The 251,646-nt window shown below is 45.7% G+C and overlaps 3 protein-coding genes across 7 annotated transcripts; 1 reads left to right on the top strand and 2 right to left on the bottom strand.

Annotated features, from left to right (window-relative positions):
• Positions 1 to 29,732: 29,732 nt before the first annotated feature.
• Positions 29,733 to 47,944, bottom strand: THUMPD2 (THUMP domain containing 2). 3 transcript variants are annotated; one of them, XM_069728211.1, is made up of 11 exons: positions 47,727 to 47,911; positions 47,272 to 47,398; positions 46,613 to 46,941; positions 44,823 to 44,900; positions 40,411 to 40,463; positions 37,503 to 37,590; positions 36,866 to 36,937; positions 34,159 to 34,273; positions 33,443 to 33,563; positions 31,291 to 31,535; positions 29,733 to 30,128 (listed from the first exon to the last, which is right to left on the bottom strand). In XM_069728211.1, the coding sequence occupies exons 1-11, from the start codon at positions 47,820 to 47,822 to the stop codon at positions 29,854 to 29,856; spliced, it is 1,599 nt and encodes a 532-aa protein (XP_069584312.1). In that variant the 5' UTR covers positions 47,823 to 47,911; the 3' UTR covers positions 29,733 to 29,853. The 3 variants fall into 3 exon arrangements, with proteins under 3 accessions (XP_069584312.1, XP_069584314.1, XP_069584315.1); XM_069728213.1 differs by lacking the exon at positions 29,733 to 30,128 and having other exon boundaries at positions 30,242 to 31,535; positions 47,727 to 47,944; XM_069728214.1 differs by lacking the exons at positions 29,733 to 30,128; positions 31,291 to 31,535 and having other exon boundaries at positions 33,539 to 33,873.
• A 109-nt stretch (positions 47,945 to 48,053) lies between these two features.
• On the top strand, positions 48,054 to 81,892 carry ENPP4 (ectonucleotide pyrophosphatase/phosphodiesterase 4). 2 transcript variants are annotated; one of them, XM_069728209.1, is made up of 3 exons: positions 48,054 to 48,211; positions 74,209 to 75,250; positions 80,250 to 81,892. In XM_069728209.1, the coding sequence occupies exons 2-3, from the start codon at positions 74,236 to 74,238 to the stop codon at positions 80,612 to 80,614; spliced, it is 1,380 nt and encodes a 459-aa protein (XP_069584310.1). In that variant the 5' UTR covers positions 48,054 to 48,211; positions 74,209 to 74,235; the 3' UTR covers positions 80,615 to 81,892. The 2 variants fall into 2 exon arrangements, with proteins under 2 accessions (XP_069584310.1, XP_069584311.1); XM_069728210.1 differs by lacking the exon at positions 48,054 to 48,211 and adding an exon at positions 55,949 to 56,006.
• Positions 81,893 to 127,085: 45,193 nt separating this feature from the next.
• RCAN2 (regulator of calcineurin 2) lies at positions 127,086 to 251,373 on the bottom strand. Of its 2 annotated transcripts, XM_069728206.1 has the most exons (5): positions 251,313 to 251,373; positions 235,983 to 236,209; positions 151,415 to 151,588; positions 151,089 to 151,260; positions 127,086 to 127,306 (listed from the first exon to the last, which is right to left on the bottom strand). In XM_069728206.1, the coding sequence occupies exons 2-5, from the start codon at positions 236,205 to 236,207 to the stop codon at positions 127,146 to 127,148; spliced, it is 732 nt and encodes a 243-aa protein (XP_069584307.1). In that variant the 5' UTR covers positions 236,208 to 236,209; positions 251,313 to 251,373; the 3' UTR covers positions 127,086 to 127,145. The 2 variants fall into 2 exon arrangements, with proteins under 2 accessions (XP_069584307.1, XP_069584309.1); XM_069728208.1 differs by lacking the exons at positions 235,983 to 236,209; positions 251,313 to 251,373 and adding an exon at positions 178,950 to 179,135.
• Positions 251,374 to 251,646: the final 273 nt, after the last annotated feature.

Genomic DNA, 251,646 nt, shown 5'->3' with positions numbered 1-251,646 from the left:
AATGCACCCCATGATCCTGTTTGCCTTGGCAGCTGCTGCCTGGCACTGGCTGCTCCAGGTAAGTTTATCATTAACTAGGATCCCCAAGTCCTTCTCCCTGTCAGATTTACCCAGTGGTTTCCCATTCAGTGTGTAATGGTGATATTGATTCCTTCTTCCCATGTGTATAACCTTACATTTATCATTCTTAAACCTCATCTGCCACCTTTCAGCCCAAGTTTCCAACTTATCCAGATCCATCTGTAGCAGAATACTATCTTCTCTTGTATTAACTGCTTTACATAGTTACTAACCCATTTACACACATTTTCCCCCAGACCAAGCATTCTCATTTTGTGTACCAACCTCTTGTGCGGCACGGTATCAAATGCTTTGGAAAAATCGAGATATACCACGTCCAATGACTCACCATGGTCCAGCCTATAGCTTACCTCTTCATAAAAACTGATTAGATTGGTTTGACAGGAGCGATTTCTCATAAACCCATGCTGATATGGAGTTAAACAGTTATTCTCATTGAGATAATCCAGAATAACATCCCTCAGAAACCCTTCAAATATTTTACCAACAATAGAGGTTAGACTTACTGGCCTATAATTTCCAGGTTCACTTTTAGAGCCCTTTTTGAATATTGGCACCACATTTGCTATGCGCCAATCCTGCGGAACAGACCCTGTCGCTATAGAGTCCCTAAAAATAAGAAATAATGGTTTATCTATTACATTACTTAGTTCTCTTAGTACTCGTGGGTGTATGCCATCCGGACCCGGAGATTTATCTATTTTAATCTTATTTAGCCGGTTTCGCACCTCTTCTTGGGTTAGATTGGTGACCCTTAATATAGGGTTTTCATTGTTTCTTGGGATTTCACCTAGCATTTCATTTTCCACCGTGAATACCGTGGAGAAGAAGGTGTTTAATATGTTAGCTTTTTCCTCGTCATCTACAACCATTCTTTCCTCACTATTTTTTAAGGCGCCTACATTTTCAGTTTTTATTCTTTTACTATTGATATAGTTGAAGAACAGTTTGGGATTAGTTTTACTCTCCTTAGCAATGTGCTTCTCTGTTTCCTTTTTGGCAGCTTTAATTAGTTTTTTAGATAAAGTATTTTTCTCCCTATAGTTTTTTAGAGCTTCAATGGTGCCATCCTGCTTTAGTAGTGCAAATGCTTTCTTTTTACTGTTAATTGCCTGTCTTACTTCTTTGTTTAGCCACATTGGGAAACAGTGTGAGAAGTGGAAACAGATAGTAAAGGGTCAAGAAGAGTTATCTAAGAGATAGCTGATTAGTAGGGAGCAGACCAAGCATTCCAGGAGTTTAGAGATAAAGGTGAGATTAGAGACAGGTCTCCAGTTAGGGTACCGTCACACTGAAACGACACTGCAGCGATACGACAACGATGTCGATCGCTGCAGCGTCGCTGTGTGGTCGCTGGAGAGCTGTCACACAGACAGCTCTCCAGCGACCAGCGATCCCGAAGTCCCCGGGTAACCAGGGTAAACATCGGGTTACTAAGCGCAGGGCCACGCTTAGTAACCCGATGTTTACCCTGGTTACCAGCGTAAACGTAAAAAAACCAAACATTACATACTGACATTCTGTGTCTGTCCTCCGGCGCTGTGCTTTCCTCTGCACTGTCAGCGCCGGTCAGCCGTAAAGCAGAGCGGTGACGTCACCGCTGTGCTTTCTGGCTTGCCGGCGCTGACACAGGATGCAGGAGCAGTGCAGAGAAGCACAGCGCCGGGGACAGACAGCTGAAGGTAAGTATGTAGTGTTTGTTTTTTTAACGTTTACGCTGGTAACCAGGGTAAACATCGGGTTACTAAGAGCGGCCCTGCGCTTCGTAACCCGATGTTTATCCTGGTTACCAGTGAAGATATCGCTGAATCGGCGTCACATACGCCGATTCAGCGATGTCAGCGGGAGATCCAGTGATGAAATAAAGTTTCAGACGATCTGCTACGACGTACGATTCTCAGCGGGGTCCCTGATCGCAGTAGCGTGTCAGACACAGCGAGATCGTAACGATATCGCTGGAACGTCACGGATCGTGATTAGTGGTGCAGTTCTGGCTATCTTTTCTTTTTTAGTAAAGGCAGTAGCATTACTACCAGAGGGGCTAAGGAAGCAGTTGCCCCAGGGCCCCGAGCTCGGAGGGTAGCACACAGATATAGTTAAGTTGAGAAATCCAATGCAAAATGAGCGTCCAGGGCGGCCCATGGGAATCCTAGGTCCGTGCACTATATAAATGGGCGAGTGTCTCTGAATAATATTTGGTCATGCATATGCACTTTAATCATGGTTAGTCTATTTAGACTCTGATAATTACGCTCACCTATATCTGACCTATCTCCAGTTGTCTCGCCTAGTTCTTGCCACTGGGGCTAGATAGGTACGGGCGAGAAATTGAGGTTGACGACTGCGCAACTCTTCCTCACTTTAATCCAAGTCAAGTGCTAGTCACGACTTCAACCACTGCGTATCTAAAGTCCTGTGGCGATGGGAGAGTGGCAAAGCAACAGGTGTGGAGTTACTGGAAGCTGTAGTCACGAACCTGCACCCAGGCGGTCCTGGCCATATGGTCGCTCCCCCCCTGGACCGAAGCAGCAGTGGAGTTCGGCATGCTCCTGGGTGTCTGAGCAGTCCTGTTCAGGATCACTCTGCTCACCTCAATCGAGGACGGGGCTAGAAAAGGTGCCTCAAACATAGTCTGCTTCATTTCACCTGGCCAGCCTACCGCAGCTGGCGGGTTTCCCATACAGCGCTCGACATACAATAAAGAAAATCATGGTACTCAACCTTGGCACATGGAATGTGAGAACTCTGATGGATAATACTAAGGCAGACAGACCAGAGAGAAGAACGGCATTGGTTGCTCGGGAGCTAGCTCGTTACAAGGTTGATATAGCAGGTCGCAACGAAACACGCCTGGCAGACAAGGGTCAATTGACAGAGCATAGTGGTGGATATACATTTTTCTGGAGTGGTCGAGGCAGCACTGAAAAACAAGAAGTAGGTGTGGGATTTGCTATCAAAACTCATCTTGTTCGTAAACTTACTAGGCTTCCGGAGGGCATCAACGACCATCTGATGACATTTCAGCTCCCTCTTACAAACAAGAAACATACAACTCTGATCAGTGCCTATTCTTCCACTATGACTAATCCGGATGACATTTAAGATAAGTTCTATGATGAACTTGACACACTTATTTCAGCAATCCCACAGGCAGACAAGCTCATTAAACTTGGGAGACTGTTATGACCTGGTGGTCAGGACAATAATGGACCTGGTGGTTAAGAGCACACAGAATGACCTGATAGTTACTGATAATAAAGGACGAGCTCTGGGACGTGGGAACTCTGCTGACCGCAATCCCTAATCCTATCACACACACTAGAAATAGCCGTGGATTGCGCCTGACGCTCCCTATGCAACTCGGCACAGCCTAAGAAACTAGCTAGCCCTGAAGATAGAAAAATAAAGCCTACCTTGCCTCAGAGAAATTCCCCAAAGGAAAAGGCAGCCCCCCACATATAATGACAGTGAGTAAGATGAAAATACAAACACAGAGATGAAATAGATTTAGCAAAGTGAGGCCCGACTTACTGAACAGACCGAGGATAGGAAAGGTTACTTTGCAATCAGCACAAAAAACTACAAAAAGACCACGCAGAGGGCGCAAAAAGACCCTCCGCACCGACTCACGGTGCGGAGGCGCTCCCTCTGCGTCCCAGAGCTTCCAGCAAGCAAGACAACAATAAAAATTGCAAGCTGGACAGAAAAATAGCAAACCAAAGAAATACAAGCTGGAACTTAGCTTCTGTTGGGAAGACAGGTCACAAGAACGATCCAGGAGTGACCTAAACCAATACTGGAACATTGACAGGTGGCATGGAGCAAAGATCTAAGTGGAGTTAACCTCGACACCTGTGGAAGGAAACTCAGAAACACCCACCAGAGGAAGTCCATGGACAGAACCAGCCGAAGTACCATTCATGACCACAGGAGGGAGCCCGACAACAGAATTCACAACAGGAGACTTTAATGCCAGAGTGGGAACAGACCATCAAGACCTGGAAGGAGTCATTGGGAGACACGGCACTGGCAAGTGTAACAGTAATGGCCTGCTGCTCCTCAAGATGTGTGCCACACATGACCTTGTCATCACCAACACCCTATTCCGCTTACCCACACGCAAGAAGACATCATGGATGCACCCACGCTCGAGGCATTGGCATCTCATTGATTACATCATTGCCAGGAAAAGGGATAAGAATAATAATAATAATTTTTATTTATATAGCGCCAACATATTCCGCAGCACTTTACAATTAAGCAGGGACATGTACAGACAATAAATTCAGAACAAGTTAAGACAATTTAAACAGTGACATTAAAGGTGAGGTCCCTGCTCGCAAGCTTCCAGTCTACAAGGAAATGGGGGAAATTATAATAAACTAGATTGTGGCCCGATTCTAACGCATCGGGTATTCTAGAATATGCATGTCCCCGTAGTATATGGACAATGATGATTCCAGAATTCGTGGCAGACTGTGCACATCGCTGATTGCTCGAGGCAACCTTTATGCCATCATCGTCGCCATGGCAACCATTATGACATCTACGTCGATACTGTGCCCGTCGCGGGATGTCTACGTCCTTTATGACATCATCGTCGCTGTGCCCGTCGCTGATTGGTCGAGGCCTGGCAGCCTCGACCAATCAGAGACGCGGGATTTCCAGGACAGACAGACAGACAGACGGAAAAACCCTTAGACAATTATATATATAGATTGTGGCCCGATTCTAACGCATCGGGTATTCTAGAATATGCATGTCCCCGTAGTATATGGACAATGATGATTCCAGAATTCGCGGCAGATTCTTGTCGCTGATTGGTCGAGGCAACCTTTATGACATCATTGTCGCCATGGCAACCATTATGACATCTACGTCATAGAACTTAACACAATTGAATGAAATTATGAGACAGATCATCAAAATATATAAACCACATTACATGAACTGTAACTGTATTTAAATAAATCATCGGACAAAAGAAGGACATTGACACTATAATATATTTATTAACAATATCAAGCCAAAATATTTTTGTACACCACATTTCTTGTGAATACCTTTTGACTACCTATAAGCAACTTTCCTTGTAAAGGGGTAGGAAGAACTTGCACCTTGACGTTGGATCTCATTTTAACTCTTGAAAATGCAACGTAGAGTTGTCCATGACCAAAAACGGGCTGCGGTAGATATATGACAACACGGTGTAGAGTTTGACCTTGTGACTTGTTTATTGTCATGGCAAAAGCTGGTTTTATTGAAAACTGTCGATGCTGAAGCCTAAATGGAAGACCCGTGTCTGAAGGACATAAATCAATGCGTGGAATGAACACTTCATCTCCTTTTGCTGATCCAGTGATCACTCTTGCTTGAATGACGTGAGAATGGAGTCCAGTAACAATAAGGCGAGTTCCATTACATAGACCATTTTTCGTATTTAGATTCCGCAGCAACATTATGATTGTTCCAACTTTCAGTTGAAGTCTGTGGGATGGCATTCCTGATGGCGTAAGACTATTTAAAAATTCAACTGGATAATGCTCTCGTTCATCTTCATTGTCTACATCCACTGAATCATCACTTTTATACAACTTATACTCACCAGGCATTCTATCCATCACCTGGGAATTTAGCAGAGTCACGTCATCATTCTTGGGACAGAGAATTGCATGAGAAGAGGCCCTCAACACTGCTTTGGTCATTCACATCAATTTCAATGCATTGTCCAAAAACATCAGTTATGATGCAGTCAGTGCACAACATGTCTTCTGGTATTTCAATAATATCTTCTCCAAGGTTGTATTGGTTGCTAAGTTCACCGTTGCCAAGTTTAAGAAGCCAGTTGCTATACTCTGGGTCCGAAGATCGCATATTGTTAATTAGTTGGAGTTTATTGAACTGTTTCCAAAGGTCAGCCATTTTTAAGCTGGACTCGATAACATCTGTTCTTGTTCCATTTGGTATGACTGGAAGGCATTGCCTAAAATCTCCACCAATGACAAAAACTTTACCTCCAAACGGAATTTTATTTTTTTCAGCAACATTTGTAGTCATTACTTCACGCAGAAGTCTGTCAATTAAGCTCAAAGCATATTTGGGTGTCATGGTGCACTCGTCAAGTATGAAAACATGTGCATTTTTTAAACAGTCTTCCTGCAAATGTGTCTTGTTTTATTCTGGAAATAGAGATTTCATTGACTGGAACTGGTATCCCAAAGAGTGAATGGATAGTGCGACCTCCTCGTAAAAGGTTTGCTGCAATCCCTGTTGTAGCCGATGGCAATACAACTTTTCCCAACCCTCTAACGTGATGCATTAAAACTTCATAGAGGTATGTTTTACCGCTCCCTCCTGGACCGTCAATAAAGAAACATTTTGGCCTTGCATCTGCTTGGTTTTCTATAGCACTCACAATAGTGTCATATGCAATCTGTTGTTGTTCATTTAAGGAGTTTGTCTTCTCTGTTGCCAGCAGTAATTCGTAAGCTTCGTCATACTCTGGAACTTGTGGAACTTGAATGGCAGGCTGGGGCAAATTAAAGTCTGAAAACGTTTTTCCATGTAGTAGTAAGATATTTTGGACATCTTGCACGGCATACGATTCGCAATTTTGACAACTTCCACTTCTGCTGTGAAGACGTAGGCAGTAGTCCTCGATTAGATGTTCTTTAAAATTTGTCCAAAGTTGAGCTGGATTTGTAGGCGGTCCAAATACACAGATGTAGGCAAACAATTCACGAAGTTGCTTAAGCATATGTAGAGTAACTGCGTCTTCTAAAGTAAGTTTCCACACAGTATCATCCAATAGAAGTCCTAAGGCCAAAGCTGCAGCTTTAAATGTATCGTGCAATACTCCGTTAACTGTTTTCAAATCGTCATACGTTTTAGCTCCTTTGATATGTAGTAGTTACAGCCGAAGGCAATATCTTTCTTGATCCTTGACACTAACAGTATATATGCGTCCAATTATTCTGCTAACTCCTCGTTGTCTTGGATTCCAAGTTTTATTCCAAACGTAATACTCTGGAATCTCTCGGTACAAATACTGCCTTGCATTTTCATCACGTTGGTTCAGCAAAAACCATTCCATTAATGTTGATGTCGTGCTTAAAGTTTTTGAGACATCTTTGACTTCAGCATCTTCAAAGAAATAAAGCTGCTGTTGATTTGGTAAATGAATAGCTAAACGTATAATGGCATGGGAGTGTGAATGCATTGGAAAAGCAAATATCCTCCAAGCTGCTTCTGGATCACTGACATATCTTGAGTCAACAAAAGTTGATGATTCATCATGATTGACTGTTTTCTGTTGTATTTCTATGTTAGCTTTGTCATGCCCCTTGTAGATGTACTTGAAGAGATATTTTACACTTTTTATTGAAGCACAGACTTCTATGTTGATGTGACAGTTGTAGCATTTTGATAAGTCTGGGTTGTATGGGACTATCCATGAGTTATTTATAATTTTATTGTTGCAAGCAATGTTATCAATGTGTTGTCGCCGGTAGGATGGGTAGCCATCCAAGTCTTTAACAGTGTGCTGTTTCAACTCCTTTGGAAACCCTTTTGTACACTTTCCGTTTTCCATGCATGGACTTTTTGGATTTGCTACACCGCATGGGCCATGAACCATATGAGAGACTACAATATTATACAGTTCTGGATACTTTTCTTGGTTAGGAATTTCAGCCCACACTTTATTGTCGATTTCTTCCTCCGTATGAATCTTGGAATCCGTGTCTAAGATAATTACCGTATATACTCGAGTATAAGCCGACCCGAGTATAAGCCGACCCCCCTAATTTTGCCACAAAAAACTGGGAAAACTTATTGACTCGAGTATAAGCCTAGGGTGGAAATGCAGCATTTACCGGTGAATTTCAAAAATAAAAATAGATCATTATTTCCCCATAGCTGTGCCATATAGTGCTCTGCACCGTTCATATTTCCCCATAGCTGTGCCATATAGTGCTCTGCACCGTTCATATTTCCCCATAGCTGTGCCCCATATAGTGCTCTGCACCATTCATTGTGCCCCATATACGGTGCTCTGCACCGTTCATTGTGCCCCATAGCTGTGCCCATATACGGTGCTCTGCACCGTTCATTGTGCCCCATAGCTGTGCCCATATACGGTGCTCTGCACCGTTCATTGTGCCCCAGAGCTGTGCCCATATACGGTGCTTTGCACCGTTCATTGTGCCCCATAGCTGTGCCCATATACGGTGCTCTGCACCGTTCATTGTGCCCCATAGCTGTGCCCATATACGGTGCTCTGCACCGTTCATTGTGCCCCATAGCTGTGCCCATATACGGTGCTCTGCACCGTTCATTGTGCCCCATAGCTGTGCCCATATACGGTGCTCTGCACCGTTCATTGTGCCCGAGAGCTGTGCCCACATACGGTGCTCTGCACCGTTCATTGTGCCCCAGAGCTGTGCCCATATACGGTGCTCTGCACCGTTCATTGTGCACCATAGCTGTGCCCATATACGGTGCTCTGCACCGTTCATTGTGCCCCAGAGCTGTGCCCATATACGGTGCTCTGCACCGTTCATTGTGCCCCATAGCTGTGCCCATATACGGTGCTCTGCACCGTTCATTGTGCCCCATAGCTGTGCCCATATACGGTGCTCTGCACCGTTCATTGTGCCCCATAGATGCTCCACATAAATCTCTGCCGCCGCTGCTGCTGCTGCAATAAAAAAAAAAAAACACATACTCACCTCTCTTGATTGCAGCTCCCAGCGTCTCGTTCCGGCGCCTCCATCTTCCCGGCGTCTCTGCTCTGACTGATCAGGCAGAGGGCGCCGCGCACACTATATGCGTCATCGCGCCCTCTGACCTGAACAGTCAGAGCGCAGACGCCGGGAAGATGGAGGCGCCGGGAAGATGGAGGCGCAGACCGGGAAGATGGAGCGGCGCCCGGCGGCTGGAACGCGGACAGGTGAATATGCTATACTTACCTAGTCCTGGCGATCCTCGCGCTGTCCCTCTGCCTGGTCTTCGGTGCCGCAGCTTCTTTCTCTATCAACGGTCACCGGCACCGCTGATTAGAGGAATGAATAGGCGACTCCGCCCCTATGGGAGGTGGAGCCGCCTATTCATTTTTTTAATGAGCGGTCCCACGTGACTGCTGAAGAGGGGAAGACACTGCAGCACAGAAGCCCGTGGGACGGCAGGGACAGCGCGAGGATCGCTGGGACTAGGTAAGTATACCTCAGCGCCCTCACCCCCTCACCCGCCGACCCTGCCACCCACCTTGACTCGAGTATAAGCCGAGAGGGGCACTTTCAGCCCAAAAATTTGGGCTGAAAATCTCGGCTTATACTCGAGTATATACGGTAGTATATGCGCATGTGGGAGACCTCGTTTCTGAAACTCTATGACGTGTACCATTGCTACGACTGTTCCAAAAAGTCCATTTTTGATGTCTTTCAAAAGGCTGATGAGTTTCAGTCGAAATACGCGTGCGACTAAGTCCGGCCTGTGTTCAACTTTTTGCCAGGGTTCTAGATTTTCGGTAATTTCTGGCCATTTACGATTACAGGTCATTGTCACAAAAATGTCAGGTCTTCCAAACTATGTTACTATTGCCATTGCATCTTGATAACGCTGTTGCATGTTGCGGGGGCTACCTTCAAATGACAACAGGAGGATTACTGTTTTTCCAATTGGAATTCCCTTTTCTATTGATTGTTTTTGCAAATGTTCTTGAAGAACGCAGTAGTCTTCAACTTTAAGTTGTTTTTGGTTCATTCTTATGAAATTTAGATGATTAGCTTCAATTTTAACATATGCGTCAACTAAGTACTGTTGTGTCAGTTTCCCACCGTTTAAAATAGGATTGAAGTAATTTCGGACAGACAGACGAAAACTGTAGTATTGCAGCTGTGTAATTCTTCTTGAAGTTCCTTGTTGGTTTAGGTTTTCATGCCACCCTTGTTCACCTCTTGGAAAGAATAGCAGATACAGAAGAGCATCAAGGTTGCTGTGCAAAATGCTAATTAGTTGTGTCTTAGGAACCAAAGGGTTGTTTTGGTCTGGCTTAAGATGGACTAATATATCCCTTTGAAAAGGAAGTTCTCCATCATCGTTTTGAAAAACAACTGCGACCTCACTTACACGTGGTTTGTTGTAAAGTCGGGGATCCTGTTTACGTTCTTGTTTAATGGTCATGACAATAGAAGGCATTTCAGTACCAATTTGTATAGCCCTCTGTTCCTCCTCGGCTTGAATGTCTTTTAGCATGCGATATGCGGCAGCAAATGGGCTTATTTTTTGTAAATGTACAGCAATTTGGTTCATCAGTTCAGCATCACACTTTTCGTTTTCTTTTAGGTTCATCCTTTGCTCTGTAGCCTCATTTGTATCAATGATGTATAATTGTGCAAATTTTGGTGGTTGTCCTATTTCTGGGTGAAGTGTTCCAGTGCGATGGTAGATCTGGCCGTGAATTTTAAAACAATAAGGTCCGAATCCAGGGGGCGGTGCAATGTTGGCACCGAATGAAGCAAACGCATGAGAACTGTTGATGCTTCTGATATTTTCCATAAAATTTCTACTGTGTTGATGCATTCCTTTCATTAACTGCTCAAACAGATCTGAGTAGTGAGGTCTCGGTAGCATAACTTTTCCTTTTTGGCAGCATTGAGTAAACTGATTGTCAGATGGTTTTTCATCAATGAAATTCAGAGAGTCGCATTTAGAGCAAACTGCATTCATATTCCCACAGTAGTGTTCATGAATTGTACTTTCATTGTCTGTTACATAATGTGCAAGTTGTTGAATATTGTCCTGGTCGTGCCTTAGTTGGTAGAGCATTCGTTTTTTATGAATTTGGCGATCATGTTGTTCCTGTCGCACAACAGTTTCTTGTGGTGTCTCCTGTTGGCGACGGTGTCTGTGAGATTCCACATCCTGGGCTTGTCTGGCGTCAGTTTCTTGTGGTGTCTCCTGTTGGCGACGTTGTCTGTGAGATTCCACATCCTGGGCTTGTCTGGCGTCAGTTTGTTGTGATGTCTCCTGTTCCCAATGTTGTCGTTTTCTTGCTGCTGCTGCTGCTTTTCTGTCATCCTCATTGGCGTATTTTTGTTTACGACCCATTCTACATACAGGGAGACGCAGGCACGCACCCTACACAATGGCGGCACTTGACAGCAGTGGAGGACAATGATGATTCCAGAATTCGCAGCAGACTGTGCCCATCGCTGAATCAGAAACGTGGGATTTCTACGTCCTTTATGACATCATCGTCGCTGTGCCCGTCGCTGATTGGTCGAGGCCTGGCGGCCTCGACCAATCAGAGACACGGGATTTCCAGGACAGACAGACAGAAAGACAGACGGAAAAACCCTTAGACAATTATATATATACTAGATTGTGGCCCGATTCTACCGCATCGGGTATTCTAGAATATGCATGTCCCCGTAGTATATGGACAATGATGATTCCAGAATTCGCGGCAGACTGTGCCCGTCGCTGATTGGTCGAGGCAACCTTTATGACATCATCGTCGCCATGGCAACCATTATGACATCTACGTCGATACTGTGCCCGTCGCTGATTGGTCGAGGCGAATTCGCGGCAGACTGTGCCCGTCGCTGATTGGTCGAGGAAACCTTTATGACATCATCGTCGCCTTGCGGCCTCGACCAATCAGAGATGCGGGATTTCCAGGACAGACAGACGGAAAAACCCTTAGACAATTATATATATAGATAGACTAGATTGTGGCCCGATTCTAACGCATCGGGTATTCTAGAATATGCATGTCCCCGTAGTATATGTAACATAGTAACATAGTTAGTAAGGCCGAAAAAAGACATTTGTCCATCCAGTTCAGCCTATATTCCATCATAATAAATCCCCAGATCTACGTCCTTCTACAGAACCTAATAATTGTATGATACAATATTGTTCTGCTCCAGGAAGACATCCAGGCCTCTCTTGAACCCCTCGACTGAGTTCGCCATCACCACCTCCTCAGGCAAGCAATTCCAGATTCTCACTGCCCTAACAGTAAAGAATCCTCTTCTATGTTGGTGGAAAAACCTTCTCTCCTCCAGACGCAAAGAATGCCCCCTTGTGCCCGTCACCTTCCTTGGTATAAACAGATCCTCAGCGAGATATTTGTATTGTCCCCTTATATTCTTATACATGGTTATTAGATCGCCCCTCAGTCGTCTTTTTTCTAGACGAAATAATCCTAATTTCGCTAATCTATCTGGGTATTGTAGTTCTCCCATCCCCTTTATTAATTTTGTTGCCCTCCTTTGTACTCTCTCTAGTTCCATTATATCCTTCCTGAGCACCGGTGCCCAAAACTGGACACAGTACTCCATGTGCGGTCTAACTAGGGATTTGTACAGAGGCAGTATAATGCTCTCATCATGTGTATCCAGACCTCTTTTAATGCACCCCATGATCCTGTTTGCCTTGGCAGCTGCTGCCTGGCACTGGCTGCTCCAGGTAAGTTTATAATTAACTAGGATCCCCATATGGACAATGATGATTCCAGAATTCGCGGCAGACTGTGCCTGTCGCTGATTGGTCGAGGCAACCTTTATTACATCATCGTCGCCATGCTGTGCCCGTCGCTGATTGGTCGAGGCCTGGCGGCCTCGACCAATCAGAGACGCGGGATTTCCAGGACAGACAGACAGACAGAAAAACCCTTAGACAATTATATATATAGATAGGGATTTTCATATGAAGCTGCATGATCCGGTCATCAGCCCGTGTGTTTAAGTGCAATAGTCAAGTATCAAGTGCAGTTATCGTGTGCATGGAGGGTGTGGAGACAGATGAATAGTAGGGTGCAGATTCACATGCAGATAATATTTGGAAGGAGGGAACAGGACAAAGTTAGTTTACTGAGTAGTTGATGTGGTAGGCTTGTTTGAAGAGATGGGTTTTTAAAGCGCGCTTGAATAGGTCGGGGCTAGGTATCAGTCTGATCGTCTGGGGAAGTGCATTCCAGAGAGCTGGCGCAGCACGAGAGAAGTCTTGGAGACGGAGGTGCGAGGTTCGGATTACGGGGGATGTTAGTCTTAGGTCATTAGTAGAACGGAGGGCATGTGTAGGGCAATAGACAGAGATGAGAGAGGAGATATAGGGTGGTGCAGAACTGTGGAGAGCTTTGTGGGTGAGAGAGATGAGTTTATACTGGACCCTGTAGCGAATGGGTAGCCAGTGTAATGACTGGCACAAGATGGAGGCATCGGTGATGCGGCTGGACAGAAATATGACCCTGGCTGCCGCATTCAAGATGGATTGGAGGGGAGAAAGTTTGGAAAGAGGGAGACCGATCAGAAGAGAGTTGCAGTAGTCCAGATGAGAATGAATAAGAGCGACAGTAAGAGTCTTATCGGTTTCAAAGGTGAGAAAAGGTCGGATTCTGGAGATGTTTTTAAGATGCAGGTGACAGGAGCGAGTGAGTGATCGGATATAGGGAGTAAAGGAAAGTTTGGTGTCGAATATGACCCCAAGACAGCAGGCATGCTGTTTGGGAGTTATGGTTGAACCCTCCAGGGTAATTTCGATGTTGGGTAGAGTGAGGTTAGTAGAAGGGAGAAACACAAGTACGGTAGTTCAGTTTTGGAGAGATTTAGTTTCAGATAGAGGGAGGACATGAAGGGTACCATCACACAGTGGCATTTTGATCGCTACGACGGCACGATCCGTGACGCTCCAGCATCGTAACAATATCGCTCCAGCGTCGTAGACTGCTGTCACACTTTGCAATGTATGACGCTGGAGCGATAATTTCATGATGTATGTGCGATGTAGAAGCCGTTGGTTACTATGCGCACATCGTATACAATATCGTGCACACCTTTGTTACACCATGCGATCATGCCGCCACAGCGGGACACTAGACGACGAAAGAAAGTTTCAAACGATCTGCTACGACGTACGATTCTCAGCGGGGTCCCTGATCGCAGGAGCGTGTCAGACACAGCGAGATCGCTGGAACATCACGGATATATCGCTGGAACGTCACAAATCGTGCCGTCGTAGCGATCAAAATGCCACTGTGTGACGGTACCCTTAGAGACAGCAGACAGACAATCCTTGGTATTTTGAATTAGGGTAGGGGTGATGTCGGGGGAAGAAGTGTATAATTGGCTGTCGTCAGCATAGAGATGGTACTGGAACCCAAATCTGCTGATTGTTAGTCCAATAGGGGCAGTGTATGGAGAGAAGAGGAGGGGGCCCAGGATTGAGCCCTGCGGAACCCCGATAGTAAGGGGACGAGGAGAGGAAGAGGAGCCGGCAAAAGATACAGTGAAGGAGCGGTCAGAGAGGTAGGAGGAGAACCAGGAGAGGGCTGTGTCCTTGAGGCCTATGGAGCGGAGCATAGTGAGAAGGAGCTGGTGATCCACAGTATCAAATGCGGCAGATAGATCCAGGAGAATCAGCAGAGAGCAATGACCTTTGGATTTAGCTGTTATTAGATCATTAGAGACTTTAGTGAGGGCAGTTTCAGTGGAGTGTAAAGAGCGGAAACCAGATTGTAAGGGGTCAAGAAGAGAGTTATCTGAGAGATAGCGGATTAGACGGGAGTGGACCAAGCGTTCCAGGAGTTTAGAGATGAAGGAAAGGTTAGAGACAGGTCTGTAGTTAGCCGTGCAGTTCTGGTCCAGGGATGGCTTGTTAAGTAAAGGGGTAATGATGGCATGTTTAAATGAGGAGGGAAAGATGCCTGAGGAAAGAGAGAGGTTAAATATTTTAGTCAGGTGAGTGGTGACCACTGGTGAGAGAGACTGCAGGAGAGGTGAAGGAATGGGGTCACTATTGCAGGTTGTAGGCTGAGCAGAAGTGAGGAGCTTGGAAACTTCTTCTGAAGCAGGCTCAAAGATGTCTAATGAGCTTGAGGTGCAGCAGGGAAGGGGATCCAGCCACTGAGGAGATTGGGCTGAGATATCCTGATGGATGTGGTGGATTTTTTCTAGGAAATAAGTGGCCAGATCCTCACCACTGAGATTGGAGATGGGGGGCCTGTACTTTAGGTTTCAGGAGGGAGTTTAAGGTTTCAAAAAGTCGTTTTGGGTTGTTGGATAGTGAGGTGATGAGGGTGGTGAAGTAGGATTGTTTGGCCAGAGAAAGGGCAGAGTTATGGGTTTTGAGCATGAACTTATAGTGGATGAAGTCTTCTGCTAAGAGAGATTTTCTCCACTGCCGCTCTGCACACCTTGAGCAGCGCTGAAGAAAGCGTGTTTGCATAGTGTGCCAGGGCTGCCGTTGTCTGTGTCGGGTCTTTCTGCGTGTAGAAGGTGCTGCTTCATCCAGGGCATTCTTCAGTGAGATGGACTTTAGAGTGACGAGGGCCATGTGCGGTGCAGACTGCTGGACTGACCATCGCCTCATTGTGTCTAAGTGCAGGCTCCGCATCCTGCCTGCGAGGAGACCCCAAGGGCAGAAAACTACAAAGAGCCTGAATGTCTATAAGCTGCAAAATAAAAGAATTGCAGGGGAATTTGCCAATGACCTTGATGGCAGACTGTTAAATATACTGCAGGCAGAGGTGGCCGGAGTTGAGGAACAGTGGACGATTCTGAGAGATGCCGTTTATAATACTGCTCTGGAGCATCTCGGATCAGTAGCCAGAAATAACCAAGACTGGTTCGATGAAAATGACGAGGAAATAAAGACACTCCTAGAAGAGAAACATTAGCGGTACAAGGTGTATCAAAATGACCCCACATCGTTAGCTAAGAAAGGTGCCTTTACCAACATAAAAAGAAAGGTACAAATCAAGCTACATGAGATGCAGGATATCTAGTTTAGCAAGAAGGTGATGAAATTCTGGGCTATGCAGATACCCATTGCTAGAAATGCTTCTATGATGCCCTCAAAGCTGTATATAGACCCCAGTCATCAAGCTCTACATCTCTGCTTAACGCAGATGGAACTAAGCTGCTGACAGAAAAGAAACAAATTCTGGAACGGTGGGCTGAGCACTTTAATAATATTCTTAATCGCCCTGCCAATATCAATGATGAGGCTATTTCTCGCCTGTCCCAGGTCGGAATCAACAAGGACCTTGATGTTCTTCCAAGTGGAGATGAAGTCAGGAAAGCAGTAAAACAACTTTTTTGTGGAAAAGCACCCGGAAATCATGCTATACCTGCTGAGGTATATAAAGCTGGCGGCCCTGCTCTGATGCAAACGGTGACCAAACTATTCCAGTATATGTTGAAAAAGGAACAGGTTCCGCAACAGCTGAAAGATGCCAGCATAATTCATATATACAAGAGGAAAGGTAATCGCCAATGTTGTGACAACCATTGAGGTATCTCACTTCTGTCCACTGCAGGAAAGTTATTGGCTCGTCTCTTGTTCAACCGCCCTTTACATCACCTTGAGCAAGGCCTATTACCCGAAAGCCAGTGTGGTTTCCGTGCTAAACGTGGAACAGTGGATATGGTCTTTGCAGCACGTCAACTTCAGGAAAAGTGCCAAGAGCAACACCGTGACATTTATGTAACTTTTGTTGATTTGACCAAGGCTTTCGACACAGTCAGTAGAGACGGCCTGTGGAAGATCATGGCTAAATTCGGCTGCCCGAGCAAGTTCATCTCAATCATCTGGCACTTCCATGATGGTGAAGGTTCTGAACGATGGAGAATCTGAGGCTTTCCCAGTAACAAACGGCGTAAAACAAAGCTGTGTGCTTGCTCCAACCCTGTTCAGTATGCTGTTCTCTGCAATGTTAAGTGATGCCTTTAACAACTATGAAGATGGAATCCAGGTTAGGTACAGGACTGATGGCAAGCTATTCAACACAAAACGCCTGAAGGCGGTTACGAAAGTGCATGAGACTGTTATCCATGAATTATTATTTGCTGATGACTATGCACTTAATGCTAGCACGGAACAGCAGATGCAGCATGAAATGGACTGTTTTTCGCAAGCCTGCGACAGTTTTGGTCTCGAGATCAACATTAGAAAAACCAAAATCATGTATCAACCTGTTCCAGGGAAACTATACAAGGAGCCACATACAGTCATGGCCAAAAGTTTTGAGAATGACACCAAAATTATATTTTCACATGATCTGCTGCCTTCTGGTTTTTATTAGTGTTTGATGTTTATATCACATACAGAAATATAATTGCAATCATATTATGAGTACCAATAGGTTATATTGACAGTTAGAATGAGTTAATGCAGCAAGTCAATATTTGCAGTGTTGACCCTTCTTCTTCAAGACCTCTGCAATTCTCCCTGGCATGCTCTCAATCAACTTCTGGACCAAATCCTGACTGATAGCAGTCCATTCTTGCATAATCAATGCTTGCATTTTGCCAGAATTTGTTGGATTTTGTTTGTGCACCCGTCTCTTGATGATTGACCACAAGTTCTCAATGGGATTAAGATCTGGGGAGTTTCCAGGCCATGGACCCAAAATCTCTATGTTTTGTTCCATGATCCATTTAGTTATCACCTTTGCTTTATGGCAAGGTGCTCCATCATGCTGGAAAAGGCATTGTTGGGCGCCAAACTGCTCTTGGACGGTTGGGAGAAGTTGCCCTTCGAGGACATTCTGGTACCATTCTTTATTCATGGCTGTGTTTTTAGGCAAGACTGTGAGTGAGCCGATTCCCTTGGCTGAGAAGCAACCCCACACATGAATGGTTTCAGGATGCTTTACAGTTGGCATGAGACAAGACTGGTGGTATCGCTCACCTCTTCTTCTCCGAATAAGCTGTTTTCCAGATGTCCCAAACAATCGAAAAGGGGATTCATCAGAGAAAATGACTTTGCCCCAGTCCTCAGCAGTCCACTCCCTGTACCTTTTGCAGAATATCAGTCGGTCCCTGATGTTTTTTCTGGAGAGAAGTGGCTTCTTTGCTGCCCTCCTTGAAACCAGGCCTTGCTCAAAGAGTCTCCGCCTCACAGTGCGTGCAGAAGCACTCACACCAGCCTGCTGCTATTCCTGAGCAAGCTCGGCACTGCTGGTCATCCGATCCCGCAGCTGAAACAGTTTTAAGATACGGTCCTGGCGCTTGCTGGTCTTTCTTGGGCACCCTGGAGCCTTTTTGACAACAATGGAAGCTCTCTCCTTGAAGTTCTTGATGATGCGATAGATTGTTGACTGTGGTGCAATCTTTGTAGCTGCGATACTCTTCCCTGTTAGGCCATTTTTGTGCAGTGCAATGATGGCTGCACGTGTTTCTTTAGAGATAACTATGGTTAACTGAAGAGAAACAGTGATACCAAGCACCAGCCTCCTTTTAAAGTGTCCAGTGATGTCATTCTTACTTAATCATGACTGATTGATTGCCAGCCCTGTCCTCATCAACACCCACACCTGTGTTAATGGATCAATCACTAAAACGATGTTAGCTGCTCCTTTTAAGGCAGGACTGCAATGATGTTGAAATGTGTTTTGGGGGTTAAAGTTCATTTTCTGGGCAAATATTGACTTTGCAAGTACAGTAATTGCTGTTAAGCTGATCACTCTGACATTCAGGAGTATATGCAAATTGCCATTAGAAAAAATGAAGCAGTTAGACTTTGGAAAAATTAATATTTGTCTCATTCTCAAAATTTTTGTCCATGACTGTATCACGGTGAAGGAGCAAAACCTCAAAGCAGTCGATAACTTCACCTACTTGGGCAGCACACTTTCCCATGAAGTAACCATAGATGCTGAGGTTAATAACAGAATTGCCAAAGCCAGTGCTGCCTTCAGACTACGTAAGAACATCTGGGAACGAAGGGGACTCAGCCTTACCACCAAGCTGAAGGTCTACTGCGCGGTGGTCCTCACCACACTTCTCTATGCTAGCGAGACCTGGACAGTCTACAGCCGACATGCTAAACAGCTCAATGATTTCCACATGAGTTGCCTCTGCAGACTCCTCCACCTCAGGTGGCAAGACAATGTCCCAGACACGGCAATTCTGGAACAAACTGGGCTCTGCAGCGTTTACACTCTCAGGCTGAAAGTCAAAGCCAGGTGGGCTGGACATGTGGTCCGAATGCCTGACAGCCGACTACCGAAACAACTGCTGTACGGAGTACTGTGCCAAGGAAAGCGAGCATTTGGGGGGCAAAAGAAGCGCTATAAAAAGACTGCCTTAAAGCGTCTCTCAAAAACCTGGAAGTCAACACCAATGAATGGGAAGAGCTTGCCCTGGATCGTCCAGGTTGGCGGGGCAGGATCATCTCAGGAGCATGTGCAGCTGAAAATAGGAAAATCTTTGATGCAAAAAGAAAGCGCGCTGTACGCAAGGCACAAGTAGAATCTGGTGTACTGACCACATCTGCTTTCGTATGTTAAATATGTGGGCGAACCTTTAGGGCCCGGATTGGACTCATCAGCCACCTCTGGACCCAAAACTACTAATTCTCTTCTAACCCCGATGTCATGGTCATCTTCGACTACGAAGGACGAACATCAATTACGCTCACCCAAAGCATTCAGAATAAGAATGATTAAGTCACAAATATAGCACATGCACTTTATTAGTTTGCAGCATTTCTCTCATTCTAGAGTGATATGCACACTTTTTTTTGCATAGACTTTTTTTACATTGTTATATATTCTTACATCAGATATTCTGGAAGATTGTTCCACAACCAGCTTTTCATTCCCACACCCAGCTTTCATTTCCAGAGTGCAGATTAAGATTCGTCTTTCACCTTCTAGGGTCTAAGGGGTATCGTTTCTCCATATGGAGAGTGACATACCATCTCTGGCTTGTCAAGGTAAGGCCAACAGCCCGAAACACCGTGTCTGCGAATCGAGATACTGATTTGGCTTTAATCCTAAGTCATATTGCACGACTCGTTAAAGGATTGATTGTGACTTGCAGGATCGCTACTTCCAACAGGTGGCGCTATAGAGTTTAAGTCCTCTTTTTCTCAGAAGAGGCAATTTGCATATCTACCTTCTATACTTCTATAATTAACCCCTTCACCCCCGGAGCTTTTTCCGCTTTTTCATTTTCGTTTTTTGCTCCCCTCCTTCCCAGAGCCATAACTTTTTTATTTTTCCGTCAATTTGGCCATGTGAGGGCTTATTTTTTGCGGGACGAGATGTACTTTTGAACGATATCATTGGTTTTACCATGCCATGTAACAGAAAACGGGAAAAAAATTCCAAGTCTGATGAAATTTGAAAAAAAGTGCAATCTCACACTTGTTTTTTGTTTGGCTTTTTTGCTAGGTTCACCAAATGCTAAAACTGACCTGCCATTATGATTCTCCAGGTCATTACGAGTTCATAGACACCTAACATGTTTAGGTTATTTTTTATCTAAGTGGTGAAAAAAAATTCCAAAATTTGCTTAAAAAAAAAAAAAAAATTGCGCGATTTTCCGATACCCGTAGCGTCTCCAATTTTCGTGATCTGGGGTCAGGTGAGGGCTTATTTTTTGCGTGGCGAGCTGGCGTTTTTAATGATACCGTTTTGGTGTACATACGTTCTTTTGATCGCCCGTTATTGCATTTTAATGCAATGTCGCGGCGACCAAAAAAACGTAATTTTGGCATTTTGATTTTTTTTCTCGCTACGCCATTTAGCGGTCAGGTTAATCCTTTGTTTTTATTGATAGATCGGGCGATTCTGAACGCGGCGATACCAAATATGTGTATGTTTGATTTTTTTAAATTGTTTTATTTTGATTGGGGCGAAAGGGGGGTGATTTGAACTTTTATATATTTTTTTTACATTTTTAATCACTTTTTTATTTTTTTATTTTGGCATGCTTCAATAGCCTCCATAGGAGGCTAGAAGCATGCACAACTCGATCGGCTCTGCTACATAGAGGTGAAGTACAGATCACCTCTATGTAGCAGAAATGCAGGGTTGCTTTGAACGCCGACCACAGGGTGGCGCTCAAAGCAATCGGCCATCAACAACCATAGAGGTCTCAAGGAGACCTCTGGTTGTTATGGCAATGCACTGCTGACCCCCGATCATGTGACGGGGGTCAGCAGAGCGAGCACGTCCGGCCGCGCGGCCGGGAGCGCTAGTTAAATGCCGCTGTCAGCGCTTGACGGCGGCATTTAACTAGTTAATGGGCGCGGGCGGATCGCGATTCCGCTCGCGCTCATTGCGCGCACATGTCAGCTGTACAAAACAGCTGACATGTTGCGGCTTTGAGGTGGGCTCACCGCCGGAGCCCACCTCAAAAGCAGTGGATCTGCCAGCTTACGTACTATTCCGTCAGCTGGCAGAAAGGGGTTAAAGTATATTTTTTTTGTATATGTAATTATTGTGCAATACAAATATCAATAAAACGATGCTTCTTTTTCACACTGATGAAGTCAGCACTCCATTTTTATTCGGATTCCCATGACAGCACTACGAGAGAGGGGATCCGCCCTTCAGGAACAGGAAACCTACAGATACAAAAGGGCGGCACCTCTCCCTATGCATCAGTTGGTTTCCTGTTCCTGAAGGGACAGGATCCTACAGATGAATCTCGTAATGGATCCCAGGCCGGCCGGACCGAATCAGGTAGCGGGGGGGTCTCCTACCTCGGCCGGTGCGGAAGCCCCTGGAAGACGTCACGGTGGTCCTGGCTGGACTGCACGTCAGTGACGTAGACAGCAGGGAGCAGAGTCCGGAGGATTCCTGATCTCCTTCAGCGCCAGCGCCGGTAAGTATAGCGCTCCTTCGGTTCATGTGGTGGTGCAGCGCGGTGGTGAGGTAGCGGTGCCAGGAGGGGAACGCTATCCGGAGCGCTGCTGCGTGCTCTTCGGCGTCCTGCATCGCTCTCAGCGTTAGCTGGAGCGTTTCCGGGTGCAGTGACGTCGAGGGGGCAGAGTCAGCAGGCACTTCCGGGTCACTGGGGAACTGCGCATGCGCAGTTCATCCAAGATGGTGGCGCCCATCGATCCTGAACGCCGGACTCCTCACACACTGCGCTGACCCCCCAGCTGTAGCAGGAACCAATGAGAGTGGCGCCAGGCAGCCTGCTGACCGGATCTGAGGGGGATTTAAGCAGGATCTGGATTTAGAGCTCTGCCTTTGGTCACATCCACATCATGGAGAGTGATGGTGACCGGCAGCTTCAGCTGTCGGAGGAGGTGCAACAAAAGCCCACGGAGAAGGAGCATGCCAGGAGTGACCAGTCCAGCCGTAAAAGCTCGTCCAAGCAGGGATCTAGAGCATCGACTGGCAAAGAACCCCCTCGTGTTCCGGTACCTTTGTTGGCGTACACTGGTAAGAGATCTACGTGAATGCTCACTCAGTGACGCGGGCCCCTTATACTTTGTCATTCTAGGGGAAGAAAAGTGCAAAGTCGAAACATAAGGAGTGTGCACTGTGTGAAGTCCCGTTACCAGATTCTTATACTAAAAAATTATGTGCCTCCTGTATACAACAGACGGTGAGGTCTACAGGAGTGGAGGGGTTGAGTGACATCAGGCTAGATAGATGGTATCACCCTTATTGTCCTCCCCTAGGTAGCGGAAGAATCTGCTTCTACGGCTAATCTACGTGAGATGATCCGTACAGAAGTAAGGGAATCCCTGCGGTTTATGTCCCAGGCGGGAAGTTCAAAACAGAGAGCCTCGGTAATCTCTGATTCGTCAGAGGAAGATAAAGAGGAAGGTTCTTATGGCTCAAATCTCTCTTCCTCGTCATCAGAAGAGGAATCTGGCCGATTCTGTCTGCCTCTGGACCAGGTGGATAAATTAGTTAAGTCGGTCAGAGGTACGATGGGCCTAGAAGAACCTAAGACTCAGCTTTCCCGTCAGGAGCTAATGTTCAGTGGCTTGGAACACAAGAAGCGTAGATCCTTCCCGGTGAATGATAAAATTCAAGACCTGATTCTCCGAGAATGGAAGAAACCGGAGAAGAAAGGCTCATTACCACCAGCTTTAAAACGCAGGTATCCCTTTGAGGATGCGGCTGTGGATACCTGGGACAAGGCCCCTAAATTAGATGCCGCGGTGGCAAAGGCATCAAAGAGAGCCGCATTACCTTTCGAGGACATGGGATCCCTTAAAGACCCTCTTGACAGGAAGGCGGATACCTTCCTTAAAGGTACTTGGGAGATGGCAGCCGGATCCTTGAGACCGGCAGTGGCTGCGACTTGTACAGCCAGATCCCTAATGGTCTGGCTGGAACAGTTGGAATCCCAGCTTAAAGAAGGCGCTTCCAGAAGTTCTATTCTAAGTGCGCTTCCGGTGATTCAAGATGCTGCGGCTTTCCTGTCGGACGCGTCGGTCGATTCGGTCAGAATGGCGGCCAGAGCAGCAGGACTCTCCAACGCGGCTCGTAGAGCCCTGTGGTTGAAGTGTTGGTCGGGTGACATTCAATCAAGGTCCAAATTATGCGCTATTCCATGCAAAGGGGAATATCTCTTTGGGCCAACCTTGGATGAGCTGCTTGAAAAGGCTGGAGATGACAAGAAAAAATTCCCTAGTTTGTCATCAGCCTCTTATCGGCGTCCATTCAACAGGAGGAGATTTGGTCGCGGAAGGAAGCGCGCATCCTCGCCCTCTAGAGAGAATTTTAGATGGGAGGATAGACGCAGGAGAGGTACGGGTTACATGTTCCGCCGTTCCTCAAAAGAACGTAAGAAACCGGACCAATGACTAGCAATCCCTGTGGGAGGGAGATTGTCAGCCTTCTCTTCCGCATGGACTAATATCTCAAATAGTGACTGGGTCCGAGGTATTATTTCAGAAGGCCTGAAATTGGAATTTATTCACTGGCCTCGGGATAAATTTATGTTAACCCCCTTACGCTCCTCCACTATTGAACAGACGGCTTTAGAGGCAGAAGTTGTGAGTTTATGCCTTAAGAACGTGCTGATTGAGGTCCCAGAGTCAGATAGAGGGAGTGGATTCTACTCTCCTCTATTTCTGATTCAAAAACCAGACAGGTCATTTAGGACTATTATTAACCTTAAATCCTTTAATGAATACCTGGTTAAAGCCACATTTAAAATGGAGTCAATCAGCAGGGTCAGTTGACGTTGAGTCCAGAGGTTCTGACATCTCTTAGATGGTGGCTGAAGGAAGACAATCTGTCAGCAGGAGTTCCCTAGGTGACTCAAGTGACTCGGGTAATTACGACGGACGCCAGCCCCACGGGGTGGGGGGCACACATGGGTGACGTAGTAGTCCAGGGTTTATGGGATCCCCAAACATCAGCCTCTTCCAATCAGAGGGAGTTAATGGCAATTGAATTCTCAATTAAAGAACTCCTCGTATATCTACAGGGTCACCATGTCAAAATCCTCTCCGACAACCAGGTGGCAGTGGCCTATGTGAATCACCAGGGTGGAACACGCTCCAAGTCCCTGATGGAAGTAGCGGATCGCCTGCTCCAGACAGCAGAAAACCATTTTCTATCTTTATCCGCAGTTCACATAAGAGGGAGAGAGAATATAAGAGCAGACTTTCTAAGTCGAAGCACCTTAAAACAAGGAGAATGGTCTCTGAACACAAAGATCTTCAACCGGATTGTCCACATGTGGGGTCATCCAGAAGTGGACTTATTTGCCACCAAGCACAACAGAAAGACGATAAATTTCTGTTCCTTAAATCCCAGGGAATATCCACTGGCAGTGGATGCCTTCCTGATCAGATGGGATTTCCGATTGGCATATGCGTTCCCCCCGCTCAATCTATTGCCGCTGGTGGTCAGAAAGATAAGGGAGGATCAAGCGAGAGTCATACTGATCGCTCCGTTCTGGCCCAGAAGAGCTTGGTTTTCCTGGCTCAGGACCATGTCCGTGAAAGACCCCTGGGTGCTGCCGGACATTCCGGACTTACTTCATCAAGGTCCGATCAACCATCCACAAGTGAAGGGTCTCCATTTGATGGCATGGTTTTTGAGAGGTCATTGTTAAAAAGCAGAGGTTTTTCTCCAAACCTAATTGATACCCTTATGAAGAGTAGGAAAAACATAACAACTAAGATCTACTCTAGAACTTGGAGGAAGTTTCTGGCCTCTTCAAATTTTAATATTGAAGAGGGTATACCAATCAACCAGATTCTAGAATTCCTGCAGAGGGGGCTAGAGCTAAATCTATCCACAAGTACACTAAAAGTACAAGTATCAGCCCTGGGGGCTCTATTTTCTTGTAACATTGCGGGTAATTATTGGGTATCAAGGTTTATCAAAGCATCTAGTAGATCCAGACCTATACACAGGAATAGGTCAATGCCTTGGGATCTCAATCTAGTCCTTTCAGCCTTGACTAAGGAACCATTTGAGCCCTTACATTCAGCCTCACTTAAATTACTATCCCTCAAAACAGCGTTTTTGGTGGCAATTACATCTGCTCGTAGGGTAGGAGACATACAGGCTCTTTCTAGGCTGTCCCCTTATACAGAATTTCTACAGGACAGAGTAGTCCTCAGACCAGATCCAGCTTATTTACCAAAAGTGGCCTCAGTTTTTCACAGGTCTCAGGAGATAGTGTTACTGTCTTTTCTCCCTAATCCTTCTAATTCCAAAGAGGAGTTACTCCATACATTAGATGTTAGGAGATGTCTATTAGAATATACAGTGGGGCAAAAAAGTATTTAGTCAGTCAGCAATAGTGCAAGTTCCACCACTTAAAAAGATGAGAGGCGTCTGTAATTTACATCATAGGTAGACCTCAACTATGGGAGACAAACTGAGAAAAAAAAAATCCAGAAAATCACATTGTCTGTTCTTTTATCATTTTATTTGCATATTATGGTGGAAAATAAGTATTTGGTCAGAAACAAACAATCAAGATTTCTGGCTCTCACAGACCTGTAACCTCTTCTTTAAGAGTCTCCTCTTTCCTCCACTCATTACCTGTAGTAATGGCACCTGTTTAAACTTGTTATCAGTATAAAAAGGCACCTGTGCACACCCTCAAACAGTCTGACTCCAAACTCCACTATGGTGAAGACCAAAGAGCTGTCAAAGGACACCAGAAACAAAATTGTAGCCCTGCACCAGGCTGGGAAGACTGAATCTGCAATAGCCAACCAGCTTGGAGTGAAGAAATCAACAGTGGGAGCAATAATTAGAAAATGGAAGACATACAAGACCACTGATAATCTCCCTCGATCTGGGGCTCCACGCAAAATCCCACCCCGTGGGGTCAGAATGATCACAAGAACGGTGAGCCAAAATCCCAGAACCACGCGGGGGGACCTAGTGAATGAACTGCAGAGAGCTGGGACCAATGTAACAAGGCCTACCATAAGTAACACACTACGCCACCATGGACTCAGATCCTGCAGTGCCAGACATGTCCCACTGCTTAAGCCAGTACATGTCCGGGCCCGTCTGAAGTTTGCTAGAGAGCATTTGGATGATCCAGAGGAGTTTTGGGAGAATGTCCTATGGTCTGATGAAACCAAACTGGAACTGTTTGGTAGAAACACAACTTGTCATGTTTGGAGGAAAAAGAATACTGAGTTGCATCCATCAAACACCATACCTACTGTAAAGCATGGTGGTGGAAACATCATGCTTTGGGGCTGTTTCTCTGCAAAGGGGCCAGGACGACTGATTCGGGTACATGAAAGAATGAATGGGGCCATGTATCGTGAGATTTTGAGTGCAAACCTCCTTCCATCAGCAAGGGCATTGAAGATGAAACGTGGCTGGGTCTTTCAACATGACAATGATCCAAAGCACACCACCAGGGCAACGAAGGAGTGGCTTCGTAAGAAGCATTTCAAGGTCCTGGAGTGGCCTAGCCAGTCTCCAGATCTCAACCCTATAGAAAACCTTTGGAGGGAGTTAAAAGTCCGTGTTGCCAAGCGAAAAGCCAAAAACATCACTGTTCTAGAGGAGATCTGCATGGAGGAATGGGCCAACATACCAACAACAGTGTGTGGCAACCTTGTGAAGACTTACTGAAAACGTTTGACCTCTGTCATTGCCAACAAAGGATATATTACACAGTATTGAGATGAAATTTTGTTTCTGACCAAATACTTATTTTCCACCATAATATGCAAATAAAATGTTAAAAAAACAGACAATGTGATTTTCTGGATTTTTTTTTCTCAAATTACAGACGCCTCTCATCTTTTTAAGTGGTGGAACTTGCACTATTGCTGACTGACTAAATACTTTTTTGCCCCACTGTATATCAGTCACTGATGCTTGGAAGAGAGAGGATGCGTTGTTTCTATCCTTCCAAGGTCCCAGGAAAGGTCGTAGAGTTTCAAAGTACACGCTAGCGAAGTGGATTAGGGAGGCTATCTCTCTGGCTTATACTGCAGGTGGAGGTCCAGCTCCGCAGAATCTGAGGGCACATTCCACCCGGGCCATGGCTACATCCTGGGCTGAAAGATCTGGAGTGTCGATCGACCAGATATGTAAGGCAGCTACGTGGTCATCCCCTTCCACCTTTTTCAAGCACTATAGGTTGGACTTGGGGTTCTCTTCTGATCTCACCTTCGGGTTAAGGGTGCTGCAGGCTATAGTCCCTCCCTAAGGTAGTTTACATCTCTGTAATCCTCTCGTAGTGCTGTCATGGGAATCCGAATAAAGCATTAAGCTACTTATTGGTAGCGGCATTTTTCGGAGGCCCATGACAGCACCCTTAGTTCCCTCCCTATTCACGTGGGGGTTGCACTTCCTATAGTATATATAATGAGATAGATAGATCTTACGTGTGGTATATAGTTCAATATGATGGATTATTTTTGTACATAAACTGTATATAATGTATATTTGTGTGCTACTAACAGCGGTAGTCCTCTCAGGCTCTGAAATACAACTGATGCATAGGGAGAGGTGCCGCCCTTTTGTATCTGTAGGTTTCCTGTTCCTGAAGGGCGGATCCCCTCTCTCGTAGTGCTGTCATGGGCCTCCGAAAAATGCCGCTACCAGTAAGTAGCTTAATGCTTTTCTCCAATTATATACTTAACTGGAGTTTCTTCTCTAATAGTATCCATGATAATTACACATAATAGAGAATTATGTTTCTCTCATTACTACTTATTCGTCTAATTATTTGTGTTCCTGTGTACCCCTTAATATTAGGCTTGGGGGCTAATGCGGGGGCCATTATACAGCTTGGGGACTAATGCAGGGGCCATTATACAGTGTGGGAGCTACTGTGGCGGCTATTATACAGCTTGGGGGATAATGTGGAGGTCATTATACAGTGTGGGAGCTAATGCAGGGGCCATTATACAGCTTGGGGACTAATGTAGGGGCTATTATACAGTGTGGGAGCACCCTGCACTACCGCTCCACTTTCATTAGACCACAAGTTGCATACGCCGGTGTCTGACGCACTGGCACCAGCGCACAGAAGACAGGACCCAGAGTCCCAATGCGGTTACACCATCGCACTGTGCCAGGAATCTGCCGTCCTGTGCGTGCGTCGGTGCTAGACAACACATTGCCTTTCCAGTAGACTCGTCAAAATGCTGGATTGAGTATATGATTTTTTTTTTAATTAAATCTTGTGGTGTGATGTGGGGGCATCGTAAGCAATGGGGGACCCTCATACAGTGTGAAGGTCCCTCATACATTGGAAGGACTATTATGGGGCCCTCAGTGTGGAGGCCTGTATACAGTGTGGGACTAATGCAGGGTCTTTTATACAGCGTTAGAGCTAATGCGGGGGCCATTATACAGCTAGGGGATTAATGCAGAGGCCATTATACGGCTTGGGGGCTAATGCAGGGGCCATTATACAGTGTGGACCCCAATGTGGTGGCCATTATACAGTGTGGACCCCAATGTGGTGGCCATTAATTATCTTGGGGGCTAATGAGGGGGCCATTCTACAACTAGGGGATTAATGCAAGGGCCATTATACAGTGTGGACGCCAATGTGGTGGCCATTAATTATTTTGAGGGCCAATGTGGGGGCCATTATACAGTGTGGGAGCCATTATTGAGCTTAGGGACAATTATACAACTTGGGGGATAATGTAAGGGCTATTATTGTTGAATTTCCTCCAAAATTGGTATCAGGTTTCGTGGAGGTCAAGGACATGAACTATACTTTACGTGCAAGGCTAAACAATTCAGTATTGTCCTCCTGTCAATGATTAGTTCCTGCTTTGTTGTTCCCGAATAGAAAAAAATATTACATAAGGAAAACATCATGTTAAAGCCTTATTCACAGGATTTGTGGTTGGATCCTCACTGATCATACAACCATCACCTAGTCTGTACGTACATAAGTTTTAAAAATGGAAATAACCCTTTAATGGGAGCAGCTGAACAACATACAGTGTGTGCAGTAAGCATATGGCGCGGGTTGCAGAAAGGACGACACTCACTCAGCTTACTACTTAAGCTGCCTCATTATACGGTGTCCCTCTATGGTGCATATTCTATAGTCCACGGCAGGTCTCGGCAGATGTTTATTAGATTAGGCATGCACTGGATGAGCAGTGGTGGCGATACAGGATATCACCAATATAGTGCATCTTTTACCCTAGGGTGCTGCAGCATTTCAGAGAAACCATACTATGAAGAGCGGGCTGGGCTCGATGTGTCTCCAATGACTAGTAAGAGGCCGGTGCCCTGCAGCTTCTCCGCTCCAGATCCCTTAGACTGACAGGTCCCTCCATATGGCAGTGTACAGATAGAGACCTGCCTGTGTAGGGCAGCGGAGAAGCCCCCGGGGCGCAAGGTGGTCAGTTGTCCAAGGCATGTTCTATCTGAAACACTGCAGTGATAAAAAGGATCCTGCTATATGGATAGTCTATCCAAAATTTAGAGAAAAGGAGTAATAAGCATCGCCTAAATATAAATCTCCATATACATCGTCCATGCCACCAAATGCCGCTAACCTACGGTATTACAATCACAAGTACCGCTCAGACCCTTCATTGCCCCCAATAATTAATAAAAACAAGGCCAAAAACAAGTGAAAAAAATAACCAATTAAAAAGCAAAGGCTTCAGAACAATCCTACAATGCAGCCTGAAATACAGACTAAGCCCAGAACCCAAAAGAAACCCACCTCCCCACTCCCGAGATAATGCTTCCGCCACATTGTAAGAATTTTTGCGGAATGGTGTGCGGAACATGACCGACTCAAGATGATGACCAGTTTCCAAATTCTTCAGATGTGAATCCGATCCACCATGTCTGGGACGGCCTGGAAAACAAATCCAATCCATAGAGCCAAAAAGTATAACAACCCGGCGTCAGACACCACAGCACACCTACATACATTTTGTAAAGTTCAGTAAGAAAATACAATACAAATGCTTTAAAAAAAAATATTTAATAAAATATAAAAGTTCCAAAACAATTATAAAACCAAAATATATACACACTTGGCATCATCATGACTCCAACAACAACAGGTACAATAGACAGTAAAGGTTTAGTATTTTGTTCTGCATTTTTGCTTTCATTAAAAAAATAAAATATGTACAAAAAAAGAAAAACTAAAAACATGGCGTTTAAAAAAAAAAAAAAAAAAAAGTTATGACTGCCGGGATAGGAAGACACCCACCAGTTTTGATTCTCAAGGTGTTCATAGGCACAGTCTACCTTAAATTTGTAACAGAAAGCGCTCACAGCCTAAACCCTGGTACTCACGGCCAATAGGTCATCTATCTGAGCGACTGATCACTCGCAGAAAAGTCTCAGGCATGTTGCATTTCGATGGCGATCGTTTTCTCCCACTCGAGAGCAGCCGACCTCAATGCTGCCTGGCAGCGGCTTTCTCCTCTCTCCCCATCGAAATCACAAGTGCACATGGCGGATCCGAGCCTTCATGTGTATGGAGGGAGAGATTGCGCTCGTCTGACTTCTCTGGGGGTTATGTGACCACGGTCAGGAATCGGCAGCGCTTTGGACGCAGCACGTGTCCGCTCCGTCCAAAGCGCTGCCGGTTTTTGAACGCAGGAGATTCCGCATGCGTTTATTGAACCATGCGGAATCAACACGTCCAATACATTGTATGGGTTAAATTTATCTCAGAGACTCGCGTCTCAGCAAAATAAAGACATGCTGCGGTCTGGAAAGACGCACCGCATGTCCATCTCTGCAGTTAAGCCACGGGCGTCTGTGAACCCATAGTGGACACGGGATTTATAGAAATCCCATCCACTATGCGGTAACATCTGGACGTTACACAAGTATGCAGCATCCAACCGGCAACGTTTACTGACCACTTCAACATATCCTGGAATGTATTGCCGCCTGAGTGTTAACAACCAGCGACTTACTCCATCTTTCACCTGATTAACATATACAAAGTATTACTAATGAGGGATGCTACAAGGTAGCGGCTCTGGAGGACTTCTTACATTTGAAGATCACAGCTTCTGTCGACCCCAGGCTTACTGGATGAGACTCAACATGAATCAGAGTTGGAAAATCGAGAGTGCTCTCCGCAGTTTGCTCTTCTGCCTTGGCGTCTTCACTGCCGCATTGCGATCCACCATCCTGCAGGTTTTCACCTTCCATAGACTTGAACTTGTAATTTGTTTTCAGACGATAGTGAAGCTTTTGGCTGAGTAGTAACACGAGGACGCCCCCAACGCGCAGGACCCTGTACACAGAAAAGAGGACAATATGAACACGTCTGCAGACGACGCAACGTACGAGGCTTGGAAGTCATAACGTCCTTGGTGTCGAGGCTCAGGATCACTCCGCATTGAAGCCCCCTGCCGGGCTGGGGATACTGTGTATATAGAGTCCATCTACATGGCGGCGGTCACATAATTAACCAATGTGACTGCTTCTCTCCTGCTCTTTGCAGGCGCCCAACATTCAGCACATGTGCAGAATGTCCTGTACCCGAGCATGCATTCAATGTCCTTATAGCACGTACACAAGAGTGATGGCGATCACAAGTAAATGACCGGACGGCCGCCATGCTAACAACTTACACATGGTGTACACGCACAGTAAGGGGGCTTTGATTGGGCTGCTGACTGTGGCCCACTATACCAGTACACGTCTGACCCATGTGGACCAGTAAAGAGTCCCTTTCCAGCATACAGGAATTCTCAGACCTCGTCATTGTTCCGGGGTAAGAAGCCAAACCCCATGACTGTTCTCTAATCTGGTGGCCCACATCGGCCATCACTAATCTAGGGTCAGTTTTCAGTAGCGTGGACATTCCTCATACTAATCAGTGCCTCCATCATTCAGATTAGCGCCCATTTTTCCTTTTCTTTACAAAATTATCGCATGGCATAGTGCTGTTAAAAGTATAAATCACGCCTCCCCTGTGGAGAGATGGACACGGCACCGTCATCTTCACCAGAACTGGTCCACCAAAGCACCGTCATCTTCACCAGAACTGGTCCACCAAAGCAAAGATAGGTATAATTTGGTCGATCGGTGGTTATTGCAGGTTGTAGGCTTATCGGAAGAGGTAGGTCTTCAGGTTCATTTTGAATGTTTCGATGGTAGGCGAGAGTCTGATGTGTTGTGGTAGAGAGTTCCAGAGTAGGGGGGAAGCATGAGAGAAATCTTGTATATGATTGTGGGAAGAGGAGATAATAGGGGAGTAGAGAAGGAGGTCTTGTGAGGATCGGAGGTTGCATGTAGGAAAGTATTGGGAGACGAGGTCACAGATGTATGGAGGAGACAGGTTGTGGAAGGCTTTATACTTAACGGTTAGGGTTTTGTACTGGAGTCTCTGGGTAATGGGGAGCCAGTGAAGGGATTGACAGAGAGGAGAGGTCGGGGAATAGCGAGGGGGCAGGTGGATTAGTCGGGCAGCAGAGTTTAGAATAGATTGGAGGGGTGCGAGAGTGTTAGAGGGGAGGCTACAGAGCAGGAGGTTGCAGTAGTCGAGGCGGGAGATGATGAGGGCATGGACTAGGGTTTTTGCAGAGTCTTGGTTGAGGAATGTACGGATCCGTGAAATATTTTTGAGTTGAAGGCGGCAGGAAGTGGAAAGGGCTTGGATATGTGGTTTGAAGGAGAGATCAGTGTCAAGGATTACCCCGAGACAGCGAGCTTGTGGGACTGGGGAGAGTGGGCAGCCGTTTACTGTAATGGATAGGGTCACTGGGGGGGGTCGCATGAGATGGGGGGTGAAGACGATGAATTCTGTTTGGGCCATGTTAAGTTTTAGAAATTTAGCGGAGAAGAAGGATGAAATAGTGGACAGACATTGAGGGATTCTGGTTAGTAGGGAGTTGATATCTGGTCCAGAGATGTAGATCTGTTTGTCATCAGCATAGAGATGATACTGAAAGCCGTGAGATTCTATGAGCTGTTCCAGGCCAAAGGTGTAAATGGAGAAGAGCAGGGGCCCTAGGACTGAACCTTGTGGGACTCCAACAGATAGTGGGCGATGTGAGGAGGCGGTGTGTGAGTGGGAGACGCTGAATGTTCGGTCAGATATGGTATGACGAGATCCAGGATAGGGCCAAGTCTGTGATGCATATAGATATATTTGTAATCCGTACTCGCTGTCAGGTCGTCCTCGTTATAATTTACCTTTCCATTTGGTGAATGATGTCCGGCAGAAGCTCTGTTATATCTTTGGAAAAGGTGAACTTTCTCCCAAATGGTATATCCGAAATGACGACATCCATGCTGTCCGGGATAACTGGAAGGGCTGTATGACCGACAGAACAGGTAAAATTAGTGGTGTATTCATGACAGATTAAAAAAAAACAAAAACAAAGCCTCAGAACAAAGCGATTGCGAAACCTTCCATCCTAAAGTACAAGCTCAGGATATAGCAGGGATAGCACAGTCACTTTGGGTCCTGGGATCAAATCCCACCAAGGAGTTTGCATGTTCTCCCCTTGTTTGCGTGGGCTTCCTCCGAGTTCTCCAGTTTCCTCCCACACTCCAATACATACTGATAGGGAATCTAGATAGTGAGCCCCAATGGGGACAGCGATGATGATGGCTGTAATGTGCTGTGGAGGCGAAGGGAATCAGTCATGTAAAAAAACAAAACAAAAAAACCCCACGCCATTAACCTGCAGATATGGAAATAATGTGCAGGATAATATCGATCTGAAGCTGCCTGGCGCTTGCAGTGAGAGCCCCGCTGCCTGGAGGAAATTAACTGTATTTCTCCAGGGAGGCTCAAGCGTTCAGTCATTGGGAGGGCCGGCGCAGCCTCGGTCACCGCACCCCTGACAATGCCTGAGAGCAGCTCTAATGCTCACTAGCTTGTTCCTGCCTCGGCGGGGTCTTACCCAGCACGGATCCTCTCAGGAAGGCTACGGAGCCCATCACACCGGCTTTCGTCACATTCTGTACAGCGATTTTTAGTTGTGATTCACTTTTGTCAATGCCAAGGAAAATCGCATGCTGGGAAGAAAAGAAAAAAGTTCACATTATTTCAGCTCTCCATAGTGCCATATTTTAACCCTTCACCCATCAGGCAATTTTAGGCTTTTGAGCTTGCGTTTTTCATCAGCTTCTTCCAATAGTCATAACTTATTTAACTTGCGTTTGACATAGCCGTAGTTTTGCAGAACAAAAGTTGTAGTTTTGAATAAAACCATCAGTTTTATCATAGTAATCTATGGAAAAATGGGAGGGAAAAAAAAAAAAAAAAAAAGCGCTTATGTCACTGTATTTTGCTTGCATGACATTCACTACAAAGCAAGAACTACCCGATAACAAGATTCTCCAGTTTAGGATGATTACGGCGATGTCAAACTTGAGCTGCTATTTTCTTATTTATTTTATTTAAAGTACTGAAAAAGAATATTTTTATTTGTGTTCCCATTTTGTTTTTCTTGTAACGTTTCCATTTTTTATGTCCATGGAGCCTACGCGAGGGCACGTTCTATATCGGGTGCACGGATGTTCTGAGTGATACATTTTTTGGGCTAAATATGGCTCCTTGATTGCATCTTAAGGCGCTTTTTTTTTTTTTTTTTGCAATGTTGCTGTAACGGAGAAACCATTTTAACTGGCGTTTGATTTATTTTAATAGATTAGACTTAACAGTTTTTTCCTTTTAAAGTTTATTTTTTTGTCCCCTTAGGAAACTTTAACCTGCGGCTCTCCGACCGCTGTATTGCAGTAGAGAGATTATATAATTTTTTTTTTTTAAATTGTGAGTAATAAATATATCTATAGATACGTACGTACGTATGTATTATATATAAAATAAAAAGAGGGAGATTATATATTCTAATTCAATATTAAAATGTATGCATGTATGTATGTACGGTGGGGCAAAAAAGTATTTAGTCAGTCAGCAATAGTGCAAGTTCCACCACTTAAAAAGATGAGAGGCGTCTGTAATTTACATCATAGGTAGACCTCAACTATGGGAGACAAACTGAGAAAAAAAAAATCCAGAAAATCACATTGTCTGTTTTTTTAACATTTTATTTGCATATTATGGTGGAAAATAAGTATTTGGTCAGAAACAAAATTTCATCTCAATACTTTGTAATATATCCTTTGTTGGCAATGACAGAGGTCAAACGTTTTCTGTAAGTCTTCACAAGGTTGCCACACACTGTTGTTGGTATGTTGGCCCATTCCTCCATGCAGATCTCCTCTAGAGCAGTGATGTTTTTGGCTTTTCGCTGGGCAACACGGACTTTCAACTCCCTCCAAAGGTTTTCTATAGGGTTGAGATCTGAAGACTGGCTAGGCCACTCCAGGACCTTGAAATGCTTCTTACGAAGCCACTCCTTCGTTGCCCTGGCGGTGTGCTTTGGATCATTGTCATGTTGAAAGACCCAGCCACGTTTCATCTTCAATGCCCTTGCTGATGGAAGGAGGTTTGCACTCAAAATCTCACGATACATGGCCCCATTCATTCTTTCATGTACCCGGATCAGTCGTCCTGGCCCCTTTGCAGAGAAACAGCCCCAAAGCATGATGTTTCCACCACCATGCTTTACAGTAGGTATGGTGTTTGATGGATGCAACTCAGTATTCTTTTTCCTCCAAACACGACAAGTTGTGTTTCTACCAAACAGTTCCAGTTTGGTTTCATCAGACCATAGGACATTCTCCCAAAACTCCTCTGGATCATCCAAATGCTGTCTAGCAAACTTCAGACGGGCCCGGACATGTACTGACTTAAGCAGTGGGACACGTCTGGCACTGCAGGATCTGAGTCCATGGTGGCGTAGTGTGTTACTTATGGTAGGCCTTGTTACATTGGTCCCAGCTCTCTGCAGTTCATTCACTAGGTCCCCCCGCGTGGTTCTGGGATTTTTGCTCACCGTTCTTGTGATCATTCTGACCCCATGGGGTGGGATTTTGCGTGGAGCCCCAGATCGAGGGAGATTATCAGTGGTCTTGTATGTCTTCCATTTTCTAATTATTGCTCCCACTGTTGATTTCTTCACTCCAAGCTGGTTGGCTATTGCAGATTCAGTCTTCCCAGCCTGGTGCAGGGCTACAATTTTGTTTCTGGTGTCCTTTGACAGCTCTTTGGTCTTCACCACAGTGGAGTTTGGAGTCAGACTGTTTGAGGGTGTGCACAGGTGTCTTTTTATACTGATAACAAGTTTAAACAGGTGCCATTACTACAGGTAATGAGTGGAGGAAAGAGGAGACTCTTAAAGAAGAAGTTACAGGTCTGTGAGAGACAGAAATCTTGATTGTTTGTTTCTGACCAAATACTTATTTTCCACCATAATATGCAAATAAAATGTTAAAAAAACAGACAATGTGATTTTCTTGATTTTTTTTTCTCAGTTTGTCTCCCATAGTTGAGGTCTGCCTATGATGTAAATTACAGACGCGTCTCATCTTTTAAAGTGGTGGAACTTGCACTATTGCTGACTGACTAAATACTTTTTTGCCTTACTGTATATGTATGTATGTATGTATGTATGTATGTATGTATGTATGTATGTATGTATGTATGTATGTATGTATGCCTTCTTATTTTCGCATAGCAATATTGACAGCTCACTGACATACCGGCCATTCCATGGCAGCCTCCAACAGAATCGTTCCAACACCGCACATTGGATCAAGGATATATTTAGCAGTCTGAAAAAAAGAAGAAGACAATAGCAAAAAAAAAAAAAAAAAAGGGAAAATGAACCTATCATCAAGACATTAAATATGCATGTAGCTGCGAAGATTTCTGTAGGGGTAAGAAGAGACTATATTGTCTGCTGCCAGAGGGGGAAGGAGACCAATTTTGTTCATAGTCTGCCCCTAGCAGCACAGATTATGAGCAGCAGCACCTTTTCTGTGGTCGTACGTTGTATAGCCTAAGCGCACAATCACGGACGAGGCTCCGCATACAGACAGTACGACCACGGACGAGGCTCCGTATACAGACAGTACGACCACGGACGAGGCTCCGTATAAAGACAGTACGACCACGGACGAGGCTCCGCATACAGACAGTACGACCACGGACGAGGCTCCGCATACAGACAGTACGACCACGGACGAGGCTCCGTATACAGACAGTACGACCACGGACGAGGCTCCGTATACAAAACTCTATACATGGATGTAATTAGTAATATCTATGCTTTTGTGGCTCCTGATAAATTATGTGAAATCTACTTTAAATGACCTTTAATAAAGCGATTTTACTTACATCGATTTCTGCCATGGAGGCCATTGCCCATGCGGTGGTGGCTCGCAGTCCTGCCCTCTGAATATAATCTCTATTTGCTAGAGACTGCCTGACAACAGAAGAAAAGAGGAGGAAAATGACAGATGTTATTCTAAACTAGGAGTAAGCAGCCTCCTGACATCCGTACATGTATAGCGCGAGGTGGATGTGGCTGTGTGGAGCCAACATAGTTGCCCGATGCATTATACAGCCAACATCTGCCCCCAACAGCAGCGAATGGAGTCCCCTCTGATCGCTGCCAATTTATCCACCTAAATGTTGCCTCCAATAACTGACAGAAGGCATTTATGTGTCTCAGTCTCCCTGATGCATCAATTCGGGCGATCATCACCCCTTCCCCTGCATCTCTGTCTAAAAGCCTCAGCCGGAGCAGCGCTTCGATCGCGGCTGTTAGCCCAACAGTGGCATATAAACGGTTGTGTTCACACATTGCATTTTTGCTGCAGTTTTTTTCTGCAGGCAAATCCTGCTCTCTTGGCAGTAAAGAAGCTGCTTACAAAAAAGCAGGTTTTGCTGAGTTCTCTCAGGATCCCAAAGTTCAGCTTTGCTTCCACTGCAGAAGCACGAACACCGGTCACCAATACAAGACATAAAACCATGTTTGGAAAAAAAAAAAAAGGCCAATTTGATCAAATTATTTACTGGAAAAGGATTTTTTGTGTCTGAAAAATATAGTGACTATTCTGAACAAAAAAAAAATTCATAGGAGTTCATGAAAAATGTAGAATTACAAATGTTAAAGTGGGGGGAGGAGAATTGGTCTTAATTCACCTAAGACATTGGCAGAGCATTGTGTTTGTAGGACACTTTACTTTCACACTTTGGTCGGCCTTTGAGTTGGTCAGGTATTGTTCAATCTCACACCTTGGTCGGCCAATGTTTGCTTTACACCTAGCACTAATTTAATTAGACTGCACTAAAGGTACCGTTACACTAAACGACTTACCAACGATCACGACCAGCGATACGACCTGGCCGTGATCGTTGGTAAGTTGTTGTGTGGTCGCTGGGGAGCTGTCACACAGATAGCTCTCTCCAGCGACCAACGATCAGGGGAACGACTTCGGCATCGTTGAAACTGTCTTCAACGATGCAGAAGTCCCCGGGTAAATATCGGGTTACTAAGCGCAGGGCCGCGCTTAGTAACCCAATATTTACCCTGGTTACCATTGTAAAAGTTAAAAAAAAAAAAAAAAACCAGTACATACTCACATTCCGATGTCTGTCACGTCCCCCGGCGTCAGCGCCGGCCGTATAGCAGAGCACAGCAGTGACGTCACCGCTGTGCTCTGCTTTACGGCCGGCACTGACAGTCAGTGCAGGGAAGCTGACGGCGGGGGACATGACAGACATCGGAATGTGAGTATGTACTGTTTTTTTTTTTTTTTACTTTTACAATGGTAACCAGGGTAAATATCGGGTTACTAAGCGCGGCCCTGCGATTAGACTGGTTTCACACTTGCGTTTTTAAACGCATGCGTTTGGGAAAAAAACGCATGGTGAAAAAACGCATGTAAACGCATGCACAAAAAAACGCATGCGCTTTTATATTAAAAAACCAGAAAACACACTGATATGCCACCCTCCACCATAAAGGTGATAAAGGGGATCCTAACCCTAACCCTAACGGGATCCTAACCCTAACCCTAAAGGGATCTTAACCCTAACCCTAAAGGGATCCTAACCCTAACCCTACCCCTAACCCTAATCCCTTTATGGTTAGGGTTAGGACCCCTTTAGGGTTAGGGTTAGGATCCCTTTAGGGTTAGGATCCCTTTAGGGTTAGGGTTAGGATCCCTTTAGGGTTAGGATCCCTTTAGGGTTAGGGGTAGGGTTAGGATCCCCTTTATCACCTTTATGGTGGAGGGTGGCATATCAGTGTGTTTTCTGGTTTTTTAATATAAAAACGCATGCGTTTTTAATGCAAACAAACGCATGCACAAAAAAACGCATGCGTTTCCATTGACTCCAATGTATTTTTTGGCCCAAAAAAACCGCATGAAAACGCATGCGTTTTTATGTGTCCAAAAAACGCCCCTCAAAAATACTACAAGTTGCATTTTTGAAAATGAACGCATGCAGTAAAAAAACGCATGCGTTCAAAAACGCATGCAAACGCATGCACAAAAAAACGCATGCGTTTTCAATGTTAAATATAGGGAAAAAAACGCATGCGTTTTTTTGTGCAAAAAACGCTGCAGACAAAAACGCAAGTGTGAAACCACCCTTAGTAACCCGATATTTACCCTGGTTACCAGTGAACACATCGCTGGATCGGCGTCACACACGCCGATCCAGCGATGACAGCGGGTGATCAGCGACCAAAAAAAGGTCCTGATCATTCCCCAGCGAGCAACAATCTCCCAACAGGGGCCTGATTGTTGGTCGCTGTCACACATAACGAGATCATTAGCGGGATCGTTGCTACGTCACAAAAAGCGTGACGTTGCAACGATATCGTTATGTGTGAAGGTACCTTAATCCTAACTGCAATTCCAGGTGAGGAGACAAAGACATTATGGTTTAATCTTGCTGAGGGGGTTAACACACACAAAAAAAAAAAAAAGCACCCCCCCAAAAAATAAAATGTGTTTCACATCCTGCTGTAAATGCTTTTTTTTCCACTGATTACTCATTGGTTTCTATGGGTGAAAAAAAACACTGAAAGAAGTGACATACTGCAGTTTGCAAATAAATGCAGCAGTTTTCCAATTGTATCAAGAAGTAAAAAAACAAACAAACAAAAAAAAACAAAAACGCAAGAACGCAACGTGTGAACTTAGCCTAAATCCATAGCAGCTTAATTTACATGTGGCACGAGTGGCATCAGATATCACAGGCACGGCCACTGGAAATAATATAAAGTTACCTTAAAATTGGGAATCCCACCACCGAATACATGTCATTCAGATGCACAAATATCTAGCATAGAACAGAAAAAAAAAAAAAAAAAAAGAAGTCAAAATACTTAAAAATATTACCATAAAACACAAAATATATAGAACACCTCACTCACAAAATTAGGGTTATTTGGCTGTCGCAGAAATGCAATAAGAAGCGATCAAAACTTACCCCACAATTATATCAATCAAAAAGTCAGCTCAGGGCACAGAAAAAAAAAAAAAAAGCCATCACCCAGCCCCATAGAGCGAAAATTGAAAAAAATGTTACAAGTATCTGAAAAAGGAGACAAAAGCAAATATATTTATTTTTTCAGCACGTTTGGTATCCGAGTACTTGTACTGCCGTGGGAGAATCCTATTGCCGGGTCAGTTTTACCATATAATGAACATGGTAAATTAAAAAAATAAAAACAAAATGTGAAATTGTCATTCACAAACCGGAGGCAGGGCGAGAGGCCCGGCGAGTCAGAGCGGAGGCAGGCCGAGCGAGTCAGAGCGGAGGCAGGCCGAGGGGCCGGGCGAGTCAGAGCGCAGGAAGACCGAGCGAGTCAGAGCGGAGGCAGGCCGAGGGGCCGGGCGAGTCAGAGCGCAGGCAGGCCGAGCGAGTCAGATCGGAGGCAGGCAGAGGGGCCGGGCGAGTCAGAGGGGAGGCAGGGCGAGTCAGAGCGGAGGCAGGACGAGGGGCCGGGCGAGTCAGAGCGGAGACAGGCCGAGGGGGCCGGGCGAGTCAGAGCAGACAGGCCGAGGGGCCGGGCGAGTCAGAGAGGAGGCAGGGCGAGGGGCCGGGCGAGTCAGAGCGGAGACAGGCCGAGGGGCCGGGCGAGTCAGAGAGGAGGCAGGCCGAGGGGCCGGGCGAGTCAGAGCGGAGACAGGCCGAGGGGCCGGGCGAGTCAGAGCGGAGACAGGCCAAGGGGCCGGGCGAGTCAGAGCGGAGACAGGCCGAGGGGCCGGGCGAGTCAGAGCGGAGACAGGACGAGGGGCCGGGCGAGTCAGAGCGGAGACAGGACGAGGGGCCGGGCGAGTCAGAGCGGAGACAGGACGAGGGGCCGGGCGAGTCAGAGCGGAGACAGGACGAGGGGCCGGGCGAGTCAGAGCGGAGACAGGCCGAGGGGCCGGGCGAGTCAGAGAGGAGGCAGGGCAAGGGGCCCAGCGAGTCAGAGGGGAGACAGGCCCGAGGGGCCGGGCGAGTCAGAGCGGAGGGGCCGGGTGAGTTAGAGGGGAGGCAGGCCGAGGGGCCGGGCGAGTCAGAGCGGAGGGGCCGGGTGAGTTAGAGGGGAGGCAGGCCGAGGGGCCGGGCGAGTCAGAGCGGAGACAGGCCAAGGGGCCGGGCGAGTCAGAGCGGAGGAAGGCCGAGGGGCCGGCCGAGTCTGAGCGGAGGTGGGTGGAGAATCACAGACGGGGATAAACCCCAATGCACAGACCGGCCCCTGAGCATCACAATCTAATTAGCACAAAACTTCAAATAGTGATTATCCCCTTCATGACCCGGGGTACTTTCGTGTTTCGCTACCCTCCTTCCCAGAGCCATAACTTTTTTATTTTTCCGGCAATATGGCCATGTGAGGGCTTATATTTTGCGGGACGAGTTGTACTTTTGAACGACATCATTGGTTTTACCATGTCATGTACTAGAAAGTGGGAAAAAATTCCAAGTGCAGTGAAATTGCAAAAAAAATACAATCCCCCACTGTTTTTTTGTTTGACTTTTTTGCTACGTTTACTAAATGCTAAAACTGACCTCCAAGTCATAATGAGTTCATAGACACCAAAAATGTCTAGGTTCCTTTTTATTTAAGTGATAAAAAAAAAAAAAAAAAAAACACACACGTCAACACTTTGCTAAAAAAAAAAAAAATTTTTTTTGCAATTTTCCGAGACCCTTAGCGTCTCCATTTTTCGTGATCTGGGGTCGTGTGAGGGCTTATTTTTTGCGTGCTGAGCTGGCGTTTTTAATGATACCATTTTGGTGCAGATACGTTCTTTTGATCGCCCATTATTACATTTTAATGTAATGTTGTGGCGACCAAAAAAAAAAACAAAACATACCGTAATTCTGGCGTTTTTAACTTTTCTCGCTACACCGTTTAGCGATCGGGTTAATCCTTTTTTTATTGATAGATCGGGCGATTCTGAAGGCGGTGATACCAAATATGTGTATATTTGATTTTTTTTTTTTTTTAATTGTCTTATTTTGAATGGAGCGAAAGGAGGGCGATTTAAACTTTTATATTTTTTTACATTTTTCATTTTTTTTTTTTAAACATTTTGTTTTTACGTTTGCCATGTTTCAACAGCCTCCATGGTATACTAGAAGCTGGCACAACTCGATCGGCTCTGCTACATAGGAGCGAATCATAGATCGCCTCTATGTAGCAGAATTACAGGCTTGCTATGAGCGCCGACCACAGGGTTTCTCTCACAGCAAGCCGGCATCAACCATAGAGGTCTCCAATAGACCTCTGGTTGTCATGCCGACGCATTGCTGACCCCCGCTCAAGTGACGGGGGTCAGCGATGCGTGCATTTTCGGCCCGATCGCCGGAAGCTCTAGTTAAATGCCGCTGTCAGCGTTTGACAGCAGCATTTATCTAGTTAATAGCGGCGGGTGGTTCGCGATTCCACCCGCCGCTATTGCGGGCACATGTCAGCTGTACAAAACAGCTGACATGTCCCGGCTTTGAGGTGGGCTCACCGCCAGAGCCAACATCAAAGCGAGGGTTCTGACCTCAGACGTACTATCCCGTCCGAGGTCAGAAAGGGGTTAAAGAAGAACCACAAAGTGGATTTTTTCACCAAAGGTATCAGTGTAATCAGCATTACAGCCATGACTTTAGGTTACTAAATCCTGCTGACTGATCCTCTTTAACTTCTGTATTTTTGGATGAGGCTTCCAAATGACAACTACTTTTTTATCGTCATTCAAATCAACTTCCCCGGCTTTTTCATGGCACGTGGGGCTGACATTTTTATATTCCTTTTGTTTCATTATTCCGTTTTTATTTACAAGTACGCAGTGCTGGAAAAAAACCAAAACAAAACACACACACCACATTTTAAATCAAGTTCTCCTTTCTCTAGAAATGTTTGAACACTGGACCTATGTTTTTGATGGGTGTTTAGCTAGAAACAAGTGTATATTTGAGGTAACCTCTCTCCTTGTTGAGCGTGGCATGTTGGTGTACGGAGACTTATAGGCCATGCAATGCTAATCTGGGAAATAAAATACGCAAATGGTCTCTTCAGAGAGGAAGAGCACTTGAACTCTAGGGTCACCTATTGGAAGTAGCGATCCTAAGTCAATATAGTCCCTTTAGGCTACTTTCACACTAGCGTTAACTGCAATCCGCCGCAATGCGTCGTTTTGCAGAAAAAACGCATCCTGCAAAAGTGCTTGCAGGATGCGTTTTTCCCCATAGACTTGTACTGACGACGCATTGCCACACGTCGCATCCGTCGTGCGACGGATGCGTCGTGCTTCTGCGGACCGTCGGGAGCAAAAAACGCTACATGTAACGTTTTTTGCTCCTGACGGACCGCTTTTTCCGACCGCGCATGCGCGGCCGGAACTCTGCCCCCACCTCCCCGCACCTTACAATTGGGCAGCGGATGCGCCGGAGAAATGCATCCGCTGCCTCCATTGTGCAATGCGTTAAACGCTAGCGTCGGAATCTCTCCCCGACGCATTGCGACGGGGAGATTCCGACGCTAGTGTGAAAGTAGCCTTAACGAGCCTTGTCACATGACCAGAATCGCTAAACAGCTATGAAATACAAGTGTCTGCAAATAGACAGGCAGCGCCTTTTTCTAGGAAGTCATCTCACGAAACGTGCGTTGGGGCGGCGGGAGGATCCTCACTGCACCATGTTCAGTGCATGCAAGTTCTTATCACTCTGCTTCCTATGCTGATATGCACACTTTTTCAGAAAGGATGATTTAACCCTAGTACTGACATCTACACAAACTTGCCTGTTGCTCTACTGTGGTCTAATATTAAGCAGGATCTCCTGCACCTTTTATTTGGCATTGCAGCCTCTGACATTTTATAATTATATATACTTAAAAAAAAATTACAACTTTTATGGCACTTATACTCTTCTTTGACATTTTCTGTAGGGCCGTAGCAATCTGTCACTCCCCGATGATCAGTAGTCGGATGCCCCATTAGGATCTCACCATTTAAATCTTACTGTCATGAGGTTAAATAGCAGCAATTAAGTGGTTAACAGCAGCGCTAAGGACACTTATGGTTAGGTGCTGGCCGTGTAATACAGCCGGGGCCTGTCCTGTGTGGAGTGGACTCGGCTACTGATCCCTAGCACCACGATGTGTCCATATGTCATGGAGTGGGAAGGATTTAATATACTAATGGAAACCAGTACCTCAAGCCGAGGGCGCCGCAGGTCAACTTTCCAACCGAACTGTTTTGAAAGTGAAACTCCAATAATGCGACTCACGTCCTACAGGAAAAAAAAAACAAAAAAAAAACCTTGTGGTTAAAGGGGACGTGAAGTTAACGTTAAATTAAGATCTCATACATGTTCATATAAGGAAAGCTGCACTAGTACGGCTGGGAAAAGAGACGATCCCACGTTGCCATTCTCACTTTGTATAGACTCGCCAGGAGGTTTCATTAATGAGGGTCTGCTTGATGAAAGAGGCCAAGGAGGGTCTCCTCGGAGAGCAGATCGAGTGATGTTGGAGGCTAGTGGGAGAAGCAGGGGGTCTCAGGATACCCAGTAATCAAGACTATGGGTCATGAGTTTTGCTACTCAAACCTAGGACATAAGGCCACAAAATAGAGGACTAAGAGAGCGGACCACTACCTAGAAGACCCTTCCCTAAATGCAACAGTGCACTATAGAAAAAAAAAATCCTTATAGTCACCTCCTGCATTGGCGCCATTACAGAGGGGTCAGCGTCGGACCTGCCGGCACTCAGGTAACATTGCTACGCTGCCATCCCACACCATTTTCTACATTGTAAATCCAATTGACCTTACTGCCGTTATAATTAAAAAAATAATAATTCTATGTTATGGAAAAAATAAAACAAGGGGTTATAAGAATTATAAGGGGTTATAAGAAAAAAAAAAAAAAGTTTCCCTGGTCAAGCACACAGGGTGGTCTTCACTTCTGTGGCAAAGTAAATAAGGCAGCACACTGCAGCGCTAGAACATACAAACTTGAAATACGAAATTTGAACTGCATTACTGCACTAGAAATATGAAAAATGAGAGCATTTAGCGCATAAAAATGACCAATTTTATGTGTACCTGGTAGCCCCTTTACGGCATCTCTCTTATACCAGGTCCTACACTTGCCTTACCTCGCTGAGAATAAACGTCTCCATCTGAATGGGTGCATGTGAAACCTCTTCCTAGACTAAAATTCTCTCTCTCTGTGGAGGGGTATTGGACCTACTATAATTAAAACACCTGTAGGCTAGGAGGCGGAGTGCACGATCAGAAGGCTAAAGAATACATTTCAAAAACCTGACCTGCACATCCAAACATAGACTCAGTGTGAAATATGAAATATGAAAAATGAGAGCGTTTAGCGCATAAAAAGGGGCTACCAGGTACACATAAAATTGGCCATTTTTATGCGCTAAACGCTCTCATTTTTCATATTTCTAGTGCAGTAATGCAGTTCAAATTTCGTTTTTCAAGTTTGTATGTTCTAGCGCTGCAGTGTGCTGCCTTATTTACTTAACTATATACGAGTTGGCGACTCTAGGTTCAGCACCTGTTTACACTGAGTCTATGTTTGGATGTGCAGGTCAGGTTTTTGAAATGTATTCACTTCTGTGGCAGGCATCCTGGGAGCTAACATTGTGACTTTACATGAGGCCTAGTGTCTGGGGGTCTTAGTAAATGCCCGAGGCGCAGAGGATGCCGACCACTAGTGAAGACAGACGCAGCTGCCAGGGAGAAAAGAACTGGACGCCGATGATGATGGATGAATGAAGACGAAGGTGATAGCGCGAATATAACTCCCACCCCACCCCCCCGAAAATAAATAAATAAAATAATATTCATGTATTTTTGGATGTGAAATCACAAAGCCGGCAGTGAATGAAGCAGTAGAAAAGAGCAAGACCCCCGGCTCTCTGCACTGGAGGATGTAATGCACGATCCCAGAGAGGCAGATGACCTGATGATCGTTGTTACCTGCGCCGTCATCGTCTTAGCACAGACACCGGCACATCGACAGGAGACTCTGAAAGTGACGGGCTCGGCGCTGTGTCCTACAGGTGGATGTGTGACAGGGTCCGGTGCCGTCCCCTGCGGTGCAGCCGCTTCTTCCGTCTCTCCCCTCCATGTTTTTGCCTTCGGCTCCGTCTGATCAGTATCGGATCTTCTTTTGAAGGCTTTCTCCTGCCCGTGGGACGTTCCCAGCGGAGGTAGCTGTTCCTGAAAGGCCTCCCACACCCGCAGGGTCTCCGGCCACAGGGACACGTCCCCCTGGACCAAGCTCCGCAGAGCCACGAATACATCCCCTACAAAAGAGAAAACGTCAGAGAATACCACATTGTGACAGGGGTGCACGGCTCCTCTATGCCATTACTAGTGATCAGCGGTGGTCCCGGGGGCACGACACCCACTGATCCCGACCGTAGAGGGGCCCGCTCTCTTTTTCTGATCTGTTTTAATAAGTGCTTGTCTACTTTAGGTCTTTAGGAAAAGGGGAAGAACAAAAAAAAAAAAAAATGAAAACTGCAGAAATTAAAAAATTGTCCCTTGATGAATTGGTCAAAGAGGTTTTGTGACTGAGCTGCAGTACCAGAGTTGGCCACCACCACCTGGGGGGCGCTCCCAGCTATTCGCACCTGTGCACGCGGTGATAGGAGGCCCTCTATGGAGGAGCAGGAACAGACGCTCCGCAGACTTCACTTTCCTTAATGCGCAGAGATCCGGATTTCCTTTGAAGAAAACTTTTCCTGGCAGAGATTCAACCTAGAGAAAAAGTGAGAGAAGTAATTGGCGCCTCGCGATACCGCGGCCTCCTCTCCTGCCGGAGATGCAAATATACCGCTCTCCCCTCCCCCGCTGGGATTTTTTTTTTCTAATTTTTTCCAACAATTTACAACAACGTCCACAAAAAAACGACAAAAAAATAAAGAGCAGCAACTTTAAGTCTAAAAATGTCTTTTTTCTTCTTTTTTTAAAGTAAGGGAAAATAATCATAAAATAATGACCTCTAGTGACCAGTGACGTCAAGATACGTCATCCACCCTCAGCCGCGCTCGCCGGTGACGTCACCCGTGCGCCGGCCGTCACTCACCTCCGCCGCCGAGAGCTTCGCGGACACCTCGTGCAGGACGAATCGCTCCATCCCTCTCCCCACCGTGCAGAAGAAGGCCACTTGTCCTCCCATCATCCTCCTGACAGACTTTTACGTCCGTGGGGTTTTTTTGCTTTTTTTTTTTTATCTCTAGGAGTCGAGTAATTGATGACACGCACGGGAATCACGTGAGGAGGACGTAGTGACGTCACCTCACCAGCCGCATCACGTGTCCACAACACCAACAACGTTCTGTCACCGGCGTCTCAGCCAATCAGATGTAGGCACCTGACTAGCACCTCCTCCTCCCAACTGCAGGCTCCGCCCAGTGAGGTCGGCGATTATCGCAGAGTGAGGCTTTCCGCGCCGGGGGTGAGTGCACAGTACGGGCCCGGGGCCGGCAGTGGCCGCACTGAGGGGAGTCCGTCTTCGCATGTTCTCGGCTCAGCTACACTCCACAGAACGGCTTTTGCTCGGCGTCACGGGTAAGGTCACATTCCGGACCGGCCTCTCGTCAAGTGATGGTGAACCTTAAAGGGGTTTAGTTTTACTTCAATTGGACCTTTTACTACTTTTTGCATGTTACGCTGGTGGAATAGTAGCTGTAGGTTAGGAGATATGCGATAGTCCAGGTGGGATTTCCCAGAGATTTGTCTTGGGGGCGTGTACTTCTACCTCTGCCTGAGGTGGACCAATCATAAGTCAGTGATAACACACAGGAGCAAAAGAACACCCCTCCAAAGTAGACCTGTGTGACCCATGGAATGACAGACCCTGGGTGGCAGGGTGGGGGCCAGTACAGCAGAGCCGTCAGGGTGGGGGGCAGTACAGCAGAGCGGTCAGGGTGGGGGGCAGTACAGCAGAGCCGTCAGGGTGGGGGCCAGTACAGCAGAGCGGTCAGGGTGGGGGGCAGTACAGCAGAGCGGTCAGGGTGGGGGGCAGTACAGCAGAGCGGTCAGGGTGGGGGGCCAGTACAGCAGAGCGGTCAGGGTGGGGGCCAGTACAGCAGAGCCGTCAGGGTGGGGGGCAGTACAGCAGAGCGGTCAGGGTGGGGGGCAGTACAGCAGAGCGGTCAGGGTGTGGGCCAGTACAGCAGAGCGGTCAGGGTGGGGGGCAGTACAGCAGAGCGGTCAGGGTGGGGGCCAGTACAGCAGAGCGGTCAGGGTGGGGGCCAGTACAGCAGAGCGGTCAGGGTGTGGGCCAGTACAGCAGAGCGGTCAGGGTGGGGGCCAGTACAGCAGAGCGGTCAGGGTGGGGGCCAGTACAGCAGAGCGGTCAGGGTGGGGGCCAGTACAGCAGAGCGGTCAGGGTGGGGGGCAGTACAGCAGAGCGGTCAGGGTGGGGGGCAGTACAGCAGAGCCGTCAGGGTGGGGGGCAGTACAGCAGAGCGGTCAGGGTGTGGGCCAGTACAGCAGAGCGGTCAGGGTGGGGGGCAGTACAGCAGAGCGGTCAGGGTGGGGGGCAGTACAGCAGAGCGGTCAGGGTGGGGGCCAGTACAGCAGAGCCGTCAGGGTGGGGGGCAGTACAGCAGAGCGGTCAGGGTGGGGGCCAGTACAGCAGAGCGGTCAGGGTGGGGGCCAGTACAGCAGAGCGGTCAGGGTGGGGGCCAGTACAGCAGAGCCGTCAGGGTGGGGGGCCAGTACAGCAGAGCCGTCAGGGTGGGGGGCAGTACAGCAGAGCCGTCAGGGTGGGGGGCCAGTACAGCAGAGCCGTCAGGGTGGGGGGCCAGTACAGCAGAGCCGTCAGGGTGGGGGGCAGTACAGCAGAGCCGTCAGGGTGGGGGGCAGTACAGCAGAGCCGTCAGGGTGGGGGCCAGTACAGCAGAGCCATCAGAGTGGTGGCAGTGGAACAGTGCTGTCAGAGTGGGGACAGTACAGCAGAGCTGTCAGGGTTGTGGACAGTACAGCAGAGCCATCAGAGTGGTGGCAGCACATTGGGCTTTGAGGATTTGCTAGTTTCAGACTCGGATCGGAGGGTATGTATGCGTTATACATTCTCCCGGCAACAACCTGTCTAGTGAGCGAGGCCGCGCCCTGACTAGTGACGCTGCGTCCAGTGAGCATGGCTGACTAGAGAGTGCGGGGCCTCGCTCTATACAAGTGCATGGAGTGAGGCCACAGCCACCGGACTGGCTCTGGTCGGGAGTATGTATACCACATACATATCCTTCTGTCCCAGCTCAGAAACAGGCGAATCCCCAGAGCGTGGGCTGGGAGGATGCATAAGTCTACAGTCGCACAGTGTGACCGCAGACTTATCAGTGTGGACTGGACAACCTCTGCGGACGGTCAGGCCTTTTTGAGTTCCTAAGCCCAATAGTGTGCTCTTTATTTGCCGAAAGTGCCAAACTGTTGATGTGGCCACTCCTAACATTTCTGCTATCTCTCTGATTAATTTCCTTATTTTGCAGCCTAATGATGTTCTGTTCCTCTTCCGTTCAGAACTCGTTTGACCGCATGTTGTGGGTTCACAGCAACAGGTTCTACATGCAAATACTACACCTGGAATCAGCTCCAGACCTTTTATCTACTTAATTGATGATGAATTAATGAGGGAAAAGCCCATTAAAGAGCTTTTGAGCTAATTGTCCAATTACTTTGGGTACATTTGAGAGTCAGCTACATATTAAAGAGCTGTAATTCCTAAACCCTTGCTCCAATTAGCATGTGAATACCCTCAAATTAAAGCTGAGAGTCTGCACCTTAAACCCAGATTGATTATATAACTATATCTTGCTAAAATGCCAAAACTAGTGTCAAAATCCAATTATCTCTGGACCTAATTGTAAAGGTACCTTCACACACAACGATATTGTTAACGATATCGTTGCTTTTTGTGACGTAGCAACGATATCGTTAATAAAATCGTTATGTGTGACAGCGACCAACGATCAGGCCCCTGCTGGGAGATCGTTGGTCGCTGAAGAAAGTCCAGAACTTTATTTCGTCGCTGGACTCCCTGGAGACATCGCTGGATCGGCGTGTGTGACACCGATCCAGCGATGTCTTCGCTGGTAACCAGGGTAAACATCGGGTAACTAAGCGCAGGGCCGCGCTTAGTAACCCGATGTTTACCCTGGTTACCATCGTTAAAGTAAAAAAAACAAACACTAGATACTTACCTACCGCTGTCTGTCCTCCAGCGCTGTGCTCTGCACTCCTCCTGCACTGGCTGTGAGCGCCGGAAAGCAGAGCGGTGACGTCACCGCTCTGCTTTCCGGCCGCTGTGCTCACACAGACAGTACAGGAGGAGTGCAGAGCACAGCGCTGGAGGACAGACAGCGTTAGGTAAGTATGTACTGTTTGTCTTTTTTACTTTTAGGAAGGTAACCAGGGTAAACATCGGGTTACTAAGCGCTGCCCTGCGCTTAGTTACCCGATGTTTACCCTGGTTACCGGCATCGTTGGTCGCTGGAGAGCGGTCTGTGTGACAGCTCTCCAGCGACCAAACAGCGACGCTGCAGCGATCCGGATCGTTGTCGGTATCGCTGCAGCGTCGCTTAATGTGAAGGGGCCTTAACTGCGGAGAGATCGCCTGTCATTTTCACCCTCACTTTACTGGACCTTGTACCTGAATAACAACCTCATATATTTGTCAGGTGCGGCATATACCAGGTATTCAGGGAGAAGTGTATTCCAAGTGGTTTCCCGGAGGTGAAAGAATTAGGGAGTTTTATTAGGCCTTTTCTACACTTCAGTGTGTCCCGTAAGTATGGTGACCATTTTCACATGTAACGGAGACACCTACGCATGTAGACTCATTCAAGTGAATAGGTCTGTGCAGATCTCGGCACTCATTTATCCAGTAGTAGCTGTTTTATTGCAATCAAAGCGAAAATCCATAGACGTTTCATCCCATACGTGATTGTCGGGATTATTTGCCTTTCCATTTATACTTCCTCCACCAGCACCACACCGGGACACCGAGTGCCTACCACTTCTTGCTTTTTCTGATTGTGCTTCCTCGGACAGTGACATGTCCGTTTTCTAACAGCAGCACGGGCCGCAAAATGTCCCGCACACGGATGACACACAGGGATGTCATCAGTGTGACATGTACCAGCACCTGAGAAGCAACGGTACAGTTAGCGCTGTTTCCCGGTGCCGGGTGCTGAACACGGCTCTCATCATTCTCCCCTGCTCTGCCGGCGATCAGTACGAGCGAGGGAAAATGGCGAGTTATATTCATGTGATAACAGTGAGAGCAGGAGAGGATGATGGGGGGTATTCATCAACCGCCATCTGCGCTAAAAATAAATTTAAAAAACGTCATGGGTTCCACAGTATTTTTGATAACCAGACAAAACTGACAGCTGAGGGTTGCAACCCTCAGCTGTCAGCGTTGGCAATCCTGGTTATCAAGAATGGAGGGGTCCCCACACTTTAAAAAAAAAAAAAAAATTTAAAAAATCAGCATGGTTTCCCCCGTTTTTGACAACCAGCCTTGCTAAAGCAGACAGCGGGGGGCTGGTATTCTCAGGCTGGTAAGGGGCCATGGATATTGCCCACACCAGCCTAAAAATCAGAGCCCGCAGCTGCCCAGAAAAGGCACATCTAGTAGATGTGCCAATTCTGGCGCTCTACCTGGCTCTTCCCACTTGCCCTGTAGCGGTGGCAAGTGGGGTTCATATTTATGGGGTTGATGTCACCTCTGTAATGTCAGGTGACATCAAGCCCACTGCTTAGTAGTGGGGAAGCGTCTATAAGGCACCTATCCATTACTAATCCTATAGTTATATGGTCAATAAAGACACAGTCAGTATAAAGTCTTTTATTTGAAATCAAAACACAGTTTTCGTTTTTTTATGTAAAAATAACAAACACAGTTATGCTCCCCTAACGCCTATTCCACTGAATCCCTCGTTCTGTAATAAAACAAAAATAAAAAGGCAACCATATTCCTAACCTGTCCGTGGTTTTGTTCCACGCCGCAATCCATGTCTGGGAGATAGTTCGTTTTCAACCTGGACGGTGCCAAGATGTGTTTGTCCAGGCTGAGAACCACTGGTGAATGAGCTGCTGATCAAACATCTGTGGTGAACCCACTGAGCTGAACTGTGGTGAACTCAGTGACTTTTTCTCACTGTGCTGAGGTCACCGCAGTTCATCCCGGCTGGAAACGCAGCCTCAGGGACCTGCAGTAACCTTGATGACGTCACCGCTAGTCACTAACGTTGCGTTTGCAGCAGCTCATTCACCAGTGGTTCTCAGCCTGCACGGTCATGAATTACGGCGTGGGACAGAACGATGAACAGGTGAGGGATATTTTTTTTTATTTTTGTTTTATTACATGAGACGAGGACTTCAATGAAATTAGGCGAGTATAACTGTGTTTGTTGTTTTTAAATAAAAATGGATAAGTGTGTTTTGTTTTGATTTCAAATAAAAGAGTTTATTCTTGCTGTGTGTTTTATTTACCAAACAACTATAGGATTAGAAATGGATAGGTGTCTATAGACATTTCTCCATTTGTGAGCTTGATGTCACCAGACAATACAAAGGTGACATCAACCCTACAACTATTACCCCACTTGCCACCGCTACAGGGCAAGTGGGAAAAGCTAGGCAAATGGATGTGCCTTTTTTTTTCTTGGAGGGGGTGGCAATGTCCATGGCCCTTTAGTAGCCTGAGAATACAAGCCCCCAGCTGTCTGCTTTAGCAAGGCTGGTTTTAAAAAATGGGTGGGGGGGATCTCCACGCTGGTTTTTTTTTATTACTGATTTAAATAATTTTAAGAAACATTGTGGATACCCCTCTATTCTTGATAACCAGCCTTGCTAACACTGACCGCTGAGGGTTGCTGCCCCCAGTGGTAAATTTTGCCTGGTTGGTTATCATAAATACAGGGGGACCCACGCCGTGTTTATTTATTTATAGCACATGAGCGACTGATGGATACTCCCATCAGCCGCCACCTGCTGTCACTGTTATTATCAGCCACAGGTGTAAGCTGATGGGAGTAATAGTCCCATCAGTTGCCGCTTGCTGTCGCTGTTTTCAGTTGAATATAATTCTCATCATTCTCGCGCTGATTGCTGGCAGAGTCGGGTAGTGGTCTTCAGCACCCTGCCCCGGGGAACAGCGCTAACTATGCCACTGCTTCCCTGGCGCTAGTGTGTGGTACTGATGCGGCACACGGTTGCCTCAAGTATTACACACACGGACACTGATATCTCTGGTACCATTTTTCTGGTACCAGAAATATCAGGATGTGTGAAACCGGCCTTACAAGCAGTTTCCTGCTATTAGTCAGATCACTGCAGCTGCAGAATATACAGTGCCTTGCGAAAGTATTCGGCCCTCTGGAACTTTTCAACCTTTTCCCACATATCATGCTTCAAACATAAAGATACCAAATGTAAATTTTTGGTGAAGAATCAACAAGTGAAACACAGTTGTGAAGTTGAAAGAAATTTATTGGTTATTTTTAAGTTTTTGTGGAAATTCAAAAACTGAAAAGGGGGCGTGCAATATTATTCGGCCCCTTTAACTTAATACTTTGTTGCGCCACCTTTTGCTGCGATTACAGCTGCAAGTCCCTTGGGGTATGTCTATCAGTTTTGTACATCAAGAGACTGAAATTCTTGCCCATTCTTCCTTGGCAAACAGCTCGAGCTCAGTGAGGTTTGATGGAGATCGTTTGTGAACTGCGGTTTTCAGCTCTTTCCACAGATTCTCGATTGGATTGAGGTCTGGACTCTGATTCGGCCATTATAACACCTGGATACGTTTATTTGTGAACCATTCCATTGTAGATTTTGCTTTATGTTTGGGATCATTGTCTTGTTGGAAGACAAATCTCTGTCCCAGTCTCAGGTCTTTTGCAGACTCCAACAGGTTTTCTTCAAGAATGGTCCTGTATTTGGCTCCATCCATCTTACCATCAATTTTAACCATCTTCCCTGTCCCTGCTGAAGAAAAGCAGGCCCATACCATGATGCTGCCACCACCATGTTTGACAGTGGGGATGGTGTGTTCAGGGTGATCAGTTGTGTTGCCTTTACGCCAAACATATCGTTTGGCATTGTTGCCAAAAAGTTCAATTTTGGTTTCATCTGACCAGATAACCTTCTTCCACATGTTTGGGGTGTCTCCCAGGTGGCTTGTTGCAAACTTTAAACCACACTTTTTATGGATATATTTGAGAAATGGCTTTCTTCTTGCCATTCTTCCATAAAGGCCAGATTTGTGCAGTGTACGACTGATTGTTGTCCTATGGACAGACTGTCCCACCTCAGCTGTAGATCTCTGCAGTTCATCCAGAGTGATCATGGGCCTCTTGGCTGCGTCTCTGATCAGTCTTCTCCTTGTTTGAGATGAAAGTTTAGAGGGAAGGCCGGGTCTTGGTAGATTTGCAGTGGTATGATGCTCCTTCCATTTCAATATGATTGCTTGGACAGTGCTCCTTGGGATGTTTAAAGTTTTGGAAATCATTTTGTATCCAAATCCGTCTTTAAACTTCTCCACAACAGTATCACGGATCTGCCTGTTGTGTTCCTTGGTCTTCATGATGCTCTCTGTGCTTCACACAGAACCCTGAGACTATCACAGAGCAGGTGCATTTATACGGAGACTTGATTACACACAGGTGGATTATATTTATCATCATTAGGCATTTAGGACAACATTGGATCATTCAGAGATCCACAATGAGCTTCTCTGAGTTTGCTGCATTGAAAGTAAAGGGGCCGAAAAAATATTGCACGAGCCACTGTTCAGTTTTTGATTTTCCACAAAAATTTAAAATAACCAATAAATTTCATTCAACTTCACAATTGTGTTCCACTTGTTGTTGATTCTTCACCAAAAATTTAAATTTGGTATCTTTATGTTTGAAGCAGAATATGTGGGAAAAGGTTGAAAACTTCCAGGGGGCCGAATACTTTCGCAGGGCACTGTAAATGGAATTTTTTACGATTTATATCTGCATTAAATATTCTTTATTTGTGACATTTTCTCCTCCATTCACATCTTGGCTAAATTCAGAATTCCGCCGGCTTCCCTTTACCAGAGAGCAGTGCATTGTGGAAATTGTGGGGCGCATTGTTTGTACATCATATGGGCGATACTGTTCTTCCCTGCGGTATCACCACAGTCACCTTCTATATCCAGCCTCCATATTCCCCATGTCTCTGTGTAAATGCTCTGCTGACCCAGATTATTGTGGTAAAGCCTCTTCCTCTTTCATAAACCTGAGCAAACGCTATAATGAGACGTGAGTCCGGAAATAAACAGGAGGAAGTAGGTTGACAGCAGGAACGTAGCAGAGCCGTGTAACAGGTACAGTAGTATATGGTGGTGGTGTGGGCACTGCTTCCTGGTAGTCTGCACCAGATGTGCGCACATTGCATTCTGGTAGTTGGCACCTGATGTGAGCTCACTGCTTTCTTGTAGTTTTCACCAGATGTGCGCTCGTTGCTTTCTGGTAGTTGGCACCTGATGTGCTCTCGTTGCTTTCTGGTAATTTTCACCAGATGTGCGCTCATTGCTTTCTGGTAGTTGGCACCTGATGTGCTTTCACTGCTTTCTGGTAGTTGGCACCTGATGTGCGCTCGTTGCTTTCTGGTAGTTGGCACCTGATGTGCGCTCGTTGCTTTCTGGTAGTTGGCACCTGATGTGCCCTCGTTGCTTTCTGGTAGTTGGCACCTGATGTGCCCTCGTTGCTTTCTGGTAGTTGGCACCTGATGTGCCCTCGTTGCTTTCTGGTAGTTGGCACCTGATGTGCGCTCGTTGCTTTCTGGTAATTTTCACCAGATGTGCGCTCATTGCTTTCTGGTAGTTGGCACCTGATGTGCTTTCACTGCTTTCTGGTAGTCGGCACCTGATGTGCCCTCGTTGCTTTCTGGTAGTTGGCACCTGATGTGCTTTCACTGCTTTCTGGTAGTTGGCACCTGATGTGTGCTCGTTGCTTTCTGGTAGTTGGCATCTGATGTGCTTTCACTGCTTTCTGGTAGTTGGCACCTGATGTGCTGTCGCTGCTTTCTGGTAGTTGGCATCTGATGTGCTTTCACTGCTTTCTGGTAGTTGGCACCTGATGTGCTTTCACTGCTTTCTGGTAGTTGGCACCTGATGTGTGCTCGTTGCTTTCTGGTAGTTGGCACCTGATGTGCTTTCACTGCTTTCTGGTAGTTGGCACCTGATGTGCTGTCGCTGCTTTCTGGTAGTTGGCATCTGATGTGCTTTCACTGCTTTCTGGTAGTTGGCACCTGATGTGCTTTCACTGCTTTCTGGTAGTTGGCACCTGATGTGTGCTCGTTGCTTTCTGGTAGTTGGCACCTGATGTGCTTTCACTGCTTTCTGGTAGTTGGCACCTGATGTGCTGTCGCTGCTTTCTGGTAGTTGGCATCTGATGTGCTTTCACTGCTTTCTGGTAGTTGGCACCTGATGTGAGATCATTGCTTTCTGGTAGTTGGCACCTGATGTGCGCTCGTTGCTTTCTGGTAGTTGGCACCTGATGTTGGCTCGTTGCTTTCTGTTAGTTTTCACCAGATGTGCGCTCATTGCTTTCTGGTAGTTGGCACCTGATGTGCGCTCATTGCTTTCTGGTAGTTGGCACCTGATGTGCGCTCATTGCTTTCTGGTAGTTGGCACCTGATGTGCGCTCATTGCTTTCTGGTAGTTGGCACCTGATGTGCGCTCATTGCTTTCTGGTAGTTGGCACCTGATGTGCGCTCATTGCTTTCTGGTAGTTGGCACCTGATGTGCGCTCATTGCTTTCTGGTAGTTGGCACCTGATGTGCGCTCATTGCTTTCTGGTAGTTGGCACCTGATGTGCGCTCATTGCTTTCTGGTAGTTTTAACCAGATGTGCGCTCATTGCTTTCTGGTAAATGCCACCTGATGTGTTGTCACTACTTTCTGGTAGTTTTTACCTGATGTGTGTTCACTGCTTTGTGGTAGTTGGCACCTGATGTATGCTCACCGCTTTCTAACTTCTGGTGGTCACTGTGTATATCACAGACTTTTTGTACCTGGAGATGGATGGGTAGACTTTATTGCAGAGGTTGTAGGTCAGCACTTTGGAGCTGCTGGTGACAGATGACGAGGCGTGGTGCTCTCAGTGGTTTTCGGGGTGTGGTGTAAAATACATTCTGTGCGACCTCATCCAAACTTCCCATTGCATTTCATAATGATGGACCTACATTTAAAGGTTCCTTCAATGCTATTATAACATTCTCCATTCTTCTGCGAGGCCCTGGTGCCAGATTTTGGAATATGATAATACAATTTTGTAAGAACAGCAGTGAGGTCACAGCAATAATACTGTATCATCTATGAAAAAAAGGGTCCACCATTTACAATAGGTGATGTCACAGCTCACCTCCTCCTCCTGTACAATGACTGATAACCTCTATATACAGTAGATAATACAAGATCCACCATAACAATAATTGACTGTCACAGCTCACCTCCTCTTCCTGTACAATGACTGATAACACCTCTATATACAGTAGATAACACAGGATCCACCATTCACAATAGGTGATGTCACAGCTCACCTCCTCCTCCTGTACAATGACTGATAACACCTCTATATACAGTAGATAACACAGGATCCACCATTCACAATAGATGTCACAGCTCACCTCCTCCTCCTGTACAATGACTGATAACACCTCTATATACAGTAGATAACACAGGATCCACCATTCACAATAGATGTCACAGCTCACCTCCTCCTCCTGTACAATGACTGATAACACCTCTATATACAGTAGATAACACAGAATCCACCATTCACAATAGTTGATGTCACAGCTCACCTCCTGTACAATGACTGATAACACCTCTATATACAGTAGATAACACAGGATCCACCATTCACAAGATGTCACAGCTCAGCTCCTCCTCCTGTACAATGACTGATAACACCTCTATATACAGTAGATAACACAGAATCCACCATTCACAATAGTTGATGTCACAGCTCACCTCCTGTACAATGACTGATAACACCTCTATATACAGTAGATAACACAGAATCCACCATTCACAATAGTTGATGTCACAGCTCACCTCCTGTACAATGACTGATAACACCTCTATATACAGTAGATAACACAGGATCCACCATTCACAATAGATGTCACAGCTCACCTCCTCCTCCTGTACAATGACTGATAACACCTCTATATACAGTAGATAACACTTCGCAATAGGTGGTGTGGTAGATCTGTTCAATCTGCTGCACACAGAAGTAGACACAGGAACCCTGTCTCTTTAAGTCCTTCACTGGTTTATTGTAGACATACGGCATAAACCATTGAGAAGTAAAAAATAAATACAGCTCTTTAGGCAAAACAGGAAAACAAAGCAAAATTGTATAGCAGAGGTCATAGGCCTGCGGCGATCCGCCCTTTGGGGGTTAGCAAAACACACTGTTCAGTTTAGCACAGAAACGTGTCTGGAGTTAGCTTCTCCAGACACACTGAACACTGAATGCCTCAGAAGGCCGACTACTTGAATCCTAGACCACACCCTGGGGTGGAGATAAGGTGGACAACCTCTCACCCGCTCTATGGTTGTCCACAAAAACCCAGCCCTTAAAAATGGCTGCTTAACCCCTCTCAACACTTAGTGTAATGGAGCAAATCTTCTGGGTTTCAAATCCCTGAAGCCAATAGACTTAGTCACAGTGGTCACAGCTCACCTCCTCCTCCTGTCAGTCTATTGTAGACCACATCCATGTAGCTTTCTGGTCAGAACAGGTAATACTAGTCACAGCATCAGGATTACTGGACAGTGTGAAAATTGCAAGATTTATTTTTTATTTAGTTGGAAAACATTAAATATGTAAATTGTTTCTATGTTAACCCCTTCCCGACCCATGACGCCACGTAGGCGTCATGAAAGTCGGTGCCAATCCGACCCATGACGCCTATGTGGCGTCATGGAAAGATCGCGTCCCTGCAGATCGGGTGAAAGGGTTAACTCCCATTTCACCCGATCTGCAGGGACAGGGGGAGTGGTAGTTTAGCCCAGGGGGGGTGGCTTCACCCCCCCCCCGTGGCTACGATCACTCTGATTGGCTGTTGAAAGTGAAACTGCCAATCAGAGCGATTTGTAATATTTCACCTATTATAACGGGTGAAATATTACAATCCAGCCATGGCCGATGCTGCAATATCATCGGCCATGGCTGGAAATACTAATGTGCCCCCACCCCACCCCACCGATCGCTCCCCCAGGCCTCCGATCTGCCCGGTACACTGCCCCGCTCCCCTCCGTCCTGTGCTCCGCTCCCCCCGTGCTCTTGTCCGCTCACCCCCGTGCTCCAATCACCCCCCCGTGCTCCAATCACCCCCCCACCCCCGCACTCCGATCCACCCCCCGTGCTCCGTTCCACCCCCCCGTGCTCCGTTCCACCCCCCCCCCCGTGCTCCGTTCCACCCCTCCGTTCCACCTGGCTTCACCCCCCCCCCGTGGCTACGATCGCTCTGATTGGCTGTTGAAAGTGAAACTGCCAATCAGAGCGATTTGTAATATTTCACCTATTATAACGGGTGAAATATTACAATCCAGCCATGGCCGATGCTGCAATATCATCGGCCATGGCTGGAAATACTAATGTGCCCCCACCCCACCCCACCGATCGCCCCCCCAGCCCTCCGATCTGCCCGGTACACTGCCCCGCTCCCCTCCGTCCTGTGCTCCGCTCCCCCCGTGCTCTTGTCCGCTCACCCCCGTGCTCCAATCACCCCCCCGTGCTCCAATCACCCCCCCCCCGCACTCCGATCCACCCCCCCGTGCTCCGTTCCACCCCCCCGTGCTCCGTTCCACCCCCCCCCCCCCCCGTGCTCCGTTCCACCCCTCCCGCGTTCCGATCCACCACCCCCCCATGCTCCGATTCCCCCCCCCCCCCGTGCTCCTCCCCACCCCATCATACTTACCGATCCTGCCGGGGTCCGTCCGTCTTCTCCCTGGGCGCCGCCATCTTACAAAATGGCGGGCGCATGCGCAGTGTGCCCGCCGAATCTGCCGGCCGGCAGATTCGTTCAAAGTGCATTTTGATCACTGAGCTATAATCTATCCCAGTGATCAAAATAAAAAAATGATAAATGACCCCCCCCCCTTTGTCACCCCCATAGGTAGGGACAATAAAAAAATATAGAATTTTTTTTTTTCACTAATGTTAGAATAGGGGTAGGGTTAGGGCTAGGGTTAGGGCTAGGGTTAGGGTTAGAGCTAGGGTTAGGGTTAGAGCTAGGGTTAGGGTTAGAGCTAGGGTTAGGGTTTTGGTATGTGCACACGTATTCTGGTCCTCTGCGGATTTTTCCGCTGCGGATTTGATAAATCCGCAGTGCTAAACCGCTGCGGATTTATGGCGGATTTACCATGTTTTTTCTGCGTATTTCACTGCGGTTTTACAACTGCGGTTTTCTATTGGAGCAGTTGTAAAACCGCTGCGGAATCCGCAGAAAGAAGAGACATGCTGCGGAATGTAAACCGCTGCGTTTCCGTGCAGTTTTTCTGCAGCATGTGTACAGCGATTTTTGTTTCCCATAGGTTTACATTGAACTGTAAACTCATGGGAAACTGCTGCGGATCCGCAGCGTTTTCCGCAGCGTGTGCACATACCTTTAGAATTAGGCCATGTGCACACGGTGCGGATTTGGCTGCGGATCCGCAGCAGTGTTCCATCAGGTTTACAGTACCAAGTAAACCTATGGAAAACCAAATCCGCTGTGCCCATGGTGCGGAAAATACCGTGCGGAATCCGCAGATGAAATCCGCACTAAAAACACTGGAAATCCGCGGAAAATCCGCAGGTAAAACGCAGTGCCTTTTACCCTCGGATTTTTCAAAAATGATGCTGAAAAATCTCACACGAATCCGCTACGTGGGCACATAGCCTTAGGGTTAGGGTTGGAATTAGGGTTAGGGTTAGGGGTGTGTTGCGGTTAGGGTTGTGATTAGGGTTATGGCTACAATTGGGATTAGGGTACGGGTGTGGGGGGGTTAGTGTTGGAGTTAGATTTGAGGGGTTTCCACTGTTTAGACACATCAGGGGTCTCCAAACGCAACATGGCGCCACCATTGATTCCAGCCAATCTTGTATTCAAAAAGTCAAATGGTGCTCCCTCACTTCCGAGCCCCGACGTGTGCCCAAACAGTGGTTTACCCCCACATATGGGGTACCAGCATACTCAGGATAAACTGCGCAACAATTATTGGGGTCCAATTTCTCCTGTTACCCTTGTGAAAATAAAAAATTGCTTGCTAAAACATCATTTTTGAGGAAAGAAAAATGATTTTTTATTTTCACGGCTCTGTGTTGTAAATGTCTGTGAAGCACTTGGGGGTTCAAAGTGCTCACCACATATCTAGATAAGTTCCTTGGGGGGTCTAGTTTCTAAAATGGGGTCACTTGTGGGGGGTTTCTACTGTTTAGGCACACCAGGGGCGCTGTAAACGCAACGTGACGCCCGCAGGCCATTCCATCAAAGTCTGCATTTCAAAAGTCACTACTTCCCTTCTGAGCCCCGACATGTGCCCAAACAGTGGTTTACCCCCACACATGGGGTATCAGCGTACTCAGGAGAAACTGGACAACAACTTTTGGGGTGAAATTTCTCCTATTATCCTTGGGAAAATAAAAAATTGCAGGCTAAAAGATCATTTTTGAGAAAATAATTTTTATTTTTTATTTTCATGGCTCTGCGTTATAAACTTCTGTGAAGCACTTGGGGGTTCAAAGTCCTCATCACACATCTAGATAAGTTCCTTTCGGGGTCTAGTTTCCAAAATGGGGTCACTTGTGGGGGGTTTCTACTGTTTAGCCACATCAGGGGCTCTGCAAACGCAACGTGACGCACGCAGAGCATTCCATCAAAGTCTGCATTTCAAAACGTCACTACTTCATTTCCGAGCCCCGGCGTGTGCCCAAACAGTGGTTTACCCCCACACATGGGGTATCAGTGTACTCAGGAGAAACTGGACAACAACTTTTGGGGTGAAATTTCTCCTGTTACCCTTGGGAAAATAAAAAATTGCAGGCTAAAAGATCATTTTTGAGAAAATAATTTTTTTTTTTTTTCATGGCTCTGCGTTATAAACTTCTGTGAAGCACTTGGGGGTTCAAAGTCCTCACCACACATCTAGATTAGTTCCTTTGGGGGTCTAGTTTCCAAAATGGGGTCATTTGTGGGGGATCTCCAATGTTTAGGCATACAGGGGCTCTCCAAACGTGACATGGTGTCTGCTAATGATTGGAGCTAATTTTCCATTTAAAAAGCCAAATGGTGTGCCTTCCCTTCCGAGCCCTGCCGTGCGCCCAAACAGTGGTTTACCCCCACATATGGGGTATCAGCATACTCAGGACAAACTGGACAAGAACATTTGGGGTCCCATTTCTCCTATTACCCTTGGCAAAATAGGAAATTCCAGGCTAAAAAATCATTTTTGAGGAAAGAAAAATTATTTTTTATTTTCATGGCTCTGCGTTATAAACTTCTGTGAAGCACCTGGGGGTTTAAAGTGCTCAATATGCATCTAGGTAAGTTCCTTGGGGGGTCTAGTTTCCAAAATGGGGTCACTTGTGGGGGAGCTCCAATGTTTAGGCACACAGGGGCTCTCCAGACGCGACATGGTGTCCGCTAACGATGGAGATAATTTTTAATTCAAAAAGTCAAATGGCGCTCCTTCCCTTCCGAGCCTTACCATGTGCCCAAACAGTGGTTTACCCCCACATGTGAGGTATTGGTGTACTCAGGAGAAATTGCCCAACAAATTTTAGGATCCATTTTATCCTGTTGCCCATGTGAAAATGAAAAAATTGAGGCTAAAAGAATTTTTTTGTGAAAAAAAAAGTACTTTTTCATTTTTACGGATCAATTTGTGAAGCACCTGGGGGTTCAAAGTGCTCACTATGCATCTAGATAAGTTCCTTGGGGCGTCTAGTTTCCAAAATGGGGTCACTTGTGGGGGAGCTCCAATTTTTAGGCACACGGGGGCTCTCCAAACGTGACATGGTGTCCGCTAAAGAGTGGAGCCAATTTTTCATTCAAAAAGTCAAATGGCGCTCCTTCCCTTCCAAGCCCTGCCGTGCGCCCAAACAGTGGTTTACCCCAACATATGAGGTATCAGCGTACTCAGGACAAATTGGACAAAAACTTTCGTGGTTCAGTTTCTCCTTTTACCATTGGAAAAATAAAAAAATTGTTGCTAAAAGATAATTTTTGTGACTAAAAAGTTAAATGTTCATTTTTTCCTTCCATGTTGCTTCTACTGCTGTGAAGTACCTGAAGGGTTAATAAACTTCTTGAATGTGGATTTGAGTACCTTGAGGGGTGCAGTTTTTAGAATGGTGTCACTTTTGGGTATTTTCAGCCATATAGACCCCTCAAACTGACTTCAAATGTGAGGTGGTCCCTAAAAAAAATGGTTTTGTAAATTTCGTTGTAAAAATGAGAAATCGCTGGTCAAATTTTAACCCTTATAACTTCCTAGCAAAAAAAAATTTTGTTTCCAAAATTGTGCTGATGTAAAGAATACATGTGGGAAATGTTATTTATTAACTATTTTGTGTCACATAACTCTCTGGTTTAACAGAATAAAAATTCAAAATGTGAAAATTGCGAAATTTTCAAAATTTTCGCCAAATTTCCGTTTTTATCACAAATAAACGCAGAATTTATTGACCTAAATTTACCACTAACATGAAGTCCAATATGTCACGAAAAAACAATCTCAGAACCGCTAGGATCCGTTGAAGCGTTCCTGAGTTATTACCTCATAAAGGGACACTGGTCAGAATTGCAAAAAACGGCAAGGTCTTTAAGGTCAAAATAGGCTGGGTCATGAAGGGGTTAAGGCTATGTGCACACGTTCAGGATTTCTCGCAGAAAATTCCTGAGAAAAAATGGACATTTTCTGCAAGAAATCCGCAAGAAAACCCGCATGCGTTTTTGCCGCGGTTTTTTCCGGACACTTCCCAATGCATTTTGTAGTGGGAAATCCGCAAAAAAACGCAAAATTAATGAACACTTTTTTTTTTTGGAAGTGCATTTGAATAGCAAGGTGGATTGCTGTTGAGGGGAACTAGAGAAGGAAAAAAAAAAATCTATAAATCTTCAGCAGAGCGAGTGTGAGCGAGCTGAGTGTGACCAGAGCGTAAGTGTGGACGGCGGTAAGTGTGACTTGTGATTCAGTGACTTTGGATTCAGGGAGTTTCCAAGGGAGGAATTACTGAACTGCTGTCTGTTTTGTATTAATACTTTGTATTTATTTATTTATTTATTTTTTTTTAATTGAACTGTTCTGTCTGGTGCAATCCCCATTAGGAAATGTGCTCCACGATTGTTAATGCCATCCAGTGCACGTCTTGCCACATGTATGCAGTCCTTGAGCAGCCGATCGAGGGTGCATACTGCTGTGTGAGATGTGAGCATGTTGTGCATTTGGAAGCCCAGATTCTGACTCTAAATGTGCAGCTGGCAACACTGAGATCCATAGACAATATGGAGAGGAGTCTTCTGCTCACGGAGCAGACACTCAATGGGACAGATGCGGGGGGATGGTAGGATGGAGCTGCAGGACGGTGAAGTATCAAGCTGAGAGACAGTTAGGAAGCGGGGTAGAGGGAAGAGTGCCAGGGAGGCTAGTCCTGATCTGGAACACGCCAATAAGTTTGCTAAGTTGGCAGATGAGGGGGGTGCCAGTACAGGGGTAGCACTGCTGCAGCCAGGCATGTCCTCTGAAAGCCGGAGGAGTGACTGCTCCAGTAAGGAGGGAAATAGGAGAGCAGGGCAGGCCGGACAGGTGCTGGTAGTGGGGGACTCAATTATTTGTGACAGATTGCCCTATCTGTTCCCCTAAGACAGGGATTGTCGAACGGGGTGTTGCCTTCCTGGCGCTCGAGTCCGACACATCGCTGATCGGTTGGACAGATTACTGGGAGGGGCTGGTGAGGACCCAGCGGTCATGGTGCACATAGGCACAAATGACAAAGTTAGAGGTAGGTGGAAGGTCCTTAAAGTTGATTTTAGGGAATTAGGCCACAAGCTGAAAGCAAGGACCTCCAACGTGGTATTTTCCGAAATACTGCCTGTACCACGCCAGAGAGGCAACGGGAGATTAGGGAGGTTAATAAGTGGCTCAAGAATTGGTGTAGGAAGGAGGGGTTTGGGTTCCTGCAGAACTGGGCCGACTTCTCAGTTGGCTACAGGCTCTACGCTAGGGACGGGCTGCACCTCAATGGGGAAGGTGCAGCTGTGCTGGGGGAGAAAATGACTAGAAGGTTGGAGGAGTGTTTAAACTAGGGATTGTGGGGGAGGGTATTCAATTTATAGGAGGGGAAGATAGTGCAGATAGAGACCTAGGCACAAATAAGGAAGTTGGGGGTGGCGGTGGCATGGGGGGTGGGGTTAGAACAGTTAATAATTTAAGAAAGAATAGAGGTACAGAGAGGAACATCAAGTGCATGTATACTAATGCCAGAAGCCTCGCCAACAAAATGGACGAATTAGAACTAATGTTGTTGGAGCATAATTATGACATGGTGGGGATATCTGAGACATGGCTGGAAGAGAGCCATGACTGGGCTGTTAACTTGCAGGGCTATAGTCTGTTCAGAAATGACCGTACAGATAAGCGAGGGGGTGGGGTGTGTTTATATGTAAAATCGTCCTTAAAACCCATCCGGCGTGATAATATAGGTGAATTTAATGAAAATGTAGATTCCCTGTGGGTGGAGATAAGGGGAGGGGGAAAAAATAATAAATTACTGATAGGGGTTTGTTATAAATCTCCAAAAATAATGGAAGCAATGGAGAATATCCTCGTAAAGCAAATAGATGAAGCTGCGACTCAAGGAGAAGTCATTATTATGGGGGACTTCAACTACCCTGAAATAGATTGGGGAACAGAAACCTGCAGTTCCAGCAAAGGTAATCGGTTTTTGACAACTATGAGAGACAATTACCTTTCACAACTGGTTCAGGACCCAACAAGAAGGAGGGCACTGCTAGACCTAATATTAACCAACAGGCCAGACCGCATATCAAATATAAGGGTTGGGGGTCACTTGGGAAATAGCGACCACAAAATAATAAGTTTTCGTGTATCCTTTAATAAGATTTGTAGTAGAGGGGTTACAAGGACACTAAACTTCAGGAGGGCAAATTTCCAACGGATGAGAGAGGATCTTGGTGCAATTAAATGAGACGATATCCTGAGACACAAAAATACACAAAGACAATGGGAGACATTTATTAACATCCTGGATAGGACCTGTGCACAGTATATACTGTGACAAAACACTCTGGGATCGCCTTTGCTGGGGTCAAAGGACACGTGGTTTGTGCATTGAATCTGAGGCGTACAGCAGGTTTCTGAGCAGGCTGACCTCAGGTCAGATTTATTAACGTGAAAGCAACACAAAAAACAAAACATAAAAATAAATCCTAGCCTGTCCGGCACTAACTAAACAAATACGTTGCTATCTCAACAACTGGGGGGGCTTCTCCCACCCAGCTAACATCATACAGATCTTGAGCAGAGCTCTTCACTCACGTTTGTCTCACACAGGCAGGCAATCTGTGTGCCCCAGGCAGAGACTGGAAACACCCAGCTGGTCATCTTTTATTCCTGCAATCATTAACCCATTAGCACCCTGAAGATACTGAGTGGCCTAATTCACATAGGACAAACACCTGGGCGAGATATACCTGCCTCCATCTACCACACCAGCATGAGTCTTACAATACCGTATGGGAATAAACATACTAGAAATAGGAGGAAACCAATATGGCTAAATAGAGCTGTAAGGGGCGCAATAAGTGACAAAAAGAAAGCATTTAGAGAATTAAAGGAAGTAGGTAGTGAGGAGGCACTAAATAAATACAAAAAATTAAATAAATTCTGTAAAAAGCAAATCAAGGCAGCAAAGATTGAGACAGAGAGACTCATTGCCAGAGAGAGTAAAAATAATCCCAAAATATTCTTTAACTACATAAATAGTAAGAAACTAAAAAATGATAGTGTTGGCCCCCTTAAAAATAGTCTGGGTGAAATGGTGGATGAGGAAAAAGCCAATATGCTAAATGACTTTTTTTCATCAGTATTTACACAAGAAAATCCCATGGCAGACAAAATGACTAGTGATAAAAATTCCCCATTAAATGTCACCTGCTTAACCCAGCAGGAAGTGCGGCGGCGTCTAAAAATCACTAAAATTGACAAATCTCCGGGCCCGGATGGGATACACCCTCGAGTACTGCAGGAACTAAGTACAGTCATTGATAGACCATTATTTTTAATCTTTAAAGACTCCATAATAACAGGGTCTGTACCACAGGACTGGCTTATAGCAAATGTGGTGCCAATATTCAAAAAGGGGACAAAAACTGAACTCGGAAATTATAGGCCAGTAAGCTTAACCTCTACTGTGGGTAAAATCCTGGAGGGCATTCTAAGGGATGCTATACTGGAGTATCTGAAGAGGAATAACCTCATGACCCAGTATCAGCACGGGTTTACTAGGGACCGGTCATGTCAGACTAATCTGATCAGCTTCTATGAAGAGGTAAGTTCCGGATTGGACCAAGGGAACCCAGTGGACGTAGTGTATATGGACTTTTCAAAAGCTTTTGATACGGTGCCACACAAAAGGTTGATACATAAAATGAGAATAATGGGGATAGGGGAAAATATGTGTAAGTGGGTTGAGAGCTGGCTCAGGGATAGGAAACAAAGGGTGTTTATTAATGGAGCACACTCGGATTGGGTAGCGGTTAGCAGTGGGGTACCACAGGGGTCAGTATTGGGCCCTCTTCTTTTTAACATATTTATTAATGACCTTGTAGGGGGCATTCAGAGTAGAATTTCAATATTTGCAGATGACACTAAACTCTGCAGGGTAATCAATACAGGGGAGGACAATTTTATATTACAGGATGATTTATGTAAACTAGAAGCTTGGGCTGATAAATGGCAAATGAGCTTTAATGGGGATAAATGTAAGGTCATGCACTTGGGTAGAAGTAATAAGATGTATAATTATGTGCTTAATTCTAAATCTCTGGGCAAAACCGTCAATGAAAAAGACCTGGGTGTATGGGAGAATGACAAACTCCTATTCAGTGGCCAGTGTCAGGCAGCTGCTACAAAGGCAAATAAAATAATGGGATGCATTAAAAGAGGCATAGATGCTCATGAGGAGAACATAATTTTACATCTATACAAGTCACTTGTTCGACCACACTTAGAATACTGTGCACAGTTCTGGTCTCCGGTGTATAAGAAAGACATAGCTGAACTGGAGCGGGTGCAGAGAAGAGCGACCAAGGTTATTAGAGGACTGGGGGGGTCTGCAATACCAAGATAGGTTATTACACTGGGGGCTATTTAGTTTGGAAAAACGAAGACTAAGGGGTGATCTTATTTTAATGTATAAATATATGAGGGGACAGTACAAATACCTTTCTGATGATCTTTTTAATCATAGACCTGAAACAGGGACAAGGGGGCATCCTCTGCATCTGGAGGAAAGAAGGTTTAAGCATAATAACAGACGCGGGTTCTTTACTGTAAGAGCAGTGAGACTATGGAACTCTCTGCCGTATGATGTTGTAATGAGTGATTCATTACTTAAATTTAAGAGGGGACTGGATACATTTCTGGAAAAGTATAATGTTACAGGGTATATACAGGTCCTTCTAAAAAAATTAGCATATAGTGTTAAATTTCATTATTTACCATAATGTAATGATTACAATTAAACTTTCATATATTATAGATTCATTATCCACCAACTGAAATTTGTCAGGTCTTTTATTGTTTTAATACTGATGATTTTGGCATACAACTCCTGATAACCCAAAAAACCTGTCTCAATAAATTAGCATATTTCACCCATCCAATCAAATAAAAGTGTTTTTTAATAACAAACAAAAAAACCAACAAATAATAATGTTCAGTTATGCACTCAATACTTGGTCGGGAATCCTTTGGCAGAAATGACTGCTTCAATGCGGCGTGGCATGGAGGCAATCAGCCTGTGACACTGCTGAGATGTTATGGAGGCCCAGGATGCTTCAATAGCGGCCTTAAGCTCATCCAGAGTGTTGGGTCTTGCGTCTCTCAACTTTCTCTTCACAATATCCCACAGATTCTCTATGGGGTTCAGGTCAGGAGAGTTGGCAGGCCAATTGAGCACAGTAATACCATGGTCAGTAAACCATTTACCAGTGGTTTTGGCACTGTGAGCAGGTGCCAGGTCGTGCTGAAAAATGAAATCTTCATCTCCATAAAGCATTTCAGCCGATGGAAGCATGAAGTGCTCCAAAATCTCCTCATAGCTAGCTGCATTGATCCTGCCCTTGATGAAACACAGTGGACCAACACCAGCAGCTGACATGGCACCCCACACCATCACTGACTGTGGGTACTTGACACTGGACTTCAGGCATTTTGGCATTTCCTTCTCCCCAGTCTTCCTCCAGACTCTGGCACCTTGATTTCCGAATGACATGCAAAATTTGCTTTCATCAGAAAAAAGTACTTGGGACCACTTAGCAACAGTCCAGTGCTGCTTCTCTGTAGCCCAGGTCAGGCGCCTCTGCCGCTGTTTATGGTTCAAAAGTGGCTTTACCTGGGGAATGCGGCACCTGTAGCCCATTTCCTGCACACGCCTGTGCACGGTGGCTCTGGATGTTTCCACACCAGACTCCGTCCACTGCTTCCTCAGGTTCCCCAAGGTCTGGAATCGGTCCTTCTCCACAATCTTCCTCAGGGTCCGGTCTCCTCTTCTCGTTGTACAGCGTTTTCTGCCACATTGTTTCCTTCCAACAGACTTACCATTGAGGTGCCTTGATACAGCACTCTGGGAACAGCCTATTTGTTGAGAAATTTCTTTCTGGGTCTTACCCTCTTGCTTGAGGGTGTCAATGATGGCCTTCTTGACATCTGTCAGGTCGCTAGTCTTACCCATGATGGGGGTTTTGAGTAATGAACCAGGCAGGGAGTTTATAAAAGCCTCAGGTATCTTTTGCATGTGTTTAGAGTTAATTAGTTGATTCAGAAGATTAGGGTAATAGGTCGTTTAGAGAACCTTTTCTTGATATGCTAATTTATTGAGACAGGTTTTTTGGGTTATCAGGAGTTGTATGCCAAAATCATCAGTATTAAAACAATAAAAGACCTGACAAATTTCAGTTGGTGGATAATGAATCTATAATATATGAAAGTTTAATTGTAATCATTACATTATGGTAAATAATGAAATTTAACACTATATGCTAATTTTTTGAGAAGGACCTGTACACTAGATTCCTTGATAGGGCGTTGATCCAGGGAACTAGTCTGATTGCCGTATGCGGAGTCAGGAAGGAATTTTTTTCCCCAAGGTGGAGCTTAGGCTACGTTCACATTGGCGTTCCGCCAATGTGCGTCGCTGTTGCGCCGGCGACGCAGCGGCGACGCGCCCCTATGTTTAACATAGGGGACGCGTGCGTTGTTTTGGTGGCGTTTTTCGCCACGTGCGTCGTTTCCGACGCTAGCGTCGGACGCAAGAAAACGCTACATTGTAGCATTTTCTGTGCGTCCGATTTTCGTCAAAAACGACGCACGCGTCGCAAAACGCGCGCGTTTTTGCGCGCGTTTGCGCGCGTTTTTACGTGCGTCGCGCGTTGCGTCGCCGACGCAGGGCGGCGCAACGCTAGTGTGAACCTAGCCTTACTCTTTGCCACGTTTTTTTTTGCCTTCCTCTGGATCAACATGTTAGGGCATGTTAGGTTAGGCTATGGGTTAAACTAGATGGACTTAAAGTCTTCCTTCAACCTTAATAACTATGTAACTATGTAACATGCTGCGGTTTTTACCGCGATGCGTTTTTTTCGCAGAAAAAAACGCATCATGTGCACAAAACATGCGGAATTCATTCTAAATGATGGGATGCTTATTGTATGCGTTTTTTTTGCGGTTTTATAGCGTTTTTATCGGGAAAAAACGCGAAAAAACCGCAACGTGTGCACACAGCCTAAATTTAATTTTTAACATTCGGTCATCTTTGTGATGACACATTCCCTAATTGTGCTGAATAATGTTTTGGTTCTTTCATCTGGTAAACTTGAATTTCTCGTTATAACTTTTCTTTTGTAACCAAGTGCAGAATGTGACTCCTGATCATCTGGTTTTGCCGGTCTTCAGGTGTAGACCGATCTTTGGACCTGACATAACTGGATGGTAATAATAGCAGATTATTACTCATGTATGGTGCTTATCAGTGCTTTATGGTTCAGCTGTAAAAAGAGGTTTTAACACTTTCTTTTCCTGTTAAATCTTATTCTGCTCAGTAGTAGTCTGTAACCAGTGTCTTTCCAGCTTGTAGCTGTCAAGGAACCCTGAGAGTCGTTGTATTAGTGGGGAGTTATAGATAGCTATGAAATAAATGTAACCTGGACATCTACAAATGGTGTATAATCTGTGGGAGCTGAATAATCTGCATGTTGTGTAGCTAAAAATGGGTATGTAATGTTTGTGTGATCTGCTCATCTAGAATCTGTATGTAATGGGTGAGCTGGGCATCTAGGATCTGTATGTAATGGGTGAGCTGGGCATCTAGGATCTGTATGTAATGGATGAGCCGGGCATCTAGGATCTGTATGTAATGGGTGAGCTGGGCATCTAGGATCTGTATGTAATGGATGAGCTGGCATCTAGGATCTGTATGTAATGGGTGAGCTGGGCATCTAGGATCTGTATGTAATGGGTGAGCTGGCATCTAGGATCAGTATGTAATGGGTGAGCTGGCATCTAGGATCTGTATGTAATGGGTGAGCTGGGCATCTAGGATCTGTATGTAATGGATGAGCTGGCATCTAGGATCTGTATGTAATGGGTGAGCTGGCATCTAGGATCAGTATGTAATGGGTGAGCTGGGCATCTAGGATCTGTATGTAATGGGTGAGCTGGGCATCTAGGATCTGTATGTAATGGGTGAGCTGGGCATCTAGGATCTGTATGTAATGGATGAGCTGGGCATCTAGGATCTGTATGTAATGGGTGAGCTGGGCATCTAGGATCTGTATGTAATGGATGAACTGGGCATCTAGGATCTGTATGTAATGGGTGAGCTGGGCATCTAGGATCTGTATGTAATGGGTGAGCTGGGCATCTAGGATCTGTATGTAATGGATGAACTGGGCATCTAGGATCTGTATGTAATGGATGAACTGGGCATCTAGGATCTGTATGTAATGGGTGAGCTGGGCATCTAGGATCTGTATGTAATGGGTGAGCTGGGCATCTAGGATCTGTATGTAATGGGTGAGCTGGGCATCTAGGATCTGTATGTAATGGATGAACTGGGCATCTAGGATCTGTATGTAATGGATGAACTGGGCATCTAGGATCTGTATGTAATGGGTGAGCTGGGCATCTAGGATCTGTATGTAATGGGTGAGCTGGGCATCTAGGATCTGTATGTAATGGGTGAGCTGGGCATCTAGGATCTGTATGTAATGGGTGAGCTGGGCATCTAGGATCTGTATGTAATGGGTGAGCTGGGCATCTAGGATCTGTATGTAATGGATGAACTGGGCATCTAGGATCTGTATGTAATGGGTGAGCTGGGCATCTAGGATCTGTATGTAATGGGTGAGCTGGGCATCTAGGATCTGTATGTAATGGGTGAGCTGGGCATCTAGGATCTGTATGTAATGGGTGAGCTGGGCATCTAGGATCTGTATGTAATGGGTGAGCTGGGCATCTAGGATCTGTATGTAATGGATGAGCTGGGCATCTAGGATCTGTATGTAATGGGTGAGCCGGGCATCTAGGATCTGTATGTAATGGGTGAGCTGGGCATCTAGGATCTGTATGTACTGGATGAGCTGGGCATCTAGGATCTGTATGTAATGGATGAGCTGGGCATCTAGGATCTGTATGTAATGGGTGAGCTGGGCATCTAGGATCTGTATGTAATGGATGAGCTGGGCATCTAGGATCTGTATGTAATGGATGAACTGGGCATCTAGGATCTGTATGTAATGGGTGAGCTGGGCACCTAGGATCTGTATGTAATGGGTGAGCTGGGCACCTAGGATCTGTATGTAATGGGTGAGCTGGGCACCTAGGATCTGTATGTAATGGGTGAGCCGGGCATCTAGGATCTGTATGTAATGGGTGAGCCGGGCATCTAGGATCTGTATGTACTGGATGAGCTGGGCATCTAGGATCTGTATGTAATGGATGAGCTGGGCATCTAGGATCTGTATGTAATGGATGAGCCGGGCATCTAGGATCTGTATGTAATGGATGAGCTGGGCATCTAGGATCTGTATGTACCATACGGGTGTGAGTAGGAATCTAGCATGAACAAATGACGTAATGAATAAACGTGAGCTGTATTTCTAGAATGAGTATATGAGGTGTGAGCTGTGTATATACAATGGGTATAGATTAGGGTAAGTTGGTCATCTTGAGTAGACTCCACATTTTGCTCCCGCATCTTTATGATGTGTGAATTTCTGTTTTCTTTCCAGGTACTGTTCTCCAGAAGGATATTCAGGATGCTTTTCTTGGTGCTGGTGCTCACCCTGCTGCATGGCATCACCATGTGCTCTGGAGAACCCTCTGGTAACACTTCTTTCCCCCGGCTGATCCTTGTGTCTTTTGATGGCTTCAGAGCGGACTATTTATTGAACTTCTCGCTGCCTAACCTGCAGGAGTTCATCGATGACGGCGTCCTGGTGAGAGAAGTGAAGAACGTCTTCATCACGAAGACCTTCCCTAATCATTATTCCATAGTGACCGGTCTATATGCCGAGAGCCACGGGATTGTGGCCAACTCCATGTATGACAAGGACACTAACCAGACCTTCACTGTGGACAACTTTAGCTCCAAAACCGACCCGATTTGGTGGAACGAAGCTACCCCTATCTGGGTGACAAACCAGCGTGCAGGACGGAGGAGCGGCTCTGCCATGTGGCCAGGGTCTGACGTGCAAATCCAGAATGTCACCATAAACGACTTCTTACCCTACGATTCCAATGTAAGTTTTGCGGAACGGGTGGCCAACATCAACGCCTGGTTCTCCAGGCCTAACAACCCCATCAACTTCGCAACTTTGTATTTTGAAGAACCCGACAAGAGCGGACACCATTATGGACCTGAAGACAAAGGAAATATGATCAATGTGCTGAAGACAGTGGATGGCTACATAGGGCACTTGGTGGCCAAGCTGAAAGAAGCCAAGCTTTGGGATACGGTGAATGTGATAATCACCAGTGACCACGGAATGGCCCAATGCTCCAAGGACAGGGTCATTGTGCTGGATGATTGTATCGGCCGAGGGAACTACACCTTGGTGGATCACACTCCTGTTGCAGCCATATTGCCCCGTAAAGGTGATACAAATGAGGTTTACAACCTGCTGAAAAACTGCAGCCATCACATGAAGGTCTACCTGAAAGAAGACATCCCGGATCAGTACCACTACAAGAAGAACAGCCGCATCCAGCCCATAATCCTGGTGGCCGACGAGGGCTGGACCATCGTGCAGAACGCGTCCACTCCTGTAGCATGTAAGTCGTGACCTGTGTCTCTCTACTTATGGCTCAGACTTTGGATACTCCTCCAACTTCTGGAGGATCGGGCAATTTTTTTTTTTTATTTTATTTTTCCTCCTTACAAAAGTCATAACTTTTTTTTTTTTTATTTGAGGATTTGTTGTTTTGTTTTTTTGGGGGGGGACAAATTGTAGTTTTAAATTACGTCATTCATTGTAACAATCAATGTGCTTCAAAGTGGGGGGGAAAAATCCAAGTGCAGTGGAATCGTTAGTGGAGAAATAGAAATTCATAAGTTTTTAAAAAATTAATTTTTGGTTTGTGTTGCCATTTTCTGAGACCCATAACACTTGTATTTTCTCATCGGTTCTGCTGTGCGCTTTTTGCCTGGTGATTTGACGCTTTTATCTGTACTGATTTATGGCACATATGACATTTTGATCTGTTTTCGTTTGTTTTTTTGGGGTGGCGGTTAGTGTGACCGATTAACTGCAGTCCTGTTTTGTGTTCTTTTTATGACATTTAGGGTATGTTCACACTGTGCGGTTTTTACTGCGGAACCGCCGCGATTTTGCCGCTGCGGGTCTGCAGCTGTTTTCCATGCAGGGTACAGTACAATGTTACCCTATGGAAAACAAAAACCGCTGTGCCCACATTGCGGAAAATCCCGAAAAAAACCGCACTGAATTGCTGCGGAAAAAAAGAAGGACCATGTCACTTCTTTGTGCAGAATCGCAGCGATTCTGCACCCATAGAAATGCATTGATCCGCTTACTTCCCGCATGGGGCTGTGCACACCATGCGGGAAGTAAGCGGATAATGTGCGGGTGGTACCCGGGGTGGAGGAGAGGAGACTCTCCTCCAGGCCCCGGGAACCATATTTGAGTAAAAAAAAAAAGAATTAAAATAAAAAAAATAATGATATACTCACCTCTGAAGTCTCAGCGCTGCACGCGGCCGTCCGGTCTCAGCTTTGCTATGCGACCAGGACCTGCGGTGACGTCGCGGTCACATGAACGTGACGTCACGAAGGTCCTGGTCGCACAGCATCTTTGGAACCGGACCGCCACCTGCAGCTCCCAGGAGATCGGGACGTCCGAGGGTGAGTATATCATTATTTTATTATTTTTAACATTACTATTGATGCTGCATATTGCTGCATATGCAGCATCAATAGTAGGGGTAAAATCCCGCAGCGGAACCCGCAGGACAAACCGCGATAAATCTGCAGGGATAACCGCAGCAGGTTTGCCCTGCAGATTTATCAAATCCGCTGCGGGAAAACCCGCAGGACAGGACGCAACGTGTGAATGTGGCCTTAGGCCATGTTCACACGTTGCAGATTTCCCTGCGGATTTTTCTGCACTAAAAACCGCAGCTCTTTGCAGAAAAAGCAGGTGCGGTTTTTGGTGCGTTTTTAGTGCGGTTTTTAATGTGGTTTTTAATGCCGTTTTCTCTGCAGATGGATGGTAATGAGGGGTTAATGCCACCTTGCTATTGTAAAAGGTGGCATTAAGCCCGGTTAATAATGCACACGTCTCTCAATAGCCAACCCCATACATGTCCCCCAATAGCCAGCTGCACACGTCCCCCAATAGTCAGCCGCACACATGTCCCCCAAGAGCCAGCCCCACACATCTCCCACAATAGCCAGCCCCACACGTCTCCCAATATCCAGCCGCACACATGTCCCCCAAGAGCCAGCCGCACACACGTCCCCCAATAGTCAGCCGCACACATGTCCCCCAAGAGCCAGCCGCACACATGTCCCACAGTAGCCAGCCGCACACATGTCCCACAATAGCCAGCCGCACACATGTCCCACAATAGCCAGCCGCACACATGTCCCACAATAGCCAGCCGCACACATGTCCCACAATAGCCAGCCGCACACATTAATAATGGAGAGGCGTCAGGGTTAAAAAAAAACACAGACACTAGGAAAAAATATTTTAATGAAATAATGACACCCACTTTTTGACAAAGCCTTTATTATACGCTCAATCCATCCTGAAGACCCTCGACCTGCAAAAGAAAGAAAAAAACAAACCAAATTCATACTCCTTGGCCCTGTCCGCAGAAATCCCATAACGAGGGTCCCACGACGATCTGCCATGGAGAACAGACACATCCGGAGATGTGTCTGCTCTACATGGCTGCAGCAACACACTGACAGGAGCTCCGGCTCCTGTCGGTGTGTTACTGCGCATGCGCGAGCGAGTTTACCGGCGTTCATTGATCCCGGTACTCTCGCTGTACAGCAGTGCTGCGTGGGAAAGTTCACACGCAGCTGTACTGCCGTAAACCGAGAAGCCGGCGCCATTGAACTCCGGAACAGTATGCGATACACTGCTAGGAGCTTCGCTCCTGGCAGTGTATCGCCGGAGAGCAGGAGATCGGCGTGGGACACTCTGTATTGGATTCTGCGGACAGGGAGTATGAATTTGGTTTATTTTTTTTGGATTTTTCCCTAGGGGACTGAGGGCTTCGCGTACCAGTATGTGCTGTTGGTGAGTATATACTCTGTTATATGTACTGTGTGTCATGTATGTTACGTGAATTGTATGTGTAGGTGTTTTGTGTTACTTACTATTGTGCTAAGTCGCCGGACACAGGGACAACTCTCCCATCCTAATAGCGGATGGGAGTAGTAGTCCCATACGGCGACTTGGCACAATTGGGTGGCACTATCGACACACACAGACAGACGCACACACACACATATACATACACATCTCCATGGTGACAGCCACACTCCGCCTACGCACTTCCGCCCGCTTCCCCGCACTTCCGGCTGCAGCGGTTTCTACACCCAAAACCGCAGAAAACCCGCAGATATTTTTGCATCTGCGGGTTTTACTGCGGGTTTGACCCTCACAATGCATTTCTATGGGTGCAGAACCGCTGCAGTTCCGCACAAAGAAGTGACATGCTCCTTCTTTTTTTCCGCAGCAATTCCGCACGTTTTTTTCCGGGATTTTCCGCAATGTGGGCACAGCGGTTTTTGTTTTCCATAGGGTAACATTGTACTGTACCCTGCATGGAAAACTGATGCAGACCCGCAGCGGCAAAATCGCGGCGGTTCCGCGGTAAAAACCGCATAGTGTGAACATAGCCTTACAAATCGGGTTAATTAATTTTATAATTTGGTAGACCGGACTTTTATGGACCCGGCGATACTAAACGTATTTTTTAAATTTAATTTATTATTGGGGGGGGGGGAGGGGCAAAAGAGCTCAGCTCATTTACATGTATGGTAGGTTGTTTTTTAGGATAAGGAGTTAATATTGGTCAGCTTGCCCTCCCTTCTTCCCATCATATGCATGCACGCTATGTTCCTATGAGCATGCTTGACACCTTTTATGACTGTTTATCTCAAACTTGGCAACTGGATTTCCTCTCTGCTCTTTATACTTTCAGATTTGGGTGCAGCCTCTTGGCATTGGCCTAGTGCTCGGGAGGGAGGTATGGCTAGGAGGAAATCCTGCTGTGACTACTGGGGGTAGAGAAATCTAAAGGAGGAGGATCCTGCTGTGTCTACGGTGGGGGAGTTGAGGAATCTAAAGGAGGAGGATACTGCTGTGACTATTAGGGGTAGAGAAATCTAAAGGAGGCGGATCCTGCTGTGATTACTGGGGGTAGATAACATTAAAGGAGGAGGATCCTGCTGTGGCTACTGGGGGTAGAAGAATCTAAAGGATAAAGGAGGAGGATCTTGCTGTGATTACTGGGGGTTGATAACGTTAAAGGAGGAGGATCCTGCTGTGACTACTGGGGGTAGAGGAATCTAAAGGAGGCGGATTCTGCTGTGATTACTGGGGGTAGATAACATTAAAGGAGGAGGATCCTGCTGTGATTACTGGAGGTAGAGGAATCTAAATGAGGCGGATCCTGCTGTGATTACTGGGGGTAGATAACATTAAAGGAGGAGGATCCTGCTGTGATTACTGGAGGTAGAGGAATCTAGAGGAGGTGGATCCTGCTGTGATTAATGGGGGTAGATCACGTTAAAGGAGGAGGATCCTGCTGTGATTACTGGGGGTAGATAATGTTAAAGGAGGATGATCCTGCTGTGACTACTGGGGGTAGAGGAATCTAAAGGAGGAGGATCCTGCTGTGATTACTGGGGGTAGATAACGTTAAAGGAGGAGGATCCTGCTGTGATTACTGGGGGTAGACAATGTTAAAGGAGGAGGATCCTGCTGTGACTACTGGGGGTAGAGGAATCTAAAGGAGGCGGATCCTGCTGTGATTAATGGGGGTAGATCACGTTAAAGGAGGAGGATCCTGCTGTGACTACTGGGGGTAGCGGAATCTAAAGGATAAAGGAGGAGGATCCTGCTGTGATTACTGGGGGTAGATAACGTTAAAGGAGGATGGTCCTGCTGTGACTACTGGGGGTAGAGGAATCTAAAGGAGGAGGATCCTGCTGTGACTACTGGGGGTAGAGGAATCTAAAGGATAAAGGAGGAGGATCCTGCTGTGATTACCGGGGGTACAGGAATCTAAAGGAGGCGGATCCTGCTGTGATTACTGGGGGTAGAGGAATCTAAAGGATAAAGGAGAGGAATCTTGCTGTGCCCACTGTGCAGATACTATGCGGCACTAGTGTGACCATCGGTTTTGGCGGTGTGATCCGGGTAATATTTTGTGGCTCCCAAATGGCAGCTAGCCCCCCACGCTATATGGTGCATTTTGATCTGATCGGGACCCTCCTTTTTCTGGCAGGAGCTTTTTACTGCGCTGCTGAGAGGAGCGAGGGATCTGACAACCGATTTGAGCACATTTTTGCCCCCGGACCAGCTAGAAACTCTACCCCAACCCGCTCTCCATGTGGGTGGTCAGGTTGTGCCATCATGTGGCACCAGTACAAAGCCAAAATCAATGACGGCCCCAACTTTTTTTTTTACAGGTGTGCCATGACATGGGTCGAATCTTGGTCAGCGGAGTCTTTGGCCTAAGAAACATGATGATGATGATGATGATGATGATGATTTTGTTTTTGCCTTTTCAGCTGGAAATCACGGCTATAACAACAGCCTGCGGAGCATGCACCCCTTCCTGGCCGGCCACGGACCCGCCTTCCACAAGGGCGTCAAGGTGAACACCATCGACAGCGTGGACATCTATCCCATGATGTGCCACATCCTCGGGCTGAAGGCCGAACCCAACAACGGCACCTTGACCCACACCAGCTGCCTGCTGACCGACAAGTGGTGCATCCAGGTCCCCGAGGCCATCGGCATCGTCCTGGGCGGGATCCTGGTCCTGGCCTCCATAAGCTGCGTGATAATCATGCTCCTGAAGAAGAAGATGCCCTCCGCCCGCCAGTTCTCACGGCTGCAGTTCCAGGACGATGACGACCCTTTAATTGACTGAGGTCTGGGGCAAGGTGGTCCCGCTGATCTAACCCTTCCTCCACGCAGAAACCATTGGGAGCCTATTTATATTTTTAAAACCACTGATCTTTTCGTCTTGATTTTAGAAAATTGCAGGAAAAAAAAAAAACACAAAAACTGAACCGTGAGAACATCCCCCTTCTGGGACATGCCATTATAAACCGTAGTGGGAAGGAATGACACCATTTTTTGACACTTCTGGGTTGGATTCACAAGTTTAAGAAGGGTCTTCCCATTGTTGCCAAAAAATACCTGGTCGGTGCCATTCATTTTTCCGGGACCACTAATAATCCTGGAAAGGAAAGGAGCGCAGGGCTAATTTAGTAATCTTTTTTCTTAGTCCTGTTCTCTCCTGTGTGTGATTTATGCAGATTTATACGGCCTCTACACTGCTATACTGATATTTTTTTATATAAAGTGCCTTTTCCGAAGTCGCCGAGTCGCACTTCTTCCTCCCGAGGAAGCACCAGGTGGAGGAACACTGTCACCAGCGTCGTCTCACTGCCAGTAAACATAGCACTGCGTCAGCCCGGACATCTCCAACCTGTGGCAAAAGTAAGACTTCCAAGAAAGCATGGCGGACAATGCTGAGAGTTGTAGTGATGGAGCTGTCCGTTACGGCAGCACCCTTTCTATGCCTTAGGAAGTTAAAGGGAATGTTACAGGAGCTTTATAATGCTGCCGATGGGTTGCCGAGACCCCCTTACTGATGGGTCAACACACCACTCTGAAGTAGGCAGCCGACCAGACCCGTAGTCTTGTATTGAGCGTGCTCGTAGTCATGTCATTGAACGTGCAGGAGCTGCGGTGAGGGTCTGCATGGATTGGCAGCACTATAAAACCCTTATATGTCGCAGTAAGTACAATGGCCGAAGATTGTAGGAGCAGTTTTTATGCAGAATAGTTTTGCACTATTTGATTATACTACAACTCCCAGCAGCTGCAGTACAACACGTCGCCTGCGCGCAGCTGTGGCGCTGCGGTACCACCCATAGCCTGCGCACAGCTGTGGCGCTGCGGTACCACTCATAGCCTGCGCACAGCTGTGGCGCTGCGGTACCACCCATAGCCTGCGCACAGCTGTGGCGCTGCGGTACCACCCATAGCCTGCGCACAGCTGTGGCGCTGCGGTACCACCCATAGCCTGCGCACAGCTGTGGCGCTGCGGTACCACCCATAGCCTGCGCACAGCTGTGGCGCTGCGGTACCACCCATAGCCTGCGCACAGCTGTGGCGCTGCGGTACCACCCATAGCCTGCGCACAGCTGTGGCGCTGCAGTACCACCCATAGCCTGCGCACAGCTGTGGCGTCACTCCTGACCCCACTTCTCCTTTCTTACTTATGCGCTATAATCAGTAAGAATACAGCATAAATGAAGCGCCCGTTCCAGTAACCGCAGGTCACATATCCATGTAAACTAAATAAATTTGTGCTGCAATACCAAGCCTAACCTGTGTGCCAGAGTGGCGCTATTTCCGGAAAAAAAAAAAAAACTTTTTTTCCCCCATGTACACTTCCTTCATGTTATCTCAAAGCAACAAGTCTATGAGAATGTGCTGCTTTCATGGCATGCTGGTACTTGTAGTATAAGACCGCCATGCGCAGACCACTGACTTGGCACGTAGCACTTTGTGTACGTTATATGATGAATAATGGGGACAGCCTCAATATGGGTCACTTTCGGCCATTGCTTTACCCGGGATTAGGTGTCACGTAATTACTGTATGTCGCCAGGTTATATAGTGTTCACATAAGCATGAATTATGGGTAATCTGTCACTGACGAGCCCACAGACTGTAAGGCACTGCTCTGCGCTTATATCGGAAAGTATGTGTCATCTATTCTAGAATTGCAGTAATAATTATCACAAGGAGAGGAGGGTAAGCTGAGGCCAGAAACATCTGTTATCCCCTCGAGCTGGCACGAGGATTGGGCATGTTGAGATCAATCAGCCTGATTGTTCTCTTGGAATCAGTAAGGGTGGTGGTGTAGGGAGTCTGGTCCCCACCTTAACATTTTCTCCCCTTTGGTTTACGATTTGTACAATTTGAGTCCCTAGATTAGCACAATGTGTATGACGCTCCATGTGGTTTTATGGGGGGAAAATGATAAAAAGAAATAAGCCACGTCAATCATAGGAGAAACTTTTTGTATGTTTGGTGCAAGACGACCCCGACGCGCGCTGTCACCAAAATCAACCAGTACCGATGAGCGTCGGAGATTGCATTTGTGGTGCCTTTAGGGGTTTTTTTTTTTTTACTAGGATTTTGAAGCAGATTTTGTTCCAAAAACCACATCAAAATAACACGTCAAATACTCTTTAGAATCGATATAAATCTTACTCAAGGGGGGAAGAAGCTATTTTCATGCCCACGTTCCTTTTTTTTTCCCCAAAAAAAAGGAAGATTATTTTACGAATGAGTTTTTTTCATGTTCATACAGAACTGATCAGACGTAGATTTCAACACAAATCCATGTAAGGAATCTGTTTTTTTTTTTTTAAGAATTTTATATCTTGGATGGTTTTTTTACACATTTTTGAAGGTTTTTTTTTAACACTTTTTTATTTTGCAATCTTTTGACTTAACGGTTAAACATGGGTGGATCGATTCACGGGATTCTGGTCCATCGGCCAGGTCAGGAGTCGCCTAGATCGGCATTTGATTACCCTCCCTGGGATGATGACGTCTCGTCAGGCCGGGTAATCGAAAGCCGAGCAGGAAATCTTAAAAGTTAAGAGATTCGCGAGCCTCGCGGCCAGAAATTGATGACCTTGACTGATGGATTGGAATCTTGCGAATCGATCAGCCTATTTCTATTGACCAATTTTCGATCAGATTCCACCAGGAATTCACATCAAAGAAGTGAAGGTTTTCACCACCTCATTTAATAAAAAATATTTAAAAAAAAATTCACAAAAAACCTTACTTGTATGAATTTCCTGCTGAAATCAATATGAGGAATATTTGAAGCAGGTTTTGATGTATACAGGTCCTTCTCAAAAAATTAGCATATAGTGTTAAATTTCATTATTTACCATAATGTAATGATTACAATTAAACTTTCATATATTATAGATTCATTATCCACCAACTGAAATTTGTCAGGTCTTTTATTGTTTTAATACTGATGATTTTGGCATACAACTCCTGATAACCCAAAAAACCTGTCTCAATAAATTAGCATATCAAGAAAAGGTTCTCTAAACGACCTATTACCCTAATCTTCTGAATCAACTAATTAACTCTAAACACATGCAAAAGATACCTGAGGCTTTTATAAACTCCCTGCCTGGTTCATTACTCAAAACCCCCATCATGGGTAAGACTAGCGACCTGACAGATGTCAAGAAGGCCATCATTGACACCCTCAAGCAAGAGGGTAAGACCCAGAAAGAAATTTCTCAACAAATAGGCTGTTCCCAGAGTGCTGTATCAAGGCACCTCAATGGTAAGTCTGTTGGAAGGAAACAATGTGGCAGAAAACGCTGTACAACGAGAAGAGGAGACCGGACCCTGAGGAAGATTGTGGAGAAGGACCGATTCCAGACCTTGGGGAACCTGAGGAAGCAGTGGACTGAGTCTGGTGTGGAAACATCCAGAGCCACCGTGCACAGGCGTGTGCAGGAAATGGGCTACAGGTGCCGCGTTCCCCAGGTAAAGCCACTTTTGAACCATAAACAGCGGCAGAGGCGCCTGACCTGGGCTACAGAGAAGCAGCACTGGACTGTTGCTAAGTGGTCCCAAGTACTTTTTTCTGATGAAAGCAAATTTTGCATGTCATTCGGAAATCAAGGTGCCAGAGTCTGGAGGAAGACTGGGGAGAAGGAAATGCCAAAATGCCTGAAGTCCAGTGTCAAGTACCCACAGTCAGTGATGGTGTGGGGTGCCATGTCAGCTGCTGGTGTTGGTCCACTGTGTTTCATCAAGGGCAGGGTCAATGCAGCTAGCTATCAGGAGATTTTGGAGCACTTCATGCTTCCATCGGCTGAAATGCTTTATGGAGATGAAGATTTCATTTTTCAGCATGACCTGGCACCTGCTCACAGTGCCAAAACCACTGGTAAATGGTTTACTGACCATGGTATTACTGTGCTCAATTGGCCTGCCAACTCTCCTGACCTGAACCCCATAGAGAATCTGTGGGATATTGTGAAGAGAAAGTTGAGAGACGCAAGACCCAACACTCTGGATGAGCTTAAGGCCGCTATTGAAGCATCCTGGGCCTCCATAACATCTCAGCAGTGTCACAGGCTGATTGCCTCCATGCCACGCCGCATTGAAGCAGTCATTTCTGCCAAAGGATTCCCGACCAAGTATTGAGTGCATAACTGAACATTATTATTTGTTGGTTTTTTTGTTTGTTATTAAAAAACACTTTTATTTGATTGGATGGGTGAAATATGCTAATTTATTGAGACAGGTTTTTTGGGTTATCAGGAGTTGTATGCCAAAATCATCAGTATTAAAACAATAAAAGACCTGACAAATTTCAGTTGGTGGATAATGAATCTATAATATATGAAAGTTTAATTGTAATCATTACATTATGGTAAATAATGAAATTTAACACTATATGCTAATTTTTTGAGAAGGACCTGTATTTTAAAGAGGAAAGTTGTTGTTTTTTTCAGGTGGAACAAAACTAGAAAAATCCACATTAAGAATCCATGTGATTTTAGGTGAGGTTATCGGAGGTATTTGGAAGAGTTTCTTGAAGTTTTTAAATATTTGTATTCGACGTGGTTTGTTTTTTTTCAGTCTTTTTCACTTGATAGCATCAAGTTTCAGATGGTTTCCTTAAGGAATCATCATTTATGTTAATTTTTCCTCTCCGAGGTTTTCTAAACCTTGTTGGTAGAAAAAAAACTTACAGCGGATACACCTTTAATTAATTAAAAAAAAAAAAAAAGCAGTTTTCGATGTAGATTTTGGAGTTGATTTTTGGTCAAATTTTAAGACCTATAAAAAGGTTAGAAAAACAAGTTTTTATTGTGAGTTTGGAGGAATTTTTTATATGGGCCCTCTGGTTTTTAGCATTTTGTAGTCCGGTTTGGAGCTGTTTTTCAGGCAGAAACACTTAAAAAAAATAACATGTTGATTTTTTTTTCCCACACACTAAAAACCTATATTTTGGAGTGAATGCAATTGATGGGAACTTTGTTATTCTACATGTGACTTAAGGCCCCGTCACACATAGCGACGCTTGAGCGATTCCGACAACGATACGACCTGTCAGGGATCGCTCAAGCGTCGCTATGTGGTCGCTGGTGAGATGTCAAACAGTGAGATCTCACCAACGACGCAGCAGCGATGCGGCGACCTGTAGAACGATGCTATTTCATGATGATTCAATGGGACGTCCGGTCAGCGAGGTCGTTGGTAAGGTGTCAAACACAGCGATGTGTGCTACCCAGCGGGACCTCAACGATCAAAAAATGGCCCAGGCCATTCCGACACGTCCAGCGATCTCACAGCAGGGGCCTGGTCGCTGCTACGTGTCACACATAGCGAGGTCGTTACTGAGATCGCTGTTGCGTCACAAAACTTGTGACTCAGCAGCGATCTCGCTATGTGTGACGGGGGCTTTATTCTATAGGAAATAGATATCAGCAGTAACGTCTCCAGCTCTGATGCTCTGCGTGTCTCCGTCTCTTCCTGATTACACCATTCTACTCTAAAGGAGATAATTACCTGTAAAGAATCTATACTGTTCTGTCGCCTATAGAAGCGCCGATCTGGGGGTATTTAATGTGGTGGGGGGTTCTAATCATTCTACACCTGATATGTATGTCTTCAAGGACGAATGAAGAAGCACAAATTGTCTGTATGTTTTCTATGGTGAAGAGCTTTACTTGTAGGAAATGGATGTAAGCACTGGAGATATCTCAGAATGTTCTGATATATTTTTTATAATAAAAGATTAACTTATCCAATGTATCTTGTGTCAATAATGTCCACACAGTGTCCACTGTTTATAATCTGTATAAAAGATTGTATTATAGTAGTTATATTCTTGTACATAGGGAGCAGTATTATAGTAGTTATATTCTTGTACATAGGAGCAGTATTATAGTAGTTATATTCTTGTACATAGGAGCAGTATTATAGTAGTTATATTCTTGTACATAGGGAGCAGTATTATAGTAGTTATATTCTTGTAAATAGGGGCAGTATTATAGTAGTTATATTCTTGTACATAGGAGCAGTACTATAGTAGTTATATTCTTGTACATAGGGGCAGTATTATAGTAGTTATATTCTTGTAAATAGGGGTCAGTATTATAGTAGTTATATTCTTGTACATGGGGCAGTATTATTTTAGTTATATTCTTGTAAATAGGGGCAGTATTATAGTAGTTATATTCTTGTACATAGGAGCAGTATTTTAGTTACATTCTTGTACATAGGGGCAGTATTATTTTAGTTATATTCTTGTAAATAGGGGCAATTTTTATTATAAAAACCAAACATAAATACAATTATAATAAAAACAAAAATCACCCAGAATTACAAGAATTACAAAACACAATTCACTTTGGTCATATATACACAAGTACTAAATAATCAGATCATATTCATACATAAATTAAAGTGTCCACACCTGGAGGTAGAAGAAAATTAAACAAAAAAAAAGTCATATCATATTTTCTAACTGAATTTTACATTCCTCCATAACTTATTATTCCTCTGACTCCTTCCAACTTCTAGCGATTTTATCCACCTGAGTTCTGACATAACCTGAGCAGCCGCAGCGGTGTGATCGAACAGCTCATTATGCAGTGACACCCGGGTTCTCATGTGCCAATGATAGTATTTAATGACACTTATTATAATGTACATCGTCTCTCTGTCGATGTTACTAACAGTGGAGGGGACACCATAGATTATGTCAGAATACTTTAGAGTCTGCAGTCTAGGGATTTTTAGATTATCAGACACTTCCTCCCAGATCTTCCTCCCTCCCCAGCAATCACATATAAAGTGCTCCATAGTCTCCTCCTGCTGACAGCCAAGGGGACAATTCCGATCAGAGAGACTCAGATGTTTCAGGTTCCCCCTGACAAAGAGCCGACTATGCAGTGAAAGCCAAGTGACATCAAACAGTTTAGGAGGAAATCGTTTCCCGTTTAGGAACCCAAGGCTTTCCTGCAGGGTGGTGGTGACACAATCTCTCAGGGCCAGTGGAGAGTAGAAGAAAGTCCTACATACATGAACATATAGGTCTCTTCTCGTACTGCTCTCAATGTAAGACTTATCCAGTCCCCACCTTCTAACACACTTCAGACCGTAGTCCAGATACTGGGGGAGGTGGTCACCTGTCCATCTCCTCCTCTAGAGACTGCCGCCTCGCACCCAAGATTCTGCAAAAGGCAATATCCAGTACCTGATACTATTTACCCACAGGGAGCTACTGTTTGAGTCCATGTTCCCAAAATTTACCTTTAGAAACAAGGAGTCAAAGAAAACCCTTGGATTCAACATATCCAGCCCACCCTCTCTCCGCCGTAGGTAGGTTATTCCCCTCTTTATTAGGTTCAACCTATTCCCCCACAAGAGCTGGAAGAACAGGCTGAAGAGCCTCGCTGAGAAAGATTCTGGCAAAGGGAAAATGACAGAAACATACAAGAAAACAGGGACCAGGTAAGTCTTCAACATTGCGACCCTTTCTCTGTAGGTCAGCCTCCAGTTCTTCCATCGCTGAACCTTTGCATTTCCGGCTTCCAATTTCTCCTCCCAATTTAGGGTGGCATTATCATCCCTCCCAAATTTAACCCCGAGGATCTTAATATGGGTGGAGGCTTTAGCAAACTGCCGCAGATCAAAGCTGGGATCAGTATCTAATGTCCACAGAGCTTGACTCTTCTCAAGGTTGACCAGAGACCCGGAGGCCTCTGAGTAACTTCTGATAGACGCAGATAACATCTGCACCTCTCGAGGATTAGAGATCACCAACGTCACATCATTCGCATAGGCAACAACATTCAGAGGCAGGCAATGGGGGACCGGCACCCCCTGAAAATCACACTCCTGCAGTGACCTCAGAAACGGGTCTAGGGCAAAAACATACAGGAGCGGACTCAGTGGGCAACCCTGTCTCACCCCTGCCTCAACTCCAAAAGTGTCACCCTGCCAACCATTAATCAGAGGAAAGCTCACCGCCTCTCTGTACAATGTCTTCAGCCAATCCACAAATTGTCCTGGAATACCGTACTTTGACAAAGTGGCCCACAGATAGTCATGATCAACCCTGTCAAAGGCTTTAGCCTGGTCCAGACTAACAATATATTTCCCACACCGCAGAGCTTTACATCTCTCAAACATCTCCCGTATCGAGATGACTGCTCCAGAGATGTTCCGCCCTTTTACTGTGCCAAACTGGGAGCCTGCCAACAGTGCTGGGGACAAACAGACTAATCTAGAAAACAGGATCTTTGCTAGAATCTTCCTGTCCACATTCAAGAGGGCAATCGGCCTCCAGTTCTTGATGTCGCTTGGCTGTTTACCTTTAGACAGCAGAATCAACGAGGACACTCATGGATGGAGGCATCAGGTGATTTTCTAAACAACTTCTATACGCATCCACGAGGATTGGAGCCAGGAGGTCTCTGAATTTCCTATAAAATTCTGCTGTTATGCCATCTGGACCTGGTGCCTTCTTCAGATGTAATTTATCAATAGCCTCCTTAACTTCCTCCACCGTTAACTCTGCTGTCAAAGGAGAAAAGTCCAGATCATTAGTATCAGGCGCAGGAGTTGCCTCCAAGAATTGAGCCATCTTATCTTTATCCAAAACTTTCCTCTGAAACAAGTCAGCATAGTAAGATCTCACCACCTCCAGGATACCCTCCCGTGAATCCTGCAATACACCCTGGAAGTCAGTGAGACCCATGACCATTTTTTTTTACTACCCTCTCCCTGCAATTCTCAAAGGGATCAGGGGCCCCCAAGGACCCATAATCCCATTCAAGAACCAGGGAGGTATACCTACTATACTGATACTGCCTTATCTCAGATTTCAGTCGGTCTATCTTCACTTTGTCATCCCCGCCTGCCGAATATAGTGACTCCAATTCTTTACGCAGCTTTAGGTACTGGCTGTACTTATTCCTCCCTTTATTAACTGACAGTCTCTTTAAGAGGGATCTGATATCCTCCTTGACGTCCTCCCACCAGTCGGTCATGTTATCATAGCGATCCCCAGACAGAAGCACAAGGCGAGGTGATCAGAGTAAGGGACGACCTTCTCACTCAGGGTGTCGACAGCCTCAGTAGGACTCACAAAAGCAAAATCTATCCTACTGCTCCTGTTGGAACATGAATATGTGAATTTTGGCTGTCGACCTCCCTGTGCGAAAACGTCAGTCAGTCCAGCCTGCATTATAATGTTATGTAGGACCTTACCGTCCCTGGTCACTGTCCTGCCCGAGGAACTGTCACCTGATGTCAGTATGGCATTAAAGTCCCCTGCCATCACCACCGGAAGAGAAGTGAAGAGGTATGGCTTAACGTTATTAAATAGCTGAATCCTGTCAGTCACTGTCTGTGGCCCGTAGATGTTAATAAGCTGGAGTCGCCTCCCATGAATAGTGACTTCCAGGACCAAACATCTTCCCATGACCACCTCCGTCATCCTATGCACAGTCACATCATTGGTGTTAAACAGGACAGCGACTCCGGCATAAGGCTCCACAGCCAGTGACCAGAAAGAAGGACCGCACCGCCATTCCCTCTCAGCCTCTATCATAAGCCCCAGAGATGTCAGTCGTGTCTCCTGCAGGAAAATGACATCGGTGTCCAGATGTGTCAGATGTTCATACACCACGTCTCGTCCTCCTTGCCTTAATGCTATTGACATTACTTGATGTTAGTGTTAATGAGAACCCCGCCATCACAACACAATAGAGAAGGAGCACAGTAACTGCCATCATCATGAGTCAGGGATGTTCTGCCCACCACCGGTGTCCATGTCAGACTCTACCTGAGGGTCCACAGATAAAGGCTTCCGCTTTGACGGAGGGTGGTCCTCTATGTCCCTGTCACACTCTGCATCAACTTTTCTCAACTCTGTCTCATAATCGTCATCATTAGACTCAGATAAAATTCCATATTTGTTGGACACAACCATCACTCCTGTACAATTCTGAACCTTCCTGGTAGCACTCTGACCGGTGTCATATTCTGCCTCAGGTTTACGGGAGGACGTGCTCTTTTTCTTCCTTTTATTGTGATTAATGCTCCAGTCATCAGATTCAGACAGTGATGCTGAAGGGGGGGCTACCTGAGGCTGCTGGACCTGAGGAGCGACCTCCATGTTCCCTTCTGCACCCTCTATACCCTGCTTCTCTGGTGTTACATGACTGGACTCCTGTTGGGCATCTGGGTTGGTCACCATCTCTCCTGACATTAAATCCTCCCTCTCATGCGCCCCTGCCACCACATCCTCATCCTCCTGAGCCTCTGCCCCTGCCAGTACAGCCTCATCAGGGAAGACTGCAGATATTATGCCAGGCGTCTGGACAGTCCCTGTGAGGGTGACCCATCTTACCGCAGAGGTTACATCTAACATCCCGGCAATCCACAGCGACATGGCCGATATCCCCACACAGGCTGCACTTCACCACAGTACAGGCGTTGGCCAGATGACCTTTCCCAGCACATTTGAAACACTTTCTGGGCTGCCCGGGGTAATAACATCTTCCCTTCTCCCTCCCAATGAAGAAGGAGTTGGGTAAATGGGCAGTAATGTTATTGAGTTGGCGCAGTTTCACCACAGCTTTCCACCCCATTGTCCAGATCCCATCCTCATCTCTGACCTTGGAGAGTCCAGAGGCGAGGTCACAGTGTCTCCGGAGCCACACCTCGATGTTCTGTGGGGGAACGGCCTCATTCCAGAAGGTGATGTTTACTGTAACAGTGTCCGGCCTGGAGATAGGAACCAATATAAACTTATTCCAGCCTTCAGCGTCTCTGAACCTGGGGTAATTGGACCAGAACCTGTCCAGGTCACACTGTAGTTTGAAACTGACCTCATAGCCCTGTCTGTCCAGAAGATTGGACACCGCCAGTATCTCATTTACCACGAACCCCATCTGGCCGCATAGCAGCTCTCTCACCACATACCTGCGCTGTGGCAGATCCTCCTTGGCACCTATGTACTTAAACCGCACCACATTAATGCGCTTAAATGTCTGGCCGGTATACCTGGCGCTGGAAGTGAAGGATGGGGCGCCGCGGCTCCAGGCATTCCTGGGGGGCACCTGCCGGGTCACACTGGGTCGACTGACAGGGAGAGGGTCTGCAGCAGGGAGAGGGTCTGCAGCAGGGGGGGCTGTCACACCTTGTGGACTAGATGGTAATGGGGGATAGTCACACATATCATGCACATTATCATTAGCAGCATCATTATCAGACAGTGCCACGTCCATGACAGAAAGTGAAACCCCTCCAACCCCCGACCCCATGGGCACAACATCACCAGCCCCAGTCTGTGCCTCAGCCTCAGCCTCTGCCTCATCAGCACAAACAGTCTTACATATAATGTCCTGCTCCTGCGTGGGGCATTCTGGGACCTGTGGTGCCTCTGCTGGAGTCTGAAGTGTATGCTCTTGTTCACACTCAGCTGCCTCAGCAGCACAAACAGTCTCACAAATACAGTCCGGCTCCTGCGTAGGACATTCTGGGACCTGTGGTGCCTCTGCTGGAGTCTGAAGTGCAAGTTCCTGTTCACACTCAGCTGCTTGCTGCTGCAGTTTTTTTCCTTCCTGGAACCAGAAGCGGGCAGCCTGTAACACTGGCCGTGTCCGGGGGGTCCCGTCCTGAACATCAGGGGTCCTGGTCTCTACAGCACAGTCCTGCTTATAGGAGGCGAACCGCTCCCGGTTCCTGAAGGTCTCCGCCAGGGGCCCCATGCCCTCCAGCACAGATTCAATGTCCTGCACCACACTTGCCAGCTGCACCCCCAGTGTGTTCAGTCTCAGGTCATACACATCATTTGCAGCGCTTTTTTTTGCTGCTGTAACTCACCCAGTTTCCTGACAAGTCCTGGTATCTCGTCCGCTAGCTGCAGCTCGGGTGCACGCGCCGGCTGCACAGGTTTTGCCTTCACCACGGGTGCAGGGGTTTTGAATACTGTCTTGTGCGGTTCCACCACAGATGGCTTTGTGGCTCCTCGGCTGGATGCCGGCTCCGCAGCAGGTTTATCGCTGCCACCTGACTGTGACCGGGTGCGTCCTGACAGCGCCACACTGCCATGTTGCTGCAAGTTCTCCTGGATGGTCTGTCTTTCCAAAGACGTCCGTCTCTGCCTGGAAGCAGGAGAGGTGATTGGTACAGCTGAGACCGATCTCACCTGAGCCTCAGGCAGGGGCTGCTGACTGACCGGGGAGTTACAGGGCTTCATACTGTGCTGTGGAACATCACTCACCAACACTTTACCTTCTTGTTTCTTTGCTGGACTTGGAGTAGATTTTCCTCCCAAAACTTTACTCGCAGGTTTTTCCTCCTTCACAGAAATGCTGCAGCTTTGGCCGCTGGTCTCACAGTGGCTTTGGGATTAGCATTCCCATTCAGAGAAACCTGGGAGCCTTGTCCCAGTGTAGGCCGAGAATCCTGGGCCTTGCCTGGGGAGCTTCCCCGCCCAGGGTGGCCCCTCCCTGGGCTTGCTCCAGACATGAGGAGAACTACAGACACACAACCTCACAGCTAGGAGGCAGTATTATAGTAGTTAGATTCTTGTACATAGGGAGCAGTATTATAGTAGTTATATTCTTGGACATGGGGCAGTATTATAGTAGTTATATTCTTGTACATAGGGGCAGTATTATTTTAGTTATATTCTTGTATACAGGGGCAGTATTATAGTAGTTATATTCTTGTACATAGGAGCAGTATTATAGTAGTTATATTCTTGTACATAGGGGCAGTATTATAGTAGCTATATTCTTGTACATAGGGAGCAGTATTATAGTAGTTATATTCTTTACATGGGGCAGTATTATAGTAGTTATATTCTTGTACATAGGGTCAGTATTATAGTAGTTATATTCTTGTACATAGGAGCAGTATTATAGTAGCTATATTCTTGTACATAGGAGCAGTATTATAGTAGCTATATTCTTGTACATAGGGAGCAGTATTATAGTAGTTATATTCTTTACATGGGGCAGTATTATAGTAGTTATATTCTTGTACATAGGGGCAGTATTATAGTAGTTCTATTCTTGTACATAGGGGCAGTATTATAGTACTTATATTCTTGTACATAGCAGTATTATAGTAGTTATATTCTTGTACATAGGGGCAGTATTATAGTAGTTATATTCTTGTACATAGGGAGCAGTATTATAGTAGTTATATTCTTGTACATAGGGGCAGTATTATAGTAGTTATATTCTTGTACATAGGAGCAGTATTACAGTAGTTATATTCTTGTACATAGGGAGCAGTATTATAGTAGATATATTCTTGTACATAGGGGCAGTATTATAGTAGTTATGTTCTTGTACATAGGGAGCAGTATTATAGTAGTTATATTCTTGTACATAGGGGCAATTTTTATTATAAAACCAAACATAAATACAATTATAATAAAAACAAAAATCACCCAGCATTACAAAAACACAAATCACTTAGGTTACATATACACAAGTACTAAATAGTCAGATCATATTCATATATAAATTAAAGTGTCCACACCTGGAGGGAGAAGAAAATTAAACAAAACAAAATAAATATATACCATCATATTTCCTAACTGAAATTTATGTTGCTCCATAACTTAATGTTCCTCTGACAACTTCCAACTTCTAGCGATTTTATCCACCGGAGTTCTGACATTACCTGACCAGCCGCAGCGGTGTGATCAAACAGCTCATTGTGCAGTGACACCCGGATTCTCATGTGCCAATGATAGTACTTGATAACACTTATAATAATGTACATTGTCTCTCTGTCGATGTTACTAACAGTGGAGGGGACACCATAGATTATGTCAGAATACTTTAGAGTCCGCAGTCTAGGGATTTTTAGATTATCTGACACTTCCTCCCAGATCTTCCTCCCTCCCCAGCAATCACATATAAAGTGCTCCATAGTCTCCTCCTGCTGACAACCAAGGGGACAATTCCTATCAGAGACACTCAGATGTTTCAGGTTCCCCCTGACAAAGAGACGACTATGCAGTGAAAGCCAAGTGACATCAAACAGTTTAGGAGGAAGTCGTTTCCCATTTAGGAACCTAAGACTTTCCTGCAGGGTGGTCGTGACACAATCTCTCAGGGCCAGTGGAGAGTAGAAGAAAGTCCTACATACATGAGCATACAGGTCTCTTCTCGTACTGCTCTCAATGTAAGACTTCTCCAGTCCCCACTTTCTAACACACTTCAGACCGTAGTCCAGATACTGGGGGAGGTGGTCACCTGTCCATCTCCTCCTCTAGAGACTGCCGCCTCGCACCCAAGATTCTGCAAAAGGCAATATCCAGTACCTGATACTATTTACCCACAGGGAGCTACTGTTTGAGTCCATGTTTCCAAAATTTACCGTATATACTCGAGTATAAGCCGACCCCCCTAATTTTGCCACAAAAAACTGGGAAAACTTATTGACTCGAGTATAAGCCTAGGGTGGAAATGTAGCATTTACCGGTGAATTTCAAAAATAAAAATAGATCATTATTTCCCCATAGCTGTGCCTTATAGTGCTCTGCACCGTTCATATTGCCCCATAGATGCTGCACAGATGCCCCATATAGTGCTCTGCACCGTTCATATTGCCCCATAGATGCTGCACAGATGCCCCATATAGTGCTGTGTGCCGTTCATACTGCCCCATAGATGCTGCACAGATGCCCCATATAGTGCTGTGTGCCGTTCATACTGCCCCCATATAGTGCTGTGTGCCGTTCATACTGCCCCCATAGATGCTGCACAGATGCCTCATATAGTGCTGTGTGCCGTTCATACTGCCCCCATATAGTGCTGTGTGCCGTTCATACTGCCCCCATATAGTGCTGTGTGCCGTTCATACTGCCCCCATATAGTGCTGTGTGCCGTTCATACTGCCCCCATATAGTGCTGTGTGCCGTTCATACTGCCCCCATATAGTGCTGTGTGCCGTTCATACTGCCCCCATATAGTGCTGTGTGCCGTTCATACTGCCCCCATATAGTGCTGTGTGCCGTTCATACTGCCCCCATAGATGCTGCACATAAATCTGTGCTGCCGCTGCTGCTGCTGCAATAAAAAAAAAAAAAAACACATACTCACCTCCCTTGATTGCAGCTCCCAGCGTCCGGTCCCGGCGCCTCCATCTTCCCGGCGTCTCTGCTCTGACTGATCAGGCAGAGGGCGCCGCGCTCACTATATGCGTCATCGCGCCCTCTGCCTGAACAGTCAGAGCGCAGACGCCGGGAAGATGGAGGCGCCGGGAAGATGGAGCGACGCCCGGCGGCTGGAACGCGGACAGGTGAATATGCTATACTTACCTAGTCCCAGCGATCCTCGCGCTGTCCCTGCCTTCCTCCCCGTCTTCTGTGCTGCAGCATCTTCCTGTCAGCGGTCACCGGCACCGCTGATTAGAGAAATGAATAGGCGGCTCCGCCCCTATGGGAGGTGGAGCCGCTTATTCATATCTCTAATGAGCGGTCCCACGTGACCGCTGAAGAGGGGAAGACGCTGCAGCACAGAAGACGGGGAGGAAGGCAGGGACAGCGCGAGGATCGCTGGGACTAGGTAAGTATACCTCAGCGCCCTCTCCCCCTCACCCGCCGACCCCACCACTACCGTGACTCGAGTATAAGCCGAGGGGGGCACTTTCAGCCCAAAAATTTGGGCTGAAAATCTCGGCTTATACTCGAGTATATACGGTACTTTTAGAAACAAGGAGTCAAAGAAAACGCTTGGATTCAACATATCCAGCCCACCCTCTCTCCGCCGTAGGTACGTTATTCCCCTCTTTATTACGTTCAACCTATTCCCCCACAAGAGCTGGAAGAACAGGCTGAAGAGCCTCGCTGAGAAAGATTCTGGCAAAGGAAAAATGACAGAAACATACAAGAAAACAGGGACCAGGTAAGTCTTCAACATTGCGACCCTTTCTCTGTAGGTCAGCCTCCAGTTCTTCCATCGCTGAACCTTTGCATTTCCGGCTTCCAATTTCTCCTCCCAATTTAGGGTGGCATTATCATCCCTCCCAAATTTAACCCCGAGGATCTTAATATGGGTGGAGGCTTTGGCAAACTGCAGCAGATCATAGCTGGGATCAGTATCTAATGTCCACAGAGCTTGACTCTTCTCAAGGTTGACCAGAGACCCGGAGGCCTCTGAGTAACTTCTGATAGACGCAGATAACATCTGCACCTCTCGAGGATTAGAGATCACCAACGTCACATCATCCGCATAGGCAACAACCTTCAGAGGCAGGCAATGGGGGACCGGCACCCCCTGAAAATCACACTCCTGCAGTGACCTCAGAAACGGGTCTAGGGCAAAAACATACAGGAGCGGACTCAGTGGGCAACCCTGTCTCACCCCTGCCTCAACTCCAAAAGTGTCACCCTGCCAACCATTAATCAGAGGAAATCTCACCGCCTCTCTGTACAATGTCTTCAGCCAATCCACAAATTGTCCCAGAATACCGTACTTTGACAAAATGGCCCACAGATAATCATGATCAACCCTGTCAAAGGCTTTAGCTTGGTCCAGACTAACAATATATTTCCCACACCGCAGGGCTTTACATCTCTCAAACATCTCCCGTATCGAGATGACTGCTCCAGAGATGTTCTGCCCTTTTACTGTGCCAAACTGTGAGCCTGCCAACAGTGCTGGGGACAAACAGACTAATCTAGAAAACAGGATCTTTGCTAGAATCTTCCTGTCCACATTCAAGAGGGCAATCGGCCTCCAGTTCTTGATGTCGCTCGGCTCTTTACCTTTAGACAGCAGAATCAACGAGGACACTCTCATGGATGGAGGCATCAGGTGATTTTCTAGACAACTTCTATACACATCCACGAGGATTGGAGCCAGGAGGTCTCTGAATTTCCTATAAAATTCTGCTGTTATGCCATCTGGACCTGGTGCCTTCTTCAGATGTAATTTATCAATAGCCTCCTTAACTTCCTCCACCGTTAACTCTGCTGTCAAAGGAGAAAAGTCCAGATCATTAGTATCAGGCGTAGGAGTTGCCTCCAAGAATTGAGCCATCTTATCTTTATCCAAAACTTTACTCTGAAACAAGTCAGCATAGTAAGATCTCACCACCTCCAGGATACCCTCCCGTGACTCCTGCAATACACCCTGGAAGTCAGTGAGACCCGTGACCATTTTTTTGACTACCCTCTCCCTGCAATTCTCAAAGGGATCAGGAGCCCCCAAGGACCCATAATCCCATTCAAGAACCAGGGAGGTATACCTACTACACTGATACTGCCTTATCTCAGATTTCAGTTGGTCGATCTTCACTTTGTCATCCCCGCCCGCCGAATATAGTGACTCCAATTCTTTACGCAGCTTTAGGTACTGGCTGTACTTATTCCTCCCTTTATTAACTGACAGTCTCTTTAAGAGGGATCTGATATCCTCCTTGACGTCCTCCCACCAGTCGGTCATGTTATCATAGAAGTCAACCCTATCTAGATGAAGCTGGATAAGGGAGTAGACACGACTCTGAACATAAGCATCATCCAGGAGACTGGAATTGAGCTTCCACAACCCTCTACCAATCTCCGGACGGTTAGAGATCCCCAGACAGAAGCACAAGGCGAGGTGATCAGAGTAAGGGACGACCTTCTCACTCAGGGTGTCGACAGCCTCAGTAGGGCTCACAAAAGCAAAATCTATCCTACTGCTCCTGTTGGAACATGAATATGTGAATTTTGTCTGTCGACCTCCCTGTGCGAAAACGTCAGTCAGTCCAGCCTGCATTATAATGCTATGTAGGACCTTCCCGTTTCTGGTCACTGTCCTGCCCGAGGAACTGTCACCTGACGTCAGTATGGCGTTAAAGTCCCCTGCCATCACCACCGGAAGAGAAGTGAAGAGGTAAGGCTTAACGTTATTAAATAGCTGAATCCTGTCAGTCACTGTCTGTGGCCCATAGATGTTAATAAGCCAGAGTCGCCTCCCATGAATAGTGACTTCCAGGACCAAACATCTTCCCATGACCACCTCCGTCACCCTATGCACAGTCACATCATTGGTGTTAAACAGGACAGCGACTCCGGCGTAAGGCTCCACAGCCAGTGACCAGAAAGAAGGACCGCACCGCCATTCCCTCTCAGCCTCTCTCATAAGCCCCAGAGATGTCAGTCGGGTCTCCTGCAGGAAAATAACATCGGTGTCCAGATGTGTGAGATGTTCATACACCACATGTCTCGTCCTCCTTGCCTTAATACTGTTGACATTACTTGAGGTTAGTGTTAATGAGAACCCCGCCATCACAACATAATAGAGAAGGAGCACAGTAACTGCCATCATCATGAGTCAGGGATGTTCTGCCCACCACCGGTGTCCATGTCAGACTCTACCTGAGGGTCCACAGATAAAGGCTTCCGCTTTGACGGAGGGTGGTCCTCTATGTCCCTGTCACACTCTGCATCAACTTTCCTCAACTCTGTCTCATAATCATCATCATTAGACTCCGATAAAACTCCATACTTGTTGGACACAACCATCACTCCTGCACAATTCTGAACCTTCTTAGTAGCACTCTGACGGGCATCATATTCTGCCTCAGGTTTACGGGAGGACGTGCTCTTTTTCTTCCTTTTATTGTGATTAACGCTCCAGTCATCAGATTCAGACAGTGATGCTGAAGGGGGGGCTACCTGAGGCTGCTGGACCTGAGGAGCGACCTCCAAGTTCCCCTCTGCACCCTCTATACCCTGCTTATGAGTGGACTCCTGTTGGGCATCTGGGCTGGTCACCATCTCTCCTGAAATTAAATCCTTCCCCTCATGCGCCCCTGCCACCACATCCTCATCCTCCTGAGCCTCTGCCCCTGCCAGTACAGCCTCATCAGGGAAGACTCTGCAGATATTATGCCAGGCGTCTGGACAGTCCCTGTGAGGGTGACCCATCTTACCGCAGAGGTTACATCTAACATCCCGGCAATCCACAGTGACATGGCCGATATCCCCACACAAGCTGCACTTCACCACAGTACAGGCGTTGGCCAGATGACCTTTCTCACCACATTTGAAGCACTTTCTGGGCTGCCCGGGGTAATAACATCTTCCCTTCTCCCTCCCAATGAAGAAGGAGTTGGGTAAATGGGCAGTAATGTTATTAAATTGCCGCAGTTTAACCACAGCTTTCCACCCCATTGTCCAGATACCATCCTCATCTCTGACCTTGGAGAGTCCAGAGGCGAGGTCACAGTGTCTCCGGAGCCACACCTCGATGTCCTGTGGGGGAACGGCCTCATTCCAGAAGGTGATATTCACTGTGACAGTGTCCGGCCTGGAGATAGGAACCAATATAAATTTATTCCAGCCTTCAGCGTCTCTGAACCTGGGGTAATTGGACCAGAACCTGTCCAGGTCACACTGTAGTTTGAAACTGACCTCATAGCCCTGTCTGTCCAGAAGATTGGACACCGCCAGTATCTCGTTTGCCACAAACCCCATCTGGCCGCATAGCAGCTCTCTCACCACATACCTGCGCTGTGGCAGATCCTCCTTGGCACCTATGTACTTAAACCGCACCACATTAATGCGCTTAAATGTCTGGCCGGTATACCTGGCGCTGGAAGTGAAGGATGGGGCGCCGCGGCTCCAGGCATTCCTGGGGGGCACCTGCCGGGTCACACTGGGCCGACTGACAGGGAGAGGGTCTGCAGCAGGGGGGGCTGCCACACCTTGTGGACTAGATGATAATGGGGGATAGTCACACATATCATGCATATTATTATTAGCAGCATCATTATCAGACAGTGCCACGTCCATGACAGAAAGTGAAACCCCTCCAACCCCCGACCCCATGGGCACAACATCACCAGCCCCAGTCTGTGCCTCAGCCTCAGCCTCGGCCTCATCAGCACAAACAGTCTCACAAACACTGTCCTGCTCCTGCGTGGGGCATTCTGGGACCTGTGGTGCCTCTGCTGGAGTCTGAAGTGCAAGCTCCTGTTCACACTCAGCTGCCTCAGCAGCACAAACAGTCTCACATATGCAGTCCGGCTCCTGCATGGGGCATTCTGGGACCTGTGGTGCCTCTGTTGGAGTCTGAAGTGCATGCTCCTGTTCACACTCAGCTGCTTGCTGCTGCAGTTTTTTTCCTTCCTGGAAGCAGAAGCGGGCAGCCTGTAACACTGGCCGTGTCCGCTGCTGGGGGGTCCCGGTCTCTACAGCACAGTCCTGCTTATAGGAGGCGAACCGCTCCCGGTTCCTGTAGGTCTCCGCCAGGGGCCCCATGCCCTCCAGCACAGATTCAATGTCCTGCACCACACTTGCCAGCTGCACCCCCAGTGTGTTCAGCCTCAGGTCATACACATCATTACTGGCAGGATTAGTGGTCTTTAGACTATAGATGAAGTCTACCTCCATTTGCAGCGCTTTTTTTTGCTGCAGTAACTCACCCAGTTTTCTGACAAGTCCTGGTATCTCGTCCGCTAGCTGCAGCTCGGGTGCACGTGCCGGCTGCACAGGTTTTGCCTTCACCACGGGTGCAGGGGTTTTGAACACTGCCTTGTGCGGTTCCACCACAGATGGCTTTGTGGCTCCTCGGCTGGATGCCGGCTCCGCAGCAGGTTTATCGCTGCCACCTGACTGTGACCGGGTGCGTCCTGACAGCGCCACACTGCCATGTTGCTGTAAGTTCTCCTGGATGGTCTGTCTTTCCAAAGACGTCCGTCTCTGCCTGGAAGCAGGAGAGGTGATTGGTACAGCTGAGACCGATCTCACCTGTGCCTCAGGCAGGGGCGGCTGACTGACCGGGGAGTTACAGGACTTCATACTGTGCTGTGCAACATCACTCACCAACACTTTACCTTCTGGCTTCTTTGCTGGACTTGGAGTAGATTTTCCTCCCAAAACTTTACTTGCAGGTTTTTCTTCCTTCACAGAACTGCTGCAGCTTTGGCCGCTGCATTCACTGGTCTCACAGTGGCTTTGGGATTAATATTCCCATTCAGAGAGGTCTGGGAGCCTTGTCCCAGTGTAGGCCGAGAAGCCTGGGCCTTGCCTGGGGAGCTTCCCCGCCCAGGGTGGCCCCTCCCTGGGCTTGGTCCAGACATGAGGAGAACTACAGACACACAACCTCACAGCTAGGAGGCAGTATTATAGTAGTTATATTCTTGTACATAGGGAGCAGTATTATAGTAGTTCTATTCTTGTACATAGGGGCAGTATTATAGTAGTTATATTCTTGTACATCGGAGCAGTATTATAGTAGTTGTATTCTTGTACATAGGGGCAGTATTATAGTAGTTATGTTCTTGTACATAGGGAGCAGTATTATAGTAGTTATATTCTTGTACATAGGGGGCAGTATTATAGTAGTTATATTCTTGTACATAGGAGCAGTATTATAGTAGTTATATTCTTGTACATCGGGGCAGTATTATAGTAGTTATATTCTTGTACATAGGGGCAGTATTATAGTAGTTATGTTCTTGTACATAGGAGCAGTATTATAGTAGTTATATTCTTGTACACAGGGGCAGTATTATAGTAGTTATGTTCTTGTACATAGGAGCAGTATTATAGTAGTTATATTCTTGTACACAGGGGCAGTATTATAGTAGTTATATTCTTGTACATAGGAGCAGTATTATAGTAGTTAGATTCTTGTACATAGGAGCAGTATTATAGTAGTTATATTCTTGTACACAGGGGCAGTATTATAGTAGTTATATTCTTGTACATAGGGGCAGTATTATAGTAGTTATATTCTCGTATATAGGGGCAGTATTATAGTAGTTATACTCTTGTACATAGGAGCAGTATTATAGTAGTTATATTCTTGTACATAGGGGCAGTATTATAGTAGTTATGTTCTTGTACATAGGGAGCAGTATTATAGTAGTTATATTCTTGTACATAGGAGCAGTATTATAGTAGTTATATTCTTGTACATAGGGGCAGTATTATAGTAGTTATGTTCTTGTACATAGGAGCAGTATTATAGTAGTTATATTCTTGTACATTGGAGCAGTATTATAGTAGTTATATTCTTGTACATAGGGGCAGTATTATAGTAGTTATATTCTTGTACATAGGGGTCAGTATTATAGTAGTTATATTCTTGTACACAGGGGCAGTATTATAGTAGTTATATTCTTGTACATAGGAGCAGTATTATAGTAGTTATATTCTTGTATATAGGAGCAGTATTATAGTAGTTATATTCTTGTACATAGGGAGCAGTATTATAGTAGTTATATTCTTGTACATAGGGGGCAGTATTATAGTAGTTATATTCTTGTACATAGGAGCAGTATTATAGTAGTTATATTCTTGTACATCGGGGCAGTATTATAGTAGTTATATTCTTGTACATAGGGGCAGTATTATAGTAGTTATGTTCTTGTACATAGGAGCAGTATTATAGTAGTTATATTCTTGTACACAGGGGCAGTATTATAGTAGTTATGTTCTTGTACATAGGAGCAGTATTATAGTAGTTATATTCTTGTACACAGGGGCAGTATTATGGTAGTTATATTCTTGTACATAGGAGCAGTATTATAGTAGTTAGATTCTTGTACATAGGAGCAGTATTATAGTAGTTATATTCTTGTACACAGGGGCAGTATTATAGTAGTTATGTTCTTGTACATAGGGAGCAGTATTATAGTAGTTATATTCTTGTACATAGGGGCAGTATTATAGTAGTTATGTTCTTGTACATAGGGGCAGTATTATAGTAGTTAGATTCTTGTACATAGGAGCAGTATTATAGTAGTTATATTCTTGTACATAGGGGCAGTATTATAGTAGTTATATTCTTGTACATAGGGAGCAGTATTATAGTAGTTATGTTCTTGTACATAGGGAGCAGTATTATAGTAGTTATATTCTTGTACATAGGGGCAGTATTATAGTAGTTATGTTCTTGTACATAAGGAGCAGTATTATAGTAGTTATATTCTTGTACATAGAGGCAGTATTATAGTACAGTAGTTAGATTCTTGTACATAGGAACAGTATTATAGTAGTTATATTCTTGTACATAGGGGGCAGTATTATAGTAGTTATGTTCTTGTACATAAGGAGCAGTATTATAGTAGTTATATTCTTGTACATAGAGGCAGTATTATAGTACAGTAGTTAGATTCTTGTACATAGGAACAGTATTATAGTAGTTATATTCTTGTACATAGGAGCAGTATTAAAGTAGTTATATTATTCTATATATTATAGTTAGTGATGAGTGAATATACTCGTTACTCGAGATTTCCCAAGCATGCTCGGGTTCCTCCGAGTATTTTTTATTGCTCGGAGATTTAGTTTTCATCGTGGCAGTGTGTCTTCAAGAAAATGGCGCCGGAAAGCGCGGACTGCGCAGGCGCCGATTCTGGCAGCAGGAGGACGAAGAAAATGGGCGGAAAGGAATGGCGTAAGTAACAAATTGCTGTGGCATGAAGTGCCACAACATAATCAGGGCGCAAATATGTGCACGGTGTCCCCCTGCTCCCGACCCCCTGCTCCCGGCAGTCCGCGCCTTCAGGCGCCATTTTTTTTTCCTGACACTCTATAATGTAACGCTAGGAGCGTCGCGCCTGCGCAGTCTATAAAGGCTTCAGACAGAGTGACGCTCCCAGCGTTATATTATAGATATATAGAGGAAGTGTTGTAAACTCTTCAAAGTTTGCTCTTCCACATCACAGTGTAACCTTAAGTCTGTCAGAGATATCACTGTGTCTTGTCGGAAAGCAGAACCAATTGTGAATAAGTCCCTGGCTATAGCACAAATGAAAGTGGTAGCAGGAGCACTGGACAGGAACAGCAAATGAACCCCCCAAAAAAGGAAATTGTGTAGGTGGTCACAGTGACTCGTGAATCTGACTCATTCTCTTGTTTTGCTCATGTCCTTGTCACTACTTGTACCTGCATGTCTCCCTGCAGAGTTGCAAGACCTAGGGAGCAAATACTGGGACGTGGGCAGTTACACAAGGAGAACCTGGCCGGCCTGTAGAAGGTCATCAACCCGTTACCCAGCAGCAGGAACGGTATGTGCTCTTTTGTTCAAAGAGGAACATGAGAATCACTGCCGGACCCCTGCAAAAAGACCATCATGGGCTACTGGTGATGTATGACCAAGCCATAATACACAACTTCCATGAGGGCTCATCGTCCTGGAATGGGCCTTGTGTTCGCAGCCTAGCTCCGTGCAGCATTCACTAGAGAACACCAGACTTGGCAGGTCCACCATTGGCTCTCATTGTCTTCCCAGATGAGAGCAGGTTCACACTGAGCACCCGGCAGTCAAAAGAGTCTGGATCTACGTCATACTGCCTACAACATCACCCAGCATGATCGATTTGGTGGTGGGTTAGTGATTGTGGAGGCACATGATGGGCAATGATACCCTAAGGTCGGCGTCACACATAACGTACAAAAATACGGTCTGTTTTTTTACGGCCGATATACGCAGAAATGATCCCGAACAGTCATCCGTATGCCATCCATGTGCAATGCGAGGATGCAATTTTTTCTCAAGTGTCCGTGTGTCATCCATATCCATATGGCGAGATTTTCTCGCCAGCTTGCAAAATGGACATATAATGGATCCATGGCCTCAAATATTCGTGAAGACATATATACAGTCTATATATATATATATATCAGTGAGACATATATATATATACGATACGATACACTTTATTGATCCCGGGGCGAAATTATATATATACTAGATGGTGGCCCGATTCTAAGGCATCGGGTATTCTAGAATATGTATGTAGTTTATTTACGAAGATTTAAGAATAATGCAATTTATACACAGGATTCGGCCGAAGCGTGATTCAAATCCCGTGCCATTTCACGGCCGGACTGCCCTGTCGCTGATAGGTCGCGCCCGACCAATCAGTGAAGCCAGGGCCGGCTCCAGGTTTTTGAGGGCCCCGGGAGAAAGAGTGTCAGTGGGCCCCCCTTTAACACATACCACGATTCATGATGCACAGATACAACAGAAAAATATAGCACAGCCACTTAACATAGAACAGCCCACATAGCATATAGCACAGCCAAGTAGCATATAACAGCCACGTAGTATGTAACACAGCCACGTTGCATATAACACAGCCCACGTAATATATAACAGCCACGTAGTATATAGCACAGCCACGTATATAGCACAGCCACATAGCATATAACACAGCCCACGTAGCATATAACACAGCCCACGTAGCATATAACACAGCCACGTAGTATATTGCACAGCCACATAATATATTGCACAGCCCACATAGCATATACCACAGCCATGTAGTATATAGCAAAGCCACGTAGTATATAGCACAGCCACGTAGTATATAGCACAGCCACGTAGTATGTAGCACATCCACGTAGTATATAACAGCCCACGTAGCAAATAACAGCCCACGTAGTATATAACAGCCCACATAGTATATAGCACAGCCAACACAGTATATAACAGCCACGTAGTATATAATAGCCCACGCAGTATATAGCACTGTGGGCACCATATCCCTGTTAAAAAAAAAAGAATTAAAATAAAAAATAGTTATATACTCACATTCCGGCGGCCCCTGGATCCAGCCCAGGCTTTTAGCGATGCTCCCGCCAGGTCCATTCCCAGTGATGCTTTGTGGCAATAACCCGTGATGATGCAGCGGTCTTGCGAGACCGCTACGTCATCTTCGGTCATTACCACAAAGCATTACTGGGACCGGAGCATCGCAAGGGGCGGGAAAAGCTGCCAGGGACGCCAGAAGGTGAGAATATCACTTTTTTTTTTTATTATTATTTTCAACACTATATCTTTTTACTGTTGATGCTGCATAGGCAGCATCAATAGTAAAAAGTGAAGCGGTGTTTAAATCCCGCCCCAATATCGCTGATTGGTCGCTGCCAGCCGGGCGCATCCAATCAGCGACGCGGGATTTCCGTTACAGACAAACAGATGAAGTGGACCTTAGACAATTATATATATATATATATATATATATATATATATATATATGTACAAAATTATATATATATATATATATATATATATATATATATATATATATATATATATATATATATATAGCTAGATTGCAGAAAAGCCGGTAATTCAATTGCCGGCTTTTGCTAAATCATTACCGAACCCGACAGGATCTGAGACATGGTTTACATATAGTAAACCATTGCATATCCGTTAGATTTTTATATGTCCCTCACCAATAATGTTAGTAGTGTGTGTGTGTAAAATTTTGGAGCTGTAGGTGTTAAATTAAAGGATTAATTCACGGAAAAAACTGGTGTGGGCTACCACGCAATTTTCTCCGCCAGAGTGGGAAAGCCAGTGCCTGAGGGCAGATATTAATAGCATGAAAAGGTTAAAAATACACACACATTAAGAATAAAGTCTTTTAATGAAATAATGAAACACACAGGTTTAACATCTGTATTGCACTCTCAATCCAAGTGAAGCCCTCTTTCTCCTGTAAAAAATTCCAAAATAAAAAACCAACAATATCCCATACCTGTCCGCCGTACAGTCAAGTCCCACGCTGCAATCCATGTCAAGGGGTTAATTAGTTTACAACCCGGAGCGCTGCTACCGGCTGGGCTGTAAACCACGGAGGAATGAATGAAAAGCTGCCTGCGCAGCCTCCCCGCCTGACCGGATATGAACTCTGTAGCGTGGGAAAATTTCTGAACATTTTCCCACACTGTCAGTTCACCGTGTCAGGCGGCGAGTCAGCCCATGCTCAGTGACTATCGCTGACGTCACAGGATTAGCACTGCCAGAGCCCTGCAAAATTACCTCCAGCAGACCACAAATGTGCATGTGTCTGCACAAACGGTTAGAAACCAACTTCATGAGGGTTGACTGAGGGCCCGACGTCCACAGATGGGGGTTGTGCTCACAGCCCAGCACCGTGCAGGACGCTTGGCTTTCGCCACAGAACACCAGGATTGGCAAATTCGCCACTGGCGCCCTGTGCTCTTCACAGATGAAAGCAGGTTCACACTGAGCACATGTGACAGAAGTGACAGAGTCTGGAGACACCATGGAGAGCGATCTGCTGCCTGCAACATCCTTCAGCATGACCAATATGGCAGTGGGTCAGTAATGGTGTGAGGTGGCATTTCTGTGGATGGCTGCACAGCCCTCCATGTGCTCGCCAGAGGTAGCCTGACTGCCATTAGGTACCAAGATGAGATTCTCAGACTCCTTGCGAGACCATATGCTGGTGCGGTTGGCCCTGGGTTCCTCCTAATGCAGGACAATGCCAGACCTCATGTGGCTGGAGTGTGTCAGCAGTTCCTGCAAGATGAAGGCATTGAAGCTATGGACTGGCCCGCCCGTTCCCCAGACCTGAATCCAATTGAGCACATCTGGGACATCATGACTCGCTCCATCCACACCGCCACCACAGACTGTCCAGGAGTTGGCGGATGCTTTAGTCCAGGTCTGGGAGGAGATTCCTCAGGAGACCATCAGGAGCATGCCCAGGCGTTGTACAGTAGAGGCAGAGGCGTAGCTAGAGCTTTTGCCGCCCGGGGCTGTTCCCGAGTTTGGCGCCCTCCCCCCCCCGGCTCAATACACACAAAGGTTACCAAAAATGGTTTTCCTGTTTTGTAGAACTTAAACTGGGCCTAATGGTGTCACCCCCACATGCCACACCTGTGACTTAATACCACCACACCATGACCAGGCCACATAGTGACCGAATAATACTACATACAAGGGACAAATACCACCGCACCATTTCCAGACCACATATTACCACCACATAGTGACTGAATACTACAATACTGATCAGTAATAAAAAAAAAACCCACAATACTATCACCATAAGTGCCAGTATTCACAGGAGATCTGTACTTAGTATGCAGTGTCTGTGTAGAGGTAATACAGAGATCACTGGTGACATTATACACAGGACCTCTATATAGTATACAGTGTATAGTGTCAGTGTATAGGTAACACTGACTCACCAGTGACGTCTCTAGGTGAAGTCCTTCATCTTTCATCCAGCACAGACCGCCATCATTCCTTCCAGCCAGGACTCGTTTCTGCAGGAAATAACACAGTTATCTCGAGCTCCGCTTGCAGAACACATTACTTAATTTTTCACAACTTCTACATTACATCACATGAAGAAAAATTCTACATTACATCACATGAAGAAAAAAAGGTGATATAGTGTCACTCTGCACAGTAACAGGACCGCCCCCCCATTTAAAACAGTATACTCAAAAATAAAATAAATACATCACTGCAGTAATAATATCCCTTAATTATCCCCTATGGTAACACTATTCCCCACCCTGGCCCCGTTTATCTCATTCCAGCCATATGTTCTCGCATCCTGCCCTCATGAGTATCCATTCTACCCCATATGATCTCCCCATCCTGCCCCACCAGCCTCCATCGTATCCGTCCTGCCCCATGATCCAATCCTGCCCCGTGTCTCCAATCATGCCCCGTATCTACATTCTGCCCATGCCTCAAGTCCTGCCCCCAGTGTGTCCAGCATATTACCCCCATGTTGTCCAGCAATCTGCCCCAGTGTGTCCAGCATATTACCCCCAGTGTGTCCAGCAATCTGCCCCAGTATGTCCAGCACTGCCCCAGTGTCCAGCCTTTCCCCAGTGTGTCCAGCAGTCTGCCCCAGTGTGTCCAGCATATTACCCCCAGTGTCCAGCATTGCCCCAGTGTGTCCAGCATATTACCCCCAGTGTGTCCAGCATATTACCCCCAGTGTGTCCAGCATTGCCCCAGTGTGTCCAGAAGTCTGCCCCAGGGTCTCCAGCATTGCCTGAATGTGTCCAGAAATCTGCCCCAGGGTCTCCAGTATTGCCCCAGTGTGTCCAGCAATCTGCCCCATGGTCTCCTGTATTGCCCCAGTGTGTCCAGCATTCTGCCCCATGGTCTCCAGTATTGCCCCGGTGTGTCCAGTAATCTGCCCCATAGTCTCCTGTATTGCCCCAGTGTGTCCAGCAATCTGCCCCATGGTCTCCTGTATTGCCCCAGTGTGTCCAGCAATCTGCCCCATAGTCTCCTGTACTGCCCCAGTGTGTCCAGCATTCTGCCCCATGGTCTCCAGTACTGCCCCAGTGTGTCCAGCAATCTCCCCCTTGGTCTCCAGTATTGCCCCAGTGTGTCCAGCAATCTGCCCCATGGTCTCCAGTATTGCCCCAGTGTGTCCAGCATTCTGCCCCATGGTCTCCAGTATTGCCCCAGTGTGTCCAGCAATCTGCCCCATGGTCTCCAGTATTGCCCCAGTGTGTCCAGCATTGCCCCCAGTCAGACATAAAGAAAAAAAAAAAAAAGTAAAATCCTCACCTCTTCCGTTCCTAGCGCAGGTCCGGTGCAGCCAGTCAGCGTCTCTCCGGCTCTGCGACGCTCAGGACAGAGAGGCTGAGCGGCGCGCACAGTAGTGACGTCATCGCGCCCTCTGCCCTGAGACGTCGCAGAGTCAGAGGGCGCTGAAGCCGCAGGAACCAGGAGAGGTGAGTATTAGAGCGGGGGGCGGGGGCGGGACCCGGGGGTGGGGGGAGCTGGCCCTGGTCGTGGCGGCGGACGGCGCCGCCCGAAGATTTAAAGGGGCGTCTTTTTTTTCTTCTTCTCCTGCAGCGCCGGCCGCCCCCCGCATTGTGCCGCCCGGGGCGGACCGCCCCCCCCCCCGCACCCCCCTTCCTACGCCACTGAGTAGAGGGGTCGTATAGGCACGTAGAGGCCGCACACAATACTGAGCATCTTTTCCTTGTCATGAGGCATTTCCACTGATGTTGGATCAGCCTGTACTTTGATTTTCCACTTTGATTTTGAGCATCATTCCAAATCCAGACCTCCATGGGATATTCATTTTGATTTACATTGATAATTGTTATGGTTTATTGTTCTGAACACATTCCACTATGCAATTAATAAAAATTGGCAACTGGAATATTTCATTCAGAGATATCTAGGATGTGGTATTTTAGTGGTCCCTTTATTTTTGTTGATCAGTGTATATATATATATATATATACCTATACTATGTGTAGACATTTATTTTAGCTATTCTATTCTAACCTGTTAGTATAATTTTACTGTACACTGCACTGAATTGCCGACTTTTCTATAGAACACCGGTGCGTATTTGTGAGTTTTTCTTGCACCCATAGACTTTCATTGGCGATTCTCGGGCGATATATGCTGACAATCACAGCATACTGCAATTTCACTCGCACGTATAATACGGCCAAGAAAACAACGGATGATGGGAGCTGCCCCATATATTAACATTGGTCCGGGTGCTATGTGATTTTTTTATCGCATAGCACTCGTCCGTATTACGCTCTAGTGTGACCCCGGCCTTACTCTTATGTACCAGGTGGTGAGTTCTCCTTCAATGGAAGTCTTCAGAGGATGGACAGACAGACAGACATGGCTTAGTGAATCCTGCATTGAGCAAGGTTAGACACGATGACCCCGGAGGTCCCTTCCAACTCTAACATTCTATGATTCTATGAATTACTCCAAGCCATTGTCAGACCTTACGATGGTCATGGAGCAGGACTTTGCCGGCCTCATGTGGCCATTGTATGTAGACATTGACCTTTTTCCAGACGTGAATCCAATTGTCAACCTCTGGGAAATTACATATCAGTGCATGGAACATCTACAAATGGCAGCACAATCTGTCCAGGAGCCACTAGTGTCCTGACCCCCTGAAGATGATGATGGAGTAGCCCCCTCTGTGATAATATTGGTCTTTGTGATGCAGTCACCTCCAGATGCCACCTCCTGTGGTCAGCGCTCCCCACGAGTCGTCATGTTGGGCACGTGCTGCTTCTTTAAGTGCCATTGAAATCTAAGCGTCGATATTAAAAAGAGCAGAACAATCACAGATGTCGTCTCCTTCTGCTCACAATTATTTCCCGATTCCAAAGAAACTGTAGGTAAACAGAGAAGCGCGACATGGCGCTCACTTCAGCGCCGCTAGGTATCCGTACACAAAATACAAATGTAAAACTACGGCATTTTATAGCCTTCTTCACACTGGGTATAGATGTCAAAATGCTCAGGTTAACATGATCGAAAAATTGATTGAAATATGCAAGCGGTGATATCAATGATAAAAAAAATATATTGCTGACGCGTTTCGTACCAGTAGGATCCTTACTCATGATTGCAAGTGATACTAAAAACAATGCAAAATATTAAAAAATATAAATACAATAGCGAAAGGGAACCTGACATTAAATTTATACTGTCCGAAGCATGGGCAGCATGAATCAGAGCTTGGTTGCTCGATGGCAACCATTAGTGATGAGGGAATGTGCTCAGGTAAGGTGTTAAAGGCACAGATGATTGGCCTCGGGGAGACCAAAACATCCAACACCGCGGAGACACCATCACGTGTTTCTCAACGCAGTGATTCCAGAACACTGCCCCCATCCCTTATGGGAAATATGCAGATGCATGAAAAGAAGCTGCGGAGACACCATCACGTGTTTCTCGACGCAAGCAGTGAATAGCCAGGCCTTTCCCCGGGAAGGAACAACCACGGGAAGGGCAGCATCCTATGAAGGAAAGCCACCTATGCCAAGCATGGTATCCATCCACAGACAGCTGTTTCGGGGTTTTTGCCCCTCATCACGTGTTTCTGCTTGCGTCGAGAAACACGTGATGGTGTCTCCGCAGCTTCTTTTCATGCATCTGCATATTTCCCATAAGGGATGGGGGCAGTGTTCTGGAATCACTGCGTTGAGAAACACGTGATGGTGTCTCCGCGGTGTTGGATGTTTTGGTCTCCCCGAGGCCAATCATCTGTGCCTTTATAGCCTTTTTACTAGGCACTGCTCCTAATAGCCAGATTCCTACTCCACACTGATGAGGGGCAAAAACCCCGAAACAGCTGTCTGTGGATGGATACCATGCTTGGCATAGGTGGCTTTCCTTCATAGGATGCTGCCCTTCCCGTGGTTGTTCCTTCCCGGGGAAAGGCCTGGCTATTCACTGCTTGCGTCGAGAAACAAGTGATGGTGTCTCCGCAGCTTCTTTTCATGCTCAGGTAAGGTGTTATCTGAGCATGCTCAGGTGCTAACCGAAAAAAATGTTCAACAGCCTCAACACATGCAGGGATTGTCTAATGAACAGGCAGTCCCTGTGCAACACCCGCTAGGGCCGTGGGTTACTCTGAACCGGGTCGCACAGCTCTGAAAAGGGTGGTCACGGTAGCGGTGACCCGGTCCATGGCCCTGGGCGCGCAAATTAAAGGGATAGGAAATGGATAGGACTAAAGTTTATGGGGAGATTTGGGAATGTTCGTGACGCCACCTGTGGTAATCAGCCAGGGATGGCCGACGCTTCTTAAAGGGACTGCTGTGGACGATGGTGATGCAGCTAAGATGGTTTGGCTCCCCACAGGTGGAACGGGGGCCCCAGGGCTACCAGAGCAGTCTATTAGGGGTTGTGGATGTTAGGTGTTGGAATGATTGGAGGACACAGTGACTGTAGTTTCTTTACCTTTAATTGTGGATGCCGTCCGGGCGACTGGTGACAGATGATCTTGGAGATCCGGGCAGCCTGGAAGCAGTTCAGAATCCCCCTAGCCAGCTGAGGTTGGAGGCCTCCCTACTGCGCTGTTCTTTAGGTCCTTGATGCCGTAAGCTCTCTTCAAGTCCCTCTCTCATTCTGTCCCTTAAGTGGAACACTACCCGCATGGCAGGCAGCTCGAGCCTTTTCCAGGTGTCACTCCCTCTTGGTGACTCCAGGCTCTAGTCTGCTGCTGTGCCTTCGGGTGTCAGTTGTGGCCAGGATACCTGCAATCTCCTGCCCTCTGGATTCAGTTGCTGGGCATGCAGACTCCAGACAACCACGGACTCCGGTGTCCGGTCTTTTGAGTTCAGTCCTGGGGTGAGCTCAGGCGCAGCTCCACACGCAGGCTCTGCTCACTTACTTCCTCCTCCACTGTCTCCCTCAGACTGACTAACTCCTCCTCCAGACTAGCACTTATAGGGCAGCTCCCCTGAAACTGGGTTCAGAGCTCCCCCTTCTGGTCTGGACTCAGGAAAGTGTTGTATGCTGAAATTACCTGGTAAGGGGAATCCCTTTCTGCTTCCAGGCATGGCATCACCCCCTGTGAGGGAGGCAATGCCACTGTGGCAACCGGACCCCTGGAGTGCCACACCTCCATGTGTTGCGCCTGTGTCTTCAGCACAAGACATTGTGGACAGATGTTCTAGCTTTGTGGGAACAGTTTGAAGAAGGCCATTTTATTCCCCCTATCCCCGACTGCCCAGTGCACAAGGTTCATAAATACATGGAAGGAGGAGAACATGACCATCCACACAGAGTCTGGACCCCAACCCCATCCAACACCTTTAATGTAGATTGTGAGGCCGGCCTCTCCCCAACATCAATATCTGATCTCAAAAATGTTCGTCGGGATGAAGGGGTAAAAACTCTGCAGACACTTCAAAAAGCTGATAGAAATCCTTCCCAGAAGCACTGGTTCATCTTCGAAGGGTCGTGGTCACCAATCTATGGCGTTAAAAGAAATTTCAAAGGCACAATCAAATCTAAATCCTGGCCATGTCTGAAGCCCTACTATGGTTGCATCAGTGCTGTTCCAAACATAGACATCAGTGGCATATCCACCTGATCTCCTGGGAAATGGAGGTCCCCTGATGAGTCTTTGGGTGGCAAACCTTGTAGAGTTATCTTAGGGCATCCATGAGGTCTGTCTAGCCATTGGAAGAGGTCATCCACTTTCGGGATGGTAGATCATGTATACGTGGTGTATCCTTAAAGCAGGGTGAGGTCTTTAGTAGCATAAGTGATCCATTCTTACAATCTCTACCAATGACTCCCAGGGTTATCCAATAGTAGTTCTGCCCTATCGTTGGAAATGCGTATTCTGTCATGTTGTGGTCTCAACCCAACACTGGGGTCACTGGATCATCTACCTTATTAACGCCCATAGACTTATGACGCGCCTGTGGCTTTGATCAGAGTCAAATGGGGTGTGGGTTGCAACCCTCTGCTTAAAGCTAATTCATGTGAATCAAAGGTGACGCTTGACTTTAATCTTCCACTATGGGGAATGTTTTTCTGCAGGGCTGATCATATTTTATAACCACAGGGTGGTGCAATTGTTCCATCATGTATGTTAGAAATGCGAGTATAGTCCAGGTAAGAAATATCCATCATGATCATCAGGTCATGATAAGCCATGGATGCTATTTCAGCTGTAAACTTGTTGGACTCAGTCTTCAATAGTTTTGCTCCTCGACTTTTCCTCTTTGATGGTCTATGTTATCGATTCCTGGAATGCTAATAAGCTCTGTTCCAAAAGAAAGATATTGGTCTTACTGGTGTTATCTACTGGAGGTTGCTACCCTTAAATTTGCATATTTTAACACCTTTTAACAATCCTGACTATTAGTCAGGTTTCTTTTCTTGTAAAGTACCGTAGAAATCTCTACTAGGTGGCACCAGAGGGATAAGGTACCTTCACACATAACGATATTGTTAACGATATCGTTGCTATTTGTGACGTAGCAACGATATCGTTAATGAAATCGTTCTGTGTGACAGCGACCAACGATCAGGCCCCTGCTGGGAGATCGTTGGTCGCTGAATAAAGTCCAGAACTTTATTTCGTCGCTGGACTCCTGCTGACATCGCTGGATCGGCGTGTGTGACACCGATCCAGCGATGTCTTCACTGGTAACCAGGGTAAACATCGGGTAACTAAGCGCAGGGCCGCGCTTAGTAACCCGATGTTTACCCTGGTTACCATGCTAAAAGTAAAAAAAAACAAACACTAGATACTTACCTAACGCTGTCTGTCCTCCAGCGCTGTGCTCTGCACTCCTCCTGTACTGGCTGTGAGCCAGAAAGCAGAGCGGTGACGTCACCGCTCTGCTTCCCGGCTCACAGCCAGTACTGGAGGAGAGCAGAGAAGCAGAGCGCAGCGCTGGAGGACAGACAGCGTTAGGTAAGTATGTAGTGTTTTTTTTTTTTTACTTTTAGCATGGTAACCAGGGTAAACATCGGGTTACTAAGCGCGGCCCTGCGCTTAGTTACCAGATATTTACCCTGGTTACCGGCATCGTTGGTCGCTGGAGAGCGGTCTGTGTGACAGCTCTCCAGCGACCAAACAGCGACGCTGCAGCGATCCGAATCGTTGTCGGTATCGCTGCAGCGTCGCTTAATGTGAAGGGGCCTATAGTGTATTTCTTTTTGGGATAGAGCTAATTTGCATACCTTTTCCCAGGAAGAACTCTCAATGAGACTTCACAAATAGCTCTTTTATGTTTGATGGACAAACTCTACCTCCCAGGTGTCACAGAGTTGCCAATATTGTACTTTATTTACTAAGGGTTGGGAAACAGCCCAAGACCGTGGTGCAATGCTAGATATTGATTAATACGAATGTATATGCCTTAAGACGGGTTTAGACCTCACAAAATGCAGCACTGAATAACCACTGGCTGCTTGATTAGTTTTTATTTTTGCAAGGGTAACAGGAGAAAATGGATAAAAAAAGTTGTGCAATTTCCCCCGAGTATGTCGATATGTGGGGGAAAACTTCTCTTTAGGCGCACGGCAGGGCTCAGAAGGGAAGGAGCGCCATTTGACTTTTGGAGCGCAAAACTGTCTTGAATCATTAGCGGGAGTCATGTCACGTTTGAAGCCCCTGATGTGCCTAAACAGTGGAAACCCCTCACAAGCGACGCATTTTGGAAACTAGATCCCTAAAGGAATTTATTTAGACTTGTTATGATCAGTGTTATGATCAGGTGACCTTGGAGCAGCATGAAAAGTTTCACTGGAGTAAGTGGTAACTATACTGACCGCAAACCCTGATCTTAACAGCGCAACTAGAAGTAGCCGTGGGGTGTGCCTAACAAATCCTAGACACCTCGACACAGCCGGAGGACTAAATACCCCTATAGATGGAAATAGGAGTACTATCTTGCCTCAGAGCAGAACCCCAAAGGATAGGCAGCCCCCCACAAATATTGACTGTGAGTAGTAGAGGAAAAGACACACGCAGGCAGAAAACAGGATTTAGCAAATGAGGCCACACTAGCTAAATAGGAAAGGATAGGACAGGATACTAAGCGGTCAGTAATAAAAATCCTTCCAAAAATATCCACAGCAGAAAATACGAAAATTCCACCATCTAACTAAAGATGTGGAGCGTATATCTGCAACTCCAGAGAATCCAACAAGACTGAGAAAACACTGACACAGTCTAAGCTGGACAAGAGAAAAACAAATGAATAGCACAGAATATAAGTACACTGCATGTGTGCCACAGAAAAACAAACACAATATAAAGTGACTAGCACACTCCAGGGTGTTGTGATGCAAAAAAGTGGGGATTTATTACATACAGTAAATCACAAACGTTTCGGTCGATACTGGACCTTCATCAGTGTGCTAGGTATAATTGTATACTTGTATGGCCCCAAAAACAATAGACTACTCGGATTTGCATCAATCAGACATGCTGGAAAAAAAGCAACAAGCCGGGAAGAAACAGAACCAGGCTGGTCAACTGATGGTGAGTCAGAATAATGGGTGGCGCTGAGGCTCAAAAGAGCTGTCAGTACGCCGGGACACTAGGGATAAATGCGGTATCCACCGCTAATAGAGTGTGTGTCGTGTCACACACTCTATTAGCGGTGGATACCGCATTTATCCCTAGTGTCCCGGCGTACTGACAGCTCTTTTGAGCCTCAGCGCCACCCATTATTCTGACTCACCATCAGTTGACCAGCCTGGTTCTGTTTCTTCCCGGCTTGTTGCTTTTTTTCCAGCATGTCTGATTGATGCAAATCCGAGTAGTCTATTGTTTTTGGGGCCATACAAGTATACAATTATACCTAGCACACTGATGAAGGTCCAGTATCGACCGAAACGTTTGTGATTTACTGTATGTAATAAATCCCCACTTTTTTGCATCACAACACCCTGGAGTGTGCTAGTCACTTTATATTGTATACGTTCAGGTTTGGGCACCTATGACTGTGCACCTCCCCTATTTAGGCTGTGCTTAGCATCTTCTATATCACAGAAAAACAAACAGACACTTATCTTTGCTGAATTGGCAGCTAAGCAGGAGAAGCCAGAAAGTGATCCAACACTTCACAAGAAACATTGACAACTGGCAAGGACTAATGAATCCTGCACACCTAAATATCCCAGTCAGAACTGCAATCAGCAGATACACCTGGCCAGGACTGTGACTCAGAGACAACTGCATTCCCACCTACAACCACTGGAGGGAACCCAAAAGCAGAATTCACAACAGATCACCTTGAACCCACAAAAAATGAAAATGAAAATTATTTTTCCCACAACAATTTGTTTTAGCCCCAATTTTTTTCACAAGGATAGCAGGAGAAAATGGACCACAATATTTGTTGTGCAATTTCTCCTGAATACACAGATACCGCATATGTGGTCAAAAACTTTTTGAGGCACAGTGCAAAGCTCAGAATAAAAGAAATGCCATATTGGAGTTCAGATTTTGCTGTAATCAGAGATGAGCGAATTTCATCAGGTCCCTGCTTATTCGGCAAGCTATAGCGCTTACCGTATAAGCTGCAGAGGGAACCCGGATACATGTAGCGCCTCCAGCTGTTCAGCGCCGCAGTTGCATGTGTTGCGGCTGTGTGACAGTCACAACTCATGCATGGAGAGCCTGTTTATACATATGCATCGGTGGTTTTTCTATAAATATACTTAGTTTTTTCACAGTTGAGCACTCATGGGGGCATATATGCCCCCCATCTTGGTATTTATGCTCCCCATCCTGATATATATCCCCAACCTGGCCCTTATCCTGGGCCCCATTCTGGCATATCCCACATCCTGACATATGTCCTTTATTCTGGGCCCCTGGTATATATACTGCTAAAAATAAAAGGGAACACTTAACACAATGTAACTCCAAGTCAATCAGACATCTGTGAAATCAACCTGTCCAGTTATTAAGCAACATTGATAGTAAATTATTTTTTTCCTGCTGTTGTGCAAATGGAACAGACAACAGGTAGAAATGATTGGCAATCAGCAGGACAACACCTAAAAAATAGTGGTTCTGCAGGGGGTGACCACAGACCATTTCTCTGTTCTCATCTTCTTTGGCTGTTGTTTTGGCCACTTTTGCACTTTGTCATTGCTCTCACCCCTAGAGGTAGTGTACAGTAGCGTGAGGCAGTGTCTATAACACACAGAAGTTGCTCAAGTAATGCAGCTCCTCCAGGATGGCACATCCATGCTAGCTGTGGCAAGAAGGGTAGCCGTGTCTGTCAGCACAGAGTCCAGAGTATGTAGCAGATATCAGAAGACAGGCCAGTACATCATGAGATGTGGAAGGGGCCGTAGGAGAGCAACAACCCAGCAGCAGGACTGCTACCTCCTACTTTGTGCAAAGAGGAACAGGAGAAGTGCTAGAGCTCTGCAAAATGACCTCCAGCAGGCCACTAACATCCATGTGTCTGCTCAAACTGTCAGAAACAGAGTCCATGAGGGTGGTCTGAGTGCCCGACGTCCACAAATGGGTGTTGTGCTTACAGCCCAACACCGTGCTGGGCGATTGGCATTTGGCAGAGAACATCAAGATTGGCAGATTCGACATTGGGGCCCTGTGCTTTTCATGGGTGAGAGCAGGTTCATACTGAGCACATGTCAGAAGTGAGGAGTGGAGAACGTTCTGCAACCTACTTCAGCATGACCGGTTTGGCAGTGGGTCAGTAATGGTGTGGGGAGGCATTTCTTTGGAGGGCTGCATAGCCCTCCATGTGCTCGCCAGAGGTCCCCTGACTACCATTAGGTACTGAGATGAGATCCTCAGAACCATTGTGAGACCATATGCAGATGTACTTGGCCCTAGGCTCCTTCTGATTCATAACAATGCTAGGCCTCATGTGGCTGGAATGTGTCAGCAGTTCCTGCATGACGATGTAGACTCAGTGCTGGACTTGAGGAGGCTGCGTAAGTACCGTATATACTCGAGTATAAGCCGATATTTTCAGCCCAGAAAAATGTGCTGAAAGTGCCCCTCTTGGCTTATACTCGAGTCATGGAAGGCGGAGGGTCGGCGGGTGAGGGGAGCGACGCCTGTCAAATACTCACCTGCTTAAAGCGCTCCTGGCGAGGTCCCCGCATGTCCCACGGTCTTCGGGAGCTTCTTCCCCTGTTCAGCAGTCACATGGTACCACTCTTTAAAGTTATGAATATGGACTCCACTCCCATAGGGGTGAAGCCGCATATTCATTACTGTAATGAGCGGTGCCATGTGACCGCTCACTACAGGAAGAAGCTGCCGCTCCCGGAGACGTGGGACATGCAGGGACCGCACCAGGAGCAGGTATGTTATATTCACATTTCCGCATTCCACCGCCACCTCGTCTTCCGCGTCATCTGCAGTGACTGTTCAGGTCAGATGGCGCGATGACGTATTTGTTTGCACGCCGCCCTCTCCCTGAACAGTCAGTGCGGAGAGACGGGACGCTGAGACCAGCGGGCAGCGAAGAGAGGTGAGGGGACGGGAAGAAAAACATTAGACTTGAACAAAGAAGATCCAGGAAAACATACTCAGAAGGGAGGTAAGAACATTTCTAAAACAATCCACAGCGAGGAGATTGGAACAAAACAAAATCCTCTAAACTGCATGCTCGCAAACGCCAGAAGCCTGACAAACAAGATGGAAGAACTAGAAGCAGAAATATCTACAGGTAACTTTGACATAGTGGGAATAACCGAGACATGGTTAGATGAAAGCTATGACTGGGCAGTTAACTTACAGGGTTACAGTCTGTTTAGAAAGGATCGTAAAAATCGGAGAGGAGGAGGGGTTTGTCTCTATGTAAAGTCTTGTCTAAAGTCCACTTTAAGGGAGGATATTAGCGAAGGAAATGAGGATGTCGAGTCCATATGGGTCGAAATTCATGGAGGGAAAAATGGTAACAAAATTATCATTGGGGTCTGTTACAAACCCCCAAATATAACAGAAACCATGGAAAGTCTACTTCTAAAGCAGATAGATGAAGCTGCAACCCATAATGAGGTCCTGGTTATGGGGGACTTTAACTACCCGGATATTAACTGGGAAACAGAAACCTGTGAAACCCATAAAGGCAACAGGTTTCTGCTAATAACCAAGAAAAATTATCTTTCACAATTGGTGCAGAATCCAAACCAGAGGAGCAGCACTTTTAGACCTAATACTATCTAATAGACCTGACAGAATAACAAATCTGCAGGTGGTCGGGCATCTAGGAAATAGCGACCACAATATTGTACAGTTTCACCTGTCTTTCACTAGGGGGACTTGTCAGGGAGTCACAAAAACACTGAACTTTAGGAAGGCAAAGTTTGACCAGCTTAGAGATGCCCTTAATCTGGTAGACTGGGACAATATCCTCAGAAATAAGAATACAGATAATAAATGGGAAATGTTTAAGAACATCCTAAATAGGCACTGTAAGCGGTTTATACCTTGTGGGAATAAAAGGACTAGAAATAGGAAAAACCCAATGTGGCTAAACAAAGAAGTAAGACAGGCAATTAACAGTAAAAAGAAAGCATTTGCACTACTAAAGCAGGATGGCACCATTGAAGCTCTAAAAAACTATAGGGAGAAAAATACTTTATCTAAAAAACTAATTAAAGCTGCCAAAAAGGAAACAGAGAAGCACATTGCTAAGGAGAGTAAAACTAATCCCAAACTGTTCTTCAACTATATCAATAGTAAAAGAATAAAAACTGAAAATGTAGGCCCCTTAAAAAATAGTGAGGAAAGAATGGTTGTAGATGACGAGGAAAAAGCTAACATATTAAACACCTTCTTCTCCACGGTATTCACGGTGGAAAATGAAATGCTAGGTGAAATCCCAAGAAACAATGAAAACCCTATATTAAGGGTCACCAATCTAACCCAAGAAGAGGTGCGAAACCGGCTAAATAAGATTAAAATAGATAAATCTCCGGGTCCGGATGGCATACACCCACGAGTACTAAGAGAACTAAGTAATGTAATATATAAACCATTATTTCTTATTTTTAGGGACTCTATAGCGACAGGGTCTGTTCCGCAGGACTGGCGCATAGCAAATGTGGTGCCAATATTCAAAAAGGGCTCTAAAAGTGAACCTGGAAATTATAGACCAGTAAGTCTAACCTCTATTGTTGGTAAAATATTTGAAGGGTTTCTGAGGGATGTTATTCTGGATTATCTCAATGAGAATAACTGTTTAACTCCATATCAGCATGGGTTTATGAGAAATCGCTCCTGCCAAACCAATCTAATCAGTTTTTATGAAGAGGTAAGCTATAGGCTGGACCACGGTGAGTCATTGGACGTGGTATATCTCGATTTTTCCAAAGCGTTTGATACCGTGCCGCACAAGAGGTTGGTACACAAAATGAGAATGCTTGGTCTGGGGGAAAATGTGTGTAAATGGGTTAGTAACTGGCTTAGTGATAAAAAGCAGAGGGTGGTTATAAATGGTATAGTCTCTAACTGGGTCGCTGTGACCAGTGGGGTACCGCAGGGGTCAGTATTGGGACCTGTTCTCTTCAACATATTCATTAATGATCTGGTAGAAGGTTTACACAGTAAAATATCGATATTTGCAGATGATACAAAACTATGTAAAGCAGTTAATACAAGAGAAGATAGTATTCTGCTACAGATGGATCTGGATAAGTTGGAAACTTGGCCTGAAAGGTGGCAGATGAGGCTTAACAATGATAAATGTAAGGTTATACACATGGGAAGAAGGAATCAATGTCACCATTACACACTGAATGGGAAACCACTGGGTAAATCTGACAGGGAGAAGGACTTGGGGATCCTAGTTAATTATAAACTTACCTGGAGCAGCCAGTGCCAGGCAGCAGCTGCCAAGGCAAACAGGATCATGGGGTGCATTAAAAGAGGTCTGGATACACATGATGAGAGCATTATACTGCCTCTGTACAAATCCCTAGTTAGACCGCACATGGAGTACTGTGTCCAGTTTTGGGCACCGGTGCTCAGGAAGGATATAATGGAACTAGAGAGAGTACAAAGGAGGGCAACAAAATTAATAAAGGGGATGGGAGAACTACAATACCCAGATAGATTAGCGAAATTAGGATTATTTAGTCTAGAAAAAAGACGACTGAGGGGCGATCTAATAACCATGTATAAGTATATAAGGGGACAATACAAATATCTCGCTGAGGATCTGTTTATACCAAGGAAGGTGACGGGCACAAGGGGGCATTCTTTGCGTCTGGAGGAGAGAAGGTTTTTCCACCAACATAGAAGAGGATTCTTTACTGTTAGGGCGGTGAGAATCTGGAATTGCTTGCCTGAGGAGGTGGTGATGGCGAACTCAGTCGAGGGGTTCAAGAGAGGCCTGGATGTCTTCCTGGAGCAGAACAATATTAGGTTCTGTAGAAGGACGTAGATCTGGGGATTTATTATGATGGAATATAGGCTGAACTGGATGGACAAATGTCTTTTTTCGGCCTTACTAACTATGTTACTATGTCATTTTTTTTTTTAGTGCAGCAGCATTACATGTGGCACAATGCTATATGGGGCGTCTATGGGGCCATAAAGAACTGCATGGAGCATTATATGGCATCTATGGGGCCATAACTGCATGGAGCATTATATGGGGCATTATATGGAGCATCTATGGGGCCATAATAAACTGCATGGAGCATTATATGGGGCATCTATGGGGCCATAAAGAACTGCATGGAGCATTATATGGGGCATTTATGGGGCCATAATGAACTGTATGGAGCATTATATGGGGCCTATTTTGTATGGAGCATCTTATGGGGCCATCATGAACTGTATGGAGCATTATATGGGGCTCCTGATTCAATATGGATATTCAAAAGCACTTAACCTACTGATGTCTCAATTAATTTTACTATTATTGGTACCTATTTTTATTTTTGACATTTACCGGTAGCTGCTGCATTTTCCACCCTAGGCTTATACTCGAGTCAATAAGTTTTTCCAGTTTTTTGTGGCAAAATTAGGGTGGGGTCGGCTTATACTTGGGTCGGCTTATACTGGAGTATATACGGCAAGTTTGTTTTTTAAAACAAATTCAGCTAGGAGACAGAGGTTTCCCAAAACTAGAACACCCCTTTAAGGCTCCATATGCAGCTACCAGGGGCTTTGCAGTAAAGCACACACATCGTACGAGTGTTTCAAATATGGCGACGTCCATTATATTCCACACCAGAAATAACAAGAGGCGGGAGGCATAAATAATCACAATTTATTTTTTTTTCTACTCAAATTGTAACTAATTTATACAAAACACCATACTCAGGCGATTATACAAATGTACAAAAATGCATCTGCTCGAACACATTGTAACTGGATCTAGTAACAATCGCAGTTCATTTTAGGTTACGGTGAAATGCGTCAGTGCGTTATTAACAAAGACCTGTACTGTCGGAACAAAGGACCCAACACGTTTTTATTTTATTTTTTTTTCTAATTATTACACACACAAAAAGACTGCTGTGCGTAAAATCTGCAACATGCTCATTAGATGGACGCAAGATGATGGTGATCCGGACTAAGTATTTCACAATCTACCCAAAACGTGACCTCATATCCTGATACACCCTGAATGCAACTACAGCCGATCCATCACCTACCCGCATATTTCGCTATGATATGACATGTTAGTGGAGTTTTTCTACTTGAAGTAGTGAATTGTTAGTTTTGTTACTCAGAAAATCATAATACTGATATGTCTGATATTATCTGGTATCAGTTTTTAACAAAAAAAAGGCCTCATTTTCATCAGAAACCACATTAGGCAAACTTAAAGGGGATTTCCATGCACTGAGTAAATTAGTGTTTATATGAGTAAAACAGATGTTAAAGCAGCAGCAAAAGTTTGGTCAATATGTCTGCTTTACTTACAGAGATATTGGCATTTTTTTGTTTTTCATGTGTCGGCCATTTTGTAAACTCTACATAAGAAATTGCAGCCAATTATCTTTTCAACAGGTCAAACTTTATTGACATGCTGGCAAAGTGACGGTTTAGGGATAAGGATCTGAAAAGCTAAGTCACTACCAATATGGCTGCACTTCCTGTTTTCTCTTTAACAAAATGGCTGATGCAAATCAACAGAAAAATAAAATACGCAAATAAATAAAACACAATTACCAAATTGGCTGCTGAGACAACTTTTAATTTCACTGTTAAGGCGTGTATTAGTAAATTAGAACACTTAGAAGGAAAAATTGTGGAATGATGGAAATTACAGAATTTTTATACTGCGTCTGTTGGTCTCTGGATGCAAATCTTAAAGGCGTTAGCGTTAATAAAGTTTAATGTAATTGTCCAAAAGACAAATAACAAACACACCCTTTTATCTAATCCTGGACAATTAGTTTAATAATATAATAAAACGCTCTGCAGCTTTTTAATGAGGCAAGTATATCAAAACTGAAAGTAAATCTGTATTTGTTGCCCATAGCAACCAATCAGAGCTCAGCTTTCATTTCTTAAACAGCTCCAGTAAAATGAAAGCTGAGCTGTGATTGGTTGCTATGGGCAATAAAGACTGTCTTGATGTAAAATGCCCTGAATTTGTGCTTTAAATTCTTAAATATTTTCAAGATATATTCTTCCTGTCAGTTTATTTCTGCTTATGTCCTGTTTCTAGGCTGACATGGCAGCTAGAAGCATGCTGAAGGGCCCCCTGGCTGCCACATTGGTATCTGGTATAGTGGATTTCAACGAAGGCCGTGATTAGGACTATATACTGCAATAATGATAGAACTAGTGATGATACAGTAAAGGGACTACAAAAAAATAAATAAAAAATAAAAAAATTCAATTCACTTTGCTAAATAATCATTTTAAAAAGTGCAAATTTCGGTCCAACAATGTGCGTAAAAGTCCAATATCCAATCTACACAAATTTTAAATTGTTTAGCCCATATAGTAAATGTGTTAAAGAAAAAAAGCCAAACGATAATATGCCAAAACTGCAAAAAAAATACAAAAATAACCAATCAAAATGGTTTTATATAAAAAAACAAAAAACTACAACTCGGCCCACAAAAAAAAAAGCCCTCACACATGGAAAAAGAAAAGATATGGGTCTCGAAAAACGGCCACGCAAATAAAAAATGTATTTTACCAAGTTGAGTTTTTTATGCCTCAAAAAAAAAAAACAAACAACAAAAAAAAACACTAGACAAGTTTCTTTCATCATCGTAATGATACTGGACAATCATGCTTTTACTGCACATTAACACTGTAAAGACAAAGCAAACAATAATAATACAATTACGGGTTTATTTCACCATTTCTTCTCGTTTGGGATTTTTTTTTCTTCCCCAATTTTTGTACTTTATGTGGTAAAGTGAAGGAAAAAAAAGACCTCAAAGAGCTAGGTTGATAGGAAAGTAAAAAAAACTCCAAGGCTCTTGGAAGAAGAGGAGGGGAAAAATGAGAACACAAAAAGTAAAAATTGGCTACATCTTTAAGAGGTTAAGATTTGCATCATGAAACCAACAAAAGTAACATACACTTGCTTGTCTTATAAAAACACAAAATTACTGGGGTTATAACAGTCATTTGATTCAGTAATGCTATTAGAATATTTAATAGAACCCTGCAGACTAAAAGAGCCAATGTAGAACCTCAGGGGCGGAGCAAAACAGATTCATCCTGGTTCTTTGGATCAAGGTGTCATGGCCCGCCCCCGAGGTTCTGCACTGTTCTTTAAATTCCTGTATAATATTTTGCAGGCTAGGGCCCAGCATACATCCTTCATTGGTCTACCCACATTAAAATGGCAGCCATTCTGTAACAATAGCTAACATTAAAAAAAAAAACAACCCATTAACCATTGCATCTCCGTTGAATCCTTGACGTTTATGAGATACTAAAATGCCATTTTCTGAATGACAGGCCCCGTTTTAGGGGCGTGAAACACAAAACTTTACGAAATGCGTTGACGACTCACCATATAACCGTAACATGAGGAGTGAACATTAAACAAAACAAGAAACGCTTTTTTTTTTTTTTTTTTTGCTTTTGATATATTATCGTATATCAACAGAGAAACCCTGTCCTCAGCCCTTTAAGAACTCGCTCGGTGTCAGCAGGACTCGGAAGATAATGAGAGGCGTTTCAAGTCGTCACTGGCACGCAGTAAGTTTATGGACTTCAGCTTTCGTATGGACACATGCTAATATGACCGTGTAGCAGTAAGATCCCTATAAAAAAAAAAGGAAAAATAAATCCTACTATCTATAGGAGGAAAAAAAAAAATAGAAATCAGTGTTAGAGAGATTGGTGGAAACACTGTGCGAGGGGGCGAGTCAAATGGATTGGGTGGGGGGCAGGCCGGGGCGCCGTGTTGGGATGATTCGAGGTTTCGGTGAAGTTTTTGTGTCCTCCTCATCTTCCAGATCGCTGTCACATACATGGACTACAACGCTGGGGGTGGACTCTGTCCCTGCATGGAGCTCGTACTTCTGACCTGCAGAGAGAAAATAAAATAGGTATTGACCAATACGAGACTTTAGAACAGATATTGCAAAATCAGATGTGACTGTAATTACCCTTATAAGGGGTATTCCCATCTCCAAGATCCTATCCCAATATGTAGTAGGTGTAATAATAATAATATCTGCAAATATCCCCAATTAGAAATGTGGTATAGTTCTTCTGATTAGCTATGTGACTTACCCCAGTAGGTTAGATATCCATGGTTACGACCACTCCTATAACAGTTGGTTGTTAGGGGTTGTAACCATAGATAAGCTAGTGCAACGTCCTGCACATGGAGTAAGCAACATCGCTAATCAGAAGAACTATTGTAAACTTCTAATTGGAGATATTTGGTAATATTAATAATAATAATCCTACTACATATTGGGATAAGATTTTGGAGATGGAAATACCTCTCTTTAATATACCACTTTCCCACCATGACACAGGCAGGGCCTCAATAAATAAAACTGTTTGATGACCCCCTAAAAATCGCTCCTCATATCTCAGCTTCCTATGCAATGATACATTCAATGACGACTGGAAAAAGGGCTACAGGATTGGTTGACCCCAGGCGCCAAGGTTTTTAGGAGCACAACATTTTCCCACACCCTGCCGCCACCTCACTGTTAAATGAGCGGTGCCATCAACTGCTGCATTCTCTTGTAGCAATACAGTAAGTGCCTTGCCTATTGCTGCCTATGCAGAGCACAGCAGTCAGGAGGAGTTTCTCATCGGCTGCTGTGCACTGCATACATAGAAAGCAAGGATAAGCAGTAAATGAATGAAGAATGTATTGAATCATAAGCACAGCACAGGATGAAATACCGTCTTCATACACTAAGAGTCGCTTGTAGGGTATGTGCACACGTTGAGGATTTTGCTGCACAGTTTTCCATGAGTTAACAGTACCTTGTAAACCTATGGAAAACAAAATCCGCAGTGCACATGCTGCGGAAAAAAATGCTCGGAAACGCTGGGTTGTATTTTCTGCAGCATGTCAATTCTTTGTGCGGATTCCGCAGCGGTTTACACCTGCTCCATAATAGGAATCCGCAGGTGTAAAACCGCAGGTGGAATCCGCACAAAAACCGCGGTAATTTCCTGTGGATTTACCAAAATCAGTGCGTAAAAATCCGCACACCTTTCCGCAACATGTGCACATAGAAAAAAGTCTGCAAAACTATAAGGCTAAGTCGAACTAGGGTTAAGGCTCAGATTAGGATTAGTGCCTGGTCTAGGTTTAGGGCTAGGGCAAGAGAAAACTGTACATGAAAAAAAAATAAAAATGTTATAAATAAAAAGTAAAAAACAAAACATAACAGTATATAACATTTTATTTTTCTAATTTTAGGTCAGATTTCAGGAAAACACAAAAAAATTAGAGGGTCAAAGGCAAACTATTCCAACATTAGTATTCTCTTAAAATACAATATATGTGCATAAAGGATAAACTGGTTTTGCTGTTAGGCAAGACTCCGCTTCCCTGGCACAGTTTGTTTTATAAAACTAACTGTGCTTTACTCCCTCTCCCCGGGTCCAGCACAGAGTCTCTGCCGCTGATCTGTCTCTTGTTCTCTGCTGATGTCCCGTTGACAGGACTGCAGCCAATAAGTGAGCTCAGCGGCACGAGCGAGTTGACGGCACAAGCCGCTCAACTCATTTATTGGCTGCAGTCCTGTCAACGTGAGGTCAGCGATGCAGACAACAACAGACACCAGAACCCGAGGAGGAGGAAGTAATGCCCCAGGGAGTCCGGTGTTTTCTGAAATACTCTTTAAGGGGTTCAAAATTTTACTAGTAGGAGGAAGATACTTGCCTTGCCCCAAATGTGTCAGGAACCGCAGTTATGATAGAAAGGTGTCAGGAACACAGAGCATCACAGCTATGATAGAAAAGTGTCAGGAACACAGAGCATCACAGCTATGATAGAAAGGTGTCAGGAACACAGAGCATCACAGCTATGATAGAAAGGTGTCAGGAACACAGAGCATCACAGCTATGATAGAAAGGTGTCAGGAACACAGAGCATCACAGCTATGATAGAAAGGTGTCAGGAACACAGAGCATCACAGCTATGATAGAAAGGTGTCAGGAACACAGAGCATCACAGCTATGATAGAAAGGTGTCAGGAACACAGAGCATCACAGCTATGATAGAAAGGTGTCAGGAACACAGAGCATCACAGCTATGATAGAAAGGAGTCAGGAACACAGAGCATCACAGCTATGATAGAAAGGTGTCAGGAACACAGAGCATCACAGCTATGATAGGTGTCAGGAACACAGAGCATCACAGCTATGATAGAAAGGAGTCAGGAACACACAGCATCACAGCTATGATAGAAAGAAGTCAGGAACACAGAGCATCACAGCTATGATAGAAAGGTGTCAGGAACACAGAGCATCACAGCTATGATAGAAAGGTGTCAGGAACACAGAGCATCACAGCTATGATAGAAAGGTGTCAGGAACACAGAGCATCACAGCTATGATAGAAAGGAGTCAGGAACATAGAGCATCACAGCTATGATAGAAAGGTGTCAGGAACATAGAGCATCACAGCTATGATAGAAAGGTGTCAGGAACACAGAGCATCACATCTATGATAGAAAGGTGTCAGGAACATAGAGCATCACAGCTATGATAGAAAAGTGTCAAGACAGGAAGAGCATCGTCACCATCCACAGGAAAATATTTGCCTTGCACTAGCAACACACACTATTCCACTATGGTTGTACAAGACTCTTGTATGCGCAAATCCGATCCTACATCCCAGGTATAATAGAAAGGTGTCAGGACACACAGAGTATGATAGTTATAATAGAAAGGTGTCAACACACGCAGAGCATCTCAACTATGATAGAAAAGTGTCAGGAACATATAGAATCGCAGCTGTGATAAGTAGGTGTCAGGAACATGGAGCATCGCAGCTATGATAGAAGTTAGGACATGCCAAGCATTACAGCTATGATGGGTGTCAGGACATGCAGAGCATCACAGCTATGATAGAAAGGTGTCAGGAACACAGAACATCACAGCTATATTATAAAGGTGTCAGCCACACAAGAGCATCACAGCTATGATAGAAAGTTATCAGAACATGCAGAACATGCACAACTCTGTGAATGGGGCTCATCAGTCTGAGTGCACAGGCTGACCCCTGTCCACCACCAAAAGCACCCACAATGAGCATGTGTGAATCAGAACTAGACCATGGCGCAATGGGAGACAGCCTCCTGGTCTGATGAATGACGTTTTCCATCACATGGACAGACAGACTTATGTTGGTCACTTACTTGGGGACAAGACGGCACAAAGGTGCACCTTGGGAAGAAGACAAATCGGTGGAGGCAGACTGATGGGGCAATGTTCTGTTGGAAACCTTGGGTTCTGGCATCATGTGGATGTGTCATGAACCAACTACCTAACATTGTAGAGACCAAGAATCCCGCTTCATTACAGAGGGATTACCTAATGGCAGGGCCTCTTCCAGCAGGAGAATGGTCGGGGAGATACATGCCAAGAGATCAAGGTGAGGAATGGTGTCCAAATTCCTTAGATGTCAATCCTATCGAATATGTATGGCATGTACTTGAAAGACAAGTCCGATCCATGGAGGCTGCACCAAGAACGCCCAGGAGATAAGGGATCTGCTGCCAACGTCTTGGTGCCAGATACCAAAGGACCTTCACAAGTCTTCTGTATTCCATACCCCGAAGGGTCAGAGCTGTTCTGATTCCACGATGGGGACTATATGATATTAGGGAGGTGGTTTTCATGGTATCTCTGATCAACTAATATTTACTACAGACTGCAATATAAAGCAATTGATGATATTTCCTCTGTGGTCTAGTGCGCCCTCGCGTGCCAAACCCCCAACATCCAGTAACTGTGTTGTTAGACGCAGAACAATTAGACTATATTGATAGGACCATGTTCAGGTCCAACCTTTAATGATGCAGTTGGCAGGATGTCAGAATTATATACCCAGCATATGATACGTGCTGCTCTGCATTACAGCATGGAAATAATGAGAGGTTTGAGTCCCACAAGCCAGCCCTGAATCACACAGCAAGTCACTCAGGCACGTAGGACTGAAAGCAGAGCGTCTCCATTGTGACGAGATTCAGAAGATTAGCGCGTTGTCGGGAACACTGTGTGGTGAGGACAATTCACACAAAAGAAGTCTGGAACAATGCATTCAGCCTTTCGCTCTCGAAACTATACGCTGAGGAACTGCGGTGATGGAATAAAAAGTAGAAAAACACCAAGAAGGTGCACACAAGAAAAATATGCACTAATTTGCAAAGCAGGAGATGGGAGCCAGATAAGTAATGGTTAAGAAAGCCTTAAAAAGGTTTTCAATACTATGATATGATGTCTAATACTTCGGATAGGTCAGACTGATGGAGGCCCAACATCCGGCACCTCCATGATCACTTACTATCAGCTCGCAGCATCATGAGGATGGATGTGACCGAGGAACCAGAACACCATTGCTCTGTTTCGCCATGAACTGGCTGCTCCTGGAGTTCTGCAGATCTACTAGAGAAGTATCCGTCATATCCAGAAGCAATTACAAAACAGTGTACGTATCTGCAGTGTTCCAATCCACTTAGTGACGGAGCTAGTAACATCTGCTCGGTGGGAGTTCTGGGTGGGGGGACCTCCACCAATCTGATATTGATGATGTATCCTGAGGATTGGACATTATATAGTTGCAGTGGGAAATCTCTGTGATCTATAGTGATGTGGGTGCCAGGTGGCACACTGGCAAATCCTTGCAGCTGGGGTACTCAACAGGCAATACGCAAACTAAACCAGTCTCAGAAATGCTACCTATCTGGATCCCTGCTCTCTGGATTGGGGCTATGCAGAGCAGTAGATGTAGGAGGGGACACGGGACTATGCAGAGCAGAGGATACAGGAGGGGTCCAGCATTACAGAGCCAGGAATGTTGAAGGGGACTAGTGATATTAAGCAGAAGAGGCAGGAGTGGACCACGTTTGTCTATGCAACAAAAGTATGGGGCTCCAGTCACCAAATGGAGGCCAAATAGTGTCCTTCTGGATTCTGGTGAGCCTGTATATGTTGGTATACCTTTTCTATAACTTTACAGATAAAGCCGCTTTCATACATTCATGTTTCAAAGTCCCAGACAGCTTTGCCCGGTGGTGGATCTCCTGACTAGAACTCAACAACATATGGCACTCTGTGGCTACAAAGTGGCAAATGTTGGTGTCTTCTGTTGGAAGAGACCTGACCTATAATGTCTTTTGTAAGACTAACATGATATCGACAGGTTCCTTCAGGTGTTGACCTTCCAGTCGTCCATACTTTGTGCTGGTGTTCACCTCAGACCTTGACCTGACGGCAGACTAGATAAGTTACATAGTTATTAAGGTTGAAGGAAGACTATAAGTCCATCTAGTTCAACCCATAGCCTAACCTAACATGCCCTAACATGTTGATCCAGAGAAAGGCAAAAAAAAAAAACCATGTGGCAAAGAGTAAGCTCCAATTTGGGGAAAAAAATTCCTTCCCGACTCAAAATTCCTTCCCAACTCAAGCGAGCCATTACTAAAAGTAGTTGAGTACTGTTACAGTGTCGTAATGACAATTTCAGGGGATTTTGTAAGATTAACCTTCGCCCGGCTGAGTAGGTACAATTGTAACTATTCCGTTTTAAAATTGCAATAACTTTTTTTTTTCGAAAAGCTGTAGAGGGCTGAAATTTCGTGACATCTCTGCAGTTTTGGTCCAGAAAATATTGGCCAAATTTCTATAAAATATATATGAAGGTACAATTGTACCTCTGCAGCCTGATAACGTTGTAAAATTATGCAGCCTGACGAAGGTTAATGTTGTTGAGTTAGTGGAACACTGGCATGTATTCGATGCTGGGATACATAATACCTAGTGACAGTGAGGTGGTCTGCAGTAGGGAATCACTGATTGCATAAATAAAAGATAAACTACAGCTCCTGATGCTGAGTGATGCACTAGGTGAGCACAGACTAAGCGGGGGCAGAGATGCACTAGGTGAGCACAGACTAAGCGGAGGCAGAGATGCACTAGGCGGTGAGCACAGACTAAGCGGGGGCAGAGATGCACAAGGCGGTGAGCACAGACTAAGCGGAGGCTGAGATGTACTAGGCGGTGAGCACAGACTAAGCGGGGCAGAGATGTACTAGGCGGTGAGCACAGACTAAGCGGGGCAGAGATGTACTAGGCGGTGAGCACAGACTAAGCGGGGGCAGAGATGCACAAGGTGGTGAGCACAGACTAAGCGGGGGCAGAGATGCACAAGGCGGTGAGCACAGACTAAGCAGAGGCAGAGATGTACTAGGCGGTGAGCACAGACTAAGCGGGGCAGAGATGTACTAGGCGGTGAGCACAGACTAAGCGGAGGCTGAGATGTACTAGGCGGTGAGCACAGACTAAGCGGGGGCAGAGATGCACAAGGCGGTGAGCACAGACTAAGCGGGGCAGAGATGTACTAGGCGGTGAGCACAGACTAAGCGGGGGCAGAGATGCACAAGGTGGTGAGCACAGACTAAGCGGGGGCAGAGATGCACAAGGCGGTGAGCACAGACTAAGCAGAGGCAGAGATGTACTAGGCGGTGAGCACAGACTAAGCGGGGCAGAGATGTACTAGGCGGTGAGCACAGACTAAGCGGGGGCAGAGATGCACTAGGCGGTGAGCACAGACTAAGCGGGGGCAGAGATGAACAAGGTGGTGAGCACAGACTAAGCGGGGGCAGAGATGCACAAGGCGGTGAGCACAGACTAAGCAGAGGCAGAGATGTACTAGGCGGTGAGCACAGACTAAGCGGGGGCAGAGATGCACAAGGTGGTGAGCACAGACTAAGCGGAGGCAGAGATGCACTAGGCGGTGAGCACAGACTAAGCGGGGGCAGAGATGCACTAGGCGGTGAGCACAGACTAAGCGGGGGCAGAGATGCACTAGGCGGTGAGCACAGACTAAGCGGGGGCAGAGATGCACTAGGCGGTGAGCACAGACTAAGCGGGGCAGAGATGCACTAGGCGGTGAGCACAGACTAAGCGGGGGCAGAGATGCACTAGGCGGTGAGCACAGACTAAGCGGAGGCAGAGATGCACTAGGCAGTGAGCACAGACTAAGCGGGGGCAGAGATGCACAAGGCGGTGAGCACAGACTAAGCGGGGACAGAGATGCACAAGGCGGTGAGCACAGACTAAGCGGGGGCAGAGATGCAGAAGGCGGTGAGCACAGACTAAGCGGGGGCAGAGATGCACAAGGCGGTGAGCACAGACTAAGCGAGGGCAGAGATGCACTAGGCGGTGAGCACAGACTAAGTGGGGGCAGAGATGCACAAGGCGGTGAGCACAGACTAAGCGGAGGCAGAGATGCACAAGGCGGTGAGCACAGACTAAGCGGAGGCAGAGATGCACTAGGTGGGTGAGCACAGACTTTAAGCAGGGGCAGAGATGCACTAGGTGGGTGAGCACAGACTTTAAGCAGGGGCAGAGATGCACTAGGTGGGTGAGCACAGACTAAGCGGAGGCAGAGATGCACTAGGCAGGCGAGCACAGACTTTAAGCAAGGGCAGAGATGCACTGGGTGGGTGAGCACAGATTTTAAGCAGGGGCAGAGATGCACTAGGCAGGCGAGCACAGACTTTAACCAAGGGCAGAGGTGCACTGGGTGGGTAAGCACAGACTTTAAGCAGGGGCAGAGATGCACTAGGAGGATAAGCACAGACTTTAAGAAGGGGCAGAGATGCACTAGGTGGGTGAGCACAGACTAAGCGGAGGCAGAGATGCACTAGGCAGGCGAGCACAGACTTTAAGCAAGGGCAGAGATGCACTGGGTGGGTGAGCACAGACTTTAAGCGGGGCAGAGATACACTAGGCAGGCGAGCACAGACTTTAACCAAGGGCAGAGGTGCACTGGGTGGGTAAGCACAGACTTTAAGCAGGGGCAGAGATGCACTAGGTGGGTGAGCACAGACTTTAAGCCGGGGTGCAACTAGAGGAAGCAGCCCTGTATTCTATGTGAAATGAGAGCATATAACCATTTTGTTCTGCTCTTGCAGATAAGGGCATAGACTAGTATGCAGCAACCAATCCATGGCTCACTAAGCATACGCTAAAGCTTTTCAACTGTTTTCATCCATGTCTCAAGTCATCAAGCCAAACAGTGTAGTCCTAGTGGTGAACTACAATGCTAAAATATGGACATGTAGCTATGGCCTAAATAGTGTCCATAGTGCCCCCATACAGTACTGTGCAAGCCAAAATATCCCCCAATTTTGAGGATAGCACTAGAGAGGCAGTTACCGTTCTCCCAATTTTTCAGTGTAATTTCTGCAGTGAATAACCTGCATTTTGTTCACTTTCTCATTGCTTTCTATGGGTGAAAAAAAAAATGCAAAACCGCTGGAGGAATTGATGCTTCCGACTGCAAAAAAAACACTGCAGTGCTCAAAATCAATCAGCAAAAAAAAAAAAAAAAAAAATTTATATATATATATATATATATATATATATATATATATATATATATATATATACATATACATGAGATTTCTGAAATCTCAAAGCTTTTGCTGGTATGGTACAGTAAAACGCGGCAGATTTCCAAAAAAAACAGAGAGTATGAACAAAACCTTAGAGCAGGTAAGACCGAGGACACTGCACCCTGACGTCAGCACGCAGCTCCGGGAGTAAAATTCGGAGCTGACGCCATCGGCAGCGCTCGTCATCTCGGGACTCGCACTTTCTGAATATCACGGACGACCTTTACGTGAGTCACAATACTACTACAGATTAATCGAGGTTTCCAAAAATAATTCCCAGCCTCTGACTGACAGCGCGGATTACACGGCATGCGATGCGTCCTCGGGGGAGCAGCAGGACTGCGTCGTGGCGGCGGCGGGTGTCACTACGGATCATCTGGAATGATGCACTTTTCACCCGGATATCTCATTCTGTCGCATGGAGCTTTGTGCAATGGGGGAAGGAAGAACATGCCGCAGTGATTGGACCAGATTATGGCGCCCCCGGCTCTGTTGTTTGAGGGAATTATTTAATTCCTCTGTGCCCCGCTGCCCTTCCAGGCTCCGGTTCATTTCTCAGCCACAAGCTGACGTCAACTCTGCAGGCAAAGCCCCACCAGCCAAAGGATCCCTGATGGACGCAGCAAGCATAATAATGGCTATAGAGACACAAAGAGGCCCGTCGCGGAGCAAGCAAATTATCTCCTGTTCTTGCTGATAAAAATCGTCCTAAATGTCACATTCTGTCCCCAAAAGAGAAGCTTCCTGCTACGTGTTCTCCATACAGCAGAGCCAATGGGTTGCAGTTCTTTAGAAATCCGTAGAGAACATACGATCTCACAATCAAGTGTTCTGCAACATATTTAAAGAGTAAACGTCGTTATAGTTATTACTAGCTATTGAACCCGTTCTACGCCCGGGTGGCGAGCATTTATATTGGTATATGGTCTCCATCCTGGTATGTGCTGCTCCATCCTGCGCCCCCGTTCTGTCATGTGCTGCTCCCATCCTGCGCCTCCATTCTGTCATTTGCTGCTCCCATCCTGTCATTTGCTGCTCCCATCCTGCACCCGTTCTGTCATGTGCTGCTCCCATCCTGCGCCTCCATTCTGTCATTTGCTGCTCCCATCCTGTCATTTGCTGCTCCCATCCTGCACCCGTTCTGTCATGTGCTGCTCCCATCCTGCGCCTCCATTCTGTCATTTGCTGCTCCCATCCTGTCATTTGCTGCTCCCATCCTGCACCCGTTCTGTCATTTGCTGCTCCCATCCTGCGTCCCCGTTCTGTCATGTGCTGCTGCCATCCTGCGCCCGTTCTGTCATGTGCTGCTGCCATCCTGCGCCCGTTCTGTCATGTGCTGCTGCCATCCTGCGCCCGTTCTGTCATGTGCTGCTGCCATCCTGCGCCCGTTCTGTCATGTGCTGCTGCCATCCTGCGCCCGTTCTGTCATGTGCTGCCATCCTGCGCCCGTTCTGTCATGTGCTGCTGCCATCCTGCGCCCGTTCTGTCATGTGCTGCTGCCATCCTGCGCCCGTTCTGTCATGTGCTGCTGCCATCCTGCGCCCGTTCTGTCATGTGCTGCTGCCATCCTGCGCCCGTTCTGTCATGTGCTGCTGCCATCCTTCGCCCGTTCTGACATGTGCTGCTGCCATCCTTCGCCCGTTCTGACATGTGCTGCTGCCATCCTGCGCCCGTTCTGTCATGTGCTGCGGCCATCCTGCGCCCGTTCTGTCATGTGCTGCTGCCATCCTGCGCCCGTTCTGTCATGTGCTGCGGCCATCCTGCGCCCGTTCTGTCATGTGCTGCGGCCATCCTGCGCCCGTTCTGTCATGTGCTGCTGCCATCCTGCGCCCGTTCTGTCTTGTGCTGCGGCCATCCTGCGCCCGTTCTGTCTTGTGCTGCGGCCATCCTGCGCCCGTTCTGTCATGTGCTGCGGCCATCCTGCGCCCGTTCTGTCATGTGCTGCTGCCATCCTGCGCCCGTTCTGTCATGTGCTGCTGCCATCCTGCGCCCGTTCTGTCATGTGCTGCGGCCATCCTGCGCCCGTTCTGACATGTGCTGCGGCCATCCTGCGCCCGTTCTGTCATGTGCTGCGGCCATCCTGCGCCCGTTCTGTCATGTGCTGCTGCCATCCTGCGCCCGTTCTGTCTTGTGCTGCGGCCATCCTGCGCCCGTTCTGTCTTGTGCTGCGGCCATCCTGCGCCCGTTCTGTCATGTGCTGCGGCCATCCTGCGCCCGTTCTGTCATGTGCTGCTGCCATCCTGCGCCCGTTCTGTCTTGTGCTGCGGCCATCCTGCGCCCGTTCTGTCTTGTGCTGCGGCCATCCTGCGCCCGTTCTGTCTTGTGCTGCGGCCATCCTGCGCCCGTTCTGTCTTGTGCTGCGGCCATCCTGCGCCCGTTCTGTCATGTGCTGCGGCCATCCTGCGCCCGTTCTGTCATGTGCTGCTGCCATCCTGCGCCCGTTCTGTCATGTGCTGCTGCCATCCTGCGCCCGTTCTGTCATGTGCTGCGGCCATCCTGCGCCCGTTCTGACATGTGCTGCTGCCATCCTGCGCCCGTTCTGTCATGTGCTGCGGCCATCCTGCGCCCGTTCTGTCATGTGCTGCTGCCATCCTGCGCCCGTTCTGTCTTGTGCTGCGGCCATCCTGCGCCCGTTCTGTCTTGTGCTGCGGCCATCCTGCGCCCGTTCTGTCATGTGCTGCGGCCATCCTGCGCCCGTTCTGTCATGTGCTGCTGCCATCCTGCGCCCGTTCTGTCTTGTGCTGCGGCCATCCTGCGCCCGTTCTGTCTTGTGCTGCGGCCATCCTGCGCCCGTTCTGTCTTGTGCTGCGGCCATCCTGCGCCCGTTCTGTCTTGTGCTGCGGCCATCCTGCGCCCGTTCTGTCATGTGCTGCGGCCATCCTGCGCCCGTTCTGTCATGTGCTGCGGCCATCCTGCGGCCGTTCTGTCATGTGCTGCGGCCATCCTGAGCCCGTTCTGTCATGTGCTGCTGCCATCCTGCGCCCGTTCTGTCATGTGCTGCTGCCATCCTGCGCCCGTTCTGTCATGTGCTGCGGCCATCCTGCGCCCGTTCTGTCTTGTGCTGCGGCCATCCTGCGCCCGTTCTGTCATGTGCTGCGGCCATCCTGCGCCCGTTCTGTCATGTGCTGCGGCCATCCTGCGGCCGTTCTGTCATGTGCTGCGGCCATCCTGAGCCCGTTCTGTCATGTGCTGCTGCCATCCTGCGCCCGTTCTGTCATGTGCTGCGGCCATCCTGCGCCCGTTCTGTCATGTGCTGCGGCCATCCTGAGCCCGTTCTGTCATGTGCTGCGGCCATCCTGCGCCCGTTCTGTCATGTGCTGCGGCCATCCTGCGGCCGTTCTGACATGTGCTGCTGCCATCCTGCGCCCGTTCTGTCATGTGCTGCTGCCATCCTGCGCCCGTTCTGTCATGTGCTGCTGCCATCCTGCGCCCGTTCTGTCATGTGCTGCGGCCATCCTGCGCCCGTTCTGTCATGTGCTGCTGCCATCCTGCGCCCGTTCTGTCATGTGCTGCGGCCATCCTGCGCCCGTTCTGTCATGTGCTGCGGCCATCCTGCGCCCGTTCTGTCATGTGCTGCTGCCATCCTGCGCCTGTTCTGTCATGTGCTGCTCCCATCCTGCGCCACCATTGTATTATATGCCCCCCGCTCCAGTGTGTATGCCCCCGAATGCTGCTGCCATATAAAAAAAAAAAAATACCATACTCACCTATCGTCCGGCTCCACTGCAGGTATGTCTTCAAGAAAATGGCGCCGGAAAGCGGGGACTGCGCAGGCGCCGATTCCGGCAGCAGGAATCGGCGCCTGCGCAGTCCGCGCTTTCCGGCGCCATTTTCTTGAAGACACACCTGCAGTGGAGCCGGAGTGTGTCTTCAAGAAAATGGCGCCGGAAAGCGCGGACTGCGCAGGCGCCGATTCCGGCAGCAGGAATCGGCGCCTGCGCAGTCCGCGCCCTCCGGAGCCGGGAGCAGAGGAGCCGGGAGACGGAGCCGCAAGCAGCGCTGGAACCGGGAAAGGTGAGTATACTTACCCTCCCTCCTGGCGGTCCCTGACTCTCCGGTGGAGATCGCGGTATGCGTTCAGTGCTTACGCATACCGCGATCTCCCGGGAGCGTCGCTCTGTGAGGCCCAGACTGCGCCGGCGCTTGCGCTTGCGCAGTCTATAGAGGCTTCGGACAGAGTGACGCTCCCAGCGTTATATTATAGATTTCCTAAATGAATAGTACACATGAAAATAAGCAACTTTATGGTATATCTTATCAGAGAAATCAGCTTCTTTCTCCTCCTGGTCTGATCTTTCACTCATAATTTATGGGGGAAAATCTGTAAAAAAAAAAAATCTGTAAAAAATGGTCTTCTGTGATTTTCACATAACTGAGATAGGAGATGACAGTTGGTGCTTTTAAAATTCTATGGAGGAGGAGGAGCTAGAGGAACACAGACATTCTATGGAGGGGAGGAGCTAGAGGAACACAGACATTGTATGGAGGGGAGGAGCTAGAGGAACACAGACATTCTATGGAGGAGGAGCTAGAGGCAGACACATTCTATGGAGGAGGAGGAGCTAGAGGAACACAGACATTCTATGGAGGGGAGGAGCTTGAGGAACACAGACATTCTATGGAGGGGAGGAGCTAGAGGAACACAGACATTGTATGGAGGGCAGGAGCTAGAGGAACACAGACATTCTATGGAGGGGAGGAGCTAGAGGAACACAGACATTCTATGGAGGGGAGGAGCTAGAGGAACACAGACATTTTATGGAGGGGAGGAGCTAGAGGAACACAGACATTCTATGGAGGAGGAGCTAGAGGAACACAGACATTCTATGGAGGAGGAGGAGCTAGAGGAACACAGACATTCTATGGAGGGGAGGAGCTAGAGGAACACAGACATTCTATGGAGGGGAGGAGCTAGAGGAACACAGACATTGTATGGAGGGCAGGAGCTAGAGGAACACAGACATTCTATGGAGGAGGAGGAGCTAGAGGAACACACAGATATTCTATGGAGGGGAGGAGGAGCTAGAGGAACACAGACATTCTATGGAGGAGGAGCTAGAGGAACACAGACATTCTATGGAGGGGAGGAGCTAGAGGAACACAGACATTCTATGGAGGAGGAGGAGCTAGAGGAACACACAGATATTCTATGGTGGAGGAGGAGCTAGAAGAACACAGACATTCTATGGTGTAGGAGGAGCTAGAGGAACACAGACATTCTATGGAGGAGGAGGAGCTAGAGGAACACAGACATTCTATGGAGGGGAGGAGCTAGAGGAACACAGACATTCTATGGAGGGGAGGAGCTAGAGGAACACAGACATTCTATGGAGGGGAGGAGCTAGAGGAACACAGACATTCTATGGAGGGGAGGAGCTAGAGGAACACAGACATTGTATGGAGGGGAGGAGCTAGAGGAACACAGACATTCTATGGAGGAGGAGGAGCTAGAGGAACACAGATATTCTATGGTGGAGGAGGAGCTAGAGGAACACAGACATTCTATGGAGGAGGAGGAGCTAGAGGAACACAGACATTCTATGGAGGGGAGGAGCTAGAGGAACACAGACATTCTATGGAGGGGAGGAGCTAGAGGAACACAGACAATCTACAGAGGGGAGGAGCTAGAGGCAGACACAGACATTCTAATGTAGGTTTCATAGAAGTTTTGTGAGCACCAACTGCCATCTCCTATCTCAGTGATAGGAAATTCTGTGTTCACCAAGTACAGATTTTACGTCAGTATTAAGAATGATCTGTCCAGGATGAGAAAAAGCAGATTTCTCTTGTAAGATATATTACAAAGTTTGTTATTTTTAACTGTGCTGTTAATTTATGGAAAACAAATCTAAATGATGGTTACTGTTTAAATTAAGAATGATATCCGCGAGTTCTAGTTTCGATGAAGATGAACAGTCCGTTAATGGAGGAGGTGGTCTTCAAAAAAATGACACTGGCCTAAATGTGGCCTTGTATAGGCCAATACCTAAAACTAATAATATTTGAAAATAGTATGTGGTGTATATATCTGACATTTCTGAAATGGGTTCGGTTTGTATCACAAGCCTTTAAGAACTGGATCCTATATGTGGTCTCTGAAAAACAAAGCCTCATCTATAAAACTAGAGCTAGTTCCCATGTAAAAAGGTCACAGATCAGGTATAACAGAACTTTTCCACACACACATTGCATACATTATATCTATAATATAACGCTGGGAGCGTCACTCTGTCCGAAGCCTTTATAGACTGCGCAAGCGCCGGCGCAGTCTGGACCCCACAGAGTGACGCAGCCCAAGAGATCGCGGTATGCGTAAGAACTGAACGCACACTGCGATCTCCAACAGAGAAGCAGGGACGCGCCAGGAGGGTAAGCCGGAGTGTGTCTTCAAGAAAATGGCGCCGGAAAGCGCGGACTGCGCAGGCGCTGATTCCGGCAGCAGGAATCGGCGCCTGCGCAGTCCGCGCCCTCCGGAGCCGGGAGCAGAGGAGCCGGGAGACGGAGCCGCAAGCAGTGCTGGAACCGGGAAAGGTGAGTATACTTACCCTCCCTCCTGGCGGTCCCTGACTCTCCGGTGGAGATCGCGGTATGCGTTCAGTGCTTACGCATACCGCGATCTCCCGGGAGCGTCGCTCTGTGAGGCCCAGACTGCGCCGGCGCTTGCGCTTGCGCAGTCTATAGAGGCTTCGGACAGAGTGACGCTCCCAGCGTTATATTATAGATTTCCTAAATGAATAGTACACATGAAAATAAGCAACTTTATGGTATATCTTATCAGAGAAATCAGCTTCTTTCTCCTCCTGGTCTGATCTTTCACTCATAATTTATGGGGGAAAATCTGTAAAAAAAAAAAATCTGTAAAAAATGGTCTTCTGTGATTTTCACATAACTGAGATAGGAGATGACAGTTGGTGCTTTTAAAATTCTATGGAGGAGGAGGAGCTAGAGGAACACAGACATTCTATGGAGGGGAGGAGCTAGAGGAACACAGACATTGTATGGAGGGGAGGAGCTAGAGGAACACAGACATTCTATGGAGGAGGAGCTAGAGGCAGACACATTCTATGGAGGAGGAGCTAGAGGAACACAGACATTCTATGGAGGGGAGGAGCTTGAGGAACACAGACATTCTATGGAGGGGAGGAGCTAGAGGAACACAGACATTGTATGGAGGTCAGGAGCTAGAGGAACACAGACATTCTATGGAGGGGAGGAGCTAGAGGAACACAGACATTCTATGGAGGGGAGGAGCTAGAGGAACACAGACATTTTATGGAGGGGAGGAGCTAGAGGAACACAGACATTCTATGGAGGAGGAGCTAGAGGAACACAGACATTCTATGGAGGAGGAGGAGCTAGAGGAACACAGACATTCTATGGAGGGGAGGAGCTAGAGGAACACAGACATTCTATGGAGGGGAGGAGCTAGAGGAACACAGACATTGTATGGAGGGCAGGAGCTAGAGGAACACAGACATTCTATGGAGGAGGAGGAGCTAGAGGAACACACAGATATTCTATGGAGGGGAGGATGAGCTAGAGGAACACAGACATTCTATGGAGGAGGAGCTAGAGGAACACAGACATTCTATGGAGGGGAGGAGCTAGAGGAACACAGACATTCTATGGAGGAGGAGGAGCTAGAGGAACACACAGATATTCTATGGTGGAGGAGGAGCTAGAGGAACACAGACATTCTATGGTGTAGGAGGAGCTAGAGGAACACAGACATTCTATGGAGGAGGAGGAGCTAGAGGAACACAGACATTCTATGGAGAGGAGGAGCTAGAGGAACACAGACATTCTATGGAGGGGAGGAGCTAGAGGAACACAGACATTCTATGGAGGGGAGGAGCTAGAGGAACACAGACATTCTATGGAGGGGAGGAGCTAGAGGAACACAGACATTGTATGGAGGGGAGGAGCTAGAGGAACACAGACATTCTATGGAGGAGGAGGAGCTAGAGGAACACAGATATTCTATGGTGGAGGAGGAGCTAGAGGAACACAGACATTCTATGGAGGAGGAGGAGCTAGAGGAACACAGACATTCTATGGAGGGGAGGAGCTAGAGGAACACAGACATTCTATGGAGGGGAGGAGCTAGAGGAACACAGACAATCTACAGAGGGGAGGAGCTAGAGGCAGACACAGACATTCTAATGTAGGTTTCATAGAAGTTTTGTGAGCACCAACTGCCATCTCCTATCTCAGTGATAGGAAATTCTGTGTTCACCAAGTACAGATTTTACGTCAGTATTAAGAATGATCTGTCCAGGATGAGAAAAAGCAGATTTCTCTTGTAAGATATATTACAAAGTTTGTTATTTTTAACTGTGCTGTTAATTTATGGAAAACAAATCTAAATGATGGTTACTGTTTAAATTAAGAATGATATCCGCGAGTTCTAGTTTCGATGAAGATGAACAGTCCGTTAATGGAGGAGGTGGTCTTCAAAAAAATGACACTGGCCTAAATGTGGCCTTGTATAGGCCAATACCTAAAACTAATAATATTTGAAAATAGTATGTGGTGTATATATCTGACATTTCTGAAATGGGTTCGGTTTGTATCACAAGCCTTTAAGAACTGGATCCTATATGTGGTCTCTGAAAAACAAAGCCTCATCTATAAAACTAGAGCTAGTTCCCATGTAAAAAGGTAACAGATCAGGTATAACAGAACTTTTCCACACACACATTGCATACATTATATCTATAATATAACGCTGGGAGCGTCACTCTGTCCGAAGCCTTTATAGACTGCGCAAGCGCCGGCGCAGTCTGGACCCCACAGAGTGACGCAGCCCAAGAGATCGCGGTATGCGTAAGAACTGAACGCACACTGCGATCTCCAACAGAGAAGCAGGGACGCGCCAGGAGGGTAAGTATCAGCTATATTCACCTGTCCCGTTCCAGCGCTGCGCGCCGCTCCATCTTTCGGGTCCCCTGCCTGTGACGTTCACAGTTCAGAGGGTGCGATGACGCGCTTAATGCTCGCCGCCCTCTGACTGAACAGTCACAGCCAGAGGACCCGGAACACGGAGCGGCGTGCAGCGCTGGAACGGGACAAGTGAATATAGCAAGTGTCGGGGGCCTGAGCTAGCGGCGACTCCAGCACCTGACCCCCACAGCACTCGGCGCCCAGTGACGATAGGTGAGTATGTTATTTTTTTTTTATATATCACAGCAGTATACGAGGCATATACTATGGAGCATCTTATGGGGGCCATCAACCATAATGGAGCAGTATACGGGGCATATACTATGGAGCATCTTATGGGGGCCATCAACATTTATGGAGCAGTGTACGGGGCATATACTATGGAGCATCTTATGGGGGCCATAAACCTTTATGGAGCATCTTATGGGGGCCATAAACCTTTATGGAGCAGTGTACGGGGCATATACTATGGAGCATCTTATGGGGGCCATAAACCTTTATGGAGCAGTGTACGGGGCATATACTATGGAGCATCTTATGGGGGCCATAAACCTTTATGGAGCAGCGTACGGGGCATATACTATGGAGCATCTTATGGGGGCCATCAACCATAATGGAGCAGCATACGGGGAATGTACTATGGAGCATCTTATGGGGGTCATCAACCATAATGGAGCAGCATATGAAGCATGTATTATGGAGCATCTTATGGGGGCCATCAACCATAATGCTGCAGCATATGGGGCATATACTATGGAGCATCTTATGGGGGCCATAAACCTTTATGGAGCAGCATACGGGGCATATACTATGGAGCATCTTATGGGGGCCATCAACCATAATGCAGCAGCATACGGGGCATATACTATGGAGCATCTTATGGGGGCCATCAACCATAATGGAGCAGCGTATGGGGCATATGGATGGGAGTAGCAAATTACAGGATGGGAGCAGCACATGACAGAACGGGGGTGCAGGATGGAAGCAGCACATGACAGAATGGAGGCGCAGGATGGGTGCAGCACATGTCAGAATGGAGGCGCAGGATGGGTGCAGCACATGTCAGAATGGGGGCGCAGGATGGGTGCAGCACATGACAGGATGGGGGCGCAGGATGGAGCAGCACATGACAGGATGGGGTGCAGGATGGAGCAGCACATGACAGGATGGAGACGCAGGATGGAGCAGCACATACCAGGATGGAGACCATATACCAATATAAATGCTCGCCACCCGGGCGCAGAACGGATTCAATAGCTAGTACATATATAAATATATACACACACAGTTTCTGCGACGGGTGACACCGCTGAAACTGCACGGTGTCAGTCCACTCTTCGGCCTCCGGCCCCATCATATTTTTTTGAACCACGTCCCTGCTTCCCTCTGTAGGGGCAGGTTCAGGTGACCATTTTCTCTCCATCTGAGGAAAATGGTCCGATTATCCTGATCGTGGTATTAGTGACTGGTATTTGTCTGTCTCGGATGTGGAGGAAAAAAAATAAAAAGTTTCTCCACACTCTCTATTCTGTCAGTCCGTGAAAATCATGGACCCCAAGAATTGCATTGTTGATTTTGAGCCGACACTTGGATGAAAATCGGCCGTGCCTTACATTTTTTCCTCGGACCACTTGGTCTGGGGGAGAAAAAAAAAAAATCAGACATGTTCGCAGCCCCATAGAATAACATGGATAAGAGGACTATCCCTGAAAACCACGGATAGAACTTATCCTAGATAATCGGTCTAGAGCACGAGCCTTCCGCATCAGTTGTTCTCTGCACTCCGGGTCTCACCCTCACAATGCCCATTTGCAAACCCACACAGTCCTCCTAAAGGCAGTGCCCCTTGCACAACAAGAAGGTTTCCTCCTGGATCCCTTAGCTCTGTCATCTGTCCTTGGTACTCTCTGGCTACCTTAGGCACCATGAATTTGCCCTCCTTCCCCAGGACCTCTCTCCTGTCAGAAAAACACTCTTATGTGGGCGCGGTCCCCTCCAACCTCTCCTGAATGAGCAGCTGTTCAATCTCGTAAACCCTGAAAAAATTTGAGAAGCAATCCTCACTCCTACCTAGTGTAGAATACAATCCAAGAGGTTTCCACCGTTCATCAGCTAGCTCTTGCACATTATGGATGGAGCAAAACCGGGCCTCTAAAAAACCTTGTGGAGGAAACAGAACATCTCCTGAAAATCAGCACTTGTGAAAGGTTTCTTGTGACCTGAAATCTTGGGATCCGAGGCATCGAATGAATGGGTGAGACCCCTAAATAAACTTCCCATAGGAATAAGAAAATTTCCTGGAAATCAGTCATTCTGAAACATTTCTCAATCTTTGGGATCTGAGGCATAGAATGAGAACCCAAAAAGTGATAACAAAATATGCAAACTTTCTAACCTCTCAGATGACAACCTGATAAAGTATTCAAGTAATGACACAGGTTCCTATGAAGAAAGAAAATAGCAATTTTGCGGTGATCCATACATGTACATGTAGATGGATGTGTCAACGAATAATTTGTTTTGTGCAAAATGTTGTAAATTTATGTGCAATTCTATGGAAAACCACACAAAATCTGGACTTCAGGACAAAACATGTCGTGCCACATGACAAACTGAACCCTTCTCCATCATTAAGTCCTGAGTTTGAATTTGCCAAGTTTCATCATCTCCGTAGGATGATTATAACCTGGTAAAAACAACCAATTTTGTAATAAATAAAAGCGTATTATTAATGACTGCATTCAGATGCACCGACATCAGCTAGAAATGTGCTAGAACATAATACGGAGATTACGGTAACACAGACCTGCTGAGCTTTCTGCAAGAAATGTCCCTCAGACCTCGGAAGTCCCATCACCTGATGGGATCTCCGCTCTCTGACTGTGATTGGTAAGTGATAATGTCAGCTCAGAGCACTCTCTATTCCCGGTCTTCATATTCTCAATTATAAAGTATCATGAGTTATACAGAAAGTATATACCGAACAGCCATAACTTTAAAACCTCCAAGACTAATAATGTGAAGGTCTTCTTCATTATGCTAGTGCCGCTCTGACCAGTGTAGGCCTCGACCCCATAAGACCTCCAAGGGGCTCCTGTGGTTTCTGGCACAGTCGTTGCAAATGCTTTTTGTTGGTCAGTCTGGTTTCGAAGGATTGAACTAGTTTTTCCAGGACATCTCACAGATGGTCAATCAGAGTGAGGTCTGGGAGATCACCTTGAACTGTTTGTCATGTTCCTCAAACCATTCCCGAACAGTTTTTGCAGTATGGCAGAGGTGCTATCCTGATGAAGGAGAACACTGAATTAGGGAATATAGCCATCAGAAAGAGGGGTACATGGTCTGTACAATGGTTTGGTAGGGGTAATGTGCCACATCCATCTAAATGCCAGAACACAATGTTCCTCAGCAGAATACTACTCCATCACACTGCCTCAGCCGAAATAGTGCACTCTGAAGCCATCTCATCTTCACGTAAATGATACACCAGGCCGTACACATGATGTAAAAGAAAACATGATTTATCAGACAAGGATCATATTAGGCCCTTTCAGCGATGGACCAGGGTTATCATGGTCACTCTGATCAATCTGCAGTTACACAGCCCCATAAACAGTAAGCTGCGGTACTCTGTGTGTTCAGACACATTTCTATGATACCTGCGGTGCTCTGTATATTCAGACACTTTTCTATGATAGTGTAGGAAGGTTTGCCATAAGAAAAGAGAACTCTCATTCCTGTGTGGCAAAGAGATTGCCATCTACCATTCAAGCGGGATCCTGCGGAACCAACCGGAAGAGGGAGAGTTTCCAGAAGGAAAGGTGTAGATGGAACGCTGTGTCAGGCAACCTTGATGGTGCAGTTCAAAGGCCAACGTGTCAAAACGGGAGTGGATTTGGTGGCAAGTAAAGGAACGGGCGAGACGTGTGTCATAGGAGACACTGAGGCCGAGGTGATAGGCCATGGCAGAAAGCTTGAGGCAGCAGATTGTGGCGCGTTCGGAAGCAAAATCCAGACGTAGCCACCCTTTATGTGCTGCATGTATACCAACTTAAACCAAGCTCAATTTTTGGTTTTTTTCTTTGTATTTGCGCATTTTGTGCAAGTCGGGGTGTGGCCTCCTTCTCCTGAGCTGGATATTACATTTAAAGGCTTCCCCAGACTGGCGTCCACAGGTCGGGACCTGGTCATTTTGTCTGTCCATATTCACATACTGAGGTCTACCCTGACACATGGTAAGGTTTTTTATATTAGACAGCGTCGGACCATCTCGATCAGGGTCACCTTGTCGATGGTGGGATTGCTTTTATGCTATATTTTTTTTTATCAAAAACAGTATTACTATGAACTCTACTATTTAAATGCACTTTTGCTTTTTACTTTTTAGATACAGTAGGGTTTTTGCACATTTTGTTTCTTGTAGGTTTTGTATCCTTTAAGGCCAATGTGAACATGCGTTTATGTGCTGCATGTATACCAACATAAACCAGGCTCAGTTTTTTTCTTTGTATTTCTGCATTCTGTGCAAGCCGGGGTGTGGCCTCCCTCACCTGAGCTGGAAATTACATTTAAAGGCTTCGCCAGACTGGTGTCCACAGGTCTGGACCCGGTATATCAATCCACCTATGCATTTCGTCTGCTACGTACGTTCTTAATCTTGGTGTTACAATTGTAATTTCATTTTACCAATTTAAATACCCTTTTCTGTTCATATGCCACACACAAATATACACCTGTGGCATGGCTAAAATGCAAACAAAGAGTTTTCCGTTAAATATCCCAGCGAGCGAAGAGTTACAGAGATAAAGTTTAGCATAAAACTTGTATACGAAGCACTGCAAGATAATAGAAGTATAGAACAACAAACCTATAGGCTCTGAATAACATTTTACATAAGTTCCATATAAACTAGCAGTATTATAACCTAAAATGACTCCACCTGGACCTGCTCCTGAGACATCGGCTTCTGTAACCTGGCGCCGTTGTATTCAATATTTGGGTTGGTGATGGGTGAGACAACATTACCAGAAGCTCTGGGACCTGTAGTGTCACCCAATCTGGCAGTGCTGTCCAACAGGAGCAATGTGCTCCCTGCCTTGGCGAATAGGATTGGACCACACCCTACTGAAACTCCCTGCATATTGCTAGGAGGTGCCAGTTATGGTTTATACTTGCTGTGGTTCACTCCTGGTATTCTACTCTCGTTCAGCCTTTTTGATTCCCGCGTCTGACCTCGGCCCATGTTTAGACTATACTACTGCCTGATAATTCTGTTTCTGACCTCCTTGTATTGAAGCACCTTCCTGACCATCCTTTGCTAGCTTGCTCCATCAGCCAGCAGCCACTCCATGGATCCAACCTAGAGGCCCCTGTGTAAGTCCAGATCCTTTTATAACAGTTAAAGGGTGAATGTCAGGGTACCTCCGGGGATATGCTCGACGAATAGGCTAGCATAAAGCCGGTCTGTGCAAGCCCTATTAAACGCTACCAGCCTTCCACTGACACTATCAGTGTAGTAATCAGCAATGCAGCTATAAGCGCTTCGGTACCGCAGTATGGCATATAATAACGTATAACAGTGGCTTAAGAGTTGCTAAATGAAGACTTACGCACTGGGTGTAAAACAAAAGTAATTGTAAAGTTAAAAAGTAACCAAGTGATCATTAAAAAAATGGAAAAATAACTTGGTAATTAATATTGTATCATGATTTCTTTTTCCAAATTAAGACCGGTCGGGGATTGCCTTTCTATTGTGGAGTATTTTCTCCACCAGAGAGCAAAGCTACCACTTGTATATGTTATTCATGTGGATAAACTTTTATTATTATTGCTGTTTATAATGGATTTTATCACCCTTTTTATAGGTGACTATTGACGGTTTGGGCACTTTCCAGTCAAAGGGGCCATAGCTATACTTCATGTGAATGAGCATGCACCCTTGTTTAGATGGGAGCTCATGTTCTGGCTCCAACAGAGGTATTTACCAGTCATGGTGTGAATGCTGTGGCATATTTTCTATGGTAGCAGTGTATGGCACTATTATTGGGAGGTGTCCAGCTCTGCAGGGGTGGGGAGAGCAAAGTTCGTCACAATTGGCTTAAAGACTTCCACCTTAGTGACCACCCTTGCAGAACAAGTGAGCAGCCTATACTAATTTCTGCCCACCCTGAACTTATCTATTCGATTATCTGTCTCAGTGTTCACCTTGTCTGACCCTATATCTTGGCAGGCTGCCATTGCAGAAGTAAACATTTTATTGCTTACCTGGGCCTAACTTAGCAACTGCATAAAGGAGATCGTAATTGATTACTGGTGTAGCGTCATCTATCGGCTTCCACCCAACCGGAGGGGACACAGGAGGAGAGATGAGGAATTGTTTAGCAGGTTGTGGGGGTGCCAGGTGGAGTTTGTCTCCATCTGTCTCTGTCTTTTGGACCTGTGTATGACATTATAAAAATTTGTAAGACATATGCAAAAAAAAAATGGACGTAATTGAAAAAAATCTCAATCATGGATGAGATTGTATTTAAAAAGAGATATTCAAAAGATTTTCAAAAATGTCAAACGTGATGTACAGTAATACAGTTTACCTGTGCGAAATAAAGTTTTAATTTCTTCCCTCTAAACTGTGTCTCGTGTAGCTCTATCCTCGCTCGCGCCGCTGCCTTAGGGTTGCTGAAGTTTATTCGTACTCTTCGGAAGCTCTTGAACAGTTGTAAGGTCACACAGTCGTCATATGCTCGGAAAAGACCCTCAAATTTCTCCTATAGTAAAAGAAAAAAAAGCTTATGATAATTCAAAGAACACTATAACTATTTTAGTGGAGGGTGAGCTCTGGGGGTAACTTATTATACCATACAGTAGGCCGTGACTACCTAACTTCCGTCTTGACCCATGAGCCCTCTTACCACCTGATCGGCACCATAAGCCCCAATATAAAAGAGGGAGGCTGGTAACACATTCACACTCTTGTAAACCCAGTTGATAAGGCATTAAAAAGGCATAATTAAGGATGAAACTCAGAATGAATTGAAGTTCTGAAGATACCTCCTAAAGACAAAAAAACCATTGCACAAAGTGGGCAGCTTTGGACACCAAGTAACAGTTCTCATGCCAAAATCCTGTGGACATCTGAAATGGCTTTAGGCACAAAGCCACTAGAGACCAGTTTCATGGGTCTATTGATATCTGGGATAGTCTGGAGCACCAGATCACTTAAAACTAGTAATTGACTTGGCCAACAGAATCTAAGTAGCTCCTGAGCCACAAAAACATGACTTCAAAGGACTCTAAAGCTAAAGAAAACTCAATGAAAACCAGCCATCGATAATTTGAAGGGGTGGGGGAGAATCTATTTAGACCAGTGGACACCAGGGAAGGCCTGAGAAACAAAATCACTAAACTTAAGTTACAGCCAGTGCCACAATACCAGGGTCCCAGGGACTGACAGCCACAAAATCCATGGATGTCAAGGACTATCTCAGCAACAAAGGCATTGGATGCCAGGGACTGCCTGAGCCAATAATCCCCTGGACATGAGGGACTGCCTGATCCTCAAAATACCTGTACACCAGTGTGACACAAACCACTAGACACCAGGTACTACCTGTGACATAATGCCACTGGACATAGGAGACTGTCTGATGACAAAGACTGCTTGATCCACAAAACTACTGGACTCTCGGGACTTCCTGAGCCACAAAACAATTAGATGCCACGAACTGCCTGAGCCACAAAATCCTTGAACATCAGGAACTATCTAGTCTTTTGGGGCCTCATGAAGTCCCTTGTGTCCAATGGTTTTTGGGTTCAGCCATTCCCTTTTGTCCAGTGGTTTTGTGGCACAGGCAGTCCCTGGTGTGTTATGGTTTAGTAGCTCAGACAGTCTGTCATGTCTAGGTCTTCAGTGGTTGTTTGGGTCAGGTAGACCCTGATATTCATTTGTCTTGTTACTTAGAAAAATATTTAGAATTGAAAGTCCTCAGTGGTTGATACTTCGCATTTAACCACTAGATATCAAGGACTGCTTGAGGGACAAAACCACTAAACACTAGGGACTGCGTGAGGCACCAAACCATTGGGCACCAGGGAGTGGCCGAGACAGAAAACCACCGAATGTCAGGGACTGCTTGAGACACAAGATCAATGGACACCAGGCACTACCTGACCAATTAAGCTAATGAATAGCAAAGAAGACCTGAGTCATGAAACCAGTGGACACCCGTGACTTCTATAGAAATGAACAGCAAGTCAGGGCCACCAAACTACTGGACATCATAACTGAACTTCATCTGAGAGCTCAAAACCAAGGTTTGTACAAGCCAAGGGAATAAAAGGAGCAGCACTAGAGCCAGGATTCTCCGTAGCTTTAATTCCTTTACCCTTTTGCAGTAATTGACTAAATCACAACAACTTGATGTAAATAAATGGTCCCCAACAAACGGAGGATAGTCCAGATGGAAGAGTAAGTCCCGACTTAGTGTACTGGACATGTCTGAAGAAGACTCGGAACATTTAGGGAAGAGGTAAATCTTTAGATTCTCATAGAGGATGATAATGTCAACTTGTTGTGTTGGCACATATCAGCGTAGTACCGCTAAATACCATCTCTCCCAGCACCTGCATTTGATATTTACAGATCCCCGAGGAAGCAAACAATCACCTGCAAACTAAAGTCTGACCTTATGTTCTGCACATCTAGACCGAACGCTCTGTGCCAGGCACAGGGGGACATAGTAGACTCCTGGGGTATTTGTGTTAGTGCAAAGAAAAATGCAGCTGGGTTCCTTGAAGGATACAAAATGGAAAAATATTGCCAATATTACCAAAACATGTAATGGCGGCACCTGCACTATTGATCCTAGTTTAATCATCCGAAAGAAAATCTAAATTCAGTCACATCTGACATCAACAACAATAATAAAGTAAACAGCTAAAGGTAATGTCATTCTTAAAAAAAGGAATTTATTCTCTTAAATGTTCCTTCCATTATGCCTCAATACCGTAATACTGATGTGACGCTAGTCACAACCCAGAGCCAGGCCGTGAGTCAGCGAGGTCAGACGTTCCGGAGTCAATACCAAAAGAGTGCGTAGTAAACCAAGGGAAAATACGAAATCGGAAGCCAGGTCACATGCCAGGGACAGAATACCAAAGAAACAGCGGATAAGCAAAGGGGCACTAACAAGCGGGTAATCAGAATATGGTCAAAAGTCAGCAGCGGAATATCAGAAGCAAAGGGGTAGTCTGAACACGGTCCAAAGGTCAGAGCAGCAGATCAGAACTTATAGCACAGGGAACAGGCAAACACACACCAGGGAGCACAAGCTTAGAACAAGCTTTTGACTGGCCGTGATCTGGGCCAGACAGTTCAGGCAGTTACCAAGAACATGGAGCACCTTTCTATACTCACATAGGTCAACCGAGCTGTCAATCAAAGCACTGACAGTTCAGCACAGGATAGGATGACAGAGCTGTCCATCACGGAGTCCCAGACACTATGAGCGGAGGAATCGTGACAACTGCTCCCTATGTACAAGAATATAACTACTATAATACTGTCCTCTATGTATAAGAATATAACTACTATAATACTGCTCCTATGTACAAGAATATAACTACTTTAATACTGCCCCATATATACAAGAATATAACTACTATAATACTGCTCCCTATGTACAAGAATATAACTACTATAATACTGCCCCCTATGTACAAGAATATAACTACTATAATACTGCCCCTATTTACAAGAATATAACTACTATAATACTGCCCCTATGGATAAGAATCTAACGGCTATAATACTGCCCTTATGTATAAGAATATAACTACTATAATACTGCTCCTATGTACAAGAATATAACTACTATAATACTGCTCCTATGTATAAGAATATAATTACTATAATACTGCCCCTATGTACAAGAATATAACTACTATAATACTGCTCCTATGTACAGGAATACGCGATTTTTAGCTTTCCATAGATAGGAAACAAAGCATGGCTATTTCAGCGATCTGGTCACTATTGATTTTCATATGCTTTTAGGCATATGTCACAGTTATGAAAAAATATGCATATTCTTCCCCTATTAGTCCTGAAGTTTAAAACGCATGTCCCATCAATATCGGATCTATACAAACCTCAATATTCATAACTTCCCATCAGCACCAAACCGAATGGCTGCAGATGTAATGTTTCCTTTCAAATTAGGATATGCTTCCTAGGCACAAAAGAGACTTCTCCATTTCTCCATCTATGTGCAAACACATGTGCCTTTATAATCTGGGCCTCAGAAAAGATCTTTCCTCTTTAATTACCTGTACTCTGTAGGAGTCTTAATTTGTTTTTTCACTTCTCAGCCATACGTCATTTCCTCACTTCCCATATGTCAACTGTGCAATTCTACTTCAAAGAGGTTTAGATGGTAAGCTCTTTTCTCCTGGAGAGATTCAGTGTGAGAGAGGAGGGGGGTGAATGCCTCCTCCCTGGAGATGGGTTATGGATTTTAATGTTTTCTACGACAACAGTGTACACAGACAGCTGTCAATCAGTGTTGTTGGTGGGGTTGCATAGTGCTCAGCATTTGAGCACTGCTACATCTGCATCGTAACAGATTCCGTAAAAATGCCAGCAAGCAGCTCAGTAAGTGATCCATCACTGGAATCAGCATAATAGCTTACTGCATACTGTTATCCACTTGCATTATATGTATATACAGTATTCAGTAAACTCATAGTCTCCCCCTAGTGGTGGCTGAAGGCAGCCAGAATTGTGTCTTTTATCTATAACTATACTTGGGACATGAAGCTTCTAGAAAACTATATTAAGAAATTAATTACATAAAAAAATGTCAGATTCATTCTAGAATTTGCCGATGTGGTCTTATCCATGAAGCCCACACACCATCTGAAGGCATGCGGCAACGCATGGCAGATATTGTGCCGCTCAGGCCTTATTAATCTGCGTGGTCAATTGTATCAATGAAGCAATCATCATTCCGTCCAACGTGAATGTTCTATCACTATGGTAACAATATTAAACCTTGATGCGTGTGATCCGAGGAAAATGTCCTAATCTGGCCATTTGTATTCCAGAACCGTTTGCAGCTCGGCTCCTTTTCCCTTCACTATAGACGCTGGTATTGACAATCACCCATGGAGAAACCAGCCCGGCTTGTAAGAACGCATAAGGGGATAATCATATGCTTATTAACGGCAATGGCAAGAAGTGATGAAGCAGCAGTGGCGGGAGAAACTGTTATGACCTGGTAGTCAGGACAACAATGGACCTGGTGGTTAAGAGCTAACGGAATGACCTGATAGTTATTGTTAATAAAGGACGAGCTCTTGGACGTGGGAACTCTGCTGACCGCAATCCCTAATCGTATCAAACACACTAGAAATAGCCGTGGATTGCGCCTAACGCTCCCTATGCAACTCGGCACAGCCTAAGATACTAGCTAGCCCTGAAGATAGAAAAATAAGCCTACCTTGCCTCAGAGAAATTCCCCAAGGGAAAAGGCAGCCCCCCACATATAATGACTGTGAGTAAGATGAAAATACAAACACAGAGATGAAATAGATTTAGCAAAGTGAGGCCCGACTTACTGAACAGGATAGGAAAGGTTACTTTGCGGTCAGCACAAAAACCTACAAAAAGACCACGCAGAGGGCGCAAAAAGACCCTCCGCACCGACTCACGGTGCGGAGGCGCTCCCTCTGCGTCCCAGAGCTTCCAGCAAGCAAGACAACAATAATAATAGCAAGCTGGACAGAAAAATAGCAAACCAAAGAAATACAAGCTGGAACTTAGCTTCTGCTGGGAAGACAGGTCACTAGAACGATCCAGGAGTGAACTAGACCAATACTGGAACATTGACAGGTGGCCTGGAGCAAAGATCTAAGTGGAGTTAAATAGAGCAGCAGCTAACGCATTAACCTCGTCACCTGTGGAAGGAAACTCAGAAACACCCACCAGAGGAAGTCCATGGACAGAACCAGCTGAAGTACCATTCATGACCACAGGAGGGAGCCCGACAACAGAATTCACAACAATACCCCCCCCATCCTTGAGGAGGGGTCACCGAACCCTCACCAGAGACCCCAGGCCAACCAGGATGAGCCAAATGAAAGGCACGAACCAGATCGGCAGCATGAACATCAGAGGCAAAAACCCAGGAATTATCTTCCTGACCATAACCCTTCCACTTGACCAGGTACTGGAGTTTCTGTCTCGAAACACGAGAATCCAAAATCTTCTCCACCACATACTCCAACTCCCCCTCAACCAACACCGGGGCAGGAGGATCAACGGATGGAACCACAGGCGCCACGTATCTCCGCAATAACGACCTATGGAACACATTATGGATGGCAAAGGAAGCAGGAAGGGCCAAACGAAATGACACAGGATTGATAACCTCAGAAATCTTATACGGACCAATGAAACGAGGCTTAAACTTAGGAGAGGAAACCTTCATAGGAACATAACGAGACGACAACCAAACCAAATCCCCAACACGAAGTCGGGGACCCACACAGCGCCGGCGGTTAGCGAAACGTTGAGCCTTCTCCTGGGACAATGTCAAATTGTCCACCACATGAGTCCAAATCTGCTGCAACCTGTCCACCACAGTATCTACACCAGGACAGTCCGAAGACTCAACCTGCCCTGAAGAGAAACGAGGATGGAAACCAGAATTGCAGAAAAACGGCGAAACCAAAGTAGCCGAGCTGGCCCGATTATTAAGGGCGAACTCAGCCAACGGCAAAAAGGACACCCAATCATCCTGATCAGCAGAAACAAAGCATCTCAGATATGTTTCCAAAGTTTGATTAGTTCGTTCGGTCTGGCCATTTGTCTGAGGATGGAAAGCCGAGGAAAAAGACAAATCAATGCCCATCCTAGCACAAAAGGATCGCCAAAACCTCGAAACAAACTGGGAACCTCTGTCAGAAACGATGTTCTCCGGGATACCATGTAAACGAACCACATGCTGGAAAAATAATGGCACCAAATCAGAGGAGGAAGGCAATTTAGACAAAGGTACCAAATGGATCATTTTAGAAAAGCGATCACAAACCACCCAAATGACAGACATCTTTTGAGAGACGGGGAGATCCGAAATAAAATCCATAGAAATATGCGTCCAGGGCCTCTTCGGGACCGGCAAGGGCAAAAGCAACCCACTGGCACGAGAACAGCAGGGCTTAGCCCGAGCACAAGTCCCACAGGACTGCACAAAAGAACGCACATCCCGTGACAAAGACAGCCACCAGAAGGATCTAGCCACCAAATCTCTGGTACCAAAGATTCCAGGATGCCCAGCCAACACTGAACAATGAATCTCAGAGATAACTCTACTAGTCCATCTATCAGGGACAAACAGTTTCTCCGCTGGGCAACGGTCAGGTCTATCAACCTGAAATTTTTGCAGCACCCGCCGCAAATCAGGGGAGATGAGAATACCCGCCGGCTCAGAAACACCCGGAGAGTCAGGCACAAAACTCCTTGACAGGGCATCAGCCTTCACATTCTTAGAGCCCGGAAGGTACGAAACCACAAAATCAAAACGGGAGAAAAATAACGACCATCGAGCCTGTCTCGGATTCAACCGTTTGGCAGACTCAAGATAGGTCAAATTCTTGTGATCTGTCAAGACCACCACGCGATGCTTGGCTCCTTCCAGCCAATGACGCCACTCCTCGAATGCCCACTTCATGGCCAACAACTCACGATTACCGACATCATAGTTACGCTCAGCAGGCGAAAACTTTCTAGAAAAGAAAGCACATGGCTTCATCACTGAGCCATCAGAACCTCTTTGCGACAAAACAGCCACTGCTCCAATCTCAGAAGCATCAACCTCAACCTGAAACGGGAGTGAAACATCTGGCTGGCACAACACAGGGGCAGAAGAAAAACGACGCTTCAACTCCTGAAAAGCCTCTACAGCTGCAGAAGACCAATTGACCACATCGGCACCCTTCTTGGTCAAATCAGTCAACGGTTTAGCAACAGTAGAAAAATTAGCGATGAAGCGCCGGTAAAAATTAGCAAAGCCCAGGAACTTTTGCAGGCTCTTCACAGATGTCGGCTGAGTCCAATCGTAAATGGCCTGGACTTTAACAGGGTCCATCTCGATAGTAGAAGGGGAAAAAATGAACCCCAAAAATGAAACCTTCTGAACTCCAAAGAGACACTTTGACCCCTTCACAAACAAGGAATTCGCACGAAGGACCTGGAACACCATTCTGACCTGCTTCACATGAGATTCCCAATCATCCGAAAAGACCAAAATATCATCCAAATACACAATCAGGAATTTATCCAGGTACTCACGGAAGATGTCATGCATAAAGAACTGAAATACTGATGGAGCATTGGAAAGCCCGAATGGCATAACCAGGTACTCAAAATGGCCCTCGGGCGTATTAAATGCTGTTTTCCATTCATCGCCTTGTTTAATACGCACAAGATTATACGCCCCTCGAAGATCTATCTTGGTGAACCAACTAGCCCCTTTAATACGAGCAAACAAATCAGACAGCAACGGCAAAGCATACTGAAATTTGACTGTAATTTTATTAAGAAGGCGGTAATCAATACAAGGTCTCAAAGAACCATCCTTCTTGGCCACAAAAAAAGAACCCTGCTCCTAACGGTGATGACGACGGGCGAATATGGCCTTTCTTCAAGGATTCCTTTATATAACTCCGCATAGCGGCGTGTTCTGGCACAGATAAATTGAACAATCGGCCCTTAGGAAACTTACTACCAGGAATCTAATAGCACAATCGCAATCCCTATGAGGAGGTAGGGCACTGGTTTTGGGCTCATCAAATACATCCCGATAATCCGATAAAAACTCTGGAACTTCAGAAGGAGTGGAAGACGAAATAGACAAAAATGGAACATCACCATGTACCCCCTGGCAACCCCAGCTGGACACAGACATAGATTTCCAGTCCAATACTGGATTATGAACCTGTAGCCATGGCAACCCCAAAACGACCACATCATGCAGATTATGCAACACCAGAAAGCGGATATCCTCCTGATGTGCAGGAGCCATGCACATGGTCAATTGGGTCCAGTACTGAGGCTTATTCTTGGCCAAAGGCGTAGCATCAATTCCTCTCAATGGAATAGGATACTGCAAGGGCTCCAAGAAAAAACCACAGCGCCTGGCAAACTCTAAGTCCATCAAATTCAGGGCAGCGCCTGAATCCACAAATGCCATAACAGAATAGGAAGACAAAGAGCAGATCAAAGTAACGGACAAAAGAAATTTCGACTGTACCGTACCAATGGTGGCAGACCTAGCGAACCGCTTAGTGCGCTTAGGAGAATCGGAGATAGCATGAGTGGAATCACCACAGTAAAAACATAGCCCATTCCGACGTCTGTGTTCCTGCCGTTCAGCTCTGATCAAAGTCCTATCACACTGCATAGGCTCAGGCCCATGCTCAGATAGTACCGCCAAATGGTGCACAGCTTTACGCTCACGCAAGCGTCGATCGATCTGAATGGCCAAGGACATAGACTCATTCAGACCAGCAGGCATGGGAAACCCCACCATGACATCCTTAAGGGCTTCAGAGAGACCCTTTCTGAAGATTGCTGCCAGGGCACATTCATTCCACTGAGTGAGCACAGACCACTTCCTAAACTTCTGACAATATATCTCCGCTTCATCCTGACCCTGACACAAAGCCAGCAAGATTTTCTCTGCCTGATCCACTGAATTAGGTTCGTCATAAAGCAATCCAAGCGCCAGGAAAAACGCATCAACATCACGCAATGCCGGATCTCCTGGCGCAAGGGAAAATGCCCAGTCTTGAGGGTCACCACGTAACAAAGAAATAATGATCTTTACTTGTTGAACAGGGTCACCTGAGGAGCGAGGTTTCAAGGCAAGAAACAATTTACAATTATTTTTGAAATTCAAGAACTTAGATCTATCACCAAAAAACAAATCAGGAATTGGAATCCTAGGCTCTGACATCGGATTCTGAACCACAAAATCTTGAATGTTTTGTATCCTTGTAGTGAGATTATCCATCCAAGAGGACAGACCTTGAATGTCCATGTTTACACCAGTGTCCTGAACCACCCAGAAGTAAAGGGGAAAAAAGAGACAAAACACACTGCAAAGAAAAAAAAATGGTCTCAGAACTTCTCTTATCCCTCTATTGAGATGCATTAGTACTTTGGGCCACCTGTACTGTTATGACCTGGTGGTCAGGACAACAATGGACCTGGTGGTTAAGAGCACACGGAATGACCTGATAGTTACTGATAATAAAGGATGAACTCACAGCTCTTCTTCTCTGGACGGCATTTACTCACTTATAAAGGGAGCCCTTTAGACTTTTTTTTTTTTTAAAGGGCCACTGTCCGTAAAAACATACATAGGAAATCCGAGGTTCTGCAGGATAGGACAGGGAAACACATTTCCAACAATACCTGTTCGGCTGTTATCCAGGGCTAAAAAACCCAAAAATTAATGTTCTGACCCTATGCAAATTAGGCCTGCAAGTGCACTAGTGGGCGTATCAGCGCATTTGTGGTCCTCAGCTCCTCTTTGCTTCCCCACTCTGGCACCACATCCGCTTCTTGATTGACATCGGAGACAGAGGCTCTGGTGCGGGACGTCATCTCTGCTCTCTACTGTCAGTCAAGAGGCGAGCACGGCACTGGTGAGGGGCGTTAAAGAGGAGCCAAAGACCACAAGTGCACCGATATGCCCCCCGTGCACTTCAAAACCTAATTTGCATCAGATTAAAAAGTGAATTTCTTTGCGAGTTTGATCCAAATAAATGAGCAAAGTAGGACATGTCGATCCACAGAATAAAAAAGGGAGAAACTTGTGGAACATAATGTGACACCTGACACTTTTGTTTAGTGGTCGGAGTGGTCGCCATATCCCAATCTTTGATGACCTACAGGTCAGCGCCAGCTGTGAAGAAACGTTCCTCAAAATTCAGAAGGGAAGAAATATATCACCGCTGCTCAAAACATCTCGCGCAGTGGGTGACGCATGCGCAGATTATGAGCAAAGGGGATAACTTAGAGATGTGACTTTCTCAGGTTGGCCGCCTTTAGTTAATAACATTTCACAAAGTTTTAGTCTACAATCTTCATTCATTTTCAGACCCATGCAGCCCGATCCAAGTTTCAGATTTTTTCTTGTGGAAACATCTATAGCCTGTTTTCTCTGCTCTCCAAACCACTGTATATACTTTCTCCCCTCACCACTGCTGATCTGTATGCCACACCACCTCCTTCCTGAAACTTCACAAGCTTTCTCCCCTCTCCACAGTGGAGATCTATATACAACCCCCTCCTCGTCCCTCCTGCTACCTCTATCACCAAGAGAAGAGAGGGTGGTGCAAAGTAAAATAGGAGGCAGGTTACTGACGGATCAGAGACAGGTCATTCAAAAGGAGGATGAATAAGTGACCAGAGCATCAAGAAAACACCCTGCCCTCAGCCTGCCGCGAGGCGCGAAGGTATCCTTACATCAAAACTTCACACAAAGATCACACAAAAACCACAAGACGGATTCCCTCACCGCAGGTATCATTTTAATCAGCACCAATATGGCTATGTGTGTACTTTACTTTGCAAAATCCTGCTGGTATGTTCTCTTTAATTTATGGACATCCATGGTGATTTCTTTCCCTGTGTGGATTAGATGTGTTGTTACTGATATTTGGTGGGAACATCTCTGAGACCTGGTCTCTGCAGAATAAATTTGGAGCCAATCAGACGCCTCCTTGATAGCTGATTACACGATGGATAAGTATCTGCCGGGATTTCTCAGCATTGAGGATATCAAGGCTATTAAGGACGAAGAGTCCTGGGAGTGATGACCCGGCCCCCGCAGAGCCCTGATCTCACCTCATCCAGTCTGTGTGGGATCACATGGAGAGACAGAAGGATCCACACAAGCCTCATACACAGAAGATCTGGGGTCAGTCCTCCAAGATGTTTGGAACAACCTCCCTGCAGAGAACCTTCAAACACTGAGTAAGCGACAACTTCCGAGAAGAACAGATGACGTCATAGGGCGGTCACCAAATACGGATTCAATTTAGTTTTCTTTTTTGCTCCTCCAATTTGCGTTTCGTTGATTGTTAAAAATAAACTATTAACACTTCTATTTTTAAAAGCTTCCAAACTTGCAGCAATTTTTTCTTCACCTGCCTAAAACGTTTGCACAATGCTGTACATGTTTGTGTACAATGTAATGTGTGTGCGTCTATGTGTATGTGCCATGTATGGCTGTGTATGTTTCTGCATGAAAAAGGTCTAGGCTGTGTGCACACGTTGCTGATCTTTCGCGTGTTTTTTTCGCGATTAAAACGCTATAAAACTGCAAAAAAAACATACAATATGCATCCTATCATTTAGAATGAATTCTGCAATTTTTGTGCACATGTAAAAAACGCAGCATGTTCATTAATTTTGCGTTTTTAACATAGTAACATAGTAACATAGTTAGTAAGGCCGAAAAAAGACATTTGTCCATCCAGTTCAGCCTATATTCCATTATAATAAATACCCAGATCTACGTCCTTCTACAGAACCTAATAATTGTATGATACAATATTGTTCTGCTCCAGGAAGACATCCAGGCCTCTCTTGAACCCCTCGACTGAGTTCGCCATTTTTTCGCCATGTTTTTGTTTTTTTTTGCTGATTTCCCACTATAAAATGCATTGGGAAATGTCCGGAAAAAAACGCATCAAAAACGCACCAAACACGCGGTAAAAAAACGCACCAAAAATGCGCAAAAAACGCATGCAGATTTCTTGCAGAAAATTTCAGGTTTTTCTCAGGAATTTTCTGCAAGAAATCCTGAACGTGTGCACATAGCCTAAGTCCGGAATTTATACATGAGACTCACAGGAAGGGGCAATATAGAAACAGTAAGGGTATGTTTCCACATGCAGGAAACGCTGCGTGTCTGACGCTGCATAGAGCCGCAGCGTCAGACACGCAGCGTCCAGATGTTACAGCATAATGGAGGGGATTGAATGAAATCCCGTCTCCACTATGCGTGGTAACACGCACGCGGCGGCCCTGCGACTCCGGACATGCTGCGCGTCTTTTCAGATCGCAGCATGTCCGTATATCTTGCGGCGACGCTGCGTCGCCGCAAGATATAGCACAGGGCCCTATGGTGGGGAGCGATGATCCCGGATGTGTGCTATGAACACATGCGGCATCATCGCGTCCCAGAAAGGGGGCGGGGCTTACCGCAGAGCGGGTTTGCCGCTCCGACTATACCGCCGGCCATCCTGATCGTGGACACGCAGCCTAAGGCTGTGTGCACACGTTGCGGTTTTTTCACGTTTTTTTCGCGGTTTTTCCCGATAAAAACGCTATAAAACCGCAAAAAAACGCATACAATAAGCATCCCATCTTTTAGAATGAATTCCGCATGTTTTGTGCACATGAGGCGTTTTTTTCCACGAAAAAAACGCATCGTGGCAAAAAACGCAGCATGTTCATTAATTTTCCGTTTTTTTTGCGGATTTCCCACTCCAAAATGCATTGGGAAGTGTCCGGAAAAAAACGCGGCAAAAACGCGTCAAAACCACGGCAAAATCGCGGCAAAAACGCACGCGGTTTTCTTGCGGATTTCTTGCAGAAAATGTCCGGAATTCTCAGGAATTTTCTGCAAGAAATCCTGAACGTGTGCACATAGCCTAAATATATCTATATGTATCATATAGCAAAACAGCCGTGTGCTGGAGACTGAGCAGGGAGGACGCACGGACGCCATCTTCTGCATGGTAATACGGCTGCATGACGGTCACTGATTGCAGCATAAATAATAATAAATGACTAATCAAAGGACGGCCTCACTGAGCGCGCTCATAATCACTTCATTAAAATAAGATTGCGGAACGCTAATTATAAGCCATGGCATCAGCAGCAATTAAAGGGAATCTTCACTTCTAAGAAACTGTTGTCCACAGAATGTAGAGAAGGAAAAATGAAGGTGTTTGCCATGTCTAGATACTTACACAATCAGGAGATGTGACTGCTCTACCCAGCCGCCGGCGATACACTAACAAGAGGTAATTGCTCCCGCAGTGTATCACTGAGCCGCCATGAGAGAGTACACCGGGGTTCATCAGCTGATCAGCTCCGATGCTCTCACTTACGGCACTGCTGCATGAGAACTTTCTCACGGCAGCTCAGTGATGCACTGCAGGAGCGATTACTTCCTGTCAGTGTATTGTCGGCTGTCTTTGAGAGCAGTCACATCAGTGACTGCTCTCAAAGTGATCAGGGTCATCGTGGGACATTATGGATTATATTCTCTGCGGACAGGTGAGGAATATTGTGGTTTACTATTTTATTTTTGTTGCAGGAGACGTTGGCTTTGGTGGATTAGGCGTTCGGTGAGTATGGTTTAGGATTCATTAACCCCTTTACCCCCAAGGGTGGTTTGCACGTTATGGACCGGGTCAATTTTTACAATTCTGACCACTGTCCCTTTATGAGGTTATAACTCTGGAACGCTTCAACGGATCCCGGTGATTCTGACATTGTTTTCTCGTGACATATTGTACTTCATGATAGTGGTAAAATTTCTTTGATATTACCTGCGTTTATTTGTGAAAAAAACGGAAATTTGGCGAAAATTTTGAAAATTTCGCAATTTTCCAACTTTGAATTTTTATGCAATTAAATCACAGAGATATGTCACACAAAATACTTAATAAGTAACATTTCCCACATGTCTACTTTACATCAGCACAATTTTGGAACCAAAAATTTTTTTTTGTTAGGGAGTTATAAGGGTTAAAAGTTGACCAGCAATTTCTCATTTTTACAACACCATTTTATTTTAGGGACCACATCTCATTTGAAGTCATTTTGAGGGGTCTATATGATAGAAAATACCCAAGTGTGACACCATTCTAAAAACTGCACCCCTCAAGGTTCTCAAAACCACATTCAAGAAGTTTATTAACCCTTCAGGTGCTTCACAGGAATTTTTGGAATGTTTAAATAAAAATTAACATTTAACTTTTTTTCACAAAAAATTTACTTCAGCTCCAATTTGTTTTATTTTGCCAAGGGTAACAGGAGAAAATGGACCCCAAAAGTTGTTGTACAATTTGTCCTGAGTACGCTGATACCCCATATGTGGGGGTAAACCATTGTTTGGGCGCATGGGAGAGCTCGGAAGGGAAGGAGCGCCGTTTGACCTTTCAATGCAAAATTGACAGGAATTGAGATGAGACGCCATGTTGCGTTTGGAGAGCCACTGATGTGCCTAAACATTGAAACCCCCCACAAGTGACACCATTTTGGAAAGTAGACCCCCTAAGGAACTTATCTAGAGGTGTGGTGAGCACTTTGACCCACCAAGTGCTTCACAGAAGTTTATAATGCAGAACCGTAAAAATAAAAAATCCTTTTTTTTTCACAAAAATTATCTTTTCGCCCCCAATTTTTTATTTTCCCAATGGTAAGAGAAGAAATTGGACCACAAAAGTTGTGGCACAATTTGTCCTGAGTACTCTGATACCCCATATGTGGGGGTAAACCATTGTTTGGGCGCATGGGAGAGCTCGGAAGGGAAGGAGCGCCGTTTGACCTTTCAATGCAAAATTGACAGGAATTGAGATTGGACGCCATGTTGCGTTTGGAGAGCCACTGATGTACCTAAACATTGAAACCCCCCACAAGTGACACCATTTTGAAAAGTAGACCCCCTAAGGAACTTATCTAGATGTGTGGTGAGCACTTTGACCCAATAAGAGCTTCACAGAAGTTTATAATGCAGAGCCGTAAAAATAAAACAAAATTTTTTTCCCACAAAAATAATTTTTTAGCCCCCAGTTTTGTATTTTCCTGAGGGTAACAGGAGAAATTGGACCCCAAAAGTTGTTGTGCAATTTGTCATGAGTGCGCTGATACCCTATATGTGGGGGAGAACCAGCGTTTGGGCGCATGGGAGGGCTCGGAAGGGAAGGAGAGCCATTTGGAATACAGACTTAGATGGAATGGTCTGCAGGCGTCACATTGTGTTTGCAGAGCCCCTAATGTACCTAAACAGTAGAAACCCCCCACAAGTGACCCCATATTGGAAACTAGACCCCCCAAGGAACTTATTTAGATGTGTTTTGAGAACTTTGAGCCCCCAAGTATTTCACTACAGTTTATAACGCAGAGCCGTGAAAATAAAATAAAAAATTTCCCCTCAAAATTATTTTTTAGCCCCCAGTTTTGTATTTTCTCGAGGGTAAAAGGAGAAATTGGACCCCAAAAGTTGTTGTCCAATTTGTCCTGAGTGCGTTGATACTCCATATGTGGGGTGAACCAGCGTTTGGGCGCATGGGAGGGCTCGGAAGGGAAGGAGCGCCATTTGGAATGCAGACTTAAATGGAATGGTCTGCAGGCGTCACATTGCGTTTGCAGAGCCCCTAATATACCTAAACAGTAGAAACCCCCACAAGTGACCCCATGTTGGAAACTAGACCCCCCCACGAACTTATCTAGATGTGTTGTGAGAACTTTGAGCCCCCAAGTGTTTCACTACAGTTTATAACGCAGAGCCGTGAAAATAAAAAATCTCTTTTTTTCCCACAAAAATTATTTTTTAGCCCCCAGTTTTGTATTTTCCCAAGGGTAACAGGAGAAATTGGACCCCAAAAGTTGTTGTCCAATTTGTCCTGAGTACGCTGATACCCCATATGTTGGGGTAAACTCCTGTTTGGGCACACGGGAGAGCTCGGAAGGGAAGGAGCACTGTTTTACTTTTTCAATGCAGAATTGGATGGAATTGAGATCGGTCGCCATGTCGCGTTTGGAGATCCCCCTGATGTGCCTAAATAGTGGAAACCCCCCAATTATAACTGAAACCCTAATCCAAACACACCCCTAACCCTAATCCCAACGGTAACCCTAACCACACCTCTAACCCAGACACACCCCTAATCCTAATCCCAATCGCAAATGTAATCCAAACCCTAACCCTAACTTTAGCCCCAACCCTAACTGTAGCCTTAACCCTAACCCTAGCCCTTACCCTAGCCCTAACCCTAGCCCCAACCCTAACCCTAACCCTAGCCCCAGCCCTAACCCTAACCCTAGTCCCAACCCTAACCCTAACCCTAGCCCTAACCCTAGCCCTAACCCTAGCCCTAGCCCTAACCCTAACCCTAGCCCTAACCCTAGCCCTAACCCTAGCCCTAATCCTAGCCCTAACCCTAGCCCTAGCCCTAACCCTAGCCCTAGCCCTAGCCCTAACCCTAACCCTAGCCCTAACCCTAGCCCTAACCCTAGCCCTAGCCCTAACCCTAACCCTAGCCCTAGCCCTAACCCTAACCCTAGCCCTAACCCTAATGGGAAAATGGAAATAAATACATTTTTTTCATTTACTTTTATAGCGGGTTTTTTAGCGGATTTTTATGATTGGCAGCCGTCACACACTGAAAGACGCTTTTTATTGCAAAAAATATTTTTTGCGTTACCACATTTTGAGAGCTATAATTTTTCCATATTTGAGTCCACAGAGTCATGTGAGGTCTTGTTTTTTGCGGGACGAGTTGACGTTTTTATTGGTAACATTTTCGGGCACGTGACATTTTTTGATCGCTTTTTATTCCGATTTTTGTGAGGCAGAATGACCAAAAACCAGCTATTCATGAATTTCTTTTGGGGGAGGCGTTCATACCGTTCCGCGTTTGGTAAAATTGATAAAGCAGTTTTAATCTTCGGTTCAGTACGATTACAGCAACACCTCATTTATATCATTTTTTTATGTTTTGGCGCTTTTATACGATAAAAACTATTTTATAGAAAAAAATAATTATTTTTGCATCGCTTTATTCTGAGGACTATAACTTTTTTATTTTTTTGCTGTTGTCGCTGTATGGTGGCTCGTTTTTTGCGGGACAAGATGACGCTTTCAGCGGTACCATGGTTATTTATATCCGTCTTTTTGATCGCGTGTTATTCCACTTTATGTTTGGCGGTATGATAATAAAGCGTTGTTTTTTGCCTCGTTTTTTTTTTTTTTTTCTTACGGTGTTTACTGAAGGGGTTAACTAGTGGGCCAGTTTTATAGGTCGGGTCGTTACGGACGCGGAGATACTAAATATGTGTACTTTTATTGTTTTGTTTTTTTTATTTAGATAAAGAAATGTATTTATGGGAATAATATATATATTTTTTTTTCATTATTTAGGATTTTTTTTTTTTTTTTTTTTTTTACACACTTGGAAATTTTTTTTTTTACTTTTTTACTTTGCCCCAGGGGGGGACAATACAGATCGGTGATCTGCCAGTTTGCACAGCACTCTGACAGATCACCGATCTGTCTGAGAGCAGTGCAGCGTTACCAAGTGCCTGCTCTGAGCAGGCACTTGGTAAGCCACCTCCCTCCCTGCAGGACCCGGATCCGCGGCCATTTTGGATCCGGGACTTACTGCAGGGAGGGAGGTAGGAGACCCCCGGAGCAACGCGATCACATCGCGTTGCTGCGGGGGTCTCAGGGAAGCCCGCAGGGAGCCCCCTCCCTGCGCGATGCTTCCCTGCACCGCCGGCACATCGCGATCATCTTTGATCGCGGTGTGCCGGGGGTTAATGTGCCGGGGGCGGTCCGTGACCGCTCCTGGCACATAGTGCCGGATGTCAGCTGCGATAAGCAGCTGACACCCGGCCGCGATCGGCGGCGCTCCCCCCGTGAGCGCGGCCGATCGCGCTGGACGTAATATTCCGTCCTTGGGAATTAAGGCCCACCCCACATGGACGGAATATTACGTCCAATGGCAGAAAGGGGTTAAAGACATCTGTGTCATTATTTCAAATAAAGGACTTTATTCTGGGGGGGTGTTTTGTATACAATATCACTACGGGGTTACTAATGGATATGTGTGTTATTCATGCCTCGTCATTACTAACCCGTGGGCTTGATGTCACCTGACAATACAAAGGTGACATCAACCCCACAAATATGAACCCCACTTGCCACCGCTACAGGGCACGTGGGAAGAGCGAAATTAAGCCTCTGATTTGGTGCATCTTATAGATGTACCTTTTCTGGGGAGGCTGAGAGCTGATAATTTTAGTCTGGGAGGAGGCCAATATCCATGGCCCCTTCCTAGGCTATAAATATCAGTGGGCAGCTGTCTGCTTTAGCCTTTGCTGGTTAGATTTTATAGGGGGACCCTATGTTAATTTTTTTCTGGGGAACCACTGAAAAGTAGCCAGTAAAGGCTAAGCAAACCGCTGAGAGCTGATATTAATAGCCTGGGAACCTTTATGGCTATTGGATCCTTACCAGAATATTAACTAAAGCCCTCAGCTGTCAGTTTTCCCTCTGCTGGTTATTAAAATTACGCAGGAGCCCACGCAATTTTTTTTTTTTTTAAATTAACAGATCCAGTTTGGTTACAGCCTATGTACGTTCATTCTGTTAAGGTACTGTCACACTAGACGATATCGCTAGCGATCCGTGACGTTACAGCGTCCTCGCTAGCGATATCGTCCAGTGTGACAGGCAGCAGCGATCAGGCCCCTGCTGGGAGATCGCTGGTCGCGGAAGAAAGTCCAGAACTTTATTTGGTCGCTGGACTCCCCGTAGACATCGCTGAATCGGCGTGTGTGACACCGATTCAGCGATGTCTTTGCTGGTAACCAGGGTAAACATCGGGTAACTAAGCGCAGGGCCGCGCTTAGTAACCCGATGTTTACCCTGGTTACCATCCTAAAAGTAAAAAAACAAACACTACATACTTACCTACAGCCGTCTGTCCTCCAGCGCTGTGCTCTGCTCTCCTCCTGCTCTGGCTGTGAGCGTCGGTCAGCCGGAAAGCAGAGCGGTGACGTCACCGCTCTGCTTTCCGGCTGACCGACGCTCACAGCCAGACCAGAGAAGCAGAGCGCCGAGGACAGACAGCAGAAGGTAAGTATGTAGCGTTTGTTTTTTTACTTTTTAGGATGGTAACCAGGGTAAACATCGGGTTACTAAGCGCGGCCCTGCGCTTAGTTACCCGATGTTTACCCTGGTTACCGGGGACCTCGGGATCGTTGGTCGCTGGAGAGCTGTCTGTGTGACAGCTCTCCAGCGACCAAACAGCGACGCTGCAGCGATCCGGATCGTTGTCGGTATCGCTGCAGCGTCGCTATGTGTGACGGTACCTTTAATGCTCCTACATTGTCACCAGCCTATATGTGTATAGGTTTGTGTGTGTTTGTGTTTACTTATCGGCTTAATGATGAAGTTGTCAGGCTGACACCTTTTCATTACTAAACCTAGAGCTTGGTGTCAATGACAGCTGCTGAAACCAAGCCCTAATCCCATTACCCTGATGCCACAGCATCAGCATGAAAAAGGTGGCGTTGAACCAAGAAATGACATCACAAAACTTATTCAAATATATTTAGCTCAAAAAAAGAAATTTCTGCAAGAAAATATTCAACGTGCGCACCTAGCCTAAGTGTGTAAAGTTGTAACAGAGAAGTAGGAGGGCACGCCAAAGGGCTTATTGGGTAACATCGTACTCACTTCTTAATGGATTTCAGATGTCATAGTTGAGGGGTGATCAACCTTTCTTTTGACATAATGTGGCAACAATCAACTACAACCACAGTGCACCCAATAACTGCAACAGAATCCAAAGAAATGACAACCACTCTACCCAATAACAGCAACCAGGTCTCCAGAACTGATGACCGCTACAATGCACCAAACAGCATCCTCAGAAACATCAACCACACTGTAACTAGTAACAGCAACAGGATCCTCAGACGAAAACAACCACATGCTACACAATAACAGCAACTGGATCTCTAAGAACGATGGCAGCCACACTGTACCCACTAACAGCATCAGGATCCTCAGAAACAACAACCACTGTGATGAGACAGTGACCCAGCAAAGTTCCAACACAAAAGTCTCTTTAATGTTTAACTCACAGCATTACACAGTACAGAATATCCTCCGTATCGCCGCTGTGAACTATATCCTCCAGTATGCAGCCAATAAACACGCCAGTCCACCTCCGACACTAGTTGCCGTGGGCGACTGCATCGCTGTGCACGCTGTGGGTGCCAGGCATCTCAGCTCCCCTGGCTGTTTGGCTCAGCTTGCCTGTGTTGCCTCACACAGGTGGAGCTCTGCAGAGCTGACTGCTCTGACTTTAGCAAACACCAGACTGACACCGACTCAGACCCTGACACACTCAACCCTCTGCTCCAGGGGTTTTCAAAAGCAATCTGTGGCCGTAGGCCACATGGAAAACCCGGCCAGGAAGAAAATGGACTGCCACACTACCATCCTGATAGTCCGTTTCAAAACAAAAGCTCAGAAGGTTTTTAAAATCTGCCCTGGACAAATAGCTTGACCAAGACTAACGCTCACTTTTATTTTTCATTGCAATCACAGCTATGCCTGTGACTGCAATGAACTCCTATGGCCTTAATATGCCTCCGTGCTGCGCATCCTGGGGGGGGAACATACAGTGACCCTCACATGTGACACCGGTCACTGCCTCCCAGTTCATATGCATATGTCGGACCAAAGCACGTTAATCTCTGGGGCACAGAACCCATCTCCTTCCTGAGCGGTATGATGGCTGAACATTTCCATCTTGTTTGTACTTGAATATAATTGTTTGTACAGATGAACCAGGTGCCTTCAGGTATATTGAAATTGTACCTAAGCATGAGCCAGACTTGTGCAAGTCCACAATTCTCTTTCTGTCATCTAGCTGATTTCTTCAGACTTTCCCATGATGCTACACAAAGAAGCAGTGTGTTTCAGGTGTGCATTAAAATACATCTACAGGTGTGTCTCTAACTCAGTTGTTTCTAAAAAACCTGTATACCCTTGTTTGATTGGGAATGGGTGAATGTGAATACACCAGAAAAAAGGAAATTTTATATGACTTTATGTTCCAAAGCTGTCATCTAATGGGGTCCAGAAGTCTGGGCCAATTCAGGCCTTTTTCATTTTGATAAGAGTCAGCCCGTCACTAAATAGAGGGTTAAAATTCTGAACTTTGTGAAAAAGCTAAAATTAGGTTTGTCTCACTATTTTCCGGGAACTATATATTTTTTATTGTTCCGCTTTCTTTTTGGGTGCCAAGATGAAGTTTTTATTAGTACCATTTTGGGATATATATCATGTTTTGATCACTTTTTATTGCATTTTTGTGGGAGCTCCAGCAACCAAAAACAACAATTTTGACATTTGAGTTTGTTTTTCTTTCTGGTGTTTACCTTGTAGTGTTTACCTTAAGCGAAATAATTGTACATTTTGATAAATTTGACTTTTATGGAAATGGCTATATCAAAATGCATGTGTTTAATTTTTATATTTTTTTTAATTTTAGATTGTGAAAAGGAAGGGGGAACTTGACTTTTTATAGGGGTTGTTTTTCACATTTTTAAAAACATTTTCTAATTTCACTATATATTTTACTCCTCATAGAGTACTTGAACCTGCAATTGTTCTATCACTTGTAGTATATACTACAATACTTTAAAATTGCAACACAGTGCCTTGCGAAAGTATTCGGCTCCCTGTAACTTTTAAACCTTCCCACATATCATGCTTCAAACATAAAGATACCAAATGTAAATTTTTGGTGATGAATCAACAAGAAGTGGAACGCAATTGTGAGGTTGAACGAAATTTATTGGTTATTTTACATTTTTGTGGAAAATCAAAAACTGAAAAGTGGCTCGTGCAATATTATTCGGCCCCTTTACTTTCAGTGCAGAAGTTCATTGTGGATCTCTGAATGATCCAATGTTGTCCTAAATGCCTAATGATGATAAATATAATCCACCTGTGTGCAATCAAGACTCCGTATAAATGCACCTGCTCTGTGATAGTCTCAGGGTTCTGTTTGAAGCACAGAGAGCATCATGAAGACCAAGGAACACAACAGGCAGGTCCGTGATACTGTTGTGGAGAAGTTTAAAGCCGGATTTCGATACAAAATGATTTCCAAAACTTTAAACATCCCAAGGAGCATTGTGCAAGCGATTATAATGAAATGGAAGGAGTATCATATCACTGCAAATCTACCAAGTCCCGGCCGTCCCTCTAAACTTTCATCTCAAACAAAGAGAAGACTGATCAGAGATGCAGCCAAGAGGCCCATGATCACTCTGGATGAACTGCAGAGATCTACAGCTGAGGTGGGACAGTCTGTCCACAGGACAACAATCAGTCGTACACTGCACAAATCTGGCCTTTATGGAAGAGTGGCAAGAAGAAAGCCATTTCTCAAAGATAGCCATAAAAAGTGTTGTTTAAAGTTTGCAACAAGCCACCTGGGAGACACAACAAACATGTGGAAGAAGGTGCTCTGGTCAGATGAAACCAAAATTTAACTTTTTAGCAACAATGCCAAACGATATGTTTGGTGTAAAGGCAACACAGCCCACACCCTGAACACACCATCCCCACTGTCAAACATGGTGGTGGCAGCATCATGGTTTGGGCCTGCTTTTCTTCAGCAGGGACAGGGAAGATGGTTAAAATTGATGGGAAGATGGATGGAGCCAAATACAGGACCATTCTTGAAGAAAACCTGTTGGAGTCTGCAAAAGACCTGAGACTGGGACGGAGATTTGTCTTCCAACAAGACAATGATCCCAAACATAAAGCAAAATCTACAATGGAATGGTTCACAAATAAACGTATCCAGATGTTACAATGGCCAAGTCAAAGTCCAGACCTCAATCCAATCGAGATTCTGTGGAAAGAGCTGAAAACTGCTGTTCACAAACAATCTCCATCAAACCTCACTGAGCTCGAGCTGTTTGCCAAGGAAGAATGGGCAAGAATTTCAGTCTCTCGATGTACAAAACTGATAGAGACAAACCCCAAGCGACTTGTAGCTGTAATCGCAGCAAAAGGTGGAGCAACAAAGTATTAAGATAAAGGGGCCGAATAATATTGCACGCCCCACTTTTCAGGTTTTGAATTTCCACAAAAATTTAAAATAACCAATTTTTACATTGGTATCTTTATGTTTGAAGCATGATATGTGGGAAAAGGTTGAAAAGTTCCAGGGGGCCGAATACTTTCGCAAGGCACTGTATATGGTGAAAATCACTATAAAGCCCGGTCTGTGGTTGGGCTTCCCAGGAGTACCAAGTTGGCAGTGACTGGAGTGAGATATAACAAAAAAATTGCGACATTTGAAAAAGTGGCATTTCATGAATCTGTCTAAAAATATCTGGATGATCAAAGTTGTAAACAAAGATTTACCTTTCTTCCACAAAAATTTTCCTTTAGACCTATTTTTTTACTTTCGCAAGGGTAACAGGAGAAAATAGACCATACAATTTGTTGTGCAATTTCTCCAGAGCATGCCGATACCCCATATGTGGGGGAAATCTACTGTTTGGGCGCACAGCAGAGCTCGGAAGGGAAGTAGCTCCATTTCAATTTTTGAAAGTAAAATTTGCTGGAATAATTAGCACATGCCATGTTATGTTTGGAGAGCCCCTGATGTGCCTAAACAGTGCAATGCAACCCCTCCACTCCCCCACAAGTAACACCATTATGGAAACTAGACCTCTTAAAAAACTTATATAGATGTGTACTGAGCACCTTGAACCCACAGGTGCTTCACAGAAGTTTATAACATAGAGCCATGAAAACAAAAACAAAAAAGCACATTTTTCCCGCAGAAATCTTTTTTAGCTCCAAATTTTGTATTTTCACAAGGGTAGCATTTGAAAATGGACCCCAAAATTTGTTGTGAAACTCCTCATGAGTTTACAGATACCCCATCTGAGGTTGAAAACTACTTTTGAGCCACACTGCAAAGCTCAGAAGGGAAGTAGCGCCATATTTGATTTCAGATTTTGCTGCACTTTGTTGAGGGTGCCATATTAAATTAGCAGAGCCCCTGAGGTGCCAGAACAGCAGAACCCCCCATAAGCGATCCCATTTTACAAACTAAACCTCTCAATGAATTCACCTAGGAGAGCAGTGATTATATTGACACCACAGGTGGGTCACAGACTTTTACACCATTGGGCAGTGAAGATAAAATAATTTACCATTTTACCATCAAGATTGTGTGTTAGCCCCAAGTTTTACATTTTCATGCAGGGAAATGGGTTAAAATGGCACCAAAATTTGTCCCACAATTTCTACTGAAAGTAAAAATACCCCATATGTGGCCGTACAGTGCTACTTAGCCATCCGGGATGGAGCAAGATTTAGCTCCTGGAGCGCAGATTTTCCTAGAATAGTTTGCGGACTACATATACAGAGTTCCTAAGTGCTAGACAATCAGAATCCCTCCTCAAGTGACCCCATTTTGGAAATTATAACCATTTGGGAATTTATCTACAGGTGTAGTGACTATTTTGACTACATGGGTGTTTTCCAGAAAGAAGCAGCAGTGGATCTTGCCAAGTGAAAACTGCAAACTGCCATTGTAGTGACCAATACGTTGCAGTCACCAGTAAGTTATGCCCAGCTCATGCTTCTGGAGACATGCACCCGTAAATTAGGGGGTCTCATCACTACAGAAATGCCAAACATGTGGATGCTACATGTGGTATAGGCACACTGGGGCTCAGAATGGAGAGGAGGTATTTGGATTTGGGAGTGGAGAATTTGCTGAATTTCTTTTGGCGGGTGACATAGTAACATAGTAACATAGTTAGTAAGGCCGAAAAAAGACATCTGTCCATCCAGTTCAGCCTATATTCCATCATAATAAATCCCCAGATCTACGTCCTTCTACAGAACCTAATAATTGTATGATACAATATTGTTCTGCTCCAGGAAGACATCCAGGCCTCTCTTGAACCCCTCGACTGAGTTCGCCATCACCACCTCCTCAGGCAAGCAATTCCAGATTCTTACTGCCCTAACAGGGTGAGGAGCCATTTCGCTTTTCCAGAGCCTTTGTACTACCAGTAACGTGGAAGCCCCTTATATTTCCATTAACAGATGACGGACCTGAGTGGGAACTTGCTTTTTTTGTGGATTGAGTTGAAGCTTTTATTGGGAACATTTTACATAACGTTTGGGATCCCAGTTATCCTGCACACTACGCTGAGCACTTACTTGGAGTTTCCATCTAAATCTCCAAGTGAAGTGATTCAGATGAAACCCTCGTGGGATCCATTCACTATAATAAGGCAGCAGAGTTGATTCACTGCCCCAGGTAAGAATACAGGTTACAATAAGCCCTATGGTAACACATATTCGCAGTAGTAGTCTCCAGACTTCATTCTGGTCAGTATTAGGCGATACAATTACGGTATATTAACATTGAACAGAATTAATTTCAGCCTAGTTTTTCGGCCTCTACAACCGTCACGGTTTCTTATGTGGACCCTCCGGAAAATAAAATTGCCCACCCCTGTTCTAGTGTGCTGAAAAGTGTAAACTGTCATCTATCTAGTAATCTTCAGTGGCGGGTGGACATTGTACTTTTCCGGATGGTCCGGAATCAGGATCATTGTAACACATGTAGGGCATGTGCACATGTTACGTATTTGTTGCTCACATTTCTGCATCATAAAGGTGTCTCTTGGCAGGAAAAACGCTGCATCAAAAACATGCAGTTTCGTGTTCATGTTTGAGCCTTTTTTTTTAGGTTTTTTTTCCCGAGTCATTAGAATAAGTGAAAAATGCTGAAGTAATGGACATGCTGCAGACATGAAACTGCATCAAATCTGCAAGGAAAAAATTAGCAACATTTCAGAAATTCCACTCACTTTGCTGTAACAGTAAAATGCTGCATTTTTCATTGGAGGAAAAAAAAAACTGCATCAAAAACGCAATGTGTGATCATATCCATATGGCAAAACACGCTCGTTCTCCTCCAAACTCTGCCAGCCTGATACACTACGTCTCCCATTAATACAGTCCTGATTTCGCAGGACAGGGAGCGTCGCGGACCTGTGATGTAGATAATGGCGGCCATTGGTGCAGGTATATTCTGATCTTATCCTCGCCTCGCACGATTATCTCCAGGAGCTGCAGAGCAATCATCATACATGTCATGGGGTGAGGAGCGCATGGCACAACCAGAATACGCCCGCACCGGGGCCACAGCCGCCATGTCACACTCATTCATTAGTAGCAGGCTAAACATATATTTAGTTTTATTTCACGCCGGAAATATCCAGAGAAATGGAGGATCGTCACCTGGAGTCTGGCCATTGTGACTACATCGAGCGTGGAAGCAAAGAGCAAGAAGTGGGCGGACGTGAATCACAGGAATCAATATATGGTAGACACTGGGACCTGTACACATCAAGACACAAGAGTAGCACCCAAAACGGAGGCCATGGGGGGCCGGATATAATGCTAGAATAACATCAATGACTAGTATTGATGGAACGAACCAGATACATAAGATAGACAGACAGACAGATAGATAGATGATAGATAATAGATGATAGAATAGATAGATGATAGATAGATAGATGATAGATAGATGATAGATAGATGATACATAGATGATAGATATATGATAGATAGATAATAGATGATAAATAGATAGAGATAATAGATAGATAATAGATCGATAATAGATAATTAATAGATAGATAGATAATAGATAGATAGATAGATAAATAATAGATAGATAATAGATAAATAATAGATAAGTACATAGATAGATGTTAGATAGATAGATCATTTCATATGTATCCCGATGGAGGACCAACAGTCCCAGCAAGACATGACAACCCATATGTAATGCACTATGCTGGGACTTCTAGTTCACCCTCCCAGAGTCCCCAGAAGACATCCAGAAAGTTCTAAGAAAAAAAACAAACGACTCCTCCTTTTCCGCCTCCCAAAAAGTTCACTTCATCGGATGTAGCAGAGGCGAGTTTGTCCGGTGAAACACTCCGTCCTGACACCGCCATGTGTTGCACTCAGACACTAACACAGCAGACGATATCCGGCACACTCGGCTCTGCTACATCCTTACATTACATCCTTTCATAGAACGGTTGTAACAAGACACATGTCCATAAAGTCCAACCGAGGGGGCGGGAAAGGGCTAGGGAAGGGGTAGAGGTGCGTCCATAACGCGTCACCCCGCGGTATGGACGGTCGGGGTGAACACATTGTCAGGACTTACCTGTACGCTGTGGTTGGTGAATACCTCCATGTCTGCCACACACGCCACCAATGCGGTGATATCGAAGTCCACAGTACGGACCGGCATGTCCCCCCGGGTTCTGGCTTATTGTACGGAGAATATTGGGGTCGGCAGGGAGTTGGGGGACGATCGCTGCCTGGTGCAGCCGCTCTCTGCCTTGTGATCACACAGCAGCCCGACTCTCGCCCAGCAGTGACATCACCGGCAGCGCTGACGGAAGCCTCATCTATTCTCTGAAGCCTTTTATCTGCAGGCAGTGCAGCGGAGCAAACACAATGCGACTATGTACTAAGGGGTCAGATCAATCCTCGCCGGCCACCAACAGGGCAGCTCCGACCTGACTGCGGCTACTCCGTGCCAGGGGGCACATCAAACAATGCCGGGGAATAGCAATGTAAAGACGCTGTTGAGCTGTGCATTTTTTGGGGGTGTTTATTCCATATAGTTTTCTGTGGCGAGCATGAAATAACATGCATGTAAAAAATGCAGTTGTGTCTTTAAGGGGAATCTGTCAGCAGGATTTCACCCCCAATACTATTTATATTAACATGTACCTCTTTAAAAGACAAGTCCAGCAATACCTTTATACAGTTGTGGCCAAAAGTATTGACACCCCTGCAATTCTGTCAGATAATACTCCGTTTCTTCCTGAAAATAATTGCAAACACAAATTCATTGTTATTATTATCTTCATTTAATTTGTCTTAAATGGAAAAACACAAAAAGAATTGTCCTAAAGCCAAATTGGATATAATTCCACACCAAACATAAAAAAGGGGGTGGACAAAAGTATTGGTACTGTTCGAAAAATCATGTGATGCTTCTCTAATTTGTGTAATTAACAGCACCTGTAACTTACCTGTGGCACCTAACAGGTGTTGGCAATAACTAAATCACACTTGCAGCCAGTTGACATGGATTAAAGTTGACTCAACCTCTGTCCTGTGTCCTTGTGTGTACCACATTGAGCATGGAGAAAAGAAAGAAGACCAAAGAACTGTCTGAGGACTTGAGAAACCAAATTGTGAGGAATCACGAGCAATCTCAAGGCTACAAGTCCATCTCCAAAGACCTGAATGTTCCTGTGTCTACCGTGTGCAGTGTCATCAAGAAGTGTAAAGCCCATGGCACTGTGGCTAACCTCCCTATATGTGGACGGAAAAGAAAAATTGACAAGAGATTTCAACGCAAGATTGTGCGGATGTTGGATAAAAAACCTCCACTAACATCCAAACAAGTTCAAGCTGCCCTGCAGTCCGAGGGTACAACAGTGTCAACCCGTATTATCCGTCGGCGTCTGACTGAAAAGGGACTGTATGGTAGGAGACCCAGGAAGACCCCACTTCTTACCCCAAGACATAAAAAAGCCAGGCTGGAGTTTGCCAAAACTTACCTGAAAAAGCCTAAAACATTTTGGAAGAATGTTCTCTGGTCAGATGAGACAAAAGTAGAGCTTTTTGGGCAAAGGCATCAACATACAGTATACAGGAGAAAAAAAAGAGACATTCAAAGAAAAGAACACGGTCCCTACAGTCAAACATGGCGGAGGTTCCCTGATGTTTTGGGGTTGCTTTGCTGCCTCTGGCACTGGACTGCTTGTCCGTGTGCATGGCATTATGAAGTCTGAAGACTGCCAACAAATCTTGCAGCATAATTTAGGGCCCAGTGTGAGAAAGCTGGGTCTCCCTCAGAGGTCATGGGTCTTCCAGCAGGACAATGACTCAAAACACACTTCAAAAAGCACTAGAAAATGGTTTGAGAGAAAGCACTGGAGACTTCTAAGGTGGCCAGCAATGAGTCCAGACCCGAATCCCATAGAACACCTGTGGAGAGATCTAAAAATGGCAGTTTGGAGAAGGCACCCATCAAATATCAGAGACCTGGAGCAGTTTGCCAAAGAAGAATGGTCTAAAATTCCAGCAGAGCATTGTAAGAAACTCATTGATGATTACCGGAAGTGGTTGGTCGCAGTTATTTTGGCTAAAGGTTGTGCAACCAAGTATTAGGCTGAGGGTGCCAATACTTTTATCTGGCCCATTTTTGGAGTTTTGTGTGAAATGATCAATGTTTTGCTTTTTGCTTCATTCTCTTTTGTGTTTTTTCATCTAAGACAAATTAAATGAAGATAATAATACCAAAGAATTTGTGATTGCAATCATTTTCAGGAAGAAACTGAGTATTATCTGACAGAATCGCAGGGGTGTCGATACTTTTGGCCACAACTGTATGGTCAGTCCGTTTCTCCATTATTGAGAAATCAGCATTTTCATTTACAGTGGGGCAAAAAAGTATTTAGTCAGTCAGCAATAGTGCAAGTTCCACCACTTAAAAAGATGAGAGGCGTCTGTAATTTACATCATAGGTAGACCTCAACTATGGGAGACAAACTGAGAACAAAAAATCCAGAAAATCACATTGTCTGTTTTTTTAACATTTTATTTGCATATTATGGTGGAAAATAAGTATTTGGTCAGAAACAAACAATCAAGATTTCTGGCTCTCACAGACCTGTAACTTCTTCTTTAAGAGTCTCCTCTTTCCTCCACTCATTACCTGTAGTAATGGCACCTGTTTAAACTTGTTATCAGTATAAAAAGACACCTGTGCACACCCTCAAACAGTCTGACTCCAAACTCCACTATGGTGAAGACCAAAGAGCTGTCAAAGGACACCAGAAACAAAATTGTAGCCCTGCACCAGGCTGGGAAGACTGAATCTGCAATAGCCAACCAGCTTGGAGTGAAGAAATCAACAGTGGGAGCAATAATTAGAAAATGGAAGACATACAAGACCACTGATAATCTCCATCGATTTGGGGCTCCACGCAAAATCCCACCCCGTGGGGTCAGAATGATCACAAGAACGGTGAGCAAAAATCCCAGAACCACGCGGGGGGACCTAGTGAATGAACTGCAGAGAGCTGGGACCAATGTAACAAGGCCTACCATAAGTAACACACTACCCCACCATGGACTCAGATCCTGCAGTGCCAGATGTGTCCCACTGCTTAAGCCAGTACATGTCCGGGCCCATCTGAAGTTTGCTAGAGAGCATTTGGATGATCCAGAGGAGTTTTGGGAGAATGTCATATGGTCTGATGAAACCAAACTGGAACTGTTTGGTAGAAACACAACTTGTCGTGTTTGGAGGAAAAAGAATACTGAGTTGCATCCATCAAACACCATACCTACTGTAAAGCATGGTGGTGGAAACATCATGCTTTGGGGCTGTTTCTCTGCAAAGGGGCCAGGACGACTGATCCGGGTACATGAAAGAATGAATGGGGCCATGTATCGTGAGATTTTGAGTGCAAACCTCCTTCCATCAGCAAGGGCATTGAAGATGAAACATGGCTGGGTCTTTCAACATGACAATGATCCAAAGCACACCTCCAGGGCAACGAAGGAGTGGCTTCGTAAGAAGCATTTCAAGGTCCTGGAGTGGCCTAGCCAGTCTCCAGATCTCAACCCTATAGAAAACCTTTGGAGGGAGTTGAAAGTCCGTGTTGCCAAGCGAAAAGCCAAAAACATCACTGCTCTAGAGGAGATCTGCATGGAGGAATGGGCCAACATACCAACAACAGTGTGTGGCAACCTTGTGAAGACTTACAGAAAACGTTTGACCTCTGTCATTGCCAACAAAGGATATATTACAAAAAGTATTGAGATGAAATTTTGTTTCTGACCAAATACTTATTTTCCACCATAATATGCAAATAAAATGTTAAAAAAACAGACAATGTGATTTTCTGGATTTTTTTTTCTCAGTTTGTCTCCCATAGTTGAGGTCTACCTATGATGTAAATTACAGACGCCTCTCATCTTTTTAAGTGGTGGAACTTGCACTATTGCTGACTGACTAAATACTTTTTTGCCCCACTGTATATGCAAATAAGGCTGAAGAGCTATGGTAGATCTGAAGCCTCTGTCACTCCAGCTCCTTTCCCCGCCCAGTGGAGCCTCCTCTTGCTTAACTGAAAACCTCTATACTGTGTGACTTCAGGCAAAGGAGAAATCAGTCAAGCAAGAGGAGGCGGTAGTGGGTGGGGAATAGAGCTGGAGTGACAGATGCTTCAGATCTACCATAGCTCTTCAGCCTCATTTGCATGTAAATTCAAAAGATGATTTCTTAGTCATGTAAAGATATTGCTGGACTTGTCTTTGAAAGAGGTACATGCTCAAATAAATATTTTGGGGAAAGAAATCCTGCTGACAGACTCCCTTTAAATTCAAAATCAAAGATTTTCTGTGCTAAAATAAACATCTTCACAAAAAAACCCACAAGAAATAAATGTGTAAATGCATAAAAAACCCACAATAATCAGAGAAGATAGATCAGCTGCCGAGCTGTGATTAGCAGTGTCTGAGAGGGAGTGAAAGGGCACGCCCCCGGAGAAGACTCTGAAGAAACGCCCAGTTGGACAGAAGAGCAGAGGTTTCACATACTGCGCTCCAAACGCAACAAATGCTAATATCTTGGCAATGGAGCGACGCAGCACAAAATGGAAAAGTGTGCTGGGAAGCTCAGGGATTTTTATAAAGTATTTAACTAATTTTTTTTTTGCCCAAATCACAGGGTTGTTTTAATTGATCTGCTGCTAATGACTTACTGTCAGATACCACGGGCCACTTCCAGAGATCTTGTGGAGTCTATGCCTTCACAGGACAGAGCTGTTTTGGCGTCACAGCTCCAATTGTTTCTATGAGCCACACTAAATTGTGGTATTTTCTATAATACCCCACACTAAAGAGCAGGCTGGAGCAAGCCGCCCCACCCCCTCCCACGGGCGACGTACGATGAAGCCGTCATGACAGGGGGTTTGGAGCCAGGAATAGTGGAGGCGGGGTTCTTTTTACATAAGGGGGAGGGAAGTCGTGGGGAAAGAGGGCTATAGCATTGGTGGGGGTGGAGCCTGTCACTTCCCGCTCAGGAGGCAGTTGAGCAGGACGCATACACTCACCCATGATGAGTTCCGTGGAGCACGTGCTGTCCCAGCTGTGGGCGGCTGCGGTAACCCAGCCCCCCGGCTGGTTGGAGGCTCAGGTGGCCGGCATCTTGGGCGGTAGTAGTTGGGGTCCCACGGCGGGCGTTCCGGTGAGCGGCAGTCCCGGCGAGTAAGGCCTCCTGAGTGCCTATCCCTCGACTTGCCCCAGGGGTCTCAGCGATGGCGCAGGAGCCCCTGCAGGGACCCTCCAGACCGCGTGCCTGCAGGGCCTGCGCGCGCCAGATCCACCATCATTCAGAGCAGGGGTGGATTAAGGGTAGCCAGGGCCCCGGGCTGTTCACACACTGTGGGCCCCCCCGGTCATGTGACGGGGGTCATGAGACGGGGGTCATGAGACGGGGGTCATGATATACCCGAACCAGATTATTCCAGAAAAATGGCCGGGCCCTACTCTACTGTAACCTATTACCGTAAATATTTGTTAAAATCTGCAATACAATTTAGGTATATCTTGACCAATAATATCACATACAAGGAACAAATACCACCGCACCATGACCAGACCACAAATTACAACCACAGTGATCGAATAATATCACATACAAGGAACAAATACCACCGCACCATGTCAAGACCACATATTACCACTTGGTGACCAAATAGCACATACAAGGGACAAATACCACAACACCATTTCCAGACCACATATTACCACCACATAGTGACTGAATACTACAATACTGATCAGTAATAAAAAAAAACACAATACTATCACCATAAGTGCCAGTATTCACAGGAGATCTGTACTTAGTATGCAGTGTCTGTGTAGAGGTAATACAGAGATCACTGGTGATATTATACACAGGAACTCTGTATATAATGTATAGATAATACAGTGATCACTGGTGACATTGTACACAGGACCGCTGTATATAGTATACAGTGTATAGTGTCAGTGTATAGGTAACACTGACTCACCAGTGACGTCTCTAGGTGAAGTCCTTCATCTTTCATCCAGCACAGACCGCCATCATTTCTTCCAGCCAGGACTCGTTTCTGCAGGAAATAACACAGTTATCTCGAGCTCCGCTTGCAGAACACATTACTTAATTTTTCACAACTTCTACATTACACCACATGAAGATAAAAAGGCGATATAGTGTCACTCTGCAAAGTAACAGGACCGCCCCCCCATTTAGAACAGTATACTCAAAAAATAAAATAAATACATCACTGCAGTAATAATATCCCTTAATTAGCCCCTATGGTAATAATATTCCCCACCCTGGCCCCGTTCATCTCATTCCTGGCTCCAGCCTTATGTTCTCCCATCCTGCACTCATGAGTATCCATTCTACACCATATGATCTCCCCATCCTGACCCATCTGTCTCCATCGTATCCATCCTGCCCCATGTCTCCAATCATGCCCCGTGTCTCCATTCTGCCCATGCCTCCAGTCCTGCCCCCAGTGTGTCCAGCATATTACCCCCAGTGTCTCCAGCAATCTGCCCCAGTATGTCCAGCATATTGCCCCCAGACAGTGTGTCCAGCAATCTGCCCCAGTGTGTCCAGCATATTACCACCAGTGTGTCCAGCAATCTGGCCCAGTGTCTCCAGCATTGCCCCAGTGTGTCCAGCAATCATCTGCCCCAGTGTCTCCAGCATTGCCCCTGTGTGTCCAGCAATCATCTGCCCCAGTGTCTCCAGCAATCTGCCCCACTGTCTCCAGCAATCTGCCCCACTGTCTCCAGCATTGCCCCCCAGTGTGTCTTCCAGCAATCTGCCCCACTGTCTCCAGCATTGCCCCACTGTCTCCAGCATTGCCCCCAGTGTGTCCTCCAATCTGCCCCAGTGTCACCAGCATTGCCCCCCAGTGTGTCCTCCAATCTGCCCCACTGTCTCCAGCATTGCCCTTAGTGTGTCCTCCAATCTGCCCCAGTGTCTCCAGCATTGCCCTTAGTGTGTCCTCCAATCTGCCCCACTGTCTCCAGCATTGCCCCCAGTGTGTCCTCCAATCTGCCCCAGTGTCTCCAGCATTGCCCCCCAGTGTGTCCTCCAATCTGCCCCACAGTCTCCAGCATTGCCCCAGTGTCTCCAGTATTGCCCCCAGTGTGTCCTCCAATCTGCCCCACTGTCTCCAGCATTGCCCCCAGTGTGTCCTCCAATCTGCCCCAGTGTCTCCAGCATTGCCCTTAGTGTGTCCTCCAATCTGCCCCACTGTCTCCAGCATTGCCCCCAGTGTGTCCTCCAGCATTGCCCCCCAGTGTGTCCTCCAGCATTGCCCCCAGTGTGTCCTCCAGCATTGCCCCCAGTGGGTCCTCCAGCATTGCCCCCCAGTGTCTCCAGCATTGCCCCCAGTGTGTCCTCCAATCTGCCCCAGTGTCTCCAGCATTGCCCCCCAGTGTCCTCCAATCTGCCCTACTGTCTCCAGCATTGCCCCCAGTGTGTCCTCCAATCTGCCCCAGTGTCTCCAGCATTGCCCCCAGTGTGTCCTCCAATCTGCCCCAGTGTCTCCAGCATTGCCCCCCAGTGTGTCCTCCAATCTGCCCCAGTGTGTCCTCCAGCATTGCCCCCAGTGTGTCCTCCAGCATTGCCCCCTAGTGTCCTCCAGCATTGCCCCCCAGTGTGTCCTCCAGCATTGCCCCCCAGTGTGTCCTCCAGAATTGCCCCCCAGTGTGTCCTCCAGAATTGTCCCCAGTGTGTCCTCCAATCTGCCCCACTGTCTCCAGCATTGCCCCCCAGTGTGTCCTCCAAGCTGCCCCAGTGTCTCCAGCATTGCCCCCCAGTGTGTCCTCCAGCATTGCCCCCCAGTGTGTCCACCAATGACTGATAACTGATCAAAAAAAAAACAAAAAAAAAACAAGCAGTCTCCTCACCTGTCCGCGCTCCAGGCGGCGAGCTCCCTGCAGCAGCGCACACACGCCGGCGACTGACAATGACGTCAGACGCCGCCGACGTGTGCGCTGCGGCCGACTTCAGCTGCCAGCCTCCAATTGGCTGGCGGCTGTTGTTAACTATTGACGTGCGGGCGCGTGCCCGCACGTCAATAGGAAACCGCCGCAGCGCCGGAAAGGGCCCGGGGAGCAGATGAGAAGGGGCCCGATGTGGGCCCCCTCTCTCTGCCCACCGGGTCCGGGGGCACACAAACGCCGCCCGGCGGGCAGTCACAGACCATTAGCGGAGGGTCAATCTGTGCGGTAGCCCAGGGCCCCCCCAGACCACTGGGCCCTGGGCTACCGCCCATATTGACCCTCTGATAATCCGCCCCTGATTCAGAGTGATGTCGCGGCGGGCCACTGCGGTGATGTCCAGGCCGGGCGGCCTGCCACTTCCACCGGCATGAGACGGCGGGGGAGTATTCCTGAGGCAGCGGCAGGCAGCGCCCCAGGTGCGGCGGGGCTGCTGGACTCGGCTAGGGATATCAGTTCCCTTCTTCTACCTGCGACCGGGTCGGCACCTTATCAGTCGGCGGGACCGGACGGCAGCGGAACGGACAGTGGGCCTGGGTCCGGGGCTCCATTACACCAGGCGGCACCCGTGGCTGACGGATTCATGACAGCATCCTCTGCAATGGCCGGGACAGCGGGAGATGCATCGAGAGGCGAACTTCACATCCAGGAGGGCCTAAGGACGACATCGGGGTCAAGAGACGGCTGGATGACCACGGCGTCTGCGGCGGGGGGGGGGGGGAAATCACAGCTCCCCTGCAGCCTGGTGAGAATCATTCTGTGTCTCGTTTGTTGCCGGCGTTTTCGACGCCTACATCAGTTACTGTAGATCGGGTATGGAGTTCTTGGGAGACTTGGTTGGCGTTGTGCGGGTTTCTAATACGGGCCATGATCAAGTTGGGGCCTTGTTGTTGTGGTTGAGACATGGGGCGGATCAAGGATGGTCGGTGGCGAAGGTTGACAGGATAATAGCGGCTTTGGCGTTTTGGTTTTCGGCTTCCGGGTCTTCAGGATTTGACAAAGTCCTTTTTGGTGAAGCAAGCGGCGAAGGGGTTGAGAAGAGCATGTAGCCGAGGTGATCGTAGGCGCCCGGTTTCTTTTGAGATGTTGGAGCATTTAGGCGCCCGGCTGGCTGATATCTGTGCTTCCAGTTTCGAAGTTGCCTTATTTCGCCTAGCTTTTTCCCTTGCATTATTTTTTGGAGCTTTGAGAGTTGGGGAGCTCGTGTCTCCTACTACTGTTCGACAAGGGGAGCTTTGGGCTGGGGATGTCTTCGTTTCCTGGGGGACTTTGCAATTTTGGATTCGGCGGTCTAAGATGAATCAGGCGGGACGGGGTAAAAAGGTGGTATTGGGCGCCGTTCCGGGTTCGGTTATGTGTCCTATCCATTGTTGGCGGGTTTTTGATAGCTTTCAACCACGTAGAGATGGACCTTTGTTGCATCACGAGGACGGGTCTTATCTTTCTAGATACCAACTCGCACCATTTTTTTGGCAGGCATTGGTGGCCATTGGTGTAGATTCTTCCAGGTTTGCTTCTCATTCCTTTCGGATTGGAGCTGCTACAGAGGCAGCGCTGGGTGGTTTGGCTCCTGCAGTGGTAGAGAGGATAGAACGGTGGGAGTCTGGCCGTTATCAGAGTTATGTTAGGCCTTGAGAGGTGTTGGCTTATCCGTTGACATGTTTGTTTTTGTCTGAACGTTTTTTAAAGTTGTTTATATTTTGCAGGTTCAACCTCGCTGTTGAAGCGCGCAGACGTCCGACAGGATGGAAGACAGCTTGGTTTTTCCAGGGACGTGGCCGTTATCAGGTGGTTGGGTTTTTGGGGCTTGGGCTAGAACAGAGTCAAGCAGGAGGTGCATAACGGAGTTCGCTTGGACAAGCCGCCTGATATCTTGGTGTTGCATGTTGGGGGAAACGACTTTGGAGATCGCCCTTGTCGTGAGTTGATTCGAGACATCAAGCATGACTTACTCAGATTATGGGTATTCTTTCAGGAGATGTCCATAGTGTGGTCGGATATTGTTCCGCGGAAGTCTTGGAGGCATGCTAGGTCGGTGGCCAAGATTAATAAGGCCCGCATCAAGGTGAATCGGGCAGTATCTGGTTTTGCTGTGCGGAATGGGGGCTTGGCAGTTCGTCATTTTGAGTTGGAACATGGGGGTGACGAATTTCTTCTGGGTGTCCATTTGAATGCCATGGACATTGATTTGTGGGCCCTGGGGCTGAAGAATGGAATTGAAAGAGCCAAAGCGGGTAGGGGTGGTGGGGTCTTGGGTACTTGAGGGGGTCAAGTACTCTCGTTGTGGCAGGGGGAGGGGTCCTTGGAGTTGGTGCTAAATTGGCCTGGGGGATCCGTCGGGATATGAATTCTTCAGTTGGTATAAGTTGTGGTTTCGGGTCTGGTGATTTGGGGGAATCTTGGCAACGGTGGGCCAGATTCCTAAGTTGGAAGTGGACAATGGTAACCCTCCGGGGTATTTTTTGGTGCTCTCGAGCCAGTGGGGTAACGGCTGAGAGTAAATTATGTTTGGTGTTCTGTCCACTAGTTTATCCTGTGGTTAACACCAGATTGTTAGCTTCAAGGACCCCTTCCCAGCTTATTTTGCTGTTATATTATTTGCTTGTTTATAATAAAGGCCGCTGTGGCCAATTATATCCAATTTGGGAGTCATGTCGTTATTTGGGGTTGGGTTGAGGGTCGGAGACCCACGGGAGGGTACTTATTACCTGGTTGTCGACAATACCAATGTCAAGGAGTGTGGGGAAGGTCGAACCGCCTGAGAGCTGACAGAAAGGCAGGATAAAACAATAAAAAATTACAAATCATTAAAGTATTAGCATATGACTTATTACTGAAAGCCCAGGAGGCAATAAAAATTAGCGACGATCCATCCCCCACCCGATTCCTGTATATACCGCTTGCTCGTTATCAATGGTGAACAAGTGGCAATTGAAAGCCGTTCACGTACGGTACATTGCTCGGAGTTGTTAAGCCCAGAAAAGGGCACTGCGCCTTCTCAGCTGGCAGAAAGGTTAATTGCTTCTCGAACCCACAGCAAATTCATCAGCACACAGTAAAGAGCTGAGTACGCGGCTGCTCAACAAAGAACGTCAGCTGTTATCACCGTGAATGCAATGGGGACCGCTCTCACGGAAGAAGAAAGACGTGGGGAAGAGCCAATAAAAAATGTGAAGTTCTGCACAAGATATAATCAACAGTAAGCACGGCAGGGTGAGGAAAAATCCTGTTTTAACGGCTAACGTTTCTCCTTGTGGAGGGTGACATGCATGAAATGCCAGTGTAAGGAGACTTATAGGCCGTGCAATGCTTCTCTAGGAAATTAAATATGCAAACTGTCTTTCAGAGAGGAAGAGGACTAGAACACTAATGCCACGAAATGGAAGAAGCAATCCTAAAGTCAATATCGACCCTTTAACCAGGGCTGTGGAGTCGGAATAAAATGGACCGATTCTGACTCCTAAAATATATATTAAATTGGGTTCAGTAGTTCAGTGCAGGATGTGCTGTACATGTTTTCACAATAAATTTGTGAAAGTTATGAAATGTCCTATAAATGTCTGTTCAGTTCCTGATCTAAGGATCTCGGCTTTTAGTTGAGATGACCAGTGCTGTAGAGTCGGAGTTGGAGTCAGAAGTTAGGGAAATTGAGGAGTCAGAGTTGTTGGTTTAGATTACCGACTTCATTGCTCTGCTTTGAACGAGCCTTGCCACATGACTTAGGATAAAAGCCAATCCAGATATTCTATTTGAAGATACGTGTTTCAGGGTGTTTGCCCCTTCTCAGTGCAAAGCAAGAAATTAAATTTGGCTGTATAAGAAACCTCTGACTCTGGCTTGTTAAAGGGTCAATATTGGCTTTTAGGATTGCTACTTCCGGTTAGTGGCATTAGAGTTTTAGTCCTCTTCCATTTTTCCTTTTTGAAGAGGCAATTTGCATATTTAATTTCCCAGAGCAGCACTGCCTGGAGTATAAGTCTCGTTACATTGGTATATCAGGCATGTCACTCTACACAAGGAGAGACATTACTCCTTAGATCCCAGCCACAGGCCTCTTATACAGCTAAATCAGATCTCATGCTTTGCACTGAGGAGGGGTAAACAACCTGAAACACATCTGGAAATAGAGTATCTGGTTTAGCTTTTATCAGGCTCATTAAGGGTACAGTGCCACGTTCACGATTTGCTGCGTCAAAAACGTCAATGCATCGTCAAAAACGCATCGGCCAGATGTTACAGCATAGTGGATGGGATTTCTAGAACTCCCTTGTCCTTTGTGCATCCATGTGAGCCTGCGGATCACCCGCGGACACTGACATGTAAATTTCTCTTGTGGAGATGCTAATCTCAACAAACAGAAATTTCCACAATAGAATGTATTTGGATGTGGTAAAACAATTGCCGACTCAGACTCAAGTGATTATCGGCATGCATATCTGTATTATACAGATCATATACTTTTCACATCTGGGAGTTTGCTACTATTTTAGCCACCACATTATAGATCATATATGCAGGTAAACATCTTACCAAAGCAGAGCCTTGGATCCAGAACACTTCCTAAAGATAAAAGTTTATACGCGTCCTTTATGTCTATATCTAACATCACATATTCATCAGATCTGAATAGATCATAATGTTCACCAACCAGATCCCGATAATGACTTGAGTCTTAAAATTTGTAGGGGATAATTAGGGAAGAAATTTTACTGGAATGGGACTGGTAACACGAAGAAATGTTCCTGCGATCCTTGGAAGCTGTAACAGTGGACGATTACAGTAACAGGCTGTGATTGGTAAGAGGGTGATAACAAGAGGAAAAGCTCCTGTATCTCCTTCTCCATGTCACTGGAGGCTGTAAAAGAGAGAGAGATGACAGAAACAGGCTGTGATTGGCAAGAGGGTAATAACATGAGGAAAAACTCTTGCATCTCCTTCTCCATGCTACTGTAGGTTGTAAGAAAAGAAAATTATCTAAACAGCCTGTGATTGGTAAGAAGATGATAACATGAGGAAAAGCTCCTGTATCTCCTTCTCCAGGTTATTGCAGGTTATAAAAGAGGGAGATGACAGAAAGAGCCTGTGATTGGTAAGAAGATGATGAGGAAAAGCTCTTGTATCTCCTTCTCCATGCTACTGTAGGTTGTAAAAGAGGAAAATTATCTTAATAGCCTGTGATTGGTAAAAAGATGATAACATGAGGAAAAGCTCCTGTATCTCTTTCTCCAGGTTACTCCAGGTTATAAAAGAGGGAGATGACAGAAAGAGCCTGTGATTGGTAAGAGGGTGATAACATGAGGAAAAGCTGTTGTATGCCCTTCCCTAGGTTACTGGAGGTTGTACAAAGTTGCAGAAGCGTCTGTTAAATAATGATTAAAGGGAACATATTAAGTAATCTTTTATGATAAAAAAAATTTGCATGTCATTTCTATATCAGACGTGTTACAATTTTCACTCGGATCACTGAGCTATGAGTAACTGATAACATATATACACTATACACTGCTTATAGCTATCTTAGCAGAGTTGTAAAACTCACAGACATCTGTTATTGAGATATTTTCTGTGCGAGATCCTTTTTTCTTACATATGCAGATCACTAGATCCCCAGTGATCAGCCAGAACTCAGCAGAAAGTGTTCAACTTCTCTGCAGCGCTTCCACTGGAAAAATAAGGCATTACACAGCCCTTATGTAAATCAAGGGGCTTGTCTGTGTAAAGCACTGATTGTGCAGGCCATCAAACAAAAATGTGTAATCAATTAATTACTTAATATTCAAATTTGATTATATGATAAATATATTATAAAACTATTTTATAAAGCCTTTATTATTATTTTTCATATCACAAATTATATCTCAAAAAGAAATGACCAAAAAATGCAATTTTCACATTGGTCACTAGGACTAATACTAGACCTCAACTTCCTGTTTGCAGATGCACATTAGCAGCAATAGACGGACTCGGACCCCATTTGTTTCAGGGTTATCTGAGCATGCAAGGGCACAGGTGACAGGAGGAGGAGGTGAGCTGTGGCATCATCTATTGTGAATGGTGGATCCTGTGTTATCTACTGTGTATAGAGGTGTTATCAGTCATTGTACAGGAGGAGGAGTTGAGCTGTGATATCACCTATTGTGGATGGTGGATCCTGTGTTATCTACTGTATATAGAAGTGTTATCAGTCATTGTACAGGAGGAGGAGGTGAGCTGTGACATCACCTATTGTGGATGGTGGATCCTGTGTTATCTACGGTATATAGAAGTGTTATCAGTCATTGTACAGGAGGAGGAGGTGAGCTGTGACATCACCTATTGTGGATGGTGGATCCTGTGTTATCTACTGTATATAGAAGTGTTATCAGTCATTGTACAGGAGGAGGAGGTGAGCTGTGACATCACCTATTGTGGATGGTGGATCCTGTGTTATCTACGGTATATAGAAGTGTTATCAGTCATTGTACAGGAGGAGGAGGTGAGCTGTGACATCACCTATTGTGGATGGTGGATCCTGTGTTATCTACTGTATATAGAAGTGTTATCAGTCATTGTACAGGAGGAGGAGGTGAGCTGTGACATCACGTATTGTGAATGGTGGATCCTGTGTTATCTACTGTATATAAAAGTGTTATCAGTCATTGTACAGGAGGAGGAGGTGAGCTGTGACATCCCCTATTGTGAATGGTGGATCCTGTGTTATCTACTGTATATAGAGGTGTTATCTGTCATTGTACAGGAGGAGAAGATGAGCTGTGACATCACCTATTGTGAATGGCGGATCCTCTTGTCTACTGTATATAGAGGTGTTATCAGTCATTGTACAGGAGGAGGAGGTGAGCTGTGACATCATCTATTGTGAATGGTGGATCCTGTGTTATCTACTGTATATAGAGGTGTTATCTGTCATTGTACAGGAGGAGGAGGAGATGAGCTGTGACATCACCTATTGTGAATGGTGGATCCTGTGTTATCTACTGTATATAGATGTGTTATCAGTCATTGTACAGGAGGAGGAGGTGAGCTGTGACATCACCTATTGTGAATGGTGGATCCTCTTGTCTACTGTATATAGAGGTGTTATCAGTCAATGTACAGGAGGAGGAGGTGAGCTGTGACATCATCTATTGTGAATGGTGGATCCTGTGTTATCTACTGTATATAGAGGTGTTATCAGTCATTGTACATGAGGAGGAGGTGAGCTGTGACATCATCTATTGTGATTGGTAGATCCGGTGTTCTCTACTGTATATAGGTGTTATCAGTCATTGTACAGGAGGAGGAAAAGGTGTGCTGTGAGGGGTACTGTGGTAAAGGTTATTGTCTGTAGTTCTCAATGGTCATGCTAGTCAAAGGAGCATAAAAGGTAGTTGGTTTGAACCTGTGATGACCCATAGAGGCGAAACATTCTTGAGCATGGTGACTGGTGCAACCCACAGGCTGGCCGCACTGTTGTGGGTAGGCCATATACAGGTCCTTCTCAAAAAATTAGCATATAGTGTTAAATTTCATTATTTACCATAATGTAATGATTACAATTAAACTTTCATATATTATAGATTCATTATCCACCAACTGAAATTTGTCAGGTCTTTTATTGTTTTAATACTGATGATTTTGGCATACAACTCCTGATAACCCAAAAAACCTGTCTCAATAAATTAGCATATTTCACCCATCCAATCAAATAAAAGTGTTTTTTAATAACAAACAAAAAAACCATCAAATAATAATGTTCAGTTATGCACTCAATACTTGGTCGGGAATCCTTTGGCAGAAATGACTGCTTCAATGCGGCGTGGCATGGAGGCAATCAGCCTGTGACACTGCTGAGATGTTATGGAGGCCCAGGATGCTTCAATAGCGGCCTTAAGCTCATCCAGAGTGTTGGGTCTTGCGTCTCTCAACTTTCTCTTCACAATATCCCACAGATTCTCTATGGGGTTCAGGTCAGGAGAGTTGGCAGGCCAATTGAGCACAGTAATACCATGGTCAGTAAACCATTTACCAGTGGTTTTGGCACTGTGAGCAGGTGCCAGGTCGTGCTGAAAAATGAAATCTTCATCTCCATAAAGCATTTCAGCCGATGGAAGCATGAAGTGCTCCAAAATCTCCTGATAGCTAGCTGCATTGACCCTGCCCTTGATGAAACACAGTGGACCAACACCAGCAGCTGACATGGCACCCCACACCATCACTGACTGTGGGTACTTGACACTGGACTTCAGGCATTTTGGCATTTCCTTCTCCCCAGTCTTCCTCCAGACTCTGGTACCTTGATTTCCGAATGACATGCAAAATTTGCTTTCATCAGAAAAAAGTACTTGGGACCACTTAGCAACAGTCCAGTGCTGCTTCTCTGTAGCCCAGGTCAGGCGCCTCTGCCGCTGTTTATGGTTCAAAAGTGGCTTTACCTGGGGAATGCGGCACCTGTAGCCCATTTCCTGCACACGCCTGTGCACGGTGGCTCTGGATGTTTCCACACCAGACTCAGTCCACTGCTTCCTCAGGTTCCCCAAGGTCTGGAATCGGTCCTTCTCCACAATCTTCCTCAGGGTCCGGTCTCTTCTTCTCGTTGTACAGCGTTTTCTGCCACATTGTTTCCTTCCAACAGACTTACCATTGAGGTACCTTGATACAGCACTCTGGGAACAGCCTATTTGTTGAGAAATTTCTTTCTGGGTCTTACCCTCTTGCTTGAGGGTGTCAATGATGGCCTTCTTGACATCTGTCAGGTCGCTAGTCTTACCCATGATGGGGGTTTTGAGTAATGAACCAGGCAGGGAGTTTATAAAAGCCTCAGGTATCTTTTGCATGTGTTTAGAGTTAATTAGTTGATTCAGAAGATTAGGGTAATAGGTCGTTTAGAGAACCTTTTCTTGATATGCTAATTTATTGAGACAGGTTTTTTGGGTTATCAGGAGTTGTATGCCAAAATCATCAGTATTAAAACAATAAAAGACCTGACAAATTTCAGTTGGTGGATAATGAATCTATAATATATGAAAGTTTAATTGTAATCATTACATTATGGTAAATAATGAAATTTAACACTATATGCTAATTTTTTGAGAAGGACCTGTAGTAGAAAGTAGCACCACTGGGACATGTATGGAAGATTGTGGACTTAGAGCATCCCGAATCCTGGTTGGACGCCTACGGTGGTTGAGGGTATGGAAAGGTCATTGACTGTTAGCGCAATCTCACAGAGCAAAGAGGGGAACCTCATATTGACCAAGTGACCCCATAAAAGAAAAAAAAAAAAAAAGTCCAACATCTACAACCTACTCCTGACAGGCAGGGAATATATAAAACAGGATAAAACCGTACAGGGAAGTCTTCACCTTTCACTAGAGGAAACATTTAACCTTGTGGTCGGTTTGGTAGTCGAGAAGGACGACAACATAAATCAGAAGGTATTTTTACATTTCCCAAGTCTTCAGGGAGGCGAAAGCGGCTGTGCTGTCAGAAATCACAAGCAGCGACGCTCAAAAGGAGACGACCGGGACTTCGTCATTGGCTTTCAAAACGCAAGAGTAGCGTCTGACGCCATTAAATCTTAGGATAGCCTGTGATAGCGTGCATGACCGGCATCGGAACGCAGAAGCGCATTCCCTGGAGGTTTCACGTCAGGACACATTTGGAACAAAAAACTGTGTTCCCTTTGTATTTAGGAATGTCAAGACGTCAGCCAACTCTCAGGTCAGATGGAGCAGAGCTAAGTAGGTTCATTTGTGTACTGAGATCATCAGTTTAGGCTGAATTCAGACATTTGGGAAACCAGAGATGAGAAGACGGAGACTGCTCATTACCATCTCTGCCTTCCTGATTGCTGGGTGAGCGCCACGTGTCCAGGTCAGGATGCACTGTGTTAGGTGTCGAGTTCCCACCTCTGCACAGGGGGAATCTCGAACCATCTCTGCTGCGGTCTCCCATTCTTCTCCAGCTGCAGTGGAGTCTGCTCAGCGGAGATGTCGGTCCCAGCGTCTTGCTCAGTCTCACTCTGTGCATAGGGTTACTGCTGCTTTTCCTGCTTCTGCCATTGAAGCCAGTGCTGGGCAGCAGCGAGCAGACGCTTTTGGGACCAAGTCCTGCTTTTCTCCTTCTGAGCATGCCCAGGGCAAGATCTCCCGTTGGAGATCGAGGGTCACATGCTCAGATACTGCAGCAGATCCCATTGGTCCTCCAGGAAGGTCCTGAAGGTGCTCAACTTCTGTGGCAGCTTCCCATTGGTCCTTCTGGGAAGGTCATGTACATGCTGCAGCTATATAAGGTTCACTGTTATGAACAGGTAATTCAGAACCACAATGGACATTGAAGTTCAGAGCACAAAAAGTGACCTGACATTTACCAAAAACATAGGACGAGCTCTGAGACGTGGAAACTCTGCTGACCGCAATCCCTAATACTAACACACCACACTAGAGGTAGCCATGGATTGCGCCTAACGCTCCCTATGCAACTCGGCACAGCCTGAGAAACTAACTAGCCCTGAAGATAGAAAAATAAGCCTACCTTGCCTCAGAGAAATTCCCCAAAGGAAAAGGCAGCCCCCCACATATAATGACTGTGAGTAAGATGAAAATACAAACACAGAGATGAAATAGATTTAGCAAAGTGAGGCCCGACTTACTGAATAGACCGAGGATAGGAAAGGTAGCTTTGCGGTCAACACAAAAACCTACAAACAACCACGCAGAGGGGCAAAAAGACCCTCCGCACAGACTAACAGTACGGAGGTGCTCCCTCTGCGTCTCAGAGCTTCCAGCAAGCAAGAAAAACCAATATAGCAAGCTGGACAGAAAAAATAGCAACAAAAATAACACAAGCAGAACTTAGCTTATGCAGGAGAGACAGGCCACAGGAACGATCCAGGAGGAAGCAAGACCAATACTAGAACATTGGCTGGAGGCCAGGATCAAAGCACCAGGTGGAGTTAAATAGAGCAGCACCTAACGACTTAACCTCATCACCTGAGGAAGGAAACTCAGAAGCCGCAGTACCACTCTCATCCACCAAAGGAAGCTCATAGACAGAACCAGCCGTAGTACCACTCACGACCACAGGAGGGAGCTTGGCCACAGAATTCACAACAGTTCACATGACCGCACGGCAATGCGCTAGTATACAATTGTAATCGTGTGTGTGTTGATGAGTGCAAGTCGCTCCTTAAAAAACCCATCCCTTGTGTATGACTGTTCGCGTAAGGTGTATGGCTGCAATCTAGCGCCCTGCTGAACTCACAGCTTTAACACACGAAAAAGTGTCTAACTGCTGTGACCACCAGTACGGCGCCACTCGCCATTAGAGCGCTTCTTTAACCCAAGTCTGGGTGGTTAGTGGCGCCCGCCAGTACGGCACAGTTCGCAATCTCATGCTAATTAATTATTAGTTTTGTTACGTGCGGTACTGCGGCCCTGTGACGCAACAGGGTTTGCTTCCTTCACACATGGTGAAGTTAACCCGTGTGTGTATTCACATTGTACCGCCATATAGTCCGTCATTACTTGGCAGCAGGTTCCATCTCTGCACGGTGGACCCCGGGCTGCGAACGCACCTTATTCTATCTTATTGTTTGGTGCGTTCTGCTAGCCCTAACATTATACTAGCGCCAGGGTCTGGCTAGTAATGACGGACAAGGGCTAGGGTAGGGTAGGTGGGTTGGCGGCTCTCGAGCGCACAACCTCAGCTGTGGATGTAACCCCCGTTGCTGTTAAGGCTGCTAGCGTGGCTGCAGCTACCTTGTCCACTGCCACCCCTGTACCGACTATCTCGCCTCCCGCTGCCAGAAAAATGTTCTGGTGATAGTAAGTCCTGTAGGGGTTTCGTGAGTCAGTGCTCTATACATCTCGAGCTTCTGGCCTCTCATTTCCCTACAGAGCGGGCCAAGGTGGGATTTATTGTGTCTCTCCTGTCGGACAGGGCATTAGTTTGGGCTACGCCGCTGTGGGAGCGTGGCGATCATGTGGTGCAGAGTGCTTCGTTGTTCCTGAGCACTCTGAAACAGGTCTTTTTAGGACCTCGTGTCACCCATGATACGGCGCTCCAACTGTTGGCATTGACTCAGGGCTCGTCCTTGGTCAGCCATTTTGCCGTCCACTTCTGCACCCTAGAATCTGAGCTGGAGTGGTCGGATAAAGCCCTAATTCCGATATTTTGGAGTGGGGCTGGCTGACCACGTGAAGTACGCCCTGGCCACTAGGGAGATTCCCGCCACACTGGAGGAGTTAATAGCAGTGTACACTCGTATTGACCTCCATTTTCAATAGCGGATGTTAGAGCGAGCCCAGTGTAGGCAGAGGTTTCGGCTGGCTCCCACCTTCGCCAAACCTTTGGAATCTCCAGTCCAGGCCCCTGAGTCACATGAGGCCATGGAAGTGTCACGTGCGGGATCTAAGTCCCGGACCGCTCGTGCACTCCAGGTTTGTCATGTTTGCCAGCAGTCAGGACATCTTGCCACCAGATGTCCCCAGCGGTCGAGGAAACGTCAGCGTCTAGTGGTAGTAGGTGGAGGTACATTAGACACGGCGACGTTTGCCTCCAAATTGTCCTTTAAGGGGACAATAACAATAGGCTCATTCACTCACTCGGTAGAGCTCTGCGTGGATTCTGGGGCAGAGGGCAATTTTATGTCTTCTGCCTTTGCCCAACGTCACGCAATACCCCTGGTTATATTAGCTCAACCAGTAACGGTAGGAGTGGTGAATGGGTCGACACTGCCCTTACAGATAATACACCAGACCATCCCTTTTACTCTGTCCATGTCACCATCCCATCAGGAGATTATATCTCTGCTCGTCATTCCTGAGGGAATTGATGAGGTCCTGTTGAGGATACCTTGGCTACGGTACCACTCTCCTCATATCGAGTGGTCCTCAGGCAGAATTTTGGGATGGGGTGAATCTTGTGGGGGTAGGTGTCAGAGGGACTGTGTTCAGGTTGCTACTACAGAGGTACCCGCAGATCTATCCTCTCTCCCCAAGCAATATTGGTCCTATGCGGACGTGTTCTCCAAAAAGGCGGCGGAGACCCTTCCGCCCCATCGCCCCTATGACTGTCCTATTGATCTCTTGCCTGATGCTGAGCCTCCCCGGGGTCGAGTCTATCCGTTATCTATCCCGGAGACAGAGGCAATGTCTCAGTACATTCAAGAGAATCTGGCAAGAGGGTTCATCAGGAAGTCAGTGTCACCTGCTGGGGCAGGGTTCTTTTTCGTGCAGAAGAAGAATGGGGAACTACGTCCATGCATAGATTATAGGGGTCTTAACGCCATCACCGTTAAGAATAAGTATCCTTTGCCCCTGATATCTCAGCTTTTTGATAGGCTACTGGGAGCAAGGGTATTTACTAAATTAGATCTGCGGGGTGCTTACAACCTGATTCGCATCCGTGAGGGGGACAAATGGAAGACGGCTTTTAACACCAGGGATGGGCACTATGAATATCTGGTGATGCCCTTCGGGCTCTGTAATGCCCCAGCCGTTTTCCAAGACTTTGTAAACGACATCTTCCGGGATATGCTTTCCACCTCGGTCGTAGTTTATCTGGATGATATTCTCATCTACTCTCCAGATATAGACTCCCACTGGAGAGATGTTTGCAAGGTCTTCGACCTCCTACGGGCTAACTCCCTCTATGCCAAGTTGGAGAAGTGTGTGTTTGAGCAGGAGTCCTTGCCTTTCCTTGGCTATATCATCTCAGCCCAGGGATTGGCTATGGATCCTGCCAAGCTGCAGGCTGTGATGGACTGGCAGGAACCTCATTCTCTCAAAGCGGTGCAGCGCTTTATGGGGTTCATTAATTACTATCGCCAGTTCATTCCCCACTTCTCAACTTTGGTAGCTCCCTTGGTTGCCCTCACCAAGAAGGGGGCAAATCCCAAGTTGTGGTCGGAGGAGGTCTCCAAGGCCTTTCTCTTGATTAAGTCACACTTCGCTAGCGCTCCCATCCTGCATCGCCCCAATGTAGATAGACCATTTATTATGGAGGTGGATGCCTCATCCGTTGGTGCTGGAGCAGTCCTCTTCCAAAAGGATGCTCAAGGTCGGAAGAATCCTTTTCACCAGTGGAGAGGAATTATTCCATCGGGGACAGGGAGTTGCTAGCTATGAAGTTGGCTTTCTCAGAGTGGAGACATCTTCTGGAGAGAGCTCACTTTCCCTTCCAGGTGTACAAAGACCACAAGAACTTGGTGTATTTACAGACAGCCCAGCGGCTAAATTCTCGTCAGGCTAGATGGTCCCTGTTCTTCTCCCGGTTCCATTTCACCCTCCATTTTCTTTTCGGAGAGAAGAACGTTCGTGCCAACGCTCTCTCTCGCTCTGTAGTATCATCATCATCATCAGAGGAGGAGGAGCTTCAGCTTATTCTCCCTTCAGAGAGCCTGAGAACGGTGGCTCTGGTTTCGCTAGAGTCTGTGCCCCCAGGCAAGACTTTCGTTCCATTTAATTTGCGACCGGAGGTTCTCTCTTGGGCTCACTCGTCCATGGTGGGTGGACACTTTGGGACCAAGAGGACATCTGAGCTCTTGGCGAGGACGTACTGGTGGCCGCATGTGGCTCGAGACGTCGCAGACTATGTTCGGGCATGTGTCTCCTGCGCCAAGAACAAGTCTCCTCGGCAACGGCCAGCTGGGTTGCTTTACCCCATGCCGGTGGCGGACAGGCCCTGGGAGATGGTCGGGATGGATTTTGTGGTGGGCTTACCCAAGTCTCGTAACTGCACCATTATCTGGGTGATCACCGACCATTTTTCCAAAATGGTGCACTTGGTGCCTCTTCCACGGCTACCTTCTGCACGGGCTCTGGCTGTGTTGTTCTTCAAACATATCTTTTGCCTACACGGTATGCCAGACAAATTTGTTAGTGACCGGGGTCCCCAGTTTGCGTCTCGATTCTGGAGAGAGCTTTGTCGTCTACTCAGTATGGAGTTGAATCTCTCTTCGGCATATCATCCCGAGACGAATGGGTTGGTAGAGAGGGCCAACCAGACCCTGGTCACGTATTTGCGACATTTTGTTTCTGCCAGGCAGGATGACTGGGCATCCTTGCTACCATGGGCAGAGTTTGCCCTTAACAACGCCGTAGCCGACTCCACCGGTCAGACCCCGTTCCTCCTAAATTAAGGCCAGCATCCGCGTGTCCCTGTGCCCGTGTCTTCCGCTGACTCCAGGGTTGCAGACTGGGCTGTGGAGGCACGGGACATTTGGGACCGCACTCAGGATGCCATTCGGGCCTCCAAGGAGAGAATGAGGTCCTCCGCCGATGGTCATCGGCGCCCCACTCCGACCTTTGCTCCTGGCGACTTCGTGTGTGTTGTGAATTCTGCTTTTGGGTTCCCTCCAGTGGTTGTAGGCGGGAATGCAGTTGTCTATGAGTCGCAGTCCTGGCCAGGTGTATCTGCTGATTGCAGTTCTGACTGGGATATTTAGGTGTGCAGGATTCATTAGTCATTTCCAGTTGTCAATGTTTCTTGGGAAGTGTTGGATCACTTTCTGGCTTCTCCTGCTTTGCTGCCAATTCAGCAAAGATAAGTGTCTGTTTCTTTTTCTGTGGCACACATGCAGCGTGCTTATATTCTGTGCTATTCATTTGTTTTTCTCTTGTCCAGCTTAGACTGTGTCAGTGTTTTCTCAGTATTGTTGGATTCTCTGGAGTTGCAGATATACGCTCCACATCTTTAGTTAGATGGTGGAGTTTTTGTATTTTCTGCTGTGGATATTTGTGGAAGGATTTTTAATACTGACCGCTTAGTATCCTGTCCTATCCTTTCCTATTTAGCAAGTGTGGCCTCTTTTGCTAAATCCTGTTTCCTGCCTGCGTGTGTCTTTTCCTCTACTACTCACAGTCATTATTTGTGGGGGGCTGCCTATTCTTTGGGGTTCTGCTCTGAGGCAAGTTAGAATTCCTATTTCCATCTATAGGGGTATTTAGTCCTCCGGCTGTGTCGAGGTGTCTAGGCAAAAGAGAGGAAAAAAAAAGGTAAAACCAGCTCACCTACTAGGCATGTGCTGTGGGGAAGCTCGGATACCGTGCAGTCACCACGTAAATAGTAGAACAGAACAGGAAAAAAAATCCAGCTTCCAAAAATAGTCCAATTTATTGAGAGTAAAATGCAAAGTCCAAAAACATGGTGAACAAGAGAGTGAGTAGCAGCAGGCTACGCGTTTCGAACAGTAAATAAATTTGACTATTTTTGGAAGCTGGATTTTTTTTCCTGTTCTGTCGAGGTGTCTAGGTTTTGTTAGGCACACCCCACAGCTACTTCTAGTTGCGGTGTTAAGATCAGGGTTTGCGGTCAGTATAGTTACCACCTACTCCAGTGTAAGTTTTCATGCTGCTCCAAGGTCACCTGATCATAACAGTGTGGCTCTCTGCCCGTAACATCAGGCTGCGTGTTGAGTCCACTAAGTTTGCACCTCGCTACTTGGGTCCCTTCAAGGTCCTCGAACAGGTTAACCCTGTGGTCTACCGTCTGGCCCTTCCTCCACGCTTGGGTATCACCGACACCTTTCATGTGTCCCTCTTGAAACCCGTATACATGTCCCGGTTTTCCGAGTCATCTGCCGGGACATCGGGTTCGTCTACGGACGATTACAAGGTGAACGCTATTTTGGGGTGCAAGGTGGTACGTGGTAAAAAATTCTATTTGGTGGATTGGAAGGGTTATGGCCCAGAGGACAGGTCCTTGGAGCCTGCTGAACACATTCGAGCTCCAGAGCTCATTGCTGCCTTCGAGCGTAGCGAGGTCCAAGGAAGGGGGGCCCTAGGAGGGGGGTAATGTTAGGTGTCGAGTTACCGCCTCTGCACAGGGGGAATCTCGAACCATCTCTGCTGCGGTCTCCCATACTTCTCCAGCCGCAGTGAAGTCTGCTCAGCGGAGACGTTGGTCCCAGCGTCTTGCTCAGTCTCACTCTGTGCATAGGGTTACTGCTGCTTTTCTTGCTTCTGCCATTAAAGCCAGTGCTGGGCAGCGGCAAGCAGACGCTTTTGGGACTAAGTCCTGCTTTTCCCCTTCTGAGCATGCCCAGGGCAAGATCTCCCATTGGAGATCGAGGGTCACATGCTCAGATACTGCAGCAGATCCCATTGGTCCTCCAGGAAGGTCCTGAAGGTGCTCAACTTCTGTGGCAGCCTCCCATTGGTCCTTCTGGGAAGGTCATGTACATGCTGCAGCTATATAAGGTTCGCATGACCGCACGGCTGTATGGCTGCAATCTAGCGCCCGGCTGAACTCACAGCATTAACACACGAAATAGCGCCTACTGCTGTGACCGCCAGTACGGCGCCACGCGCCATTAGAGTGCTTCTTTAACCCAAGTCTGGGTGGTTAGTGGCGTCCGCCAGTACAGCACAGTTCGCACTCTCATGCTAATTAATTATTAGTTTTGTTACGTGCGGTACTGCGGCCCTGTGACGCAACAGTGTTCGCTTCCTTCACACAGGGTGAAGTTAACCCGTGTGTGTATTCACATTGTACCGCCATATAGTCCGTCATTACTTGGCAGCAGGTTCCATCTCTGCACGGTGGACCCCGGGCTGCGAACGCACCTTATTCTATCTTATTGTTTGGTGCATTCCGCTAGCACTAGCACAGTGCTTCCTTCTCCGGCCCAGATCATACGACACCGGGTGCAGGCAGGAGGTTGCCCCGTAAATGTAATTTGTCAGCCGATAGAGACTTGGGAAATCAGCAATAAAAAGATAGATATAGGTCTTAATGGCATAATGTCCGCCAAAGATCTGTTTTTGAAATGGAGGAAACAAATAAATAAAAACAAGAATAAAATAATAATAAAAGAAATTAAAAGAAAAGCCACAAATCCAAACTGCTGTTTATAACTCCCCAAAAATATATAGTATATCCCATATATAAAAATGATTGCTACAGAAAACAGGACATTTTAAAAATATGTTAGTAATATTTTGTGGTCTTAAAAATGTTTGAAACCTTTTTAAAAACCACACGAACATATACACAAACATAGACTCCCACACACATATAGACATATATGACCACACAAACACCAACAAACATATGCAAACACATATATACAAAGCTATATACAGACACACATGCGCGCACACATATATACACACATACGCACAAAGATAATACACTGCTCAAAAAAATGAAGGGAACACTAAAATCCTACATCCTAGATATCACTGAATGAAATATTCCAGTTGTAAATCTTTATTCATTACATTGTGGAATATGTTGAGAACAGTAAAACCTAAAAATTATCAATGTAAATCACAACTAATATCCCACGGAGGTCTGGAGTTGGAATGATGCTCAAAATCAAAGTGGAAAATGAAGTTACAGGCTGATCCAACTTCAGTGGAAATGCCTCAAGACAAGGAAATGATGCTCAGTAGTGTGGTGTGGCCTCCACGTGCTTGTATGACCTCCCTACAACGCCTTGGCATGCTCCTGATGAGGCGGCAGATGGTCTCCTGAGGGATCTCCTCCCAGACCTGGACTAAAGCATCAGCCAACTCGACAGTTTGTGGTGCAACGTGACATTGGTGGATGGAGCGAGACATGATGTCCCTGATGTGTCCAATCGGATTCAGGTCTGGGGAACGGGCAGGCCAGTCCATAGCTTCATCTTGCAGGAACTGCTGACAAACTCCAGGCACACGAGTGTTGTGAATTCTGTGGCTGAATTCACTCCTGTGGTCACAAGTGGTACTGCAGCTTCTGAGCTTCCTCCCTCAGGTGTTCTGGTGAGCTCGTTAACTGCTTCATTACTTAACTCCGCCTGATGCTGCTATCCTTGCTCCTTGTCAATGTTTCAGTGTTGGATCTGAGCTTCTCCTGATTGTTCCTGTGACCTGCTGCTCTGTATAGCTAAGTGCTTTTTGCTTTTTTGTTGCTTTTTTTCTGTCCAGCTTGTCTTTTGTTTTGCTGGAAGCTCTGAGACGCAAAGGGTGTACCGCCGTGCCGTTAGTTCGGCACGGTGGGTTTTTTTTGCCCCCTTTGCGTGGTTTTGCTTTAGGGTTTTTTTGTAGACTGCAAAGTTCGCTTTACTGTCCTCGCTCTGTCCTAGAATATCGGGCCCCACTTTGCTGAATCTATTTCATCCCTACGTTTTGTCTTTTCATCTTACTCACAGTCATTATATGTGGGGGGCTGCCTTTTCCTTTGGGGAATTTCTCTGGGGCAAGTCAGGCCTATTTTTCTATCTTCAGGCTTGCTAGTTTCTTAGGCTGTGCCGAGTTGCCTAGGTAGTTGTTAGGCGCAATCCACAGCCGCTTTTAGTTGTGTTTAGGATAGGATCAGGTGTGCAGTCTACAGAGTTTCCACGTCTCAGAGCTCATTCTTGTATTTTTGGGTATTTGTCAGATCACTGTGTGCGCTCTGATCGCTAAGCACACTGTGTTTCTGGATTGCCTTCATAACACCTGTCATTAGCAAACCTAACAGTACAAGGAGCCAAACTAATGATTCTCAATAGAGGGAAAGAAAAAGTTCTGACATCATTTTTTTTTTTTTCTGCTCTGTGTTCATTTTTTTTTTTTCCCCCTAGACATTTGGGTGATTCTGGACACAGGTGTGGACATGGATATTCAGGGTCTGTGCTCTTCAATGGATAATCTCGTTATAAATGTACAAAAAATTCAAGATACTATTGATCAGAAATCTATGTTAGAACCAAGAATTCCTATTCCTGATTTGTTTTTTGGAGATAGAACTAAGTTTCTAAGTTTCAAAAATAATTGTAAGCTATTTCTGGCCTTGAAACCTCATTCTTCTGGTAATCCTATTCAACAGGTTTTGATTATTATTTCTTTTTTGCGCGGCGACCCTCAAGACTGGGCATTTTCTCTTGCGCCAGGAGAGCCTGCATTGAGTAGTGTCGATGCGTTTTTCCTGGCGCTCGGATTGCTGTACGATGAGCCTAATTCAGTGGATCAGGCTGAGAAAAATTTGCTGGCTTTGTGCCAGGGTCAGGATGATATAGAAGTATATTGTCAGAAATTTAGGAAATGGTCAGTACTCACTCAGTGGAATGAATCTGCGCAGCTTTGTTCAGAAAGGGTCTCTCTGAGGCTCTTAAGGATGTCATGGTGGGATTTCCTATGCCTGCTGGTTTGAATGAGTCTTTGTCTTTGGCCATTCAGATCGGTCGACGCTTGCGCGAGCGTAAATCTGTACACCATTTGGCGGTACTGCCTGAGGTTAAACCTGAGCCTATGCAGTGCGATAGGACTATGACTAGAGTTGAACGGCAGGAATACAGACGTCTGAATGGTCTGTGTTTCTACTGTGGTGATTCCACTCATGCTATTTCTGATTGTCCTAAGCGCACTAAGCGGTCCGCTAGGTCTGCCGTCATTGGTACTGTACAGTCCAAATTCCTTCTGTCCATTACCTTGATATGCTCTTTGTCGTCGTTTTCTGTCATGGCGTTTGTGGATTCGGGCGCTGCCCTGAATCTGATGGATTTGGATTATGCTAAACGTTGTGGGTTTTTCTTGGAGCCTTTGCGGTGTCCTATTCCATTGAGAGGAATTGATGCTACACCTTTGGCCAAGAATAAACCTCAATACTGGGCCCAGCTGACCATGTGCATGGCTCCTGCACATCAGGAAGTTATTCGCTTTCTGGTGTTGCATAATCTGCATGATGTGGTCGTGTTGGGGTTGCCATGGCTACAAACCCATAATCCAGTATTGGATTGGAATTCCATGTCGGTATCCAGCTGGGGTTGTCAGGGGGTACATGGTGATGTTCCATTTTTGTCGATTTCGTCATCCACCCCTTCTGAGGTCCCAGAGTTCTTGTCTGATTATCAGGATGTATTTGAAGAGCCCAAGTCCGATGCCCTACCTCCGCATAGGGATTGTGATTGTGCTATCAATTTGATTCCTGGTAGTAAATTCCCTAAAGGTCGATTATTTAATTTATCCGTGCCCGAACACGCCGCTATGCGCAGTTATGTGAAGGAATCCCTGGAGAAGGGACATATTCGCCCATCGTCATCACCACTGGGAGCAGGGTTCTTCTTTGTAGCCAAGAAGGATGGTTCGCTGAGACCGTGTATTGATTACCGCCTTCTTAATAAGATCACTGTTAAATTTCAGTATCCTTTGCCATTGTTATCTGACTTGTTTGCTCGGATTAAGGGGGCTAGTTGGTTCACTAAGATAGATCTTCGTGGTGCGTATAATCTGGTGAGAATCAGGCAAGGAGATGAATGGAAAACTGCATTCAATACGCCCGAGGGTCATTTTGAGTATCTAGTGATGCCGTTCGGACTTGCCAATGCTCCATCTGTGTTTCAGTCTTTTATGCATGACATCTTCCGTGAGTATCTGGATAAATTCCTGATTGTTTACTTGGATGACATTTTGATCTTCTCAGATGATTGGGAGTCTCATGTGAAGCAGGTCAGAATGGTTTTTCAGGTCCTGCGTGCTAACTCTTTGTTTGTGAAGGGATCAAAGTGTCTCTTCGGTGTGCAGAAAGTTTCATTTTTGGGGTTCATCTTTACCCCTTCTACTATCGAGATGGATCCAGTTAAGGTCCAAGCCATCCAGGATTGGATTCAGCCGACATCTCTGAAAAGTCTGCAAAAGTTCCTGGGCTTTGCTAATTTTTATCGTCGCTTCATCTGTAATTTTTCTAGCATTGCCAAACCATTGACCGATTTGACCAAGAAGGGTGCTGGTTTGGTTAATTGGTCTTCTGCTGCTGTGGAAGCTTTTCAGGAGTTGAAGCGTCGTTTTTGTTCTGCCCCTGTGTTGTGTCAGCCAGATGTTTCTCTTCCGTTCCAGGTCGAGGTTGATGCTTCTGAGATTGGAGCAGGGGCGGTTTTGTCACAGAGAGGTTCTGATTGCTCAGTGATGAAACCATGTGCTTTCTTTTCCAGGAAGTTTTCGCCCGCTGAGCGTAATTATGATGTGGGCAATCGAGAGTTGCTGGCCATGAAGTGGGCATTCGAGGAGTGGCGTCATTGGCTTGAAGGAGCTAAGCATCGCGTGGTGGTATTGACTGATCATAAGAACTTGACTTATCTCGAGTCTGCCAAGCGCTTGAATCCTAGACAGGCCCGTTGGTCGTTATTTTTTGCCCGCTTCGACTTTGTGATTTCGTACCTTCCGGGCTCTAAAAATGTGAAGGCGGATGCTCTGTCTAGGAGTTTTGTGCCCGACTCTCCGGGTTTATCTGAGCCAGCGGGTATCCTCAAGGAAGGAGTCATTGTGTCTGCCATCTCCCCTGATTTGCGGCGGGTGCTGCAAAAATTTCAGGCGAATAAACCTGATCGTTGTCCAGCAGAGAAACTGTTCGTCCCTGATAGGTGGACTAATAAACTTATCTCTGAACTTCATTGTTCGGTGTTGGCTGGTCATCCTGGAATCTTTGGTACCAGAGAGTTAGTGGCTAGATCCTTCTGGTGGCCATCTCTGTCACGAGATGTACGTACTTTTGTGCAGTCCTGTGGGATTTGTGCTAGGGCTAAGCCCTGCTGTTCTCGTGCCAGTGGGTTGCTTTTGCCCTTGCCGGTCCCAAAGAGGCCTTGGACACATATTTCGATGGATTTCATTTCTGACCTTCCCGTTTCTCAAAAGATGTCAGTCATTTGGGTGGTCTGTGATCGCTTTTCTAAAATGGTCCATCTGGTGCCCTTGGCTAAATTGCCTTCCTCCTCTGATTTGGTACCTTTGTTCTTTCAGCATGTGGTTCGGTTGCATGGCATTCCTGAGAATATTGTTTCTGACAGAGGTTCCCAGTTTGTTTCAAGGTTTTGGCGAGCCTTTTGTGGTAGGATGGGCATTGACCTATCCTTTTCCTCGGCTTTCCATCCTCAGACTAATGGCCAGACCGAACGAACCAATCAGACCTTGGAAACATATCTGAGATGTTTTGTTTCTGCAGACCAGGATGATTGGGTGTCCTTTTTGCCGTTGGCTGAGTTCGCCTTTAATAATCGGGCCAGCTCGGCTACCTTGGTTTCTCCATTTTTTTGCAATTCTGGGTTCCATCCTCGTTTCTCTTCAGGACAGGTTGAGTCTTCGGACTGTCCTGGTGTGGATTCTGTGGTGGATAGGTTGCAGCAGATCTGGACTCAGGTAGTGGACAATTTGATCTTGTCCCAGGAGAAAGCTCAACTTTTCGCTAATCGCAGACGCCGTGTGGGTCCCCGACTTCGTGTTGGGGATCTGGTTTGGTTATCTTCTCGTCATATTCCTATGAAGGTTTCCTCTCCTAAATTTAAACCTCGTTTTATTGGTCCGTATAGGATTTCTGAGGTTCTCAATCCTGTGTCTTTTCGTTTGACCCTCCCAGACTCCTTTTCCATACATAATGTATTCCATAGGTCGTTGTTGCGGAGATACGTGGCACCTATGGTTCCATCTGTTGAGCCTCCTGCCCCGGTTTTGGTGGAGGGGGAATTGGAGTATATTGTGGAGAAGATTTTGGATTCTCGTGTTTCTAGACGGAAACTCCAGTATCTGGTTAAATGGAAGGGTTATGCTCAGGAAGATAATTCCTGGGTTTTTGCCTCTGATGTTCATGCTTCCGATCTTGTTCGTGCCTTTCATGCGGCTCATCCTGGTCGGCCTGGGGGCTCTGGTGAGGGTTTGGTGACCCCTCCTCAAGGGGGGGGTACTGTTGTGAATTCTGTGGCTGAATTCACTCCTGTGGTCACAAGTGGTACTGCAGCTTCTGAGCTTCCTCCCTCAGGTGTTCTGGTGAGCTCGTTAACTGCTTCATTACTTAACTCCGCCTGATGCTGCTATCCTTGCTCCTTGTCAATGTTTCAGTGTTGGATCTGAGCTTCTCCTGATTGTTCCTGTGACCTGCTGCTCTGTATAGCTAAGTGCTTTTTGCTTTTTTGTTGCTTTTTTTCTGTCCAGCTTGTCTTTTGTTTTGCTGGAAGCTCTGAGACGCAAAGGGTGTACCGAGGTGCCGTTAGTTCGGCACGGTGGGTTTTTTTTGCCCCCTTTGCGTGGTTTTGCTTTAGGGTTTTTTTGTAGACTGCAAAGTTCGCTTTACTGTCCTCGCTCTGTCCTAGAATATCGGGCCCCACTTTGCTGAATCTATTTCATCCCTACGTTTTGTCTTTTCATCTTACTCACAGTCATTATATGTGGGGGGCTGCCTTTTCCTTTGGGGAATTTCTCTGGGGCAAGTCAGGCCTATTTTTCTATCTTCAGGCTAGCTAGTTTCTTAGGCTGTGCCGAGTTGCCTAGGTAGTTGTTAGGCGCAATCCACAGCCGCTTTTAGTTGTGTTTAGGATAGGATCAGGTGTGCAGTCTACAGAGTTTCCACGTCTCAGAGCTCGTTCTTGTATTTTTGGGTATTTGTCAGATCACTGTGTGCGCTCTGATCGCTAAGCACACTGTGTTTCTGGATTGCCTTCATAACACCTGTCATTAGCAAACCTAACACACGAGGTCTGGCATTGTCCTGCATTAGAAGGAACTCAGGGCCAACCGCACAAGCATATCATCTCACAAGGTGTCTGAGGATCTCATCTCGGTACCTAATGGCAGTCAGGCTACCTCTGGTGAGCACATGTAGGGCTGTGCGGCCCTCCAAAGAAATGCCACCCCACACCATTACTGACCCACTGCCAAACCGGTCATGCTGAAGGATGTTGCAGGCAGCAGATCGCTCTCCACGGCATCTCCAGACTGTCACTTTTGTCACATGTGCTCAGTGTGAACCTGCTTTCACCTGTGAAGAGCAAAGGGCGCCAGTGGCGAATTTAACAATCCTGGTGTTCTGTGGCAAATGCCAAGCGTCCTGCAGGGTGTTGGACTGTAAGCACAACCCCCATCTGTGGACGTCGGGCACTCAGACCATCCTCATGGTGGCGGTTTCTAACTGTTTGTGCAGACACATGTACATTTGTGGCTTGCTGGCGGTCATTTTGCAGGGCTCTGGCAGTGCTCCTCCTATTCCTCCTTGCACAAAGGGGGAGGTAGAGGTCCTGCTGCTGGGTTGTTGCCCTCCTACGGCCCCCTCCACATCTCCTGGTGTATTGCCCTGTCTCCTGGTAGCGCCTCCAGCCTCTGGACACTACGCTGACAGACACAGCAAACCTTGTTGCCACAGCTCGCATTGATTTTCCATCCTGGATGAGCTGCACTACCTGAGCCACTTGTGTGGGTTGTAGAGTCCACCTCATGCTACCTCGACTGTGAAAGCACAACCAACATTCAAAAGTGACCAAAACATCAGCCAGAAAGCATTGGTACTGAGATGTGGTCTGTGGTCCCCACCTGCAGAACCACTCCTTTATTGAGGGTGTCTTGATAATTGCCAATAATTTCCATCTGTTGTCTATTCCATTTGCACAACAGCATGTGAAATTGATTGTCAGTCAGTGTTGCTTCCTAAGTGGACAGTTTGATTTCACAGAAGTTTGATTTACTTGGAGTTATATCCTGTTTTTCAAGTGTTCCCTTTATTTTTTTGAGCAGTGTACATACACACATATACATACATTCACGCGCACATATACATACACACATAGAGTTCTGTGAAAGTGTTTGCCCCTTCCTGATTTCCTATTCTTTTGCATGTTTTTCACACTTAAATGTTTCAGATCACCAAACAAATTTAAATATTAGACAAAGATAACACAAGTAATGACAAAATGCAGTTTAGAAATGAAGATCTTTATTATTAAGGGAAAAATAAATCCAAACCTACAGGGCCCTGTGTGAAAAAGTGATTGCCCCCTAAGCCTTATAACTGGTTGGGCCACCCATAGCAGCACCAACTGCAATCAAGTGTTTGTGATAACTGGCAATGAGTCTTTTACAACGCTTTGGATGAATTTTGGCCCACTCATCTTTGCAGAATTGTTGTAATTCAGCCACATTGGAGGGTTTCTGAGCATGAACCGCCTTTTTAAGTTCATGCCACAGCTTCTCAATCAGATTAAAGTCAGGAGTTTGACTAGGCCACTCCAAAGTCTTATTTTTTTTCCTTAAGCCATTTAGAGGTGGACTTGCTGGTGTGTTTTGGATCATTGTCCTGCTGCATAACCCAAGTGCGCTCCAGCTTGAGGTCACGAACAGATGGCCGCATATTCTCCTTCAGGATTTTTCGGTAGACAGCAGAATTCATGGTTCCATTTACCACAGCAAGTCTTCCAGGTCCTGAAGCAGTAAAACAACTTCAGACCATCACACTACCACCACCATATTTTTACTATTGGTATGATGTTCCTTTTCTGAAATGCTGTGTTACTTTTACTCCAGATTCAATGGGACATGGATGTTCCAAAACTTTAAACTTTTGTCTCGCCAGTCCACAGAGTATTCTACCAAAAGTCTTGGAGATCATCAACATGTTTTCTGGCAAAACTGAGAGCCTTTATGTTCTTCTTATTACTCAGCAGTGGTTTTCATCTTGGAATTCTGCCCTGCAGGCAATTTTTGACCAGTCTCTTTCCTATGGTGGAGTCATGAACACTAACCTTAACTGAGGCAAGTGAGGAATGTTGCTATTTGAATGTTTGAATGTTGTTGTAGGGTCTTTTGTGACCTCTTGGATGAATAATCGCTGAGCTCTTAGGGAAAGGTTCATCACTGTTCCATGTTTTCACCATTTGTGAATAATGGCTCTCTCACTGTAGTTCGCTCGAGTCCTAAAGATTTAGAAAAGGATTTAAAACCTTTTCCAGACTGATATATCTCTATTTTGTTTCTCATTTGTTCCAGAATTTCTTTGTATCGAAAAATGATGTCTAGCTTTTGAGGATCTTTTGGTCTACTTCACTTTGTCATGCATGTTCCATTTACAGTATTTTTCTGACTATAAGATGTACTTTTTCCCAAAAACATTTGGGAGGAAAATGGGGGGTCCTTCTTATAGTGCGAACGCAGGCTTACTGGAGGGGTTGCGGCTTTGGTGTAGCAGCGGAAACGGCAACTGCAGAGATGTGGCGATGCTGCAGCGGTGGGCGGTGTAGAGTGCACCTGAGCAGGGTCCCTTCCTCAGGATGCTGGCGGCAGAAATATGGCCAAGTGCATCATCGGTTTCCTGCATGTTCCTGAAGCCGTGGGCCGCCAAAGGCTTCAGGAAAATGGCCACCGGAGGCTGCGCGTGTGCAGAATGAGATCTCGGCGGCACTAGGCTTGAGGAAAATGGCCACCTAGATTTCAACCTGCGCATGTGCAGTCTCCGGTGGCCATTTTACTGAAGCCCAAGGCTTCAGGATCATGGCCAACCGGTGATGCACTCGGCTCTGCTCACCGTGGACATCGGCCCGCGGTGTTGCCAAATGTGGCGCCAGCATCCTGAGGGACCCTGCTCAATGATCCGCAGCATCACACCCCGGGACTGCAGCATTGCCCCTCTTCTGCCACCGCCGGCATCCTGAGGAAGGGACCCTGCTTTACCTCACCGCCGACACCGGACCCGCAGCATCGCACTCTGGCACTGCAGCATTGCCCCTCTTCTGCTGCTGGATTCCTGAGGAAGGGACCCTCTCTTCTGTGACTCCGCTGTACCACCGCCGGCCCTCAGATAAGATACCTTAAATTCGGACAATAAGACGGACCGCCATCATATAAAAATCTTTTTTCTGCTATTTTCCACCTCAAAATTTGGGGTGCGTCTTATGGTCCGCTGCATCTTATAGTCCGAAAAATACGGTAAGTGATATCTTAATTGAGAACAGGTATGGCAATAATCAGACCTTCGTGTGGCTAGGGAATTTGAACTCTGCTTCCCAAAGATGTGATAAACCTCAGTTATTCTATGTTTGGGGGAGGAGTAGGGGCAATCACTTTTTCACACAGGGCCCTGTAGGTTTGGATTTCATTTTCCCCTAATAATAGAGGCGTTCATATGGCAATGTTGTTGAAGTTTGAGCTTTTCTTTTCTCTTCTTTTCAATCAACATTGCTATTTGAGGGCTTGTTTTTGGTGGGATCGGCTATAGTTTTGAATGTCACTATTCACTTTACTATAAAAAAAATACTAAACAGAAATTAATTCCATGTTAGGCGAGTTAATAAAAAAAAAAAAAAAAGTACTTCTGACATCGTTTTTTCATCCTTTTTTTTTTTACGACGTTTATTGTTCAGTAAAAATTACCTGGCAGCACGATTCTCTGGGTCAGTACAATTACACCGATGCCAAACTTGTACTTTTCATATATTAGTGGAGGGTTTTTTTGTAATAAAAATGTGGTTTGTACAGTTGTTTACTAGGACTTGTATAATTTTTTTTTCCTGCAAATATCGGACATTTTGATCACTTTTTATTCCTTTTTTATGCAAAATATAATTGAATAATGCTAATTCAGGCCTTTTTATTTTACCTTTTTTTTTTTCTTCTTCTTCTTCTTGCATTTATCGTATGGGCTGATTTATTTAATATTTTCACATATCAGACTTTTACGGACACGGCACACATGAAAAATATATTTGTTTTTTTTTTCATTTCTTTATTTTTAGATTGAGAAAAGGGGAGGATTCAAACTTTTATATTTGTATAAGCTTTTTTAAAATTAACTTTCAATATTTTTTTTTTCCCCTTAGTTTCCGGGAAAGAATGTGAACCTTACAAAGTATTGAAGTATATAGCAAAAAATTATAAACTCCTATTGAACTGGTTTAACTATTCATTTTTACGGAGCACAGGGACATATTTTTTTTATACATTTTTATTTTTCACTTTTGGGGCTAATAATTATTTTTCCAATTTCATTTAATTTCAAAACTTTGCACTTTTTTTTGTGGTCTGTGATCATAAATCAGCTGAGAGGAGGTCACAAAATTACAAATAAAAGGCTTACTGTCCAATGGAGCTCGCTGACAGATTCTCGGTTAACTCATTCATAAATAAGGAAAACGGTGCAAATTAATTATACACAATTACAAAAAAGAATTTTAGCCACTTTATTAAGAAAAAAAAAAAAAAAACTTGACAAAACGTGGAAAACCCCTTACGTTATTTTTTTTAAAATCTGGTTTCCGCTTTGTGGCTAATATAAACAAAAAGAAAATTAACACAAAATTAACACACAAACATACCTATAGGAAATACTAAGTAACAAAAAAACTAAAACTAAAAATAAAAGTTCCAGCAACTACCAGCAGGTGGCAGCATTGTCACACGGTCCTCTCCATAGACTTGCATTGTATGCAGAGGTTTTCTCATAAATGACCATGGGGGCAGCACCAGACTGGCATAGATCCTTGAGTGATATAATTGTGGTGGTCCTCTTACGCCTCAGCATCTTTCATCTACCTTGTATATCGCAACAATAATATTGTAGAAAAATGACAATGTGCAAAATTGTGAAAAAGTTTTAGGCAGGTGTGGGAAAAAAAAAATGCTGCAAAGTAAGAATATTTTCAAAAATATTAATGTTACTAGTTTATTTTTTATCAGTTAACAAAATGTGTAGAAAATGAATTAAAAAAAATATAAAATTAATATTCATCACTCTTTTCGTTTTAAAGCAGCATCAAAGATTATTCTAGACACACAGGGAATTTGTAGGATTATTGTCAGGCGTATGAGTAACCAATTACTGGTATACCAAATGGAATAATGATCATCGTCACATGCAAGTTGAAACAACATCATCATCTGAAACAGAAGCAGCAGTGCAGGTGGCTTAAAACTGGGTGAGGAACAGACAAACTCTTAATACAAAGGTGAGGTTGTGGAAGACAGCGACAAGACACCAGGTAGTTATACTGCATCAGTAAGGCATCTTCCAAGCAAATATTTCAAAGCAGACGGGGGTTTCAAGATGTGATGTTTAAGCTCTACTGAAGAAGCCCCAAGAAATGGGTAATGTTGAGGACCGTATATACAGTGGTCGGCCAAGAAAACTTAGTGCAGCAGATAAAAGACACACCATGCTTATTTCACTTTGAAACTGGAAGATGTCCAGCAGTGCCATCAGCTCAGAACTGGCAGCAACCAGCTACAACTACCTATTGAAGAAGTCTGGCCAGAGGTGGTCTTCATGGAATAATTTTGGCAAAAAACATACCATCTAGACAGCAACAAGGCAAAGTGACTACGCCCATGAGGGATTGGCTAAGATTCCTCGGGAACGCAGTTAGATCCATCACATTTGCAGCAGGTTATAACAGCCAGAGGGCCTCTACTAAGTACTAATGACGCTTGTCATCAAGGGATGAAAGAGCGAACCTTCAGAAAGAGCAGGAACCCAAACACAATCCACTACTGCAAATGTAGGAAAACTACAATCTTCTGCTTCTGATCTAGCGAAATTCCACGTGAAATTACAGTTCTGTGCAGGTCAGCAGTGCCGGATTGTCGGACTTTCTGAATTACCGGATCGCCTCTCCACCTCTATTCCCCGGTAACCCTGCATTCATCAGTAATGACCCTTATATAAGGAGTTGATCAGAGGAGAGCAGCCGGGGCGGACATTCCGGACCTGGTGGTGGTGACATCATTTACCCGCACTGAGGTCACTTTCCACCACCCTCGGGCCAAGCGCTAATAATACAACAAAGAAAAAGTGTTCATCGTCCTAAAAATAGTGACGGCTCAGATTGCTGCAGGGGCATGCGGCCTACACGGCGGAGCTCGAGGAAACTGCAAAGGATGCTCCCTGCCCGTACAGGTGGCGCCCTGCTTTCCTGGAATGCTCCCTCGGAGCCACATTTGCCAACTTTCCAGAGGTGAAGCCCCCTGAAATCTTTTTTAGAAAGTAAGTGCCTCAAATGCACATTCAGGGAAAAAAGAAAGAGACAAGAAAAAAGGAAACCTTATTAGTAGTGATGAGCGAACATACTCGTTGCTCGGGTTGTCTCCGAGTATTTATGACTGCTCAGAGATTTAGTTTTTGTTGACACAGCTGAATGATTTACAGCTACTGCCCAGGCTGAGCACATGTGGGGGTTGCCTGGTTGCTGGGGAATCCCCACATGTACTCAGCCTGGCTAATAGCTGTAAATCATTCAGCTGCCGCTGATGAAAACTAAATGTCCGAGTAGTCATAAATACTCAGAGGTCAACAGAGCGTGCTCGGGAAAACCCAAGCAAAGAGTACACTCGCTCATCACCGCTTATTAGTATTGCGAAGAAAGACGCGATCACTGCGGAGACACGGTGAAAATATTCCTGTTTCTCATTTACTGTATAACACTGGCCCCCGGTGTATTCCATCCGGCCCCTCTCCTCAGTGTATAACATCCAGCCTCTCTCCCCCAGTGTATAACATCCAGCCTCTCTCCCCCAGTGTAAAACATCAGGCCCCTCTCCCCCAGTAAATAACATCCGGCCCCACACCCCTGGTGTATAACATCCGGCCCCTCTCCCCCAGTGTATAACATCCGGCCCTTCACCCCCAGTAAATAACATCCGGCCCCTCTCCCCCAGTAAATACCATCCGGTCCCTCACCCCTGGTGTATAACATCCGGCCCCTCTCCCCCAGTGTATAACATCCAGCACCTCTCCCCCAGTAAATAACATCCGGTCCCTCACCCATGGTGTATAACATCCGGTCCCTCTCCCCCAGTGTATAACATCCGGCCCCTCTCCCCCAGTGAATAACATCTGGCCCCTCCCCCCCAGGGTATAAGATCCAGCCCCTCTCCCCCAGTAAATAACATCCAGCCTCTCTCCCCCAGTGTATAACATCCAGCCTCTCTCCCCCAGTGTATAACATCCAGCCTCTCTCCCCCAGTGTAAAACATCAGGCCCCTCTCCCCCAGTAAATAACATCCGTTCCCTCACCCCTGGTGTATAACATCAGGCCCCTCTCCCCCGGTGTATAACATCCGGCCCCACACCCCCAGTGTATAACATCCAGCCCTTCACCCCCAGTAAATAACATCCGGCCCCTCTCCCCCAGTAAATACTATCCGGTCCCTCACCCCTGGTGTATAACATCTGGCCCCTCTCCCCCAGTGTATAACATCCGGCCCCTCTCCCCCAGTGTATAACATCCAGCCCCTCTCCCCCAGTGTATAACATCCTGCCCCTCTACCCCAGTGTATAACATCCAGCCCCTCTCCCCCAGTGTATAACATCCAGCCCCACTCCCCGGTGTATAACAACCGGCCCCTCACCCCTGGTCATGGCCGCCATCAGGGCATTACTGCCCTGACTGGTGTATGGGCCCGGTGGCAGAGGGGGCCCGCATTGGGCCCCGTCTCTTCTGCTCATCGGGCCCGGGCCCCAGCGGCAGGCGACTTCTATCGGTAACTGAACCTGCGTCCGAGACGCAGGTTCAATTACTCTATTGCAGCCTTGCGGGACCACTGCAATGGTTAAAGCCGCCAGCCAATCGGAGGCTAGCAGCTGACGTCAGCGAGCATCGCCAGCGTATGACGTCATTGTTATTTGCCGGGGAGTGCGCGCTGAAACACCGGGAGGGATCTTCACTTCGCCGCAGGAGCGTGGCCAGGTAAGAAGAAAGGTTTTTTTATTTTTTTAACTGAAAGCGGCAAACCGCAATGTGGACCATGTGTCTCCATCCAGCCCGGCACAGAAGGGAGACAAGGGAGCATGATTGGAGACAAGGGGGCAGGATGGAGACAAGGGGGCAGGATGGAGACAAGGGGGCAGGATGGAGGCAAGGGGGCAGGATGGAGACAAGGGGGCAGGATGGAGACAAGGGGGCAGGATGGAGACAAGGGGGCAGGATGAGACACGGGGCAGAATGGAGACAAGGGGGCAGAAGGGAGACAAGGGGGCAGAAGGGAGACAAGGGGCAGAATGGAGACAAGGGGCAGAATGGAGACAGATCGGGCAGGAATATGGGCCAGGATGGAGGCAGATGGGGCAGGATCATGGGACAGATGGGGAAGGATGGAGACAGATGGTGTAGGATCATGGGACAGATGGGGAGATCATATGGGGCAGGATGGGACATCACATGGGGGCAGAATAGAACATATGGCTGGAGCCAGGAATGAGACGCACGGGGGCCAGGATGGGGAATATTGTTACCATAGGGGCTAATTAAGGGATATTATTACTGCAGTAATGTATTTATTTTATTTTTTGAGGATACTGTTTTAAATGGGGGTGGGGCAGTCCTGTAACTGTGCAGACCAAGACTGTCGCTTTTTTTCTTCATCTGTTGCAGTTTAGAATTTGGGAAAAAAATAAGTAATGTGTTCTGCAAGCGGTGCTCTAGATAACTGTTATTTCCTGCAGAGTCGAGCCCTGGCTGGATGAAGTGACAGCGGTCTGTGCTGGATGAAGATTAAAAGCAAAGATGAAGGACTTCACCTAGAGACATCACTGGTGAGTCAGTGTGTTACACTGATGCTATACACTGTATACTATATACAGTGGTCCTGTGTACAATGTCACCAGTGATCACTGAATTACCTTTACATTATACACTATATACAGAGCACCAGTGTATAATATCTCCGGTGATCACTGTATTACATGTACACAGACACTGCATACTAAGTACAGATCTCCTGTGAATACTGGCACTTATGGTGATATTAGTATTGTGGGCTTTTTTTTTTAATTACTGATCAGTATTGTAGCATTCTGTCACTATGTAGTGAAAATATGCTGTCCAGCCATGGTGTGGCGGTATTTGTTCCTTATATGTGCTATTATTTGGTCACTATGTGGTGGTAATATGTGGTCTGGTCATGCTGCGGTGGTATTTGTCCCCTGTATGTGGTATTGGTCATTTTAAAAATTGAAAAATAAATAAAAATATACCTGTCATGATCCAGTTCTGAAATTATGTTCAGCTCTTGTCTCTGGACTGGTCATGTGGGAGTTAATCCTCTCTGCCTCACCCTGGAGCTGGCTGAACTATTTAAGTCCTCTGTAGCCATTGGGCCAGTGTCAGCTATAGTTCATGCTGCAAGGTTTGAGCTCCTGACCTGATCCCTGTTAATGTGTTCCTGTTTGCCTCTGACTGCCTACACCCGTTTATGACTTGTTCTGACCTTTGGCTTGTACCCCGACTCCGTCTCTGTCTCACGTTTTGGTTACCACGTTCCCGGTAGGTTCTGACATCTTGCTTGTCCCCGACGATTCTCTGCTCGCCCCTTCTGTACCGCGCTGCTATCTCCGTGTATGACCTTGGCTTGTTTCATGTCCCTTTCATTACCTGTGACACCTGTGTTGTTGTTCAGTATTACTGTGCTGTGTGTGCAACCTCTTTTCCTTAGCCAGCACCCCCTGGTGGAGATTGCCCTATACTGCACTGCAGCAGCACATCACAATACCTAAATTGTATTGGATACTTTAAAAAATATTTAATAGGTTAGTGTAGGGTAGGGCCGGACCTTGTCGTGGTGGCAGCTTTAAAAATCTTTTGACTGTGGACAGTTCAAGGGGTGGAGGCGGGGCTGAGGTGGAGCCCAGGCAGAGTCTCAAGGGGGCCCCCAAAATTTTGCCAGTATGGGGCCCCGAAATTCCTAGTGGCAGCCCTGCCCCTGGTGTATAACATCTGGCCCCTCTCCTGCAGTGTATAACATCTAGCCCCATTTCCCCTGTGTATAACATCTGCCCCCCATGTATAACATCTGGCCCCTCACCCCCAGTGTTGAATATCTAGCCCCTCTCCCCTGGTGTATAACATCTGGCCCCTTTTTCCCGGTGTATAACATCTGGCCCCTCTCCCCCCATGTATAACATCTGGCCCCTCACCACCAGTGTTGAATACCTAGCCCCTCTCCCCTGGTCTATAACATCTGGCCCCTTTTTCCCGGTGTATAACATCTGGACCCTTTTCCCCGGTGTATACCATCTGGCCCCTCTCTCCCCATGTATAACATCTGGCCCCTCACTGTTATGATCTGGTGATTTAGAACCACAATGGACCTGGTGGTTAAGAGCACAGAAAATGACCTGATAGTTACTAATAATATAGGACGAGCTCTGAGACGTGGGAACTCTGCTGACCGCAATCCCTAATCCTATCACACCACACTAGAAGTAGCCGTGGAGCGCTCCTGACCAGACCTAGGCGCCTCGGCACAGCCTAAGAAACTAGCTAGCCCTGAAGAAAGAAAAATAAGCCTACCTTGCCTCAGAGAAATTCCCCAAAGGAAAAGGCAGCCCCCCACATATAATGACTGTGAGTAAAGATGAAAATACAAACACAGAGATGAAATAGATTTTAGCAAAGTGAGGCCCGACTTACTGAATAGACCGAGGATAGGAAAGATAGCTTTGCGGTCAGCACAAAAACCTACAAACAACCACGCAGAGGGCGCAAAAAGACCCTCCGCACCGACTAACGGTACGGAGGTGCATCCTCTGCGTCCCAGAGCTTCCAGCAAGCAAGACAAACCAAAAATAGCAAGCTGGACAAAAAATAGCAAACAAAGAAACACAAGCAGAACTTAGCTTATGCAGGGAAGACAGGCCACAAGAACGATCCAGGAGAGAGCAAGACCAATACTGGAACATTGACTGGAGGCAAGGAGCAAAGAACTAGGTGGAGTTAAATAGAGCAGCACCTAACGACTTAACCTCGTCACCTGAGGAAGGAAACTCAGAAGCCGCAGCCCCACTCACATCCACCAAAGGAAGCCCATGGACAGAACCAGCCGAAGTACCACTCATGACCACAGGAGGGAGCTTGACCACAGAATTCACAACACCTCACCACCAGTGTTGAATATTTAGCCCCTCTCCCCTGGTGTATAACATCTGGCCTCTCTTCCCTGGCGTGCATAACATCTTGCCCCTCTCCCCCAGTGAATAATATCCGCCCCTCCCCCCCAGTGTTTAACATCTGGCTCCGTTGCCCCACCCAGTGTGTAACATTCGGCCCCCCAGTGTATAACATCTGGCCCCATCGCCCCCAGTGTATAACATCCGACCCTATTGCCAACCCCAGTGTATAAAATCCGATGCCTCGACCCCCCAGTGTGTAACATTCGGCCCCCCAGTGTATAACATCTGGCCCCATCGCCCCCAGTGTATAACATCCGACCCTATTGCCCACCCCAGTGTATAAAATCCGGCCCTCTTGCCCCCCAGGGTGGAAAATCCGGCTCCTCGCTCCCGATGTATATTGTGAGCTCGGCCTCTCCCCAACATCAGTGTCTGACCTCACAAATGCTCTTCTGGATGAAGGGGTAACAATTGTTCTGTTCATTGCTGCTAATGTTATTATCGGGGTGAAGCAGCAGACATTGGGGGGATTCCTTTCAGGAGCGACTGGTACAGCATGGTTTTCTGAGTGGGGTCACTCTGTAGATACTACAATAACGATGCTGTAAACTCCATGATGAGGCGACAGAGTCCCGGATTATCGCCGAGGGGACGCACGGACACTACACTGCATGATATACCTTTCAGCTTGAGTCCCCGGACCCCCGCCTTCCCTCAGCCGTTACTCACTAACACAATGTGGCACATTCTAGGCCTGGTTTACATTCAGATGCCTGAAAATGACCGAGGGCAAAAGCCTAAGATGTCATGAGAAATGTACAAAAAAGCCACAAACCGTCCGGGAGCGCAGGCCGAGCTCCTCCCGAGACATAATCCTGCTGTACAGTAATCAAGTGCAGAATGACCCACTTGTACATTATCTAAACTGCAGATCGCCGGGGAATTAGATATTCTGCTTCAAGAGGAGAGGAAAGGCTAAATGTAGGAGAACCACAACTCCAAGCATGGCCATCGTCACTTCCACTGCAGTCTATTTAGTAGTCAGCAATCTGATGGAAGTTGTGTTTTTCACAAACTGTTTTGAAACTACAACTCTCAACGTACTGAAAAGACGCAGATCGCAGACCACTGCATTGCTGCACTCCACAAGGATGGAGGAGGCGATCAAAGGTGGCGGGAGAGCAATGGGGAAGCCGAGGAGAAGGGAAGATAACAGAATTACCACTTCCTGGTACTCAGAATTCATTTTTTATGAAATTATTCCAAATTGATTTGTTCATCTTGAGCTGCAGACCTTGTAAGACCCTGTGGGGGATGACTCCAAATTCCCCAGATCTCAATCCTAGGTGTCTGATCCATAAAAACCACACCAAAAAGGTCACCAGTATATGACCTATTGCTTCAATCACTATTTGTGTTCTATGTATTTTTTTGGCATTTTTTTCCTGTATCGAAATCTGTATTAAAAATAAAAATCTTGCAATTCTCACACCGGCCACTAGGGCTATTCTTAGACTCAAACTTCTTGATGTTTAAGGAAACAACACATGTTAGTGCAATTGTTGGAGGCCTTGAACAGGTAAGCATCTTTGCCTGTATACTGGTGGTTTTTTTTTAACACATGTACATAGCCACACTGGTCAGACCCTGACCCTATCTTTTATTTTTTTTACATTTTTGACACCTTTCACTCCCTCCTCAGGCTAAAAGCACAAACCCCTATCACAGACATTTGTGCTAATGACCTGACCTCCCACTTTATAGAGAAAATAGATAATATCCGTCAGGAAATCCGCTGTACTACAGAACGTCACTGACTGTCTGTCCACAGTCTCCAACATCATGTCCGCTCTCTATCTGAAACTCAACCTCTACAAAACTGAACTTCTTCTGCTCCCGCCATCTATTAACCTCCCTAAATCTGACATTTCCCTCTCCGTGGGTGGCACCATAATAACACCCCGGCAGCAGGCGCGCTGTCTGGGTGTTATGTTTGACTCCGATCTCTCCTTCACCTCCCACATACAATCTCTTGTCCGCTCGTGCCGCTTACACCTAAAGAACATCTCTAGAATCCGTCCTCCACTCCCGCCTGGACTACTCTAACGCTCAATTAATTGGCCTCCCCCTCACTCGACTTTCCCCTCTCCAGTCTATCCTTAATGCAGCAGCCAGGGTCGTCCATCTGGCTAATCGTTACTCGGACGCGTCCGCTCTTCGCCAGTCGTTACACTGGCTGCCCATTCATTTCAGGACACAATTCAAAGTACTTGTTCTCACCCACAAAGCTCTCCACAGTGCGGCACCCCCTTACATCTCCTCCCTCATTTCTGTCTATCGGCCTAACCGACCTCTTCGCTCTGCAAATGACTTTCGGCTAACCTCTGCACTAATCGGTACCTCCCACTCCTGACTACAAGACTTCTCCCATGCTGCACCAATCCTCTGGAATGCTCTACCCCAAGAAATTAGGACCATCCACAATTTGCATAGTTTTAGGCGCTCACTCAAAACCCATTTGTTCAGAGCGGCCTATCACATTCCGTAATCAAAGTCATGTTATGTTTGTGTGTGTGTAGCCCATTCACTATCCCCATCTATTCCCCAACCCCTGAAGATGGCTGGACCATGATTGTAAATACACACCTGTACTTTGCATCTTCCCCTCGTCATTGTAGATTGTAAGCTCTCACGAGCAGGGGCGGCTTATTTCGCTTTAATTATTGTAATGTTAATGTTGTTACTTATGTCTGTTGTGTTTGAAACTGTTAAACTGTAAAGCACTGCGGAATATGTTGGCGTTATATAAAAAAATATTATTATTTTATATTAAAGAATATAATGTCGAGGGGTTCAAGAGAGGCTGAACTGGATGGACAAATGTCTTTTTTCGGCCTTACTAACTATGTTACTATGTTATTAATGTACATATGTAAAGGTCAAAAAAAGGGAGGGAGAGCAGGGTCAGCTGTGACATCACCTAGTGTGAATGGTGGATCCTGTGTTATCTACTGTATATAGAGGTGTTATCAGTCATTGTACAGGAGGAGGAGGTGAGCTGTGACATCACCTATTGTGAATGGTGGATCCTGTGTTATCTACTGTATATAGAGGTGTTATCAGTCATTGTACAGGAGGAGGAGGTGAGCTGTGACATCACCTATTGTGAATGGAGGATCCTGTGTTATCTACTGTATATAGAGTAGTTATCTGTCATTGTACAGGAGGAGGAGGTGAGCTGTGACATCACCTATTGTGAATGGAGGATCCTGTGCTATCTACTGTATATAGAGGTGTTATCAGTCATTGTACAGGAGGAGGTGAGCTGTGACATCCCCTATTGTGAATGGTGGATCCTGTGTTATCTACTGTATATAGCGGTGTTATCAGTCATTATACAGGAGGAGGAGGTGAGCTGTGACATCCCCTATTGTGAATGGAGGATCCTGTGCTATCTACTGTATATAGCGGTGTTATCAGTCATTATACAGGAGGAGGAGGTGAGCTGTGACATCTATTGTGAATGGTGGATCCTGTGTTATCTACTGTATACAGAGGTGTTATCAGTTATTCTACAGGAGGAGGAATATTATGAATTATTACCTATTATGAATGGTGGATTTTGTGCTACCAGTTGTACATAAAAATGTTACCTGTCACTTTTAGGCCACGTTCACGTGTTCAGTATTTGGTCAGGATTTTACATCAGTATTTGTAAGCCAAAATCAGGAGAGGAACAATCAGAGGAAATGTCACAACTTCTATATTTTTCACCCATTCCTAGTTTTGGTTTACACTTAACATTGATGTAAAATACTGATCAAACACGGACCTAATCCTGACTCTGCTGATAAGGAGCCTACTGAAAACTGTTACGTAGCATCAATCTAAAAAAAAAAAAAAAGCCTAGTGGACACTGCAAAAATTGCAAGATTACTAATTTTGTTTTTAATAAAAATCGTGATCTTAGAAAAAAAAACCATTGGCCAGGAATGACAACGGAGATGAAGATGGTGATAAAAAGAAAAGAAAAAAAAAAGGAAGCCCCGTAGCGTCTAATGTGAATGAGTCCTACCTTGCAGTAGACGGTGAGAAAGCCTTACCTCTCCCCAAATCTGGTTCAAAGTAGAAATAGTGAGCATACTGAGCAACCACTTCCCTTACCCTATGGGCGCATCTTTCACAGATCTGGCATCCAGGTGACCTCCCACGAGGAGCCATTTCTATGTAAATCAAGTTTTCAAATCCTTTGCATCCTATCGGTGAATTAAGAGCTAAGCTTACTCGCACCCCAATAGTGGATTAGTGTAGGCAATCCACACTGTAGAGGGTTCACAACCAGCACCTTGTGCCTTTCCTAACTAAGCTGCCAACTCAGGGTTGTCCGAAAACGACAATAAGGGAATATTTTTTCCTAATAGGAAACATACATTGGAGGGTTTTATCACTCTGGGCCCCCTCTACTAGGCAGTGATCTGATGTAAAGACTGGCTCCCCTTCCAGAGGAACTGGCATGACCATGAGATCATACAGTTATATGCTCCATTAGGGTATAAGAAAATCCTAAAAGTGGGTTCCCAACTGAAATCACCAGGAAAAAAAGTGGCCAGTTACTACTATTATTTTATTCCTGGTGCTCCTCTGAGTTTTCTGCTTTTAGTGATTTTTTTTTTTTTTTAAATCCTCCATGCAGTCTTTTTTATTTAGTTTGGATTTTCACAAAGGGGCGTGGCTCACAGCATTCCTCAGGGGCGTGTATTTAGGCTCCTCTGCATTATTCCCCTTTGAGCCACACCCCCTTATAAAGACCATCAAAATTAGCACTAAATGAAAAGGCCCAGATCTCTTGAACCGCATGACAGACAGGGAGTAATGGGAATAAAATAAAAGCAAAAAACTGCCCTCTTTTGACCTTCTTACAGTTTCTAGTTAAAGGGACATTGTCATCTGAATTTGGAGGGAACAATCTTCAGCCATAGAGGCGGGGTTTTGGGGTGTTTGATTCACCCTTTCCTTACCCGCCGGCTGCAATATTGGATTGAAGTTCATTCTCTGTCCTCCATAGTACACGCCTGCGCAAGGCAAGATTGCACCTTGTGCAGGCGTGTACTATGGAGGACAGAGAATGAACTTCAATCCAATATTGCAGCCAGCAGGTAAGGAAAGGGTGAATCAAAAACCCCAAAACCCCGCCTCTATGGCTGAAGATTGTTCCCTCCAAATTCAGGTGACAGTGTCCCTTTAAAGAACACCTTTTCCTTGTCATAAATTTGTGCTTTTATTACCTGGTGTAAACAACTGAATCAGGAGTGGTTTTCTTTTATTCCTGAAATATGGCCCCCTCTTTAAGTAAAAAATCTAATCTCTGGGCGTGGTCATTAACCCCTTCATGACCCAGCCTATTTTGACCTTAATGACCTGGCCGTTTTTTGCAATTCTGACCAGTGTCCCTTTATGAGGTAATAACTCAGGAACGCTTCAACGGATCCTAGCGGTTCTGAGATTGTTTTTTTCGTGACATATTGGGCTTCATGTTAGTGGTAAATTTAGGTCAATAAATTCTGCATTTATTTGTGATAAACACGGAAATTTGGCGAAAATTTTGAAAATTTCGCAATTTTCACATTTTGAATTTTTATTCTGTTAAACCAGAGAGATATGTGACACAAAATAGTTAATAAATAACATTTCCCACATGTTTACTTTACATCAGCACAATTTTGGAAACAAAATTTTTTTTTGTTAGGAAGTTATAAGGGTTAAAATTTGACCAGCGATTTGTCATTTTTACAACGAAATTTACAAAACCATTTTTTTTAGGGACCACCTCACATTTGAAGTCAGTTTGAGGGGTCTATATGGCTGAAAATACCCAAAAGTGACACCATTCTAAAAACTGCACCCCTCAAGGTACTCAAAACCACATTCAAGAAGTTTATTAACCCTTCAGGTGCTTCACAGAAGCAGAAGCAACATGGAAGGAAAAAATTAACATTTAACTTTTTAGTCACAAAAATTATCTTTTAGCAACAATTTTTTTATTTTCCCAATGGTAAAAGGAGAAACTGAACCACGAAAGTTGTTGTCCAATTTGTCCTGAGTACGCTGATACCTCATATGTGGGGGTAAACCACTGTTTTGGCGCACGGCAGGGCTTGGAAGGGAAGGAGCGCCATTTGACTTTTTGAATCAAAAATTGGCTCCACTCTTTAGCGGACACCATGTCACGTTTGGAGAGCCCCCGTGTGCCTAAAAATTGGAGCTCCCCCACAAGTGACCCCATTTTGGAAACTAGACGCCCCAAGGAACTTATCTAGATGCATAGTGAGCACTTTGAACCCCCAGGTGCTTCACAAATTGATCCGTAAAAATGAAAAAGTACTTTTTTTTCGCAAAAAAATTCTTTTAGCCTCAATTTTTTCATTTTCACATGGGCAACAGGATAAAATGGATCCTAAAATGTGTTGGGCAATTTCTCCTGAGTACAGCAATACCTCACATGTGGAGGTAAACCACTGTTTGGGCACATGGTAAGGCTCGGAAGGGAAGGAGCGCCATTTGACTTTTTGAATGAAAAATTATTTCCATCGTTAGCGGACACCATGTCGCGTTTGGATAGCTCCTGTGTGCCTAAACATTGGCGCTCCCCCACAAGTGACCCCATTTTGGAAACTAGACCCCAAAAGGAACTAATTTAGATGCCTAGTGAGCACTTTAAACCCTCAGGTGCTTCACAAATTGATCTGTAAAAATGAAAAAGTAATTTTTTTTCACAAAAAAATTCTTTTCGCCTCAATTTTTTCATTTTCACATGGGCAGTAGGATAAAATGGATCATAAAATTTGTTGGGCAATTTCTCCCGAGTACGCCGATACCTCATATGTGGGGGTAAACCACTGTTTGGGCACTCGGCAGGGCTCGGAAGAGAAGGCGCGCCATTTGACTTTTTGAATGGAAAATTAGCTCCAATTGTTAGCGGACACCATGTCGCGTTTGGAGAGACCCTGTGTGCCTAAACATTGGAGCTCCCCCACAAGTGACCCCATTTTGGAAACTAGACCCCCCAAGGAACTTATCTAGATGCATATTGAGCACTTTAAACCCCCAGGTGCTTCACAGAAGTTTATAACGCAGAGCCATGAAAATAAAAAATCATTTTTCTTTCCTCAAAAATGATTTTTTAGCCTGGAATTTCCTATTTTGCCAAGGATAATAGGAGAAATTGGACCCCAAATATTGTTGTCCAGTTTGTCCTGAGTACGCTGATACCCCATATGTGGGGGTAAACCACTGTTTGGGCGCACGGCAGGGCTCGGAAGGGATGGCACGCCATTTGGCTTTTTAAATGGAAAATTAGCTCCAATCATTAGCGGACACCATGTCACGTTTGGAGAGCCCCTGTGTGCCTAAACATTGGAGATCCCCCAGAAATGACACCATTTTAGAAACTAGACCCCCAAAGGAACTAATCTAGATGTGTGGTGAGGACTTTGAACCCCCAAGTGCTTCACAGAAGTTTATAACGCAGAGCCATGAAAAAAAAAAAAATAAATATTTTCTCAAAAATGATCTTTTAGCCTGCAATTTTTTATTTTCCCAAGGGTAACAGGAGAAATTTGACCCCAAAAGTTGTTGTCCAGTTTCTCCTGAGTACGCTGATACCCCATATGTGGGGGTAAATCACTGTTTGGGCACATGCCGGGGCTCGGAAGTGAAGTAGTGACGTTTTGAAATGCAGACTTTGATGGAATGCTCTGTGGGCGTCACGTTGCATTTGCAGAGCCCCTGATGTGGCTTAACAGTAGAAACCCCCCACAAGTGACCCCATTTTGGAAACTAGACCCCGAAAGGAACTTATCTAGATGTGTGGTGAGCACTTTGAACCCCCAAGTGCTTCATAGAAGTTTATAATGCAGAGCCGTGAAAATAATAAATACGTTTTCTTTCCTCAAAAATAATTATTTAGCCCAGAATTTTTTAATTTTCCCAAGGGTAACAGGAGAAATTTGACCCCAATATTTGTTGTCCAGTTTCTCCTGAGTACGGTGATACCCCATATGTGGGGGTAAACTACGGTTTGGGCACATGCCGGGGCTTGGAATTGAAGTAGTGACGTTTTGAAATGCAGACTTTGATGGAATGCTCTGCGGGCGTCACGTTGCGTTTGCAGAGCCCCTGATGTGCCTAAACAGTAGAAACCCCCCACAAGTGACCCCATTTTGGAAACTAGACCCTGAAAGGAACTTATCTAGATGTGTGGTGAGCACTTTGAACCCCCAAGTGCTTCATAGAAGTTTATAATGCAGAGCCGTGAAAATAATAAATACGTTTTCTTTCCTCAAAAATAATTATTTAGCCCAGAATTTTTTATTTTCCCAAGGGTTACAGGAGAAATTGGACCCCAAAAGTTGTTGTCCAGTTTCTCCTGAGTACGCTGATACCCCATATGTGGGGGTAAACCACTGTTTGGGCACACGTCGGGGCTCAGAAGGGAAGTAGTGACTTTTGAAATGCAGACTTTGATGGAATGGTCTGCGGGTGTCACGTTGCGTTTGCAGAGCCCCTGGTGTGCCTAAACAGTAGAAACCCCCCACAAGTGACCCCATTTTAGAAACTAGACCCCCCAAGGAACTTATCTAGATATGTGGTGAGCACTTTGAACCCCCAAGTGCTTCACAGACGTTTACAACGCAGAGCCGTGAAAATAAAAAATCATTTTTCTTTCCTCAAAAATTATGTTTTAGCAAGCATTTTTTTAGATTCACAAGGGTAACAGGAAAAAATTGGACCCCAGTAATTGTTGCGCAGTTTGTCCTGAGTATGCTGGTACCCCATATGTGGGGGTAAACCACTGTTTGGGCACACGTCAGGGCTCGGAAGTGAGGGAGCACCATTTGACTTTTTGAATACGAGATTGGCTGGAATCAATGGTGGCGCCATGTTGCGTTTGGAGACCCCTGATGTGCCTAAACAGTGGAAACCCCTCAATTCTAACTCCAACACTAACCCCAACACACCCCTAACCCTAATCCCAACTGTAGCCATAATCCTAATCACAACCCTAACCCCAACACACCCCTAACCACAACCCTAACACCAACACACCCCTAACCCTAACCACAACCCTAATTCCAACCCTAACCCTAAGGCTATGTGCCCACGTTGCGGATTCGTGTGAGATATTTCCGCACCATTTTTGAAAAATCTGCGGGTAAAAGGCACTGTGTTTTACCTGCGGATTTTCCGCGGATTTCCAGTGTTTTTTGTGCGGATTTCACCTGCGGATTCCTATTGAGGAACAGGTGTAAAACGCTGCGGAATCCGCACAAAGAATTGACATGCTGCGGAAAATACAACGCAGCGTTTCCGCGCGGTATTTTCCGCACCATGGGCACAGCGGATTTGGTTTTTCATATGTTTACATGGTACTGTAAACCTGATGGAACACTGCTGCGAATCCGCAGCCAAATCCGCACCGTGTGCACATGGCCTAATTCTAAAGGTATGTGCACACGCTGCGGAAAACGCTGCGGATCGCAGCAGTTTCCCATGAGTGTACAGTTCAATGTAAACCTATGGGAAACAAAAATCGCTGTACACATGCTGCGGAAAAACTGCACGGAAACGCAGCGGTTTACATTCCGCAGCATGTCACTTCTTTGTGCGGATTCCGCAGCGGTTTTACAACTGCTCCAATAGAAAATCGCAATTGTAAAACCGCAGTGAAATGCGCAGAAAAAAACGCGGTAAATCCGCCATAAATCCGCAGCGGTTTAGCACTGCGGATTTATCAAATCCGCAGCGGAAAAATCCGCAGAGGACCAGAATACGTGTGCACATTCCTAACCCTAACCCTAGCCCTAACCCTAGCCCTAACCCTACCCCTACCCCTAACCCTACCCCTAGCCCTACCCCTAGCCCTACCCCTACCCCTAGCCCTAACCTTAACCCTAACCCTACCCCTAACCCTATTCTAACATTAGTGGAAAAAAAAAAAATTTCTTTATTTTTTTATTGTCCCTACCTATGGGGGTGACAAAGGGGGGGGGTCATTTATTATTTTTTTTATTTTGATCACTGAGATAGATTATATCTCAGTGATCAAAATGCACTTTGGAACGAATCTGCCGGCCGGCAGATTCGGCGGGCGCATTGCGCATGCGCCCGCCATTTTGGAAGATGGCGGCGCCCGGGAGAAGACGGACGGGACCCCGGCTGGATCGGTAAGTATGATAGGGTGGGGTGGAACCACGGGGGGGGGGGGATCGGAGCACGGGGGAGGGGGAATCGGAGCGCGGGAGGGGTGGAACGGAGCGCGGGGGCGTGGAACGGAGCACGGGGGGGCTGGAATGGAGCACGGGGGGGTGGAACGGAGCACGGGGGGGTGGATCGGAGTGCAGGGGGGGTGATTGGAGCACGGGGGGGTGATTGGAGCACGGGAGGAGCGGACAAGAGCACGGGGGGGAGCGGAGCACTGGACGGAGGGGAGCCGGAGCAGTGTACCGGCCAGATCGGAGGGCTGGGGGGGCGATCGGTGGGGTGGGGTGGGGGCACACTAGTATTTCCAGCCATGGCCGATGATATTTCAGCATCGGCCATGGCTGGATTGTAATATTTCACCCGTTATAATGGGTGAAATATTACAAATCGCTCTGATTGGCAGTTTCACTTTCAACAGCCAATCAGAGCGATCGTAGCCACGAGGGGGTGAAGCCACCCCCCCTGGGCTAAACTACCACTCCCCCTGTCCCTGCAGATCGGGTGAAATGGGAGTTAACCCTTTCACCCGATCTGCAGGGACGCGATCTTTCCATGACGCCGCATAGGCGTCATGGGTCGGAATGGCACCGACTTTCATGACGCCTACGTGGCGTCATGGGTCGGGAAGGGGTTAATAAAACTCTAATTGAGCTGAGAACCACACCCACTTGGCTAACAAGACTAGATTTATGGACAGGGAAAAGAAGGCCGTATCTCAGGAATGGAGAGGCGCAGGAATAAAAGAAAAACATTGCCAAATTCAGGAGAACAGCAGCGTTCACACCAGATTAAAAAAAACAAACATATTTATGGCAAATGACAGGTCCTCTCCAAGATCCCCCTTTATTAAATTGGAGTCTCGTAGTACTACATCACCCCTACATCCCGCCATTGTCTTACAGTAAATGATGGCCTCAAGCCTTGTCTAGCTCATTGTTCTGCTGCCCGTCCTCCTCCATAAGATACCTCCCATCCCAGCACGCTAACATCCATCTTAAAAAGAATTATCTAACATCTGACAATGCTCAAATGCTTAATAAAATAAGAAATCCTCATGTCCCTGCCCCCAGAACTCCTGTTCTGAAGTGGCCAGGATCTCCCGCCAATCTCTGTAATTCCTTTTGGGTTCGGACAGTCATGTGATCGCTGCAGCCAATCACTAGCTGCAAGGCTAACCAGGAGCTATTGATTGGATGCAGCAGTCACATGTCCATCTGGACCAACCAGGAAGAATGGGGATTCAGCATGGACACTATCTGCCAGGTTTCCCCCTAGGTCACAGCTGGGGGACACTTTGTGATCATTTTATTAACAGTGGATCCTTCTAACAAGTCAAAGTTATGACCTGCAGTTACCACTTTGTACGCGTTTTGGATGTTCGCTATCGGAGGTAACTGGAACCAAACGGCATGGAGAATGTGTACCTCGGAGGCACCGCCAAAAAAAGGCGTCATCCTACCCGGCGCTAATCCTTGAATCGTGATCCACACGGAGCCGCCCGGCTTAGCACCATTTAGTAAATCCGCACATCTGTCTTATGTTTTGATTTAAGAGGGCGAAACTTTGGCACCGTTCGAGCTTTTTATTTAGGGCATTATTCACACAGGACGCATCAGCCGCGGAATTTCAGCACTAAATTGTACAGATACCGCTACGGTTTACCCTGCGGGTGCACCGCCAACTTCACCTCGATTTTTGCAGCCATAATTTGGTATATCGCAGATGTCAAATCTATAGCGTTGGACCAATTTACGCTCTGCGTCCTATGAATGGGGTTTCATGAGATCTCACTAACAAAACACTGGTTCGGAAAACGCAGCAGAGACGCGTCCAATGTGAACAACACTAATCACAAAGAACGGGTCTTCGAAATGTCCCGCGGGAAGGTAGAGCTGGCGAAACGTTCATTCATTCTCTATGGCCCAGCGGAGAAAGCGAATCCTGGTGATCTGATATCTCTGCCAGTCCCATAGAGAATGATTGTAGTCCATATCTGGCAGGGCAAATCAAAGCCCCGTTTTTATGATTGGTGGTCAAAGACCACCAAATCGCAAGTTATTCCCTATCCCATGGATAGCTATTAAATGTAAAATTACCATTATATGGGACCTGAGCTTTTAACAAATTTTGCATAAATCAATACTAGAGGCGAATATAAGAAACATTTAAATAAATCTGCTTCTTTCTCCACTTGAGCGACATCTTCCCCTTCCCTTCTGCTTGAAAACAACTTAAATAAGACTGAGAGATCAGATTACAGCTGCCTATTTAAGTCTATGGAGAGGAGGCAGGAGAAGAAAGGAGCAGAGTGAGAAGCAGAGATTGTGCAGATTCTAGTTAGCACATCCTAGAGCTGGATTCACATCTACACCACCCAGTTTGGCTGTATAATGTCCTCCATGCTGATGATTTTGCACTCCATAGAGACAGGGGAGCAGGAATCCCTCATGTTTGTGTGTTGTGTATGTGAGACATCATAGCAGCGAGTCTCCACCCCACTAGCTCAGAAAAAAACTGAAAATTAGAGATGAAGTTTGCAGATGGGAAAAATGCAAGACATGTCAACCCTGCACAGGGGCCGTCATTGCCAGGGTTCGTTTCATCAGAAGGGACAGCGTATGTGCAATGAGCTACTAATGAGGTTTCAAGATCAATTTACTGACCTTAGGCAAGGCCCAAAGTATCAACGAGACAGTGTCTATATAAGATCTATGCTGCGTTTCACCAATCGCTTCTTCAAGGGCTCTGCCTTATTAGCCATGCAACTGGAGACAGATCTGTTGGAAACGTCCAATGCTAGTCTGGCACTTTAGAGTTGCCAAACCCAAATTGTAGACCACTTTTTTTTTTAAAATTCAAGTATCGCCTCTTCACTAGTGATTGGATGAATTTATTAACCACTTTGCCAAATTCTAATGCTGCGTTTCACCAATCGCTTCTTCAAGGGGTCTGCCTTATTATGCATGCAACTAGAGACAGATGTGTTCTAAACATCCATTGTGCCATTGTTCAATGCCAGTGTGGCATTCTAGAGTTGCCAAACCCAAATTGTAGACCACTTTTTTTTTTGACAATTCAAGTATCGCCTCTTCACTAGTGATTGGATGAATTTATTAACCACTTTGCCAAATTCTAAGTATCACGAGAAGAGGGGACAGGTCAAAAGCTTGCAATCTAAAATGTAGGGATAGGGGTGGGTTGCGGCGAGGGGTGATACCCATCCATTTACCGACCCGTTATGGGATCAGAACCAATATCCTACCTTGCTGGCTCCATCTTCGAACACAGATTGGTGGACGTTGCATGCAAACAGGGAATTTGGAAGGTCGTTGAAGTCGGTGATGCCTTGAAAGTCTTCTTCAGTCAGATATCCAGATAAGTCCTTGATTCTGTGTATTGGATAGAGCAAGAGGAACGCTCCACCCCCGACAACAAAGGCAAAATAACTGGGGTCCCTCATCCCAGCAAAGTATGGGTCTTCCCTCATCCCTGGGAAGGAAAAATGGCAGAAGTCAGAATAGCCAAGGTCACGCCGAACACTACAGGTTGCAAAATATGCGTGTCCTCCTGTCCATCAAATCCTCCAGCCATCATACCTAAAAGGTAGTAGTCACTTCCTACCCCTTCCTGCACCATCCTTACCTTCTATGGACACCTTTGGGGGAATTTTTAAAAACTTGTTTTAGAACACTTGAAAGACCTTTTCGGTTGCTTTATAACCCTGTAAAAAAGTTTATTCCTTTTCATGCAGATTCTTATCTTTTTTTGACCATTGTATCATATCCTTAATACATGTATTAATTATCTCATGTAACCAACTTACAACTGTTTGTATGCTCGTATCTATACTTCATTTTGACATGTACAAATAAAGTTTTATAAAACCTAAAAAAAAAAAAAAAAAAAAAAAAAAGTTTATCTGAACTTTCATGTGGTCATAAAACAAGCAAAGAAGAGCTCAGAGGAAGGAATAGAAGAGTTCTAAAGTCTCTAGGCCGGATGAGCTCACTGACCGATTCTCAGTTAACTACTTCTGCATCCAACAAAAGAGACTGAAAAAGGTGCAAAACTGAAGGAACTGAAACAGACAAAGTTCAGATTCATCATCATCTTCGCGCCTTTTCTTTTCCTGGAGTAAAAATGGTTCTAATAAGTGACTTATTATACTTGCACCTTATTCATTAATCATTGTGCCCCTTTTTTTTTTTTTTACTTTTTTCTCTTTTTTACGTTTTAACCCGATTCATCAATTGCGACTTTTCAAAATGTTGGCACAATTACGTTCCGCTTGCGCCAATGTTGTCCAATTTCATTTCTGCACAGTCACAAAACTTTTTATTCCAAAAAAAAAAAAAAGGCACCAAAAAGGTAAAAGACAAAAAAAAAACAAAAAAAAACATATTTTGATAATTTTTGCGTTTTGGAGCAGAGAAAAATGGCAACAAATATAAGAGAAAAAAATGCAAATGATGAATTGGGGACAAACAATGGTAACAAGTTGGGAATCTTTTCCTAACACTATGATTAAGTTGTAGTAAAAAAAAAAAAAAAAAGAAGGCCCAAAAAGAAATAAAACAGGCCCTTTCTCCTACACCTCGGTGCACGGGAGCCCCATAGAAGCCGCCAGAACTGTGCTAATCCTGGGAAATAATCCGTATTCACACCGTGCAGCGACCGCGCTCTGATGAATAGGGTTTCATTTTAACGAAAAAGTTTTAACCTTATTAAAATACCAGAGCGCCGCGGTCCGAATTCCTGGAGGTATTAGGTGACTAAGCCGTGTTCTGTTAGCAAAGAAACAGTCACTACCCAGATAAACCTGACACCCAAATGAGCCGCCTGAAAGCCTCCCCCCCGCACAACGCCAGCTCACGTCTGCCCGCATCTCTGTGTACTGGCACTGACAATACAGCTAATGACCAGGGAGAATGGGACAGTAATTATCACGGGTGGAAATCATGAGACGCAGAGGAACGATGAGTAATTACTCTCTCTATGATATATGGAAAGCTCTTGTCTAATCTGGCAGCAAATCATTTCTGTTTGGCCCTATTATATATTATTTATTCTATTATTTTTATTATATTAATATCATATTTTATTACTATTATTTTTTATATTATTGTACTATTTATATTATTTTTTATATTATCAATTTTACTATTTATCAAATTATTGCTGCTATTATTTATCATATTATTGCTAGAATAATTTTTTATATTATTTTACTATTTATATTTTTTTTATATTATTAATTTTACTATCTAACAAATTATTATTTTTAATATTTATCACACTATTACTATTTTTTGTATTGTTAATTTTACTATTTATACAATTATTACTATTGTTATTTTTACTATTTATCATATTATTACTATTATTTTTACTATTTATTATATTATTATTTTTATATTATTAATTTTACTATTTTTCACAATATTACTATTATTATTTTTACTATTTATCATACTACTATTATTTTTAGATTATTTTACTATTCATATTATTTTTATATTATTAATTGTACTATATATAACATTATTACTATTATTATTTTTACTATTTATCATATTACTTTTTATATTATTAATTTTACTATTTTTCACAATATTACTATTGTTGTTTTTACTATTTATCATATTATTAATTGAACTATTTATCAAATTATTACTATTTGTGGTTATTGTTATTTACCTTTTTATTACATTTTGCATTATTTATCATATTATTACTTTGATTATTTTTTACATTTTTTTTTTTTTTTTACAAAACCTATAATAATCACATTTGCCACCAGGTTTTTTTTTTATTAATAATCACCAGCCCATAGCTTTGGAGAGAGTTTTTGGTCATTTTTTTCCATTGACTGGAGCATGGTGAATATCAACATAAGTGGTAACACCGACCGGGATTGAAACCATTTTTGGAAATAAAAATCTAATTTTGTAAATATCGTTTTAAATTCTTGTCTTTTGCAGACATGGTCTATGTGACTATCTGCACAATTGCATTGAACCCAATTAGGTTATTTCCAAAATAACACGTTTTAACCATATGCCAGAAATACTGTAGCTGAGCGCAGGACTGAGCTTTATCCAGCGGTGCCATAGATAATAAATGGAGCAGAGTTTGGACATGAGCACTTTCGCTCCATTCTGGATGGGCAGAGCTACAAGCTTTGGATCTCTAAGGATCCCAGCAGGAGAACCCCCAGCAGGAGAATCCCCAGCAGGAGAATCCCCAGCAGGTTCACCATCTATAAAATAGGGGATAACTGGCTGGTTTCGCCCATTGGAATCCTCAGAGATCCCAAGCTCTGGGCTTCATACGCCCATCCAGAAGTGTGCACTCTCAACCTCTGCTCCATATATTGTCTATGGGACTGCCAGAGAAAGCAGAGTACTGCGCTCCACAATTTCTGGCATATGGGTAAAACTTATTTTGGGAATAACCCTTGATGTTTATCCCAGGCTATGTAACATTCTGAAGGACATAACGGGACTCTAAAGAGGACCATACACATGAGTAAGCTGTCGGCCAACTTTGCCTCCCATCTGCCCTTATACACCTCAACTCAGCTGAAGGTTCCTACGTGGAAAAACCTGATACCACCTCTGGCAGCAACTAATCTCCTGTATCGAGGAGAGTTGTGAGTACTCCATACACATCAGATGGTCAGCGGATCCTGCCAAAATCATCAACCTTTTAACTAATGTGTAGGAGTCTTTACATTCATGGCCAACCCAACAACTTATACGGATTTCCTCAAACTACTCACCTTAATAAACCCACCTACCCTGCCACCTTCATGGCTGCAGTTTGCTGCTCCTCACCTCTTACATTTCAAATTAACCCGTGCTGTCCTGTGTTTCCAGCAGTTTCTCCTCAAGGTTTTAATCTTCATTATCTGCCCACCTACTTCTCCACCTGGCCTCATAAGTTCCTAGAAATTTCTTATGCCCAAGTCAGCATCCAAAAATAAGTCCCTGTGTATCCTACTACTAATTTTTTCCTCAAGAGTATTCCCTTCCTGACCTTCATGACTACTTCTCCAGCTTGGCTTTCACCTTCTTGACCTACCTAACTACTCAACCTAGCCTGTATGACCTAGGCTACCACACTTCTGCATGCTACTTACCTTTCTGACACTACTCAAGGCCACCAAGAACTTTCCAAGTACTTACACTACTTACGGCCACCAAGAACTTTCCAAGTATTGACACTACTCAAGGACGCCAAGAACTTTCCAAGTACTGACAGTGGTGAAGGCCACCAGAACTTTCCAAGTACTTACACTACTTACGGCCACCAAGAACTTTCCAAGTATTGACACTACTCAAGGCCACCAAGAACTTTCCAAGTACTGACACTATTCAAGGCCGCCAAGAACTTTCCAAGTATTGACACTAATCAAGGCCACCAAGAACTTTCCAAGTATTGACACTACTCAAGTACTTACACTACTTATGGCCACCCAGAACTTTCCAAGTATTGACACTACTCAAGACCACCAAGAACTTTCCAAGTGCTTACACTACTTACGGCCATCCAGAACTTTCCAAGTATTGACACTACTCCAGGCCGCCAAGAACTCTCCAATTATTGACACTACTCCAGGCCACCAACAACTTTCCAAGTATTGACTATAACTTCTTCTCAAGCTTCTTTATTTTTGTATCTACTGAACTTCTTCTCCACCTTTTTCACTGTAGGTTATTTACATTCCAAATTTTAGGCCCTCAACAAACAAGATAAATTTTGGCAAAAATGACAGATTTTTACCGTAGCGATTGTCAGGTTCTTTGGAAAAAAGAATGAATAAGTTAAAGCTCTGATCAGCATTGTTGGATTTTCTTGGCCAATCATAGGCTCTGGTTGTATCACCGGTGGAAAAACAAACAACCAAATGTTTCACCTTTGTCTGATGTGCATGGCGGCCTTTGCCATGCAATACCATCCTGGGTATCAGATCCTACTGACCAACAAAACACCAGTCTTGATAAATTGTGGCCTCAATGTTTTGACATGACCAAAATGCACATCCAGGCAGGGACGTAATGATCATCGTGGCAGAAGATGTGACTACGTCCGGGCCTGTGTGGCAGGGGGTCCGCTGATGGTAGAATCGAGTAACACACATATATTACACACCACAGGGACCCTCCAGCTCCCTGTGCTGTAATACATGCCGCCAGCAGTGATGTCATACGCTGCCCCTGCAGGCACACTGAAGTCAGCTGCCGGCAATGGTAGAGGACTAAGTACGTTGTGGGAGCAGAACAAGGTACGAAAAATCGTTTTTTTTAATGTTTTGGAAAACAGAACAGACATTTTACTAGGAAGGGGTCCAGGACGAGGTCATTATACTAGGAAGGAGTCCATGATGCCAGTCATTATTATAGGATGGGGGTCATTCTACCAGAATGGGGGACATTATACCAGGAAGGAGCTCAGGATGGTGGTCATTATTAAAGGATGGGATACATTAAATCAGGAAGGGGTCCATGATGGGGCAAATTATACCAGGATGGGGAACAAGGTTCCAGGAAGGGGCCATGATGAGTGATTTTATTACAGTAAGGGGCACAGGACAAGGACAGTATACCAGGTAGAGGCCCAGGATGTCGGAAATTATTACAGGAAGGAGCCCATAAGGGGGGACATTAAAAAAGATAGGAGGACATTACACCAGGAAGGGGCCCATGATGGGGCAAATTATACCAGGAAGGGGCTCAGGATGGGGGACATTATCACGGGAAGAGGCCCAGAACAGGGAATAGTTTAACAGGAAGGAAGGAAATATCATAATATTCATACCTGATCAAAAAGGGAAGCATTTATAGAAATGGCATAATCATTGGTTTTCTGATCACTTCCCTCCCCCCCTCCCCCAAACCCCCCCAAAAAAAAATTTTATGTATCCCAAAAAGTTACCAGATTTGCTGATGGGAAAGATAAAAAGCGTATGGGTCTGATCATGGCGGCCTCCTGTATCCTGCATTTCCAACACCCACCATACCGACAGCGGAGCCGCTGCCCCCCCGGGCACAATGCAGATTCCCTGTAGACACAGCATTATCCCGCCATTCACTATAAACACTGCGCACATTATAGCGGAGAACGCGGATCGCAGACATATCTTCCGTCCTCCACGGGGAAAGGGGTCTCATCTGCACCTCTCCCCCTATAACACGGAGAGTCACTGCGGTGAAAGGGGAAGGTAAGACTCCCACATCACACAGGTCACATCCACAGATATCCGTGTATGAGCCGCACGTCAGAGCCGAGTGCACCGATCACTGCAGGACGGGCCGCTTATACCAACCCCCAGCAACTGACACAGAGCGCTCATCACTCACTAACAAGAGGTTCTTCAGCAGCTGCAGGCTGTAAAGCACTGCTTGTTATAGAATATCATAATACACCACAGCTGCTGCAGAACCTCATCACATACCACAGCTGCTGCAGAACCTCATAATATACCTCAGCTGCTGCACAACCTCATCGCACACCACAGCTGCTGCAGAACCTCATAATACACCTCAGCTACTGAAGTACCTCATTACATACCACAGCTGCTACAAATCATAATATACCGCAGCTGCTGCAGAACCTCATCACACACCACAGCTGCTGCAGAACCACATCACAAACCACAGCTGCCGCAGAACTTCATAATACACCACAGCTGCTGCCGAACATCATAATACAGAATCTTCTCTTACTCTCCAAAGAGGTTCTGCAGAAGCTGAGGTGTAACATAGTAACATAGTTAGTAAGGCCGAAAAAAGACATTTGTCCATCCAGTTCAGCCTATATTCCATCATAATAAATCCCCAGATCTACGTCCTTCTACAGAACCTAATAATTGTATGATACAATATTGTTCTGCTCCAGGAAGACATCCAGGCCTCTCTTGAACCCCCCGACTGAGTTCGCCATCACCACCTCCTCAGGCAAGCAATTCCAGATTCTCACTGCCCTAACAGTAAAGAATCCTCTTCTATGTTGGTGGAAAAACCTTCTCTCCTCCAGACGCAAAGAATGCCCCCTTGTGCCCGTCACCTTCCTTGGTATAAACAGATCCTCAGCGAGATATTTGTATTGTCCCCTTATATACTTATACATGGTTATTAGATCGCCCCTCAGTCGTCTTTTTTCTAGACTAAATAATCCTAATTTCGCTAATCTATCTGGGTATTGTAGTTCTCCCATCCCCTTTATTAATTTTGTTGCCCTCCTTTGTACTCTCTCTAGTTCCATTATATCCTTCCTGAGCACCGGTGACCAAAACTGGACACAGTACTCCATGTGCGGTCTAACTAGGGATTTGTACAGAGGCAGTATAATGCTCTCATCATGTGTATCCAGACCTCTTTTAATGCACCCCATGATCCTGTTTGCCTTGGCAGCTGCTGCCTGGCACTGGCTGCTCCAGGTAAGTTTATCATTAACTAGGATCCCCAAGTCCTTCTCCCTGTCAGATTTACCCAGTGGTTTCCCATTCAGTGTGTAATGGTGACATTGATTCCTTCTTCCCATGTGTATAACCTTACATTTATCATTGTTAAACCTCATCTGCCACCTTTCAGCCCAAGTTTCCAACTTATCCAGATCCATCTGTAGCAGAATACTATCTTCTCTTGTATTAACTGCTTTACATAGTTTTGTATCATCTGCAAATATTGATATTTTACTGTGTAAACCTTCTACCAGATCATTAATGAATATGTTGAAGAGAACAGGTCCCAATACTGACCCCTGCGGTACCCCACTGGTCACAGCGACCCAGTTAGAGACTATACCATTTATAACCACCCTCTGCTTTCTATCACTAAGCCAGTTACTAACCCATTTACACACATTTTCCCCCAGACCAAGCATTCTCATTTTGTGTACCAACCTCTTGTGCGGCACGGTATCAAACGCTTTGGAAAAATCGAGATATACCACGTCCAATGACTCACCGTGGTCCAGTCTATAGCTTACCTCTTCATAAAAACTGATTAGATTGGTTTGACAGGAGCGATTTCTCATAAACCCATGCTGATATGGAGTTAAACAGTTATTCTCATTGAGATAATCCCGAATAACATCCCTCAGAAACCCTTCAAATATTTTACCAACAATAGAGGTTAGACTTACTGGCCTATAATTTCCAGGTTCACTTTTAGAGCCCTTTTTGAATATTGGCACCACATTTGCTATGCGCCAGTCCTGCGGAACAGACCCTGTCGCTATAGAGTCACTAAAAATAAGAAATAATGGTTTATCTATTACATTACTTAGTTCTCTTAGTACTCGTGGGTGTATGCCATCCGGACCCGGAGATTTATCTATTTTAATCTTATTTAGCCGGTTTCGCACCTCTTCTTGGGTTAGATTGGTGACCCTTAATATAGGGTTTTCATTGTTTCTTGGGATTTCACCTAGCATTTCATTTTCCACCGTGAATACCGTGGAGAAGAAGGTGTTTAATATGTTAGCTTTTTCCTCGTCATCTACAACCATTCTTTCCTCACTATTTTTTAAGGGGCCTACATTTTCAGTTTTTATTCTTTTACTATTGATATAGTTGAAGAACAGTTTGGGATTAGTTTTACTCTCCTTAGCAATGTGCTTCTCTGTTTCCTTTTTGGCAGCTTTAATTAGTTTTTTAGATAAAGTATTTTTCTCCCTATAGTTTTTTAGAGCTTCAATGGTGCCATCCTGCTTTAGTAGTGCAAATGCTTTCTTTTTACTGTTAATTGCCTGTCTTACTTCTTTGTTTAGCCACATTGGGTTTTTCCTATTTCTAGTCCTTTTATTCCCACAAGGTATAAACCGCTTACACTGCCTATTTAGGATGTTCTTAAACATTTCCCATTTATTATCTGTATTCTTATTTCTGAGGATATTGTCCCAGTCTACCAGATTAAGGGCATCTCTAAGCTGTTCAAACTTTGCCTTCCTAAAGTTCAGTGTTTTTGTGACTCCCTGACAAGTCCCCCTAGTGAAAGACAGGTGAAACTGTACAATATTGTGGTCGCTATTTCCTACATGCCCGACCACCTGCAGATTTGTTATTCTGTCAGGTCTATGTGTGTATTACGTCGTCCTCTTCATAATGTCCATAAGTCGTTATGTTCCATGCTGGATGGGGGGGGGGGTGGAAGTTGATGAGACCGTCCCTTTAAATCCAGTCTCAAACAGCCACATATGAACCTTTAAAGGCTTTTCCTATAGGTAACTTTTCCGCTCATCACTCAGGAAGCGAAGGCTGCACATGAATAATGGGGGTGACTGATCAAAACTAGCGCAAGGGGAAACTAGAGCAGTTGCCCATAACAAGCCATCGGTCTCCAGAGCCCCTGAGGACTCGGTGAATGGATGATACGGACAACTGCTCCCCATTTCCTTGGCACTGGTTTTGATAAATCTTTCCCAACATGACATGCAAATTGCCTCTTCAGAGAAAAAGAGGACTTAAACTCTATAGCGCCACCTGTTGGAAGTAGCGATCCTACAAGTCACCATCAACCCTTCAACGAGTCGTGCAATATGACTTAGGATAAACGCCAAATCAGTACCTCAATTCGCAGACACGGTGTTTCGGGCTGTTGGCCCTTGTCAGTGTGAAGCATGAGAACTAATTTGGCTAGGTGAGAGGCTCTGGACTGGGGTCTAAGGGTTATCGTTTCTCCTTAAGGTACCGTTACACTAAACGACTTACCAACGATCACGACCAGCGATACGACCTGGCAGTGATCGTTGGTAAGTCGTTGTGTGGTCGCTGGGGAGCTGTCACACAGACAGCTCTCTCCAGCGACCAACGATCAGGGGAAAGACTTCGGCATCGTTGAAACTGTCTTCAACGATGCCGAAGTCCCCGGGTAACCAGGGTAAACATCGGGTTACTAAGCGCGGCCCTGCACTTAGTAACCCGATATTTACCCTGGTTACAAGTGAACACATCGCTGGATCGGCATCACACACGCCGATCCAGCGATGACAGCGGGTGATCAGCGACCAAAAAAAGGTCCTGATCATTCCCAGCGACCAACGATCTCCCAGCAGGGGCCTGATCGTTGGTTGCTGTCACACATAACGAGATCGTTAGCGGGATCGTTGCTACGTCACAAAAAACGTGACGTTGCAACGATATGGTTAACGAAATCGTTATGTGTGAAGGTACCTTTATGGAGAGTGACATACCAGCTCTGGCTTGTCAAGGTAAGGAGGCTTATTCGCCATGCAATGCTCCTCTGGGAAATATAATATGCAAATTGCCTCTTCTGAGAAAAAGAGGACTTGAGCTCTATAGCGCCACCTGTTGGAAGTAGCGATCCTACAAGTCACAATCAACCCTTTAACAAGTCGTGCAATATGACTTAGGATAAAAGCTAAATCAGTATCTCAATTCGCAGACACGGTAGCCTCTCACCTAGCCAAATTAGTTCTCATGCTTCGCACTGACGAGGGCCAACAGCCCGAAACACCGTGTCTGCGAATTGAGATACCGATTTGGCTTTTATCCTAAGTCATATTGCACGACTCGTTAAAGGATTGATTGTGACTTGTAGGATCACTACTTCCAACAGGTGGCGCTATAGAGTTCAAGTCCTCTTTTTCTCAGAAGAGGCAATTTGCATATTATATTTCCCAGAGGAGCATTGCATGGCGAATAAGCCTCCATACCTTGACAAGCCAGAGCTGGTATGTCACTCTCCATAAGGAGAAACGACACCCATTAGACCCCAACATGACATGGTAATAAGGGAAGAAAGATACAACAACAAAGACCCTCTGCCACATCCAACCACTGAATGCACATCACATATACACATACATACATAAAAAATCATAGAAACCACACCACAAACCAACAGTAAAAAAGACCTAAAACTGCAGTATTGAATGCAATAAATACCAGCTGTGGCTTCCAATAAAGTCTCAGTTTCCAAAAGGTCAAATTCCAAACAAAATTATATGAACCCCCGGAGGAAGCCACGTTACCAGCGAAACACGTGATGTATCTCTGACATTACCAAATAGAGAAGTCCATGTCCGATTACCGTATATATACAAATGTCAATGCATGCGTCAACATAACTGCATCAAGAATAAAGCATGAAGAGTAAGGGTATCTGCACACGTAGAATGGTCCACTGCGGATTTTTACGTAGCGGATTTGATAAATCCACAGGGTAAAAACTGTGCGTTTTTCCTGCTGATTTACCGCGGTTTTTGTGCGGATTCCACTGCGGTTTTACACCTGCGGTTTTCTATTATGGAGCATGTGTAAAACCGCTGCAGATTCCGCACAAAGAATTGACATGCTGCGGAATGTAAACCGCTGCGTTTCCGCACGTTTTTTCCACAGCATGTGCACTGCGGATTGCGTTTCCCATAGGTTTACATTGTACTGTAAACTCATGGGAAACTGCTGCGGATCCGCAGCTAAATCCGCAGCGTGTGCACATACCCATAAAAGTCAGAGAAACAAAAAAAAAAAAAAAAATGGAGGTAAATAGATCCATGACATACCAAAATGCGGGACCACATCATAGTCACATAGGTTGAACTTGATGGGCCTTTCTCGAACCATGAGGGTAAAAAGATCCCATACGTTTCACTGGTAAGGAAGCTTCCTCAGGGACTTCAAATATTTTAGTTTTATCATTTTTTATATAAAAGGATATGGATTGTACTGAAGAGTGAGGATGTTTTTAATGTTGGTTTACGGTGTGTGGTTTCCATGTGTGTTTATAGCCAATAAACATGTAAATATATGCATTCAATAGGTGGACTTGTCAGGGGGTCTTTGCTCCAGCATCCTTCCTTCCATTTATTCCCAATTTTGTGCACTCCCTGGTATATACATATTCTTCATAGTGACAGTCTGTTCCTTCTCCCATGTATACAGCGTCCAACACAAACACATCTGCAAGTGGACACGCTGGCAACATGTATGTGCCGCCTGCTTTCACCAAAGAAAAGTCCGGAGTTCATCACAGAAAGAGCAGAATGTGAGGAGCACGAAGCGTCCAGCTCCCTCTAAGATGAGCTGTAAACGGGAACCTTGCTGGGACATGGGAGGTGGTTGAACCACTAGACCATCAGCTATTAGCCACCACCTTTACTCTAGACCACCAGGGAATAAATACTAACCCCGACATCTATTCTACACCGCCAGGGAATAAATATTAACTACCTCATCTACTCTACACCGCCAGGGAATAAATATTAACCCCCACGTCTACTCTACACCACCAGGGAATAAATATTGACTCCTACTTCTACTCTACACCATCAGGGAATAAATATTAACTTCCACATCTATTCTACACCACCAGGGAATAAATATTAACCCCCACATCTATTCTACACCACCAGGGAATAAATATTAACCCCCACATCTACTCTACACCACCAGGGAATAAATATTAACCCCCACATTTATTCTACACCACCAGGGAATAAATATTAACACCCACATTTATTATACACCACCAGGGAATAAATATTAACCCCCACATCTATTCTACACCACCAGGGAATAAATATTAACCCCCACATCTATTCTACACCACCAGGGAATAAATATTAACACCCACATTTATTATACACCACCAGGGAATAAATATTAACACCCACATCTACTCTACACCACCAGGGAATAAATATTAACACCCACATCTACTCTACACCACCAGGGAATAAATATTAACTACCTCATCTACTCTACACCACCAGGGAATAAATATTAACCCCCACGTCTATTCTACACCACCAGGGAATAAATATTAACACCCACATCTACTCTACACCACCAGGGAATAAATATTAACCCCCACGTCTACTCTACACCACCAGGGAATAAATATTAACTACCTCATCTACTCTACACCACCAGGGAATAAATATTAACCCCCACGTCTACTCTACACCACCAGGGAATAAATATTAACACCCACATCTACTCTACACCACCAGGGAATAAATATTAACACCCACATCTACTCTACACCACCAGGGAATAAATATTAACTCCACGTCTACTCTACACCACCAGGGAATAAATATTAACCCCCACATCTACTCTACACCACCAGGGAATAAATATTAACCCCCATGTCTACTCTACACCACCAGGGAATAAATATCAACCCCCACGTCTACTCTACACCACCAGGGAATATATATTAACCCCCACATCTACTCTACACCACCAGGGAATAAATATTGACTCCTACTTCTACTCTAGACCACGAGGGTAATATATATATATATATATATATATATATATATATATATATATATATATATATATATATATATATATATATATATATATATATATATATATATATATATATATATATATATATATACACACATGCACACACGGTTAATTATACTCTTTATGACCAGGGAATGAATGTTAATCTCCCAAATAAACAGAGCACCTGTGTTAATTTCTGAAACACTGACAATAATTACATCACATATGTACGGTAATTACAAAGAAATCCTGGAAACATTATGTGTTTCTAGAGGACTTCAGTTGAGAAACACAGCTCTAGACCACCAGGGAATATATACGGTATTAACTTTCTCTTTTCTTAGGCTAGCAGGGAGAAATGAACACTTTTACTCCAGACCACTAGGGAATAAAATATTAACTTCCTTTTTTATCTAGACCACCATAGAATAAAAATACCTAAAATGGACATTAGGGAAAAAGTAGTAGCCATCACAGAATAGATATTAAGTCCAACTTCTACTCTAGACCACCAGGGAATCAGTAATAATCCTATCCTCTACTCTAGGCCACTAGGGTATAACTAAACATTAAGCCCCTGTTCTGCTCTAGGACACTAAAAATTTAAAATATTAACTTCCTTTTCCACTCCAGTCCACCATGACAGCTATAGTAGACCACCAGGGAATCAGTATTAATCCTTCACCTCTTACCTGCTGGGATATGTGGCACTGATCTTAATTTCTAGAAAAACTGCAACAACTAAAATATTAACCCACGCTTCAATTCTAGACCACAAAGGACTTAAACATTCTTCTCTGGGCTACCAGCAACTAAAATATTAACCCCTATTTTTCCTCTAGACCACCAGGGAATAAAATATTAACATCTTCCTCTACTCTAGATCAACGGGAATTAATACATGAATCCCCTTCTTCTACTCTAGACCACCAGGGAATAATATATTAACCCCTTAGTCTATTCTAAATCAACAGAGATTAATATATTCAATACCTCTTCTGCCCTAGACCACCAGGGAATAATATATTAACCCCTTAGTCTATTCTAAATCAACAGAGATTAATATATTCATTACCTCTTGTGCCCTAGACCACCAGGGTATAATATATTAACCCCTTACTCTATTCTAAATCAACAGAGATTAATATATTCATTACCTCTTGTGCCCTAGACCACCAGGGTATAATATATTAACCCCTTACTCTACTCTAGATCAACAGGGATTAATATATTCATTACGTCTTGTGCCCTAGACCACCAGGGAATAATATATTAACCCCTTACTTTATTCTAAATCAACAGGGATTAATGTATTACCTTTTGTGCCCTAGACCACCAGGGGATACTATATTAACCCCTTACTCTACTCTAGATCAACAGGGATTAATATATTCATTACCTTTTGTGCCCTAGACCACCAGGGGATACTATATTAACCCCTTACTCTACTCTAGATCAACAGGGATTAATATATTCATTACCTCTTGTACCCTAGACCACCAGGGAATAATATATTAACCCCTTTCCACCACTCTAAATTAACAACCATTAATATATTAATCCCCTTCTTCTATTCCAGACCACCAAGGAAGATATATTAATCCAAACCTCTACTTTAGACCACCCGTGAAATATATATATGAACCCCCTCTTCTATCCCAGACGCCTAGGGAATAAAATATTAACCCACTCTAGACCATAAAGGAGAAAAATAAAATATTAACCCCCTGCTATCGTCCAGACCAACAGGGAATACATATTAACACCCACTTCTCCTCTAGACCACCAGGGAGTAAATATTACTCCTCTTCTTTACCAACTCCCTCTTCTACATCAGTCCGCCATATGTTAACCTCTTCATCACTGCAAACCATTTAATGTCTCTCCACTTTACCTATAGGAGATCATCGATATCAGTTTTCCCATCATTGCATTTTTTTCTACTGTGGTACAGACCTAGGTGGGAGCAATATGGCCCCTAATACGTCTCCATACACATCTCTGTACAACTTGGTGCATGTATGGAGCCATCATGGAGCCTTATGTGTGTGTGTATATAGTGATTCTGTATATAGACCTGCCCATACAGCAGGGTGCACCTCCTGCAATCACCCTCCCCTGCACCCCAGTTCTGCCCTATGTGAGCCCCCCTATGTCACACAGCTGACCTCTGCTCACCATGACCTGCACAACTCCTGGGTATTCTCCAGTGACAGCAGGTATCTGCCAGTGCTCGGTGCAGGTGGAGCAGCCATCACCACCGCCTCCTCCTGCCTCACCGTGTACAGTGACCTGCAATCCCCCGGAGCTGAGCCTGTCACCTACCTGCAGCAGCGGCAGCAGATCAGCTGTGTGCGTCCTCTGCTGCTCCGTCCCCGCCCGCACTGCTGCGCTACACAGGCGCACAGCGGCCAGCCAATCAGCAGCCGCCCGACCGGGGCGCTTCACTGCCACACAGCGATGTGATCCCGAGAATTTATCTCACAATCCCGGCAGATACAGGACTGCGCGCAATAATCTGTATATACAGCAGTGGTGAGGTATACAGAGGACGGGGCTGAGGATACACTGCGATATACAGGGTACAGGAACAGTGGTATTATACACAGGATGCAGATATAGTGTTATATACCGGCTGCAGATATAGTGTTATATACAG

Source organism: Ranitomeya imitator, chromosome 5 (genome assembly GCF_032444005.1).
Source record: "Ranitomeya imitator isolate aRanImi1 chromosome 5, aRanImi1.pri, whole genome shotgun sequence".
Classification (NCBI taxonomy): Eukaryota; Metazoa; Chordata; class Amphibia; order Anura; family Dendrobatidae; genus Ranitomeya; species Ranitomeya imitator.
The sequence above is the reverse complement of the archived record's forward strand: the minus strand, read 5'-3'. Positions and strand labels throughout refer to the sequence as shown.

What these genes read in the sequence shown, in the direction of transcription:
- THUMPD2 (XM_069728211.1), bottom strand. Translation starts at nt 47,822, where the DNA reads ATGATGGGAGGACAAGTGGCCTTCTTCTGCACGGTGGGGAGAGGGATG. An exon ending in TCCTATCACCGCGTGCACAG is followed by an intron (nt 46,942 to 47,271) that starts GTGCGAATAGCT and finishes TCTCTTTTGTAG; the next exon opens with GGGATGTATTCGTGGCTCTG. An exon ending in CCTCCATGGCAGAAATCGAT is followed by an intron (nt 36,938 to 37,502) that starts GTAAGTAAAATC and finishes TCTTTTTTTCAG; the next exon opens with ACTGCTAAATATATCCTTGA.
- ENPP4 (XM_069728209.1), top strand. Translation starts at nt 74,236, where the DNA reads ATGCTTTTCTTGGTGCTGGTGCTCACCCTGCTGCATGGCATCACCATG. An exon ending in CGCGTCCACTCCTGTAGCAT is followed by an intron (nt 75,251 to 80,249) that starts GTAAGTCGTGAC and finishes TTGCCTTTTCAG; the next exon opens with CTGGAAATCACGGCTATAAC.
- RCAN2 (XM_069728206.1), bottom strand. Translation starts at nt 236,207, where the DNA reads ATGAGGGAAGACCCATACTTTGCTGGGATGAGGGACCCCAGTTATTTT. An exon ending in TAAAACTTTATTTCGCACAG is followed by an intron (nt 151,261 to 151,414) that starts GTAAACTGTATT and finishes TGTCATACACAG; the next exon opens with GTCCAAAAGACAGAGACAGA. An exon ending in AGTTGCTAAGTTAGGCCCAG is followed by an intron (nt 127,307 to 151,088) that starts GTAAGCAATAAA and finishes TTCTCTCTGCAG; the next exon opens with GTCAGAAGTACGAGCTCCAT.